This window comes from Episyrphus balteatus, chromosome 2 (genome assembly GCF_945859705.1).
Source record: "Episyrphus balteatus chromosome 2, idEpiBalt1.1, whole genome shotgun sequence".
In the NCBI taxonomy this organism is placed as follows: Eukaryota; Metazoa; Arthropoda; class Insecta; order Diptera; family Syrphidae; genus Episyrphus; species Episyrphus balteatus.
The window spans coordinates 119,555,193-119,843,550 of record NC_079135.1 but is presented as its reverse complement, the minus strand read 5'-3'; the positions used below and the strand labels follow the sequence as shown (position 1 = coordinate 119,843,550).

General features: G+C 30.5%; 3 protein-coding genes, 2 long non-coding RNA genes and 1 other non-coding gene across 12 annotated transcripts; 1 reads left to right on the top strand and 5 right to left on the bottom strand.

Annotated features, from left to right (window-relative positions):
* Window positions 1-4,320: 4,320 nt before the first annotated feature.
* LOC129912839 (U6 spliceosomal RNA) lies at window positions 4,321-4,427 on the bottom strand. The gene has a single exon (XR_008771935.1). It is a non-coding gene; the product is annotated as a U6 spliceosomal RNA (small nuclear RNA).
* Window positions 4,428-41,269: 36,842 nt separating this feature from the next.
* On the bottom strand, window positions 41,270-51,060 carry LOC129910131 (BTB/POZ domain-containing protein 9). Its single transcript, XM_055987399.1, has 6 exons — window positions 50,668-51,060; window positions 50,378-50,605; window positions 50,065-50,321; window positions 49,898-50,005; window positions 41,670-42,647; window positions 41,270-41,613 (listed from the first exon to the last, which is right to left on the bottom strand). Exons 1-6 carry the CDS (start codon window positions 50,741-50,743, stop codon window positions 41,407-41,409), a joined length of 1,854 nt encoding a protein of 617 aa, XP_055843374.1. The 5' UTR covers window positions 50,744-51,060; the 3' UTR covers window positions 41,270-41,406.
* Window positions 51,061-56,915: 5,855 nt separating this feature from the next.
* On the top strand, window positions 56,916-68,423 carry LOC129910132 (protein yippee-like). 6 transcript variants are annotated; one of them, XM_055987403.1, is made up of 3 exons: window positions 56,916-56,989; window positions 63,107-63,372; window positions 66,572-68,423. In XM_055987403.1, the coding sequence occupies exon 3, from the start codon at window positions 66,649-66,651 to the stop codon at window positions 66,991-66,993; it is 345 nt and encodes a 114-aa protein (XP_055843378.1). In that variant the 5' UTR covers window positions 56,916-56,989; window positions 63,107-63,372; window positions 66,572-66,648; the 3' UTR covers window positions 66,994-68,423. The 6 variants fall into 6 exon arrangements, with proteins under 6 accessions (XP_055843378.1, XP_055843375.1, XP_055843379.1 ...); XM_055987400.1 differs by lacking the exon at window positions 56,916-56,989 and adding an exon at window positions 57,480-57,801; XM_055987404.1 differs by lacking the exon at window positions 56,916-56,989 and adding an exon at window positions 58,164-58,265.
* Window positions 58,036-58,613, bottom strand: LOC129910136 (uncharacterized). Its single transcript, XR_008771478.1, has 2 exons — window positions 58,499-58,613; window positions 58,036-58,257 (listed from the first exon to the last, which is right to left on the bottom strand). It is a non-coding gene; the product is annotated as an uncharacterized LOC129910136 (long non-coding RNA).
* Window positions 68,424-162,617: 94,194 nt separating the features above from the next.
* Window positions 162,618-285,269, bottom strand: LOC129910130 (uncharacterized). 2 transcript variants are annotated; one of them, XM_055987396.1, is made up of 5 exons: window positions 284,830-285,269; window positions 284,356-284,650; window positions 169,107-169,144; window positions 168,332-168,974; window positions 162,618-164,264 (listed from the first exon to the last, which is right to left on the bottom strand). In XM_055987396.1, the coding sequence occupies exons 2-5, from the start codon at window positions 284,552-284,554 to the stop codon at window positions 162,643-162,645; spliced, it is 2,502 nt and encodes an 833-aa protein (XP_055843371.1). In that variant the 5' UTR covers window positions 284,555-284,650; window positions 284,830-285,269; the 3' UTR covers window positions 162,618-162,642. The 2 variants fall into 2 exon arrangements, with proteins under 2 accessions (XP_055843371.1, XP_055843372.1); XM_055987397.1 differs by having other exon boundaries at window positions 285,139-285,269.
* LOC129910134 (uncharacterized) lies at window positions 256,179-256,711 on the bottom strand. The gene is made up of 2 exons (XR_008771477.1): window positions 256,292-256,711; window positions 256,179-256,237 (listed from the first exon to the last, which is right to left on the bottom strand). It is a non-coding gene; the product is annotated as an uncharacterized LOC129910134 (long non-coding RNA).
* Window positions 285,270-288,358: the final 3,089 nt, after the last annotated feature.

Here is a 288,358-nt window from a genome sequence, read left to right as displayed (position 1 = left end):
CATTGTTGTCAGTTGTGACAGATTTTTTTCTTTCTCTTCTTCTGCATTTAACTTCAAAGGAATGTCAAAGCTATTGTTGTTTAAAAAGAAATTAATGAATGTTTTTTCTTTGTTGTGGTAGTGAATAAAAATGATGCACTGGTTTCTGGTGAACGCTATTATCTGAGTTCTTGGAAGAAATTAAATGAAGATGGGATAAATGCATATACTCTTGATGTTGAACAATATTAAGAAGTTTCCTTAAGTATACAAAAGTGAAGAAGAAAATTAATACTTGGTATAATGGACATTAAGTTGAAGTTTGTTTTTAAAGAAATTCGAAGAAAAGACCACAAATGACTTTCAAACTATCATGGGTTAAGTAAAATCAACTATTTAAATGTATGTAGCAAAAAGTAAAAACTTCACTTTAACCAGTCAGAGGGTTGAAAAAGTTTTGGTTAGTTAACAGTTTGTGCATTCGTACACCAAAATTTGTTCTTGATTTTTTCTTGTTTTTTTTTTTAAATAAAAAAATCAATATCACCAGATTTTCAATTTTTGAAGTTATACTTCTTATGGGAGGGTGGGTATGAAAATTTACTTTTTGACAAGAATGTCAAAGGGATTATGACGCGATCACCCTCGGTAGCTGGGCTGTCGTTTCACCTTTAGAGTACGCAGTACTTTAGTATTTAAAAATGCAGTACGCCGCAGTACGGCAAACATAAACCACACAACACGTAGCAAGTTACATGTTTTATGTGGCAAGTTGAGTGTGGCAAGTTGCATGTGGCAAGTTGCGTGTGGCAAGTTGCATGTGGCAAGTTACATGTGGCAAGTTGCCAGGGTTGCAAAAAGCTAACATTTCAGCTCAGCTCACAGCTCAGCTCACAGCTCAGCTCACAGCTCAGCTCACAGCTCAGCTCACAGCTCAGCTCAAATTTGAGCTAGGTACCATAGCTTAGCTCATTTGAGCTGAGCTGAAAGTGAGCGCCCCAACTTCCAACGCCTATATCTCGGAGTTTTGAAAAAAATGAAAAAAAAATTTTTGATGCCAAAAGGTAGCGGGGACTCTAATCTACATTTGGGTACAACTTCCATCCCTGTAGGTACACGCGTTCTCAAACCAGGAGAACTTAAAGGTAAAAAAAAAGTTAAGCCCGATTCTGAAAAAATAGGCATGATGTGGCGGTTTTACATGCAAGGCGATTTTTTAAAAATCTGACAATTTGAAAAGCGTAGGCCCATGACACAAGCTATCATTTGGCACCACTCCCAAAAATTGCTCTCAAGCGGCTTAGCTTCCAGGAGCGTTCAAAGATTCGTGGATTTTTCGAAAAAAAAAATTACCCCAACTTTCAAACACGATTTTCTCGGAATTTTGAAAAAAATCGAAAAACCGGATTATACCACTTTCGGGTAGCTGAGAATATAAGCTTTCATATGGCACCACTCCCCTGTCTCTAGATCAAAGCATTCCAACGCCTATATCGCGGAATTTTGAAGAAAATGAAAATAAAATTTTTGATGCCAAAAGGTAGGGGGGACTCTAACCTACATTTGGGTACAACTCCCATCCCTGTAGGTCCACGCGTTCTCAAGCCGGGAGAACTTAAAAGTAAAAAAAAAAAAACACGATTCTGAAAAAAAAGGCATGATATGGCGATTTAACATGGAAGGCGATTTTTTAAAAATCTGAAAATGTGCAAAGCGTAATCCCATGACACAAGCTATCATTTGGCACCACTCCCGAAAATTGCTCTCAAGCGGTTTAGCTTCCAGGAGCGTTCAAAGATTCGGGGATTTTTCGAAAAAAAAATTTACCCCAACTTTCAAACGCGATTTTCTCGGAATTTTGAAAAAAGTCGTAAAACCGGATTGTACCTGATTTTTTTTTATGATAAAAAAAGAAATATTTTACTAAAAAAATAGAAATATATTTACTATTAACCCTAGAAAGATAATCTACGTCTGTAAGACGTATGGCGTGTAAAGAACTGTTTTATCTAATTCAATTCAAATTTCTGGGTTTTTGTTAAATTGATTTGATTTATTATATCACTTCTTTAAAATAATCTAAGTAATGAGTTAAATAAATATGACAAAAAGTGTTAACATAAGACCAAAAATCTTTTTTAGAATCATACGTCTCTGAGACGTATATTATGATTATCTTTCTAGGGTTAAAAAAACCAAGAGAAAGATCACGAAAAATTATCTGTTTTATTTATAAAAATATCCATGTGTTAAAATAATTCCATTAATAACTAGAACCAAACATCTTCAAACTGTTATTCCTTTTTTCGTGATCTTTGTTAAATAACCTAAATATATTATAATTTCTTAGAATAATTTTATTTTTTAGTCCTAAAGAAGAGTGTATTCACACTTGAAACGTCGACGAAAAATAATAATTAGTTATCAAAAACGACCTATAGCCTACACAGAAAAACAAGTTAAGTCAAACATCTTCAGCTATGGTGTTTTATAAAAGTTTAAAATATCTTCATATTTCATTATACTTTCCAAATAAAAATCAATGTATCCTCTCACATATCACAGCTCAGCTCAGCTCACTTTACTTTAGCTCACCCAACAGCTCAGCTCAACCATCAGCTCAGCTCACTTTCAGCTCAGCTCAAATGAGCTGAGCTATGGTACATAGCTCAAAAGTCAGCTAGCTCAAAATTTGAGCTGAGCTGTGAGCTGAGCTCAGCTCACTTTTGAGCTTTGTAGCAACCCTGCAAGTTCCATATTGCTACTACTAGTGCTGAAGAACACACAATTCTCATAAAATTACCATATCGCACATTTTATGCGCAATTCATTTAGTTTCGTTAAGCGTATACCGTACGTTCTGAACCGCACAACATGTGTAAATTTCACAGAATAAATTGAAAACTACATGGACGCAAGGAGGATGAAAGAATTAATTTATTGTTCACTTGATAAAAATGTAAAAAAACGAAGTGTGGATTAATTAATTTAATAATAGAAATTAAAAATATCAAATGAAATTCATTTACATATACTGAATGAGAAGTATAACTTCAGTCGCGTGTACATGTGTACACACACTCTTTTTTTATTTTTTTTGGGAACAAGTTAGACTTGTATTTGGGATCGGGTCAAAATTCTGGCTTCAAAATTCTGCTTTTTTAACGAAAATTCAGTTTTTCAAAATTCTGCTTTTTTTCTATTCTGCTTCTGCTTTTCAAGAAAATTTTCCCTACAAAGGGTTTTTTTTTGTCAACATGACAGCAGATTGTTTTTAATGGGCACGTTCAGGAAATATTAGGGACTATATATTTAGATAACGTCATTTTCTGAACGAAAATTTGATTGAATTGACTAAATTATTTTGGATTCGCCATTTTTGTCAAATTTCGAAATTTACTTGAGACAGACACCAAATTTCACTTCACTTTAATAAATAAATAATATTAATTATAACCGATAATGCACTTCTTACTCGTTTTTAACACAAATAAATTTAATTCTGCTATCCTAATTCTGTAATTAAAATCAATCAGCTGTCATGTTGACAAAAAAACATTCCTAATTTTTTAGGTACAAATTTCTTGCCTAACTTTCCAGTCAGATTTCCATTAAAATTACCTAAATTGGAAGGATTTTTGTTCACAGTTGACCAATCAGAGACCTAGAAATTGGGCACGTTCAGGAAATATTAGGGACTAGATATTTAGGCAACGTCATTTTCTAAACGGAAATTTGAGTAAATTGACTAAATTAGTTTGGATGTGATGCTATTGTCAAATTTCGAAATTTATTTAAGAATTTTACCGGTCGCATGGGTAAGACACCAAATTTCACTTAACTGTAATGAATAAATAAAATTAATTTTAACCGATAATGCACTTTTTAGTTGTTTTTCACACAAATAATTTAATTTTGCTAAATTGTTTTGCCCGAACACCCTTCAGTTCTGAGAAAAATGCAAAAAACTTCAAAAAAGTCATACAAATTCAAACAAAATGCAGTCACAGCTCAAAACTGGAGGGTGACAGGGCCAAACGGACTTCTGATTCAGCGTGCCCAAAAACATATAGAAAGATAGGTCTGGTTTCTGGTACATGACACTTTTTTTTTTTGTGTGCCGTTGTTATTTTTCAAGAAGATGATTTTACAGAATTTTAAGACCCTTCTGTTTGAAAATCCAAAACTTGATGTTTTCATTGCTTCGTTTTCATAAACGTTTTCTTCAACATTCATAACAAACTATTGTATTTTTTTCATTTTGGCTTGCCTGTCTCTGTCTCCTTGTCTTTATTATTTAAAGTAAAATTCATTCTGCTTTTTAATCAAAATAGAAAGAAAAAAAAATAATAACGCTTCACGATTTTGCGTGTCATCCTTGCGCAGGGCCCATGCTAATCTTCTCTGTATCGTTCTAATTTTAGTATATGTTCTGCCAAAGCAGGAACAATTTAAATATTTTCCCCCATTAAAAAAAAAAAAAACCAGATATCTTTAACTTTTCTTTCTTTAAAATTCTCGTGTGTGGCGTAATTTTAAAGACACAAAATCTAAATAAATGTTAATTTTTTTTTTTTTAGATGATTTTGACTTCTTTTGCACTCAATCAATCATGTTTTAACAATAAGCTGAGTCACTCTGGAATTCATAAACTTAAACGTGTCTGTTATAAGAAAAACGAAAAACAAAACAAAAACAAAGAAGGGACCGAAATACCAACTGATGGGGAAAAATTTAAATCAAAAACAGACATATATCAGGAAAAATAAAACCCAACATAAATACACACAAAACAAATTTATAGTGTGAGGAAAAAAAATCGCAAAGGACCGGAATTCCTATAGTAAAAATTATTATATTTAGTACAGGTGAAATAGGCATTTTAAAAATAAAAAATTGATACACTCATGAAACTTGGCAAAAAATTTGCTTTTGAGATTTTGATGCTAAATCTAATGAAATTTGGTAGAAACGCTGAATTTGGAGTAGAAAGCAAGAATAAAGAGTTTTTATAAAAAAAAATTAGATGAAAGGGTGTTTTTTCGAAGAGACAGTAAAATCTGTAATTGGTCCCAAAAAGCCAAAGGCAGTATTGCTCTAGTATTACACACTTTTTCAAATATACCCATATTTTCTCTACACCTAAAAAAAAACACCCTTTTCACATAAAACAATTTAAAGATTTCTTTTATTCGTAATTTCCATGGTAAAGAGAACATATTTTCGTAAGGGTACCTTTTATACTAGGTATGTATTGATTTTATCGGACTTATCGCGGATTTTCCTTATTTCCCAAAAAAGAACAGGAAATTGTATAGACTGTTTTAGTTCTTGTTTTCTGTTATAAATAAAACATTTTCACCAATTTCCATTCCATTTTTCATCATTTCTTGAAAAAAAAACACCCTTGCACTCCAGATATTTTTGTACACTTTAAAGATTCTTAATTCTTATACCAACCAAAACTTTTTCACAAAGTTTTAAAAATTAATAAAATTTAAGTCAGCTGTTACGATACCTTTCTCACACACAACTTAACATAGCAAAAAAAAAACCCTTTCACCAAAAAAAATTTTAAGGACTTTATGAATCCTTTGTCCCTGCTTTATCTAAAACCTTCATCCCGAATTTCATCAGTGTAGCATGTTTTTTCACATGGGTTTTGGTTATATTTTACCTGTTGAAGTCAAAAAACAAGCACCCTTGTTTTTAATCGGCAATAACTTTTTTTTAAAGCAATCGTATTGACTTTATTTTTATGTCATTATCATTACATTCAGCATCAAAAAATACCTTAAAAACATGTGTCATATGATGATATTCCACAAACAGTTTTGTTCACGTTATTTTTTACCTTCACCACCTCCCTCTGTCCGCGAAAAAACACCCTTCCACTCAACTTTTTTTATAGACTTTTTTGTCCTTGGTTCTTATCTCAAAAGCAAACATTTTGCCCAAATTTCATGAGTGTAAAAATTTTTTTTTTATTTGTTGATTTTATGTACCTACTGTTTTACCTGTACTAATTGTATAAAGGAGAAGGCCTAGTATTTTTACTTGCGATATAGGTACTATATATCAAGTTATGCATTCGTACAAAAAAAAAAAGTTGAGATAACATTTTTCCATGACATTACGATGGTAGACAATGCCAAAAAAGTGGGTCCCGGAAGTCCGTCTGTCTGTCAGTCTGTCTGTCTGTCAGTCTGTCTGTCTGTATAAGGAGCTACAGCCTAAACGTATGGACCGATTAATGTCAAACTTGGTATGTGGCGTTATTTGGCTACTCTCCAGAGGGGTTTTTGGAATTAATTTTTTTGGACCAAAAATAACGGTACTTGTCATATACCGATTATAGTAAAATTGAAATATCTCGAAAACGGCTCTAACGATTTTGTTTAAAAAATTCAAGTGTTAGTTTTAAGCTAAGGTCTATCTTCCAATGAAAAAATTTTTTTTTGAGAATCATTATTAACGGTACCTGTCATAGAACCGTTTTTTTCAAATCCGATTATCTCCGAAACTACTTAATCGATTTCAACGAAACTTTTTGTAAAGAAGCATTTATATAATTTAAATATAAGCCAAAAATAATATTTTGAAAAAAATAATTTTTGGATTTTTTTGAAATTTTTTTTTTTGAAAAATCAAATTTTCGAAAACGGGACATTGAATTTTTTTGAAATTTTGTTTTTAGATGTTGATAAGCGATTTCTAAAGAATGGCATACCAATTTTATTTTAAAACTTTTTTTCCAAAAAATTATTTATAAAAAATTAGTTTTTTTAAAAAACGGCTCTAACGATTTTGAAATTTTTTTTTCTAAAAATGCATGTTAATATATCAATCAAAACTGCATACTTTTTTTGGAGGGCAATTTAATTTTAGATTTTATTTTATTTTTTAAAAAAAACGAATTTTTTTTTTTTTCCAAATTTCTATATAAAAAGTCTTAAAAATTTAAGCAACTTTAACTCTAAGAGCAAGTTCGTGCGACCCAGTCGTGCATTTTATTTTATTTTAATTTCAAGTTTGAAACCCTGGCAACCCAATGAATTATAGAACACTTTTTGCAATTTGTGACCTTAATTAATAATTTCTATTGTTTACCAAAATGTCAGCCCTATCTCTTATAATTTGTATATTTAAATCTTTTTCTAGTTGTTCAACCTATGTGAATGGCTGTTGGCAACCCTTTTCCACAAACCTACTTTTTTACTGATATGTCATGATTTTTAAATTTACAATTGATCTTTTGGTACCCCATTTTTAGTCTTGTCAGTAACCGCGTTTAATTATTGCTTTCATTTATTTATTTTTGTTTGAAGACACAAGGCAACCCCTTTTCCCCACTTTGACGTATGTATGTTTGGATTTCTCTCTCAAAAAAAAATAATTTTTTTAATGTTTTATTTATCCGAGTACCTTATAAAGTTGGATCTTCGTAGCTAGCTCTTAAACTATTGGCATATCAGAAGTAAAACAAAACAAAACAAAACCAGAAAGCTTACGGCCGCTTTCTAAGATCAACTCTACGAACTTTACAGACAAATCAAAATGGTGAAGAAGATACGTAAGAGAGTTATGAAATTATGCTCTCCTCGACATCGATATCACTATCACAACACCTCAAAAAAAAAAGGAAAATGAGAAGAAGCTTGCTAAGGACACCTCAAACGAAAGATTGCTTCATTAAGTACTACAGATTAATCCGGTGAGTATCTAAAGACATCCCAGTAAGTATCACAGGCTACTACTGTGAAAATCACGGGACAACCTGGTAAGTATCACGGTTTTTCTGGGTAAATATCACAAGTTGCCAAGGTTAGTATCACAAGTTGTTCCAGTAAGTATCACGGTTTGTTTTGGTAAGTATCACAGGTTGCTATAGCAAGTATCACGAATTGCTCCAATAATAATCACGGGTTGCTTCAGTTGTCTCACGAATTGCTTATCAATTATCACGGTTTGCCTTGGTAAGTATCACGGATTGTCCAGGTTAGTATCACAAGTTGTATCACAGATTGCCTAGGTTAATATCACAAGTTTCTTCATTAAGTATGAGGGATTGTCTCGGTAAGTATTACGAGTTGCCCAGGAAAGTACCACAAGTTGCTCAAGAAAGTATTACAGATTGCTCCGGGAGGTATCACGGGTTGGGATAACCCGTTGGAATCACAGATTGCTTTAGTAAGTATCAGAGATAGCTTCAGCTAATATCACGGGTTGCCAAGGTTATTATCACAGGTTGTTCCAGTAAGTATCACGGTTTGTTATGGTAAGTATCACAGGTTGCTATAGCAAGTATCACGAATTTCTTCAATAATTATCACGGGTTGCTCCAGTTGTCTCACGAATTGCTTAGCAATTATCACGGATTGCCTTGGTAAGTATAGCGGATTGCTCAGGTTAGTATCACAAGTTGTATCACAGATTGCCTAGGTTAGTATCATAAGTATCTTCATAAAGTATGAGGGATTGTCTCGGTAAGTATTACGAGTTGGCCAGGAAAGTACCACAAATTGTTGAAGAAAGTATCACCGATTGCTCCAGGAGATATCACGGGTCGGGATAAGCCATTGGTATCACAGACTGCTTTACTAAGGTTCAGAGATTGCTTCAGCTAATATCACGGGTTGCCAAGGTTATTATCACAGGTTGTTCCAGTAAGTATCACGGTTTGTTATGGTAAGTATCACAGGTTGCTATAGCAAGTATCACTAATTTCTTCAATAATTATCACGGGTTGCTCCAGTTGTCTCACGAATTGCTTAGCAATTATCACGGATTGCCTTGGTAAGTATAGCGGATTGCTCAGGTTTGTATCACAAGTTGTATCACAGATTGACTAGGTTAATATCACAAGTTTTTTCATTAATTATGAGGGATTGTCTCGGTAAGTATTACGAGTTGCCCAGGAAAGTACCACAAGTTGCTCAAGAAAGTATTACAGATTGCTCCGGGAGGTATCACGGGTTGGGATAACCCGTTGGAATCACAGATTGCTTTAGTAAGTATCAGAGATTGCTTCAGCTAATATCACGGGTTGCCCAGGTTAGTATCAAAGATTGCTCCTTAAGTATCATGTACAACTTCAGTAAGTATCACAGATTGCTCCTGTAAGTATCACGGGTTAGGTATAACAAATTTGTTTATATAACTCTCATGGATTTCTCCATTTATATTCAAAGCTTAAATCAAGAAAAATTCTGGAAAGTTTTTGCAGCAATTGGATTTTGAACTTTAAGAATCGTTACCACTGGTTAACGAAGTTATACTTAGTCCGTTCCTGGCTACAAACGTGTTATTTCACCCTTAACCCAGTGAGAATTTATTGTTCTTTTTATGACTCCTGATATTCATACGTCATATTTATTTGTTTCCAATATAATATTCCAACTTGATTTCCGTTTAGTCAGCACACCATTTGAATTTTCATCCAATTTCATTTTCTTAACAATAATATGGGTGAAAAAAAAGGATGGTTTATTGTTAAGTCTCTTGAATACATCAAAAATATCTTTTCTTTCTTTAAGTTTATTTATCTAGAGAAAAAAAAAAAGGTTATCTGAAACGAATGTTGCACACGTCAAGGGTTGAGAAAATATAGAACAAAAAATTCATTCCATTTTATATCGTAAAATGTTTGAGCTAAGAAAACGTGATGGTAAATTGATTGAAGATTTTTATTACTTATTTTTTGGGAAAGAATTATTATTACATATTTTAAATTAGACAGGGTTTAAAAAATACCTTATGGGTTATGTGACTTAAGTAAAATATTAAATACAGAAACACTTTAATCGATAACATGTAATCGAAACGAATTTAGTAATATTTCTTCGAGCTGAACTTATTTTCAAGAATCCACAAGCTTGTTGATAAATTTCACCTCGACAACTATTCTGCCCATAATCTCGTAAAGGCCCTAACTACACTTTTCTTACTTCTGAGTTATAAAGGGAAACAGTAAATCTTATATCGCAATTCCCATATAAAAATGAAAAAAATCAAAAGTACACTTTGAATTTTCTGACGTATTTGAAGACCTAGGCTAAAAAAATAAATGAGGATATCTCAGAGACAATGCCCTAACTCCAAATATGCAAAAAAAATCAAAATCGAAAATTTTGTAGTTAGGGCCTTTACGAGATTATGGGCAGTATTCTGCCCGCACATTTCTGCCTAAAGCCTAAATATATTCAATCAAATATTCCATCTCAAATCCAAAGTGTTAAAGGCAACTAATTGTGGCTTCTTAAGTATCTATCTAAAAGGCTTTTCGATATCTCTCTGTGCAACTTAATTGCATTTTGAGGTTTCGTTTGTATTCAACTTGTTGCAATTGACACACCAAGGGGGTCACCTGTCAATTTGTCAATTTGTGGCTTAACACCTTAATACAGAGAGATGACTAATGGAATAGTTGTTTAAATTTAAATTAGAATTTATGTGGTTTTTGCAGCGAAATGGATTTTGGACAAGAATATTGAATGAAATTAGTTATCAAAAAAGTATTTATTTGCAATCAAAATGCTTAATTTTGATTTGATATTATATTCTCTTCAAATATTGCTAATTGCTTTGGTTGTTTTTGAGAAAATTATTATTCTATTCTAAGAGATAAATATGTGATTGCGAGTGCTAAAATTTATTACCTACATATCTTTGTCTTTTAAATTTGTTTTGGAACAAAGATTAAGTACGTAATTTGTATTCAACAAGAGTGTCTTTATTGTTTTTCTGACTCAGATTGTTTGCTTTTGAAATTGAGTCAAAGAAAGTGTTTTGTTTTGGTTAATTTATCACATTGATTGCGTTCAGGCACACAATGACTTACAAAGTTTCTATAATAGTATCTTAATATCGATTGATTTGAGATATTTAATTTTAAAAATTTGCCTTTTACCAAGAATAATAAATTTAAGTTTAACCTTCAATTTCAATTTGTAAAACAATTTACTGACGACAATTTAAGGTTTAACACACAAAAAAACAAATTCAGAATTTTATAGAGAATTAATTTATTTAGGCCCATTTGCACATACTAGTCATAAATTCTAATCTTAGATAGGTCGAACATAGCTCTAATGTTTAACTTAGTTTATTCCAAGTTTCTAAAAAATATTTATGTTCAACCTAGCAACGATTTACTTTCATGCGAGAAATCGCTGAGAATTTCAAATTAAAATGTCAAACGAAACAAATGTCAGCTAATTTGAATTCTTTTTGAGCAATTTACAGAAAATACTTCAAAAAATGTATTATTTTGGCAATTTTGATTGCAGAAAAAACGTGTTAAATATTGAAAGTGGCAATAAAAGTGTGTTTAATATAATATAAAAAAAATTATTCATTTGACAGAATTTGTTTTCTAAGTATTTTTGTTTGTCAAAAAATAATATGACAAATATAAAAACAAAAAATTAACAGTGTTTGAAAAATGCGTGTTGTAAATTTTACCATCTGTAGATGGTTAATGCTAATGAATATGAGTAAATTTATATTAAACTAGCCGACCCAGCCCTCGAAATTCGAGTGCCAATTTCTTTATTTTTTTTTATTTGCAACAATTTTGAACACAATTATACCAAAATATTTTCTTTATTTTTTATAGTATATGTTGTTGTTTTCTTACGGTTTACTACACTTTTTGAAGACAAAATACACTACGTTTTAACTACGCTCAACTATGTAAAAAAAAGTATCGAAAAAGAAAATGCAAATTGTAATCGCCTTAAGGGCATTGTGTTTGCACCTTGCATTTTTCGATTCAATTCAACCTGTTTCATGTTCCATTCGTTCGAATTCCATCATTCAATCATTCAACATTGTATATTATAGTACTCTCATGAAGTAGAATTTTCTGTTTTGCGTCGCCACCGCCACCGGTGGGATCGCTAGTTTATTTTATATTTAAACCTTATGCAGGAAATTGAAATGCTAGAAGATGTAGCTAGAGTATTTTCTTCGATTGATAGTACTATAGAAATATACAATTTATATACAATGCATTCAACCTCCACCAACTTCACTCAAATTTGTCATTCACACCATTGTATATAGATTCTCGTCTTAGCTTGTAGATATTTAAATTTCCGGAAGGGAGAGGGCGTTATTTATATTTATATTTATTTGTGGTAAGTTTTCCAGAAAAATTTTAATGAATGCGTTCAAATATTTATTAATGATTAAAAATAGGTTCACATTTATTAAAGGTGCGTTCAGGTGTTGATCTTCAATGTATACAGTAGTAAAAAGTTAATCCGTGGTACTGTGTTGCAGTGAAATTTTAAGCAAAACATCCCTTTGAAAGTGAGAATCAACATTTTTTAATCAAACAAATCAATTCTAAAGGCTTTACCACACCAACTGCGTCACACGACAACGTTTTTTTTTTTTATCTTAAAGCCATAACTACAATGACCTAAAAAGTGAAAAAGTGCGAAATTTACAAAATTAAATTTTTTTATTTCTTTCTAGCGCTATTTGTTTGTAAAAATTTTTTGAAAAAAAAAAACTACAAAAATTGTTTTTGAAACCAAAAAATAGGCTTTCTGCATAATTATTTTTAATTTTGTGGTTGGAGAAACTGTCACAAAATGAGTTTGAAAATGTTCACTTTTTGACTTTTTGCTAAAAGTGGCCATTGTAGTTATACATACCTTAAACTGACCTAAAAAGTGAAAAAGTGGGAAATTTGCAAAATTAAATTTTTAGGTATATTATTAAATATTTAGCAATATTTGTTTTTGGAAATAAACTACAAACATTTTTTTTGAAACCAAAAAATAAGCTTTTTGCATCATTATTTTTTATTTTGTCGTCGTAAAAACTGTCATAAAATGAGTTTTAAATCTATCACTTTTTGACTTTTTGCAAAAAGTTGCCGTTGTAGTTGTACTTTTAAACCCTTAAGGCTTAACTACAATGACCTAAAAAGTGAAAAAACGGTTGGACCTTAGTAATAGACTCGATTTTAATAGAATTCGATTTTAACAAAAAAAAACTTATGGTAATAAAACCAACATCTTACTTCTAAACTTAAATAATTAAAACAATGAAAGTTAACCATAGTTAACATGCGATCTCAAAACAAGGCATCAATGTGAAACCACCATAATGTTTTTTTATTTTCGCTGAATGCTTTCATTCATTCATTCATTCAGTCATGACTCATGAATGAGATTTCATTCCAGTCGATTGGAAATTTTCCAACAGATATTCCAGTTGTTTTTGTTTTTTTTTTTTTATATCGATTGATTTTTGTATAATTTCATTATTTCGTTAAAAAAAAGTAAAAAAAAAAGTGATTCTGCACTTCTAGACGTCATTCTGTTTCGTTCGGTGTATAATTTATGCCCCTTCGGTTTTTGTGGGCCCGGTATTTTGTACCACAAAAACCATGTTCGCCGTTTTATTATATGATGATGATGATGATGATGATGATGATGATGATGATGATGATGATGATGATGATGATGATGATGATGATGATGATGATTGATAATTTATTTCCTTTTTTTACCACATACATCAATTTTTGAAGTCGCGTTCTTTCTTTTGTGGTCAATAAAATACTTTAAGTACAACATAAAATCCTTAAGTTCTACTATTTCTTCCCCTTAAGTTATGTTAAACTAAGAGAAATTTATGACACAATTTGAAGTTCGTGCAAACCGCTATGTATAACTTAAGGGTTTATGTTTCACATAAATATTTAAGACTCGTTTCAACAAATGGGCCTGAAAATTTTAAATTGTTTAAAACTTATAAAATAAAATGCACGACTGGGGTCGAACGTACTTGCTCTTACGGTAAAAAATAACTCTTATATTAAAGCTTTTTACAGAACTAGGGTTTTTTTTATTTTTTTAAGGAATTTCATAAATAGTGGAAAAATAAAAATCTGTTTTTATAATTAATTAAACACCTTTTTAAAAAAAATTGGAAATTGGAAAATAATATTTTATGTATACTTACAAATTTTCTAAAATTAAAAAAAAAAAATTGGAATGCCATTTTTAAGAAAATATTAGAATTCATCAACTCGTATTTTCAAAAAATTGATTTTTCAAAAAAAAAAATATTTTTTTAAAAATCCAAAAATGTATTTTTCGAAATTTTATTTAAAATTTTTTTGTAACGTTTATTTTAACGTTTCTGTATAAAAATTTTGGTTGAAATCTGCTTTGTCGTTTACGATAAATTCATAAATTTTTTTTTAACGATAAATTCATAAATGAAAAAAAAACATTCAATTGCAAGTACCTACCGTTGATAACGGTACAACGTACAAAACATGTTTGTTTTATTTTAAAATAAGTCTCTTATGTGTAACAGTACACACAAAAATTTTAATCAAAATCGTTAGAGCTGTTTTGAAAAAAAGTTAACTTTCCTATTTCCGTTTTATGACAGGGACCGTTAGTTTTGGTGATAAAAAAATTTCAATTTGTCCTCACGCAAAACTGTCTACTACTACCAAGTTGGAATAAAATCTCTCCAGTAGTTAAGGCTGTAGCTAATGGTACTTAGGCAAGACTGATAGACAGAAAGAATTCGAGGACCCACTTTTTCGGCATTCTCCTTCATCGTTATGCCATGTCTGATTGTAATTTCTAGTTCGATTTTTTTTTTTTTCGAATCCTTAACTTGTACCTACATTATGTATATCGCAAGTAAAAATTGACTTGACGATTATAAATAAAGATTTTACTATCCGATGCATCATATAATTGTCATGTATCGTGAGATATCAAGTTTTCAAAACACCTTTCCGAATAAAATCATTGAATTAAAATGAAAACAAGCTGTAAACCTCCATTATTATTGTATCGTAGAAGTGCCTTCTAAAATGAAATTCAACCTAGAACCTCTTCATATTCAAGTGAACGAACAAAAAATTCAAATTTTCCATCAAAAACAAAACAAAACAAAATATAAAACCTAATTAAAACATAAAAACAAATGGCGAATGAAAATGTAGTGCACTCGAAACTTGCACAAACATCAACCTATAAAGCCTCTTGAACTGCCAAAGCTTTTTTTTTGTCAGGTAAGTACACATAGGTATACACAAACATACAGATGCAAATGATTTTCCCAATGAAAAAATGCTAATGTCATCTCGACTTGTCGAGTGCAAATCTGGCAACGAAATGTGATGATGATGACGATGACGATGATGATGTCAACCGAAAATCCTTGTCTTTTAGCCCCCCAATGGCAAGCACCCGCACATTTGCCAAAGGCTTGATGATGGGTTTAAACAACGAGAGGGTTATGTTGAAACATCTTCTGATTTTATTTCATCACCATATTTATCAGCGGTACAGCAAAGTTGCACTACAACAACAACTGCCAACAAATATAACCCCGAACTCAACCCCACTTACCTCTCTTTTTGAAATTTAAATAAAGCCAACATTGCATTTCATTAGAGATGCACTAGGGGATTATATCGTTAGCTCTTAAGTGTATAAGTAGGGTAGTTTTATGGGTCATTAAACGAATTTTCATATCCAAGAGACTATAGAAACACAAGGTATTATTGGGGATAAATATTGGGTAGGTGGGTAGTATTGAAAGGTAGAGGAAAACAAAACAATACAAGTTTTTAATATGATGGGGTCATAAAAATGGAGGGCAATTATGGAGATAAGATCGAATATTTTATGTGTTTTGGAAAAAGTCTAAGTTAATCGAATGCAAAGGAGTATTTTGAACTTTTGTTATGAGCTTAATTTTACATCATTCTTTAAGGATTATTATTGAAAATTTTTTTCCGGGAGGAGTTTTATCTTTTTTATTATGGGTAAAATACCAATTAGGTTAGTTTAAAATTTGTAAAAAGGCATTTTATGACCAACTGTTGAAACCCAAATTTTACCAGAAGTATGTAGTTTAAAAGTAATATTTTTTTAAGCAGACTAAACAAACAAGATTATTGGTATTCTTAGTCTTGTTTTCCTCGAAAAAAATAGTTGGCTCATTATAATAACCTTTTGTGAAATGAGCACATATTCGATGTGACCAAAAAATCTGCAAAATATTTAGGTTTAATCCGAAGATTTAAGAAATAATTCAGCACTTCTGGCTACAATAACACTGTGTTACAAAATAAAAATCATGTCAATTACTTTGGAAATGAAGGTTGTAGGTATTACTGAGTACATTATATTTCGGCACTTGAACTTTTGAGGGTCAACGAAAAAAACCGTTTTTCAATGTTTTCTGATTTCAACGATTTTTTAACAGTTCTAAACAGAGGAGTACTTGTTCTTTTTGAAAATATTTTTTTATTATGCTCAAACACCAAATTGGGTGTAGATTTTATGGGCCGAATCTAAAAGTACAACATTTTTTCAAGCTTTTTTAGAGTTCGGAGACCGTTTTAAGCTTCATTTTGTGGTTTTTTATAAACAGTTTTATTGTTCTATTTAGGTATGTTGAATAAAAAAAGTTTTAATTCATCAAAATTAGTTAGACACTGTGGAAGTTGTGATTTTTTTACTCGATAAAGAAATTTCAATTTTTTGGGACAGTGAATGAAATGAAAAATTTATTTCTCTGTTCATAATAATGATAGAAAATTTTGTATGGTCTTAATTTTTAGACAAAATGTTATTCTTTGTAAGTACGTTTAAGAAATTTTGTTATCGATTTCGGTTGCTCAGATATGTTGGTATATATTTTAAATACCTACTGTTCATTTTTTCTTGCCCTTGATAACACAAGCCATCTTTATGTATTTTGACGTGCTAAATCCGAATCTGAAGTCAATTTTACCAAAACACCCTCAAAATTTTGATAAAATTTCAAAAAATCATGGAAGTTGGGTTTTTTTTGCAATAAATTGGAATTTGAAATTGAACAAGGCATTCTATTTTTTCTGCCCTGCTCGATTTCACTAGTCAAAAAGTTTTTTTTGTAGAAATCAATCCAAAGTCAGAAAAATTCTATCACATCACGTTTTTGAGATATTACAATGCAAAACATAACAAAAATAGTGTTTTGGCTGTTCAAAATTCAATATCTCAAAAACTTTTGCACGTTAGAGCTATTTTAATGCTAGATTCAAATTAAGAAGGTCAAAGGCCATTAGAAAAGTATAATTTAGTTTCTATTGAAAATTATTTCTCGCCAATATTACTGTCATTTACGGAAAAACCGATCCTAAAAATAGTTTTTTTTTTTTTCAATTTTTCTCAATATTTTTTAATAGTTTTTCCACACAATCTTAAATAATAGGCTTTAATCTGAATATTTGCATTCCAAACTTTTCAAAAATCAAAAATTTTTTTGCTAACTTTTTTGTTTGAAAAATAGGTTTTTTTTTCAAATTAAATTCGTCTAAAATCCAAAAATTAACATTAAAAAGATAGAAAATATAACAAAGTAATTTTTGACAAAGTTTTGTTAAAATCCAACCATTTTTGTAAAAGATAAAAATAAAAAGGTAAAAGAATCGTATTTTTGCATTTTTTTCAATATTTCAATATTTGGTTTGAGTAAAAGTTGTAGACACTTTTACGATCTACAACTTTTCCATTTAACTTTTTTCGATAGGAGGTCTACCTTCGACAGAAATCGTAAAAAAACACGATTTTTGACACCCACGCAACTTTTTCGCCCACCCACCCCCTTTCCCCCAATTTGTTTGTTGGCAATTTATTTTTCCCCTTTCATACACCATTTATCCTAAAATTTCCCACCACCCTTATGCTGCTAACATGAGTAACATTTTTTTACTGAACAAATTAATCAAAAACAATTGATTAAAATACCTTAATTTTAAAATTAATATTAAGTTTATAATTCTAGCTTTTGAAAAAAGTATCAATCAAAACTGTAAGTGTTGCCGTTGTTTTTTAATAATTTTTTTTATTTTAAGTATTTTTTTTAGAAAATTGCCCCTCCCGCCAAAACGGTTGGACATTGACCCCCCCTCCCATAGTAAACAATGATTGTATTTAACCCCTCTACAAAATCTCATTATCAGTTCTTGGTGCTTAAGTTATCGTACTTTCCCCTCAAATGTTTCTGTTTTACTTGAGTAAAACTAAAAATGCGAAAAAAAAGCTAGATTAAAATGGCCATACTTCGGTTAATTTTCAATGAAAAAATTTAGTGAGTACAGCATTTTGAAGGAAATTTAATCTTCTTTTTTTCTTTGCAGCAACGTTTATGTCTATCTCAACCCAAAAAAAAATGTACAAGTAAAAAAGCAAAAAAAACTCAAAAAATCGATTTTTTTGATATTTTTTTATGATTGTTTCGACTATTTTGGTATGGAAATTTTTTTTTCAATTTTTAAAAAACATTATTCCAATAGGAAATTTAATTCTCTACAAAAAGTTATTAGAGCAATATATCAAAATTTTGCTTGGTTTACGAGGTATATTGAAAAAACCAAAAAGGGGGCTTTTGCACCCCTATCTTCAGTTTCCACCCTCTCATTTAATAGCACTCCGCGGTTTTATCTTCTTTTATAACCCATTGAACGATTCCTGCAATAAAAACCAGTGAACGTCTTAGTTCCTTTCTAAACTACATAATCAATAGCCTATTAAAGTTATGAGCAAATGAAATTTTGTACTTCTTTTTGCTAAAATGATTGTATCGCAGAAATGAGTGGATACAAATTTATGAAATTTTGAACATAGGTATAATCCTAGGTGTAAACACAAATTAAATATATTTTTTTTAACAACAAATTATTTATAAAAAATTGATTTTACAAAAAAAAACAATTGAATTTTTCACTATCTTCTGGGCTTTGTAGGAAACAATTTTTATATTTGATACGCAATTTCATATGCTTTCATTATCTTAAAGAAAATTTTAGTGCAACTGATAAGAACAAAAGTTATCGATGTTTAAACGTTGCAAACAATGGTCGATTAACTTGTGTGAAACTAAAAATATACGCGGGCGGAAATTCATCACGATTTGTACAGCTTGTTACACTGACTACAAAATGGTCTTTAAAAATTCCGTAACACAACCAAAAATTTGGACTTTGCAAAAAATCTAGCTTCGTTAGATTTTCCCCAATTTTAGATTTCTTGACTGTTTTAGAAAAACACATATTGGTTTGGTTGCACAAAAAAAAAATAAACTCTAAAATAATATTTATTTCCAAACCAAACGAGGTATAAAAATGTCTTAAAAGTTTTTATATATGTATTTTGAAAATCTTTATCGATTTCATCATCCCTCATTGGAAAATGAATATGTATCATTTGCGTTAAAGATTGACAAGAACTTGTCACTTAGTTTTGTGTGTATCCTCAAACACCATTAAATGCTTGAATAAATTTAAACACAATTTTGAAAATACATCTTCCAAGATGAAAGAGTCCTTCTCCGCCATCCAGCAGCTTGTGCGGAATTTGCATTTGCATTAATTAATCAAAAACAGCAGCAAAGTGTTGTCCGGGAGAGTATTTTGCATGAAATTGTTTCCAAAACCAAAGTGTGTCATCGCCTGGCTATCCCATATACACGAGCTGGTATAGTTATATATTTATACAAGAATACACCACAAATCCTTGGCCAGGCACAGAATTATATCTGCTAAAAATGAAAACAAATGAAAGTCACATAAACGCAATTTAGTGGTACAGAGATCCAAATATAAATACAAAAAAAAAAAAAAAAACTCGTATACAATTCGAATGTCATGTCGTGAACGAGAGAGAGAATCTCTAGGATTTGGGTCAGCTTTTCGCACGTTTTCAACTCATCGCATCAGCGTTTTAAATTGTGTTTGGATAAAATGGTTTAAGACTTTTTTAATACCGAGGACAATTATTCCATAAAGTTTGTTCAATTTATTTCAAACGTCTGTTGATGTCCTTCGATAATAACACAAAAACTCTGTTTTTACTGCTCGTTAGTCGTCATCGTTTATATCCTACGTTCAAGGTTTTGTTTTGTTTTTCGTTTATTTTTCGTTTATTTTCGTGTCAGTATCAAGCTGACGAGAATCACTCCTCATAAATAAATTTAACTTAAACAAAAAAGTCCTCGACTTTTTCATTTTTTATTGTTATCGAATTGATGATCCGTTTAGCTAGACACTATGAGAATGGGAATAAGCTGATGCTGCTTTTGAAATAAACTCAATTTAAAAGGACAAGGGTTTTCGAATCGGATAACTCTTGTGTATATCTCTACAATAATGGTAATAAGAATTTAATATAATTAATGAGACGACAATCTTATAAATGTCATTTTATGCGCTTCGCATACTTGAGTTAAGCGGCCGGGCAGGAGACTGTACGGTAATTATTTCAAAATGTTCTTTTTAATGTTTTTAAGTTGAGCCAATTCATTGGAGTTGAAGAGCTTTTCAGTTTCATGGTTGAATGATTTTATGAGAAAAGTCATTAGAGATTTTGAGTTTTTTTTTTTCATACACAATTGCATTTATATGAAATTAAAGGGTATCATTGGAGGTTCGTTAAAATTAAATGGCTGGATTTAATTGCCCAACTTTGTAGAATTGATTAATCAAGAGATTGACCGAAGCAAAAAAAAAAAAACAGTTTTTCGAATAAAGTAAATTCCGTAACGAAAGAATTTATAAGTATAAATTTGTTTGCATTACAAAAATGCACGAAATGTTTCATGTTTCATTTTTTATTTTTTATTTTTGACGTGATAACGTCTTATAAATCGATGAACCATGGCAGCCACTACAAAAAAGTGACGCCATTTTCTAACGTTACACTCTCGCACTTTCGCAGTGCGGCAAAAAATTTCAATTAAAAATTAAAAATAAACTATTAGAGATACAAAAATCTTCTATAGCTTACTTGAAAGATAATAACCTAAAGCTTAATCTGAAAGAAGGATTTTTAAAAATTCCGTCATTTAATAGGGGTAAAACGGAAAGATGAAATTTGCGCTAAAATCTAAACGCGTGGTCGTAGAGAGTTAATTCTTTTTGTTATAGATAAAAGAGACTGATTTGAGGATAACCGCATTTAAGAAAAAAATTTAACAAATTTTGGAACTCCGCTATAACGTTTTGTTTGAACGTTGATCAGGTGTTGTGGGTATGACAAAATGTTGATTATGGGTAGGGGAAATTTTTGTTGACAATTCTAAAGGTGCCACTTGAAAGATGAAGGAAAAAAATTAGGCGTCTGATACGGATTTTTTTAGAAATATGAATTTTTGAAAAATACCTACTTTTTTAGGGGTATTTTTGGGTAGTTTTTGATTTTTAGCTTTTTTTTGGAGCGTTCAAAAAAACTCATATTATACAGGGTGTCTCACAGTCACCGCCCCAAATGAAAACCATGTATTCCTGAGGTAATTTTAAGTCGAAAAACTTAAGACGTAATTTTCTCGTTTCCGTCCCGTTTTCGAGTTAACACGGTTTTTATGATTTTTGCTCTCTTGTCCTTTAACTGGCCTTATCTTTGCCAAACTAAGTTTGATTTGAAAGTTTTTTTTTACAACCAATCAAAAATTTATTACAGTTTAAGTTTGTCTCAAAACTTTTTTTTCTGCGGGCAACCGTTTTTCCACAATTTTGCATCAAACACAATTTTCTTCGTTTTTTAGGTTGTTTTTTACACTTTCATATCATTTAAGTAAAAAAAAAACACGTTACTTAGTATTAATTTTTTGTCCTTTTTATTAAAGCCCAGTTTATTTTCATAAAAAAAATAAGTTTTATTTCATAAAAAAGGCTACTGAAAGTAATTAATAAAAAATAAACAAACTGAGTGAATTAAAAAAAATTAATTTTTAAATACAAATTTAATTTAAATGAATTAAAAATTTTTCTGAGCTTTATCTATTTGTTCTTTTCTTAACCACAACAGCTCAGAAAAAGTTTTTATCTGCTATTTCTATCTTTTGATCTAAAGCAAATACAAATTTGATTTAACTTTATTGAGCATCCTGATGATGTTACCTTTAACACATAACTGTACATTCACTACAAGCTACATAATGTTAAATTAAAAAACTTGCGAAATACCTCAAAACACCTGTGGAGATCTGTTGATCATGAACAGCCACCAGTGTGGGAAGTACCGTAATCTCAGTTTGGAATTTCGACATGGTTGGCTTTAAAAAATTCTTACTTTTTTTCTAGGCATCGCAGAAATAATATTGAAACGTCATATGAAAGGTGAAATTATAAGCTTTTAAATGATATACAATTTTGTATAGGTTGTCTAAAGGAGTTGATAGCGTGAGAACATAAAACTATATGTTTTTTATTTTGTTGCTTTTTTTGATGAAAATCGATCGAGTTAAAAAAATTCTAGCTCTTTTTGTAGATGCCTAATAGACATGATCGATATATATATTTTGAGCTGAAGCAATAAGCTTTTAGGTGGTATAAATTTTATTATAGGTTGTTATATCAAAAAATGAATTTTTGGGTGATGGAAATGATTTTTTCACTTTTTTCATAAGAAATGATTGTTTTTAAATAAATTATTTTAATACTTTTTGCGCATTGTAAAAATTTAAAAATGGTTTTATTATTTAGAAGAAATATTTGGCTTTTTAATGGTATAATTTTTTTTGTGAGCTTTTAAAATAAAAAAATTGATATAATGAGAAAAGAAAAAATGTATTTTTTTTTAGCTTTTTCTTGTAAATTATGATTGTTTGAAATAAATAAACGCTTCAAATGAATCATTTTAAAAGCACACAACCTGTTTTCTTACGACGCGACGTTATCACGTAAAATCATCGTCCGTAAACCGGCTTTACAGACAACCTCTTTTTTTTTATTTTTCATTTCATTCTTCATGTTTCATTTTAATGTTTGATGTTGAATGTTTAAGGTTTCATGTTTCCCAAACAAACTTGTTCCATGAACCATTTTGAAAAAAAAAAATTTAAAGAATGACCATTTTTAATAATGAAATTATTTCTTCAAAATGCATTTTCGATTCTTGTAACACATTTCTCTACCGAATTTCGCAACCAACAGCTTAATTTTATGTGCAATATTTATTTTCACATGTTACCTACGCGTTTTAATTGAAAAACCTACAAAACATATATATCTTAAACGAGCTCATAAATATTTAATGAAACTAAGTGAAAAACGCGTTAGTCCTTGCTGTTATCTTATTTAGGTAAAACTAAATGCAAACAGATAATAAATGGTGCGATGACATTCAAATAAATTGTTCTGCACCAAAATGTCTATAAGGATAATATAGAATGCAAAGGATATGAGTGTGTTTTTTTTAGTGGATATGGATGCGCCAGGTTGCATAGAATGAAAGACAGGGCACGGGTCGTTTGAACGCGACACTACTCGAAGTGTCTTGCACTCCATATGTTTTGATGCAGAAATGTTCCTTGGGGTCTAAATAGTAAGAAAAAAGCTTTTTTAAAATTTTCTATCGAGCTATTCGTTTTTTATGAGCTTAATAAGTTATGAAAAAACGTACTTTTACGTACTTTTTCACACGTTTTTGTTAATAACTCTGTTAATAATAATGGTAGAAACTCAAATAATGGCTCTATTTTTAGAAGAAATATGCCTCTTTTTAACGGCATTTCAATCAAATTAGTGGCATTTTTAGATCTTCAGATATTCGAATCTAAGTCCGTTCATTTTTTCTGCCCAATTCGATTTCACTAATCAAAAAGTTTTTTTTTATAGAAGTCAGGGTATACTTTTCTAATGGTTTTTCGTATGCTGAACTTGAATCCGAAGTCAAAAAAATTCCATCACATCAAGTTTTTGAGATATTACCGTTAGAAAATCAAAAATAACCTTTTTTAACAGTTTTTGAGGTTATGTCATCTTGCGTGATAATTTTTTATAATTACATTTGTAGCGGTTTCTTAAAGAACTAAGTTTCTTCTTTTAAAATCCGTTTAAATCATTTCGATATCGCTTTTCTTCTCCGAGAAATCTTAAAATCAATTCAACATGTTTGGTGAATATTCTCTATGAAAAAAAATCTTATGTTCGTTTGGGTTTCATGGCAAATCGCTAAAAATTTTTGCATTCCTTTAAGTTTTTTGGTTAGTCAAAAATTTTCTTACCCATAAACTAATAAAAAAACTTAAAGGAATGCAAAAATTTTTAGCGATTTGCCATGAAACCCAAACGAACATAAGATTTTTTTTCATAGAGAATATTCACCAAACATGTTGAATTGATTTTAAGATTTCTCGGAGAAGAAAAGCGATATCGAAATGATTTAAACGGATTTTAAAAGAAGAAACTTAGTTCTTTAAGAAACCGCTACAAATGTAATTATAAAAAATTATCACGCAAGATGACATAACCTCAAAAACTGTTAAAAAAGGTTATTTTTGATTTTCTAACGGTAATATCTCAAAAACTTGATGTGATGGAATTTTTTTGACTTCGGATTCAAGTTCAGCATACGAAAAACCATTAGAAAAGTATACCCTGACTTCTATAAAAAAAAACTTTTTGATTAGTGAAATCGAATTGGGCAGAAAAAATGAACGGACTTAGATTCGAATATCTGAAGATCTAAAAATGCCACTAATTTGATTGAAATTCCGTTAAAAAGAGGCATATTTCTTCTAAAAATAGAGCCATTATTTGAGTTTCTACCATTATTATTAACAGAGTTATTAACAAAAACGTGTGAAAAAGTACGTAAAAGTACGTTTTTTCATAACTTATTAAGCTCATAAAAAACGAATAGCTCGATAGAAAATTTTAAAAAAGCTTTTTTCTTACTATTTAGACCCCAAGGAACATTTCTGCATCAAAACATATGGAGTGCAAGACACTTCGAGTAGTGTCGCGTTCAAACGACCCGTGAGGGCCGTATGCGCTGGTGATTTGTTCGCAAAATAGTTAACAAATCACCTGCAGACAAAACCCCTGAATTATATCTAAAAGTTAGTTATATTCAGCATAGGAAAAAGAAGAAAAATGAAGAAGAAAATGGTGAAGAGAAAGCAGAAGAAGAAGAAAAATGGAGAAAATGAAGAAAATAAAGAAATAGAAGAAAAAGACAAAGAAATAGATTAAGAAAAAGAAGCAGAGGAAGAAGAAGAGAAGAAGAAGAAGAAAAAGAAAAAGAAGAAGAATGCAGTCCCTGTCAAATGTTTACAGGGTATTTACAAAAAAGTTTATGGTGAGGCCCAAAAAAACATAGGTACCCACAAATTACGACGAGCCTGCCTTTAAAACAAACCAACAGCAGTGGCATTGTGCTATAAATTCAATGCACAATGCACTACACCTTTTTGGGTATATCGAATACTGTATTTCATAGAACGTGAACTTTTTAGTTATTTATAAGGCCAAAACAGCACACCACCAATACAACAACATAGAGTCTGGCCGAAATTGAATAAAAATTTGGTGAGCATGAGTTTTGCTCATGAACAATGAATTCGAAACACAATGCTACACAGTGCAGTCCAAATGGATATCCTAACAGCTGCAATGAATGAGCTGTTTTTTTTTTGCAATGTTTTTATTTTATTTGCATTTTGTAAATTTTTGTTGCAGAATAAATGATAAATCGTTAGTGGCATTGTGTTCCTTTTTTTATTATTATTTTTCAATAAAAGATAGTAAAAGTGTTGATAACATTGGAAAATGCTTGTCAATGCGTTTGATTTAACACTGCAGTATGAAGGTTTATCAGCAATTTCATATTTAGCAGTTATTATTAAATTTTTTGTTGTATATCAAGAGCTAATTGAAATATATTCATATACTGAAGGTAATTTAATTGAAGTCAGTTTTTCAACTTTGGGTATAATAGAGTGTAAAATATGCTGATATGTTTGATGATTTTAGGACAGGTCTTTCAAATAAATCCTAACATCAATTCAAGTGCACTTAGTTCATTATTATGTTCAGTAAAGTGTCATAAACATATCTTAATAAATAATTTTGAAAAATAAGAAAATAAAAAAAAAGTTTACTAATAAAATCGATTTAAATTAAATGAGGTGAAGTGTATTTTGCTGTAAATACATATTAAATTATGATTTAATGTTTTGAAAATTATATTGTTTGCGATATGATTATGAAAAAAATAATCGTAATGAAAACAATAAACCGATAACATAAATCAGATAAATTGATTATGAATTTCAAGGATGAAATCAAAATAATTTATTTGATGATATTTTTTTTTTTATTTTTAACGTGAATAAATAAAAACAACAATTTTAAAATTATAATAAAATAAATTGAATTGGAAAATTGAAATAAAAAGCTTCTATATTTGTTTAGTTACGATTGTCTTTAGTTTATTTAATTTAAATTGCATAAAATATATCCATGAGGTATTTGTTTTATTTTATTTTATTTTATTTTATTTTATTTTATTTTATTTTATTTTATTTTATTTTATTTTATTTTATTTTATTTTATTTTATTTTATTTTATTTTATTTTATTTTATTTTATTTTATTTTATTTTATTTTATTTTATTTTATTTTATTTTATTTTATTTTATTTTATTTTATTTTATTTTATTTTATTTTATTTTATTTTATTTTATTTTATTTTATTTTATTTTATTTTATTTTATTTTATTTTATTTTATTTTATTTTATTTTATTTTATTTTATTTTATTTTATTTTATTTTATTTTATTTTATTTTATTTTATTTTATTTTATTTTATTTTATTTTATTTTATTTTATTTTATTTTATTTTATTTTATTTTATTTTATTTTATTATTTTATTTTATTTTATTTTATTTTATTTTATTTTATTTTATTTTATTTTATTTTATTATTTTATTTTATTTTATTTTATTTATTTAAAAAAAATAATTACATGGAATAAAATATTTTTTGTGCTAAGACCAGGAGGTTGGAAATTTGTATTGCAATTTTTTTTTTTATTTTAATGAAAACAACATTTAATTAAAGGTTTTTACTTATTCAAACACATTTTAGCAAGACATCATACAAAAAATTCAATTATTTGTAATTCGAAATATGCCACTCGGCCCCTACAAAATTATGTTGGTTTTTAAATCTCCATTTAAAAATAAACAAAAATTTCAATCGCAGAATTTTTGGTTTTATTTAAATTTGATGGTGGTTACTGTGGCGTATGAGTGTCATTTCTTCTATGAGAAATCTTAAGTTGTTATTGTAAAGTTATTTTCGCTGACAGTTAATCGATGTTGAATGATCATATTATGATCTTTGACTAAAATTTATAACTCGTCGTTCAAAATTTCAGAGAAATGTTCGAAAGAGTCAGAATTGAATACACTTTGATTGGTTAAAAGCAAAAATAAAAAAAAAATGGAAACTAAAAAGTAGTAGGTACACACATTATTTGCTAAATCACATACATATGTAAACGGGGTTGGTGGTTTAGAAAGCTCACTATGAAAATATTTCCTTGAACGGCCTACATAAATAAGAAATAATTTTCCAAATATTTTCCAATGCCTAACCACATTGAGATAAATTTAAAAATGAAACATTAAATGTCATACCATGGCAATGTCAATGTCTTTAATCTTGAAATGGAAATATTCTTGCTGCCCCTTATATTAACACTTTCATTAGTAAGTGCCCAGTTCAATGAAGACGATAGACAAATTTATAAAAATTTGAATACAATGAAAACTTGAGTTTAATAGCGTAGGGTAAGGTGGTACAAGAGTGCGCACTTAAGACAAAACACCAAATAATACAATAACAAAAAGAATTTAACTACTTTTTTAATATATATTTTTTAGTTTATAATCAAAGCAACGAAAAAAACTTAAAAAATGTATTAATTCAAAAGTTATAAACAAAATACCGGGTTGGGGTCAAAATTCTGCCGGGGTCAAAATTCTTTTGTCAAAATTCTGCTTCCAAAATTCTGCTTTACAAAATTCTGCTTTAAAAATTCTTTTTTTCAAAATTCTGTTTTTCAAAATTCTGCTTTTCATAATTCTGTTTTTCAAAATTCTGCAAAAAATTAAAAAAGGGTTTGGAAAATGTTAAAAAGCGCGCGCTTTTTAACATTTTCCAAACCCTTTTTTAATTTTTTGCTAAATTCTGTAAATTCATCTTCTTGAAAAATGATCTGCTTATTTGATAACTTACCTACATAATTTGCATTCTTTGAGTGCATATTAATTTTTGTTTTATAAATGAATAAATTTGAAAATATTAAGAAAAGGTTTTTAATACTAAACATTTCCGAAAATAATTCAAATTTTTTATTTGTCAAATAAGATGAATATTCAAAAATTTGAATAAGAAAAGGAATATCTTGTATCAAACAACATCTGTTCCAATAAGTTATAGATTTTATTTGCAAGAAAGTCAGTCTTTGCATTTTAAAAAATATTTGCGACACTTACTCAAAAAAAATTTAGGAAAGTACCAATGTTGAATTACATTAATGAGGTGTATTTTTCTTTAGTCAGCGCATATGCCATAAAAAAAGCAGAATTGGCAAAATTTTTTTTGTTCAAGTATTATGCTGGCAGAATTTTGAAAAGCAGAATTTTAAAAAGCAGAATTTTGAAAAGCAGAATAGAAAAAAAGCAGAATTTTGAAAAACAGAATTTTCGTTAAAAAAGCAGAATTTTGAAAAGCAGAATTTTGAAGCCAGAATTTTGACCCGATCCCCAAAATACCACATTAGGTCATTTGCGCACTCTTATACATACTATTGTGTAAGATTGCGCAGCTTAGTTTGTAAGCAGAATTGGCAAGAGAGCAGAATTTGTAAGAGTGCGCAGCTGCGCACAAGTGTAAGTTCGAACAAAAGTCGCAAATAAAACTGCCTATCTCACTGGTCAACAAAATCTAACTTTTTTTTGCCACAAGAACCAAAATATATTTTTCTAGTAGTTTTTGGGGTGCTGAATCCGAATCTGGAGTCAGAAAAATTTGATTGGCCTTCGTTTTTAAAATATTACCGTTAGAAAATGTCAAAAAACGTAATTTTTGCTGTTTTCAAGGTTCTGTTTTTATGTGGGGTAATTCATGATAAACAAATTTGTAACGGTTATTATTAGAACAGATATTCTTCTTTCAAAAACTGCTTAAATTTTCCCGATATCTCTTTTATTGCTCGAGATATCTTTAGTTTCATTTAATAAGTCAAAGAGAAACTTAACTTAATTTAAAGTTTAAGTCACTGGTCACAGAATTTTTGCCACAAGAACTAAAATATACTTTTCTGAAGGTTTTCGAGTTGCTGAACTCAAATCCGCAATCGGAAAAAATTCTATTAGTCTTCGTTCTTGAAATATAACCGTTATAAAAAAAACCCTTTTTTGCTGAACGAAGGCTTATAGAATTTTTCTGATTGTGGATTCGAGTTCAGCAACCCAAAAACCTTCAGAAAAGTATATTTTGATTCTTGTGGCAAAAAAAAGTGTAATTTGGTTGGCCAGTGTTGTCTCTGATTCAAAGACCGCTACTTAAATTTTAAATATCTCGGGCAATAAAAGAGATATCGGAAAGATTTAAACATTTTTTGAAAGAATAAAACTAGCTCTTATATGCACCGTTACAAATTTATTCACAATTAATTACTCCACATAAAAACATAACCTCGAAAACAGCCAAAATTATGTTTTTCTACATTTTATAACGGTAATATTTCAAAAACGAAGGCCAATCAAATTTTTCTGACTTCATATTCGGATTCAGCACCCCAAAAACTACTAGAAAAGTATATTTTGGTTCTTGTGGCAAAAACCTTGTTGACCAGTGTCTTTAAATAAACAGAGTATTTTTCGACCTATCACTCCTTGCATGAGGAACATTCTATTTAGTCTTCGATTAATGGTTCCGAGAAAATTTCAACATTTCCTAGCTACTTCCATTCGCTTGTTTTTTGCAAAACTTGTATTTGGTTTCTTTTTGGTAGGAATTGCTTTTTCTAGCAGCTGCTTGCTGGTATATGGACAAATGCCAGTTATTTTGAAGCCTTGGATAGCATTTACTGCTCTTATAACCCGCGCAATCTTATACATCATAATGGTGCGCACTCTTAAACGTTCAGACATGTAATCGAAGAGTATATGTATGTATTTCACAATGACCAATCTTCCGTGTTCCTCAAATGTTTTCTTTTTGTCGACTTTTCAATATCCCATACTTTGTTTATTGTAATTTTTTGTTGTTTAGTGGAAAATTTAATTTGTTTGGCAAGATAAATTTAAAAAAAAGAGCTAAAAAACTTAAACTTACAAACACATTTGCATGAATTTTTGAAAGCAGATCAAACTCATTTAGATCTTAAGTGCATTCAGTCCAATTTTCCCTTTCAAATCGTAGAAAATCGCTTTGCGCACTCTTATCAACCGCGCACTCTTATACCATCCTACCCTACTATAAAAAAAAATTGCTTTATTTTCTTCTACCTTCTTCTTAATTTTATCATAAAAAAGTTATCGATGTTACAATATTCTAAACTTCAAACGTAATTCAATACCTTACAACCTTAAGTCATTAAGAGCAAGCACGTGCAATGTAATTAATTTTTTTTAAATAATTATTCACTTCTAATTAGAAGCAAAATTACTTCGCAAAAAAAAAGAAATTCTTAAAATTTTGTTTAAAATACTTTGAATATCTAAACTTCTGATTACAAAAAGTTTCGCGAAATCATTTAAGGCAAGATATTATACCCGTAAATTGACCTTTTTTTTTTGTACTTCCACACTCTGGAAGGTCATTTTTCTTTCAGTTTCAGTTGCTTTCTTTTTTTACACCCACACGAAAAAATCCGATGGGATGTTACTTCTGAGAAAAAAATAATGATGTTTCAACCTTACTACAAAGCATAACAAATACCTACTCCTATAATAACATTTCAAGTTTATTAAACATGGTTTTATTTCTGCGAAACGTGATGCTAGCGAAGAGTTAAGTTCGCTTAGCTGACAAAAATAAGAGAAAATAAATCTGCAAAAAGTTAAATGTAACTTAATCATCACAAGAAAAAACAAGAAAATAAAATCAAAGTTCACATTCTACCACGTATTTTTGACATTAGAATCCAACAAAAAATATTTTCACGAATTTTGTTTGGTTTGTTTTATCTGTAAAGTGTTTTTATATTGTACGCGGAATTCCGCTAGGATTCACTTTGTTTGAAAAATCATTCTCGTTTTTCAGTTTTACTACAATTTTTTGAGTAACATTGTTTATAGAGATTAACAGTGGGACAGCCTACATAAAAAATATAAGTGGTCTAATACATTTGTTCACACTTTTTACAGAGGAAGATATCAAAGTTCAGTGTGTTAAAGAAGGAAGATATAAGAAAGGACCTTTATTCCACAGTTAAGTAAACTTTACATAAATTTGATGTTAAAAAAATAATGTTCCGCAAAAAATAATATTCAGAACTACAATTATGTTACTTATTTTATTTTAGTTTCTTTTATATTCTAGACCACTGTTCAAACTTCAAAGTAAAACAGCGTCCATGAATGTGTCTTTTTTCACCAAACCCCAAATGTAATCTTTTAAATGTCATCTGAATAGCTGCAGTTTGTAGAATGTGTGACACCAAGTGAATTTAAAAAGTCTTTGGCTTTTGTTTCTAATTCTTTTTAATGTTTCCCTCAATTGGGAACAGTTAACTTATACAAAATGACTTTGTGCTTTGATTTTAAAGAAAATTAAATGCATTGGTAGCCACACAATAATATTGATTTAAAAAAAGGTTACCCCAGGGGCCCCAAAAAAATAAACTGCTTTTTTTAAAGAAAATTATAATTTTATCTTAGGGCCCCAAAAAATATTACTTGAAAAATCTTTGCAACCACAAATAATACATTAGGGGCCCCAAAAAAGCAAAAAAAAGTTTTGTTAATGGCATACTAAATAAATCAAGTCAATATATTAGGGGCCCCAAAAGCAAAAAACTTAAGACCACTGGCCCCAAAAGCCTTTACTTCAGGGCGTAAAATTGTTTTTTAAATTAAATCACATTTGTTGATGGATTACTAAATATTACTTTAGGAGCCCCAAAAAATATGACTTCGGGGCTCCAAAAATATTATATTAAGGGGTCCCAAAAAATAATTTTTCAGGACCCCCGTTAGTTGAGAGGCAATTAAATATTAATTTGGGGGCCCCAAAATCTATTACTAAGGAGCCCAAAAATATTCATCAATTTTTCTGATGACATGACAAATATTATTTGAGGATCCTAAAAAGCTATTACTTCAGTGGTTTAAAACAATCAAATGGAAAATTAAATATCAATTCAGGGGCCCCAACATAAATACATCAGGGCCCAAAATAAAAACAATACGTTATTGGTGGCATTCCGAATATTACTTCAGAACAGAGGGCCCAATACCTATTAATTATTGGCTCCTTTTTTTGAGCTAATTTTGAGGCCTCAAAAATTATTTTTCAGGGGCCCCAAAAACATAAACCATGTTTGATAATGGAAAATCAAATGTGTACATATTACTTCAGAACAGAGGCCCCAAGAACTATCAATTCTAAGTAAAAAAAAAATTATTAAAGGGGCCTCTAAATATTTAATTTTGGGAGCCCCAAAATTAATTTTTCAGGGCCCCAAAATAAAAAAATTATGTCTGATGCTGGAAAATCAAATAATGTTTTTATTACTTCAGAACGAAGCCCCTAAGAACTATCAATTCTAAGCTAAAAAAAATGTATTTTAGGGGTCTGTAAATATTTAATTCTGGGGCCCCTAGTACAAGTATTTACTACTTTTATGATAGACATTTTAAGTAAGTATAGCAAAGTCCATTACGAACATATTAAAACATTAAAATACACCTAAAAATAAATAAGCCATACAAAGCCATAAGCGTATACGTACTTTTTTTTGTATCTAAAAGGTGCCCCCAAATATCAAAGAGGCCCCAAAATTTAGTCTTGCCCCGGGGCCCCGGTGGCTCAACGTACGCCACTGATGTTTTATGTGTTTTGGATTGACACATTTGCCAGGTTATACAAAATTGAATATTCTTCTGTATTCATTAGTCTTTAGATTGCAAATCTTTAACCGGTCACTGTGGCAAATTTTTTTTCTCTAAAAACTCAAACAGTGTATATTTTTACATGCTCTGTGTATAGATATAGGGCAAGCATTGTTTTCGTATTACAAAAAAATAGACATTTTGATCAAAACCAACATTACTATGATGGAGAAGTCCAAAAAGGTAGGACTCATCTATGCGTCTGTGATTCTGCACGTCCATCTGTACAGATTCTACAGCCTAAATAGTTGGATGGATTTTCTTCAAATTTGTACCTAAGTTTTTTAATTTTTTGCAATTTTCTCAAAAACGGCTATAACGGTTTTTATTATACTTTGCACACGTACTATTCAATACAGTTACAATATAACTGTATTTTCGGAATTTTTTAAAAAGTCAAATAACAAAAAAAAAATGTTCATTGAAAAAAAATTTGTCCTTTCCGCATTCAAACCAAATTTCTTTATATATATACCTATTATATATGGAGAAATTTTTTAAAATCTACAAGCTAATAAAAAAGTGCTTTGAGCTGCAAGTACGTGTGACCCAGTCGTGCATTTTAATTAATTTTTGGCAGAACTTTGTAAAATCATCATCTCTCAAAATGTGTTGCTTCATGACTACTTTTTCAATATGTTTTAATTCAGTTTTGTATTTGATAAATCAATTAATTTAAGAAAAGTTAAACAACGAACAGTTAGGAAAGTACTACAATTTAATTACATGAGGTGTTTTCTTCCTTAGTAAGCGTAGGTATATGCTATGAATAAAACACATAATTAGTAGATGTTTTTTGTTCAAATACATTTTTGCAGAAATTTGAAAAGCAGACTCTTAAAAAGGAGAATTTAAAAAAACAATAGAAAAAAAGCAGAATTTTTACATAATTTTCGTCAAGAAAGACGAATTTTGAAAACCAGAATTTTTAGTCAGAATTTTGACCCACTTCCAACTGAAAATTATTGTCCTGTATTCATCAGTCTTTAGATTAAAAAAAATCTTTAACTGGTCACTGTGGCGTATGGGTAACTTTTTTTTTGTAAAACTACCTATAACAGTTTATATTTTTTCACCAAACAATGTCGCTTGTTCAATTTTCATGTTCATATAACTTCATTTAGTAAATTGCATTATACAAACTCACACAAAGCTACTCAATAGAAGAGTCTTCTAATCGAACACATTCTTCAACTACTTTTATGATTCAATAAATTATGTTCAAAGTTAAAACCAATCAATTTATAATAAATCCCTAAGCATTTATTAGATAATTCATCTCTTATGAAGAGTATTATCCAATTATTTCTTTATACCCACACATGCATAAAAGAGTCCTTCAACCTAATTAAAATCACTCTACAAAAGCAACACAATAATTTCGTATTGAAGTTCTCTTAATTAGTATAGAACGAAAAAACAACATAACACAATATTTTCTTGATAAACTTAATTTCTGTAATTAACTGAAGAGCTCGCATGTGTCTGTGTCGATAACAATTTCTTAAGTTTCATAATAAAGTTACAATTTAACTGTTTTAACTATTTTCCTTCTTTTGGTCCATAATGTCATTCAACCACAAAACTTAGCCTTGATAGAAAGTGTTTGCGTATTGGAATTCCGAAAACTTTTCTTTGCACGTTTGCAAATGACAATACACACTCTAAAGCATTCTCCTACATGGAATCCAAAATAATAAGGTAAAATGGTGTTCTTCTCAGACTTTTTTCTTCTTTCTGTTTTTATTGGATGTAAACGTGTAAGACAAGTAATGGATTGGCACAACAAACTTTTTTGAATCATACAATAGATTGTTATACAAGTATTATCATTTTTGAAGCTTAAACAGCATAAATTTTAATATTATAAAACACCCTAGTTAGTGAAAATAACAATTATTTCTGTAAGTGAGCAAATTCTTGCGACCCATTTTGTCCATTTAATTTGAAAATTACCTTTTAATTTTGTTAAAAGCTTGCAGTAAATACGTGAAAGTAGTTGGATGCGATGGACTTAAATAATTACAAAAAATGTTTTGAAAGACAAAAATTTCTACTGTGTCATCAGAACTCGTATATCGTTACTGTCTTCTTTTTTGATGCAGTACAAATTTTGGCCTCCACTTAATTACTAAAACAACTTGACTGAACATTACAATTATCCTTGGACTTCATTCTGTTTTATCTTGTACAAGTAGGATGTCTAGAAACTTTTACAAAATAAAACCAGGAACCTATTATAATTAGGTACAGTGAAAGTTTTTTATTTTTTTGTTTTGTTTTAGAGGACATTTATTGATCGAGGTCATTACTTAACAGTGATTAGTTTTTAGTCACAATTGGTCTTTATAAACTTCATAAATTAAAAAGTCTTCAAAGATAAGATTTTATGAAGAAAAAAGTCTTCTATAAAAAACTGCGATGAGACTTCAAAGAAAAATAGTCTGTTTCATAGTTCAAACTTCCATGAGAGTGAAGAAAAAATTGATGTAAAACTGCCTCAAAGAGCGACAGAACTTTGTTAAAAAGCTTCAAATAACGATGAGATAATGAGAAAAAAAAGTTTTAAAACGCTTCAGTGAGCGATAGGAACATTTCAAAAACGAAAATTATAACTTTTAGACTTTAAAGAAAGAATATTTTCAGAAAAAAAAAATTCAAAAAGTATGCAGAAGGAAATATTCTTGCGTATTTTTAACAAATAACCTTAATCAATACCAAACACTCGGCAACCCTTGTCAAATGCTGTAAGGAAGTCTTCCTTGCACCAGAATTTTCCACTTTAAATTCAATATGGCTGCGCTTGGCAAAAAAATGAAAGGTAAAATAATATTTCGACCAAACCAAAAATGAAAAAAATACTCATAGGTACACCATAATGACCATTCTACTTCAATTTTTTCATCATAAAGTTTGATGGCGACTAAAAAATATTTCGACCAAAGCCAAGAAAATTTTTTGAAAAAAAAGTACTCATACGTCACAGTGACCATTCTACGAAGGTTTTTAGTTGTAGGTTATATATGCACAAAATTTGGATAGAAAAAGTTAATAGTTTACAGTTTTTCTAGAAAAAGGATATCACCCATTATCGGTTTTTCGTAATTATGACACTCTTTCCCTTAGGTCAATTGTTTACAAGATAATTCTATTTGAAAAATGTTATGTGTGGAAAATAATGGTGTTTCTTAAACATCCATAAAATCAATAGTGGTATAATAAAGTTGGTCAGCGAATTTTTGTAAATATTGTAGTTTTTATTGAATGGCATTTAAATGTTTTCCTTAGATCTATCTTTAAAAAAAATTTTTTTTATTAAACTCATCGAAAGTCCGAAATTGTAGTTTCTCAATTTGATTTAATTGATCATTCAAAAGTTTGTTTCATTTCTCAAATTCTTCGATTTTTTTCTAAGTCGAACACCTATTTTTACAGGACTATTCAACAATCAAGAGTTGCAGTTACCTAACGAAAGCAAACATTTTACTATTTTAAGCGGGTTGTTGTTCATGTTGTATGTACCTGGGTATTCTTACTGCACCCTAAATGGAACTTGCAAGAATTGTTACTTTTATCGTATCCCAGCAGAGTTTTCTCATTATTTGTATTATTATAATATGTTTTTCCTCAAGAATGTGCTTGTAAATTACTAAAAGAAGTTTCTTTCGTTCTTTAGTTTCTCCCCTTTTCCTTGACCCTTAGTCAAGAAAACTAAAAAGTTCATCATCATTATCTGCAAAAAGGAAGTGATAACCCTTCAAAAGTAGTGCAAATAGTTTATATAATTTCAAAGCTCAATGTTTCTAAGAAATTTTTGTATAGGGGAGTTAAAGTCCTTCAAATACTTTAAGACTTCTAAAAATGTATGTAACCCAACAAATTGCAACAACTATGTAAAATATTTCCAAGGAGATGTTTTTTTTTTTTTTAAATTTTGTGAGTTGTATAACTTCATTACCGAATAAACAAAGAAAAAAAAAACTAAACTTAAAACAATTTTCACTGTTTAAACAGATAACATGAATTCTAAGGTTTAACCTCTAGAACCCCAGGTGTGCAAAGATTTTTCCTTTTTTTTTTAAACAAATGCACTTCATATACACATCTTTGCATTTTAGAGACTTTTTTCTTTCTCAGAGCTCCAGCATCAACAACGTCACATTTTGGGTTAAAGAAAATATAGAGGAATAATTTGTCTTGCCAAAGGAGAACAGGTGATGGATTACCTCGAACTTTGAAAGATTGAGACTTCGAGCGAGTTCAGATAAATGGATCAATGCAAAACTTTTGCAATGATTTATAAATGGCAATAGATTGGGGGAATATACCTACATATCTACATTAAGACAAAACACAAATCAGACAGACAGGAAAAACGGCAAAAGGCGGTATACGATAATTTGAAATACTCGTATCGTACTCTGTGAAAAGTTGTTTGCTTATCTAAGTACCATAGAGAAACAAAAAAGTGAGTTGATATGTCAGGCATTTTTGTTTCACTGAGACATATGAATTACAGAGGTGGATTGATTAATACAAGAAAAAAAACAGCTGCTTGCAATTTTTGTACCTTCAAAACCTTATTTGTCAAATATTTTACATCAATTTTACACTCCTAACAATAGATTGAAAGAAATTGGTCTGTTATTTTACACCAAATTTACACCTTCCCAGTATTTTTTTTTTACATTTGAAAAAGATATTATACGGACAAGGTTTGTATTGTTCAAAATATGAATTGGGTGTAAAATTGTGTAAACTTTTTACATAAATTTTACTGAATTTTTTTCGATTAAAACTCTCAATACAAAATTTTAAACTGTGAATCTGTTTTACACTTTGTGCATTTCCACTGCTAAACTGGTGTAAAATTTGTGTAAAATTGATAACAGGTCTCCAACAAATATACATTTGGACTATTTTAAACCATGAAGAGTGTAAAATCGATTTAATATATTTGTCAGAATTTTACACTTAGAATCTACTCATTAAGGAATTTTATACAGGCTCCTCGCTAACTTAATCCGGGCCCCATTAAAGGAAGTTGTATTAGAATAAACGAACAACAGCAAAAAAGTAAAAGTAAAGGCATCTCTACTACAACATTACACACACCTGCCTTATGATAAGAAACTCAATCATCTTTTATGATTTTGTGAGTGATTTTAAGAAGATTTGTGCATAACTTATGTGTGTGTTTACCAAGCAAAAGGAAAAAGTTTCTTATTATTTTTTTTTTTTTTTGGAAAGAAAACTTTGAGGCAGTTTCATGTTTTGAGTATAATCAAAAGATATGATAAGTATTTTTATATGAAGAAGTGAAATTTTTTCTCAGAAATATGTCCACATGAGAATCAAAAGACTTTGACTTGAATGGTTTCAATTTATTTTTATACTCATACGCTCAAAATTGTGCTGTTCGAAAGACGTGTTGTTATCCACAGCTTGAAGTCTTTAAAAGTCACAAACTCTAATTTCAAGTTTTTTTGACATATCTTGTTTGTTATATTCATATTCATATTACCAAGATTTCTGCTCGTCGTATGTATAAAAAATTTTACTTGAATACTTTCTTACATGTGTCACTCGTGCTGGCGTGTGGTGTAAATTCGATTTATTTTTTTTTTTTAGTCTGTATGTTTAATTTTATTTACTTTACTTTTACATATGTACATATATTCAAAAATTTCACTTATTTGAACCGCAGATTCATATTCTTATGATATCTGATATGATTTGTTTGGTTGAGCTTTATGATTTGTACATACATACATATTTCATATTTTTGAAATATTGGAGTCTTCGATTCAATATTAAATCAAGTTGTATCTTGGGATATTTTTCTAAGCAGGTCAATCTAGTGATAGATCGAACAATTTGCCGGACACTGTGACGTATACGCAACTTTTTTTTGTTTAATTTGCTAATTTTTGTCTATCTTGCAAGTAGTATTTTCTATTAAGCGCTACAAAATAAGTCTTAAATTTAATAATTTTTTTTTTGAGGATTTGGGTAAGGGAAATGGGTTTCTTTATTCAGTTTTTATTAAACACATATCGTCGACCTAGAATGAAAAACAGCTAACTCCACTTTTACACATTTCTAAGTTGTTGAATACATAAATCCAAAACAATATAAAGCTTTTTATATTTTTCATCAATTTTTGAAATCATTTTTATGTGGAGTCAACAGGTGGCATCTAGCAGTTTTGCACTCTAAGCCGACTATATTGAAGTGTGTGAATATTTTCCAAATATTTATGGAGAAAAAACACAACATCGATTACAATGAGACATAATATGGATTGAAAAAGCATCAAAAATATTATTTTTTTTCGCAAAAACTATCCCTGGACTTACTATGACCAATGACCATTCTTATTTTCAATTATAATTCGTTTTTTTTTTTTAGGAAAGTCCCTAAAATCATGTGCAATTTGTTCACAATTTTCAACAGCGATATGCTTTGAAAATCAAACTTATCAAAGTTTTCAATTTTTCAAATTCATGCTTTGGGAGTGGATATTATAAAACGATTGGTATCTTGGGTTGGTCATTTAAATTTTTTTACAAGCAGTATTTATCGTTGAATTTGGAAGTTGTTTAAATATATTAATAACAAAAATAATGTGCTCTGGCTGAGGTATTTTTGAAGATTTTGAAATCGTTAGTATTGGGATCGTTAACAAAACAACATGTTAAACTTAAATATAGAAAATTCTTTATTAGGTATTAAAAATGCGTTACAAAAATGCCAGGATCAATGTTGTCTCCGCTGTTTAAAGTATTTATCCACATTAACAGCTATTTTTTCTACACCATCAAAGTAAAATTTTAAACCAAACAAATGCTTTAGTGAAATTTTTTGAACTCAAACATTTTTGTTCAACTTTTTGATTAAAAATTGGGTAATTATTTCAAAATAAAGTATTAAACACAAATATTGAATATTTTCCGTTATACCAACTCTATATAATTATTTTTAACACACTGGCACAGAGTGAAATGATCCTAATCAGCTCTATATCGAGGTCCTCTTGAACAAGGTTCCCTATTATGAATATCCAGGACAATTTTCTTTCCCTAGGATTCTATTGTGTTACCGTGAATCTCCCACAGATATTTTTCCAGTGAACAAAAAATAATATATAATGACAGCTTAAATTTACTGCCGATATAAATAAATTCGGAAAATTTGAGAAGTTCATTCTCATGTTTGAAACAACATTAACATTTTTACTCACGATAGCCCCACCCGGAAAATTTACATTTAATTGTTCCCTATTGATTAAAGTTTTTCATCTCACTTATGAAGGCGAATAAGAAACTAGTTAACACGAAATTCAAATTTCATTCAGATCAAACTCGAAAGATCTTCAGTTTTATTATGACTTTTTTTATAAGCTCAATTAGGACCGAAAGTATTCCACTTTACTGCTTTACGCCTAACTTTCTGTTATGCTGATATCTATGGGGTTCACCCGGTTGGCCTCAAAAGATGTCTGTATACCTTCCGTTTTTTATTGCTAATTTTTATAATGAAACACAATTTTGTTAGTTTTTAATAATTTATGATCATATATTATGTATTTTTTTTTTCCGAAAAAAATTAATGCTTGAAAAGAAAAATAAAAACTAAAAAAATAATCTCTAAATCCATCGATTCAAAAAAATTACAACATAAAACCTATACAAAAAAAAATATTAATGCATATAACTTTGCACTGGGCATAATCATAGAAATATATATGCAAGTGTATGATAAAAAGCGTTAACATGTTTGTTATATAATTTTTTTTTGTGTTAACGTTACCGTAAAAACAACTCTGTGGTTATAATAAATACATAATGCGCATGCGAAAAAACACAACAAGAGATAGTCTTTAGAAGTTTTTTTTTTTTTTTTTTGAAGAAAAAAATCAAATCAAAAATATAAAGTCTTTTTTTGTATAACAACTTTGTTAGAAAAACATAAAAGTTTATCTGGCTTTTTTTTTATTACAACCCGTTTCACTGACTATCAATTGTTGTTTTAAATGTGTATATAATGTCAATTATACATTTTCTAACAATATTAATATACAGATATGATTCGAGATGAAAAAAAAAAAATAAATGGCGATAAGGAAGGAAGAGAAAAGCTCAATCTAAATAAATATTAAGCGCGTGGCACCTCTTTTTTCTATAACATTTTTCATTTTTTTGTTTTTCTTGATAATATCAATTATAATGTTTTTTTCTAATTAATGGAATAATATCTTTGAAGAATGCAGGTCTAATGGGGAAATCCTGTGGCATGTCAATAGGAGATTCATAATCTTATTGAAAAAATTGCGTCCTTGGTTTTATTTGTTTTTTAGTTTGTTTTCTTCTGCTTGTCCGCTTATTATCTAACGGTTTGACCTCTGGAAATGGTATCAATACATTTGGTACAGGTTTATATTTATTTATATAGATTATTTTGGAATATCTTCATTTAATCACTATCTTCGCAGTAGCTTGCTGTAGACGCCTCAGATACGCTTCCTTCTGGAACAAATGGTTTTGATGGTTTTACAATGTCAACCAGTTGAATTAGATTCTCTTCTTCAGAGGATTTCGAACTGGCACGCTGTCGCTCTTTTTCTTGCTGAAGGAATAGAGGATCCTGGGATGGACATTCCAAGTGTACACAATGGAAAATCTGCAAAGGATTACCACTGAATTAAATGTATCTCTTTTAAAATCTTGATTTCTTACCTCATTAGCTGTATTTCTTGTTCCAACAATCCGAATGAATACCATTGGCCTGGGAGGGAATGAAAAGTTCTGCCATGATTTGGCCGATTCCGTGCGTTTGTCAACGACAATTTGCCAATCCTTTTGATTGACAGAAGTCTCAATGTAAAAGTTATAATTGCGTTCGTCACAATCCCAAAGTAACAAACGCATTGATCCAATATAATAAGGTTGACCCAATCGAACGAGGATCTCTCCACTGCCCACTTGATGACAAGTATATCCCGAATCCCAGTCATAGTTGACATAGTCTCCATTGAGCAGAGCATTTCTCGTCCGACTTACACCTTCAACAACCCAGGCGCTCATTTCAATTGTGGCAATATTCGATGTTGGAGCAACAAATCCATCGATAACTTTTGGCATATTGGCTGTGTACATGGCTTCGAGGCAGACAACATGGAATACTTTATTGACAGTATTGTGCGTCCCAACTAGTTTTATGTAACGCACAGCTCTTGGTTGGAAATATAAATACTGCCACGAGCGGCAATAATATTTGGTGTAATCAATTACACGATCCCAGTGGGTTTGATTGACTGATACTTCGATAAAGTAGGAGTAAGCGCGATTGTCTCGATCCCAAAGCAACATTTTGATGTGATTGATAATGCAATTGTTGCCAAGTTCAACGGTAATGCCGCTATTGTTTTGTTCTGTAATGCAGTGGCGAGTGTAACCTTTTTCCATGTCATAGGAAGTTGTATCGCCATCGAGCAATGCTGATCGACATTCACCTATAACTGTAACAGAGCCAAATTTTTCGGTGGCAACGTTTTCTTCAGGCCACAGTGCTCCACGATAGGGTAGGCATTTGGATGTTGTTTGTTCTTCGATAGCATCGAGAAGTTTATCGGGTTCAAGGATCCCAGATTGTCTAACAACTTGTAGGAGATGTTCGAGGTGCATCAGCGGTAGACGGACATACGACACAACCGACTAAAAGAACAAGAATATATACAGTTTTTATATACAAAGAAAATAGAAAAATCAATTAATTTATTGATATATTATATGATTTTGCGAAAATGAGCTAAGAGAACTTCCGCCTAGTTGTGAAAATATTTGGGGTTTTTAACAGATTAGTTTATCAAACGATACATAAAAGTACTTGAAGATTTTTAGATCTCAATTTTCGTAATTGAGTAAGCCATGTTGCGATGACTCCAGGTATCTTTCCAGTGTACTGGACGACTACTTAAAAGAATAAAGTCGAGTTTATTGGGAGTAGTTAAACGTAAAGAGGTCAATGTGAAATCCACTTCATAGGATTCGAAACATTCATGCAGAATAAAAATGAAAAACAGAGTTTTTTTCATACATTCTGCAAATCATCAAATCCATTTGTCTTCCTCCAGAGTTTTTGGAATTAAAGTGTTGGAATATCGAAAAAAAATATTCCCAATGTTATCAAAGACAGACAACTTAGGCTTTTTGGTGATATAATCCTGGGACACTGGTCAATGGTTTATATCATGCAGTTTTCCAACAAGAGGTATTCGCTACTTAGTAAAACTAAGTGAAACTTTCAATAAAAACATGAACGATTTATTCTGCCGAGGTTGAAAACGACGAGGGTCCTTTCGAAGAATTTTGAAGTTATCCTACTTATCCTTCTATTTCCTCGTTTAAATGGAATTTTGTAGGTAATATTAAGAACCAGTCAAATCAGCTAACCAGATGAATGGAAAACAAGTTCAGTCTTCTAAACTCACAACGGTGACTTCATCATTGACAGTGTTCCGTTCTTTTATTAAACAAAAATATAAATGTTTTTGTTTTTGTTAGATTTTGTTAGAAAATTTCAACTTTTATTAAGGAACGACTAATGTTTCATTTTGTTGATCTGTCAAAACTAAATTTTTTGAGATCAGTTTTATGAATGAATAAACAAGAAATAATTAATTTGGTACTAAAACAATTCTTTTAAATTTAATTCAAATTTGTGGTCAGAGGAAGATAAAGAAAAAAAATAAACAGTAAATTTCTACGACCTCGTCTTTAAAACCTATGACGAATTCTCAAAACACGATGTTGAGATATTTCTAAGAGGTTTTTATGAAACGTCAAACGTCCATGTGTTTTTATCAAAACGCAATTCTGTCTACCAACTCCTACTCTCACCTTCCCGTGGTGAATATCGATTGCCTACCTCAACTTTATATTAGTAAAAAGTCATGGGAGCAAAGAAGAAAGGGGGAAATGTTTGGATTCAGGTGGCTGTGGAAGAAGAAAGTAAAAGACGAAACCATCAAAGATAGTTTCTGCGAGCTCCTGAAAGAAACCTTCGAGCAAATCTGAAGCTGCTACGTTTTGCGCATTTCAACATTCGTAAAGGGACATGGAAATCTACATATCAATCACTCAGTCAACCAGATTGATCATATTGACTAGCCCACGGCAATAGGGAAGGAAATACTCATTCGGAGTCGGTGCTAAGAATTTCAAAATAATACTGTTTGTTTCACCTGGAACCTTTTGTGAACGAACTGATTAGCTTCTATCAATGTTATTTTGAGAATCAAATTAGTACACACCATCTCTTATTGATTCCTCTATGATAACTTAAATTTGGACGAGCTATACAGAACCATTTCACATTAAAAGAGCATTAAAAGGAGGTTAAACCTCGCAAGCTGAGTTGAAGGATGCAATTAGCTTAATAACATGCAAAGTATACTTTTCTGGCCCACCTATAATAAATCCAAAACATATGATCTAATCTCTAGACCCAGAAAAGACATTAGCAGAATCGTTGCGGTGTGCACAGGACATTGGCCGATAGGAGAACATGCAGCAAAGTTGGGTATACCGCACAATACTTACCTACTGTCGCAGCTGCTTGGACCAACAAGAAAAAGAAACGGTCTTCCATTTTGTCCCGCTCTTGCTAGGAATAGAGCACTCTCTCTGGGGAGTGAATTCTTTAATGTCATAGATAACATCTCAGAATCAAAGATCAAAGACTTGATCTCGTTCCTAAATGCAACAAAGTGGATTTAGGACTGCCTAACACTTGTTTTTCAATTTAAAAATTTATTTTAAATAAATCCTATTATCACTCACAGGTTTCATAAGTTTTGGTATCAAAACGGCGCATCCTGCGCTAATTGGGTCATCAAGCACGGTTTGCTTTGACCGCCATCTCTACCTACCTACCTACTTTTCTATGCATATAATAATAATAAATTATTCTTACTTCGTGACCTTTGTTGAATTAAATATTTAATCCTATGTGGGCTTGAGGTCTTTAACTTAGCTTTTTTCTAATTCACTAATCCGACGTTTCGAGTGTGTTTACACTCTTCTTCAGAGGTAAAACTTTTTTAAATCAAATAAAAGATGCTTATTTCAACAAAAATCCAATATACTTACATTCTATTTAATCTAAAGAAATTTATCTTAAGATCTTCTAAGTCTTTGTTTTGCTTTTTGGTTTGTTTATGCTTAAATATTTCGAAATTCCAAAATTCAAAGTCTTGAAAAAGACTGTTTCAATCATTGAAATTTCAAAATATAAAAGTTTTCAATCAATTTGATAAGAAATTCAAAATTTCTTATCAAATATAATCTACAAAATTAAGTTAAATTTAAAAAACTAAACCTAAATTTACCATTAAATAATTAAATAATTCAATAACCTAAATTAATCCTTTGAACAAACTGACTATAAATATTACTAAGTCCTTCATAATCAGATCTTCTATTTACCGTATTATCGTGTCTAAAATATCTACGTCAGTGAAATTTGGTCTATGACCCTCATCAATACAATGCAAAGCTAAAGCTGTTTTTTGCGAATGTTTATATCAGACCTATAACCAGCTATACGGTTCTTTAGTTTTTGCATTGAAGTACCTACATAAACTGAAGGACAAGAATTTATCCCATCTCCTAAACATTTTATTTTATAGACAGACAATGTTAGATTTTTCATTTTTAGAAAGTTTACTTTTTAAATTCGAAAACAATGAAGTTCTTAGGATATTTGCCGACTTAAAAGCAATGCGAACATTTTCTTTATTTCTTATAGGGGCGTTTAAAATTCTATTAGAATATTGAACGCTTCTGTAAGAAAATTGTGTAACATTTGTTACTAAATTTGTCTGAACCGAAGGATTGAAATATTGATTCAATAATGTTCGTATTATATTCAATGGAAAGGAATTAGAAAGTAACGTATCCGTATCCTAAACAAGTTATAATCAATACAGCAAAAAATTTCGTTAATAGAGTATTGATTACACCGGCACACAAAAAAAAAAAAGTGTCATGAACCAGAAACCAGACCTATCTTTCTATATGTTTTTGGGACCGCTGAATCCGAATTTCAAGTCCGTTTGGCCCTGTCACCCTCCAGTTTTGAGTAATATGCAAAAAACTCAAAAAAAGGTAGTTTTTGGGGTCTTTTTTACACTTTTCTCAAAACTGGAGGGTGACCGGGCAAAACGGACTTGAAATTCGGATTCAGCGGTCCCAAAAACATATAGAAAGATAGGTCTGGTTTCTGGTTCACACAACTTTTTTTTTGTGTGCTAGCACTGTCGCGACATGTCGCTGTCATACCCCCGGCACACAAAAAAAAAAGTTTCATGTACCAGGAAGCAGACCTATCTTTCTATATGTTTTTGGGACTGCTGAATCCGATTTTCAAGTCCGTTTTGCCCGGTCACTCTTCAGTTTTGAGAAAAATCCAAAAAAATCCAAAAAAGTCATAAAAATTCAAACAAAATGCACTCACAGCTCAAAACTGGAGGGTGATGGGGCCAAACGGACTTCAAATTCGGATTCAGCGTGCCCAAAAACATATAGAAAGATAGGTCTGGTTTCTGGTTCATGACACTTTTTTTTTTTTTTGTGTGCCGGTGTTATCAGTGACATTGTCTTTTGCGAAAAAAACATTAAAATAATTACGGATACGTTACTTTCCAATTCCTTTCTATTGAATAATAATAATAATTTTAACTATATGCCTGTAAGACCTAAGGTCTTTTAAATGCATACTGCCCGGCACTAGTTAGAAGGAATAGAAAGATAGGAACGAATTTTTTGTTGGTACAGTGAATTGAGAATAAGATGATTATTATCTCATATATTATTATACAGGGTGTCCCAAAAGTAATGGATCAAAAGAAATATGCTGATAGGGTTACTTAAGGGCTCTCAGAATTCGGTAACTTTTTCATCCCAAATCCTTACGGTTTTCGATTTAATGCAATTCTTGTGAAAAATCCCTACTTTGCAACAGTATTTTTCTTCCTTCCTGCGCCCATTATTGATTTTTGTTTTTTAAAATTCTTTTACAAAAACATTGCCAAATAACTAGGAACAATTAATTAATCAAAATATTTTTTATTCCATAAGCCATTTCGCTGCAAATTAACTAATAGTTTCAAGTTTTATAAAAAATCAATTTCTAACTTTTATTTGAGAGCAACACCGCAAACAAAATTTGTACGGTGTGAAAATGGTTTCTTATTTTAAAAAGTTGCCCTGTTATTTCAGTTTTCAAAAATGTATAAAAGTTTCCAAAGTTGCAGTTAGATCGCAAAATATTACAATTTGAATTCAACAAAACAGGGTTTTTCAAAACAAAAAACAGCCAAAAATAAACACATTTTCTCGAGCTCTTATTTATTTATTTTTCTTTGAACAAAAGCCTCTATTTTTATTTGAATTTTTGCTCTGAAAAACCCTGTTTTGTTGAATTCAAATTGTAATATTTTGCGATCTAACTGCAACTTTGAAAACTTTTATACATTTTTGAAAACTACAATAACAGGGCAACTTTTTAAAATAACAAACCATTCTCACACCGTACAAATTTTTTTTGCGGTGTTGCTCTCAAATTGTTGGAATAAAAAATATTTGATTAATTAATTGTTCCTAGTTATTTGGCAATGTTTTTGTAAAAGAATTTTAAAAAACAAAAAATCAATAATGGGCGCAGGAAGAAAAATACTGTTGCAAGGTAGGGATTTTTCGAAATTTCACAAGAATTGCATTAAATCGAAAACCGTAAGGATTTGGGATGAACAAGTTACCAAATTGTGAGAGCCTTTAAGTAGGCCTATCAGCATGTTTCGTTTGATCCATTACTTTTGGGACACCCTGTATACTAGGGTGGGTCAAAAAAATCGAAATTCTTTTTTTTTGATTTGGTACTCCGAAAAATCGATTGCTAGACCCTTCTAGAATATACACACCAAATATGAGATCTTTATCTTAATGGGAAGGTCCTCCGCTTTTCAATTTTCCATTTTTACATCAAGCTTCTACTAAAAAAAAATAATTTTTTTATTAATTGACTTTTTAGCAAAGGAGAATGGGCATTTTGGACGTTGAGCGGCCATTAATGAAATTGGTATCAAATGAAAGAATTATAACATAGGAAAAACTTTTACTATGGACGTTTCGCTGTATTGCATTAAGAATGCAAGATAATGCAGTATTAGTATTGTAAATGCATTGTTCAATGTATAAAGGACAAATTGGTTTATATTTTATAAAATATGATGCTCTGTCATTTTCCCTGAGTCTGAAGACATAAATCTTAAAAATCCGACCAATAGAACTCATAATAAAAGATTTTTTAGACAACCATTTCAAGATTTTGTTCGAAAGTTTTCAAACAGTTCAAACTAACAAAAAATTGAACAACGAAACTCTCAAAATAGGCTTGAAATTGTTGTTTTAAAATGCTTATAGTTTGGGTTCTAGTGGTTGGATATTCAAGATAAAGGTCTTCAGAATCAGGGAAAATGACAGAATATCATATTTTGCACTTAAAATACACGATTAAGTTATAACAATGAGACAATCTATATAAAGTGTTAAATGCAAAAATGCATTTTATCCGTTTTTGAAGTACGTCACAAGGATAAAACTTCTGCACAATATATGTAAACCTTAATTACATCAAAAAATAACAAATTCATTCATGGCCGCGTAACGTCCACGTTCCATACAAACTTGCCCATTCTCCTTTCTTTTCATATTCTTGTAGAAAATTGAACGCTCTACAAAAAAGGCCCTATACACTTTTTTCGTTTATCTAACCGTTGAATAGATATTTGAGGTCCAAAAATCGAGAAAATCTTTAAAAATTCGTTTTTTGTTCTTAATTTTGTAACAAATTGAAAAATTATAATGATCAAACGCGCAAGACATATTCTTGTTGAAAATTGATTGCTCCACAAAAAATGTCTTATTAACTTTTTTCATTAATCTAACCATTCGAAAGATATTCGAGGTCAAAGTTAAAAAAAAATATAAAAACATTTTATATTTTTAAAAAATTTCTAATTCACTGAAACTTCATTATTTTCGAATTAGCAAGATATATTCTTGTAGGGGCTTAAACGTTCTACAAAAAATTCCTTGGAATCAAATTGATTGCTTTAACCGTTTAGAAGATATTCGTATCCAAATCACAATGCATACGGGTCATAAGAAAAGTATTGAAATCAGCGAGCATTGGTTTGGATACGAATATCTTCTAAACGGTTAAAGCAATCAATTTGATTCCAAGGAATTTTTTGTAGAACGTTTAAGCCCCTACAAGAATATATCTTGCTAATTTGAAAATAATGAAGTTTCAGTGAATTAGAAATTTTTTAAAAATATAAAATGTTTTTATATTTTTTTTTATCTTTAGAATGGTTAGATTAATGAAAAAAGTTAATAAGACCTTTTTTGTGGAGCAATCAATTTTCAACAAGAATATGTCTTGCGCGTTTGATCATTATAATTTTTCAATTTGTTACAAAATTAAGAAAAAAAAAACGAATTTTTAAAGATTTTCTCGATTTTTGGACCTCAAATATCTATTCAACGGTTAGATAAACGAAAAAAGTGTATAAGGCCTTTTTTGTAGAGCGTTCAATTTCCTACAAGAATATGAAAAGAAATTTGCTAAAAAGTCAATTAATAAAAAAATTATTTTTTTTTAGTAGAAGCTTGATGTAAAAATGGAAAATTGCAAAGCGGAGGACCTTCCCATTAATATAAAGAGCTCATATTAGGTGTGTTTATTCTAGAGGGGTCTAGCAATCGATTTTTCGGAGTACCAAATCAAAAAAAAGAATTTCGATTTTTTTGACCCACCCTACTGTATACCCTTACAGCTCAAAATTAAATCGAAATAATAAGTTTTTCATGTTTTTGAGAAACTCAAAATTTGTACCTACCGCAACATCAATATTTGAATTCTGTTTGCACCATTCATTAACAGCAACAAATATCTGAACTTCTGGTGCAAAAAATGAATCTCGTCTCAGAACTTCTTCTAAAGATTCCTGCAAAATAAAAAATTCATCAAAAATCTATCCACCTAAGAAGACTTCATCAAACATACCTTTGACAATCCTCGAAATGTTTCATGTTGAAGTATTTCTGCAGCATTTCGATCCATAAATGTTAAACAAACTTTAACAAGTTTCTCCAAATTGTACAATCTTGCTGCGTCCAAAATAGCGCAAACATTCGACAGCGATAAATACTGTCGCAAATACTCTGATATAGCCAATTCCAATTCAGTGAAGCCATACTGATTGGCCAGACCCAAAGTATCAAGAATATTATTGTCACCCATTTGAGAAAGGGGCATGTGTCCTAGAGACGAAACACTCGATTTAAAAGCATTCCAATGCAAACTATAAGAAGCTTACCTGAATAAACATATTTGAGGAGTGCCTTGAATGCCTCCAAGGGTATTTTCAACTTAATTTCGCTTTGATTAGTCTCCGAGAGACCGCCATAAAGCAAAGCCCGGAAGTATTCACTTCGGGCAGCCAGAATTACTCGATGTGCTGGCAAACGTTGATCTTCAACAATAAACGCAACATCGGAGTAATCATCTGACATGCATAACTGAGCCATTTGTTCAGAGAATCTTTCTACAAATTCATATCTTTAGATAGAGCCCTAATTCCAAAGTCAGAGACAAAAAAAAGCTTACCAGTTAATTCAATTTCATCGGTGCGTTGCTTTTTTGGTGTATGACCTGACATTTTATGGTGACTTTGGCTGCTCATTTTCCATTTGCAGCATAAGAAACATGAAGGAAATACTTTTTCCTTGATTTCTTAGCAGCTCTCGAATCTTCTTAAGAAAAGCGCGTCTCTATTTGAACAAAAAAAATTAAGAGAGCACCAAAAAGTTGGACAAAATTTGATAGATTTTGTAATTTCAATTGACTAAAGTTTGATTGTGATGTAGAAGAATATTTTCAAGTTTTCAAAAGTTTAATTGTTAACAATTAATGCAATGAAAATTATTAAAAATTTGTTTATTTTATAATTTTTGTTTTCCGGTAGATATACGCAGTAGATTTTCTTGGAATGGAATTTTTTTGACATTTATTATTTTTTTTTTAATTTTTGGCCAGGGATGGTATTTGTTTGGAAGTAAATTATTGGAAAGTTGTTTTTGTTGGATTTACTAGTGACATCTAGCTTTTGATGATTTAAACATTAAGGGCCGGATTCATCAACTTAAAATAAAAAATAAATTTTCTGTGAAAATAAAATAAATAATAAAGGTATTCACGATCCGGTGCAACGAAAAGGTGTAAAATTGCAAAATTTTATTTTTCTACTACTACAACTACAACAGACAAATTTTGCACCATTGTATTTTATTTTTGCAAAAGATTTAAGGCTTGGCCAATGTGGCCAAGCCTTTAAGGCTTGGCCACACCGGAGGGTACGCGGTAGAGGTACAGGTAACGGTACGGGTATTTGTATGGAAAAAATTCCAAACTGACACATCAACGTTCGGGTGTGGAATTTTTTTAATACAAATATCGTTGCCGCTACCCGTACCGCTACCGCGTACCCTCCGGTGTGGCCAAGCCTTTAAGCTTGCTTAAATATTTAATTCGCCTTTAAGCAACGTTGCTTAAATTTGTATTTATTATCGAATTTCCACAGATGATTAAAGGCTTGGCCACACTGGAGGGTATGCGGTAGCGGTACGGGTAGCGGTGAGGGTACTTGTATGAAAAAAATTCCAAACTGACACATCAACGTTCAGGTGTGGAATTTTTTTAGTACAAATATCGTTACCGCTATACCGCATACCCTCCGGTGTGGCCAAGCCTTAACTAAACGATAGTTGTGTCAATAAATGTAAATGAAGGGGAATTGTCTATTACATTTTAGAAACATCACGTGGTTTTTGACAACTTGAGGGTATGTATTTTTGTAAACAAAAATTCTTAACCTTGACTGCGCAAAAAAAAAAAAACAGATTAAGTCGTTGACGATGAGTTTACTTTCGTCGGATTCCTTAATAAAATGCACAGAGCAAAGCCAGACAGCATTAATTTTTTTCATTTGTACTAGCCATTTTAATTTTTTTTTAACATTCTTTAATTCTTTAATTTGAATTTAAAATTCAAGCTCTTTTTAGGGAATAATTTCATTTCAAACCAAAACGAAGTCTTCTCCCCACATCCTAGATAAATTAATAACATGATACTGAGCTCACGATCTTAGTAATAATTCATATGTGGTCAAATCAATCTTAAAATGGCTCTAAGCAAGCTCTAAATGCGGTGAATGGCGTTTAAGTTAAGCAATCGTTAAGCAACGTTTCTTAAATGTGTAAATTCTTTATAAATACACATTTTGTACTTAAAAGCTATTTAGAGGTTGTTTAACGTTAAACAACCTTTAAAATTCTTTTATAAATATGACTGTGTGTATTTGGTTATTTTATTTTAAGAAAATGTTACACTTTTGCACATTACAACGATACAATAAGACCATTTGCATCGAATCGTGAATATCTCTAATGTTACGCCATTTTATTGTGTTCCTTTGGGCTCAGCAAAGTACTTTTTAGTATAGGTCGTTTCAAATCAAAAGTCCTGACTCTGAGTTTATTTTCTCCCTTCCAATAAAATTGAGAACAAATAAACAAAGAACTCAATTTTATTGGCTCATTGCGACAAATCAATTAAAAAATAACAACAAATCATGCTTGTTTGAATGAAAGAAATATGCTAGAGAAAGAAATAAACAAACGAAAAATCTGAATTTGTTTATTAATGATTTCTATGGTGACGACTCCAAAATAATTGAAAAATAAAAATAAGATATTTACTGCCCAATTATACAAATGAAAAGATGTGAATAGAATAATTTTAAGCCTCTTGAGGCTTCATGTAATAGCTGACTATGGGAGCTAAAATTTAGAGCGATCTGCGTACTAGGCTTAAGAACTGAATAGAATGCATTGATGCTCGGCGACTAAAATGACAGCTATCAAAAATGAGAAATTTGTATGGAAGTCGCCCATCGGGAACAGAATACAGTCGCTCGTTGCTCGGCGATTCGCTCGAAAGTTGAACTTTTTTCAACTTCGTCGTGCGAAGAGTTTGACGTTTATGGTGTCATTATAATGACATATATGTCATTTTAGTCTCTGGGCGATGAGTGACGCATTCTGTTCAGCTCATTAGTCGGTTATGCCAACTTTTCAGGAGTCTATTTTTGCCGTGCGGCGAAGCTTTTCGACTCGTGTGAACGTAAGCCGCAGGTGACTAAAATGATAACTCCCATAGAAAAATCCTAGTCGACTTAAGCCGTGCGACATATTGTGCGGCTAAAATCGACACTTGAAAAGTCGGCATTAGGTTATATGATCCTCCGAATCTTAGTCGCATAAATCAACTCGAGTGAATGTAATTCGAGGGTGTCTTAAGTAACCCAGTGCCCTTTGTTCTGTAACTTTTATCACTGGCGATAAAATATTTTAATGACTTTAAAATCCATTAAATGTCATAAAAATAAAAGAAAATTAAATAGTCATATGTCGGGAAAGGGGCATTGTATAGCATTATATTTACAGGGGGAGAAAGGTGATATTTCTCCATCCGCTAACGGGAGGGGAAGTTATATTAAAACCACTAAAATGAAAAAAAAAACAGTTATTAAATAGGAATTTGGTAGCTTTCTCTCTTTGTTCATATGTAACTGATTTTTGTTTCACTGAAAAATTAGTTAATGATTTTGAACAATCAAAGCTTAGCCACATCGAAAGGGATTGCGGTAGCGGTACGGGTAATTGTATGAAAAAAATTACATTTAGTTACGTAATTACTACGGAGTAGTCAATTTAAACTATTTTGTTTTGGCATGTGACTATCCATAATAGTCATTTTAAACTATTTTGTAACTATTTTCAGTTCAAAAATAGTTAGCTATTAGCAAAATTTCATTGATTTCTACCATTCAGAGAAAAAATAACTATTTTAACAGTTAAAACCGGAATAACTATTTTAAATAGTCATTTTTGACTATTTAAATAGTCATTTTTGACTATTTAAATAGTCATTATTGACTATAGTCACATAACTATTTTAATGGCTAAAATTGACTTTTTGATAGTTAATTTGGAGAATTTTAATAGTTACCCGATATTATTTTTTGAAGTGAAAACTTCTTTAGTATCGTAGTGATTTGAAACAAGATGAAACGAAAACGCGACACGACTTCAACTTGTTATAACTTTTTTGTTTTAATAGATAGATGAATGAATTTTGTACTGTAGATAGGTAATTAAATAAATTATAATTGTACAAAATTTAATTTCATATTCAAAATTCGGAGATAACGGTAAAAAGATGTTCGTTTCCAACACACGTTATATCTTTTGATCTAGTGCACATACAAATTTGATTTAACTTTAATACGCATTCTTCTAACATAACCTTTTATTTGATATATCACACATAACGTTACGTGCTTTACAAGTTACACAATCTTAAATTGAAAAAAATTTAAAAATACCTCAAAACACCTGTGGAGATCTGTTGGCGATGACCAGCTATCAGTGTAGGAAAGTACCGTAATCTCAGTCTGGAAATTCGACATGGTTGACTTTAAAAAATTCTAACTTCTCTTTTAGACATCTTTGAAATAAGATTTATACATAATTATACAAGGTGAAACAAAAAGCTTTCACATGGTCAAACAAAAAAATTGATTTAGTAGCATGAGAACATAAAAATAAATGTTTTTTTTGCTTTTTGGATGAAATTTCATCGAGTTTAAAAAATTCTAGCTCTTTTTGTAGATGTCTCATAGACTTGATCGATATATATATTTTGAGCTAAGACAATAAGCATTTATAGGTTGTTAGGTAAAAAAATGCATTTAATAGAGTGAGAAGATAAAAATACGTGTTTTTTCGCTTTTTTATGGAAATTGATCGAGTTCAAAAAATTTTAGCTCTTTTTGTAGATGTCTCATAGACCTGATCGATATACATATTTTGAGCTAAGACAACAATCTTTTAGATGATATAAAATTTATATAGGTTGTCATATAAAAAACATGGATTTGAAGGTGATAGAATAAAAATAGGTAGATTTTTTCAATTTTTTTTTTTTGCAAGAAAAATGATTTTTTAAGGTTTCACTTCTACCACGTGTGAATTGCACACATGATTTTTTTTTTTTCTCTGAGTGTATTTTCTTTTTTTTTATAATAAGCGCGCACTAAAGAAAATTAAGAATATACATAAATAATAAAATTTTGGGTTACTAAACGCAGAAAAAATTCTATGAATTTATGCATTAAATAAATTAAAAACAACAAAGTAGTGTTTTCGGAATCAGTACCCTCTATTAAGCCGTTTTTTATTATCCCACTTGATCCATATAGATCATTAATTAACATGTATTACAACAACTACATGAGATCTTGCTTTTCATCAGGATCACGATTAGTGATCTCATGTAGTTGTTGTAATACGTGTTAATTAATGATCTATATAGACCAGGGTCGATAATTTTTAAAACCAAAAAAATCATAGTAGAATGAAACCCATTGGAAAAGGAGATGAATATGATGAAAATTAAAGGAAAAATAAATTACGGGACAATTTTTTCACATAACCTCAAAATTTATGTGAAAAATTCAAAAAAACCGAGTTTTTGGGTTTTTTATTGTTATTTTTTTCAAAAATAAAAATTTTTCTACGAAATTTGTTGAAAACTTACCTTATTATGTCCCAAATACACTGTAATTTATTTGATTTAAAATATTAATTTGTTTACCTTATTTTGACTTAATACCAAAAAAACACCCTAATTTTCAATCGAAAATTCACGTGTCAAAATATCAGCTTTTTTCAAAAAGTCGGTGGGCATTTCGTTCGTTGAAATGTCTATTTTCTGATGGTGTAAAAAAAAATGTACATTAGTATACTATAGAACATGTTCTCGTAAAATTCAAAAAATGAAAAAAGCTTGAATTCGAAAAAAATTTTTATCATTGTTTACAATTTTGGCCTATTTATTCAAATTTACACTTTAATTACTCAAAAAACGTAAGATTTATCAATTTTACATGAAATCTTACGTTTTTTGAGTAATTAAAGTGTAAATTTGAATAAATAGGCCAAAATTGTAAACAATGATAAAAAATTTTTTTCGAATTCAAGCTTTTTTTGAATTTTTCGAGAACATGTTCTATAGCATACTAATGTAAATTTTTTTTTACACCATCAAAAAAAAAAACATTTTAACGAACGAAATGCCCACCGACTTTTTGAAAAAAGCTGATATTTTGACACGTGAATTTTCGATTGAAAATTAGGGTGTTTTTTTGGTATTAAGTCAAAATAAGGTAAACAAATTAATATTTTAAAACAAATAAATTACAGTGTATTTGGGAGTAAGGTAAGTTTTCACCAAATTTCGTAGAAAAATTTTTGTTTTTGAAAAAGTTAAAATAAAAAACCAAAAACTCGGTTTTTTTAATTTTTTACATAAATTTTGAGGTTATGTGAAAAAATTGTTGATACAAAAGTTGTAGATCTTTTTAATACCTACAACTTTGCCATACAACTTTTTTCTATAGGATTTGTAGTTTTGCCGGAAATCGAGATATACCATGTTTTTTCATTAAAAGCTCAACCCACCCACTTCCCGAACCCGGCTCGCCCGTAATTTATTTTTCCTTTAATTTTCCTCATATTCACCTCCTTTTCCAATGGGTTTCATTCTACTATGATTTTTTTGTACTTTTTAATGTTTTTGAAGGCATCGGCACTGGTCTAATATGGATCAAGTGGGATAATAAAAAAACAGCTTTCATTCAGATAGAAATTTTTGGTGTTGGGCAGTGAATCCATTCAATTTAGCTGAACGCTTCCATTGAAAGCTCAACATTCCAATGTGGAACGAAAGCTTTAAATCCACAAGTTTTCTCAAGTTTTTCTTTTTAGGCTCAAAACCAATTTAATCAAATAAATCAATACAATTAAAGGTATTTATTTACTTTATCAATCCTTTCTTCTGTTATCTTAAATTAATAATATTCAAATGTTATTATCTTCCTTCTTTAAAATATTAAATCCGTTAAAAGCTCGTTTATTGTTTATATTTTTTTTTCATGAGTTTTGTTTGTAAACAAAAACAAAATACTTACCCCTCTCTTCTTCACCCCCGCAACGAAAAACCATTTTGCATCTGCGCATAATGAAAAAGCAAAAACAAAAAAAAAAAAAAACCCACACGCACAGTTCCATTTATATATTTATTTCCATCTGTCATTCTCACTCAACTGGTTTCTCTGTTGTTTTTATGTAAATGTGAGAAAAAGAAAAGATACAATTTTAAAATTATTTTGTGGTGTTGCACTTTCAACAAAATCAATTCACTTCTTAAAAACGAATCAACAACAGAAAACACAAGTGCGTTGTAGTGTTGTTAAGAGAGAGTAAAATATATAAATTATATTTTCTAAACAAAAAAAAACATTACAAAAGCTCAACGAAAAATTGTTATTTTTTTCTAGAAAAAAGTTCTCAAAAAAGAACTGTCAAAAATCATACTGTAAAAAAAATAACAAAATACACTCAATCCACATTCGACTTTATATAGTGCAGTGCAACAGAACAGAACAACCACAAGAAGAGAAAAAAAAAGTGATTGCAATTTTATAAAGAAACACAAAAAAAATTGTTATTTCCATGAAAATAAAACGCAAATGAGTAACAATTCTTGATAAATTATAAAAAAGAAGATGAAATTCTTGGCAAATTTAATGTGAAATTAATGAAAACAAAGGAAAACCCTGTGAGTGTTAAAAATCATCAATACATTCCACCTCCTCTGAGTTTTTTCTTCTTTTTTTTTTCTTGAGACGCACTTTAGTGGATTTGAAAATTTTATTTATTGCAAAATTTATCTATCTTCTCCAGTTTCTCCTCCACTTTTTGTTTTTTGTGTTTATTCTTGTTTTATTGAATATCTATTTTGTTTTTTTCGACATTTTATTTTCTTGTTTTCTTCTAGTTTTTTTTTGGTTCATTGTTTGTTTTTTTTTTTTTTTTCATGTGCGATTTTAATTTCCTTTGTTCGCATCTTGTTTAGTGATTTTTGTTCCACAAAAATAAACTCACTCAAGTAATCAAAGAAATAAAACGGTTCTTTTCCAATTTCGGTGGTGGGCTGTTGACATTACTCAGTTTACAGTTCTTTTGTTTAATTTTTTTATTCCTGTCGTTGGCACCTTTTCTACTCCCACATTAACTGTAAAGGTAGTAAAAAGAAGTGCAACTTTAAACTAGAATTCAACAAGAAAAAAAGCTCTCCAAAAAAAGAAAACAAAAACAAGAGTAAATAGAGCGAAAAAGAAACATGAAAAACATTTGGAAAAAAAGAGTAGAAAAAAAACCAGAGTCGAGAGTGCAACAAAAAGTGCAGTTCGGATATTCTAGTTTTTTTGTTTTTACTCAAATTATTTGTAAAATAATAATAAAAAACTAATTACAGCAAAGATAAACAATTATTAAAAAAGAAAATAGGTATAACATTATATCGAATCATTCGTGTGAATCCAAAATATTAAACAAAAAGAAAATTAAAGTTTCCTTGTCCTAGATACCTACAGTTGTTAGTTGGATGAATAAAAAAAAAAAAACAGAAAAAAGTTTTTCTATTTTCATTCTTTGTTGTTGCTTTTTCAATTAGGATGAAAACGTAGGGTTGCCAGATATAGGGTTAGTACAATTGTCTTTCTGCTTTGTTGCATTAATGAAAAATATTACCCCTTTCAATTCCCAAAAATATTGTTTTTAATAACACAGAAAATTTGTAAACCGTGATACATTAAGGTGGCGCAGAAAACAAAATCGAAACTTCTACTTTTAATAGTGGAATAAAAAAAAACCACGTTGTTCACATTTGAAACAAATTATTGATGGAAAAGAATATTTTTAATTAGGGTGTTCAAAAAAGTTTTTTTTTTTGCATTTGAAAAAAAAAAAAAAAATGAGTTCTAGTGCACAGAAAGTTTTTTACTGCATTTTTTGCTATAATTCATGTCATATTACATAATTAAATCGATTTTGGTTCAATTACAAGAGTAAATGTAAAATATATCATTTTTCTGAGCCCCCTAATGCGAAAATACCCAATTTTACATTATATTTCATAAACGATGTTTTACAAATTTTCTCTGTACCTAAGTGAAAATCAATATTTTTTTGTTTTCAATTATGTAATTAAAAAATAAATTTGAGCCACCCTAATGGCAAATTTTTTTTTTCTTCGATAATTTGTTCAAAATAATATCAAATTATTTTTGGAATTTAACCAGCAACTGTAGAAGATAGCATTTTTGAGAGCCACCCTAATGCAAAAAAAATTCATTTTGAGCTCATTATCTCGAAAAAAAAAAAAAACACGATTTAGAAATTTTCTGTGTCATTAAAATCCAAATTTAAAAAAAAATGAAAAAAACATTTTTTCCACCACTCTAATTAATATGTTTGCTCCCCAATTTGTTTTTTAACAATATTCATTTATTAACAATAACGAAATAACGAAAAAATTCATTTTGAACTCATTATCTCAATAAAACACGATTTAGAAATTTTCTGTATCATTAAAATCCAAATTAAAAAAAAAAATGAAAAAAGAAAAATTTTTTGCACCACTCTAATTAATATGTTTGCTCCCCAATTTGTTTTTTTAACAATATTCATTTATTAACAATAACGAAATAACGAAAAAATTCATTTTGAACTCTTTATCTCAATAAAAAAATTTTCTGTATCATTAAAATCCAAATTAAAAAAAAAAAAAAATGAAAAAAGAAAAATTTTTTGCACCACTCTAATTAATATGTTTGCTCCCCAATTTGTTTTTTTTTAACAATATTCATTTATTAACAATAAAAACATCGAATCAAGAGCCAAATAAATTTCTTCGTGAGTTCGGCAGCCATCAAATCTAGTACGATCGCAGATCTGACTTTATGAACACATTAATGCAGGGGCGAACTACGGCATACGTACGTTAACGTATTGACGCTTTATGTCTCTTCTGATTAAATAGAGAGAGCAATAGTCAAAACGTTAGCGAACGTATGCCGTAGTTCGACCCCAGGTCTAAGTTAGGCAGATGTTTATGAAAACACCCATATTTTGACGAATCTAGTAACCGCGAGGCAAAATTCCGGATTTTCTCGGACAAATAAGGACAAAAAAAAAAGAGTACAAAACACTAGGACAAAACGAGTGCATAATTTTGTTACAATGTCAAATTTTAAGTAAAAATCACATTTTTAACCCTTGTTCCCGTATCAACATTTTTACTTGCGATATACCTAGGTACTATAGCCTATAGGGCAAGTTTAGGATTCGGAAAAAAAAAATCGAACTCGAGACAACAATTTTACATGAAATTACGATGATGTCAAAAAAGTGGGTCCGGCAATTCTGTCTGTCTGTATGTTCCTCGAGCTACAGCCTAAACTACTGGAGCGATTTTTTTCAAACTTGATAGTTAAGGCTGAGTGGACCACGTAAAAATCGGGTTATCGTTTACAAATCGGTGCATAACTTTCACATTTTTAAAGATAAGATAATATCTTCATCCCCACAATTTCCAAATTTGTGCACTTGTAGTTAAAAGAGAACAAAACATGATAAAATTTTCGTTGAAAGATATCGGTTTGTTTCTTAGTTAGACTAAAATTTTTATTTTTCTTATTTTGGATTGAGTTTGAATCAAACTACGGAGTAAAGCTATTTTGAAAAACTAAAAATTTATTTTTCATAGAAAACAATTAATCGAAAATGAAGCTATTTTTCCTTATGTTACAATGTTTGAACATGTGTAACTTCTGCAATTAATAATAAAATTCATCGAAATCAATAGAAATAAGTACCTCAACTCAAATACTAACACATTGATTAGTTTAAGAAATATATATTAAACAACAAAAAAATGTTAAAAAGTCATATTTTCTTAACTTTTTTTTTTAAAGTGGTTTAATTTGTTTTTTGATTTAAATGCTTAGTTTATTGACTATGAAGTTAAGCTATATTTTGTTTGAAAATATTGTTTTGTAACCCTACAGTTGCTTTTTAAGTAGTCCCAAAAACAATAAGCTGTACTTAGAAACCAAAATTTTTAAATTTTTTGTTATAGTGTTTTTAATTTTTTTTCTATCATTATCAAATTAGAAAACAAGAATTGCTATAATAGTTTTGGATGATTCCCTAGAGAAGAAATTGAAATGTTTTTTTAGGACCAAAACTAACGGTACCTGTCATATAACGGAAATAGAAAAGTTAATTTTTTTCGAAAACTGCTCTAACGATTTTGATTAATATTTTTGTGTGTAGTATTATACATAAGAGGCAACTTTTGAAATAAAAAAATATTTTTTGTGCCGTTATTAACGGTACCTGCTATGGAATGGTTTTTTTGTTTGTTTCTAAATATCTCGTACAACACTTGCCCGATTTCAACAAAAAAAATTTATACAAAAGCGTTTAAGCAAAAGTAATGTTAAAATTTAAGAAAATTTTCAAAAAAAAAACACATTTTTGGGTTTGTAAAAAATATTTCAATTTTTTTTTTAATCAATTTTTTGAAAACGGGTCGATGAAAAATTTTGAAATTTCTTTTTTGAGTGTAAATTAATGTTTTCTTCAAAAAGACCATTTCAAACGGTGTTTAATTAATTATTAAAACAGATTTTATTTTTTTTTAAACTACATACATACATATTTATGAAATTTTTTGAAAATATCAAATTTTAAATTTTACCTAATTTTCTTGAATTAAAAGCATTAGAGTAACATTTGAGTTACATTGTATTTTTCTCATTTTTTCAAAAAAAAAAATTATCCATGCATTTTCATTAAAAACCAATTGCGCAAAATTTTAAACGATTCAGTTAAATGCTATAGCCATTTTAGTAAGTTACTAAGCCAAAAAACATTCGGATTTTGAACTTAGTAACTTACTAAATGACTTTAATCAATTTTCTAAATCGTTTAAAATTTTGCACTAGTCTCTTTTGACTTAATTCATCAAAGTTAAATGGCCTTAGCATTTTCCTTATTCGTTTAAAATTTTGCTCTCGGACGTCCGTCCCCCTCACAGCCAAAAAAGAGTACAAATGTCCGGGAAACCCCAGACGTGTGGCAATCCTAAATGGAAAAGCTGCAACGTGCAAATAAGCACATAAGCTTTCTCTAACGTCAAGGACAAAGTGGGGACTAGGGAGGAAAAATATATAACAACAAAAGAAAAGTTGTGATGAAGAAAGATTTTAAAGGTTTTTCTTGTTTGTTTGCGAAAATCAACGAAAAGAAGCCCTCTGTGTTTCTTCTCAATCTCAAATTCAATCTCAATTATTTTTGTGTCTTTTTTTTTCTTGTGGTTCAGTGAACCCAATTGGAGTGAAGGTCGTTACGGACATAAGGTACCACTATGCTACCCACCACGCAACAGTGGAAGACGAACGACACTCCAGCTGATAGAGAGATAAGCTAGATAGAATCAGAATCGAAAAGAAGAGCTTGAGAGAGAAGAAACAATATTGAAAAGAAAAACAAAAAACAGCTGCTGTTGATTTTGTTGGGTCAGCTAGAAACCAGAGCTAGCTAGGCAGCAGTTTTGAGTTTCTTTCTATCATCAACAACAACTCTGTGAACTGGACAAACAGCAACAGCTCACAGAGTTCCTTCATATAAAGCAAAACGTGTGTTCTGCTGTGTTGATGGAAACAGGTTTGTGTTCATGCACCTTTGAGAGTGTTCACTGTGTTCACCATCTCAACTCGTACTCGCTCGCAATCGCAACACCAAAACCAAACCATGAACGATAATTTTTTTATACTTTGTTTTTTGGTTTAACTCAGTGGAGCGGTGCCTTGTCTTGTGTCTTTGTTGTCTGACTGTGACTTTATCGTCGTTGTCGTCGTTGGTCGTGGTGGGGTAGCTACAATATTATTTTAATAATTTTTCTTCTCCTATATTCCATTATGGATTCTCCATGTGGGGTTTTTTTTTTTCATGAGTGTCTTCTTTTGTGAATTTGATTTTTCTTGTATTCTAATGTATTTCTTTGTTTGTTCTAGGATTTGGGAATTCAAAAGGAGTTTGCAATTGAGTTGGTGAAGTAGCTAAAAAAAAAACATATTTTGGACTTCCAGACAAGAAGGCATTTTATTATGAGCAAATACAACTGAGTTGGAAGAATTAGCAAAGCAAAGCTGAACATAAATAGAAAAAAAATAAAACAAAAAAGGAAATAATTTTAGCTGTTCTGGTTGTTTATCGGATTTTCGAGTGTATTTTCCACATCACATCAGTGTCAGTGTCCGGGTGGTGTATCTATTTTCAGGTGAGTCAATACAGAATCGATAGATATTACTTTTAACAGACTATTCATTAAAAATTCCCAATAAAATAAGGGTTGACATTACAATTGTTTGTTAATAATAGCAATTTTATTTTATTTTTGATAAAAGGGGGCCTGGTATCACAACGTGACAAGTACTTAGGTACTTATTGGATAAAATGAGTGTTTATTATCCATACATTTTTTACTCATAGCGACAAGTCTGTCAATTAGATTTTTAACTTGTGCAAGCTACAAGTATATCTACTTGTGAGGTTGTATATTCCTGGCCCAAAGTGCCTGGTTAAAAATTGATAAAGATTAAGAGAAATTCAATACCTTCATAATCTGTAAATGTACACCTACATATAAAACTTCGGTTAATTTTTGAACTGCATTTAAACCTACATATTTAACTTTTTTTTTTATCTAAATCACATAATCTTCAAAACCGATTATTTGGTTTTAAATATTGCTTAAAACGAAACGAAGAAAAATACAAATTCCATCTTTGGGTTTTGAGTGGATTGTCAAAGTGAACCACTTTCAAAAAAACGTTGGGTTAGTTACGCAAATTAATTTCTTGTTTCCATATAAATTTTAATACCTAACAGTAAGCAGTCAATTTGATGTCATGTGAATTTTAATTTCAAATTATGTTTTTCTTAAAAAAACTTATGTTTCAGTAGTTCTGTTAATTGAAAAACCTAGAAAGGAAGTGCATGAAAAATGTCAGAACAAAGAAAACCCACAAATTCAGTTCGTATTTAACAAGATTGAAAGTTGTTTATATAAAATGTAAAATTTCATATTCATATTTAAATTTTGTTCTTGTTATTGATCCTAAACTTCCTAGAAATTTTCTTTTTTTTTTCAACTATATTTTTTCACTAATTCACAAACAAATAAGCTGATGCTCAACACCTTTAACTCATTTGCACTACCCCAAAAACAGGAACAAAGTCCATGAACTTTGCGATAAAGAAACAAATCAGCCTAGACTAGACGGCCCCGATAGTTTAAGTTTTCACTAGCGTGACTTACCAGATAACAGTACAAACTAGTTGACACTCCAATTCACTCAAAATGACCCCAATCCGTGTGAATTTAAGTGTCTAGTCATTTGTAGCGAATTCGTGCTACGTGTGCTGCCGCGTTTCAAGAAGCTCACAAATTTACGGGGTCTTGACCTACCGGGTTCATGTCCAACGACGCCACTGCCCCGGACATTTTAGTAGGAAAATCAGATTCGATGAAATTTAAGTATATTGCATTTTCACAAACTAAATGAATAATAGAAAAAAGAATTTTGTTGTAATTTAAATAATTTACAAAAAAAAAGATAAAAATGTAATAAGGTATTCCGCCTTTAAGCAGTTTTCCATTTTGGAGCTAGAATATTTTTGAAAACTCTTCGTGGGTCAGAGTTGAGCCCATAGCGACTATCGATCGGCACATTCTGAACTAAATATTTACTGAATGAGTAAATTTCTTTGCACCGCATAACCTTTACTCGTTTGAATACACAACATTTATTTAGTACTTTGCGTGAAGTGCACCTCTTGGTCCATCTTAAGCGAACAATTTATAAATTTACTATGAATGTGAACAAAATTAAAAAATCAAACAAGAGTATTCAAAAAAAAAAATCCAAATTTTGTCGGTTCTATTATTACATAAACTCAACACAGTTTTATTTATTTTATTTCTTACTATTTCAAACAGCGCTTAGATTTACATAAAATACTCAGTTTTTTTATTCAAAAATTTCGAAATAAGTTGGAAATTTTATTTTACTACTCATTAGGTTTTTGCCATGCACATTGTCTTGAAAAAAATCGTCACAAGATCATATAACTACTTTTTGGTCTTCACAAAGATACAGTAAAAATTTAAAATTTTTGTTGATATATTAAGTTTTTTTCTAGTACAATTACCACTGATATTGAGATAATTTTTAGTTTTTAAGAATAAAAAAGAAAAAATCTCGAATAATTGTATTCAATACTTAGAAATGTATTATCTTCTCTATCGCATATGACAACTTGAAGTCGTCTGTTAATTCCACGAATTAAGTTTTGACGGCCTTATTGTAAAATATGGGATGGGTTTCAAAACTGAACAACATTTCTCTCTCATGCTTATTGTATTGGAACCCGAATTTCTGGGTGGTCAACTTAAAGCTGGTATACCAACGTCTCGAAGATATTCTGAAACAACTCTAGTGCTATTAGCTCATGCATTATCGTGCATTAGTATAAACTGTGGGCCAATTCTAGAGCTAATCGGCACCACATGATGTTGGAGGATATCAGTCACGTAACCTTGGGCACTTAACGTAGGTATAGGACAGCACGCTTAATCTGCGTCATAATTTGTTCTGGGGACGAATCTGCTTTAGGTACTACCCCCAAAATAAATTATGACGCACCTCTAAAAAGTTCGCATGTTGACAGGCAGACAACTTGTTAATAATTTTAATAATAAATACATCAGTGATAGAAATCTATAAGATTTTCTTGTACGGAAAATGTTTCAATCTCATTTTTTTTTCATTCGTTGAAATGCCAACGTTTAGTTAGATTGAGAAAATTTAGCAACATTTTAAAAATAAATAAAATGAATGAATGAATATATTTATGAATTAAAGTGATTAATTATATTCGAAGTAATCAAACTGAAATGTGCATTTGATAAAAATCACAAAAAAAAAAAAAAACAAAAACAATATCATCAAACCGAGAAGATAATTGTGTCTGTTTTTTAAATTTAAACAACAAAAAAAAACCAAAACAAATAAATATTCGATGCAAACAAACAGATTGTGTGTCAACGTCACGCTCACGAAATTCAACAAAATTGATAGCGCAAGTGATACGACACAAGTTCAAAGTGTAGCTAGAATGCGTTGTGCATCTATCTTTCGAGTGTTATCTTTTTTCACGTCAAACCCCTAACAAACAATTATTTAATTTAGGTCAAACACAGGAGAAAGAAATTGTGTGAGACATGTTACTACTACGTGACTTGGAAAGCGTCTCTGTTCATTTCCAAATACTATTTCCAAATAAACATTTGAATTTGGTTCTTTTTTTTATATCAATCGTGTAAACAATTGTAATGTTTGTGTTGAGTTATCTTTCTTTTTTCTTCCTGTCTGATAAGAATTTAAAAAATAAAAAAATTTCTTGTCTATTTTCAGATCTTATCATCATCACACTCTCATTATCGGTGAAATTTCTCACCGCTAAAAAACGAATATACAATATTACTACAAACATGGTGAAGACATTTCAAGCCTACCTCCCATCGACAAATCGAACGTATTCCTGTGTTCACTGCCGTGCCCATTTGGCCAGTCACGATGAGCTTATATCAAAATCATTTCAAGGCAGCCAAGGTCCAGCATATCTTTTCAATTCCGTTGTCAATGTTGCATGTGGCCAAACCGAGGAGCGCGTCCTTCTCACTGGACTACACGCAGTCGCCGACATCTATTGCGAGTGCTGTAAAACACCACTTGGCTGGAAATACGAACACGCCTTCGAGTCTAGCCAAAAGTACAAAGAAGGCAAATACATAATAGAATTAGCTCATATGATCAAAGAGAATGGTTGGGATTGATTTGGCCCTGTGCGACGAATCTACAAAGTATCTATATTTTTTTAAAAACGAAATTAAAAATATTTGTAAATTTGTAACTCTCTTTCGGACCAAAAACAAATGACAAAATCGAGATGACGATTTCTTTTTTGCGAATGGAGCAAATTTTAAGGCTTACAAATTAGCTTGTTTCATATTATAATAATATTATATTGAGGAGGAGCTAAAAAACCACCAACAACAATAAAAAACAACAACAACAGTATAACCACCATAAACATAAAAAAAAATAAAACCACATCACACACACATACACACTCATTTAGAAAGAAAGAAAAACAGTTGATTCCTAACCCGAGCATTTGCACCAAAAAAAGAAGTTAAACGACATCGTCTAATAAAATTGCGGCTTGTTCCTCTTCCTTTACTTTTATATTTCCAACATATTTTTCATTATCTCTTAATCAAGCGAAAGTCTTTAAAGAGAATAATTATGATACATCGATTAAGCTTTTAATTTATGAAATTGCTACCAGATGGCGCTTAATGAGAGTTTTGTATTTAAAAACCAAACAAAAAAAAAAAATCTTAAAGTAATTTATAATCTATCAAAAATCCTTGGAGAAATACGAGAATTTATAGAGACTGGAATGGAATTGAGGAATAAAAGAGAGTGAGAGAGGTGAAGAGAAACGCAAATTAAAAACGAAGAGGGAATGAAGGATTTTTATCATTAACATTAAAAATAAAAAAAAAACCTTATCTTTAGCTACTAATAACCAATAAACTGCCACTGAGCATGTGATGTTCTTTTAAAAAAAACATATAATCGACAAAAAAGAACACATGAATAATTTTAAAATTATTTAAGCGACTGGAAGAGCTAAGAAGAGCGAACATCATTGCCATTCTTTTGTACATAAGAAACAAAAAAAAACCATACAACTGTATTACATTGCTAATTTATTTCTCTAAAAATTATCCCAGAGAATGCATTAATGTGATATTTCAAATATAAAAAAAAATAAAAAAAATGTAAAATTAGAAAAAAAAAAAAACAGAAGACACTCGCTAAAAGTGCTTCGCGCGATAGCTAGATTTTTCTCTCTTTTGTGTTACTTTAAGAGCTCTACTCTCTTTTCAACGAAACTTGTGTTTCGATATTGCTTAAATTCGTTCATTTTTTTTTTATTTTATTAAAAAAAAGAAAACTTTACAACAATCAATGAAATGAAACAATGCAAATTCAGTTCTCAATCACTGAAATATAAAAAAATGGAGTTAAGAGCGAGAGAGAAAACCAAGTTTAAAGCTCTAGAGAACAAAGGGAGGAAAGAGTTAAGCGCTCTGATAAGAAAGCAGATTTAACATCAAAATGACAAGAAAAACAAAAACAAAATTAATAAACAAAACACAAAACATTTACATTGCATTAAAAAAAAAAATAAAAATCAACTTGACCACCAAAACTTAGAAAACAAAATACCGAACACGTTACAAATATTAAACTACAATAGATCCTCTTATTTTACTTCTATATTAAATAAATAAATAAAAATAGTATATTTTACTTACTCCTAACTGTGCATAAATAAATAATTATTATAAAAACTATCAAATTAAAAATAAACAAAGAAAAAAAAATATCCTTTTAGTATTTTTGAATCCACAAGCCATAAAATGTAATAAAATAAAAAAAAAAAAGTTTATAATAGATAACACTCTGGCAGCAGAAGCGCAAGCTTATCAAAATAAAAGAAAATGAGTATTTTAACAAAAAATAAATAAAAAATAAAGATCTTTTAAGCTACATATTTATATTTACATTAAAATAAACATATTCGTAAAGGGAAACATATTATTAAAAAAAAAAAAATAAAAACAACTATTCTTTAAAATATATATTAAAAATACATTAAAAAACGAAACAAACATCCCAGCATGTAAACACTTGTGTAATTGTTTATTTTAAATTTAAAAAAAAACTAAAAAACGATAAAAAAATACGAATGGATAACTTGAAAACCATGGAAAATGTATTATTTTGTTATTAAATCTTTTGCTGTAAGAATAAATTAAATCTGTTGTTTTAATTTTAACTACTTTTTTTGGAAAGTGAAAATGTCACTATTCATAACAATCTTTCCTTTGTAATATCGTAGTGAAACGAGTATTATAGGATCTTTATTTTTAATCTGGGAAACATATTTTCATTTTTGGCATTTTTAAATTTAGTAAAGTATATTTCAAAATTACCACTTTATGTAAAATCAGCTTTCTGACAACAATAAATGGTTCCTTATCGAAACGTCATTGGCCAATTTCATAATTGTATTAGAAAAATGTTAAATATCGGGGCAATATCCAACTGTTTGTTTTTTATAGGATTTTACAATTACAAAACTCAAATTTTTTGTGTAGCTTCATAGTAGCAAATTTTACAGGAGAGCATTAAAACTTAAAGTTTTGAAGTTGTTGGCATAAATCGGGTATATTTCCAAACATATGTAAAAGCGCATATATTACTCCTGTTTTTAAAAAGGGAGATAAAGCCCACCTAACTAACTATAGGCCAATATCTAAACTTTCATGTATTCCAAAGCTTTTTGAGCAAGTTATTTGTGATAGTTTAACGTTGTACTGTAGAAATATTATTTGTAATCAACAACATGGTTTCATGCAAAAAAGATCAACGGTTACGAATCTACTTTCATTTTTGCAAAATTGCTCCTTCGCTTTAGAAAGTGGACAGGAACTCGACTGCATTTATACAGACTATTCTAAGGCTTTTGATCAACTTTCTCATGACATCATAAAGTTTAAATTAAAAATGTTTGGTTTTCCTATAAGTTTTATCACTTGGATTTCTTCTTACCTTAAAAATAGGTCATATCAGGTGAAATTCAGAGGGACCTTCTCAAAATCGTTCATTGCAAAATCGGGCGTCCCGCAAGGTAGTCACCTGGGACCTCTTCTTTTTATTTTAGCTATTAATGACGTACCGTTATGTTTACGTAAGATTTACGTAAGAGTGAAATTCTTATTTTCGCACATGATATGAAAATTTACAAAAGCATAAGCTCTGTGAATGACCGCATATCCTTGCAAGATGATCTTGATAGATTTGCTATTTGGTGTACAAAGAACGGTTTAAATCTCAACCCGACTAAGTGTCAGACGATGACCTTTTCAAAGAAAAAAACTCCTAGTCTGTATGATTATAAGATATCTCAACACACTTTACTCCGTGTGCATCTGCATAGCTTTAAAGACCTTGGTGTTAACTTTAACTCCAACCTCGATTTCACAGAGCACATAAACCTGATTGTAAACAAGGCCAATTCTATGTTAGGTTTTGTCAAGCGTTGGTCGAAAGAGTTTAGGGAAACTTACGTTACATTAGCTCTTTACAACTGCTTAGTTCGCCCCCACTTAGAATACGCATCTCAAGTTTGGACACCTTTTTACAGCATCCATATAGAAAGAATAGAATCAGTCCAACGTAATTTTATTCGTTTTGCCTTAAAAGGCTTACCATGGACGGACCCTTTTAACCTTCCTTCCTATGAGCATCGAATCAACCTACTGCAGATCCAAACCTTGTCTCAAAGGAGAGTAAATAACGACCTTGTATTTATTCATCAACTTATAACGGGTGTAATTGATGGCCCGGATCTGCTTAATTCTATTAATTTTAACTACCGGAGAGGTGCTTATAACTTTCGTAGCTTAGATTTAATAAAATTACCCCAACACCGTACTAATTATGGTATGCATGTGCCCTTAACTTGCATGTGTAAGCTTGTAAATTTGAATACTAATCTGTTTGATTTTAATATTAATAAAACTAGTAAAACTTTGTTTTTTTTTGTATTTATGTTCAATGTTTACTGATTCTTTTCTCATTTAATGTCTTTATACCTAATTGTATGTACATATGTATATTGAATTATTTTTTTATCAACACTCTTGACTATTAAAACATTTTTGCTTTAAAATTTTGACACTTTCTGAAAATTAAACATGAAATATTAAATTTATTTTTTTGTTCATTTAAAATTTTTTTTATTTTGCATAGATATACCTAATAAATGCTTGTACTAAGCAGTCCCAATCTTTGACCTTCCTTTGATATTCGTATCACCATTCTCTTTACTTATTTAGTTCTTTTTTTAATTAGTTTTTACCTTCAAAAAACACTAAAAAGTGCCGATACGACGGTAGATATAAGAGGTCGAATCACGGCACACTATTACGATCATACGTTAACGTTTTGACTATTGATCTCTCTATTTAATCAGTAGAAAAAGATAGGGACACATAACAACCATACGTTAACGTACGTATGCCGTGATTCGACCTCAGGTTTGAATAACAGATGGCATTCCAATCTAATTTGCAGAAAATGTTACTGATTGGCCGAGAATGCAAAATTAGTTAGAAGTTAGTAGATCTTTTAGTTTTTCAGTAGTTTCTCATGAGTATTATGTTAAGTTATATTTTCGTCGAATAAAATCGAACTTTAAGTGGGGCGGCTTAGCATTAGAAAAGAGCTCAATTGTGCGCTTTGTGATAAAAGAATGCAATTTTCATCGTTGGTATTACTCAATATAAGAGTTATTTTGAGGTATTGGGCCACCTTGTATTGGTAGACACAAGAGTTTTTATGTGTTGCACTCGCTTTGTTGCATATCATAGTATACATATGTATGTAGGAAGTGAAATTTTTGTATTAATATGATACAAGACTTAGGGGAACTTCTTAACGCCGCAAGATCGAATAAAATTAATAACAAAATGCCTCGATCATCACGAAAAAATACATATATTGGACTCTATAGTCTTTTACTTTGAGAACAAGATTACCAAGTAGTTTTTGAGAATAGTAAAGTAATAGAAGATAGTAAAATTTTGTATGGACGTTTCATATACCTTTGGCTGAAGTTAATTTTAACAAATTAAAAACTGACACTTCAGTATGATCATTTAAGCCAATTGATAGGTCTGAAAGTATCAACAAGAACAAGCAAATAATAACTTGCTACACCCCAGTGACCAGAACAAATAAAAGTCAAGTTGATCGCTGTGCAAATAATAGGTCTGTTCCAGACTTTTTGTGCACTAAATTAGGCAGTCTGTCAAATTAATGAGAGTTGGGAGAGAATTCTCTCAGTAGGAAATAAAACTACGAAAGACTGCCAAAAAGTCTGGAACAAGTTGAACACCATTATACAACACAATTTCATATTTTATGCTTAATTCGATAAAATTCGATAAATATTAACACTTTTTTAATGCAAAAAACACGTAAACGCTATTCAATTTAAAAATCACTACAATTTTATTTTATTTTCTTCTTCATTTATTTGTTTGACATACGTCAACTTTTCATTTGACAGAACTCATATTTCTGCCAGAAGAAATTCTTTGGGCTAAATTTGTCAGGGTGGGGAAATTTTTTACTCTCTCGTGAGCGCTCTCTTCTACACAATTTTTGAAGTTGGGAGCAGACTCTGACCAAAAATAACCAAATATTACTAAATTCGGCAGTTTAAAACTGAGTGTGGAACGGACCTAATGAAACCCGTTGACCTTTTCTATTCAAATAATATAAAATACTTATATACAAAAAATTGCGTAATTTGTACCTAAAAAACTATGCACACAATAAATTACAATGAACTTTTTATTAAATAAAATTAAATAAAAGATAAAGAATTATTTTCTTATACTCATATTAGTCTAAGAGCCAGCGACCTAAAGTTTGCAGGTAATTGCTTAGTATTCACCCCTATGAAATATGTTTAAGGACATCCCCAGGCATGTTACTGCAAAAAAAAAAGTCTCGTGAGACGTGGCAAAAACGGTCTGCCAAGCACTTGAATGTGAAAAAAATTTTAAATTAAGAACTCGACCTTAAATCAAAAAAAAAATATTTAAAGAGAACGGCAACACTTACAAAACTAAACGATACCTTTTTTTAAAGGTAAAAAGTTATACTACTTTTTGGTTTTTATATAAATGTTTTTTGATGAATAGTTTTTGAAACAAAAAATTTCAAACACAAAATTTTGAAAAAAAATTCAAAAAAAGTTCAAACAGTTTTTTTTTTTCATAAAATTTACCCAATCAAGTATTATTTTTTTTTTGTTTTAATTTCTCTTATATATTTTGAGCCAAACACCGAAAACTAAAAGTCAAAATCTCTTTTACTTTTCGAGAAAACTGAAAATTACCAAACCTTCTATTTTTTCACCAACGCCAAAATTACGGCTATTAATTATGTCTTTCAGAAAGGAAGTAAGATGTTCACGGGTTTTATTGCAGGAATCGTTCAATGGGTTATAAAAAAGATAAAACCGCGGAGTGCTATTAAATGAGAGGGTGGGAACTGGAGATAGGGGTGCAAAAGCCCCCTTTTTGGTTTTTTCAATATATCTCGTAAACAAAGCATAATTTTGAGATATTGTTCTTAATAAATTTTGTAGAGAATAAAATTTCCTATAATAATAATGTTTTTTAAAAATTTATAAAAAAAATTTCCTTAACAAAACAGTCAAAACAAACAAAAAAAAATCAAACAAAATCAATTTTTTTAGTTTTTTTACTTTTTTGGTTGTGTCTCTTATTTGGGCTGCGATAGACATTAACATTGCTCTAATAAAACATAGAAGATTAAATTTTCTTTGAAATGCTGGTCTCATCAAATTTTTTCATTGAAAATTAACCAAAATATGGCCATTTGAACCTATCTTTTTTTCGCAGATTCAGTTTTTCTCAAGTAAAAAAGAAAAATTTGAGGGGAAAGTACTATAACTTAGCAACCAAGAATTGATAGCGGTTTTTTGTAGAAGGGTTAAATACAATCATTTTTTACTATGGGAGGGGGTGTCTATCTTCCCCCGTTTAGGCGGAAGGGGTTATTAAAAAAAAGAAAAATACTTAAAATCAAAAAAATTTATTAAAAAACAACGGTAACACTTACAGTTATGAACGATACTTTTTTCAAAAGCTAAAATTATACACTAAATTTAAATTTTTAAGTTAAGTTATTTAAACCGACTATTTCGAAATAAACGATTTCAAAGTCAAAATTTTAGAAAAAAAAAGTTTAAAAAACACGTTGATTACTATTTTAAGAATGACTTTGGATTTCAATACGAAGTTTATCCATAAAGTAAACAGCCTCAATTGATTTCTTATCAAAAACTGAAAATCATTATGTTCCTATGCCTTCTTGTTTTCCTTAAAAAATTAGAAAATGCAAAAACTACTTTCTTTACCAGGCTCATTCATTTATTTTGAAAACAATTGATTTAAATAACTTAACTTAAAAATTTAAATTTACAGCCCTATTTATAAACTTATCAAAGACAGTGCATAGCATTATGTACTCTGTATAATGTCTTAAAACAAAAAATTGTCATTTATAATATTTATGCAACGTTTAATAGAGATTGTATAAGCTAAACGCGTTTTTAGGTTGTTTAGAGCCTGAATAAGAATATATTTTGCTTAAATGTCATTTGAACATCAAATTATTGTCAGAAAAATAAAACACAGCAATGATTTGTATATTTTTTTATTGACGAAATTCTTTCGCATCTTTCTCTTTTTATTTTATAAACAAAAGTGATAAAATTGCAATGAATAATAATAAATAATAAATTAAATAATAAATAAGAAATTGTGTGTTTTTAGATAAATAATGAATTACAAATTGTGTGTTTTTGGAAATGTTTTCCTCATATTTCTTACGAGGGCTTTGTATGCATTTTGTTTTCTTTTCACAGAAATTATTAATGTTTATTTTTTTTATTGTTCTAATCAACTAAAAACAAAACCAGGAATCGCGTTCTGTTTTAGAGGTATTCTTCCTTAATTATGACATCGTACGAGAACTTTTGCTTTTGTTTGTTTTTTTTTTTTAGTTTTATTTTTTTTTTTGTTTTGTTTATTTTCAAACGAAATGTAGTTAATTTATCGACAGATGGAGTTGTTTGTCGTTATAAAAAATACTAATTTTCAATTTTTAGTACTTATTTTGACACAAACCTAGCATAATTATAATTTCTAAGAAAATGTTTAATAAATAGAAATTTATGTAACGTTGCATAGAAGCTACATAAAACTTTATGTATTGTTTAACTATTCAGCCGTTTAGAGCTGTTTAGCGAAATCTAATAAATAAGGCTGTTAGTGTATAATTTTAGCTTTTGAAAAAAGTATCGTTCATAACTGTAAGTGTTACCGTTGTTTTTTAATAAATTTTTTTGATTTTAAGTATTTTTCTTTTTTTTAATAACCCCTTCCGCCTAAACGGGGGAAGATAGACACCCCCTCCCATAGTAAAAAATGATTGTATTTAACCCTTCTACAAAAAACCGCTATCAATTCTTGGTTGCTAAGTTATAGTACTTTCCCCTCAAATTTTTCTTTTTTTCTTTTTTACTTGAGAAAAACTGAATCTGCGAAAAAAGATAGGTTCAAATGGCCATATTTTGGTTAATTTTCAATGAAAAAATTTGATGAGACCAGCATTTCAAAGAAAATTTAATCTTCTATGTTTTATTAGAGCAATGTTAATGTCTATCTCAGCCCAAATAAGAGACACAACCAAAAAAGTAAAAAAACTAAAAAAATTGATTTTGTTTGATTTTTTTTTTTGTTTGTTTTGACTGTTTTGTTAAGGAAATTTTTTTTATAAATTTTTAAAAAACATTATTATTATAGGAAATTTTATTCTCTACAAAATTTATTAAGAACAATATCTCAAAATTATGCTTTGTTTACGAGATATATTGAAAAAACCAAAAAGGGGGCTTTTGCACCCCTATCTCCAGTTCCCACCCTCTCATTTAATAGCACTCCGCGGTTTTATCTTTTTTATAACCCATTGAACGATTCCTGCAATAAAACCCGTGAACATCTTACTTCCTTTCTGAAAGACATAATTAATAGCCGTAATTTTGGCGTTGGTGAAAAAATAGAAGGTTTGGTAATTTTCAGTTTTCTCGAAAAGTAAAAGAGATTTTGACTTTTAGTTTTCGGTGTTTGACTCAAAATATATAAGAGAAATTAAAACAAAAAAAAATAATACTTGATTGGGTAAATTTTATGAAAAAAAAAAACTGTTTGAACTTTTTTTGAATTTTTTTTCAAAATTTTGTGTTTGAAATTTTTTGTTTCAAAAACTATTCATCAAAAAACATTTATATAAAAACCAAAAAGTAGTATAACTTTTTACCTTTAAAAAAAGGTATCGTTTAGTTTTGTAAGTGTTGCCGTTCTCTTTAAATATTTTTTTTTTGATTTAAGGTCGAGTTCTTAATTTAAAATTTTTTTCACATTCAAGTGCTTGGCAGACCGTTTTTGCCACGTCTCACGAGACTTTTTTTTTTGCAGTAACATGCCTGGGGATGTCCTTAAACATATTTCATAGGGGTGAATACTAAGCAATTACCTGCAAACTTTAGGTCGCTGGCTCTCGGTCTATATATTATATGTTGTTTATTTAACAAACGTTTTCGGGAATTCTTCCCATCTTCAGGTTAAAGCAAATAATAAATATTTTAAATTTAAATTTACATAAAAATCAATTTATCAAATCTCTTAAATTTAAAAAATTAAAGTAATTTTTAAAAAATATCAAATAAGAATGTATGAATTTTAATTTGGTTTTAATACAAAATAAGATAAATGAATAAATGCGGTCAAACGAGAAGAACGGCTAAAATTAGATGGTCAGAACATTACAAATCTATCCACTCTAAAACAGTTGATCAATCAACACCAGCTGATCACATGATTAGCAATAATCATAACCTAGCAGGTTTTCGGTTATTAAAACAAATAAATAACCCAAAATTATTAAATGCATACGAAGAAATATATATTCATCGTACAAATAATATGAATAAAAACAAATTATTTGAACGATCTTCCTTACATGCATTTTTGAAACCCTTTACAACTAAAGACATATTTGAGACAAAATTCTAAAACGCATTTATTCATTTATCTTATTTTGTATTAAAACCAAATTAAAATTCATACATTCTTATTTGATATTTTTTAAAAATTACTTTAATTTTTTAAATTTAAGAGATTTGATAAATTGATTTTTATGTAAATTTAAATTTAAAATATTTATTATTTGCTTGAACCTGAAGATGGGAAGAATTCCCGAAAACGTTTGTTAAATAAACAACATATAATATATGAGTATAAGAAAATAATTCTTTATCTTTTATTTAATTTAAAGACTCATATAGTTTCCAAAAAAAGTAATTTTTTACTTATTCAAATTTGAACTTTTTATTTATTAACCTGATAGTGGAAAGATTTTACTATAGTTTCAAATTTTGACATGCATTCACATAGCTGCTAAATAACTTTTTTATTTTTTTATATCCGGTTGTTATTAAAATAAAATGCACGACTGGGTCGCACGAACTTGCTCTTGAAGTTAAAGTTGCTTACATTTTTAAGACTTTTTATATAGAAATTTGGAAAAAAAAAAAATAAAATTCGTTTAAAAAAAAAAATAAAATAAAATCTGAAATTAAATTGCCCTCCAAAACAAGTATGCAGATTTGATTGATATATTAACGTGCATTTTTAGAAAAAAAATTTTCAAAATCGTTAGAGCCGTTTTTTAAAAAAAACAATTTTTTATAAATAATTTTTTGGAAAAAAAGTTTTAAAATAAAATTGTAATGCCATTTTGTAGACATCACTAATCAACATCTAAAAACAAAATTTCAAAAAAATTCAATGTCCCGTTTTCGAAAATTTGATTTTTCAAAAAAAAAAATTTCAAAATTTTTTTAAAAATCCAAAAATTATTTTTTTGGAAATTTATTTTTGGTTTATATTTATTATATAAATGCTTCTTCACAAAAAGTTTCGTTGAAATCGAATAAGAAGTTTCGGAGATATTCGAATTTGAAAAAAACGGTTCTATGGCAGGTACCGTTAATAACGATTTTCGAAAAAAAAAATTTTCATTGAAATATAGACCTCAGCTTAAAACTAATATTTGAATTATTTAAACAAAATCGTTGGAGCCGTTTTTGAGATATTTCAATTTTACTAAAATCGGTATATGACAAGTACCGTTATTTTTGGACCAAAACAAATAATTCCAAAAACCCCTCTGGAGAGTCGCCAAATAACGCTACATACCAAGTTTGACATTAATCGGTCCATCCGTTTAGGCTGTAGCTCCTTATACAGACAGACAGACAGACAGACTGACAGACAGACAGACGAACTTCCGGGACCCACTTTTTTGGCATTGTCTACCATCGTAATGTCATGGAAAAATGTTATCTCAACTTTTTTTTTTGTACGAATGCATAACTTGATATATAGTACCTATATCGCAAGTAAAAATATCTAATGATGGTAAAATATAAGTTATGCATACTTTATATTTTTGATTAGCTTTTGACTTATGTGAAAGGACAGTAATAGGATGACTATTTTCTTGGACTTCTTCATTATTGTTTTTGGCCTGAATAATATTTCGTATGGTTTTGAATTACAGCAAAAAACTGACCATTTATGTATATTCCAAATCTTTGAGCTAGTAGAGTGCTAAAAAATGAAATTAAATATTATTTTATACGCTCAGTTAACCTACTAGAATACAATAATTTAAAAAAGAAATGTAATCTATATCACAACAAAAACATTACTGTTAAAAAAAGAGCCAAGTTCACCTATGTTGAAATTATGCTGACACAAAAAGTACTGCGATGTAAAAGTGTACCAAGTTCTAAAGTTTGGGTTCAAATTCGTATCAATAAAATTTTGATTGTTCTCTTGACAATTTTTCTTTTAATTACCGATTTTTAAAGTTATTTCAAAAATTGCCAAGTAAACAATCAAAATTTTATTGATACGAATTTGAACCCAAACTTTAGAACTTGGTACACTTTTACATCTCAGTACTTTTTGTGTCAGCATAATTTCAACATAGGTGAACTTGGCTCTTTTTTTAACAGTAATGTTTTTGTTGTGATTTCACTTCTTTTTGCAAGGTATGGCTGTAGAATTGAAAATATCTATATTTGATGAAAATTCAGTGAAAATGGGCGGTTGCCACGCCCCTGGCTGAAATTCTCAAACTTTAAATTTTTTCCTTTGTATAAACTACCATCTCTACCATTCTACCAAATTTCAAGATTCTACGATAATCAGAAGTGCTCTTTTATATTTAATCAAAATTCAGCGGAAATGGGCGGTTGCCACGCCCCCTGGCTGAAATTCTCAAATTTTAAATTTTTTCCTTTGTATAAACTACCAGCTCTACCATTCTACCAAATTTCAAGATTCTACGATAATCAGAAGTGCTCTATAATATTTGATGATAATTCAGCGGAAATGGGCGGATGCCACGCCCCCTGAATTGAAAATATCAAATTTTTCCCTTTGTATACACCACAAGCCCTATCACAGTGTAAAATTTCAAGTTTCTACGTTAACGGGAAGTTCTCCATAATTTTGATGATCTGTCAGTGAGTGAGTGAGTCAGTCAGTCAGTCAGTCAATCAGTCAGTCAGTCAGTCAGTTACGGTTTTTGCGATTTTTGAAGCCCTATATCTCAGAAACTACTCATCGTAAAAGGCTGAAATTTTGTGAGGAGTTTGGTTTTGACAAGTTCAATAAATGTAGCGAGTTTGAAATTTCTAGCATCTTTGGTGTGGAAGTTAGAGGGGGGTCGAAAATGGCCTGAGTTGTTTCCTGTAAATAAGGGTGTAGTGCCAAAGTTGCTAGAGAACTTGGCTGGGCACTACCGTGCCCCTTGATTCAATAACTGATGATTATGGCTGCGTTCCTTTGGGAACATTTATCTACTGCTATGTACTTAAAACTATTCTTTGAACTTCTTTTGCTCTATTGAAAAAGTAGTTCAAAGCAGCTTGAAGCAGTAGATAAATATTCCCAGAGGAACGCAGCTATGTTGTTTGTCTATTCAATAATAAAATTGTCACCCTGACAAAGATCCTTCAATATTTTAGTAGGTTATTTTCAAGCAATGACTGTGCAAGGTCTCTAGTTTTCTAACAAACATTTTTTATTGAATGCCATTGCATAGTCCATTACTTAGAAAAAAAAGTAAAACTTTTGCAAATAAAAGTTGTGCATTTCTATACTTCTTTCAATATTCGATTCAATTCTTTTTTTTCTATGGAAAATCACATAAAATTGAATCGCTAACAATATCTTCAAACTTTTTAACTTTTCTTAACATAAATAGAATAACGACATTTCTTTTTCTTAAAATATATAAAACTCTAACCCGATGATCTATTCATGTCAACAACAACAACAACTCAAAATAAAAACTTCCTTGCACAAATCCGCATTATAAATACAGAATGAAACTTTTTATTTTTTTTTTTATAAAAGTCCATTGTCCACCCTCGAGCAAAACTTATTCCCCCAAAGAGACAACAAACGCAGAAAATTCTTGTTTCAATGTGGCATTAGTAAATATTTAAAAATATAGTAGAAAAAAAAGAGACATGAAACAAGAAAACACTTAAACATACAACTAAGTTGCATGTACTTGCACAACGTGGTCAAACCTTGGTTTAAATTTTTAACTCACCGATGTCAGTAAATAGTTATGGTTCAGGTCTGATTGATGATTTAAGCACACATTTGGCTATTTAAACATAAATTAACCTAGAACCATAGTTAAACCTTAGCTAATCCGCCGATCTTAGAATGTACAAAGTACTGAACTCTGGTTTAAACTAAGAGCCAGTTGTACAAAAGTGGTTCAGCCTTTGTTTAATCAGTGGTTCAAATCAAGATCAAGCATGCACTTGGTTGTAACCAAAGATAAACCTTAGATATACCGCTGTTTTCAGGAGATATAAATTGCTGAACCATTTGGTTTAAATATTTTGTCGATAGAATCACTAATTTTTGTTTTTTTTTTTTCTTAAAACCATGACTTGTCTCTTAAACTTGAAAATAAGTTTAAATGGAATAGCAATGATAATGATGCTGATGTTCTCTAAGGAATCATCATCATCTCTCTACCACCACCACTAATGCATATACACAGATCGGATAAAAGTTATGTACATTTAGTTTTATATTTTTGTATTTTTTTTTGTTATATTTTTTTCTTCATCCATTTTTCGTCCCACTAGATTCAAACTTATTATCTATAAAGGGTTTTGAAATTACTAGAAACTTTTAAACTTTTTCAGTTGAGAGTTCTATAACTTTTGTGCTGCTGCTGCATGTTTTCATTTGAAGTTGAAGAAAAGTTCATGTTTAATGAATGTAACCGTCATAGTTGTCGTTATATACACAAACAAACATTGAATAACAAATAACTTTTAAGTTAAATAAAATGTTTGATATTTGTTTATGTTTATGGTTGACGTTGACATTATAGATGCGAATATTAGGGAGGTAGATGTTATGTGTCCTTTTTACCGCCTCTGGAGTATTTCTATTAAATAAGCGAATTAAAGAATACGAATATGTATTACCTAATACATATGTATGTGAATGATGGAAAAGTTTTCCCATAGTGGGCATATTAGACCAGTGCCATACCAATCCATTTTTCAGAGGGCAAAAGTTGAACAAAATTACATATTAACAGTTTTTATTTTCATTTTTAATTTAATTATTTTTTAATCATCACAAAAATAGTGTTTTTGGAAATTCAAAAACTCAGAATCGCCTCAAAAGAACGATTTTTATCTTCCAATCCACTTTTTCGCAGTTTGGTTGTGGAAAATTTATTATTTCCCTTTTCTATACCATTAATTAGTTGGCATTGATCTACACTTAGGAGCAAAAAAATGGAATCAAACTTTTGAGTTTTTTTAAAACGTTAATTGGCCAGGATGTAATTGACATACATGAATGTTAATTGCACCATTAAAAAGCTTGAAACAAAGGCTTTAAATCAATACTAGGAACTTTAAAACCCGTTCACTTTATAAGGATCCAATCAACATAAATGAAGCATGTAAGCAAAAAAAGACTGAAACTGAAACAGAGAGTATCTGGAAAATTTAACATTTAAAAAAAATTAAGTGCAATTTATTGACAGATAACGTCAATAGTAACGGTAGGAAAAAAAAACTGAAATTGAAGCAGAGAATATCAAGAAAATTTAACATTTAGAAAAAAATGAAGTGCAATTTATTGACAGATAGCTATGATACTATCGTATGCATTTTGAAGTTTTTACCAACAATTAAAAGTAAAAAATTCAAGCTTTTAAATGAGACCATAAAACTTGAAGAAACATTATTTTATCCATTGCAATTTTTGTTTTAAATAAAAATTATCTTTTTTGATTCCGTTTTTTTGCTCTTAAGTGTATATTCAAAATGAGATCTTAATTTCGAATAAAAAAATATTTTTTGATTCCCTACCGTTTTTTATATATCGGACTTTCTTGTAAACGAAACTATCGGTTTAGTGCAAAAGGTTTTAAGTGTTTATTGTCTAAAAAAGAAACAAAACTAAACTTTCTAAAACACGGGTTGATATCTATATATTTTTGAAGTTTTGTGTTTTATATATGTAGGTGTTGATTTATTTTTAAAAAATGGCATGCAAAATTAATTTTTTGAAAAATGTTCAAACATTGTTATATGTTCATGAAATTTGTCAAAAAGTTTGCTCTTCGGATAAGAACCAAAGATAAAAAAAAAGTGTTAGCAAAAAATTGTGTGGAAGGATGGTTTTTCGCGGACAAGAGGGAAGGGGTGGAGTCGTGGAGGTTATAAAATATATGTGCCCTTGATTATGAAAGTGGACTAAGTCACTTTTTGCATTGTTTAAAGAAAAACTTACATAATAATTTTCTTGTACCGATTTAATTATATTTCTTTTATGAAATCACTAGAGAAGCAATAAAGAAGTTTATTTACTGCAATTTCGCGTTCAAATAAACTTTACCCCTTAAAAAATAATTATTTTTAGGCTAGATTTGATGCCATTTTTAGGAGTGACTTAGTCCACTTTCATAATTAAGGGCACATATATAAAAAAAAAATCATGTGTGCAATTCACACGTGGTAGAAGTGAAACCTTAAAAAATCATTTTTCTAGCAAAAATAAAAAAATAGAAAAAATCTACCTATTTTTATTCTATCACCTTCAAATCCATGTTTTTTATATGACAACCTATATAAATCTTATATCATCTGAAAGCTTATTGTCTAAGCTCAAAATATATATATCGATCAGTTCTATGAGACATCTACAAAAAGAGCTAGAATTTTTTGAACTCGATCAATTTCCATCAAAAAAAGCAAAAAAACACGTATTTTTATCTTCTCACGCTATTAAATCCATTTTTTCCCAAACAACCTATACAAATTTTTATACCATCTGAAAGCTTATTGTCTTAGCTCAAAATATATATATCGATCAGTTGTATGAGACATGTACAAAAAGAGCTAGAATTTTTTTAACTCGATGAAATTTCATCTAAAAAGCAAAAAAACTATTATTTTTATGTTCTCATGCTTTAAATCAATTTTTTTGTTTGACAACCTATAAAAAATTTTATACCATGTGAAAGCTTATTGTTTCACCTTGTATAATGATGGATAAATCTTATTTCAAAGATGTCTACAAAAGAAGTTAGAATTTTTTAAAGTCAACCATGTCGAATTTCCAGACTGAGATTACGGTACTTTCCTACACTGATAGCTGGTCATCGCCAACAGATCTCCACAGGTGTTTTGAGGTATTTTAAAATTTTTTTCAATTTAAGATTGTGTAACTTGTAAAGCACGTAACGTTATGTGTGATATATCAAATAAAAGGTTATGTTAGAAGAATGCGTATTAAAGTTAAATCAAATTTGTATGTGCACTAGATCAAAAGATATAACGTGTGTTGGAAAAGAACATCTTTTTACCGTTATCTCCGAATTTTGAATATGAACTTAATTGAAATTGGGTTGGGGTCGAAATTCTGTATGTTGCAAAATTCTGTATTCAAAATACTGTATGCCAAAATACTGTATGTCAAAATTCTGTATGTGCAAAATGCTGTAGGAACAAAATTCTGAAAGTCAAAATTCTGTATAGCAAAATTCTGGTTGGTCAAAATACTATATTTCAAAATTCTGTATATCAAAATTCTGTAAATCAAAATTCTGTAAAAATGCTGTAAAAAAATATCGTTTTGATAATGTAAAAAAGTGCGCGCGCACTTTTTTACATTATCAAAACGATATTTTTTTACAGCATTTTTACAGAATTTTGATATACAGTATTTTGCCGTACAGAATTTTAGAAAACAGAATTTTGCATGTCAGTATTTTGTTCATACAGTATTTTGACGTACAGAATTTTGTATTTACAGTATAATGACGTACAGAATTATGGTATTACAGTATTTTGACCCCACAGAATTTTGTCGTACAGAATTTTGACAAGCAGAATTATGACCCGCTCCCATTGAAATTTTGTACAATAATATATTATTTAATTACCTATCTACAGTACAAATTTCATTCATCTATCTATTAAAACAAAAAAGTTATAACAAGTTGAAGTCGTGTCGCATTTTCGTTTCATTTTGTTTCAAATCACTACGATACTAAAGAAGTTTTCACTTCAAAATAAAATAGTGAAAAATGTTTGTGGACTATAACACATTTTTTTAAGGTATGTTTTGATTCTGAATCTAATGACTTCAAAATTGCTCTAAAAGAAGTTATTGCCCATTACAAACAAGGGTCCTTATTTTTACTTTAACATGTTAAATAATACACTGATGAAATTTGGGATGAAGGTTTTAGATAAAGTAGGGACAGAGGATTCATAAAGTTTTTAAAAATATTTTGGGTGTTTTTTTGATAGGTTGAGTTTTGTGTAAGTAAGGTATCATAACAGCTGACATAAATGTTGTTAATTTATTTAACTTGATGAAAAAGTTTCGTTTATTATAAGAACTAAGAATCTAAAGACTCTACAAAACTATCTTGAGTGAAAGGGTGTTTTTAAGAAATGATAAAATTCAGAACAAGCACCAAAAAAACTGGGAAAAAAATGATACCCCAGTACAAATTGGTGGACATTTTTCATTTATAACAGAAACCAAGAATTTAAATATGTAGTCTTTAAAAATATTTTAGGTGAAAGGGTGTTTTTTTGTGAAAAAAGGAAAATCCGCTACAAGTCCAATAAAATCAATGGTATACTTATTTATTAAAAATGTTGTCTTTGCTATAAGAACTACGAATAAAATAAGACTAAATTTTTTCGTGTGAAAGGGTGTTTTTTTTAAGGTGTTGAGAAAATGTGGGTTTAATGGAAAAAGTATCTGAATCTATACGAAGCGTCTATACGAATATTATGGTTAAAAGTTTTTTTTTTTGAGTGAAAACAAAATTGATGGGCCACCCCAATGAAATTTGATAAGAACGTTGCGTTTGGGATAGAAAGTAAGAATAATGATGATGAAAAATTGAACGTTTATACTTAAATTCTTAAGTATTTAAAGACTATTTTTCCAAGATCACTTCATTCAGTTTACTTGATTTTAATTTTACAGATAGAAATAAACTCCTGGCTTTGTAAAAATGTATATCTTAATATTGTATTATTTTAAAATAATGCAAAAAATGCAAAATTTCTTGAATAAAAAAAAAAAAAAATTAATAGGTATTGAAAATTTGTCTTGCTAAACTTTTAGATTATTTATATTTAATATTTGTATCGTTCCATTAGTTCAATAAAATGCTTTTTTTATACAATTTTAAAACCAATATATTTCGAGTTTATTTCTCATCTTCAAACACTAAATTGTCAAATGAATTACTCGAAGTTTTTTATATTGTCTTTATACAAGCAGTAAATTACGTTTGAGCAGAATTAATAGCAATATAAACTTTTTTTTGTAAGAAAAATGTGACTTTAAATCGTACAAAATGTTCAAAATTATTGAAAAAGCTACAGAAAAAAATTTTGTTTGGATTCGTACCGATGAATCGAAAAACTAATGATGCCATTCGATTTCTCAGGTCCGAAATAGGGGAAAAATTCATTGGTGAAAACGTCTTAATTTTTGACGTGATAACGTCTTATAAATCGATGAACCATGGCAGCCACCACAAAAAAGTGACGCTATTTTCTCCCGTTCCACTCTCGCACTTTTGCAGTGCGGCAAAAATTTTAATTAAAAATTAAAAATAAACTATTAGAGATACAAAAATCTTCTATAGCTTATTTGAAAGATAATGTAAATGAAGGACTTTTAAAAATTCCATCATTTAATAGGGTAAACAGGGGTAAAACGGATAGATGAAATTTGGGCTAACATCTAATCGCGAAGTTGTAGAGAGTTGTTTTTTTTTTTGCTATAGATAGATGAGACTAATCCAAGAATAACTGCATTTAAGAAAAAATTCTAAAAAATTTTGAAACTAAGCTATAACGTTTTGTTTGAATGTTGTACACGTGTTGGGGCTATGACAAAATGATGATTTTGGGTAGGGAAATTTTTTTTTGACAATTCTAAAGGTGCCAGGTGAAAGATGAGGGAAAAAAAATAGGCGTCTGATTTTTTTCCAACACTCTGCATTTCGAAATATGAATTTTTAAAAAACACCTTGTTTTTTAGGGATATTTTGGGTAGTTTTTGATTTTTAGCTTTTTTTTTTTGAGCGTTCAAAAAATCTCAAACTTATAGGACATGTAGGTTTGGCCTTATGCATACATGTGCAAAAAATTAGAATCGTTTAGTGAGTTTTGACTGACCGAAGAAACAAGTTTTTAAAAAACACGTTTTTTGATCGTTTTTAACCGATTTTCATCGTTTTTTATTTTTATCTTTTTTTCTTTAATAGATACAGGAATACAAAATATGGAGTAATGATAGACCATAACCACGACTAAATGTGTGCGAAGTTTCAATCATTTTCGTAAACACAATTTTGAGATAACGGTAAAATAAAATTTTACAATTCAACAGGTTATAACTTTTCACCAAGAGCAGACAGAAATTTTATTAAACTTTTATGAGCATTATGATACAATTAACTTTCATTTGGTATATAACACATAACGGTAGACTAACTACAAGCTACACAATGGTAAATCAAAGAAACTTGCGAAAAATCTCAAAACACCAGTGGAGATCTGATGACCCCCGAACAGCCACCAGTGTGGGAAGTACCGTAATCTCAGTCTGGAAATTCGACATGGTTGACTTTAAAAATTCTTACTTCTCTTGTAGGCATTTTTGAAATGAGATTAATACGTCATATGAAAGGTAAAATAATAAGCTTTCATGGTATATATTTTGTATAGGCTGTCAAACAAAAAAATTGATTCCATAGCGTGATGACATAAAAATAAATGTTTTTTTGCTTTTTTTAATGAAATTTGATCGAGTTCAAACTCTTTTTGTAGATTTCTCATAGACCTGATCGATATAAATATATTTTGAGCTAAGACAATAAGCTTTCAGATGGTATACAATTTTTTATAGGTTGTTAGGGAAAAAATGGAATTAATGACGTGAGAAGATAAAAATTCATGTTGTTTTTGCTTTTTTTTTGGTGAAAATGATTGTTTTCAATAAATTATTTTTATACTTTTTGAGCATTGTAAAAATTTAATTTAAGAAAAAATACTTGGCTTGCATAATTTTTTTTTGTAAGCTTTTAAAATGAGAAAATAAAAAGGTATTTTTGTTAGCTTTTTCTTCTAAATTGTTTGAAATAAGTACCTAAACGCTTCAATTGACTCATTTTAAACAAAAGCACACAGCCTGTTTTCTGATGACGTTATCACGTAAAATCATCGTCCGTAAACCAGCTTTACAGACAACCTCTTTTTTTTTTTTGAAAACACTTGCACACTGTAATATATATTACTCATAATAAAATAGAGATGAACACTTTTATTACCAAAAACGAATATATTTCTAAATGCTTGCCTATTATTTTAATTGGCGCAAATAAGAAAAAAAATCTTTAAATTAATATTGTTTTGATTAAAAAAAAATGCCTGAAACCCAAATATTCCACCTCCATGATTTCCAACCCTACATGTTACTTCACGCAACACAAAAAAAAATCAACTTTATTTTCAAGTATAAATTTCAGTAATAAGCTTAACATTTTTGAGTATATAGGGTTAACCCTACCTACTTATACCCAAATTAAATTAAAAAGTTAAAAATTTTTACATTAAAACTTTACCTTATGTGAAAAATTTTCTGTCAGTCCTCTGTTAATTTTTGTTTATTTAACTTGAAGAGAAACCAACATTAATTCAGTCATACATCATCCACATTCGCATATACATAAAATGAAATTAAATTCGGATTTAACTTCGTTTTTAAAAAAAACCAAACCCAAAATGATTTAAGATGAACTGCACTATGCCACGACACGACCGGGCATTTATTGTGCGTTGGTGTTGCATTCTGTATGTTGTAAATTATGCAATTTAAAAAAATGATTGTTCAAAAAAATAAAAAAAAAAACCTGTCAAAATCAATATTATGCAAAAGTGTGAGCATTCTTTTTATAATGAGAGATATAAATAAACAGACAAAAAAAAAACTATATCATCACGGTATCTTTAAAATTTAATTTAAATTTTTTTAATTGCACGTATTAAATTTCTACTCAAAAATATATCCCAACTATCTATAATATTTACCCTTATGTTTTTGTATAGAACATCATTGTGATGGTGGGAGAGTTTGCGTACATATGCGTAAATAATTGAATGCTCTGAATGTAAATAATGCCAGGCTCTCTGACAATTAAATAAAAAAAAAATACATATATAATTTTTTTTTAAACTCTTGACCACATCCTGGTATTGTGCTCCAAAAAGGACCAGGACATCCTTTTGCCTCATCCTCATCGAAATTATTTAAATTAAACAAATTCCCTCATCCGTAGGACTTGCTGACCACTGAAAAATGATCCTTGATTGTCATTGAATCCTGTCCATAGTGCACAAGTACCTACTCTCTTCCTCCCGTCTTCATCGTCTCTTCCTCTATGATATGTTGTGATTGTTGTTGTTGTCACAAGCATCCTTCTCCTGGATGGATGCTTAATTTTTATGTGGTCAGGTCAGTAGTCGGTAGTGTCTTTGAATCACTCACTGGACTTTACGTCCTTCAGTACAATTTTTGCGCTTTAAATTTTTAATTACACTTCAGTCATCATCGAAATCAACTGGGCCGGGCTGGGGATCATTAAATTTGCAATTTTGGGGGGGGGGGGGGGGTCGAAAAACGTGGCGCTAGCAGGTCTGCTTCAAGCGCGCTATATATACCCAGTCAACGGTTGAATGTTGCGATATTGGATGTTGGCGTTGTTGGACAGTAAACGTTTGGTCCCGTCCAACGGAGTCGACGTCCATCGTCGTCGTTCGTTTCGTTGGAATTTAAATTGAATTTCAATATTATTCCTGTGCTTAATCCTGTGTGTGTGGTTTCCATTAAATGGAAATTCAATTTTCGCCCAACCTTGATGATCCTGTGGGGTGTTTATGGAAGCGAGGACAATAATTATAGTCGTTTCGAGTGCTGCACAGCTTTTGAGCGCGCCGTGTTCCTCAGATGATGATTTAATGGGTGCCAGTTCAGTTGGGTTGGCAATACTGTCCATCTACTTCGTTTTACGCCAATAAAGTGTGCGGTCGCTTTGTCAATGAATTATTTTACTTGGCGCCCAAACTAGGTCCTCTCTCTGTTTTAGTTCGAAACTTAGCCATAGCGACACAACGATGTCAAGACCAAAAATTTTAACGAATTGCTTTGATTGATTACTACACATAAAGGTACCTTAGATGTGGAATGTTTGCATCGAAAATTGGTACATGCATGGCAGGGTTTTTAGAGGCACACATGGCAATGGCACATCAGAGAGTGCCATTCATCCGAAGGGGCTCTTTGCCTAGCCATTAGATGAGTAGAGTGCCCATAAATACACATTCCACAGATAAATGATTGTTGGAGAAAAGTGAGGTCTATTGTGGAAATGACCTAAATTTTATAGGTTTGGGTTTTAATGATTATATGGCTAGGACAAGTGGATCTGACAGAAAAGGTAATGGATATCTGTATTGAATGAAGAGTAGTTTTGCAATGTGTTTGTTTGTATGGAGTAGCATTTTCATTTATTAAATTCACGCAATGAGTATTGGATTTATTGTCAATACACCAATTTAACTACCGCATTATGTCATAGTCCTTGTTAAAGAATATATATTTATTCATTATTTTGACTAATTAGGTGCTAGCTTAAATGTTCTCGTGGACAATAGGATTAACAGTCACAGCTCCTAAAGAGATTTCCTTCAAACATTGTTGGAAAGGAATCCAGGAATAAGTAGTTAGTGAGCTATGTATAGGGTGGGTCAAAAAAATGGAAATTCGTTTTTTTGATTTGGTACTTCGAAAACTCGATTGCTAGACACTTTTAGAATATACTCACCAAATATGAGCTCTTTATCTTAATGGGAAGGTCCTCCGCTTTTCAATTTTCCATTTTTACATCAAGCTTCTACTAAAAAAAAATATTTTTTTTATTAATTGAATTTTTAGCCAATTTTTTTACATATTCTTGTAGAAAATTGAACGCTCTTTTTGAATTATCTAACCGTTTAGTAGATATTTGGGGTCCAAAAATCGAGAAAATCTTTAAAAATTCGTTTTTTGTTCTTAATTTTGTAACAAATTGAAAAATTATAATAATCAAACGCGCATGACATATTCTTGTAGGAAACAGATTGCTCCACAAAAAAGGTCTTGCTAACTTTTTTTATTAATCTAACCATTTGAAAGATATTCGAGGTCAAAGTTAAACAAAAATATAAAAATTTTTTTTACTTTTCAAAATTTTCTACTTCACTGAAAAGTAGATATTTGGACCTCAAATATCTACTAAACGGTTAGATAATTCAAAAAAGTGTATTTAACCTTTTTTGTAGAGCGTTCAATTTTCTACAAGAATATGTAAAAAAATTGGCTAAAAATTCAATTAATAAAAAAAATATTTTTTTTTTAGTAGAAGCTTGATGTAAAAATGGAAAATTGAAAAGCGGAATACCTTCCCATTAAGGGGGGAAATCCCTCCAGACGACACCTTTTTCACTATTTTTTTATGAAAAACTGAAAGCACTTATTGAAATTTGGAAAAAGACAAGATATTACTGACATTATCAAGAATTGAAAAAAAAAAAAAATTTTTGAAATGAAAAAATAACAAAATGGCGGCTCTGGAGCCTTTCAAAGTTGACGCCTCTAGTTTGTGCCGTGCATTTTTAGCCATAGGAACTATTTTAAAAACCATAAAACCCAGTTTTGATCCATGGAAGTCGGTTTTGTTTTTTTTTTGCTAAAAATGATTATTCATAAAAAAATAGTAAAAAAGGTGTCGTCTGGAGGGATTTCCCCCCTTAAGATAAAGAGCTAATATTTGGTGAGTATATTCTAGAGGTGTCTAGCAATCGAGTTTTCGAAGTACCAAATCAATATAAAAGAAACTGAGGGAAAGGAAAGGATGTTCTTTATCATTAAGGATGTTTTTGGTAAAGGGACAAGGGTCTTACACCTGAAAACCAGTTCGGTTTAAAAAGCAAGCATTATTTTTAATTTTGTTTTCAAGTACATTCCATATTTATTTGTTCATTAAAAAAAAGAGTTGAATGTGCGTTGAACAGAAAATATAAATTATAACCTTAAGCCTGGTACGCAGATCGAGGTAAATTTTATCATATTTCGAATTTTAATTGTTCAAAACAAACTCATAATAAAATACATTTTAGCTCCCATACAAGCTGTCGAAAAAAATTAAGCAGAGCTAAAATTTATCTGAGCATCTTATCGTTAATTTGTATGGGACCTTTGGCTCGGATCTGTGTACCAGGCTTTAAGCTCAAAATTATCATAAATGTCGAGGGCCGCAAAGTTGCTCGTTGCGGGCCGCATGCATGCTTTAAATGTTTCTTAAGCTTTTTTGACAAAGTATGTCACCAAGACCTCTAATTCAAATTTAGATGAGTTCGGCCTGAGAGTATTTAAGTAATTCCTACAATTTTTCTACAATTTTTTCGCTAGGCACCGACCGGGGTACAACAAGGCAGTGTTCTAGGTCACATTTTTTTTTTTCATGTTGTATGAGAACTTTTAAAAGTCAAAGAAGTGACTTGACGGATCAAGAGGACTTCATTTAAGATGCGACTTAAGAAAATAAAAATTCTTCATGTTGTATAAGAACTTCGAAGAGTCAAAAAAGTGACTTGACGGATGACGAGGCCTTTATTTCAGATGCGACCTACCAAATAAAAATTCTTTATGTTGTATGATAACTTCGAAGATTCAAAAAAGTGACTAACAGATGAAGAGGCCTTTATTTAAGATGCTTCTTAAGAAAATAAAAATGTTTCATTTTGTATGAGAACTTCGAAGAGTCAAAAAAGTGAGTTGACGGATGAAGAGACCTTCATTTAAAATGCGACTTAAGAAAATAAAAATTCTTCATGTTGTATGAGAACTTCGAAGAGTCAAAAAAGTGAATAACAGATGAAGAGGCCTTTATTTAAGATGCTTCTTAAGAAAATAAAAATGTTTCATTTTGTATGAGAACTTCAAAGAGTCAAAAAAGTGAGTTGACGGATGAAGAGACCTTCATTTAAAATGCGACTTAAGAATCTAACAGTTCTTTATGTTGTATGAGAACTTCGAAGAGTCAAAGGAAATAGTTCCAGTTTTTTTTTGCATACTCCTTTACAAAGTTTCATTTTGAAAATTCACCATTGGGTTTGTTGTTCCATAATAATTATCTTATCAAGTCATTATGCCAACAGATTTATAAATTTATAATATGACCTCAATATCATTCCAAACTTGATCATTAAATAAATATGAAGCAATTCAAGCTTAAAACCATCCTAAACACTATAACCTTTGTAATAATTCAATCTCTTACAAAATAACAAATAATTATACTTCCTTTCCTTATTGAATTAGACAGTTATGAGAGAATAAAATTTAATACCTCTTAATTTAATATAACAGACAACCTGGGGAGTTTACATTAAAAATCATTTTTGGCTCATTTCATTTTGAGTGGTAAAGAGAACTCAAGCTGTGTGGTCTTTCAAACTAAGAAAAGTATATATTTGAAGAGAAAGTGAAGTAGAAAATATTGAAACAAGGATACCTAATTCAGGATATTTATTGTGTCCACAATGAAGTGAAGGTAATTTTATTTTATTGACCTTGATATTTGAACATTTCCCCCAAAGAAAAATAAATAAACAAACAAACAAGAGAGAGATTGAATTCTTTGAATAAAAATTCATTCAAGTTCTTTCACATTGTATAGATGCTTAAGTTTTTGCTTCTTTTTGATAATAATTGGACCACCATCAACAAAGGCTACAACGATATAATTAATTCTTCACAATTTGTGTGTGTTTTTTTTCCACCAACGGCAATGACAAGAATACCACTTTGAATACGCACCAGAATATTCTAATATGCATGCCAAGGACCATTAAAACTAACAAAAAAAAAAAATAGAAGACTTGGCATTGCAAAACTACAACGACCAACACGACAACACAACGACACGACACAAAGAGATGTCATTAACTCATTGGCTTCCTCATCTGAAATCTTGACAAATAACAGTCATTTCTCTAGTTTCTACTGCATTAACATTAGCATCGTCCTTTTGCAGCATATTTCCATCTTATTATTTCTGTCACACAGTTTTTCACAACAAAAAAAAAAAACTTTAAGGACACAATTTTGTCCCGTCCCGTTTCAGTTCCAGTGAGATACCACCAGCAGTATTATAGTATAGTACCAACAGCAGTTTGTTCATCCTTTTGCAAATCCTTTTCTGTTGATTGTGTATTCGCCTTCTGATTTACATTCAGAGAGCTAGCAAGGAGCCGAGTCAAGGTTATTTTTTTTTTTTTAGTTTTTGTTGCATCTTCTACCACATCACACACATAGAATTCTTTCAAATTTTGTATATTTCTTTTTAGGCAAAAAAAAACAATGACGTTTCATGTGGAAGCGTGCTGTGTGCAGCTGCCAGGACTAGGTATAAAGCTTGAAGCTTGATGTGTCATTGTCATGCATTCGCACGTCAGAATGGATAAAATGTCGCGGCTTTGAGTTCGAGATATTTCTTTTTTGTCTCTTCATATGTTAGTGTCTCTCTTATTGTACCTTTGGCGGATGCTTAATTAAGGTGGGAGGTGTTGACAATGATGGCTATGCTATTTTCTTGTAGCAGCTTGTGGATAGAAGTGCCAGATGGAAGTTGTCTTTTATACGATATAAAGATTATTTCCATCTTTTGGAATTGGTTAACCATAACCGAAAAAGTAAAAACCAATATGAAAAAAAAAAAAATGTTACGTATACACCACAGTGACCCTTTTTTAAAAATGAGTTCTCTTAAAAGTACATACTTTAGTGGAGTTCAAATTCATTATTAATTGGATCTATAGAACTTTAAGGTGGGTCCCAGTCGTTCGTAATATTTATTTACTTATTTTCTTGTCGGGGACGCCGAAAAATGACTTCGATAAGTCAGAGAATCAATATTGCAAAATCCTTCGCTCCACATTGACTAAAACACTGAGATTTAAAAGCAATAAACAATCATTCAGGAGAAAGAAAATCCTGGAAATTAATTTATTAGCGTGCATTTGAAAAGACTTGAAAATCAACAAAATTTATAGAAAAGACATTGGAAAACTTTATAAAAACTGTCTGTAAGTATGGTGTTATAAAAAGTTAATTGGGACGAGGAAGGATTTCTGGTATAGCAAAATTGAAAAGTGGAAGTATTGCCTAAGAAGAATATTGTGGAAGGAAATAGCACCTCGGAATTGTTTTGTTTCATACAAAACTTTCAGCTTTTTAAAGTTAGGAGTAAACTCTACGTTAACCGTGGATGCTCTGTGGTGTGCTTTGCTAGCTTTTAAATCCTGAGATACGGAACATCAATTTTGTTTTGTTTAATATCTAAAAAAAACCAAAATATTTATTTTGAGCTTTAACAGCTTCAAAGGAGTTTTTTTTTTCTTAAAATGTAAATACTTTTACCGAGTTATTTGATGAAATGCACTTTGTTCAACTTTCAACTCGTCGATGTTAAAAGATTTCTTTTTTTTAATAAGATTTAATATCCAAGCAACATGTACAAAAATTTGAACGTTTGCACCTTTTGAAGGACTAAAATACACAGCTTCGAAAAAATTGATCAAATTTAAGAACAATTTTTCGGAAGCAATTAAGGTTTCTGAACGCTCTTGTTCGAAAAATTGTAAATTTGTGAACAATTTTTTTTTTTGACAATGATGCGTTCAAAATTTGCATTAAAATTTGAATAAAAAATATTTTTTTCGAAAATCATTATTAACAGTACATTTTATTTTAATCGGTTAAACTACTAACTAATCTATTAAACTACTAGGATATTCGATTTCAGTAAATTTTTTTATGCATAAGCATTTGTATTATTGTAATATAAATTTTGAAAAAAAAAAAAAAAAATATATATTTTTGGATTAAAATAAATTGAAATATCTATTTCAAAGATCAAATTTTTGAAAGGGGACATTAAATTTTGTTGAAATTTTTGTTTTAAGTGTTGATTACAAAAATGACTACAAAATTGCATATCGATTAAATTCAATTTTTTTTTTTTCAAAAAATTGCACAACCAAAATTAATCTGCATTGTTGGTTTTTTTCCTTAAAAAAAAAAACGAATTTTATTTACCAAATTTTATAATAAAAAAACTCTTACAAATAATTTTAGCAAATAAAAGTCTAAAAGAACTTCGATCTTATCTTGCAGTAAAAATAAAATAAAATGAAGAACTCTGTCACGTAAATAATAAGAATATGAAAACCATTTATATAAAAATTTGTATAAGAATATTTTTAATTTATCTATACGAAATTAATAAATTTTTATATTTTAATTTCTTGTCAACCCATGACCGTCAGGAAAATATTTTAATCGATTCATTTCTTTAAAAAAAAAAAAAAACAAATTAAATCGCGGTAAGTCCGAAAAATTTAAATTTAAAAATGTGTAATAACCGCGAAGAAAAAAAGTCTAAAATTAAAAAGGTAGTTGAAGTGGGGGCAAGACCGCCCCTTTAGTGTTTAACCGTCTTAAAAACCAATAAAAAACATCTTTTAATTAAAATAAAGTGTTTATTCATTAACTTTAATGCTTTTTGTCTTGGCGGCCCTATCAACTTCTATCAACTTCTGTTGATAATAAAACCTATCGATTCCCAACTTTTATTTTATTTACTACAAAAAAAAAAAAAGTTAAGAATTTTAAATATTTCATTTAGAAAAGTACAAATTTCTTTTCACACAAAACATGACGATTTGATGAAAAATCACAAAATTTTTCGGAATTTCAACCAAACTTGCTCTTACTTACAGACATAATTGATCTTAAAAGTCCTGCCAGTTTAATATTTTTTCATACAACATAGTACAAAAACTGTCTTGCCTCCATAGGCGGTCTTGCCCCCACTTCCCATACCAAATAAATAATATAAAATTAGATTTCAAAATTCAAAAAACATCTTTTTAAAGGGTTTAAGTCTCCAAAAGACGTTTCAAAAAATTGAACATTAAAAAAAAACATTTGTTTTTAATTCCAAAAATTTTTTTAGAGAATACCTATTTTACAAAATTTCAATATGGCAACGATGTTTTTTTGATGAATTCGGTTACCTTTTTTTCAAATATGTTTAAAATTTATTCACAGCTTCACGCATTCTTGAAAAAATGGGTACTCATCTTCGTTGATTTTATTTTGCTTGCATTTGCATTCCTCCGCCCCTTCTAACACCCCAACCAAATGTAGTCATTTTGATTAGGAATGCAAATTATTTCATACGCGAGCAAACGAGAGCTTTTTTGTTGTCAAATTAATAAATGAATACAAAACAACTAGGTAAGTCCTTGTGTGTTGTTATATTTGTCTCCTTCGTGGAATAGCATTAATTTCTTCATTTTCTTGATGAAGAGAAACACTTCTTTGATTAAAATTTCGATGGAATAAAACCAGTTTGAGGTACCTTATGAGTACAAAAAAAAAAAAAAAAAAAAAAAAACAACTAAAATCTAAATTAAATCTTAAAAATATTTAGACTATAATAAAATGTACTCATCTTCAAGGCAAAAGCAGGTCAAGGTCTCATCAGAACGTGTTATTTGTTCTTATAGAACCCAACGCATAACCTCTTCATTATCTTTTTCTTCTATGAAAGAAAAGTCGGGTGAGTGGCTTTCTGGCATAGACTATCTTCTATGTTATAAAGGTGATACACCACACATTGGCATCCTCGTCTCCTGGTTTATGTATGTATAATATTTTCCTGTCAAGTAGTATATGCCTGAAACATGAGGAGATGTATGAAAGGAGCTTATTATCTAGTTTTGTTGTATAGAAAATCTTTGTCTATGTGCCAACCTCGAAGATTTTGTTGAAAGGATAATGAATGCTCCTTTACTATATTATTATTTGAGAGAGAATGCAACTTCTATAAAGATGTTCGGCACCTTCATGGTTATAATAATTTTAACACTCATATCATGGCTTTGAATTGAGTTAGAGATACTTCATATTTTATGCCGAGACATATTAATTAAATTTTTAACGACTTTCGGTCTTAAATTAAGATAGAAGAAGAAGTGTTTTTAAGTAAATGAGAGATGTTATATAATTAATTTTGGTTTATGGTTGAAACGTCGTCTCCTTAAAAGTTAACTGTGACCTTTTAAATTATGTTAAGTTGTTAAACAAAGTTTATGTAGTTACTTAAAGAATTTGAAGAAATGCTAGAATTTGTATCATTTTATTTAATTTTTATATATAGGGTGTTTTGTATAAGATGTGAAAATTTGAATGCGTTGAATTTGGGCCCATATAAAAAAGTCGTATGGGTTGTATGATTTTCAAAAAAAAAAATTGTCTTAAAATAAGATATTAAATCATTAAAAATCTTATGCAAATCACCCTATATAATATAATATACAAAAAAACTACTCAAAAAAGACTCGGTTTCAAAATAATACTGACAGTCAGTGCCGGATTAGCCTGAAGGCAAACTAGGCAGCTGCCTAGGGGCCCCACTTCAGCTAGGGGCCCCTCGCCCCGACTACGAACAAACAAAATTTCTTGTAGTTGTACCTTCAATAAAAAACAGCATTACATTTGTATTTGTAAAAATAAGAAAAAAGAAGAATAAAAAAACGTTTGCAAATCATTAAACATTAGCCCCGTTTCATTGGAGGTGGTAGTTTACTCATGAGTTGATCTAGTACTATAATTACCACATGATCTTCTACTTCTACCACTGATCTATTTTTTTTTTTTTTTTTTTTATAATGAGCGCGCACTAAAGGGGTTTTGGGTACCCTTAATATACATGTGTTTATAATGAATTATGACTCCCATCCCATCCTGAAGGGCCCAACCCAGCGATGCCAGATTGAGGGATTTTTTCCTGTTTTTTTTTTCGGTATTTTTGATTAGGGAAAAATGGAAAATCAACCCAGAACTGTCAGCTCAAAATATATCACGTTTAAATACCAAGACAAATACTGTTCTATTCGAATATTATTCCAACGACATCGAACCAGAGTTTAGTAACGAGATGGTGCCATTAAAGCTCTTCATGTTGCAATCAGATAATATGTCAGAAAAATCTGAGATTGTGCATGCAGAGAAGTTAATATAGGCACCGTTACAAATTTATTCATAATGAATTACCCCAAATAAAAACATAACTTCGAAAACAGCCAAAAGGACGTTTTTTGGCATTTTCTAACGGTAATATTTCAAAAACGGATGCCAATAAAAAAATTTTGACTTCAGATTCGAGTGTTATCAATTAAAAAAAAAACTAAACCACCCACACGCGTTTTGAAAGCGTTTCAAACGCATTTAGGACGCGTTTTGGATGCGTTTTGGACGCGTTTCGGACGCGTTTCAGATGTGTTTTCCCAGCAAACGCAGAACTACAGAAAAAACCGGTGAAATATGTACGTAAAAGAAGTACTTCTTTTTCACTGAAAAAAGATAGGAGCTCGGGAAAAAACTCAGTTATATACTTTCTGTATATAAGAATACGTGAAGCAGCTATCTATTTCTTGCATGCAAGATGAAATAAATTTCCCCTCCATTAATAGTACAGACAAATGTACTTCAAAAGTGCATCAGCGAAGCACTTCTGGAAGTGGTTCTGATGTACATTTTCCAGTACTTTTTTACCTACAGAAAAAGCACTGAAACTTGTACTTTTAAAGTACTTATTTGGAGCACTTTCATGGGTTTATATCCGTACTGCTAAAATCCATATTTTAATTTCATATGAAAATAAAAAAATCTTCAAAACAAACAAACAATTCTTTTAAACTATTATTTAATATTTTATTGGAAAAACACAAAATAGTTTTTTTTTTTTTGAAAACAAAAACGCGTTTCGGACTCTTTTTTTTTTTCCCCCTTTTATTTATTCCAATAAATTTACATTTGGTATGTGCAAAGCCTATAAGGCTTGTCTGCAGAATACTTTAAATATTTTTAAATTCATATAGTGTTGAACAATTTGAACAATTAAAAAATTCAAACAAATAGCAATATTTTTTTTTTTGGTTTTTTTTTTTTTTTTTTTTTTTTTTTTTAATTTTATATGAATAAATACCAATATGAATAAATACCTATGCATAATTATGTATAGTTATGGACCAAGATACAGATTTTTAATTTCTCTCAACAGGTCATTCTTCGGTAGGTTGTGAAATTCTCTTGGGAGATCATTTAGGACCATCAAACTTTCTGCGCCCATACTCGTTACGGAACCTCGGTATTTCGTAAAAATGCTGTTGACTTCTTCTGGTGTTTACTTCTTGCTGAGTTGGTATTCTATAAGCACTATCATTGTAAAAATTTTTCAAGATATCTAGATTATAGATTTGAGAAATATTGAGCTTGATAGAATTAGAAGTACGAAGATCCGAGGAAGCCTTCATGTTAAAAATACCATCTCCCAAAAAATTGAACACGACCGACTCAGTTGGTATTGCCATGTTCAAAGGAGAGATCCTGAGAACCCCGTCAAAAAAGCAATATCATATAACGTTCCAACACGAAATAAAAAGAAAGGTAGGCCTAAAAACTCCTGGTACAAGCAAATGCAAAAACACCAGCATTCAGTTGGCCTCAGAAACGGAACAATACAAAACCGGGAGGCTTGCCGCCGATTTCTGAGGTCAACCCGGCGAACCCCACAGGCGGATCACTAGTGTGAAGCAGTAACGTGGGAAGGTTATGATCCCCTCGACATCGAGATCATAACAGCGCCGAGAAAAAGGAAGAAGAAGAAGAAGATAAATTATATACACGATATTGAATTTTTTTTTAAATCTGGTCTTTAGTGTTGATTTTATCTCTTACGATTTTGAAATTTTTTAATCGGAGAATTTATTTAGTATAATTTTTTTTAAAGCTGAAACTCATATAATAAATGTTTTTATCTTGCGTTTTAAGAAAAAAAAAAAAATATTTATTAAAAATAATTTTTAAATTAACTTTTTTGAAACTTTTATATAAAAGAAAGTTCTTACTATCCAGTCCTGCATTATTATTATTTGTTCGTATACCTTCAGCTGTCCCTTAAAAATGGAGCTTGAATTATTAAGGATGCAGTCAATTATAAAAAGTTATAACGAAACGGTTCACTATGGCGTATGCGTAACCAAAATAAAAAAATTGTCAATCAAACAAATTGATACCGAAAATATTTGAAAAAAATATAAAATTAAAAAATAAGCTTCAAATAGTTAACACCGTGTAAAATTTTTGACACTATTGAGGTAAATAAAAAAAAGAGTGTGTGTACACATGTACACGCGACTGAAGTTATACTTCTCATTCAGTATATGTAAATGAATTTTATTTGATATTTTTAATTTCTATTATTAAATTAATTAATCCACACATCGTTTTTTTACATTTTTATCAAGTGAGCAATAAATTAATTCTTTCATCCTCCTTGCATCCATGTAGTTTTCAATTTATTCTGTGAAATTTACACATGTTGTGCGGTTCAGAACGTACGGTATACGCTTAACGAAACTAAATGAATTGAGCATAAAATGTGCGATATGGTTATTTTATGAGAATTGTGTGTGCTTCAGCACTAGTAGTAGCAATATGGAACTAGCAGAGTTGCTACAAAGCTCAAAAGTGAGCTGAGCTCAGCTCACAGCTCAGCTCAAATTTTGAGCTAGCTGACTTTTGAGCTATGTACCATAGCTCAGCTCATTTGAGCTGAGTTGAAAGTCAGCTGAGCTGATGGTTGAGCTGAGCTGTTGGGTGAGCTAAAGTAAAGTGAGCTGAGCTGAGCTGTGATGGGTGAGAGGATACATTGATTTTTATTTGGAAAGTATAATGAAATATGAAGATATTTTAAACTTTTATAAAACACCATAGCTCAAGATGTTTGGTTCTAGTTATTAATGGAATTATTTTAACACATGGATATTTTTATAAATAAAACAGATAATTGTTCGTGATCTTTCTCTTGGTTTTTTTAACCCTAGAAAGATAATCATAATATACGTCTCAGAGACGTATGATTCTAAAAAAGATTTTTGGTCTTATGTTAACACTTTTTGTCATATTTATTTAACTCATTACTTAGATTATTTTAAAGAAGTGATATAATAAATCAAATCAATTTAACAAAAACCCAGAAATTTGAATTGAATTAGATAAAACAGTTCTTTACACGCCATACGTCTTACAGACGTAGATTATCTTTCTAGGGTTAATAGTAAATATATTTCTATTTTTTTAGTAAAATATTTCTTTTTTAATCATAAAAAAATCAGGTACAATCCGGTTTTACGACTTTTTTCAAAATTCCGAGAAAATCGCGTTTGAAAGTTGGGGTAAATTTTTTTTTCGAAAAATCCCCGAATCTTTGAACGCTCCTGGAAGCTAAACCGCTTGAGAGCAATTTTTGGGAGTGGTGCCAAATGATAGCTTGTGTCATGGGCCTACGCTTTGCACATTATCAGATTTTTAAAAAATCGCCTTCCATTGTTAAACCGCCACATCATGCCTTTTTTTTCAGAATCGGGCTTAACTTTTTTTTTACCTTTAAGTTCTCCTGGTTTGAGAACGCGTGTACCTACAGGGATGGAAGTTGTACCCAAATGTAGGTTAGAGTCCCCGCTACCTTTTGGCATCAAAAAATTTTTTTTCATTTTTTTCAAAATTCCGAGATATAGGCGTTGCAAGGCTTTGATCTAGAGACAGGGGAGTGGTGCCATATGAAAGCTTATATTCTCAGCTACCCGAAAGTGGTATAATCCGGTTTTTCGATTTTTTTCAAAATTCCGAGAAAATCGTGTTTGAAAGTTGGGGTAAATTTTTTTTTAGAAAAATCCCCGAATCTTTGAACGCTCCTGGAAGCTAAGCCGCTTGAGAGCAATTTTTGGGAGTGATGCCAAATGATAGCTTGTGTCATGGGCCTACGCTTTGCACATTGTCAGATTTTTAAAAAATCGCTTTGCATGTTAAACCGCCACATCATGCCTATTTTTTCAGAATCGGGCTTAACTTTTTTTTACCTTTAAGTTCTCCTGGTTTGAGAACGCGTGTACCTACAGGGATGGAAGTTGTACCCAAATGTAGGTTAGAGTCCCCGCTACCTTTTGGCATCAAAAAAAATTTTTTCATTTTTTTCAAAATTCCGAGATATAGGCGTTGGAAGTTGGGGCGCTCACTTTCAGCTCAGCTCACTTTCAGCTCAGCTCAAATGAGCTAAGCTATGGTACCTAGCTCAAATTTGAGCTGAGCTGTGAGCTGAGCTGAAATGTTAGCTTTTTGCAACCCTGGCAACTTGCCACATGTAACTTGCCACATGCAACTTGCCACACGCAATTTGCCACATGCAACTTGCCACACGCAACTTGCCACATACAACTTGCCACATGCAACTTGCCACATGCAACTTGCCACATGAAACATGTAACTTGCTACGTGTTGTGTGTTTTATGTTTGCCGTACTGTGGCGTACTGCATTTTTAAATACTAAAGTACTGCGTACTCTAAAGGTGAAACGACAGCCCTGCTACCCAGGGTGATCGCGTCATAATCCCTTTGACATTCTTGTCAAAAAGTAAATTTTCATACCCACCCTCCCATAAGAAGTATAACTTCAAAAATTTTCAGCTGTTAAAAATTTATTAGGCTCTGGGACCTGGTTAAATTTGAGTTAAAGTTTTTTTGCAGATGGTTTTTTTTTTATTAAAAAGGAGTTTTATTGCAGAAAAGAGGCAGAGAAAAATATTAAACAATAAGTCATACAGCTGAAATTTTTTTGTTCAATAGTGTCAAAAATTTTACACGGTGTTAACTATTTAACGCAATTCACACACGGCCTTAGTCATTAGTTAACAACAATTTTTAGTTCGAACCTCAAAGTCCGAAAAACTGGATCAAACTTAATACTTCAAAAAAGCTAATTTGGCAGCATATTTTGCAAAAAACCTAATAAAATAAACTGTTCTTGAACTTTAAGTGATAAACTAGAGCATGCACTTGAATGGTAACATATACATTATAAAAAATAAAACAAACTTATACCAATAGTAATATGTACTTAGAAATTGAGCCTGACACATATTATTTCCTTGATATAGTAGTGTGCACTTTACTGCCTAGACTTAACTTTCTTCAAAAGAAAACAAGACAAAAAAACCAACAAACACATATCAAAACAAATATCAGCAGAAGAAAGTCCTACGAGGACCATTGGTCAACCCATGAACTTCAAGACAAATAACATTTTCTTTTTGTATTTTATTTTCCAACTAACAATAAGTTTCTTGAAAAACTTTTGTTTTTGTATATAAAAGAAGGAAATGTTGGTCAGTAAAGAAACAAAAACAATTGTTTTAAGTTTTTATTTCGAAGAAAACTATAAGGACTCTTAGAGTGATGCAATAATATAATTAAAGTTCATACAAAAGTAAAAACGCTCTCAATAACAAGAAACTCTTCTACAGTGTTGTAAAAATGTATGTGATCAATCTTAAGTCTTGTCGTTTGTAATTAAACCATGAACTTTTCGCCACCATATCCTCACACATCTTCAAGAGAGCACAGTCGTCATCAATTTGTGTGCAGTGAAAATGATGATTTTATGTAGTGAGGAGTTTTGTGTATTTTTTTGCTCATTTCACTGTGGGGAAAAGAATTCGCTTTTAATTGCTCTTATCATGGTTCAGGAATCGGGTCAATTTCAGTAGTTAACTCGATGGATGTTCACAGATTTTATGTCACTTGTGGGAATTTTATTAAGAAATTGAGTTTTCTTCTTAATTTTGTACTTGGCGTAATTTATTGTAGTAGTACACTTGTCCTTGAAATAAATTGAGTTGGTCACTTGGTGACGATTTTTCGAGGAAGATGAAAATGAGAGTTTTTTTCAAACAAGCTTTAAATGATGCCATTTAATGAGTTTTAAGAAAGTGACTTCTTCAGCTCACGTAGAAAAAGTAGAACTATAATATTAAAATATTATTTTTGGATATTTTGACCAATCTTAAAAAAAATTAAATACAAATCAATTTGCAAGGACCTACACCCAAAACCTAAAATTCTTAATTTTCAACTCTATACCACCATCAAGACAATGACATTTTCTCTTAATTTAATTTTACAATTATTTAATCCTATCCATTCCCCATTCTTTTTCAAAATAACTTCCACTTCATCACTAAAATAATTTCAATTTAAAGATTCTTTGTGGTTTTATCTTTTTTTTTTATCAAAACACAAAATAATGAATCTAATCATCCTTTTGTCCTGCAAAATTCCAGTAAGAGAGAGTGTTACAAGAGTTACATAAATTTATTAATAAAACGCTTACTTTATGTTATTCTTGGGAATTCATAAGTGCACATAGAATGGAGAGGACAACAAGAAGCTGATAGCAAAACGAAATCCTTTTTTATCCTTTTTTTCATCCACATAAATGAAGTCGAACTTAAATTTAGTTTATTATTGTTTTGTTCTTCAGTACTTGTGTGGGCAGTGACAGTGTTGTTAAAGAGTACTCTTTTTGATGCACCGAAATTTTTATATTTATTTCATTTTGAGGAAGAAAATATAAAGGTTTTACAAAAGCTTAATTTCACGAGAAATACCTTTCAGTGCTTTTCGTTCTTAGTCGAATAATAACACCTGCTCAATGCAAGTTTGGTTATACCCGGAAAACCAAAATAAAAAAAAAAAAAAAAAAATATAGGGGAGAGTGGCGGACAGTGAGACGGTGCAAACAGTGAGACAATCCATTTTTCTCTTTTCTGAAAATAAGCACAGTAACGCTAGTTTGGGTCAAAACGTTTATTTCCCCGTCTGCGTCTTTTAATTTTGTGCCGGCTTAATTAAAGCTGTCCATTTTCCCCCGCCGTAAAATATCACACAAAATCAGGTTAAAGTAGTTTTTGGAGTGTTATAAAAAGAGTGTATAACACAAAAAAATCTGGTTAGTGGACAGAACTTTTTTTACATATGTATTATATTTATATGTTCTTTCATAAAAAAATATCATTGAATTAGAATTCCTTCTCGTTTTTTGTAATTTTATATTTTTCCGAAAAATGACAAAAAGTAAACAGTGAGACATTATTAAAAAGCAAACAGTGAGACATAGGTTTTTTAAAAAGCAAACAGTGAGACATATAGATTTTAAAAAAATCTATTATTTTAGCATGACTTCAAAATGATTTCGTATTGTTTTTTCTTTCATTTTTTTTTGGCTTTTTGTTTTTTTTTTTTGAATAAATGGGTTAAAGTAACATAAATTAATTAAGTATATACTTGTCAATTACCTAATTATTTGACGTTTTCGTTATTTTTTTTTTCACCTAAGAATGTCTCACTGATCGCACCCCTTTCAAACAGTGAGACGTTTTGACTTTTTCTACATTTTAGTCCAATGTGATGCCCTCATTTATTCTTTAACTATAAGTTTTTTTGCAACATTAAGATAAAATATGTCTTAAACTAACTTCAAAGTTTCGTTAAGCTATCTCGAAAACATTCTAAGATATACCAATTTAAAAAAAGGGTGTCTCACTGTCCGCCACTCTCCCCTACATATAACAACACTGTGTATTTTATTATTGTAACTTGTCACTGAGTTTATTTGCCTCAGTAGAGATGCAATTATTTAGCTGTTAGTACCATCCTCAAATGCAAATAAAAAATAGTATTCAGTTGACCCTGTGTAGCAACATGAAAAAATTATAAGTTAGTTCCATTAAGTTTTAAAATGTATATCAGCCTAAAAGCAAAACCTAAAAAATAAAAAAAGAAACGTTCATAGTCGAAAAAGTATAGTTGCTGATTAGATAATTTTGGGATAAGAAAATATTATATTATTTATTTCTTCAGCGTATGATCTTTATCATTGAACAAATTTAAAGTGCTAAGGTTTTTGAATTATACCCTATCAGATTTTCAGTTGACTGTATTTCAGTAAAAAATGTATCATACCATGATAAAACAAAAACACGTGAAAGTTACATTCTTCTATTTTATTATTTTAGTTAAAATGATCAAAAAATCATTATTAACGGTATCTGCCATATTACCATTTTTTTCAAATCTGATTTTCTGCCAAAATAATAATTTCATTTCAACGAAATTTTTCATATGAATACTTTTTTATATAATTTTAATATAAACCAGAAATAATATGTAGAAAACAGTAATTTTTCGGATTTAAAAAAATATTAAATTTTTGTTTGAAAAATCAAAATTTCGAATCGGGGCATTGAATTTTTTTTTGAAATTTCGGTTTTAGATGTTGTTTAGTGGTTTCTACAAAGTGGCATACCAATTTTATTTTAAAACTTTTTTTTACAAAAAATAATTTATAAAAAAATTAGTTTTTTTTAAAAACGGCTCTAATGATTTTAATTTTTTTTTTCCAAAAATGAATCTTGGGAAAATGGGATTTCAGATTTTGTTTATTCCTTAGAAAAACAAATTTTATGTTTTTTTTATATATCAACATTTACCAAATTTCTATTATAAAGTCTTAACAATTTTAGCAACTAGAACTCTAAGACCAAGTTCGTGCGACCCAGTCGTGCATTTAATTTTTTAATGTATTTGTTTTTCATTACAAATAAAAAACGTAGATACCTAAAAAAATATTTATAAAATATTATAATGTCGTACCTAATGTAAGGCCAAAATTGTAAGAAATTCGACGAATATTAAAAAAAATGTTTTGCTGTTGCAATAAACAATTTTTTTTAAATTTCAAATGCATTTTTTTGGCACTATTTTATTATTTTGTAAACGGGGTACAAAGGTTTATGATTGACTTCATTTAATAGGAAACGATTAAATTGTTCAGTGTTCCGACTTCCAAAAAGGAGGAAGTATTCAATTCGTCTGTATTATTTTTTTATGTTTGTTACCTCATAACTTTGGACTAAGTGAACGAATTTTGATAATTCTTTTTGTATTGGAAAGCTGGTGCCTTTTTCTGGCCCCATTTCAGTTGTGGCTATAAGAACTATGAGAAAACCATAAAACCCAGTTTTCTTCTTTTTTTTTTTGATAAAAATGATTATAACTAAGGATAAGATTTTTATGCACTTGAACTAAAAATATGTGCTTAAAATATGTTCTTAAAAATAGAAAATATGCACTTTTAATATGCATTTAAAGCCACATGAATTTATAAAATATCAATATTTCTTTAAAATTATAAAAACATTTTATGTGATTTTTATGAAAATCTATATACGAAACCATTTCCGAGTTCAAAGATGTAACTTTATGAAAATACATATTGGGGTTTTCTTAAAAAAAAAATAAATAAATAAAATTGCCCAAAATTTACTCTAAAATAATCCAATTTATCATTTGATCCTGTTTTTAATGAGTTTGGACAACGTTGATTTGTCAGTTTTGCACAGCATTTGCTTACGTTTTTGATTTTTTTCCAATTGACTTTCAGTCACTTTTAGTCAAAAATTTGAAGCGTGTAATTTCGTTATTGCCAATTTTTGCGAAAATATGCCCGAACAACATGCATTTATTTCCAAAATATGCAAAAACTTGTAAATAAATGCAAAATATGCATTTATAGTAAAATATGCAAAAATATGCACTAACGATTGAATGCCATTTTAAAGGAAATCTCCTGATTCGTATACATAATTCGTTGTCATGCTTCCTAAAAACATGCATTTGCATGGAAATCCGATCCCTAATTATAACAAAGAATCAAAAACTTTGATAACATTTTTTGGATTTATTTTTTCATACTTTCTGAAACTCGAATTTTAAAAGTTTCTATTTTCTAATGCTCAAAAGATATTTTCTTTCCTTTTATATAGTCCGTTTGGTTTTGAAATACCTTATTTTTATCATTTCTTGAAACTCATCTAAGCTAACAAATACCAGGTGGAACGTAAAACCTTACTTTTTTATTTTTACCTTAAGTCACGATGGGAGGGCAAAAGTATCAAATAGAAATTGCGTCTTATGTTCCTTAGTGAATTTAGGAAATGAATCCCTTTAAAATTAAAAAAAATGTGTGTTATTTCCTTAAGCATTATGTGCCTGCGTCTGCTCTTATTTTTACTTTTCTAGCACTACCCCTTATTTCTCAATTAGGTCCCGGCATTATTTCACATTGAAAAAGTGCAATAAGGTCGAATGTGAGAATTCCAAAACTTTTTGTATGTATCTAAACTTTATATATTTGTTGAGTCACTGTGGCGTATACGTGTTTTTTTTTTAAGAACTATTTTCAAACTACATCATCCACCTCTTAAAATATTAAATATTGAAACATTACCTGACTGATTATAGGGACTGCTAAAAAATGTAAACGAAAACACACAGAAGCAAACCAAAAAGAGATTTCTTTTTCTCGTATTTCTTTTTGCCAAGGATACAGCAAATAGCTATTTAGGCGCCTTGTGAATTACTTAAGTTTTTTCTTTTATTTTGATATTTTTTTTCCTTCTTGTTTGGGTAATTGATTTCTCGTGTCGCACATAAATTTAAATTAATTTCTCTTAAAAGAATAAAGGTGTAGATTTGACGCACGTTCAGGTCTATTCATCAATCAGTGTTTTTTTTCTTTTTCTGGTGTTACTGCTTTTAGATCGTGTTGGTTTAGTTGAAAAATAAATATAATATTTACAAAAAAAAAAAAAAAAAAATCAAAATGTCCTTTTACGCAGACACATTAAATCCTTAAGTGGCATACACAAGATGTGTGTTTGTAGATTGAATACACGTGCTTGCAAAAACAAGACACGGTATTATTATGTTTCAACACAGGATATCCATGTTGCTATTTATTTATTTATTTATGTTTCTCTGTTTTTTTTTTTTTTATATTTTTGAGGAAAGGAAGTACAGGTTATGATTTCATTTGATGTTTATCTTTACACGATAATGTTTTTTGTAGGTACCAATACCAACCAACTTCGTTTTAAAACTCTCAACTGAATAAATAAATAAATTTTTTTTTTCAAGGTTTTGGTGTTATAAATATTGATTTATTATTCTGTATGAAACTGACATAATGTTAAAGCTTTTAAGACTTTGATGGAAAGCTAGCAACTTTAAAGCAAAGTGAACTCTCAAGTGATTTTGGGTAAAATGTCACATACATTTACTCTGTAGTTAATTTTTATATTAAACTAGGCCTTATTACCCGCCACTACCATTTTTTTTTTTTGTAATTTCATTTAATTTACTAAGAATTTCAATTCCAAACCAAATTGTCAATGAATAATAAAAGTATAAAACAGAAATTCCGCTTCCAATTTTGTCGTCCCTTTTTGCTTATCCACACGAAGAGTCTGTTTTTTGTAATTTTATAATTCCCAGAAATATATTTACCCATCGCCATCATGTTAACCATCTGTGACAGTTAGAAACGCTCTTAGATCTATCTTCGGTCTTAAACCATTTTCCCATAAATTTAATCGTTTTATTTTCTGTTTTGTGCGACAAGATGGCTCACTTAAAACACTTTTTCAAATTAAAATGGAGAAAATATTGTATATTGCGTGTGTGTGTGTGTGTTTGGTTATGTTGTCTGTTTGCCTTAAAACGCATATAAATCACAATCTTGATGGGAAAAATTTCATTTTGTCTAAAACAGAATGAAGGAATGGAGCAGAAATGAGACGGCAGCCAAAAAATGAAGGAACATTTTCAAAGTGGATTTGTTGCCACATTCACATTTTCTTTTATTCAAATAAAAATGGCTAAAAGGGATTCTAAGCATACGGGTATTTTGGGTTTTGACAATATAATAAAAAATAAAAAAAAAAGAAAACGGGAAAATAAAAATTAGAGTACAAACTCAAACCATATTTAAGTCTTGTTTGTGCTGTGTAGTGTGAAACGATATCTTAACCATATTTAATTGTGCTCTCTGTCTATCTTTGTACTTTTTATGTAACCGTATTGTGCAGAATAAGAATTAAGGATGTAAGAATATCAATGCGTGAGGGTTTAGTAGGATTTATTTGGCATAGCCAAAGAAGGAGTTATGTGTTTGGCCGGTATAAAAGGATATAATGTTTGTACGCTCATCTGTTCCAAAATGTCAATTTATCGTTATTTAACAAATAAGGTATACTTGGAAGCGTCTTGCTTGCCCACTCGTTAAAGGCTATACGACAAGCGCACTCTAGGGCAAAAGTTATGAACTATTTCGCTTTAGTGTGGCTGTGGCAACCATCCGTTCACAATTTAAAAATCCTTTAAAATAAAATGGAATAGTTAAAAAAAACAGCTTACATGATTTTGATTAAGGAAAAAATTTACCTATATCAGTTATTAGCGGTAGAACCGTTTTCTTGATTTCTGACCTTCTCTTAAATGGTTTCAACTAAAATGTAATCATAGAATCTTTTAAAAAACCTTGATATCTAAGGATAAGGAAAAAATTTAAAAAACTCATTTTAAAAAAATTTCATTTTCTTTTTTTGAAAAATCAATATTTTCAATTTTATATTCCAATGAATTTTGTATTTGTAAGCAAATAATTTTTTAAGGACAGCAAAACTATTTTTTTTATTGAATTTTTGTTGAAAATTTATTAAAATTTATTTAATAATTATCTCGAAAACCTGACGAGATTGGTCAAAAAAGACTTCGAATCTGATTTCAGCGACCCGAAAAACATATAATAAACATAGTCGCACTCCCAGATTTCAGACAATTTCACCGAGGGCCACTTCCCATACAAAATGTGCGGGGTCCTTTGTTAAAGAATTTGTTAAAGTAATAATACAATTTTAAAAATTGTCCAAAAACACATTTTTGGATTATATCAAAAAATATTTCAATTTATGTTTTTTGAAAATAAGTACAAATGAATTATTTCGAAATTTTTTAAAATAATTTCTTCAAAATGGCATACCAACTTTTTTTTTAAAGAAAAATGATAGAAAATTTTTTATATATAAAAAATTGGCCCCTAGTAATAGACCCGAAATTAGCGAAAACTCGGTTTAAACAAAAATAAAACATCCAAAACATCACAACATCAAATATAGGTATAGGTCTTTATAAATAAAAGAACTGTCGCGCACCATTTAGCTTTACCAAAATAAATCTGCACAAAAAATTTCGTAAAAAAATGGTACAAAAAAATTAAAACAAAATTTAGAGTGGACCACCCTAACCATTTTATGGTATGAAAATTTATGTTGGCCGATTCTCAAACCTACCCGACATACACAAAAAATTTAGTTAAAATCGTTCCAAAAAGATATAACACAAATTGACTGGACCACCCTAACAATCTATGAAAAATGTGTAATTAAATCCAAAACAATATAAAGTTATTTTTTAGATTGTTTCAAAAATACGAAATGATAATGATGATCCCAATGTCGTACCTGGGCGAAACGCTTTGGAGTTGAAGTCACTTGAACTTTAAAATTGAATGATAATGAAATTTTTTAAAAATTTTTGTGTATTTTTAATCAATTTTTAAAATCATTTTTATGTAGAGTTAGCAGTTGGCAGTTAGAAGATTTACAGTCTTGACCGACCAATTTGTTTTCTTAGCTTTCCAAAGTTAGTTTTTTGTTTTGTTTTTAGTTTAGTGACAACTTTTCATATAGCTTAAAATTATTAAATTATTATGTTATCCTAAAGAAAAAAAAAAATATTTTTCCAATGTCAATTTAATGCTTCCACCCATTAAAAACAAACTTCATTAAAAAAACACACACACATAAAATAATCTGCTTATGGTGATTAATTTGCCTTCAAATAACTAACCATATGCAATAACAACATTGCGTTGCAGCAACAACTCGAGCTAAGGCAAAATTTCCAATTAACTTGTATCATAATAACAGATCAATATTTTGCCATATACCTAACCCCATCTCTAGTGTATAGAATAAAATATTCTTATAATCGCCTTATAATGGCATAAATATCCAGAAACTTTGTTCTTGGTCCTTCTATATAGAGATTCGTTAAGGTTTTGGCTAAGGGATAATTTCAATTATTTTATTATGTAACCAAATGCACAATATCAAACCCAAAACCAAAGACACAAAAAGGATAGGATAGCCATCCCAAGCCAAAAGGCAAGCTAGACAAGTAGACTTAACCATAAGATGTGTTCTACGATATGCATGAAGTTCAAGTTTTATACACACACACACACCCCCACACATATTATAGAAAACGTGTCTATATTGGCGAATAGAATTCGCCCAGTGGGTCCTATTAGCTGGTATATTTTCCATTGGATTACACCATTATCCTTATCGCTGGTTCTCGCCAACAGCTGCATCACAAGGATCTTTGCTTAATTTAACTTTATTGCATGTGCTTTCATATAAAGATATCTTTGTATATATATCTCTATAATAACAACATTACAGACATATCTATAGCAGTTTCCTTTGGTGTAGCCTAATCAAATAAGACACTTGAGGTGTTTTTGTTGTAGTTGTAGTTTGCCAGATTATCAGATGAGCATACTAACTCGCAAGGATATGCTAACATCTTCCGGTCATATCAACCAAAAAACACCTACGTATAGTTTACTTCCTATAATTTCGTTGTAGGAAAAAAAAAACATGGCTGGATTCATAATTTTTCGAAGATTGAAGAGTTCGGGTCAAGTAGTTACTTTTTTCACTTTTTTTTTTTGTTATGTAATAGGTATCTACGTATGCTCAATTTTGTTTTTGTCAATATTGTATCCATGCAACTAATTTCAGTTAATGTAGATTTCTCATTCGTTCAGTTCGCTAAGTGATATTTTGTCTCTGATTAATCTCTCAGTAATTTTGTTTAAAGCTGTTTGTTATGTGATAGAATAAAATAACCAAAATTAATTTTGAAAAGTTTCGTTAAGTTAGAAATTTTCTTCTAAATTTACGTATTTTATGTGTTTTTCTTATATGTATAGGTACTCACTTTTTTCTAAAATTGGGTTAAGTTCTTTTTTTCAAATCGTTTTATACAATTATCAGTAATTCGCGCTGCTTCGTTAAGTTCAATTTTTAGCATTTCTGTGTGTTTTTTTTTTAATTTTGTATGCTTCATATTTATTTTTCAGGTCAAATATCTATTTATATATTGATTTGTTGTCATTCAATAAGGTTCGTTAGGTTTTACTTATTTTCTCTGCACCGAAATTTTGTTTATCTGAGTAAAAATAACTATTTTATAGTTTTTTTTTATCGATTTCTTTTAATTTAACCTTTTTTAAATTGAATTGAACATTGAACTCTTAATTTATAAGTAAATTATTCACTTTTCGTTAAGTTTCGTTATTCTAATCCCGACTTGAGGCTTAGAGCTATGAAATCTCGTAATATGTATATTCTGCAAAACGTTCACAGGTTGTAGCAAAGCAGGGAATAAATACCGCAACATTATCAAAGTGTTGAAGAATTTATTGAGGACAGACAACTTTTTTTTAACGAAAAAAACATTCTAATATTGAGTTTGAATTCTCCCTTCCAGCAAAAGTGAGAAGGTACAGGCTCAGCTAGGGGACTACGTTGTTACTTATCAAGCAACTCATTGACCCAAATTACTTCTTTCTTTTAAATTAGCACATTCAATATATTAAGAAAATTTGCCCGCTTAATTTAAGTCATCTTGGCAAAAAATCATGCAAAAACTCGATTAATTTAATACAGAATCGGCTTTTTTTAGGTGGTGTTTTTTCTTCTTCTAGAAACATGAATATTAATTCTTCGTTCAGTTTCATTGAATTTCATTTTCATTGCAATGCATATTTTGATTTTGTGAATGTTCATTTAGATATTGAGTTAAGTTCAGCAATCTGAAATTGTTTGGTAAATTATTCGTTAAGTTTCGTTAAGTCAGACATTTTTATCTGAATCTTTATTTTGTTCAATAGTATTTTACAGTGATAAAGTGAGCATATTTTTTTAAATTTTATTTTCGTTGTTGAGTTTCGTTAAGCTAGTTATCTTAAGACTAATTTGTTTAAGTTATTAAAAAACCTGCATTTTCATTATAGTTTGAAAGATTTTATCTGATGCCGCCCCAAGTTCACTTTGAGCTTAGGTCAATTAGAACAAAAATCCAACCTAGAAAGAAAACTGCGGTAGAAAAGGACATTCTCAGACATTAGTGTATAAGACTTTCAACTTACTTCCGTCAAGAAGGACCAAGGACACCGCATTAACCCAACCCCGATATAAAATACACAGAATGAAAGGATAACGAAAGGGCAACTTTCTCATTCTATTCAGCCGCACGAGTCTGCTCTAATTGGCTATTAGAACCAAGAAAAAGAAGATAGTAAAAGCAACAGCACACAAATGGTTATATGGCGGCAATATACCTAGTTGAGAAGAATCAAGGAAGGAAAACTTTTGCGTCGTCCTATTAAGCGCAATAAATGTGAATTTTCTACTCACAGATTTTCTGCAGCTCTTTTGGATACATTTCAAAGTACTTCCACACAAAAAGAGACCAAATAGGAAAGACTGAATGACAGTCTAGTTCCTATACAAACACAAATATAACACGAAATATGACAATTTTATGAATGTTTACTTCCACACACACATACACAGAAAAAAAACATACCCAATACAAAATACACAAATGACAAGATGAATGAAAGCTTATTTGCAGTTAAAATGACATATAAATGCTGTGTAGAGCTCATGGATATAAGAGGATAACTACGACCGACTACTACGACAACGACGACGAAAGACAGCTTTTCAGCTATAGTTAAGTTGACTTGAGCTAAGGATATTTTCTTGATTGAAGCCATTCACACGTGGTGCACTTGATAGGATGAAAAAGTAAAAATTTTCTCTCTTTTATAGTTTTTCTAACTATTAATCTGGCTAAGTGCTGGGAACTTAACGAAGTATATTTTGTCAATAACATGACTTTGAGGATACAAACTTAGCCAAAGTGGTTAGCTTAGGTATATTGGGACCATTAAGGAGAAGTGTCTCTTAATGGGTTGCAGAAGCAGAAAATCTGTTTGAATTTTATGTGTAAAATGTATGGACTTTTTAAGACAGGATAAGAAGACTTAGGTCTTAGCCAGACTTTGATTTGATGAGCTTGTAAATTTGAAATACAAAATATTTAAAGGATTTATAATGTGTTGCTCATCAAAAGTCGACGACAAAAGTCGACGACAAAAGTCGACGACAAAAGTCGACGACAAAAGTTGACGATTAAAGTCGACGACAAAAGTCGACGATTAAAGTCGAAGACAAAAGTTGACGACAAAAGTCGACGACAAAAGTCGACGACAAAAGTCGACGACAAAAGTCGACGACAAAAGTCGACGACAAAAGTCGACGACAAAAGTCGACGACAAAAGTCGATGACAAAAGTCGACGATTAAAGTCGACGACAAAAGTCGACGACAAAAGTCGACGACAAAAGTCGATGACAAAAGTCGACGATTAAAGTCGACGACAAAAGTCGACGACAAAAGTCGAAGACAAATGTCGACGACAAAAGTCGACGACAAAAGCCGACGACAAAAGTCGAAGACAAATAAGTCGACGACAAAAATCGACGACAAAAGTCGACGACAAAAGTCGACGACAAAAGTCGACGATTAAAGTCGACGACAAAAGTCGACGATTAAAGTCGACGACAAAAGTCGACGACAAAAGTCGACGACAAAAGTCGACGACAAAAGTCGACGACAAAAGTCGATGACAAAAGTCGACGACAAAAGTCGAAGACAAATGTCGACGACAAAAGTCGACGACAAAAGCCGACGACAAAAGCCGACGACAAAAGCCGACGACAAAAGTCGACGACAAAAGTCGACGACAAAAGTCGACGACAAAAGTCGCCGACAAAAGTCGACGACAAAAGTCGACGACAAAAGTCGTCGACAAAAGTCGACGACAAAAGTCGACGACAAAAGTCGAAGACAAAAGTCGACGATTAAAGTCGACGACAAAAGTCGACGACTAAAGTCGACGACAAAAGTCGACGACAAAAGTCGACGACTAAAGTCGACGACAAAAGTCGAAGACAAAAGTCGACGGCAAAAGTCGACGACAAAAGTCGACGACAAAAGTCGACAACAAAAGTCGACGACAAAAGTCGACGACAAAAGTCGAAGACAAAAGTCGACGATTAAAGTCGACGACAAAAGTCGACGACTAAAGTCGACGACAAAAGTCGACGACAAAAGTCGACGACTAAAGTCGACGACAAAAGTCGAAGACAAAAGTCGACGGCAAAAGTCGACGACAAAAGTCGACGCCTAAAGTCGACGACAAAAGTCGACGACAAAAGTCGACGACAAAAGTCGACGACAAAAGTCGACGGCAAAAGTCGACGACAAAAGTCGACGACAAAAGTCGACGACAAAAGTCGACGACAAAAGTCGACGACAAAAGTCGACGACAAAAGTCGACGACAAAAGTCGACGACAAAAGTCGAAGACAAAAGTCGACGACAAAAGTCGACGACAAAAGTCGACGACAAAAGTCGACGACAAAAGTCGACGACAAAAGTCGACGACTAAAGTTGACGACTAAAGTCGACGACTAAAGTCGACGACAAAAGTCAACGACAAAAGTCGACGACTAAAGTCGACGACAAAAGTCGACGACATAAGTCGACGACAAAAGTCGACGACAAAAGTCGACGACAAAAGTCGACGACAAAAGTCGACAACAAAAGTCGACGACAAAAGTCGACGACAAAAGTCGACGACAAAAGTCGACGACAAAAGTCGACGACAAAAGTCGGCGACAAAAGTCGACGACAAAAGTCGACGACAAAAGTCGACGACAAAAGTCGAAGACAAAAGTCGACAACAAAAGTCGACGCCTAAAGTCGACGACAAAAGTCGACGACAAAAGTCGACGACAAAAGTCGACGACAAAAGTCGACGACAAAAGTCGACGACAAAAGTCGGGGACAAAAGTCGACGACAAAAGTCGACGACAAAAGTCGACGACAAAAATCGACGACAAAAGTCGACGACAAAAGTTGACGACAAAAGTCGACGACAAAAGTCGACGACAAGAGTCGACGACAAAAGTCGACGACAAAAGTCGACGATTAAAGTCGACGATTAAAGTCGACGATTAAAGTCGACGACAAAAGTCGACGACAAAAGTCGACGACAAAAGTCGACGAATAATGTGGACGACTAAACTCGACGACTAAACTCGACGACTAAAGTCGACGACTAAAGTCGACGACTAAAGTCGACGAAAAAAGTCGACGACAAAAGTGAACGACAAAAGTCGACGACGAAAGTCGACGACAAAAGTCGACGACAAAAGTCGACGACAAAAGTCGACGACAAAAGTCGACGACAAAAGTCGACGACAAAAGTCGACGACAAAAGTCGACGACAAAAGTCGACGACAAAAGTCGACGACAAAAGTCGACGACAAAAGTCGACGCCAAAAGTCGACGACAAGAGTCGACGATTGAAGTCGACGACAAAAGTCGACGACAAAAGTCAACGACAAAAGTCGACGACAAAAGTCGACGAGTAAAGTCGACGCCAAAAGTCGACGACTAAAGTCGACGACAAGAGTCGACGACAAAAGTCGACGACTAAAGTCGACGATTAAAGTCGACGATTAAAGTCGACGATTAAAGTCGACGACAAAAGTCGACGACAAAAGTCGACGACAAAAGTCGACGAATAATGTGGACGACTAAACTCGACGACTAAACTCGACGACTAAAGTCGACGACTAAAGTCGACGACTAAAGTCGACGAAAAAAGTCGACGACAAAAGTGAACGACAAAAGTCGACGACGAAAGTCGACGACAAAAGTCGACGACAAAAGTCGACGACAAAAGTCGACGACAAGAGTCGACGACAAAAGTCGACGACAAAAGTCGACGACAAAAGTCGACGACAAAAGTCGACGACAAAAGTCGACGACAAAAGTCGACGACAAAAGTCGACGACAAAAGTCGACGACAAAAGTCGACGCCAAAAGTCGACGACAAGAGTCGACGATTGAAGTCGACGACAAAAGTCGACGACAAAAGTCAACGACAAAAGTCGACGACAAAAGTCGACGACAAAAGTCGACGACAAAAGTCGACGACAAAAGTCGACGACAAAAGTCGACGACAAAAGTCGACGACAAAAGTCGACGACAAAAGTCGACGACAAAAGTCGACGACAAAAGTCGACGCCAAAAGTCGACGACAAGAGTCGACGATTGAAGTCGACGACAAAAGTCGACGACAAAAGTCAACGACAAAAGTCGACGACAAAAGTCGACGAGTAAAGTCGACGCCAAAAGTCGACGACAAAAGTCGACGACTAAAGTCGACGACAAAAGTCGACGACTAAAGTCGACGATTAAAGTCGACGATTAAAGTCGACGACAAAAGTCGTCGACGACAAAAGTCGACGAATAAAGTGGACGACTGAACTCGACGACTAAAGTCGACGACAAAACTCGACGACAAAAGTCGACGACAAGAGTCGACGACAAAAGTCGACGACAAGAGTCGACGACAAAAGTCGAGGACAAAAGTCGACGACAAAAGTCGACGACAAAAGTCGACGACAAAAGTCAACGACAAAAGTCGACGACAAGAGTCGACGACAAAAGTCGACGACAAGAGTCGACGACAAAAGTCGACGACAAGAGTCGACGACAAAAGTCGACGACAAAAGTCGACGACTAAAGTCGACGATTAAAGTCGACGACAAAAGTCGACGACAAAAGTCGACGACAAAAGTCGACGACAAAAGTCTCCGACGACAAAAGTCGACGACAAAAGTCGACGACAAAAGCCGACGACAAAAGTCGATGACAAGAGTCGACGACAAAAGTCGACGACAAGAGTCGACGACTAAAGTCGACGACAAAAGTCGACGACAAAAGTCGACGACAAAAGTCGACGACAAAAGTCGACGACAAAAGTCAACGACAAAAGTCGATGACAAAAGTCGACGACAAAAGTCGACGACAAAAGTCGACGACAAGAGTCGACGACAAAAGTCGACGACAAGAGTCGACGACAAAAGTCGACGACAAGAGTCGACGACAAAAGTCGACGACAAAAGTCGACGACTAAAGTCGACGTTTAAAGTCGATGACTAAAGTCGACGAAAAAAGTCGACGACAAAAGTCAACGACAAAAGTCGACGACAAAAGTCGACGAGTAAAGTCGACGCCAAAAGTCGACGACTAAAGTCGACGACAAGAGTCGACGACAAAAGTCGACGACAAGAGTCGACGACAAAAGTCGACGACAAAAGTCGACGACAAAAGTCGACGACAAAAGTCGACGACAAAAGTCGACGACAAAAGTCGACGACAAAAGTCGACGACAAAAGTCGACGACAAAAGTAGACGACAAGAGTCGACGACAAAAGTCGACGACAAGAGTCGACGACAAAAGTCGACGACAAAAGTCGACGACAAAAGTCGACGACAAAAGTCGACGACAAAAGTCGACGACAAAAGTCGACGACAAAAGTCGACGACAAAAGTCGACGACAAGAGTCGACGACAAAAGTCGACGACAAAAGTCGACGACAAAAGTCGACGACAAAAGTCGACGACAAAAGTCGACGACAAAAGTCGACGACAAAAGTCGACGACAAAAGTCGACGACAAAAGTCGACGACAAAAGTCGACGACAAGAGTCGACGACAAAAGTCGACTACAAAAGTCGACGACTAAAGTCGACGACAAAAGTCGACGACTAAAGTCGACGATTAAAGTCGACGATTAAAGTCGACGACAAAAGTCGTCGACGACAAAAGTCGACGAATAAAGTGGACGACTAAACTCGACGACTAAAGTCGACGACAAAAGTCGACGACAAGAGTCGACGACAAAAGTCGACGACAAGAGTCGACGACAAAAGTCGACGACAAAAGTCGACGACTAAAGTCGACGACAAAAGTCGACGACAAAAGTCGACGACAAAAGTCGACGACAAAAGTCGACGACAAAAGTCGACGACAAAAGTCGACGACAAAAGTAGACGACAAGAGTCGACGACAAAAGTCGACGACAAGAGTCGACGACAAAAGTCGACGACAAAAGTCGACGACAAAAGTCGACGACAAAAGTCGACGACAAAAGTCGACGACAAAAGTCGACGACAAAAGTCGACGACAAAAGTCGACGACAAAAGTCGACGACAAAAGTCGACGACAAAAGTCGACGACAAAAGTCGACGACAAAAGTCGACGACAAAAGTCGACGACAAGAGTCGACGACAAAAGTCGACGACAAAAGTCGACGACAAAAGTCGACGACAAAAGTCGACGACAAAAGTCGACGACAAAAGTCGACGACAAAAGTCGACGACAAAAGTCGACGACAAAAGTCGACGACAAAAGTCGACGACAAGAGTCGACGACAAAAGTCGACTACAAAAGTCGACGACTAAAGTCGACGACAAAAGTCGACGACTAAAGTCGACGACAAAAGTCGACGACTAAAGTCGACGATTAAAGTCGACGATTAAAGTCGACGACAAAAGTCGTCGACGACAAAAGTCGACGAATAAAGTGGACGACTAAACTCGACGACTAAAGTCGACGAAAAAAGTCGACGACAAGAGTCGACGACAAGAGTCGACGACAAAAGTCGACGACAAAAGTCGACGACAAAAGTCGACGACAAAAGTCGACGACAAGAGTCGACGACAAAAGTCGACGACAAGAGTCGACGACAAAAGTCGACGACAAGAGTCGACGACAAAAGTCGACGACAAAAGTCGACGACTAAAGTCGACGACTAAAGTCGACGACAAAAGTCGACGACAAAAGTCGACGACAAAAGTCGTCGACGACAAAAGTCGACGACAAAAGTCGACGACGACAAAAGTCGACTACAAAAGTCGACGACAAAAGTCGACGACAAAAGTCGACGACAAAAGTCGACGACAAAAGTCGACGACAAAAGTCGACGACAAAAGTCGACGACAAAAGTCGATGACAAGAGTCGACGACAAAAGTCGACGACAAGAGTCGACGACTAAAGTCGACGACAAAAGTCGACGACAAAAGTCGACGACAAAAGTCGACGACAAAAGTCGACGACAAAAGTCAACGACAAAAGTCGATGACAAAAGTCGACGACAAAAGTCGACGACAAAAGTCGACGACAAAAGTCGACGACAAGAGTCGACGACAAAAGTCGACGACTAAAGTCGACGTTTAAAGTCGACGACTAAAGTCGACGAAAAAAGTCGACGACAAAAGTCAACGACAAAAGTCGACGACAAAAGTCGACGAGTAAAGTCGACGCCAAAAGTCGACGACTAAAGTCGACGACAAGAGTCGACGACAAAAGTCGACGACAAGAGTCGACGACAAAAGTCGACGATAAAAGTCGACGACAAAAGTCGACGACAAAAGTCGACGACAAAAGTCGACGACAAAAGTCGACGACAAAAGTCGACGATTAAAGTCGACGATTAAAGTCGACGACAAAAGTCGTCGACGACAAAAGTCGTCGACGACAAAAGTCGACGAATAAAGTGGACGACTAAACTCGACGACTAAAGTCGACGACAAAAGTCGACGACAAAAGTCGACGACAAAAGTCGACGACAAAAGTCGACGACAAAAGTCGACGACAAAAGTCGACGACAAGAGTCGACGACAAAAGTCGACGACAAGAGTCGACGACAAAAGTCGACGACAAACGTCGACGACAAAAATCGACGACAAAAGTCGACGACAAAAGTCGACGACAAGAGTCGACGACAAAAGTCGACGACAAAAGTCGACGACAAAAGTCGACGACTAAAGTCGACGACAAAAGTCGACGACTAAAGTCGACGATTAAAGTCGACGATTAAAGTCGACGACAAAAGTCGACGACAAAAGTCGACGACAAAAGTCGACGATAAAAGTCGACGACAAGAGTCGACGACAAAAGTCGACGACAAAAGTCGACGACTAAAGTCGACGATTAAAGTCGACGATTAAAGTCGACGACAAAAGTCGACGACAAAAGTCGACGACAAAAGTCGACGATAAGAGTCGACGACTAAAGTCGACGACAAAAGTCGACGACAAAAGTCGACGACAAAAGTCGACGAAAAAAGTCGACGACAAAAGTCAACGACAAAAGTCGATGACAAAAGTCGACGACAAAAGTCGACGACAAAAGTCGACGACTAAAGTCGACGACAAAAGTCGACGACTAAAGTCGACGATTAAAGTCGACGATTAAAGTCGACGACAAAAGTCGACGACAAAAGTCGACGACAAAAGTCGACGATAAAAGTCGACGACAAGAGTCGACGACAAAAGTCGACGACAAAAGTCGACGACTAAAGTCGACGATTAAAGTCGACTATTAAAGTCGACGACAAAAGTCGACGACAAAAGTCGACGACAAAAGTCGACGAATAAAGTCGACGACTAAACTCGACGACTAAAGTCGACGACAAAAGTCGACGACAAAAGTCAACGACAAAAGTCGATGACAAAAGTCGACGACTAAAGTCGACGACTAAACTCGACGACTAAAGTCGACGACAAAAGTCGACGACAAAAGTCGACGACAAAAGTCGACGACAAAAGTCGACGACAAAAGTCGACGACTAAAGTCGACGATTAAAGTCGACGATTAAAGTCGACGACAAGAGTCGACGACTAAAGTCGACGACAAAAGTCGACGACAAAAGTCGACGACAAAAGTCGACGACAAAAGTCGACGACAAAAGTCAACGACAAAAGTCGATGACAAAAGTCGACGACAAAAGTCGACGACAAGAGTCGACGACAAAAGTCGACGACAAAAGTAGACGACAAGAGTCGACGACAAAAGTCGACGACAAGAGTCGACGACAAAAGTCGACGACAAAAGTCGACGACAAAAGTCGACGACAAAAGTCGACGACAAGAGTCGACGACTAAAGTCGACGACAAAAGTCGACGACAAAAGTCGACGACAAAAGTCGACGACAAAAGTCGACGACAAAAGTCAACGACAAAAGTCGATGACAAAAGTCGACGACAAAAGTCGACGACAAAAGTCGACGACAAAAGTCGACGACAAAAGTCGACGACAAAAGTAGACGACAAGAGTCGACGACAAAAGTCGACGACAAAAGTCGACGACAAAAGTCGACGACAAAAGTCGACGACAAAAGTCGACGACAAAAGTCGACGACAAAAGTCGACGACAAAAGTCGACGACAAAAGTCGACGACAAAAGTCGACGACAAAAGTCGACGACAAAAGTCGACGACAAAAGTCGACGACAAAAGTCGACGACAAAAGTCGACGACAAAAGTCGACGACAAGAGTCGACGACAAAAGTCGACGACAAAAGTCGACGACAAAAGTCGACGACAAAAGTCGACGACAAAAGTCGACGACAAAAGTCGACGACAAAAGTCGACGACAAAAGTCGACGACAAAAGTCGACGACAAAAGTCGACGACAAGAGTCGACGACAAAAGTCGACTACAAAAGTCGACGACTAAAGTCGACGACAAAAGTCGACGACTAAAGTCGACGACAAAAGTCGACGACTAAAGTCGACGATTAAAGTCGACGATTAAAGTCGACGACAAAAGTCGTCGACGACAAAAGTCGACGAATAAAGTGGACGACTAAACTCGACGACTAAAGTCGACGAAAAAAGTCGACGACAAGAGTCGACGACAAGAGTCGACGACAAAAGTCGACGACAAAAGTCGACGACAAAAGTCGACGACAAAAGTCGACGACAAGAGTCGACGACAAAAGTCGACGACAAGAGTCGACGACAAAAGTCGACGACAAGAGTCGACGACAAAAGTCGACGACAAAAGTCGACGACTAAAGTCGACGATTAAAGTCGACGACAAAAGTCGACGACAAAAGTCGACGACAAAAGTCGTCGACGACAAAAGTCGACGACAAAAGTCGACGACGACAAAAGTCGACTACAAAAGTCGACGACAAAAGTCGACGACAAAAGTCGACGACAAAAGTCGACGACAAAAGTCGACGACAAAAGTCGACGACAAAAGTCGACGACAAAAGTCGACGACAAAAGTCGATGACAAGAGTCGACGACAAAAGTCGACGACAAGAGTCGACGACTAAAGTCGACGACAAAAGTCGACGACAAAAGTCGACGACAAAAGTCGACGACAAAAGTCGACGACAAAAGTCAACGACAAAAGTCGATGACAAAAGTCGACGACAAAAGTCGACGACAAAAGTCGACGACAAAAGTCGACGACAAGAGTCGACGACAAAAGTCGACGACTAAAGTCGACGTTTAAAGTCGACGACTAAAGTCGACGAAAAAAGTCGACGACAAAAGTCAACGACAAAAGTCGACGACAAAAGTCGACGAGTAAAGTCGACGCCAAAAGTCGACGACTAAAGTCGACGACAAGAGTCGACGACAAAAGTCGACGACAAGAGTCGACGACAAAAGTCGACGATAAAAGTCGACGACAAAAGTCGACGACAAAAGTCGACGACAAAAGTCGACGACAAAAGTCGACGACAAAAGTCGACGATTAAAGTCGACGATTAAAGTCGACGACAAAAGTCGTCGACGACAAAAGTCGTCGACGACAAAAGTCGACGAATAAAGTGGACGACTAAACTCGACGACTAAAGTCGACGACAAAAGTCGACGACAAAAGTCGACGACAAAAGTCGACGACAAAAGTCGACGACAAAAGTCGACGACAAAAGTCGACGACAAGAGTCGACGACAAAAGTCGACGACAAGAGTCGACGACAAAAGTCGACGACAAACGTCGACGACAAAAATCGACGACAAAAGTCGACTACAAAAGTCGACGACAAGAGTCGACGACAAAAGTCGACGACAAAAGTCGACGACAAAAGTCGACGACTAAAGTCGACGACAAAAGTCGACGACTAAAGTCGACGATTAAAGTCGACGATTAAAGTCGACGACAAAAGTCGACGACAAAAGTCGACGACAAAAGTCGACGACAAAAGTCGACGACAAGAGTCGACGACAAAAGTCGACGACAAAAGTCGACGACTAAAGTCGACGATTAAAGTCGACGATTAAAGTCGACGACAAAAGTCGACGACAAAAGTCGACGACAAAAGTCGACGATAAGAGTCGACGACTAAAGTCGACGACAAAAGTCGACGACAAAAGTCGACGACAAAAGTCGACGAAAAAAGTCGACGACAAAAGTCAACGACAAAAGTCGATGACAAAAGTCGACGACAAAAGTCGACGACAAAAGTCGACGACTAAAGTCGACGACAAAAGTCGACGACTAAAGTCGACGATTAAAGTCGACGATTAAAGTCGACGACAAAAGTCGACGACAAAAGTCGACGACAAAAGTCGACGATAAAAGTCGACGACAAGAGTCGACGACAAAAGTCGACGACAAAAGTCGACGACTAAAGTCGACGATTAAAGTCGACTATTAAAGTCGACGACAAAAGTCGACGACAAAAGTCGACGACAAAAGTCGACGAATAAAGTCGACGACTAAACTCGACGACTAAAGTCGACGACAAAAGTCGACGACAAAAGTCAACGACAAAAGTCGATGACAAAAGTCGACGACTAAAGTCGACGACTAAACTCGACGACTAAAGTCGACGACAAAAGTCGACGACAAAAGTCGACGACAAAAGTCGACGACAAAAGTCGACGACAAAAGTCGACGACTAAAGTCGACGATTAAAGTCGACGATTAAAGTCGACGACAAGAGTCGACGACTAAAGTCGACGACAAAAGTCGACGACAAAAGTCGACGACAAAAGTCGACGACAAAAGTCGACGACAAAAGTCAACGACAAAAGTCGATGACAAAAGTCGACGACAAAAGTCGACGACAAGAGTCGACGACAAAAGTCGACGACAAAAGTCGACGACTAAAGTCGACGATTAAAGTCGACGATTAAAGTCGACGACAAAAGTCGACGACAAAAGTCGACGACAAAAGTCGACGACAAAAGTCGACGACAAGAGTCGACGTCAAAAGTCGACGACAAAAGTCGACGACTAAAGTCGACGATTAAAGTCGACGATTAAAGTCGACGACAAAAGTCGACGACAAAAGTCGACGATTAAAGTCGACGACAAAAGTCGACGATTAAAGTCGACGACAAAAGTCGTCGATTAAAGTCGACGACAAAAGTCGACGACTAAATTCGACGACAAAAGTCGACGACAAAAGTCGACGACAAAAGTCGCAACAAAAGTCGTCGATTAAAGTCGACAACAAAAGTCGACGACAAAAGTCGACGACAAAAGTCGACGACAAAAGTCGACGACAAAAGTCGACGACAAAAGTCGACGATTTAGGTCGACGACAAAAGTCGTCGATTAAAGTCGACGACAAAAGTCGACGACAAAAGTCGACGACAAAAGTCGACGACAAAAGTCGACGACAAAAGTCGACGATTTAGGTCGACGACAAAAGTCGACGACAAAAGTCGACGACAAAAGTCGACGACAAAAGTCGACGACAAAAGTCGACGACAAAAGTCGACGACAAAAGTCGACGACAAAAGTCGACGACGAAAATCGACGACAAAAGTCGACGACAAAAGTCGACGATTAAAGTCGACGACAAAAGTCGACGACAAAAGTCGATGACAAAAGTCGACGATTAAAGTCGACGACAAAAGTCGACGACAAAAATGGACGATTGAAGTCGACGACAAAAGTCGACGACAAAAGTCGACAACAAAAATCGACGACAAAAGTCGCAACAAAAGTCGACGACAAAAGTCGACGACAAAAGTTGACGACAAAAGTCGACGACAAAAGTCGACGACAAAAGTCGACGATTAAAGTCGACGACAAAAGTCGACGATTAAAGTCGACGACTAAAGTCGACGACAAAAGTCGACGACAAAAGTCGACGACAAAAGTCGACGACAAAAGTCGACGACAAAAGTCGACGACAAAAGTCGACGACAAAAGTCGACGACAAAAGTCGACGATTAAAGTCGACGATTAAAGTCGACGACTAAAGTCGACGACAAAAGTCGACGATTAAAGCGACGACAAAAGTCGACGACAAAAGTCGACGACAAAAGTCGACGACAAAAGTCGACGACTGGACGACAAAAGTCGACGACAAAAGTCGACGAATAAAGTCGACGACAAAAGTCGACGAATAAAGTGGACGACAAAAGTCGACGACTAAACTCGACGACTAAAGTCGACGACTAAAGTCGACGACTAAAGTCGACGACTAAAGTCGACGAAAAAAGTCGACGACAAAAGTCGACGACAAAAGTCGACGACAAAAGTCGACGACAAAAATCGACGACAAAAGTCGCAACAAAAGTCGCAACAAAAGTCGACGACTAAAGTCGACGATTAAAGTCGACGACAAAAGTCGACGACAAAAGTCGACGACAAAAGTCGACGATTAAAGTCGACGATTAAAGTCGACGACTACAGTCGACGATTAAAGTCGACGACAAAAGTCGACGACAAAAGTCGACGACAAAAGTCGACGACAAAAGTCGACGACAAAAGTCGACGACAAAAGTCGACGACAAAAGTCGACGACAAAAGTCGACGACTAAAGTCGACGACTAAAGTCGACGACTAAAGTCGACGAAAAAAGTCGACGACAAAAGTCGATGACTAAAGTCGACGAAAAAAGTCGACGACTAAAGTCGATGACTAAAGTCGACGAAAAAAGTCGACGACTAAAGTCGACGACTAAAGTCGACGACAAAAGTCGACGACAAAAGTCGACGATTAAAGTCGACGACAAAAGTCGACGACAAAAGTCGACGACAAAAGTCGACGACAAAAGTCGACGACAAAAGTCGACGACAAAAGTCGACGACAAAAGTCGACGATTAAAGTCGACGATTAAAGTCGACGACTAAAGTCGACGACAAAAGTCGACGATTAAAGTCGACGACAAAAGCCGATGACTGGACGACAAAAGTTGACGACTGGACGACAAAAGTCGACGACTAAAGTCGACGACAAAAGTCGACGAATAAAGTGGACGACTAAAGTCGACGACTAAACTCGACGACTAAAGTCGACGACTTAAGTCGACGACTAAAGTCGACGACAAAAGTCGACGACAAAAGTCGACGACTAAAGTCGACGACAAAAGTCAACGACAAAAGTCGACGATTAAAGTCGACGACAAAAGTCGTCGATTAAAGTCGACGACAAAAGTCGACGACAAAAGTCGACGACAAAAGTCGACGATTAAAGTCGACGACAAAAGTCGACGACAAAAGTCGACGACAAAAGTCGACGACAAAAGTCGACGACAAAAGTCGACGACAAAAGTCGACGATTAAAGTCGACGATTAAAGTCGACGATTAAAGTCGACGACAAAAGTCGACGATTAAAGTCGACGACAAAAGCCGATGACTGGACGACAAAAGTTGACGACTGGACGACAAAAGTCGACGAATAAAGTCGACGACTAAAGTCGACGACAAAAGTCGACGAATAAAGTGGACGACTAAAGTCGACGACTAAACTCGACGACTAAAGTCGACGACTTAAGTCGACGACAAAAGTCGACGACAAAAGTCGACGACAAAAGTCGACGATTAAAGTCGACGATTAAAGTCGACGACTAAAGTCGACGACAAAAGTCGACGACAAAAGTCGACGACAAAAGTCGCAACAAAAGTCGTCGCTTAAAGTCGACGACAAAAGTCGACGACAAAAGTCGACGACAAAAGTCGACGACAAAAGTCGACAACAAAAGTCGACGACAAAAGTCGACGACAAAAGTCGACGACAAAAGTCGACGATTTAGGTCGACGACAAAAGTCGTCGATTAAAGTCGACGACAAAGGTCGACGACAAAAGTCGACGATTTAGGTCGACGACATAAGTCGACGACAAAAGTCGACGACAAAAGTCGACGACAAAAGTCGACGACAAAAGTCGACGACAAAAGTCGACGACAAAAGTCGACGACAAAAGTCGACGACAAAAGTCGACGACAAAAGTCGACGACAAAAGTCGACGACGAAAATCGACGACAAAAGTCGACGACAAAAGTCGACGATTAAAGTCGACGACAAAAGTCGACGACAAAAGTCGACGACAAAAGTCGATGACAAAAGTCGACGATTAAAGTCGACGACAAAAGTCGACGACAAAAATGGACGATTGAAGTCGACGACAAAAGTCGACGACAAAAGTCGACAACAAAAATCGACGACAAAAGTCGCAACAAAAGTCGACGACAAAAGTCGACGACAAAAGTTGACGACAAAAGTCGACGACAAAAGTCGACGACAAAAGTCGACGATTAAAGTCGACGACTAAAGTCGACGACAAAAGTCGACGACAAAAGTCGACGACAAAAGTCGACGACAAAAGTCGACGACAAAAGTCGACGACAAAAGTCGACGACAAAAGTCGACGACAAAAGTCGACGACAAAAGTCGACGATTAAAGTCGACGATTAAAGTCGACGACTAAAGTCGACGACAAAAGTCGACGATTAAAGCGACGACAAAAGTCGACGACAAAAGTCGACGACTGGACGACAAAAGTCGACGACAAAAGTCGACGAATAAAGTCGACGACAAAAGTCGACGAATAAAGTGGACGACTAAAGTCGACGACTAAACTCGACGACTAAAGTCGACGACTAAAGTCGACGAAAAAAGTCGACGACAAAAGTCGACGACAAAAGTCGACGACAAAAGTCGACGACAAAAGTCGACGACAAAAGTCGACGACAAAAATCGACGACAAAAGTCGCAACAAAAGTCGCAACAAAAGTCGACGACAAAAGTCGACGACAAAAGTTGACGACAAAAGTCGACGACAAAAGTCGACGACAAAAGTCGACGATTAAAGTCGACGATTAAAGTCGACGACTACAGTCGACGATTAAAGTCGACGACAAAAGTCGACGACAAAAGTCGACGACTGGACGACAAAAGTCGACTACAAAAGTCCACGAATAAAGTCGACGACTAAAGTCGACGACAAAAGTCGACGAATAAAGTGGACGACTAAAGTCGACGACTAAAGTGGACGACTAAAGTCGACGACTAAAGTCGACGACTAAAGTCGACGAAAAAAGTCGACGACAAAAGTCGATGACTAAAGTCGACGAAAAAAGTCGACGACTAAAGTCGACGACAAAAGTCGACGACAAAAGTCGACGACAAAAGTCGACGACAAAAGTCGACGACAAAAGTCGACGACTGGACGACAAAAGTCGACTACAAAAGTCCACGAATAAAGTCGACGACTAAAGTCGACGACAAAAGTCGACGAATAAAGTGGACGACTAAAGTTGACAACTAAAGTCGACGACTAAAGTCGACGACTAAAGTCGACGACTAAAGTCGACGACTAAAGTCGACGACTAAAGTCGACGAAAAAAGTCGACGACAAAAGTCGATGACTAAAGTCGACGACTAAAGTCGACGAAAAAAGTCAACGACAAAAGTCGACGACAAAAGTCGACGACAAAAGTCGACGACAAAAGTCGACGACAAAAGTCGACGACAAAAGTCAGCGATTCAAGTTTGCGGTTCAAGTCTTGGATCTAAGTCAAGTGATTCAAGCTTGTTACTCACATCTCCAAACCAGGGAAAAAAAAGTATTTCCACATACTTTCGAAAGCAACAGCGCCAAAATGCTATTAGCCATATTTCTCAAATTATATTAATCATCGGTTTATTGATCAAATAAAAGCCCGGAAATGACAGCCAAATAATCATTAAGAATCCCTTGCACATTTATTATCTTCCGTCCACAGCATGTGTGGATATTATTAGAGTTTCACATACCTATATCGACTATTTGAAACTGTAGCTCCCAAATGGTTTAACCAATTCCATTTGAGCCATGAGCAATGAGAATACTTCAGTTAAAATTGCAATGGCTTAAACGTATACCTACTGGAACACCACACCATACCGCACAACGCAAAGGTGATTATCATGCCATCGAAATGCACATAATTAAAACATTCCTCTGGGAGCCGGTTGGAACACATCCAGCAGCGGATAGCATCATATGCATGAAGCTTAAGCCCATAGTCTAAGAGTAAATTATAGCCAACTTCAGCAGGTGAATATACTGAACATAGAGGAGCACTGTGAGCACCCACAAAATTGCATTCACAGTGAAGATTAGTCTTTGTGTAACTATAGAGCCATTGTTGAAGAAGGATCTTCTTATAGAAAGAGACAGATATATAGAGAGAGAGATAGTTAGGAGGAAAGGTAAACCACAACAGAAGCAGAAATGGCTTGTCTAAAACCATTAACGGTGATTAAGTGTTTAAAAGGATAACGTTACGGTTTATCCAATAGGAGGATATAAAATATCTGTGATGATTGAGATTATAGTTGTTGGTGTTGTTGTTGATATGGAAATGGTTGCAAAAAGCTCCTTTTAATTAGATTTTTCGAGTCTCACATTATTAAGACTGATAGTTAACATGATTTTCCTTTGATTTCAAAAAAATTGGGTTTTCGTTCAAGCAGTTTTTTGATAGCACTTTTACAAGTAGTTAATGGTGTTTATGTGTATTTTAATTTTCAGCATGTGTATAAAAAGTATTCCTTTGAAAATAAAAAAAAACATGAAATGATAACGGAAAAGGTTTGACGACTAATATCCTAACCTTAAAGTTGAAAGAAAGAAATTTGAACCCTAATTAAGTAAGAAAACGAATTTAGGAAGTAGAACTTCTCTCAAAACAACTTGCCACGGATAGAAGCATACGTCGAGCTTCCGAGGTAATGGATATTTTTTTAAATGCGGAATATATATTTGAAATATTAACTTAATTTTAAATTCAGAACTGCACTCTAAGAAAGACCAAATGATGAAAAAGCTTTTACAGACAGGGGCCCAATAAATAAATAAGTATGTATGGCAGTGGCGTAACTAGCCCTTTGGGGGCCATGTATCCACATTTTTTTGGAGGCCCCCTTCATCTCCTAGACTTGGATACAGCTTTAAGCCTTAACGACATTGGCTCGAAAAGTGAACATTTTCAAACTCATTTTTGTATAGTTTTCCGGACTGTTTTGCAGAAATTTGAAGTAACCCAGACCCAAATGCAATGCTGAAACCTCGATTTTGCAGCTGGATTAGTTTTCTACAAAATCGGTAATATAAGCGATTCATATCGGTCTAGGTTATTTCAAAATCTGCAAACAAAATTTTAAAATTTTGCAAGACGCTAAAATCCTTGTTAAATTTAACCCATCGAAATATGTAAACGCTGACTTTAAAGTAAGATTCTGGATTTGAAATTCTTATATAATTACTTCTACCAACTCATCAAAAGAGCGCTTCGTTATGTACCTGCTTTTATTTCTGAAAACATGTCTCACTTCCATGAGACATGTCTCATGAGAAACTTCTAATGAGACATTTCTCATGAGACATGTTCAATGTTAAATGTCTCATGATAAATGTTTCATGATAAATGTCTCTAGATAAATGTCTCTAGATAAATGTCTCATGATAAATGTCTCTAGATAAATGTCTCTAGATAAATGTCGCTAGATAAATGTCGCTAGATAAATGTCTCTAGATAAATGTCTCTAGATAAATGTCTCTAGATAAATGTCTCTAGATAAATGTCTCTAGATAAATGTCTCATGATAAATGTCTCGAGAGAAATGTCTCGGGAGAAATGTCTCGAGAGAAATGTCTCGAGAGAAATGTCTCGAGAGAAATGTCTCGAAAGAAGTGTCTCGGGAGAAATGTCTCGAGAGAAATGTCTCGAGAGAAATATCTCGAGAGAAATGTCTCATGATAAATGTCTCGAGAGAAATGTCTCGAAAGAAGTGTCGCGGGAGAAATGTCTCGAGAGAAATGTCTCGAGAGAAATGTCTCATCATAAATGTCTCGAGAGAAATGTCTCGAGAGAAATGTCTCGAGAGAAATATCTCGAGAGAAATGTCTCGAGAGAAATGTCATGAGACATTTCTCATGAGAAATTTCTCATTGGACATTTCTCATGAGAAATTTTTCATGAGAAATTTTTGAACTGAAACACTGAACTAAAATACTATTTTATTACTAAGTTTAAAATTTTATTTACTATTTTATTACTAAGTTTAAAATTGTATTTACTCGTAAAAGTTATATAAAAAAATTATTTTAAATGACTGCATGATATCTCGCTCTACCCTCCAGAATCATGGCACAAAAAACTAGCAAAGGATGGCTCTGAAAACCCTACCAATCCGACTTTGTCTATCAAGAAAAAAAAAAAAACAACTTAAAACACCACACCCAGGGGCGGAGTGTATCTACTACTAAACAAAAAAGTAAATATGTAAAATGTTTTAATTTTTTTTTTTTTGAAGTTAAAAGTTTTTCAACCATATTTGGCAGGACAAAAATTATAAGTGGTCACAAAAAAGTGTCTTTATAAGGGTGAAAATAATTTTTTTTGAATTGTGAATGCAATATTCGAATTCCTCGGAATATTCTATATCAATTTCATATATGATTCTCTATAAAACAGTGAGACCGAAAAAAGTTCTAGCGACATGAAAAAGTATAAATCAAATTCGCAAAAAAGAGGTGTGCCTACAGAGGGATAATATTATACACTTCGCCGCCGAAACCCACTTATGTGCTGATTTTTTATGTTTATTTTTGTTCTATCTAGATTTTAACGTTTGTGATAACATATTTTGAAAAAAAAAAACACTCAAGTCAGGGACAGTAATACACATTTTTGTTAAATAGTAGGTATTCTTAAATCTATCCAAAACCAATAAAATATTCCCAGTTCAAAAAAATCCATCATACTTAATTGCAAATTAATTATATAACATATTTAAATCAAAATAAAATTGAGATTGATTGATTAACCCGAAAGGCAGCTTCTCAATGCTAATTCAATGCCAACAGTTGCACTAATTCAATTTATCATTAGCCCTACTAACTACCACCCGATGAGACTGCCACCTGTTGTTGATATAACAGCCACACACATCGTATTATCCTAAATTCAATTGGTATAGTGTATTTCATTTCGGGGTTTTCTATACGTCCAAACAAAAATAAATAATTACAAAACTAATTAATATCAATTTGCATCAAAAGTAGAAATTAGCCAAATTGCATGTGTTCGTATATACGATATTGTATGTTGTATTTTTACTCATTCATACAACCTATTTACGAAGGTGAAAAAAATAAAAACAAATTTTCAATTTCCATTAAATTCCATTAAGGACATGGCCCATGCCCACAAAATCTCATATATGCACGTAGAGAGTTGATGCAAACATCTGACACTAACCCGGACTAACTGTATAATTGACTACAAATGACAAACAACGTCAATTCCAATCTTCTGTCTGAATAAACAAATTCGACTTTTCGTTTCAGATTTCAAAATGTAAATACACTTAGAAAAAATCTGACTAATTTGATGAACACGATTTTTGGCTTTCGAGATTTTTAAAATTTGTGCAAAGTCCAAAAATTCAAAACTGTAAAAAATCGGAATTGAGAAATAAAAAGAAGGAAATGAAGAGTGCTTTTTTTTCAAACGGCTTGAAGGCGTTTTGAGAATAAGGAATATGAAATTTTCTTTCCGTGTATATCCTATTCCAAATGATAAAATATGATGACGATGATGATTGAATTCAGAGCAAAAGCATTGGAAAGTATAGCAATATGGTTTGTAACAGAGAGAGAGTTACAACATAGCAATATCCTCTTCTCTTCCGAATAATTTCAAAATCATTTCCTTCTTCAACATCCGGTCGGTGAATGATGTTGGCAGTTGTGTCATTCTAATTGCCATGCTGCCGCCGCCACTGACTGCTACCATCACTATGATAGTGGCCAAGGATGTCAATAAGCCGCTACATATCTCTACTCTATACTTTTTGATACATTAGTTCGATGGTATTGCATGTATTTGGTGTTGCCATGAAATTATTTTTCAGAAAAATTTAATGAAATGTTTTGATTTCTAAGAAAACAAAATTTAGTTTTTCAAAACCTATAATTCAGCATTATTTTCAATTTCTATAGCCATGAAAATGAATGCAGAAATCGTTTCATTGAATAGAAGTTGCCAATTAAACAAGTTTCTAACGTATGACAGTTCAATTAATACTTATTGAAATTTGTGTCAAAACTTTTACAAATTTGTTATCTCTTTTTTAGTCCTTTGCCAGAAGACAAATATTATAAGCATGAAAACATTTTTCTAATTAGGTAGATAGCTTAAGAGGATTGTAAAAAAGGTAACCTTCCAATTTAAAGTTTTGTTGTTTAGAGCTTAGGCGATCTGTAATTATGTAAAGGCCCCAACCCATAGAATCCGTTGGGTCCGTTCCGTCAATCAATCCGCTGAAGTTGACGGATGGGACAGAAAGGGGTGACCCATAGAATACGTTGCATGACGGATTGCTTTTTGACAGCTCACTTCAAATTCCAAGGTGTGTTCGATATTTTATCGCTGAATGTGCACTAAGGAAGTTATGATGCAAGAAATTGTTAACTATTGCACTGGTTTACAAAATTAAACTTTTTTTTGTTGCCGGAACAAAAATATACTTTTCTGAAGGTTTTCGGTGTGCTGAACTCGAATCCGAAGTAAAAAAAATTCTTCAGCTTCCGTTTTTGAAATATTACCGTTAGAAAATGCAGTACTTCGGACCTTATTCATTTATATAAGTAAAATTGTTTGAGCATATTTAGTAACTATTTTCCACCTTTTTAAATCTGTTTAAATCTTTCCGATATCTTTTTTACTGCCCGCGATATCCTCAGTTCTTTGGTATTTTTATAAATTTAAAAACGTCATTATCTCCTTTATGATATATGAAACCAAACCCACTAACTTCATTATAAGATATATCGGGCAATACAAAAGATATTGAAAAGATTTAAACAGGTATCGAAAGATGGAAAACAGTTCTTATAGAAACCGTAACTAAATATGCTCAAACAATTTTCCTTATACAAAAGAATAAGGTCCGAAGAACTTAAAATAAACGTTTTATTGCATTTTATTTATTGCATTTGATTAGTTGTTTCTGACTTCGGATTCGAGTTCAGCACACCGAAAACCTTCAGAAAAGTATATTTTTGTTTCGGCAACAAAACCCTTGTAAACCAGTGTTATCGTTGTTCTTTTTTTTTTTAATAAAATAAAATGCGAGATTAGATTTCATGTAGGTATCGAACTCGAGAAAACAATTTTATATGACATTACGATGATGGAGAATGCCAAAAAAGTGGGTCCGGCAATTCTGTCTGGTCTGTCTGTCTGTAAGAACCTCGAGCTACAGCATAAACTACTGAAGCGATTTTCTTCAAACTTGGTAGTTAACAGTTTTGGGTAATTCCCTAGAGGAGAAATTGAAGTTTTTTTTTTAGGACCAAAACTAACGGTACCTGTCATATAACGGAAACAGAAAAGTTGATTTATTTTAAAAACGGCTCTAACGATTTTGAATAAAATTTTTCTGCTTACTGTTACAGATAATAGCCTCCCTTTGATAATACAAAAAATATTTTTTGTACCGTTATTAACGGTACCTGCCATAGAACGGTTTTTGGATTTATGAATTTCTCAAAAACGACAAAACAGATTTCGACCAAATTTTTAATACAGAAACGTTTAAACAATCATTATTTAAAAAAATTTTAATTTTTCAAAAAACACATTTTTGGATTTTTAAAAAATATTTCAAATTTTTTTTTTGAAAAATCAATTTTTTGGAAATGAGTTGGCGAAAAATTTAAAAAATTTGGTTTTTATGTGTAAATTAATTATTTATTCAAAATTGCATATCAACTTTTTTTTGAAAAATGTTAGAAAATTTTTATATATAAAAAATTATTTTTTTTTTAAAAAACGGCTCTAACGATTTTCGAAAATTTTTTTCTAAAAATTCCTTTTTATACGAGAAATAAAATGGAATACTTAGTTTTTTGTAAAAGATCATTAAAAACGGCATTTAATTATTTATAAAAACAGATTTTATTTTTTTGCACCACTAACGAAATTCCGTGAAAATATCAAAAACTTTAACATTAGAGTAACCAACGGCGTATACAAGGGGGGGGGGGTCACGGGGTCATGACCTCCCCCAAGAACTCAAAACTTAAACAAGAAATTTTTATGTTATACTCAATTCCTTTAAGAAAGACCGTTTTCAAAATATTGAAGTTTTAGAACATGAACGAAAATAAAAAGTGAAAAAAATTTTTGGTATTCAAACAACCTATTTTACCATTTTTTGGGGATGCGATCATATTTTTAGCGAATGCTAGCTGGATTAGGATTATTTTCATTAGTTCGATAATATTACAAATTGACAGACACTAAGTTGAGTTCTACTGTAGAGTTTTGTGTAGATTTAAAATCCGAACAAGAATACATATTTAGAGCTTTAAAAAAAATTGAATTGGGTATGTAAAAAAAAATCATCATTAGAGCAACTTTCCCTATAAAAATAAACGGATTAATCCTCAAGAACTCATCGATTTTCATACATTACTCAAACTTCAATCGCGTTTTAAGCCTGGTACGCTGCTCGCGCTAAATTTTAGCTCCCATACAAATTATCGAAAATTTTTAGCCAAGATAAAATGGATCCCATACAAGTTATCGATAACTTGTATGGGAATTTTATCTCAGCTAAAATTTAGCGCGAGCAGCGTACCAGGCTTTATGGCAAACTATAATTCTAGTCCAGTGAATAGAGACATTTTACTATGAAGCAAATGGAAAAAATAGGGACAGGCTGAAATCTTGCAGAACTGAAGTTTTTTGAGGTTTGTTGAATTTTTGGCAAAAATCTCAGTTTTTACTATAACTACATAATTGAATCATCTGAGAATATTCGGAAAGCATTCTAATTTGATATTTCATAAATAAGTACATTTTTACAAAAAAATTTTTGGCCGCCATTTTGAAAAATGCCTTTTTGTGATTTTCTCGGCTTCCGTTTGTTGTAGAAAAGATTGTTTTGTCTTGTTTTGTAGAAAAACTCATTCTCTATTTTTTTTAATTAAAAACTTTTTTTTTTTGTAATGTTTCCGTATAAAAAGTTTTCAACGAAAAAATGTAGGTAAAATTTTCGGAGATAGTCGTCAATAGTACATTTTTTTCTCGATTAAGGTTCATCTAACCGAAAAAATCTTATCATAATTTTTGTACACATCTAAATTTACATTTATATTATGTTTTTTTTTTGCACGCCCAAAACTGTTTAAGTTATAACGATAAAAAATTCACGACCACCCCGAAAATTTTACATTTTTGTGTCACTTCTAATACGAAAACAATACAACAAAAAATTATTTAAAACAAAAATTAAACAATTAATTTTTAATTTTGTCTGTACTGAGGTAATTTATTCAAAAATTATCTTTAAGGTGTAATAACACCGTGTAGATACGAAACCGAGTGTCATTTTCACCAGTATATAAAAAAAAAAGAAACTTTATTTTCTTTTAAGTTTTTTCTTAGCTCGATTTGGTGTATCAAACTCCAAACTAAATTTTTTCATTCAATTTTAAAACAAAATTAAAAAACAAAATTATTTTCAAATGCGATTCGTTTGCCTGAGGTTAAGAAGACTTTTAATTCAAAAGTTACCACTGTTTATTACATAAAAAAAGATTTTATTTTTTATTGTAACTTTTAAAATTACTTTAGGCTAGCGGAAAAAATATATACATAGTTGCTTTTAGGCAAATTATTCAATGGAAGCAAACGAATCACATTCCGTTTTTGTTCGATTCAACTATCACATTTTCCACCTATCAAAATTGTTGTGCCAAAAATTTTGGCATGACCCCCCCCCCCAAGAAGTAAACCTGTTAAGAGCAAGTACGTGCGACCCCATTCGTGCAATTTATTTAATAACTGATTATCAGTTGTAGGTATGACTTTGGCATTGTAAAATTGAACTCTACAACATAATTTATCTATTTAATTGATATATATTATTAGATATACTTCATTAAATGTTATGTTTATTATAATTTTTTCACCAATGAACAATTTAAGTTCACAATTCATAAAATCGAAGAAGAAAAGAAAACAGTTCTTAGTTCCGAATTTCCCCGGTGTGCACTCAGAAACAGAAAATCGAAATGATCTATTGATGACAACCAATGTCAAAGGATACGACGGATGAAAAAGTAGAAAGTTGGACTAATTCTTCCGTCGAATCCGTCGGCCTCCGTCCGATCCGTCGCTTATGGGTCGCTTCCCATAAGAACGAGTGTATTTTATCATTTTATGATTTGTTCGCCTAAAAATAAGCCACAATTTTTTCGGAAAACACAGAACCGAGTCGCAAACGGACAGAAATGCTTTTTAAAGTGTGTGTGTGTTATTCAGAGAAGTGTGTAGGGTAGAAAAAACACTGTAAATGTTGGTGAAAATACTTCCAGAAATGTCTGCGAAATTATAATACCTACTTACAAAATTTCTAGGGGAATCGCACTTTTCGACTTAACAAATGCTTATACCATTTTATCCAAAAATTATTTAGAATGTAAGTTTTTACGAGGGAAAGGGTATCAATCGTGGTGGAAAAACTGTAGACACGAAAGCTTGCTTTTAAATTTGTTGGCTAAGAAGACAATATTTTTTGTAAAAGTTCAAATACTTTTAAGTGTTAATATCAGTGCATAGAAGAGTTTAGTCATGTTAAGGCATTTATGTCTTAAAAATCTTTATGTTGTCAACAAATAAATGACTCTCAGTTAGCTGCAATATCGAGATGGAAAAATAACTCGTTGATATCCAGAATTTCATCAGCGAAAAGAAAATTGTGCTGATGCTGTACCTTTGTTTAAAACATGATCTGCATTCTCAATATTAATCTATTAAACATGAATTGTTTAACTTCACAGAAATTAGTTAATGATGATTTTTTTGACAATTCTAAAGGTGCCAGGTGAAAGATGAGGGAAAAAAAAGTAGGCGTCTGATACGGATTTTTTTCCAACGTTTCGAAATAATTTTTGAAACGGGGTATTTTTGGGTAGTTTTTGATTTTTAGCTTTTTTTTGGAGAGTTCAAAAAATCCCAAACTTATAGGACATGTAGGTTTTGGCCTTATGCATACATGCGCATTGGAATCGTTTAGTGAGTTTTGACTGAACAACGGAAGAAACAAATTTTTTTTACCGTTTTAATCGATTTTCATCGTTTTTTATATATACAGGAATAAAGTATATGGAGTAATGATAGACCATGACCACAACTAAATGTGTGCAAAGTTTCAATCATTTTCGTAAACACAATTTTGAGATAACGGTAAAATAAATTTTTTTAAATTTTATTAAACTTTTATGAGCATCCTGATACAATTAATTTACAATTACATTTGGAATATAACAAATAACGGTAGAATAACTACAAGCAACACAATGTTAAATCAAAAAACTTGCGAAAAACCTCAAAACACCAGTGGAGATCTGTTGCCCCCCGAACAGCCACCAGTGTGGGAAGTACCGTAATCTCAGTCTGGAAATTCGACATGGTTGACTTTAAAAAATTCTAACTTCTCTTTGAAATGAGATTGATACGTCATATGAAAGGTGAAATAACAAGCTTTCAGATGGTATACAATTTTGTATAGGTTGTCAAACAAAAAAATTGATTCCATAGCGTGAGAACATAAAAATAAATGGGTTTTTTTTTTGCTTTTTTTGATAAAATTTGATCGAGTTCAAAAAATTCTAGTTCTTTTTGCAGATGTCTCATAGACCTGACCGATATATATATTTTGAGCTAAGACAATAAGCTTTCAGATGGTATAAAATTTTGTATAGGTTGTTAGGGAAAAAATGGAATTAATGACGTGAGAAGATAAAAATTTATGTGTTTTTTTTGATGAAAATGATTGTTTTCAATAAATTATTTTTATACTCTTTGCGCATCATAAAAATTTTAAAATAAAAGAAGAAATACTTGGCTTTTAAATTGCATAATTTTTTTTTGTAAGATTTTAAAATAAATAAATTAATATAATGAGAAAATAAAAAAGGTATTTGTTTTTAGCATTTTCTTGTAAATTATGATTGCTTGAAAAAAGTAAACGCTTCAATTGACTCATTTTAATACGATGGTATTAAATTCTTTTGACTCTCTTGTATTATTCTCATTGAGAAAGATTGATAGTTCGGCTTATCTGAGGTCTGTTGATTTACCAATTTCTGCTTATTTTCGTACTACCTTCTACCTATCTTTCAGTTTTATTTTTTCCGTTTAATTAATGTTGACTTTTCATTTAAATAGTACATAAAATCAAGAAATAAAAAAAAAAAAAATTGTTACACTCATGAAACTTGGCAAAAAGTTTGCTTTTGGGATAAGAACCAAGTACAAAAAAAATCTATAAAAAAATTTGGAAGTTGGGTGGAAGGGTGTTTTTTTTCGCGGACAAGAGGGAGGGGGTGAAGGTCAAAAATATACTGAAAAAAAATTGTTTGTCGAATATCATCATATGACACATGTTTTTAAGGTATTTTTTTATGCTGAATCTAATGAAATAAAAATAAAGTCAATACGAATGCTCTAAGAAAAGTTATTGCCGATTAAAAACAAGGGTGCTTGTTTGATGGGTTAAGTTGTGTGTGAGGAAGGTATCACAAGAGCTGACTTAAATTTTATTAATTTTTAAAACTTGGTGTAAATGTTTTGGTTGGTATAAGAATTAAGAATCTATAAAGTGTACAAAATTATCTTGAGTGAAAGGGTGTTTTTTTTTTTTAAGAAATGATGAAATTCGGAATTAGTACCACAAAACTAGGAAAAAATTGTTACACTTATGAAAATTGGTAAAAATGTTTCATTTATAATAGAAACCAAGAACCCGAACAGTCTATACAAAAATTTTAGGTTAAAGGGTGTTTTTTTTGGGAAATAGGGAAAAAATGCGCGATAAGTCCGATAAAATCAATGGTATAAATGGTACCCTTACGAAATTCATTAAATATGTTCTCTTTCACATGGGAACTACGAATAATGTAAGTCTATAATTTTTTTTTATGTGAAAGGGTGTTTTTTTTTTAGAAGTAAAGAAAATATGGGTATATATTTGAAAAAGTGTGTAATACTAGAGCAATATTAGTGGTACCCTATTGAAATTTAGCAATTATGTTACTTTTAAGATAAGAAACAAGAATCTTAAGTGTCTATAAAAATATCATGATTAAAAGGGTGTTTTTTTGAGTGAAAACAAAAATGATGGGTCACCCTAATGAAATTTGGTAAAAACATTGATTTTGGAATAGAAATCAAGAATAAAGAGTTTTCATAAAAAAATTTTGGTGAAAGGGTGTACCTCATGTTAAGCTCTAAGCTTTACTATCAACAGCATGGCAATGTCCTATCAGGACAAAATTTATTTAATATAACCTTGGAGTGCGATAAGAGCAGCAACTACTAAATAACTCAATAGCCTCCAAGTAATTTATCCGACTCGAAGAATGTCTTTCATCTCAATACGCAAGTTCATAAAAATAAAAAAAGTTCAATGCCAATACCAATTAGTTGAAATTATGACTAACAAATTCAATAGAAAAACTTTAACTTTTTGTTCAAACGGAAACTGATACATATGCCTTTTTAAACCTCCACCTAGAAGTTGTTAAAGAGATGTTGTTCGGTGCTCGAAATAAAAACTTTGTACCAATATGAGTTGTTATTCACGTAACTGCGTTTCATTAGCAATTATTTTGGTTTCCTGGCAACCCTACGTTGTCAAGCTTACCAGTATAATGCTTGTAGGAAACCATGAAAAAAATAATATCCTTAATTAGTTACAAACAAATATTGCAGATGAGAACCGAAAAACAGAAAATTGACAATATAATCGGATTGATTGCGAAAATCGTAAATGTAAAGGTTGTTGGCAACAAAACGAAATGCCAAAAGATATACCAAAAGCCAATTCAATCACACGAGAATAGTAGTATAGTTTTGCTCTCATTCATTCATAACCCGAAAATCAGTTCTGCCATTAGTGTGTTGATATGGATGTCTTTCCCAGGAGTGTTCAAGTGAATACACTATACTATGATGCCTGTCATGGTTGCGTATGGCCAATAATCCAATATTTGATCAAATAAAATATTTATAAGCTGATTAGTTTGTTAGAGGAGCTGATGGGACATACTACATACCATCAGATTGGTGCAGACATCAACATTTCATCTAGAGGCATGTTATGTTGTTGTTGTTGGAGCATTCAGCACTATAGAATATCTGCTGAAGTGTTCTCCATCATCCAGTTGTTGAGCTATGGAAATGATATTAGTTTTCGCATTCAGACTTTGGCAAATATTAGTTCAGTAGCACCACACACACACACAAACAGAGGTTGATGCTAATTATGAACACAAGCACAGTGCGGGTGCGGTAGCGTTACGGGTGTGGGTATTTAAGTGCAAATGAAGTCATGGAATTTGTGTTTTGCTAATTGCTAATGAAACTTTGTTGGCAAGTTTTCAAAAAATTAAGGCACAAACATCTGATGTTTGTGCCTTAAAGGAGTTGGATTTACAGTTGAAGATGTCTCATAAGGAATTGTAGGTAGGTATACTATTTTTGGCATTTGGTAGAACATGAAAAGAGGAATCATTATAATTTAGGGAATTATCAATTAAGGAATACAAAACAATTATATTTTATTAAGTTGATATTTAAACAGCAAGAACACAGTAAACGATTGTTAAGTTCTCTCAAGAGTCATGAGGAACACGAAAACGTAGGGGAGAGTGGGGTTAAAAGCAACAGGGATAAGAATTAACAGCTAAAAAAAGCGATGTTCCCTTCAATATTAAGAAACGCGTAAAGGAGAAAAATGGTCAATTTTTCCATATCTACCGGTACATTTTCTTCAATTGAAGATAAGACGACAGGGTGAGAAGTTTATTTTATTATTATTTATTTGGCATTACAATTACAACAAATGCTGTTTGTTATCAACTAATGTAAACTAATTTTTTGAATAAGTACCAGAGTTCAAATCTTGATTGGTTCGGAGCATGTTTATTTAACTTTCAGTTAAGAAAGATTTACTTTAACGTTCAACGTAACGATTTTTTTGGACTTACCCAACTTTTTTCTTACCTACATCAAAATTATTTACCTAATATAAACAACAACCCTAGATATGAATGCTTGTAAATGAATTTCTATTTATTTTGGAATTGCAAACACATTTTGAACCACCACTTGAATTTTTATAAAGCTTATAAAACAATTAATGAATTCAAATAACTTTAATTTAAGACTACCGTCAAATCTTCTCCGAAATCTTGGATTTGCTTCTTTTTTTCAAATTTGCACCAAAATTTCATGACTGAGAGGTTTGTTTTTATTATTACTAATTAAAAGTAAATAAATATAAACAAAGAAAAATAAATTTCTTATTTTTAGTACTTGGTACAACCTACCCCGGTATGTGTTACACTTTGCCCCATATATGGGGTAAGTTGAAACAACACGATTTTTTTTGGAAGCTTTATTTTTCAACATTACCGTTAGGTTTTGAAAAAATTTGGTGATGGATCTTGCAGCTAAAATGTAGTTCTTTTATTTAAAAAAGGTTGGGTTGACTTATTTTCAAATTTGTAGGAGTACCATCGGTTTTAGTAAAAATGTTACATTTGTCCCCCATCTCCCCTATGTTATGAGGCATAATTTTTTTTGGAGCGGTAGATTCTTATTATTGACTGTGGAAACATCTTTTCTTGAAAAATATGTTGGGCTCATTAGAAAACTCGTTGTGAAAAAATGGAGGTTACGGTTTGAATTTTTGATCTGTACAACGCGCAAAGAACGACAATGTAATACAGTTTTGGGAGATTTTAATGTAGAGATTGAAAAGGATAATGTCTTTGGATTGAATTTGAATGTCAGTTTACAATAACAAAAAATATCACTTTCTAAAACGAATCAGGTTTATTAACTTACGGAATAGGGAAATCCATAGTATTACTTGATTACCTCACCCTCAAGTCGAAGGCAGTTTTACAGAATTTTTACTTAACCATACATTTTGTGAAAATCAAGTTTTTTTTACTTTTAGTGAAAAAACTTCTTTTGATAGTTTTGAAGATCATTTTTAATTTTTGAGTTTGAAAAATTTTTTTTTTAATTATTTCTTAGTGTTAGTTAGTGTTGCCGTTGTTTTTTTTTATTATTTTTTTTTTAATGGACCCTCTCACTCACACTAAGAACACCTCACAACATTACAATATTTTACTTAAAAATTCGGAAAAATGTAAAGTTTATAGAAAAAATTTCAAAACTGGCAAATATTTTCAGGACTCTACTCTAAAATAAAAAATAACAATAAATATCAATAAGAAAACGAAATCGGCTGTTATTATTTAAATAGGTAAACATTAGGGCGTTCGTTATTTTGGTTTTTTTCGAGAATCAAGTTCCTAAGTGGAAAAACTGTTTCTAAATAATAAAAAAAAATCCTTTAATATTTTCAGATTTTTATTTTGACACTAGATGGCACCCCAAGAGGGTTAAAGTTTTTTTCATTTGCAATAGGTATGTTTTCACTCATAAGGCCATTTTTTTAGATATAGCCTTCAATCAAAATTTTTTTGATGAGGTTCTTGTCTACACACGGTTAAAAATTCTGGAGTATTTTTTAATACTTTTTGGGTTACATATAGGTCTACACCAGAAATGTATTAAAATTTAATACAAGACAAATATTAAAATTTTTTAGTTAATAAAAAATGTATTAAAATGTAATATAGTTGTATTAAAAAATAATAGAGTTTATATTAGAATTTAATACCAAATGTATTAAATTTCAATTATTGCATATTAAAATTTAATCTTTTCATATTAATTTCTAATAAAAATTATATTAAAAGATAACACAAAAATATTTCAATTTAATACCAAATGTATTTAAAGTTATTAATATGTATTCTTTTCCTAAATTCATTCTGAAAATAAATATTAATCATAAATAATTGATATGATATAATTGTCTCTATTTTATCTGTTTCACAAACTGTGGCATGTAAAATCTTATTGCCAATCAAAATTCATCTGCAATGTATGTATTTTGCTTCGAAAAAACACAAAGCGCTTTCAAATTACAAATTTACAAATATTAATTAAATTTTTTTTAGAAAATGCACCTCAAACAATGGATTTTTTTCATTTTTTTTTTCCAAACTGACATTGGTCGCCAAATTGTCAAAACATGACAATTTGGCGACCAATGTAAATCTTATTTCTTTTATTTACCGGCAAAAAACGCACAAAAACCGAAAAACCACGCACACCACTTATTTGTTAACAATTATTCACCATTTTCAGCGAAGAAACACAAGGAAATTTGTTATTTTTAAATTTTATAAATTAAAACAAAAACAAATTTCCTGTTTACTGCGATTGAAATATAAAAATTAAAGGCCGACCTGACAGATTGGTGCCCATTTTTGACAAAAAAATTTTGAAAACGTTCTGAATATATTACCTTATTATGTGTACTTTGGCTGCTGATGTTTGATTAAAATTTAATATTCTCGTATTACAATTTAATACTTTTTATATTAGTTTTTAATAAATTTGTATTATATTTTAATACAATTATATTAAAATGTAATACAGCGATATTAAAATTCAATAAAAGATTAGAATTTAACCCACGGAGATTATTTTCCAATAATTTTTGTATTACAAGTAGTGAACTTAATACTTCAATATTGAAATTTAATACAAAAAAGATTAAAAATAATTTTAATATTTTGGAAGTATTAAAATGTAATATTTTTTGTATTGAAAATTGCTTTAATACAAGAGCTGTATTAAAAAATACTCCAGAATTTTTAACCGTGCATTAAAAAACTTTTTCAAAAAGGTATAAACCATTTTTCTAGGACAAGGTGTTTAGTCATGACATGCATGTTTTTTTTTGGGTTGTATTTTATTTTTCATGAAATTTCATATGCTTGTTTTAATAAAACATGCTTGCCTTAATAAACCTAAACAACCATGCATGCTATGACTTAATCCCTGGTCCTAGAAAAATGGTTTATACCTTTTTGAAAAAGTTTTTTAATGTAGACAAGAACCTCATCAAAAAATTTTAATTGAAGGCTATATCTAAAAAAATTGCCTTATATTATAAGTCAAAACATATCTATTTCAAATGAAAAAAAAACTTTAACCCTCTTGGGGCGCCATCTAGTGTCAAAATAAAAATCTGAAATAATTAGAGGATTTTTTTTTTTTATTATTTAGAAACAGTTTTTCTACTTAGGAACTTGATTAAAAAACAACGAACGCCCTAGTAAACATATTTAAGAAAAATTGAAAAAAATTATTTTTTCGTACAGTACTTACAATCTTTACAAATTTAATTGTGTTTTTGAGCATTCAAACACAGTTGCCAAGTACATTACGCTGTGACCCGATTTTTATAAGATTCTTATAAAATAGGTTACCTACATTTTGCCGAGTACCTACTTGTTTTTATTGTAGGAATGGCCCTCTACATTTACATTTTAAATAGAAAAGAATCTGATCTAAAATTTAATGTATAATTGAGCCATTTAGATTTTCAAAAAATCAGATGTTTTTGGTAAGAAAATGTTTATTGTATTTTTTTTTAACTTGATTATGGTTATCTACCACTGTTTTTAATCCATATTTTTCAAATTATTTTTTTATTTGTGCTCATTACGGTAACTTTCCTGTGAGATAAAACATAAAAGTATTTCCCAACTTAACCAAACTAAAAGTTTAAGACGAATATAGTGATGTAGCAACCATTTTATTTATTATCTTATATCAGTTCTGAAAATTTTATTGAATCCGGTTGACGTCTTCATATTTTATTGGTTTAGAGCTCATATAGGCTTAAAACAACGTGCACTGCACCGCTTTGGATCTTGGCTTTTGAACCGTCACTATAAATGTGAACGTGAAAACATCTTTCATGAATATTCTAAAATTATTTTTTCCACAATTGCGAAGAAGAAGTCCCATCAATTTTCTAGATAAGGGTAACTAAGAGCTTTTTCCTTAAGTTACTTTGTTAGAAATATGAACCAACTAATCTATAAATTTTGTTAATAAAGCATTCTGAAGAATATAATGTTAATATTTCTCATATTCTTGTTTGGGCAAACTCAAGAAACAACTTGTTCATATATTCTTAGAGTAATCCGTTTTCTTAAATTTACCATTTTTTCAAACAAAATAAAAACAAAAAAAAACATTATTTGTTTGATACATTTTTATTTATATTGTTTACTTCATTCAATTTACAAAACAGTCAACATTTTTGTTTTATATTTTTTGTTATTTCTTTATATTTTTATTCTTATAATTTATTATCATGTTGTTATTTTTTTTTTTTTTTTTTGATTTTATATTACTTCTTATCTTTTTCTTATAACTCTATAATTATATTTCCTAAAATTATGTTTTTATTTTGGGTTTGCTTTACCAAAAGATACATTTTTTTTTGTCATATTTCTTGATATGTTCGTAACAATAATTTAGCTTTTTTTTTTTTGTTTTTGTTATTTTTTTTTTGTCAAAGTCAATACTTAAGCTATGCATAAAAGCAAAGCTGTGTGTTTTGTTCTTATATTTTATTCAATATAATTTATTTTTCTTCTTTTAATTGAATTTTGTATTGAATGTGTACGAAGTTGAACAAAAACTGCGTGAAATAATACCTTTGTTTTTTTTTTCTTTATTTTATATTTTATATATGTACGTTTTGAATTTTATTATATATATATTTTTTTTTTAATTTAATAAAATATTAGTGACTACATTTTTGTTTTTAAGTTTGCAGCTATATTATTATTTTTTTGTTGATAATAACCCAGTGATATTAGTTAAATTATAATAATTTATTATAACACTTGTTGTTTAATATAATATTTTTTTTTGTTTAATAATACAATAATAACAATAATTAAGCTATGGAATGTAATTTTTTTTTTCTTCAACATAATTAAACTTTTTTTTTTATTATATTACTCACTTAAAATAATTAATTAAAAAAAAAAACAAATAATATAATTTGTTTACAAATCTTGTAAATAGTAACTAAGATTATTAGAATTATAATTTTAATTAAACTTAACTATATTAATTTAAATTAACGTGTGGGCTCGAGTGACGTGTGAATTGAATATTTTTTTTTTTTATTATAATAAACTATATTTCTTAAGTTCATATTACACGTTAGGCAGTGCTTAAAAATACTGAATTGCATAATTTTCTGTTATTTTCTTAACATTACAAATTATACATTATGCTGATCTTATAGATTGTACATGAAACATGTTATTTATGCAGGTCAAAATAACATGTATATCCACATTTTTTTTTTTAGTTAAATTAAAAGTTTTGTTAAACCTGTAACAAAAAATAAGTTAAACAAAAATTTAATATTCAGAAAAAAATAAATTCAAAAATTATGTATTAAGAAACATTTTTTTAAACCACAAATACACTTTAAGTTACAATTTTTCAATAAAATCTATTCGTTTTGCAAATCAAATTCACCCATTTGTAAATCAAATCATTTGCATATAAAATTCTTTCATTTGAAAATCCAATTAACCCGTTTGCAAATCAAATGCACCCATTTGCAAATCAAATTCACCCATTTGCAAATCAAATTCACCCATTTGCAAATCAAATTCACCCATTTGAAAATCAAATACACCCATTCGCAAAGCAAATTCTCTCATTTGCGAATTGAATTCCCCAATTTTCAAATCAAAGTTCACCCATTTGCAAAGCAATTTCACCCATTTGCAAAGCAATTTCACCCATTTGATAGTCAAATTCACTCTGTTTGCAAATCAAATTCATTCATTCGCAAATCAAATTCACCTATTTGTAAATCAAATTCACCCATTTGAAAATAAAATTCTTTCATTTGAAAATCAAATTAACCCGTTTGCAAATTAAATGCACTCATTTGCAAATCAAATTCACCCATTTGCAAATCAAATTCACAAATATGAAAATCGAATACACCCATTCGCAAAGCAAATTCACAAATTTGATAGTCAAATTCACCCATTTGCAAATCAAAATTCATACATTTGCAAAACAAATTCACCAATTTTCAAATCAAATTCACCTTTTATACATTCAAAATATTTCTTTTTAACTTCTTCCCATAAGTTTTTTCCCACATAAATTTATAATTCTTCTTTATAAAAGGAGATTTTGATTTGCAAAAGATTGAATTCGATTTACAAAATAAAGAATTTAGTTTAAAAAATGGTTTACTCAATTCGAAAGAGCTTTTAAATCAAGGTTGTTTTTATTTGATCAATATAGATTCTAATGCATTCAATGCAAAAAAGAAAAACGACTGTACCAAATTGTCCAAGCAATTCGCTTTCACGAGTACCAAAAACGTAGTCCTGCCGTTTTGAAAAAAAAAAAAACATCTCGAAAATGACTCCATTTTATGAAAGCTTCTCATTCAATTCGATACGACACGACATCCCTTGATAGAATAAGAGAAATAACCCAGAGAAGTGGAATATAACCAAACTTCATATCTTCGTTTCTATTTACAACTCAAATTTCATCCTAACCAACAAAAAGAAAAAAAAGAAAAAAATGAAACAACATACCCTGAAGCTTTGTTTCTTCTTATCCCCATATTGCATTCATTCCAAAGAACCTTTATCCCCATCATCGTATAGTTCTTTGACAATTCAAAAGACTTATTGACATATTTGTACGGCTTGACGTCGTCGTCGTCGCAGATTTTGATTCAACAAAAACGCACGTCGTTGAATCGTGCTCGTGAGCTATAAGCAAGGATGAAGAATTGAACAGGAAACTGGCACTAATCTGTTCAGGGCAAAACAACATTTCAAAAAGGTGCCATTCCAGATAAATAAAAAAAAAAAAAAATCCAACATCAACTCCCATTTCGAATCTAGGATGGTTAGAGATTTGCTTTTGTTTTTGTTAAAAAAAAACCAATGTGCATTTAGATACGCGCTGCACTCTGATTGATTTTGATGCTTTGTTCATGGTGAACACAGCAGAGGGATGCAAAGATTCTGTTTTTTTTGTGTGTGTTGTTGTTGGTATATTGAAATCACACATAGTGTCAACACAAGGAAACATACACAGAATGCCATTTTCGAAAGCGAGGTTTTTGTTCTTCTTTTTTTTTCAACACAACAGAAAGGAAGTTCCATTTAAGCTGTTGAATGGGGAAAAAAATATACCATAGGATGGTAGGTTGAAATTTGTTGGGGGAAATACTTTTTTTTTTTTTACGGCACAATAGAAACGAACTTTGACGAAAAAAATTGGGAATGATTTTTTTTTTCGTGATGAAAAAAATAAAAAGTCATTTTGAATTTTGATACAGGACAAACCCAAGCACAGAACAAAAATATCCAACTCAATTTTATTATTGGTTCAAGGCAGCATTTTTGGGGACCTGGATGGTGTTAATTTAAATTGTAAAGGAAAAAATACATATAAATCCATTTTGTTCGAATTTTTCTCGGATTATTAGGTTCAACAAAAGGACCTTTTAAAAAACCATTAGTCGGGAGATTGGTGGGATCCAATAAAGAAGGTTTTTTTTCGAATAAAAATTATTAAATTAAATTTTTAATTGGGTTAACACTTAAGTTGGAATAAGTGGACCTATAAGCTTTAGATTAATTTAAAATATTCTAAGGATACCTTGAAGCTCATTTTTTTCATGGAAAAGGTTAGTTGATTAGGTAGATAAAATATCGAAAAACAACCTGTAGTTCAACATGCTTAGGTTCTTATACATATTTCCTTATCTTTTGTACTCCATATTTTAAGATATTTATTCTGGGAATTTTAACCTCTGTAATCTCTATAATGGCGATGATAAAACCAAACTTCACCCAAAGCTCAAAATTCAACGTTGACTATGAAAGCCAACATTTCCGTTTAAGAGTTTGTACCAACACATCTGCTGAATTAAAAGTACAGTCGTCGGCATAATTATTTAGACTAATTTACAATTCTCGATCTAATAAGAATAATTTCTAACGGTTAAACTTTATATAGGTAAAGATAGTGGTTATTTATTGAGTAGTTATGGTGAATCTCATGGTGGTCAAAGTAAGTCATATGATTGAAATTTGGCTTTCAGGCAGCTTTTTTTGTATTAGAAGTGCTCTTTTTTAAGCGGCATAAGTATTTTGACCAGCATTCTTTTTCAATTTTAGTAAGGTAAAGTAATACATTTTGCTTATTTTAAGTATGTATCCAACTGTTGAACATGTTAAGGCTCAGATTCATAAAAAAAATTCGAAACATTTCGCAAATAAATATTAAAATTAGGGCATTTATTGTTACAAGTTAAAATTCCCGTTACCTTGTAAACAAATCAATGGAGAACTGATTTGTTTGCGTCAAATTATGTCTTAGCTAATAAAGAAACACAAGAGTACGAGTACTGAGAAGAATCAGCCATGAATCTGAACAAAACAAAAAATTACACAAAAAAAAGACAATTTTTTTTTTGCGTAGTTCACTTTGAATCCCAGATTGAACCCTTATATCATGGAGCTGGAAATGAAATCACAAGGGAAGAATTCCTCCTCAGCAAGCACAGATTCTCAGGAGACTTAGGAAACACAATTTTGGGACTTATTCAGCAGGAAAAGCACTAGTTAACTTCTTGAAAACATGTTAAAAACTATGAAATTCGCAAAAAAGCACGTTGGTAAGCCTAATTCTTTCTGGATCAAGGTTTAATGGACCGATGAAAGTTTTTTTGCACTCCATAAATCACCAAGAGTGAATTTTGTTCGGATGCGGTCTAGAAAACTTTGTTCAAGAAAAAAAAAATCTTACCAACATGCTTTTTTGCGAATTTCATAGTTTTTAACATGCTTTCAAGAAGTTAACTAGTGCTTTTCTTGCTCAATAAGTCCCAAAATTGTGTTTCCTAAGTCTCCTGGGAATCTTTGCTTTCTGATGAGGAATTCTTCCTTAGAGATTTCATTTCCAGCTCCATGATATAATGGTTCAATCTGGGATTCAAAGTGAGCTACGCAAAAAAAAATTGTCTTTTTTTTGTGTAATTTTTTGTTTTGTTCAGATTCATGGCTGATTCTTCTCAGTACTCGTACTCTTGTGTTTCTTTATTAGCTAAGACATAATTTGACGCAAACAAATCAGTTGTACCCAAATGTAGGTTAGAGTCCCCGCCACCTTTTTGGCATCAAGATTTTTTTCATAATCTTTTTTTTTAGACCCAAGATTATTTAAATATAATCTTGGGGGGTTAGCTCAGACCAAAAAAATTTTTTTTAAGAATCACAATACTATGTATCAACTATATGTAACTGCAGTCGATTCTCAATAGTGCTAAAGCAAATGGTCATTAGAACTGTGTCAAAGCAAAAAACTTGTCAAAGTCCTTTTCAAGTATTCGTAGTTAAAAGTTTAAAATAGTTCTGCTTACCGTAAACGAATTGAAAAATGGCCGAATATTCAGCGGCATGTCTAGTTTAAATTGGTACAAAGAGCGAATAAGTTGGTTGATATAAATTGCGAGCGTTAGCGAGAAAGAAAATTTTTGTGAAGAAACAAATTTTAACCATTCTTAGGCTTTATACAAAAAATTATTTCGCACAATTTTATATATAAAACATTTTATGTATTGAGTTCTAAATTAAATTGGCTGTACCTACTTAAAAACAAAAATTTTAAATAATCCAAGTTGTTTGGCATGAGCTAATTATACTTCACTTTGAAATTTAACAATAAACTGAAATTGTTCAATTTTATAATTTGAAACAAAAAAATAACGAAATGTTGTACCTACAATTTTAAAGTTCAAATGACCTCAATTCCAAATTTATAAAGCGTTTCACCTACATAAAATAAAAATAATTATAATAATTTTTTATTATTTTTGTTATTTTTCTTCGTTATTAAATGTTGTACATAAGTACTACAAATGGATACATTAATTTTCGCTTATATACTGGATTTAAGCTTAACATAGAACAAAAGTGGGTAACAAGCAGCTGAAGATATCTCGGACAGTAGAAAAGATGTCGGAAAGATTTAAATAGATTTAACGGTAATATTTCAAAAACGAGATGTAGTCGAATATGTCTGTTAGTGTCCGACCGAAGCTTCGGATTCGGCCTTCGGCTTCGGCCGAATTCGCTCAAAAAAACAACATTCGGCCAAACGTTCGGCTTAGGCTATTTTAGGCCGAAGTTTTGGCCGAAGCCGAAGGTTCTGTTTATTATATCGATCGAGCATCGTACTAGGCACTGGAAAAAATTTCAATTTTTGAAATTTTTGAATATCTAAGAAAAGATTGCAATTTTTTCTTCGGTAGGTATTCAAAAATTTCAAAACAAATGTGTGCCATCACAGTAGCCGCCGAACAAAATTTCAAATTTTGAATTTTGGAGGAGAATTCTTGACTTTTTTTCAACCTTACGCTTCGGCTTCGGCTTCGGCCGAACATTTTCTTTCAGCCTAATAATTCGGCTTAGGCTTCGGCTTCGGCTGAAAATCGACCTTCGGTCGGACACTAATGTCTGTCTTTGGATTCGAGTTCGGCACACCGAAACCCTTTGAAAAAGTATAGTTTAGTCTGGGCACCAAAAACCTTGCATAAATACTTGTGGTATTTAAAGGGTTCTTTAAAGAGCATTTTAAGATGTTAGCATGGTGCTTAAGGAAATGGTCAAAGAGACATAAACTCGTTTTTTGAAAAATCAATTGCCAAAATTTGTAAGGTACAAAAAAATTTTGTTTTCCATTATAAAACTTCATCGACTTCTTTAACGATACAAAATTGGTAGAGATTTTAAGGGAGATTTTCAGATAGGTAATCAAATCACTAAAATACAAAAACAAACCGTTTAGTGCTGCACATATTAGACTTATATTTGTTTATAATATATATCTTTTGATTTTCTAAAAAAAAAAATTTCGGGGGGGGTTAAACCCTCAAACCCCCCCCCCCCCCCCCTAAATACGGCTATGACTCTAAGAGAGAAACCGATTGAAAATAAAGGTTGACTATTATTTCTGGTCTCTGCTTGAACCTGATTATTCTAGAAGACAAAAATTGTTGAAATTGAATTTTGCATTTACCTTACTCTTACTTAGTAAAATTATAAGGTGTCGCATTGGTGAAGTTTTAATAGAAATTCAGAGTTCCAAAAAATATCGAAGAGTCTATGTGTTCTCGTTAAGATTTTTACACCCGCTAAACTATTGAGAATCTCTTTCCCGAAGCTTTGGATATTTTGTTTCACCCACCAACTTTTCAACAATCTATTAAGTTTTGTTTAAATAAAACCAAATATCAAAATAGCGCATATTTCTTTCATTTTAAAGCACAATTCCATGAACAAAATATTTTTGTCAAATTGAGAGCTGGTACATTTGATCTTATATTTTGTTTTCAGTACTTAAGTTTTCATCAAGGTCGAATTCTAAAACACCAAAAAAAATATGTCATTCGATTCATTAAAGAGAATACCTACACTTTATTAAAAAAAATCATTAAAATATCCATGTACACAATAATATTTTTTAGAATTTTTTTCTAAAATGCATTTGCAATCTAAAAACACATTAACAGCCTCTTTCTGACATTCGAAGGTCTCTGAAGAGGAACAAATTTAATAGCTGTAAAATATCCAAAATCAAATCTTTTCTATAACTTCTCTACAGGGACATCTTTCATATTCATCATCCCAACCATTTATGATAGTGCAATCGAAACCGATTGATTGAAGATATAAAAATAAAAACGGAAAGTAATCACTTACTATTACGAAACCATACGATGATCCTTATAGATAGAAGACTTTAATGCACACATCATCATGTTCCTTTTCTTCTTTTCCATAAAAGAAGAACACATAGGCGTTGTATAGAAAATAAAATGTACACATATAAAATATATTGATCCCAAAGTATAGGTACATTTGGAAGTTCCAATCAAAAAATGTAATCCTTTTTCTATTACCACCCAGAGTAGTAGAAGAGTAGATCTGCTCTATCTCTCAAGCCTTCTTTTCAGTGTGTTCTCTATTCATAACACAATATTACTTTTTCTATCATTTGTGAAGAAGAAGAAAGTAGTAGTGTAGAATAGATAGTTCTCTAGTACAGAAATAAAATGTAAAGACAGAGAGACCTTCTGATGGATAAGCAAGTTGTGAATGGCAAAAAGGACAATTTCCGAGGTGTAGAGAAATATATCGTGTATAGATAATTTTATTTTATAGAAATAAGGTCCTCATAATAGATGCTATAGAAATAGAAAGACAGAGACAAGTGAGATCAATGTCGTGTGTCTTATAAGATTTTTCTATATATAAATGTGCGTTTGTCCTTTGAGAGTGTCTTAAAGCTAAACAAAACACTCACTTTATTGAAGAAACCTTCGTGTATCTATATGTCCTTCCAAGTGTTGTTTTTTTTTTTTTGAGGAGGGATTGAATTTGATATGTGAATCTATATAAAAAAACATTTTTATGTTAAGGCCAACTTTTGTGTTTTTTTTTTTCTTCCTTTTTTGTCTATGTGGATAGTTTTTTTTTGTCTTAAATGGACTCTTGGAATTTAAGATGAAATATATTATTACGGGTGAACAAAAAAAAAAAAAAAGACAATACGACGCAGGTTTTTATTTTATTAATCCTTGAGTGTCCTTTGATGTAGTTTCAGGAAGGATTTATATAGTTTTTTTTTTTTTATTAGATATTTATGTAAACATTCCTGAAAAGAAATAAAATGAAGTTTATTTTGAAGTTTTTGTAAATATAAGAAACGAAAAGGAAATCCTGAATAAATACATATTCACATGTGTGTTTGTATAACGAGTTTTATATAAGTTTGCTTTTTCAAAAAAGGCATCTTGATGAGGGTTAAACGTCAAGTTTATTTTATAGTTTTACGATTAAATTTCTATCTTTTATTTCGTTTTTTTATCTTTAAAAAAGGCTTTAAAGTTAAGCATGAATAAGTTTTTATTCGTTTATGGTATACGATTTTTAAGGTTAAATACGTATTTAAAACAGTTTTTTTTAAGTAATTGAAATGTTGGAAATATAAAATTGAAGGTTGAAGGATTTCTGGGACACAATAAATAGAACTTTGTTATATTTTAGATTACTTTTCGAAACCGGTCTGGCACAGTTTCCACCTTTTTTTTTTTACTTATTTGAGGTTACTCTTAAGAGTCCAAAAATTGCACGCTTTTGCCAAATAATTAAAAAAAAAAACTGTAAACCCGGTTTTTTTTTAATGAGTTGATTGACTTCCCCCAAACGAAGATCAAAATAAAGCTGAAGAAAGATGCTAAGAATGAAAAAAATCATTGATATGAAAATGTGATAATCGCAGAATGCAGTTTGGTTGTCAAGTACGTGTCTTAACGCTCAAATTTGCGTCACCAGACATAAAACATTTGGAGTATACCTTCAACGGTGACAAAAATCGTATTTTTACTTCATTCTTCCAGAAACCCAAGCCATCTCCAGCGCAGGGGCGTATACAGGTTTACTTCTTGGGGGGGGGGGGGGGGGGGGTCATGCCAAAATTTTTGGCACAACAATTTTGATAGGTGGAAAATGTGATAGTTGAATCGAACAAAAACGGAATGTGATTCGTTTGCTTCCATTGAATAATTTGCCTAAAAGCAACTATGTATATATTTTTTCCGCTAGCATAAAGTAATTTAAAAATAATAAAAACGAATCGCATTTGAAAATAATTTTGTTTTTTAATTTTGTTTTAAAATTGAATGAAAAAATTTAGTTTGGAGTTTGATACACCAAATCGAGCTAAGAAAAAACTTAAAAGAAAATAAAGTTTCTTCTTTGTTTTATATACTGATGAAAATGACACTCGGTTTCGTGTCTACACGGTGCTATTACACCTCAAAAGATAATTTTTGAATAAATTACCTCAGTACAGACAAAATTAAAAATTAATTGTCTAATTTTTGTTTTAAATAATTTTTTGTTGTATTGTTTTCGTATTAGAAGTGACACAAAAATGTAAAATTTTCGGGGTGGTCGTGAATTTTTTCTCGTTATAACTTAAACAGTTTTGGGCGTGCAAAACAAAAACATAATATAAATATAAATTTAGATTTGTACAAAAGTTATGATAAGATTTTTTCGGTTAGATGAACCTTAATCGAGAAAAATGTAATATTGACGACTATCTCCGAAAATTTTACCTACATTTTTTCGTTGAAAACTTTTTATACGGAAACATTACAAAAAAAAAAGTTTTTTAATTAAAAAAAAATAGAGAATGAGTTTTTCTAAAAAACAAGACAAAACAATCTTTTCTACAACAAACGGAAGCCGAGAAAATCACAAAAAGGCATTTTTCAAAATGGCGGCCAAAAATTTTTTTGTAAAAATGTACTTATTTATGAAATGTCAATGCTTTCCGAATATTCTCAGATGATTCAATTATGTAGTTATAATAAAAACTGAGATTTTTGCCAAAAATTGAACAAACCTCAAAAAACTTCAGTTCTGCAAGATTTCAGCCTGTCCCTATTTTTCCATTTGCTTCATAGTAAAATGTCTCTATTCACTGGACTAAAATTATAGTTTGCCTTAAAACGCGATTGAAGATTGAGTAATGTATGAAAATCGATGAGTTCTTGAGGATTAATCCGTTTATTTTTATAGGGGAAGTTGCTCTAATGATGATTTTTTTTTTACATACCCAATTCAATTTTTTTTTTAAAGCTCTAAATATGTATTCTTGTACGGATTTTAAATCTACACAAAACTCTACAGCAGAACTCAACTTAGTGTCTGTCAATTTGTAATATTATCGAACTAATGAAAATAATTATAATCCAGCATAGCATTCGCTAAAAATATGATCGCATCCCCAAAAAATGGTAAAATAGGTTGTTTGAATACCAAAAATTTTTTTCACTTTTCATTTTCGTTCATGTTCTAAAACTTCAATATTTTGAAAACGGTCTTTCTTAAAGGAATTGAGTATAACATAACAATTTCTTGTTTAAGTTTTGAGTTCTTGGGAGGGGTCATGACCCCGTGACCGCCCCCCCCCCTTGTATACGCCGTTGCTCCAGCGCCAGGCTTAACAGTCCACAGAGCCAAGGTGCACATCTAGAACTATCAAAAATCGTATGTTACTGGTACTGAACAAGCACAGCACATGTGAAACATAGAAGTAAATACGATATTCCATTTCAAATATCAAATCGAATATACGAGATATTTATTATTATAAGCTTTTTAAAGTGAATACTTCTTTAGTATCGTAGTGATTTGAAACAAGATAAAACGAAAACGCGACACGAACATTCAACTTGTTATAACTTTTTTGTTTTTATAGATACATAATTGAAATTTGCACTGTAGATAGGTAATTAAATAAACTATAATTGTACAAAATTTCAATTAATTTAATATTCAAAATTCTGAAATAACGGTAAAAAAATGTTCTTTTTCTATACACAATATAAATTTTGATCTAGTGCCCATAAAAACATAAAAACGCGTGCTGATAACATAACCTTTTATTTGATATATCACACATAACGGTACATGCTCTACAAGTTACACAATCTTATCTTAAATTGAAAAAATTGAAAAATACCTCAAAACACCTGTGGAGATCTGTTGCCGATGACCATTGTAGAAGTACCGTTATCTCACTTTGAAATATCGACATGGTTGGATTTTAAAAAATCTTATTTTGTTTGTAGGCATTGTATAGAAATATGATTGATGCGTCATATAAAAGGTGAAATAATAAATGATATAAAATTTATTATAGGTTGTCATTTAAAAAATGGATTTGAAGGCGTTAGAAGAGAAAAGAGATTGTTTTGCTTTTTTTATGAAAACTAATTGGGTTCAAAAATTCTAGCTCTTTTGGTAGATGTTGTATAGACATGGTCGATATAAATATTTTGAGCTGAAACAATAAGCTTTCAGATGGTATAAAATTTATTGTAGGTTGTCATATAAAAAAAGTGATGGAATAAATAAAAGTTATATCTTTTCGATTTTTTTATTGAAAGAAAAATGATTTTTAAGGTTTCACTTCAACCACGTGTGAATTGCACACATGATTTTTTTTTTAAAGGAATGCCTTTTTCGTTTCTGCTGTCATTTCAGGGGAAAAAACTAAACTATATACGAAAGTAACGAAAATAATTAAAATATCTTACTTTCCAAGCATACGAAAAATACCAAATATACGAAAGTAAGGAGTACCGATATCTTTGATGTGGCCATGAGGGTACTGAAATCAATAGTTTCTGGGTGTTATACTTGTTACTTTTTCATGCAGAAAGCTCCAATTATTCAAATAAAATATTTTGAAGATTATTTTAAAAATAAACAAATATCTTCCGTTTCTGACAAAGAATGTGGATGAAGGATCACAAGACCATCATATGAGAATTTTAATAGAAATAGAAACACTATCACGTTAAGCCAACAGTGTGATTCGAAAAACAACCATTTCTGTTGTGTTAAAGCTCGTTTGTTTAATGTCTTTTATAGATATATATCATCCAAAAAACCACCCGGCGAAAATTACTTCGGAAATCTGTGAGAAATCTTTATATTGAGACTTCACCATTCTTTCTCTTGAACGTTGTCTCCTGAAAATAACCATTACATTAAGCCTTAAATCAATAAACATTCATAAAATGCGTTACTTTCAATAACAAGTACCAGTCCTCAAGGTACCAATTCCAAAACTAGCTTAGCTTTATTCAGTTCATGGCTATGGACACTAAGGTGTGTCGTTTTTGGTTTTTTTTTCGAATTTCGTATCGTAATAGCGCGTAAAAGTTGTAAATGGCAAAGACTAAGAAAGGGTTAAAATATATTCCACGCTTGAAAATAAAATTAAGAAAAATGGTATTTTTACAAAAAAAAAAAAAAAAAAAAATTACCCACCCTAACATTTTTTTTTTTTAAATAAAATAGCTTTGGAATACTCTTATATGAGCTTAATATTACGTAGAAAAAAAAAAATTTTTCAAATTGGGTAAGGACTTCCGGTCGCACAGCGTTTTGAAATTTGTCGAAATTTTGTCGAAATGCCAAAATTCCTATTTTTACGAATTAGTTTTTATTGTTATAGAGACTATTTGGTAAATGGACATGGACACCTCTATTATTTATTTCACAAAGATAGCAGCTATTAAGGTTGAAATAACTTTGCTGACCAAGTAGCAAGTAGTCAAGGCAATATGTTTAAAAGATGTACTTTGCGATTGCGATGCTTAATATAAATGAGCTTCTAGTCGAAATCATTTTCAGCACTCCTAAAGGTGGAACGTATTCGCTAAAAATATTCCATTATAACTTGTTGATCTTTCTTTTAAGAAGTTTCAGCAAGTTTATCTTCACGGTATCCACAAAAAAAATTTAAAAAATAAGTGGGGAATGTCTTAGTTCAAAGTTACATTTAATAAGCAATGTGGGAAAGAGAGAAATTGCTTATTTTTTTAAGATCTTGCGTCAACAAACGAATATTAAACTTTCGACTTAAAACTTTCGAATATTAAAATTTCTTCGTTAAATTCTTTTAAAATGAAAGATTTCTTTCGAAAAAAGTGCTTTGTTTTTTTGGTACATTCATAAAAACTACTAAAAATGTTTATAACTGCTGAGAACTTTGACGTGACGTGATTTAGAATCTAGGAAACCACTCCGTGAAAAAAGCCTTGTTTAAAAGCTATTTGGATGGCGAAAAACTTCATTATCACTTTAAGAAAAAATGTTTCTTAACATAAAAATAAAATTTATAGAAATTATCTAAAAATAAAAAAAAAAAAAAAAAAGAAATAAGAAAACTTACTTTTGACATTAAACGCTCCACATTAAAAAAAAAAAATTATCACTAAAATTTAGACTATTGTTGTTGTTATTTTTCATAAAATGCACATTTTTTTTTTTTTGTTTAAACAAAAATTTTCTTGTTAATCTTAATTTTTTGTTGTTGTATTCATCTTTCTTTTTTAAATTTAATTTATTTATATTTAATTTTTTTAAATTAATTTTTACTTTTTATTTAATTTTTGTTTATCTTTTAAGGCATCGGAAAGTGATTCTGTTCAAAGTCTTTGCGGGCGAGTACTCCAGCATTACCCATGCCCTTACGTGAGGTTTCTAAGCGCCTATCAGTTATCGCAACAAAGGGTAATCGTTGTTTACGGCCTGTTTGTCCGGCCCCAACCGCTCTCGGCGATTCAACTACTCTATGATAGACAAACGAATTTATGGGTCTAGCCGTACTTGTGGGCGGTGATCTAATAATAGAACCATAGACGGCATTAGGTCTTCTTACTGAAGCCACTGGACGTCTTGTTGTTGTTGTGGGGTATTTTATGGGACTGGCATTACGATTGGAGGTCTTCCATCGATGCAGTCGACTATGATTTAGATCAATATATTCCTCATTGTCATCATCGTCGTTATTGAACTCCTGATCAAGAGGTTGATCATTACTGGTGTCTATCGCCCAGTCGTAGAGTTCTCGCGAAATACTGACATCTTCAGCTGGTAACTTGTTCTCTTGCAGAAGTTTCAGGTGTTCGTTTTCGTGCTTGAGAAGTTCGTCAAACGGCGAGAGAGTAGTTGGTTGTGTAGTCGTCGTAGTCGTTGATGTAATAGTACTTCGACTACTGTCAACAACAGATGGCGTTGGCTTAGCTACTTCGCTGTAGACTGTTGTTTTATTTGGATTATTCGGATTGGCGCGTTGCTCTTCGAACAGATCTTCAATTTGCCATTTGGAGTTCTTGTGTCGATGTGAACGCTGATGGTTTCGATGTTGTCGATGATTGTGATGCTTCCGATGTTGATGGTGGTGGTTTTGATAGCTTCCATCTATTGGACCTGGCTTCAGAACCGAGCTAGACCATTGTGGTGCTTGGGTTGATGGAGGCTTCGTGCCTTCTAGAAGATCCATCAGCTGTTTGTTGCGACGACGATATTTTTTGATGTATGGTGGGAGATTTGGATCTTCCTCTTCTTTCTTAGCTGATTTCTGTTCATCATCATCATTGTCAGAGGAGAGAACTAATTCTCCAGGACTTGAACCACCTTCTTCGGGGTACAACATATCAGCGTGTTCATCTTCAAACAGCTGATCTTCAACTTGAGCAAGATGTGGCCATTTGGCATAATACTGTGAGTATTCTTCAATCTTCTTTTCAAGTTCTTTTTGATGCTTTTGCATGGCCCTTGATCCAAGATGGTGGATATTCATTCCATTGTAATCAGGATACACTGAAGAATGGGGACGATTTGTTTTACCCGCTACACCTACATGCCTATAACGTCCACCAGTACGTAAATGATGTGAATTATGATGTTGTTGACGATTTGGCGAGTGGTAACTTCTGAAATTTTGATCTTTTTTATCACTATCTGCAAAATTATCATCATCGGTATTGGTGTAGTAATTCACATGACCTTCGTAATATTGTCTTGATGGTATATCGTCAGAGTTGAAAATTCTATCACGAGCTAAGAATCCTTTTCGCATTGAACTTATGGTGGTTGTTGTTGGTGGCAAATGTGTTGTTGCAGTTGTTGGTGGATTGTAGTGCAAATAATCCTTGTACTTCTTTTTGTGACTTTTATGACCGTAGCGTCTGCTATTTCGGATGAGGGCTTTGTGTTGTTCAAACGCTGAAGTGTAACCTCCTGAAATGAAATAATGAAAAATATGCTTGAGATAGTTGGGGAAATTTGGATTAAGTTAAGTTTTTAAATAAAAATGTTTATGAATGAGGGTAGGCTTTGTCATGACAATATACTTAATTCATTAATAGAACTTTTCTGCCTGAATACAAGTAGGTACCTATATCTATTTGATAAGATTGGTAATGCGTGTGAGTAAAATAGATTTGGTTTTTATAGCTTTTTTGAGGACAAGTTAAAGCTCAATTTATTAAGATTAATGTAGGGTAATAAAATTAATAAAATCCTGGGAATTTTGTTTAAGCTAACATAGGTACATTAAACCTCTTTGAATGAGAACACAAAAGGAAGGAGTAAATAATAAATTTGCTTCTTATTGAAAAATGCAAAAATTTCACCAAAATTGATAAACTTTTTATTGAGACACAATTCAGGTTATGAAGAAGAATCTTTTCATATCGGAATGTATTTGGGACATTTTAAAATTGAAAGATATTAGGCATTTTTGAGGTTTTTATGATACACATGCATCCCGAAAGGGTTACATTTTTTGAAATCTTAAAATCATTTTTATTTTGAAAAAAATTCTCCCTCATCTATATATTTAATTTCTTGTATAACAGAGAATTTTTTGAAAAAGCATCCTATAAACAAAGAATTTCAAATAAAAAAGACTTGAAATGCCAATATTGAGAAATTATTACATAAAAACAAAGTTAAAGACAAATTCAATGACGTATTTTTAAAAATTTGATTTTGTACGAAAAAAAAAAAAAAAAATGGAATGTTTTGGAAAATCCAAGTGTGTTTTTTTAATATTTTTCTTAATTTTAAAATTACAGTTACCCACCTACCTACTTATTATTACATTTTTTTTAAAGGCTTTTATTTTGTTCCAAAAAAGTTTACAAATATCGACATCCGTTTAAACTTCTTCTTCTTCTTCCATTTTCTCGGCGCTGTTATGATCTCGATGTCGAGGGGATCATAACCTTCCCACGTTACTGCTTCACACTAGTGATCCGCCTGTGGGGTTCGCCGGGTTGACCTCAGAAATCGGCGGCAAGCCTCCCGGTTTTGTATTGTTCCGTTTCTGAGGCCAACTGAATGCTGGTGTTTTTGCATTTGCTTGTACCAGGAGTTTTTAGGCCTACCTTTCTTTTTATTTCCGACATCCGTTTAAACTATGAGTCAAAAATAGCAATCAGCTTTTTGGAGTGTCGAGATTTCGTTGGTCAGCTAATAAGTCAAACCGTCACTTGACCTTACGCGCAGAGGCACTTTCATTTTATATTAAAAAAGCTTAAGTCAAAATTTGCATCACCTGAGCATAACAGAAAATAAGTACCTTGTAGCTACATAATTGTTTTGCCGTGCGATGTTCTAAAACCGAAATATTAACAAATGTGATACGTTGCACCGATTTTACTTGAGTTCATTTACCATTTTTTTTTGGTCATTTTCGATCGTTGAGAGTAAATTTTTTTAAATTGTAGGAAATTAAGAGAACTAGGAAAAATGCTGCTTTTTTTCGAAATAACGAGAAAAATGTGGTTTTTAAGAACAAACAAAATATTCTCAAGCGCTTTCCATAACTAATAAGGAATAAACAGGACCACTTTCTTATATGAAAAAAAAAAAATAAGTTTTGAAAAAACAAAAATCAGTGTGTTAGTTTCTTTAAAATTTGAGTTGGAAAATCATTTCTTTCTAAAAATAGCCGTTAGATAAGAAAGTTAGCTATTAAATTGAAATAAATAATGATTTTTTGGTTTAAAAAAAAATTGTAAATACTGCTGTCGTAATGTTCAAATGACTCTGAAATGTGCTTTAATCCATTTGTGAAAGTTTTTTTTTTTTGAAGTTTTAAACGATCTAAAAACGAGGCACTTTTAAACTTTTAGGTTGCCATATATGAAAATTGTAATACGATAGTACCTACACAGAGAAAAATATGACCCGCTAAAAACTAACAGATTGCCATATTGTTTTACCGTCCATACATTTCATAAGGAAATCTTATTAAAATCAACGATTAATAAGGTTTTTTTAAGGAGATTTCTTATTATTTTTATAGAGAAAATCTTATTAAAATTTGACTGAAAAGTTGATTTTTTTTGCAACTTAGCACTAGAACAAAAATCGCGATCAATATTTTCATAGCAGGTTGAATCAGGTGGCAAGGTGGGGACTAATGATTTGAAGTCTCCAGTTCGATTCCCGGCGTGCTCATCGTTTTTTTTTTTTTCTTTCCAAAACCCTACAGGTGCAGATTTTAAAACAGTAATTAAAAACCGATTGTTTTAATAAGGTTTTATTCTTGGATGAAAAGCATAGAGAAATCTTATTGTTTTTGTTCTATTTTATGTGGTCTATTTTTCTCTGTGTAAATAATAATTTTTTGGTTTAAAGAAAAATTGTAAATACTTATTGATGTTATACTGTTGTCGTAATGTTCAAATGAGTCTGAAATGTGCTTTAATCCATTTGTGAAGGTATTTTTTTTTTTAAACATTTTGAGATAGTACGTTTTAAACGATCTAAAAACGAAGCACTTTTAAACTTTTAGGTTGCCATATATGAAAAGTGTAATACGATAGTACCTAATATTGTTAACTTGCTCTCAAAATGCGTCAAATTTTTCAAGTGTTGATGAGCTTTGTTAACTTGCTCTCAAAATGTGCCAAATTTGTCAAGTGTTTTCCTAAATGATTACCATTTAAGTGACCACAATCTTCTAAGAAAATAGTTTTGTACTCAATTAATACTTCATTGAAAAATAAACGCCCTTTAACTTTTTGATTACAAAAAATAAAAGATTTGAAAGAAATGTTTTCCAATTTGAAAAGATCTCCAAATTGGAGAACACAGTTGTCTTAAAAGACCATCACCCTTTATAATACTTCTAACTTATCATAAGATATTGTTTTTTTTTTTTTTAATTTATAAAACATTGTAGTAAACACCAAAAAACATTGTGCATAATTGTGTTTATCAAATTGGTTATCTTTGAAAATTCAAAAAAAAAAAAATTGTTAGGTCAGAGCGATTGTAAAGGCTGGTCGATTTTATCTAAGTTTCAAAAACAGAAAAAAAAAAAATATTTCTTGATGAGTTAAACAATTTTAAAGGGTGTTCTTTTTAAAGGAAGTAAAGTAAAAACTGTAATTTAATTTTTTTAATATCTTTGTATTTATTTTATTATTAAATTTCAAATATTCCAAAATCTTACTTTAAATCTTTTATTCAAAACACTCATAAATCATCATTATTTGATTTCTTACGTTTGACTTTATCATTAGCTATCCACTCAACTTTTAACTTCAATCTTTTAAAAGAATTTTAATATTACTCACGTTAATGTTCAAAGATAAGAAAATGATACCAACTAAACTTCAGGTTCCTCTCCTAATTATAAATTCCTTCAAAAAAAAATAAACTTTTCTATCTGCCTACAAAATTATATCGATAAAAATTCTTCGGACAGAAACAAGATACAAACTTTCAACTTTAAACCACCACAAAAAAAGTCTTAAAGAACAAAACTTATTTCGAAACAAAAAAAACCTTTTACTAATCCATCTAGAAAAAAAAACAAAAAAAAAAATGTCTCTTTCATCTCAAATTTCTCGTATCAAAAACTTTCAAAAAACGTTTTCAGAATATTTTACACAAAAAAGGAAATCTCTCCAACTCACCCCACAAAAAATTTAATACTTCTTAATTTTATTCGTGACACTGAATTGAAATGTCTCTAATTAGAACAATTTTTGGGGTATTTGCTTGTGAAAGTATCCCAAGATACCTAATATTGTATAGCTTTGTAAAATTGTTTTCAAAGAATTTTCAAGTCAATTCGAAGAAGAAGTAAAAGGACCAATTTTGTATTTTAGGTAAAACTCATTAACGATCTCATCTTAGTTTTATCAACAAGATAATCACATAATTCAACTTAAAAGTAGCTGTCCGTCACTATGGCTTTACCCACTCCCACAAGGATTTTTAGTTTTAGAAATTATTCTAAAAAGCAGATTCAAACTCCCACAAAAGACTTAAAAGAGCAAACTTACCACGGTTCGTTACCGGAGTTTCCTTCGGATTGTTTGACCCACTTGACTCCTCATTACGATTCGGATTATATTCGATTGGATAACCAACTCCTCCTGAGTTCATCACACGTCCACCATTATTCGAATGGTAATGATGCTTATCCGATGCCATTACCATCGGCTGAAGAATCTCATCCACATCTTCATCATCATCATTATCGTCTTCGGGACCACCTTTGTTGGTATTGCCATTCCCATTCCACGACTGCGGCTGTTGCGGCAGTGCCACTGAAGTCGACTGAGGAGTACTTGGGGCAGCGATGGAATCTCCTATGTAATCAACTCCTTGCAGGATATTTAGAATCGATGATCTTTTTGATGATTCCTCAGACTCCTTTCGCTGGGCTGCTGCTCCTTCATTATTAAATTTCCGCTGGTTTGTGATGAATTCTTCATTGGATCCATCATCATCAGCATCAGCAGCATCGGCCTCAGCATCGTTCTCCTTATCGATGTTAGCTGCCTCATCTGTTGGCAATCTATTGGCAGTAGCTCTATCGGAGGACGAGGACGATGATAACGAAGACTGAACGATGAGAGTTTCGTCCTTCTGCTGTCTGCTATTGAAAGTCGAGTTGAAATTGGTCCTTTGAGATCTCGATAGCTGAGGGTAAAGACAAAAAAGTTTAGTTGGGCAAACTTTTACGTTATCCTTTTACGTGTATAGCAGAAGTAAGCCGATTGATTTTTTTTTTTTTGTTTTTTTATTTTATTTTTGCTTAAAAGTCCTACTTACCGTATCCTCTGGAGATGAAGTTACTTCTTCAAAGGAATCTGCAACGAAGCAAAAAAGAGAAGAAAAAAAAAGTATATTTATTTATCTTTTAGTTATTTGTATGTGTGAGTGTGTTTGGTATCAAAAAGAAAGTATATAATATTGATTACAATATTGAATTTGAGGAAAAGGCAAACGTGACGGCAGGAAAACCAAAACCAAACCAAAAAAAAAAAAACCTAACGAAACCAAATATTCCCTTTTTCCAAGTCGAGAGAGGGTTTATATCGATGGATAAAGCAAGGTTTTGGAATTTTATCCCTAAATAAAATTGATCTTAAGGGAGCAATTGTGCAATGGATAACTGAGTTCAGAGAGGTTAGATATGGGATTTTATCAGGTGGCGATATACATAAATACATATCTGACCGTTGTTTGAGTTTTTTAGATATCCGAGGTTTTAGTGAGGGTGGAATCTTGGAGTTTCAAAATTATTCTACAACGTGCTTGGCTTGGTATAAAATTTCCCACTGGGGTCAGGTCTATATAAAGCCACTGGGAATTATAAGGATATGGTGATGATTGATGATGGAAGTGGCTCTGTTATGTGATGATGTTTTATTCCATTGGGAAATATGAAAGTTTTTTTTTATTTAAAGTGGAATTTTTGTTAAATCCAAGATTAAACACTATGATTAATGAGATTTTATGTGTGCCTGTGAGTAAATTCCAAAATGTAGTATTTTTTTTATATTTGTTTGATTTGATAGTGTGTTATGCTTTCAAGGAAATTAATGTTAGAATAGAGTAATAAGGGATATTCGTCATTAATTATGTATTAAACTATTTGAATGCAATTCAATCATTTAAGAAGGTATAATGTGCAATTTGGGGGATTTATCTAAATAGGTCCCTAGGAGATTATAGGGCTATTTAGTATTATAAGCACATGTACATAAATAATGAGGTAGTGATAAAGCAAATTAATTATTTATTTTAAGCCTTTTCTAACTACGTAAAATTACATACCTTTTGAATTTGAAAATCTTCAAATATTTGTATTTTCTTGAATAATTTCAGTGTTATTTCTTATATTAAAAATATATTTTTACTTGCGAAATATGTAGGTTTCTACTACATATATATCAAGTTATGCATTCGTACAAAAAAGTACCGATTTTAGTAAAGTTGAAATTGCTCAAAAACGGCTACAACGATTTTGTTTAAAAAATTCAAATGTTAGTTTTAAGACAAGGTCTATCTTCTAATGTAAATTTTTATTTTGAATATCATTATTAACGGTACCTGCCAAAGAACCGTTTTTTTTTTTTCAAATTTAATATAATTTTAATATAAAGCAAAAAATAAAATTTTGAAAAAAATAATTTTTGGATTTTTAAAAAATTAAAAATTTTTTTTTTCGAAAACGGGACATTAAATTTTTTTGAAATTTTGTGTTAAGATGTTGATCAGTGATTTCTTCAAAATGGCATACCAATTTTATTTTTAAAAAATGATTTATAAAAAAATAGTTTCTTAAAAAACGGCTCTAACGATTTTGAAAATTTTTAACCTTACAAGAATAAAATACACTGATTGCTTCTATGGAAAAATTTTTTAAGAGCGTAAAGGTTTTTTATCTAAAAAAATCATAATTGGTTTAATTTGATTCAGTTTTATTAGAAATGTTAAAAAATATAAAATTAGTTTTTAAAAATTCAAAAACATTTTTTTTATATGTAGGTATACCAAAGGATTTTAATTTTTTGTTGAAAATTGTTATATCGCACAGAGAAAAATAGACCACATAAAATAGAACAAAAACAATAAGATTTCTCTATGGTTTTCATCCAAGAAGGAAACCTTATTAAAACAATCGGGTTTTCCTTATTGTTTTAAAATCTGCAAAAAAATAAAAAAAAACGATGACCAGGCTGGGAATCGAACTGGAGACTTCAAATCATTAGTCGCCCACCTTACCACCTGAACCAACCTGCCATGAAAATATTGATCGCGATTTTTGTTCTAGTGCTAAGTTGCAAAAAAATCAACTTTTCAGTCAAATTTTAATATGATTTTCTATATAAAAATAATAAGAAATCTCCTTAAAAATACCTTATTAATCGTTGATTTTAATAAGATTTCCTTATGAAATGTATGGACGGTAAAACAATATGGCAATCTGTTAGTTTTTAGCGAGTCATATTTTTCTCTGTGTATTAAGATTCATAATTTAAAAAAATATCAAAATCTTTCGAATTTTGTTTCTAATATATTTTGTAAATATACCTAACTTATTATTTATTGAATAATAAATACAAATAAAAAATAAAGTTGGTATGTTTTTTTGAAGGAATTTTTAATCAACACCGAAAACCCAAATTTTCCAAAAATTCACCATTTTATATTTAGATACTTTTGCATAAAAAAGTTCATTGAAATTCAATTACTTGTTTGAGAAAAAATTCAGATTTAAAAAGCTAGTATAAATTAATTATACGTATTTGAATTTTTTTTTAACAAAATCAAATAAACTTTGTTTAAATTAGAATATGAAGCATAAAGCCATTTGGTATAAACAAATAATTCCAATACCCCCCAATCCCTTAAGTCGCACAAAACGCTATATATGTATCAAGTTTGAAGTGATTTGACAGGATGTATAGCTCCTTATACAGAAAGATATACATCCTTACAAACCGACAGATATTAATGCCATTTTTGAGTGTTATCTCAACTTTGAATATTTTTTACGAATGTATAGCTATATAATGTCCCATTTACTAAATGAAAGTAAAGTTTATATAGAAGAAATCAAATGAAGCCGTAACGTAAGTGAAACGTGTAATTTAATTACATGCTACCAAAATAAATTATAGGAAAAATTAAGTTTAGTATTTCTTTTGATTTCTGAAATTCGCCATTAAACGTCATGAAGAAATTTTTTAACATTTTTGAAAAAAATTTTGAAAAATTAAACGCTCTGCAAAAGAGTTTCAATTGATTGGTCGTTAAAAACATTTGTGAAACCAAATCGAAAACTAAATTTAAGTTAGGTTCTACATTGCATCTTCTACTCAAAGAATGATAGATAGAAATTAAACTGTTTTTAAACAAGCAAAAATTCTTTCTTGTTTTACAGATTACACTGGTCGGCAACGAAAATAGAGCTAGAACCAAACCATACTTTTCTAACGGACTTTTTTATGCTGAATCCGAATCCAAAGTCAAAATAAAATTTCACTGGCACGTCAAGTTTTTGAACTAGGTACTTGAATATAAACATGTCAAAAACGCATGTTTTTGGGTACATTTGACGTCAAATTACACCACTGTAAAATATTTTTTTGCAAATCTTTGTATGCAATTTAAAAACGCAATATTTTATTGTCCTAAATATATTTTACATTTTTTCAAAATTTATTTTTTTCTCAAAGATATTGCAAAAAGAAATTTATGATATCTCAAAACCTTAGTACATATCATAATGAATGTTTTTTTTGATCCAAATTCCAGTTTCCTACTTCTGATTTGAATTTTAAAAAGCAACATTTTCATAAAAAATGTATTTTTTCGATTTAACATCATAAGGAACTTCATTGAAAATTAGTTTTTGAGACTTAATAGTGAAAATAGAGATGAGTATAGTTCAAAAACCAGACGTGATAGAACAAAACTGTCAACAGTTTTAAATTTAGCACACTGAAGTCAATTAAAATCACCTTACAAAGTTCTTGCTCCCGACTTTTTTTTTATTTTTGCCGATCAGTGTTATGAAAATAATAACTCATGTACCTACCTAATATCTAAGAAAACTTAGCGATATAAGAACTTGAACTGTTACAAAATGTATACGTTTTTTTTTTTTGTTTAGACCAAATCTATCTTGCATCTTATGAAAATCACCCTCTGGCAAAAAAAAATGTTACGTATACACCTCAGTTACCCATTATTAGCTGGTTTCTTTTTATATGAGTTTCTATGAATATAAGTGACTATTTAATAGCTAGAATTTACACATTGACATTTGTTTTTTTTTTTTTTTTATTAATATCACTGGTCAACAAGGTTTTTGTTACAGACATCAAGACATATTTTTCTATAGGTTTTTTGGGTGCTGAGCTCGAATCTGGAGTCAGAACAATTCTATCACATCACGTTTTTGAGATAATCCCGTTAGAAAATCGAAAATGCCGCTTTTTACCAGTTTTTTATTTCTTAGCTTTTGGTTAGTTGTTTTAGATAAATTTGTAACGGTTTCTAGTAGAACTAAATCTTGTCTTTCTAAATCCGTTTAAATCTTTTAAAAATTTCTTTTCTTCGTTGAGAAATCTGAAGTTGAAATCAACGTGTTTGGTATATCTTATGTTTATTTACTTTTAATAGCGAATCTCAAAAAGTTCTTTGCCAATCGCTTTCAAATTTTGACACAACGTTCTATTTTGAATCTTGCAAGTTTTTATATCTGCGAAAGTGGTGAATCGCGGTGAGATACATCAAAGCGTGACTGTGTCAGATAAGTTATACTAAATAATTACTAGTGAGAAAAATATAATTTTTTTCTTGTTAAAAACAAGACAAGAACTTAATGGAATGTAAACGAAACGTTGTGTCAAAATTTGAAAGCGATTGGCAAAGAACTTTTCGAGATTCGCTATTAAAAGTAAATAAACATAAGATATACCAAACACGTTGATTTCAACTTCAGATTTCTCAAAGAAGAAAAGAGATTTTTAAAAGATTTAAACGGATTTAGAAAGACAAGATTTAGTTCTACTAGAAACCGTTACAAATTTATCTAAAACAACTAACCAAAAGCTAAGAAATAATCTCGAAAACTGGTAAAAAGCGGAATTTTCGATTTTCTAACGGGACTATCTCAAAAACGTGATGTGATAGAATTTTTTTGACTTCGGATTCGAGCTTAGCACACCAAAATCCTATAGAAAAGTATACCTTGGTTTCTGTAACAAAAAAAAAGTTTAATTTTGTTGACCAGTGTATTTTGGACACAAAAAACAATCATTCAATCAACATTAGAACTCATTCCAAAAATATGATCAAAAGTCTGTACCACTTGGTAAAAATTAAAAAAAATACTCTTATATAACCTTGAGATCCCTTGAACTATACCGCCCTTTTCGTTATAACAAACAAGCTGCCATAAGGTCATACAAAATTAGATAAAACCCAATCTCAATCAAAAACAAGTTCAATCATATACTTAAACTCTGTTAAAGATGAATTGTCTCCAATTATATTCACCCACACACACACACATTCTATTATTGCAAACATGTTAATTAACTACCTACAAACGATAACGGTAAAAGTTAATTAATCGATATACGATATAAAATTGCAATCAAACGATAGATACAAATAGCCTTTAGGTCAATTCGACTCAAGTCAGTCATAAATTGTACGAGCCTTTTGCCTTCTTCATTCTAAGTATCTGGTATCTCATTTGGTAAAAGGATACTATGCCATAATATACCACTCTCATACACACACACACACTCTGACACCTTAAATGGTTCGCACAGTAATATAATAGTTAATCGAATACCCATGGCCATTACTCACTTGTAGCCAACACTCTCTCTCTCTCTCTCTGCTGATGGTTTCCGTTTCAAGTTACGACTTTTCCTCTCTTCTTGGTCGATAATATCCTCCTTCTTTCAATATATATTTTCTATAAATTGCACAAACACATACATATATCGACCGGCTGGACACAAGTTAATTGCCTTGGTTATAAACGATGACATTAATGAAATTATATTGTTACAACAACAACAACGATATTCACAAAAGTAACAATGTCGATTGGACGACAACACAGAAACTTTTGGTATTGATGGCGGCCGAATATATCGAAAACAAGGACGAGAATTATGCATCGATGTCGATTACCGATACAACAACCAACAACGGATTGTTTGCAAAAGTCGACATCGCATGAATTATTCAGATTAAAAAAAGAAACAAAGGCATAAAAAAGGGTTTTTTTTTGTCAGTCTTGTTTACATGGGCACGAATCGGAACTTGTAAGTTGTAACTGTTGTTTGTGCGAGTGGAAACCAGCTGTTTATAGAGGTTATGCAGAGGAATCAATATTGGTTTCAAAAGTTTTAGTTATTTGAGTTGAGTATTTGAAGTTTTGCCAAAGTTAAGTTACCCGTGAAGGACATTTACATTATTTCTTTTTTCTTGTTCTCTGTAAAAAGTTTATATTAGAAAGGAAAAAAAAAAAAAAGGATTTATCGAGGACATTTGTTGTTATAAAATAAACGCCTGATTGACACTTTTGCAATTCACATGAAATGAAAATCCTGATGCCTGCTCAAATATGCAAATCGTCGTCAGTTGTATAGGAAAATGTTTGAAAATTGCAAAGGTAAACCTTTCGGCGAAACGATGGAAAAGTTTTAAGGTTTTTTTTTTTTATATGAAAATCGATTCTATATCCTTTTGGATTGTAAAGTTAAAATGGTTATTCTAAAATTTCTTGTTGATTTATTTTCATAGGTTGGTATCATCTTTATTAGTTTAAAGTGTTGTTTGAAGGGTAAAGAGTAGTATAGACTAGAGGGTTCTGGAACAGTGGTATCAGCGGTATCAGCGGTATCAGCGGTATCAGCGGTATCACCGGTATGGGTTTTGACATATGCTATACCGCTATACCGGTATGGATTCTAATCTATGCTATACCGGTATGGGTTTTGATCTGTGCTATACCGGTATGGATTTTGATATATGCTATACCGGTATGGATTCTGATCTGTGCTATACCGGTATGAGTTCTGATTTATGCTATACCGATATTATTTTGGGGTTCTAGACCATGCTTAGCAAACGGTAGAACGCAAAAAAAACGTAAAATTCGCGTTCACGTTAAAACGCAAAAAACGTAAAATTCGCGTTCACGTTAAAACGCAAAAAACGTAAAATTCACGTTAAAACGTAAAATTCGCGTTCACGTTAAAACGCAAAAAACGTAAAATTCACGTTAAAACGTAAAATTCACGTTCACGTTAAAACGCAAAAACGTAAAATTCACGTTCGGTTCACGTTCACGTTAAAACGCAAAAACGTAAAATTCACGTTAAAACGTAAAATTCGCGTTCACGTTAAAACGCAAAAAAACTTAAAATTCACGTTCACGTTAAAACGCAAAAACGTAAAATTCACGTTCGGAACGCAAAAATCACCATCATAGGAAACTAAACAAAAACATGAACAGAACATGATGTTTAAGAGTAAAGTTTTCAGTTAAGTCCATTTGAGCGAAGAGAGAAAAGATTAGTTAAGTAAAAAAAAAATAGACATGGTAATTTTTTTAATTTTTTTTTTATTTTCTAATTATACTAGTTTTATATTAATTAAAAATGTTATTATATCTGGTAGGGGGCTTACATCAAACCCCCCTTTCATTGCTTTCATATGCAATGAATTCAGCAGGTGGGCCACTGTCACAAGGCTTAGAATGTTGGTAGTGTCCACACTACCAACCTCCTCCCAAGCGGCATCCTGAAGTAGCTGGAACTCCCAGCATTGGCATGCCATATTTAGACAACCACCCATATTTAGACAACCACTCTTCCATCTCTTGTTTTATTTTTACCGATATTATTTTTGGGGTTCTAGGCCATGCTTAGCAAACGTTAGAATGCAAAAACGTGGTATCACCGATATCAACCATCGGTTGGGAATAATTATCAGTGGTTGGATTTCTAACACCATATCTATTTTTTTCATTTCAACATTAGTTGTGGGATTGGATTTTCAGTGATAAATTGGTTGTGGGATATACTTTCATAGTTGGATTTTTTGAATAGCATAACATTAGCACCTGCACGGCATGCAATATAAAATTGATGTGTGCATTGGATAAACATATTCTCAATAGGATGTCCATATGCTTAAGATCAAATAAGAACTAGCATTCCAAAATACTTACCTCTGTTGGTTGTGCTGCTTAGAATTATATACAATGCAAGAGAATTTCAGAAGAGTGTGATTAAAAGACATATTTTTTTTTTAATATTTATTTTTATTTAGATCAGTTTTATATGTCATTTTCAAGTTCTATTCGAAAATGACCCCAAGCTAGTGTATTTACATTATTGCTACATATAAATCTTTTGTTATCAGAAGAACTTAAACTAAATTTGTTTATACATTCAGTGTATATAGTATGATGTTTAGATCTAAAGTTCAACATTTTACTATAGAAGTTTTGTTTGTGTAGCAAACAGTCTCTATAATTTTGTAAAGACATTTTTTTTACAGCTGATGATTTAACACCCTTAGCCTTTTTTATTAGAGCTGCATCTTCTATGTCTATACTATACATTTTAGCTCTTAATCCTATAAATTCCTTCATTATTAGACCATTATTTTCATCCTTCATAAATCCTAACTTTTTAACATTGAGCTGGGCAATACCGTAGCGGTTTTGGGGTGGATAGTCTTAAGTATCAAATTTATCTATTATATCATTTCTTATATCATTATAGAAATCATCTGTTCTTATTTTATAAATAAATGAATCTTTATCCATGTAGACCAGATGTAGGTTGTCATTAAATTTAGGTTTCATGTATGCATAATGAAAGTCGTACATTTTATACTTTGAAATCTCCAAAACACAAAAACCTAAGTATATAGGCTTATTATATACACTGTGAATTCGTTTTAACTGAATATCAGCCATGGTTTCCGAAAATTCTAATATGCTATGAAAATTAGGTTTAGCTATAAGAGCGCGACTACCGAGATGGGTACCTTTGCTTTCTATAGAATCGACAATTCGAACATCTTTTCGTTTGTCTACATTTTCCATAGTTTTTCCGAATACAGCATTATTGCAAAGTTTACGCTGATCCTTTTCAAACTTTGTGGTGGCTTTTTTTCTTAGTTCATTGTTTAAATCAATATATTTTTTAAGCCATTGAGATTGTTTGAATTGCATCACTCTATGAATTTTCTTAAGCACCAAACCATTATCAAGGCATTGAATTAATGTTTTGTAATGAATTATATAATTAACTTTATTATTCAAATCAGCAATTAATTTTTTATCGGATTTACCAGACAATGAAATGTTTGAAGGACAGAATGGAAGATCATTGTGATTATCATGTATTTCTAGGGGGTACTCGAGATCCACTTCTAAAACATAACCAATGTTTATATTTGAAATTAACCAGCCTTTAATATCATCTAAATTAGTTGGAGGTTCAACCCATTTAAAGTCTGAATGTGGGAGGTAATCAGACATGGCCCAACCATATAGGTTATTAGCATCCAAGTACATTAAATAATCAGATGGTTTACTTGAATCATAATCAACCATATATTTATTATTTGCTTTACAATGTCGCAAGCTACATTGTGTTAAACCTCCTCTTATACCCTTAGCGAAAAAGTTATACATGTTGATGTCTGTCAAAAGTTCAAGCTTAACACCTGTTTCTTTCAACATAGCATCCCACGAAAAACCTGGCAATGTATAATAGTGACAGGGATCTAGACCATAAATTGTTGAGAAATATATATCCATATCAGCAAAACTATTTATAAATAGTGAGCAGAGCGAGTTTCTAGAATTACGGTTCTTAGACTCATTTAGATTTTTACCTTCAAGTTTAGATAAGATAGCAAAAACTCTTGATGAAAAAAAAGATTTTAAAATTTTATCAACATTTTTCAAAGATGATGAATCTATTCAACTTATGACTCGTAAGGGTGTTTTATGCTATGATTATTTTGATTCTATAGAAAAATTAAGTGAGACGGAGCTCCCTCCAATAGAATCATTTAGAAATTCTTTGGTTGAAGAGGATTGTAACCAAGATGATTATAATCATGCTGAGAAAGTTTGGTCACATTTTAAATGTAGTAATTTAAGAGAATATCTTGAACACTATTTAATTACAGACGTCTTAATTTTATCAGACATTTTTGAAAAATTTAGAATTGATTCTAGAACAATTTATGGTCTAGATCCCTGTCACTATTATACATTGCCAGGTTTTTCGTGGGATGCTATGTTGAAAGAAACAGGTGTTAAGCTTGAACTTTTGACAGACATCAACATGTATAACTTTTTCGCTAAGGGTATAAGAGGAGGTTTAACACAATGTAGCTTGCGACATTGTAAAGCAAATAATAAATATATGGTTGATTATGATTCAAGTAAACCATCTGATTATTTAATGTACTTGGATGCTAATAACCTATATGGTTGGGCCATGTCTGATTACCTCCCACATTCAGACTTTAAATGGGTTGAACCTCCAACTAATTTAGATGATATTAAAGGCTGGTTAATTTCAAATATAAACATTGGTTATGTTTTAGAAGTGGATCTCGAGTACCCCCTAGAAATACATGATAATCACAATGATCTTCCATTCTGTCCTTCAAACATTTCATTGTCTGGTAAATCCGATAAAAAATTAATTGCTGATTTGAATAATAAAGTTAATTATATAATTCATTACAAAACATTAATTCAATGCCTTGATAATGGTTTGGTGCTTAAGAAAATTCATAGAGTGATGCAATTCAAACAATCTCAATGGCTTAAAAAATATATTGATTTAAACAATGAACTAAGAAAAAAAGCCACCACAAAGTTTGAAAAGGATCAGCGTAAACTTTGCAATAATGCTGTATTCGGAAAAACTATGGAAAATGTAGACAAACGAAAAGATGTTCGAATTGTCGATTCTATAGAAAGCAAAGGTACCCATCTCGGTAGTCGCGCTCTTATAGCTAAACCTAATTTTCATAGCATATTAGAATTTTCGGAAACCATGGCTGATATTCAGTTAAAACGAATTCACAGTGTATATAATAAGCCTATATACTTAGGTTTTTGTGTTTTGGAGATTTCAAAGTATAAAATGTACGACTTTCATTATGCATACATGAAACCTAAATTTAATGACAACCTACATCTGGTCTACATGGATAAAGATTCATTTATTTATAAAATAAGAACAGATGATTTCTATAATGATATAAGAAATGATATAATAGATAAATTTGATACTTAAGACTATCCACCCCAAAACCGCTACGGTATTGCCCAGCTCAATGTTAAAAAGTTAGGATTTATGAAGGATGAAAATAATGGTCTAATAATGAAGGAATTTATAGGATTAAGAGCTAAAATGTATAGTATAGACATAGAAGATGCAGCTCTAATAAAAAAGGCTAAGGGTGTTAAATCATCAGCTGTAAAAAAAATGTCTTTACAAAATTATAGAGACTGTTTGCTACACAAACAAAACTTCTATAGTAAAATGTTGAACTTTAGATCTAAACATCATACTATATACACTGAATGTATAAACAAATTTAGTTTAAGTTCTTCTGATAACAAAAGATTTATATGTAGCAATAATGTAAATACACTAGCTTGGGGTCATTTTCGAATAGAACTTGAAAATGACATATAAAACTGATCTAAATAAAAATAAATATTAAAAAAAAAATATGTCTTTTAATCACACTCTTCTGAAATTCTCTTGCATTGTATATAATTCTAAGCAGCACAACCAACAGAGGTAAGTATTTTGGAATGCTAGTTCTTATTTGATCTTAAGCATATGGACATCCTATTGAGAATATGTTTATCCAATGCACACATCAATTTTATATTGCATGCCGTGCAGGTGCTAATGTTATGCTATTCAAAAAATCCAACTATGAAAGTATATCCCACAACCAATTTATCACTGAAAATCCAATCCCACAACTAATGTTGAAATGAAAAAAATAGATATGGTGTTAGAAATCCAACCACTGATAATTATTCCCAACCGATGGTTGATATCGGTGATACCACGTTTTTGCATTCTAACGTTTGCTAAGCATGGCCTAGAACCCCAAAAATAATATCGGTAAAAATAAAACAAGAGATGGAAGAGTGGTTGTCTAAATATGGGTGGTTGTCTAAATATGGCATGCCAATGCTGGGAGTTCCAGCTACTTCAGGATGCCGCTTGGGAGGAGGTTGGTAGTGTGGACACTACCAACATTCTAAGCCTTGTGACAGTGGCCCACCTGCTGAATTCATTGCATATGAAAGCAATGAAAGGGGGGTTTGATGTAAGCCCCCTACCAGATATAATAACATTTTTAATTAATATAAAACTAGTATAATTAGAAAATAAAAAAAAAATTAAAAAAATTACCATGTCTATTTTTTTTTTACTTAACTAATCTTTTCTCTCTTCGCTCAAATGGACTTAACTGAAAACTTTACTCTTAAACATCATGTTCTGTTCATGTTTTTGTTTAGTTTCCTATGATGGTGATTTTTGCGTTCCGAACGTGAATTTTACGTTTTTGCGTTTTAACGTGAACGTGAATTTTAAGTTTTTTTGCGTTTTAACGTGAACGCGAATTTTACGTTTTAACGTGAATTTTACGTTTTTGCGTTTTAACGTGAACGTGAACCGAACGTGAATTTTACGTTTTTGCGTTTTAACGTGAACGTGAATTTTACGTTTTAACGTGAATTTTACGTTTTTTGCGTTTTAACGTGAACGCGAATTTTACGTTTTAACGTGAATTTTACGTTTTTTGCGTTTTAACGTGAACGCGAATTTTACGTTTTAACGTGAATTTTACGTTTTTTGCGTTTTAACGTGAACGCGAATTTTACGTTTTTTGCGTTTTAACGTGAACGCGAATTTTACGTTTTTTTTGCGTTCTACCGTTTGCTAAGCATGGTCTAGAACCCCAAAATAATATCGGTATAGCATAAATCAGAACTCATACCGGTATAGCACAGATCAGAATCCATACCGGTATAGCATATATCAAAATCCATACCGGTATAGCACAGATCAAAACCCATACCGGTATAGCATAGATTAGAATCCATACCGGTATAGCGGTATAGCATATGTCAAAACCCATACCGGTGATACCGCTGATACCGCTGATACCGCTGATACCGCTGATACCACTGTTCCAGAACCCTCTAGTCTATACTACTGTAAAGGTTTTGTTTTTTTATTAAGTGTTAAGTGATTGTATGGATTAAACTATTATGATCTTATTTATGAGCTTAGTCTTAGAACATAAATTTCGTACTATTTCACAATTTTCGTAACGTTTTTGTTCAAGAAAAATAAGGGTTAAATGTTCAAGAATTTGTCTAAATTCTAAAATGTCAAGGTTTTGACACGTTATTTAAAAACGTGTATACATACTTTTCTAAAAGACTTTTATGTGCTAAATCCATATCCGAATACAAAATATTACTGGCACATTTTTGAAATACTTGAATAATGAAAGTTCTCGTTTTTTGGGTACTTTTGACGTAGAATTACATCACCGTTAATTTTGTTTTTTTTTGCAAAACAACTTAAATGTAATCTCAAAACGCTATGTTTTACTGTCCTAAATATATGTTTTTTTTTTTTTCAAAATTATTTTTTTTTTTTTTCAAATATTGAAAAAAGTAATTCATGATTAATAATCAACCAAACCAAAATTCTGAGATAATCATTGATTATCTCAGAATTTTGGTACGTATCATAATGAATGATTTTTTGAACCAAATTCCAGTTTTCGACTTTTGATTTTAGAAAGGCAACATATTACGGAAAATAAAAACTGAAAATACTTTTAAATTCAGTACACTAAAGTCAATAAAAGTCACCTAACAAAGTTATTTGTTCCGACTTTTTTGTTTGTTTTTTTTTTTTCTTTTTGCCGACCAGTGTTATCGTAAGAAGGTAAGAATCCCTTACCCGATAACCACGAGCAATTAAGGTAATTAGTTTTGTATTATAAATCAAGGACGTATTCCTAAATTTAAAGTTTCAGTTTATTATCATTAGTGGAGTAACTAAAGCAAATTATTATGGAACCTGGCCGAACAGATCTGAAATTGAGGATTTTTTTTTCAAACGTAGGTAATTAAAATTACTTTAAATTGTATAGATTAAAAATTGCCGATGTTGCCATATTGTTTTTTTTTTTTAATTTAAATTAAATATTTTTTGAACAAAACCATTTTTTTGCTTAAATTTTAAACAAATTATAGAAAAAGATTCTACCTATAGGTAATTTAGAAATAAAAGGGAGTAAGGGACAATCTTCCATCGTAAAAGGTAATATATATTACAGTTTTGAAAAAAAAAAAAAAAATGAAAAAAAAAATACTTCAATTTCATCGGATTTTCTTAATAAAAACTGGCAAATAAGAACTTAAAACTTTTGCTATTTAACTTTTAACAATAAGGGCTATTGAATGAATAAAAAATAACTTTATATTTAAGTGTTGAACTTAAAAAAAAAAAGAAGTTGATTTTTTTTTATTTTATTAAAAAAAGTTCTTGGAATTAAACAAATTTTTTGAAAATGAAATACTTTTAAATTTTTTTCATAAACTGTAATACATATTGACATTTCCTTTTATAATTTCAAATCATAATAAATGTGGCCAACAAAATTTGAAAATAATTTTATGTTACGAAAAAGTTTTAAAAATGACATGTTAAAATTTTTTCAATAATTTTTTTTTTTTCAAAAATCTGATTTCAATTACCATTCTTTCTTCTTCTTCTTCCTTTTTTCTCGACGCTGTTATGATCTCGATGTCGAGGGGATCATAACCTTCCCACGTTACTGCTTCACACTAGTGATCCGCCTGTGGGGTTCGCCGGGTTGACCTCAGAAATCGGCGGCAAGCCTCCCGGTTTTGTATTGTTCCGTTTCTGAGGCCAACTGAATGCTGGTGTTTTTGCATTTGCTTGTACCAGGAGTTTTTAGGCCTACCTTTCTTTTTATTTCGTGTTGGAACGTTATATGATATTGCTTTTTTGACGGGGTTCTCAGGATCTCTCCTTTGAACATGGCAATACCAACTGAGTCGGTCGTGTTAAATTTTTTGGGAGATGGTATTTTTAACATGAAGGCTTCCTCGGATCTTCGTACTTCTAATTCTATCAAGCTTTGTTACTCCTGCTGTCATGCGAAGCATCTTCATCTCAGCTGCCGTTAACTTACTCTCATACTTTTTGTACATTGTCCAACATTGTGAACTTTAAAGTTCAAGTGACCTCAACTCCAAATTTATAAAGCGTTTCGCCCAGGTACGACAGTGGGCTCATCAGTTAGATCTGTCGTACCCTTACTAAGACGCCTTATTTTGGTCGATGTTTACCGACTCTATATAAAACTCACAGCATGAATATACTGTGAATTCTAATATTCAAAGGGAATTTGTTTAAATTCAGACCTTAGAAAAATGTATGTATATTCATGCTGTGAGTTTTATATAGAGTCGGTAAACATCGACCAAAATAAGGCGTCTTAGTAAGGGTACGACAGATCTAACTGATGAGCCCACTGTCGTACCTGGGCGAAACGCTTTATAAATTTGGAGTTGAGGTCACTTGAACTTTAAAATTGAATTATATTCAATCGCTCCACTTAAAATAGAAATAATTTAAATAATTTTTATTATTTTTGTTATTTTTTTCTTCGTTACAACATTGTGAACCGTATGTGAGTGCTGGACGCACAACTGCGGTGTAGAGTCTTCCTTTCAGCTTAGGGGGCATTTTTCGATCACAGAAGATGGCAGAATTTTCCTGCCACTTCATCCAACCTACGCTTACGCGATGATTGATATCGTCATCACAAGTACCTTCGTTATTTATCATAGACCCCAGATATTTAAACTTTTCACACTTGGGAAGCACTACACCATTCAAATAAATGTCAGGAATAGGCCTGTGTGGATCAGAAAATGGGCAGCATAGGTATTCTGTCTTTTTCGCGCTTATACGGTACCCACTACCTTCTAGAACATCCACCCATACATCAAGTGCTCGTTGCAGGGATATCGGGTCTTCACTTATGATGGCTCCATCGTCAGCAAAGAATAACTGATGCACTTTTGGGTCCGTCACTTTGCCTTCAAGCAGGTAATCAAGAACGGTAATAAAGAGCAGAGGACTCAACACGCTTCCCTGGTGTACACCTACTGTGATTTCGAATTCTTCGGTGACTCCAGCTGCACATCTTACTTTAGTAACTGCTCCATCATACATGTCCATAATTATCCGCACATAGGTTTCCGGAACTCCTCGTTGTCTGAGGGCCACCCATATCAGATCTCGTGGTTGTCGATCGAATGCTTTTTCAAAATCAACCAATACCACATGCAAATCCTCCAAGGAATCTCGATGTTTTTCCATAATGATTCTGATACTCTGGATTGCATCTGTGGTTGATTTACCCGCAACAAACCCGCACTGGTCATCAGATAGCCTTATTATTTTTCGCAGTCGGCTACCCAAGACTCGCTCAACGATCTTCATGGTGTGTGATATCAGCTTAATCGAACGGTAATTATCACAGCTTCGAGTATCACCCTTCCCTTTGTATATTGGAAGAAGATAACTTTCCCTCCATTGATTAGGCATTCGATCACCTCGTATAAGCTTGGAAACAAGAACCATGAGCCATCTAGACCCGATGTCTCCCATCTTTTTCCAAAACTCTGAGGGTATTTCGTCTGGCCCAACAGCTTTTCCCTTTTTGGAGTATTTTACAGCCTCACTAACTTCTTCGACTGTGACATCGGATACTTCGCTTAAGTTAGGTGAAGCTATTGGAAAGTGTAGCCTTGGAAATTGTTCATTTAGAAGTTCGTCACAATACTGTCGCCACCTGTGGAGGATTTCTTCGTTTTCCACAAGTAGTTGGCCTTGAGTTAATAAACTTTGGCGAACAGATCTCCTGAGCATTTCTTCTTCTTTGAGCGGCTATTTTGAAGATGGTTGCGCCCTTATTCACGTTTTGTCGTAGCTCTTGAATAGCACCAGCAGTCGGGGTAGAAATTTCATCTATAGCTCCCGATATAGGTCTTCCGTATTCTTGGCTTGAATTTGGGCACATATCTTCTTCGCTTCTTTCTTGCAGTTTCTGTATTCCACTTCGAGGCGTGACTTTTGCTCTGTATTATTAGAGGGGCACTTCGACCAAGCTTTGAAAGCCATTTTCTTTTTACTTACAACTGCTTTAGCTTCATCATTCCACCACCATGTTTCTTTGCCTTGTTGGTTGTGTCCTTTTGAAACCCCTAACAGTGTTTTGGCTTTTTCTATGCAAGTTCGCTGTAGGAGGTCCCACATACTTTGTGCTGTACTCTCTTCATTTCGAAATATATTGGTGTTGTTATACAGATAGTTTTGCATATTCGAAATAAAAGCTTCGCCTTTTTCCTTATCCAGATTATACCAATTACCATTCTTTCGAAAGCCCTTTATTCAATTTACTTAATTTTAATTTTACAAACATCAATAAGCTTCTTGCTTTTTAAAAATGTATATTTAAATATTGTAGGTGTTGCCGTTGTGTTCAAATATTTTTTTTTTTGTGTTTGAAGTCAATTAACCCTCTGTCGGCACACGGGTGCGAATTTGGCAGGACAAAAATAAAAAAATTACGATTTTTTCAAAAAAGTGGTCACAAAAAAGTCTCTTTATAAGGGTGAAAATATTTTTTTTTCGGAATTGTTAATACAATATTCGAATTCCTCGGAATATTCTACATCAATTTCATACTTGATTCTCTATAAAATATTGTGACCGAAAAAAGTTCTAGCTACATGATAAAGTATAAACCAAATTCGCACCCGTGTGCCTATCACGTCACAAAAAAGAGGTGTGCCTACAGAGGGTTAATATGAAAATTGCTTCTATCGCTTAAACGATGAAAGATTGTCCCTCACTCCCATATATTGTTTTACCTTTAATTCCCTAGAAAATCTTTTGGCATCAATTAATTTATGAAATTTAAGCCAAAATTTTTTTGTTCACAAAAATCTTTAATTAAATTTAAAAAATCAAAACGTCAACACCGGCAATTTTTAATCCATAGACTTTAATGTATTTTTAATTACCGACGTTTGAAAAAAAAGATCATCAAAATCTAAGCTGTTCGGCCGGGTTCCCTAATAGCATCCCATTTTTTGAGCTTTAGTTACTCCACTAAATGATATTTCTTTCTTTTTCTTTTTATTATTTTTTATTATTTTTAGAAGACGAATCCTATTTAATTTCAATTCCTTACCAAAGTTATAAGTTATAATTAATGTACAAACAAATCAGTTTTAAATTCAAATTTTCTTGTATTTCAATATGATAACATTTTAATGTTATGTATTTGAAAGAAATACATTTTAATTTTTTGTATTAAAATTAATAATTTTGACATCACTCTCTTAATTATGATCTGAATAAAGCGTCGATTTCTGAAATCCAAAAAAGATCCTTAGTATAATAGACCCGAATTTAGGCCATAGACTTTAAAGTAAAACAGTCAAATGCATTTTATACCCTGGCAACAATTCTCTCATTATTCACCAGGAATAACCATTAAAATATCCTTGGCCCAAACTTCGGACATTCCTGCAAGTACCTACAGGAATTCTCTAGAAAAAATATTAATTTAACTTAAAAGTGCCTTAAGCATGACCTTAAAGATTTTTGTTTGTCATTTTTTTTGTAGGCAAAGAAAAATTCAAGAAAATTGAAAATTCTCTAACGAAGGACACGTCTGTCCAAACAAAGAATTCCTATACAGAAATTGAAAGCCAGTTTCATTCTGAGAAGAAAAAAAAAATAACTAAAGCTTATCCCTTTAAGCCAAATTCATCCACCACACTAACATTTGCATCCAACTATTCATTTCTCGGTATCCTTGTCCGTGTCGTTTTTGGGTCAGTGGGTTAGTACATCGGAGGAGATGTTTGTGGTTCCCACATCGAAGGAATCTCCATGCCTTGCACATACCATCAAATCCACAAACACACACACACATTTGCTATTCCAATGACATTACACATTATTCGAAGTGAATGTGTAGCTATAAGAAGGACTTTTGCTTCGTGGCTTGCTTGTTTGCTGGCTGACTGACTGGGTTTTGAAGAACAGAGGCTCGTATAGGAATATATGCTTGAATGCCACAAATCAAACAAACACTGAGGGTTGTTTGACTTGGAGTCAAATCATGACATCTCATTATCCATTCCCTGCATATGGTTTACAAGTCTTGTAACTTAGTTCGGTGTTTTCGGGGAAACTATAGAAACGATGGTATGCATGCAAAACCATTATGCCACATATCTCGTTCTTGAAATGATGGTCAAGATATTTGTACATCACAAATATCTCGCAAACAATGATGGCTAATATTTAGCTATTTGACTTTTCTGAACTCAAAACTTACTCTCGGTTAAGGGTAATGGGCTTGAATTGCAAAGCAATTAATCTTGAACAAATAATGTAAAATACTCGAAACCACAGATAACTAACAAATTATATGCCAAAAAGTCATTGCATTTTAAATACCATTCTCATAGTCTTTAGTTCAGTTGTTCATTCATGTTCAATAAAGAGTAAACCTATACTTTTCAGTTTTTGGAATTCATCATCATACAAAAGGAGTGTGTTTGTAAGAATATCTTGATGGTTTTTTTACATTCAAGTAGCAAATTCTATAGGGTTTTGTTGATAGTCAAGTTAGTAGGTATAGTGCACCACAATGAATGAATAATTTCAACATCAATTCACTTCTGCTTGGGTAGATAATTTCTAAGAGACGTTTTCTTAGTTGAAAGGCTATGAATTTTTGGGTTTAAGACTGATTGTAGAGAATTTGTATGAGTTTAACTTTTTACTACATATTAGACAGGAAGGGTTATTATTTTGAATAAATTTATTGTTTCTTGCGAAAATGATGGAGCAGAAAGATTTCATTTTAAGAAATAAGGAAATATATTATCTGATGTGCCAACCTTGTCTTAAAACCAGTAGATCATGCATGGGAGGGATTGGCTTTTAAATATTATAGCAATCGATATAGATTCTGAGGCGCTGAACAAGAAAATTGAATTTTTTTGCTTTGAAAAACATGTTTCATAGCAAATTTCTTTTTTTTTTAATACTCAAATCTATAGTTAACCGAGGAACGAAAAATAGGTAGAGGTATAGCTGAATTTGATTTTGACCAAAATTTTTATACAGAAACGTTAAACAACTCATTATTGTATATATAAAATTTTACAATTTTTCAAATAACACATTTTTGAGTTTTTAAAAAATATTTCAATTTTTTTTTTGAAAAGTCAATTTTATGAAAACGGGTTTGATGAATTTTATTAAAATGTCGTTTTTATGTGTTGAATAATATTTTCTTAAAAATGGCATACCTACTTTTTTTTTTGAAAACTGTTAGAAAATTTTTATTATATACAAATTATTTTATTAAAAAACAACTCTAACGATTTTCAAATTTTTTTTTCTTAAAAATTCCTTTTATGCAAGAAATCAATTGGCATACTTGGTTTTGTGAAAAAGATCATTTAAAAAGTTGCTTAGTTAATTATAAAAACAAATTTTATTTTATTTTACACAAAATTTTTTTTAAATATAAAATTTAAAATTTTCCCTAATTTTGTTCAGTAAAAAGCTTTAACAATACTTTTACCATAAGAGCAAGTTCATGCGACCCCATTCGTGCATTTTATTTCACGTGCAATGGTTTTTTGGAAGACTCATTGTTCCTTTTCTAGAAGCTGTATGATTGTTTTTTGATTTGGATATAAAGCTGAATATTTGTTCCCTACAAAAATTTCCTCTTGGAGCAACAAAAATTGATATAGGTACGTTTTCTTCTTGTCACAACAAAAAGTTACATTATACTACAAATTACTATTGTATTATGAATTAAAAAAAAAATTAAAAAATAGTGTTTTTCACCTGAATCCATTATTCTAACTTTTACAAAAGTTATATAAATAACGAAGTCTATCCAATCGATGTTTTATTTATTTTTACTTTCACAAAGGCGCCCCAATTTTTTTCTATTTTACTTTTTCAACGGTGCTCGTATTGTTTGTCCTAAACTTTTTGAATAACGAAGGCGCCCCCCAATTTTGAGTTAATTTGTTTGGCTTCCGGAAGGACAATGGTGTCCAAAATCTTCGTTCATCTTTGAAGAACAAGGCGCCCAAATTTCTTTTGAAAGACTAAAGCAATCCTAATATTCCTCCAACCAATTCAATTTTTGCAAAGGCGCCCCTATATATAAAACACAATCATAGCTGGTAATATCCAGACTGTAATAATGAATAAAGAAACAGAAGACAGAATCCCGAAATTAAAAGTCCAGGAAGCCCAAAGTCCAGAATACCTTAAATCCCGAAAACCCAAAAACCCGAAAACCCAAAATCCCAAAAACCCAGAATCCCAAAATCCCGAAAAACCAAAGTCCCGAAAACCCAAAACCCAGAAAGGCCAAAAATTGACAGCTTCTCCATTTCTCATAAAAAACTACGTTTGTGTGTGAGAATAAAAGAATAGATCTGTTCGTTGTTCCCTCCTCCAGGGCACTCTAAGTCATGTCAATTAACTGTCAAAAAAAATCAGAGTTTCTCGGGTTTTCAATTCACATCGAACACCTCAGGGCTTTAATTTCATCAGCGAACATCGAACACAGAGGAAATAACTCTGGTTGTAAAAGAAGCTCCAAAAAACGCTTGACAACGAATTCGGAGCGACCCAGAGTGCCCTAGAGCTCACAACGAACAAACCTTATTCTTATAAAAGTATGTCGTTTTCGATTGGCCGTCCGGAAGCGTCCGGAATCATTCAGAAGCCTGCTACAAGTTTTGTATTCTCCTACTACTGAAAAAAAACAAAAAAAATATTAAGATTCAGAATTGGGTGGAAGTGATTCAAACTTTTTTATTGGATTTTAGAATAAGTGAATCATTGAGTGATTCCAATCGAAAACGACATTAATGTACCTAGTTGAAAAAGTTTTTGAAAAAATATTTTTCAAATAAAACCAACTGTACCTACTCTTTAAATGTGTTTAAACAAAAAAGTCAGAAATAAAGGTAAACTTGTCAACTGAGCCTAAATGACATGAATATTTAATTTTTTTTTAAAGTTAACCTTATTTGTACTCTAATAAACTGCACATTGTCAATAAATGCATTAACAAGTTTATAAGAGGTAAGACATAATCTGCTATTGCTTTTTTCGTGATTTTAAAAAATTGTTTAAAAATTAATTTTTTTTGAGAGGCGCCACTTGCAATCTTGCCCAGGGGCGCCGCCGGTAGTGCTTAAACCGGCACTGTTCTAAAATACCTCTTGTATAGTTACCCAACGTGAATTCAGGACACCATAATACAATTGTTTGACTGCATTAAAAAAAAATCTTTCCATTGGCGCTTCACTCAACAGTATTGGTCAAAAGGCTATAGTTTCCATTGTCATTTTGCTCCTTTAAAATGATTTGAGCAATGAAAAAAAAACTGCCTTTGTATTTCTGCTTCAAATAGAGAAAAATCCATTCAGTTTTTTTATTAACACAACAAATATTTAAAAAAAAAACTTTCAAAACGCATGTTTACAAATTGTTTTCAATTTTATTAAAAAAAAAACCAAACAATTCCCCACAATCATGTCCATAATAATCCAGTTTATAGTTTGAAATATTAATACTCAATAAACCTGAAATCAATTTATGATGACTTTAATTGTTTTTGCTGTTAACCTTCTAACTTAATATAAACTTTATGCCACACATAACCAATTTACCATGAAGCATATAAATCCCCTTGAGCCTAACTGCCGGTGTTTGCTGTTTATACGTCATCCCAGTCATTCGGTCAATTAAGCAGAAATAAAAACCCGCAACCATTAGAAATTCCCATACAACCCCATAACTAATAAATTTTCTAACAAACCTGAACAAAAAAAAAAAAAAAAAAATGAGGCTGATTTCTACTGTTAGACCGCACAATACACAGCCACAACAACGTCATTATTATTGACCAAACCATTATTATAAGCTTAAGTACCTTCAAACTCTACCTCCTGGTGGTCATTTTCGATTTTTTCCCACCTTTCTTTTTTATGCTTAATGTACAGTTAACCAGCACAAACCACCAACACTAACATAATGTTACCTTGCCAATTGCATAAATATTATTATGACCATCAGAACATTAACTTCAGACCAGAAATCGCGGTGCAAAAAATCAAATCAGATGCTCTCTCTAACCTCCTTTTCGGATAAAATATAAAGCTTCCGCTTAAGTCCGAACTCCTCTAATCCGTTCAGGTGTGCCTGGAGAAGTTTTTTTTTTTTATAACAATCAACGCTAGGCAATATGGCTGCCACAACTAATCCATATGAACAACCACCAGAGGGTGCTTGCTGTGCTAAGAGGCAGAATAATATATATATTTTCCACTTCTAGCCCCGTTGTTATGGGAAAAGAGAAAATGCGAGGTACGTTTGAGGTTTTTAACCCCTTTTTTGTATGAATTCGAAGAAGAAAAAAAAAAAAAGAAATAACGGAAATATAACCAACCCTTGGGTAACATTTATTGCCCCGGATGTTGGGGCCAAACAACTTCCTAAAGCATCATGCTCAGACTAACCACTGGCTGGCCGCTCGCCATCGTCATCGCACACTCTACTTGGAATAGCTGCGGAGCTGGCTCCTGTTGGCGGGCAAAAAAGGTGATTTCAAATTCTCATTTCCCACGAGCTATGTTTGCGTGGCTTTTATTAGACCATGCTACAAAAACCTTATAAACAAATAGCCACCTTTTCATACCCTTTCTCTCTCTCTTTATAAACTTACGTTCAAATGTTCTTCTATGGCAACACAAACAACAACAACAACTATGAAAAAAAGAAAAGAGAATTTAATAAGCATTTTCATTTCATTAGATGAGGAGGTAATGGTGAATGTTAATTAGGGACTTTTGCAGGACTTTTGCCAACCAAAAGTCTGCAATGAATTTGCCTTGGTTGTGTCGATTTGTCTGCAACCAAATGGATTCCATACACACACACACACAAACATATTATATAATTATTTTCGTGGTTTTATGTTTTTGTGTTTACCGTTAGAAAATGCCCCTAAGTTCTCTCCTGTTTTTTTTTGTTTTTATTGTTCTGCATTTGGATTGAAGTGTTTGGGTTTTTGTATTTGATGGTTATTGCCTTTCTGCATGAGTCCATTTCGGCCAAGACTATGGATGGACGATTCACTATCTCTATTCAATAGTTATAGTTTTGTTAATGTTGATGGTTATAGGACGACAGGAAACCACTTGAGGACGGTATTTTGTTGGGGACGGTGAATTGTGTTTGTGTGGCCTGCAGCTGTTTCTAATTGTGTCAGGAAACGATGTTGGATCAATGAAGAACCGCACAAAATAGTACCATAAATCATTTTCACATGAAATGAGGTTTTAAATGACAGATATGAAGTATGATTGATGGGTTTTTTAAGGCTTAAAATTGTGTCATATAAGGTTTTTTAAAATTTGTTTTATACCTTAAAGGATTAACTAAGCTTTAGGAACTTTAATTTATGTGTTGATTGGTCAAAACCTAAAAAAAAAAAAAACATTTTGGTAGTATAACTACAAAGTGTCAAACATTCTAAATGAAATGTTGAACATTTTAAGGTTAATATTACTTTTTCTCACATATTTTTTTTTATCATCTATAGATGAATTGTAATACTAAGTTGAAAAGGACATATAAGTATAGAGTAACTAAAGCAAATTATTAGGGAACCCGGCCGAACAGCTCTGATTTTGACGATTTTTTTTTCAAACGTAGGTAATTAAAAATACTTTAAAGTCTATATATTAAAAATTGCCGTATTGCATTTTAAAATTAAAATTAATTTTTTTTTGAACAAAAGCATTTTTTTGCTTAAATTTCATAAAACAAATGATAGCAAAAGATTCTCTAGGTAATTTTAGGAAAAAAAATATAAAGAAGTAAGGGACAATCTTCCATAGTTTAAGCGATAAATGCAATTTTCTCACAATCTGACTTCAAACACAAAAAGAATATTTTGAAATCAACGGCAACACCTACAATATTTTAAAATACATTTTTAAAAAGCCAGAAGCTCATTCTTATCTCTTAAATTTAAATCCACTAAATTTAATGAAGAGTTTTTGAAAAAATGGTTTTCAAACTCAGAATTAAAAAAAAAATGTTATTAAAAAAATTTAAAATGACTTTTTTCCAAATTTTTTCATTGATTTTCTCAAAGATTTTGGCAAATAAGAACTTTAAACTTTTGCTATTTAACTTTCAACAATAAGGGCTATTGAATAAATAAAAAATAACTTTATATTTAAATATTGAATTAAAAAAAAAAAAAATAAGTTAAATTTTTTTTCAAAACTTCTTTTAAAAAAAGTTCTTCGAAAATGAAATACTTTTTAATTTTTTTTCATTAACTGTAATACATATTGACATTTCCTTTTATAATTTCAAATCATAATAAATGTGGCCTAAAAAATTTGAAAAATAAATGCATTTTATTTTGCGAAAAAGTTTTAAAAACTACATTTAAAATTTTTTTTTTTGTATATTTTGAACGATAGATGCGAGAAAGGGATTGTCCCTCACTCCGATATATTTTTTTTTCCTTCAATTCCCTAGACAATCTTTTGGCATCAATTAATTTATGAAATTTAAGAAAAATTTAAAAAAAATTTTCTTTTGTTCACAAAAATCTTCAATTAAATTAAAAAAATCAAAACGGCAACACCGGCAATAAATATGTTGTTGACGGCGCACGGTTGTCCAAAATGACTTATCTCGTTGCAAAAATCATAACTTTTGAACGGATTGAGTTAGCGGTACAATTTTTTTTTTTTTATTTGAAGGACATTTCTAGGGCTGTTATACCAATGAATTTCAATAAAATTATTTCACAGGGTGTTTCGGAATCATCGGCCAAAAACAGATTTTCTTTAAAAAAAAAGTTTAAATTAAAATTGGTATGCCATTTTGTAGAAATCACTAATCCACATCTAAAAACAAAATTTCAAAAAAATACAATGTCCCGTTTTCGAAAATTTTATTTTAATTTTTTTAAAAATCCAAAATTTATTTTTTTTAAAATTTTATTTTTGGCTTATATTTGAGTTATATAAGTGCTTCTTCACAAAAAGTTTCGTTGAAATCGAATAAGCCGTTTCGGAGAATATCGGATTTGAAAAAAAAAACGGTTTTATGGCAGGTACCGTAAAAAATCCATTCGGTTCCATGCATTAAACCGAATAGGGTATGTGTACCAATCAATTGTTGATCCAAAATAAAAATATTTAGCTGCGCATGCTTGCGCACTGCCGAGATTTTGTACTTTGAAAAAAAAAATGAAGGCAGAAGGAACAGATTTTCTTTAAAAAAACGTTTAAGTTAAAATTGGTATGCCGTTTTGTAGAAATCACTAATCCACATCTAAAAACAAAATTTCAAAAAAATACAATGTCCCGTTTTCGAAAATTTTATTTTTCAAAAAAAAATTTCAAAATTTTTTTAAAAATCCAAAAATTATTTTTTTTTGAAATTTTATTTTTGGCCTATATTTGAGTTATATAAGTGCTTCTTCAAAAAAAGTTTCGTTGAAATCGAATAAGCCGTTTCGGAGAATATCGGATTTAAAAAAAACCGTTCTATGGCAGGTACCGTTAATAATGATTTTCCAAAAAAAAATTTTTTCATTAGAAGATAGACCTTGTTTTCAAACTTATATTTGAATTGTTTAAACAAAATCGTTGGAGCCGTTTTTGAGCAATTACAGCTTTACTGAAATTGGTGTATGACAAGTACCGTTATTTTTGGCCCAAAAAAATTAATTCCAAAAACCCCTCTGGAGGGTCTCCAAAAAATGCTACATACCAAATTTGAAGTCAATCGGTCCATCCGTTTAGGCTGTAGATCCTTATACAGACAGACAGACAGACGGACTTCCGGGACCCATTTTTTTTGGCATTCTCTATAATCGTGGAATTAATTATGGAAAAGTGTAATCTGAACTTTTTTTAGATGTGAATTAGTGATTTCTACAAAATGGCATACCAATTTTAATTTAAATATTTTTTTTTTTAAGAAAATCGATTTTCGGCCGATGATTCCTAAACACCCTGTAAAACAATTTTCTTGAAATTCATTGGTGTAACAGCCCTGGAAATTTCCTTTAAATTAAAAAAAAAAACTGTACCGCTACCTCAATCCGTTCAAAAGTTATGATTTTTGCAACGAGATAAGTCATTTTGGACAACAGTGCGGCGGGCGGACAGTGGCCCGTTTTGACTTTTTTGCTTGCAAAAATAATATCTTCTAAACGAATAAAGATATCGCCACAATTTTGTTGTATTTTGAATTAAATTTCTAAGCCTATGAAAAAGTGAGTTTCATACAAAAATATAACAGGGTGTTTCAGAAATTGGTGTTAAAGTAAGATGTTATAAATTAAGTAAAAAACACAATGATGTTTTAATATACTATCGTCAAAAATCCATTTCTGATTTTATCTGAGCTAAGTGACACAGTCGAGAAAAAAGTTAAACAGTGGGAAAAAGGCATTTTATTTTTTTATATTTGATGCAATTTGTGTTACCTACTACTTTTTTTTTTTAATGGAAAACGATTAAAAGATATTGCTTATTTCACATCAATAGCAATTATTGTAGAACATAAAGAGTGTTTTCTTGAACCATCATCAAAAAAATAAAAAAAAAACGGCTCTTACATTCATACAAATTAAGGATAACACTTTGAATATTTGTTGTAAGGGCATTTCAAATAACAACACTAATAATAATTTGTTTATTCTTAGCTTTTTGAGACTTTAAAACACATTTCTTTAAGATTTTACCTGGACCAGGTAAACTTAAAATTTTTGTTTTTGTTAAATATGATTATATTTGCCTACTTCCTAATAAATTAATAAAACATTATTTTTATCGCGAAGCTATTTCTCGAAGATTAACCTCAAAACCAAAAATTATCATGGGCAAAAAAAAAAGAACAGCCTTGAAAAATAAAAGTCATTTTCCTAATTTTAACATTCAAATCTAAGAAAAAAGAATAAAAACAATTTTTTTTTATCATAAAATATTATTAACTTTTGCCTGCTCTATAAGGCACACCAATTACCCAAATCGAGTATATGTTTCTACAAAAATATTTGTGAATCCTGTGAACTTAAAAGTTTTGCATTATAGACCCACCCGAAAAAATGAATATTGCAAGCACTTTTGTTTAAACGGTCCACAGTGTGGCGTATCTTGCATAGGCACATGCAATGCGATGAATGCGTTTGCCATAAGGGTATTTCCATTGTTACGGGTGTGACACAGTTACTTAATTTTTGTTCTAGGTTCGTGTACTATTAACTAAATAAGGTATTCAATAACTTCAACAACTAATTTATTTAGTTGTTAATATAATTTTAAAGTTAAATTTTGTTAACCTGTATTTTAAGATCTCAAACTCTTAAGATTAGATGTAACGGGTGTGACTCTAAAAATCGATTTTTTTTAATGAAAAGTAGTGGATATCGTATTCAATATGAAGAAAATTTTACTACGCTTCCAATAAGCATGCATTTGATTGAGATTTATAAAACACGGTGTTTTTTATAAAAATTTAAAAATGTAACGGGTGTGACATTGTCTAAAAAAAACATTTTTATACAATATAAAACCCTTAAAGAAAAAATCAACTACTTCAAATTTAAAATATTTTAAGCACTGTGTATACATGAGAATAATTAACTTAAGACTTTTTTTGAGAAATTCGTTTCAATTTTGGATAAAAATGAGCGTCATTGCTTGACAACATATTTCTCCTAAAAAAAACTGCTGAATGATGTTTTCATTAAAATAAAAAAAAAAATCATACCAATTATTCTCACTCTTTTTCGCCAATTTTAATAAAAAGCAAAATATGTTATTTTTTCAAGAATTTAAAGCTTAAAATAAGCGAATATAGCTGTCTTGGATAATTGTTCATTTCATATACCAAACATCTTGAGACTTTTCTTAAAGGCACCGATTTTATTTTGGTATGTTTATTGCTCTCCAAGAGATCCTTGTGTGCTGTAAAGTGCTTTTCTAAGAGGTTTATGTTTGTAATCTTCTTGTACAAAATATACACACACACATACTTACACTCAAGAAACAAGAAAAATCTCAAACCCTCCACACAATGCACACACAAACTCCAAGTTAATATTACAACAAAGAAAAAGTCCTTCAAAACCACATATATCTTCTACTCCACATTATACATATGTATACCCCACATTGAAATGAACGATACGATACACATTCTCTCAACATAAAATGTTTGCCAATAAAAATAATGATTCCACACAACGATGAACAAAAAAAAAATTCATCTTAAGATTAATTTATTATTTGTTTCCTTAAACCACGACAGCGTTTGTATTTTTGCCCCCAAAAAATAACCGAAATAACCCATATGGACATGATTTTCATTACCCCCGAGGATAAAAGCTCCTTAAGTTTGTGGTTTAGTGTCCTCCCACAACATAAAGGCTAGAAACAAAGGTTAAATGTTCGTAAAATGCTACTTGTATGAATATGTGAGTGTGTATGTGTTTTTAGTTTTTTTTTTTGTTGTTGTTGTTGTTGTTACCTATCTAAACTCTTCTGGGTGGCATGTGTATAAGTGGGCCAGAAAATAAAGTTGACGTTTTCCTTTGGCCTTGGGCTCGAGTGTGTAGTTGTATGAATGTATAGTACACAAAATGAGTAAGTACATACATATATCAGGACAGGTAGAAGGGGAGCGGGGGTGTCAAGGAAGAAGGCAAACTAAAAGTTTGTACAGATATATTAGATACATGTCGTATGCTTTGAAGTTGATGTGATGTATGGGACAGTAGGTGCAGGTGGCGTATGCGTGACATTATTTTTGTTTCGTCGTCGTAGAATTTTTTTCTTTTTGCTCGACAGAAAAATTGTTTGCCTCTTTTCGGGTGAAATGGAATTCCTTTGATTTACTTATTTTCCATGTTGTTGGTTGAGTTTATTAGGGATTATGGTTATTTTGTTATATTTTTTTTTTCGTATTTTTTTTTCTTCAGTTTGAAAAAGTATTTCGTTTTTAAGAGGATTTTGGGATTCTACCCAAAGGAAATGAGTTGTGGTAGGGTTAGGGATGTTTGTAAATGGAACTTTGAAATGTTTGCGGAATTTCGCTGGGGTTAAAGTCCATCATGAGTTCCTTGATTGAATAACAGAGATTTTCGAAAACAAAAAAAGTTAACAATTTATTATCATTAAAACTTAGGAATTCTAACCCTAAATTTAGCAAAAACCTTTTTTGAGTTTTCTAAGTCCATGTAGAATGACAAACAATAATATGTACCTACCTATATTGTCTGTATACATGCACACCATTTGAGTTAAATTAAAATGTTGAAAATTTGAACACTTTTCTTAAAAATTAGGTATAAGAAATATCAGTCTGTAGATTTGGAAAAAATGTGGTTCAGCTTTGAAGATACGAGATTTACTAAAAAAAGTATGTTGAATTTGGTAAAAACCGGCAACGCCATAGTTGTAGTAGGTGTAACCGTTGGTTTTTAATAATTTTGTACTTGCGATATAGGTACTATAGGGCATGTTTAGGATTCGTAAAATCGAACTCAAGATAACAATTTTACTTGACATTACGATGATGGAGAATGCCAAAAAAGTGGGTCCGGCAATTCTGTCTGTCTGTCTGTCTGTCTGTGTGTCTGTCTCTATCTTGAGCTGCAGCCTAAACGAGTAGAGTGATTTTTTTCAAACTTGGTATTTAGCAGTTTTGGGTGATTCCCTAGAAGTTAAATTGAAATTATATTTTTATGACCAAAACTAACGGTACCTGCCATATAACGGAAATAGAAAAGTTAATTTTTTTTAAAAACTGCTTTAACGATATTACACATAAGAGCCAACTTTTGAAATAAAAAAAATATTTTTTGTACCGGTATTAACGGTACCTGTCATAGACCGGTTTTTTTTTATTTATGAATATCTCGTACAAGATCAACTCGCTTTCAACGAAAATTTTTATACAAGAGCGTTTAAGTAAAGGTAATATTAAAATTTAAAAAAATTTTCAAGAAACACACTTTTGGATTTTTAAAAAATATTTCAAATTTTTTTATCGAAAAATCAATTTTTTGAAAACGGGTTGATGAAAAATTTTTAAATTCCGTTTTTATGTGTAAATTAATTATTTCTTCAAAATGGCATATCAACTTTTTTTTTTGAAAAATGTTAGAAAATATAAAAAAATATTTTTTTAAAAAACGACTCCAACGATTTTCGAAATTTTTTTTCTAAAAATACCTTTCTATACAAGAAATAAAATGGCATACTTTTTTTTTTGTAAAAGATCATTTAAAACGGTGTTTTATTAATTATAAAAACAGATTTTTTTTATAGGTACTACTTATGAAATTTCTTCTAAATATCAAACTTTAAATTTCTTGAATAAAAAGCTTTAACATTAGAGTTACTTTAGGCATAAGAGCAAGTACGTGCGACCACAGTCGTGCAATTTATTTTTTTCAAAATCAAGTTAATTTTTCTTAAATTGCCCCTCCCTAATTTCGTTGTCCGAATTTTCGGAGAAAAATTAAAAACTAAGTTTTATTATATGAACTAAGACCATTATGTACACTTAATTCAATTCAAATCGTTAGGCCCATTTTCAAAAATATTGCAACTCGTGAGAACGTTATATTGGAGACATCCGTTAAAATCAATAAATATCTCCGGATCTTGGAAATTGAGGAAAAGTCATCTGTATCAATTTTCAAGCAAATACATCCATCAGTGTAGTAGCATATTATTGGCCAAAAATGTCAGAATTTTTAAAATACTGCATCTGAATATGTATATCAAACAAATGGTATTTTTTCAATTAAACCGTAACTGTCCATTTTAAATATATATTTTTTGACCATGACAAAAAGGCGGCTGTTAGAGTTAAAAATTTAATTTTTTTTTTGCTAAATCACTTTCTATTTGGTTTCTGAACCCGGTAACATCAAATTTTGTTCTTATAAAATAAAATAAAATAAAATAAAATAAAATAAAATAAAATAAAACAAAATAAAATAAAATAAAATAAAATAAAATAAAATAAAATAAAATAAAATAAAATAAAATAAAATAAAATAAAATAAAATAAAATAAAATAAAATAAAATAAAATAAAATAAAATAAAATAAAATAAAATAAAATAAAATAAAATAAAATAAAATAAAATAAAATAAAATAAAATAAAATAAAATAAAATAAAATAAAATAAAATAAAATAAAATAAAATAAAATAAAATAAAATAAAATAAAATAAAATAAAATAAAATAAAATAAAATAAAATAAAATAAAATAAAATTAACTAAAATAAAATAAAATAAAGTAAAAAAAAAAAAAACAAAATAAAATAAAATAAAATAAAATAAAATAAAATAAAATAAAATTAACTAAAATAAAATAAAATAAAATAAAATAAAATAAAATAAAATAAAATAAAATAAAATAAAATAAAATAAAATAAAATAAAATAAAATAAAGGTGAAATCCTTTTATGTTTTGCTAAATTTTTTTTTATCACAAAAATTTATTTCTTCAAAAATATGAAAAAAAAAATCCTCAATTTAGTAATAATTTTTTTTTTCATTGATTTTAGGTTAGAGTTTAAGCCAAACTATTTATTTTTAAACCAAATATAGTTTTGATAGAAAATGAAGGTCTTTTAGATCAAAAACAAAAAAAAATGAAAACTTACCAGTTTCTTGCCATTTTCTCAGAAATACATCAGTGAATTTAGTGGCTGAATCATAATTTTTTGGCAAGAAATTATATTCAGCAATCAAAACTCTTGATCGAATTAGTTCTATTTTTGCTCCCGAACTCAGGTCTATTATAATAGACTAAGCCCCAACGAAATGAAAAAAATGTCCCAAAAATAAATGAAATTACGCCCGAACTTGTTTTTAAAAATAAATGAATTGATGCAATTGTGTACCGAAATTAGTGTTGGGGTCTTATTTCATTGTTGCCTTAAAACAAAAAGAAAAAAGCCGCAAAAAGGAAATTACACTCCAAAATTTGAAAAATTTCGTTCTTGTTGTTTTGTGTGATTTTTTTGGGGCCTCGTTTCTCTTTTTTTCTGGGGCCCAATTTCGTGGAGCCAAATTTTTTTTGCAATGCTGACCAACGCTGAAATGTAATTTGTCTATGAGAATTCACAGCACAGTTCAGTTTAGAATATACTCAGACGAAAATTCGAAGTAGATTTGAAGAAAAAATGGAAGAAGATTGAGAAAAATCGAATTATATTTCAAAATATCCTTTTTTTTTATAAAAATCAATGTTAAAAACAAGTTAAATAATTTAATTAGTAAAAACAACTAAAACCAATAATTTGAATTCTTTCAAACTCCATATTTTCGGTACAAATATATTTCTATAGGTACATTATTTTATAACAATTTTTAGGCAAATATGTATTTGGTTTTTTGAAAAAAGAAGTAGTTTTGGCTTATATTTTGATAATTTGAAGTAGATTGGAACAGAGATTTTAAAATGAAGTAGATTTCGATATTTTTGTGATGGTGCAAAGTAGGAAGTAGATTTTAATTTTTTTTGAAAAAAAAAATAAGTGAGGCTTTCTCAGCAAGCATAAAATAAAGATTCCTCTGTATTTCTGTGGTTGGTTTGGAATACAGTTAATTATGCAAACAAATCGCATTAAAACATGGTTTGAGGACATTTGATTCAAGTTGATTTTTCGGTTGTTACGAGTACCAATTTTGTGTTTTATCGAAATTATAATTGGCCTCACGAAATTAAAAATTTCTTGTATAATTTCTTAAATGTTCGAGGAATTCATGGAGAAATGGAGTATGTATTTTTGTAGTTAAATAGTTAAAGCGCATCTAAATTGATTTTTTCCAGCACTAATATATTAAATTGTAAAAAAAAAGTAGATGGGGATCAGAAAATACACAAATACCTCTTCCTTGAACCATTTCTGAAGGGCATTTTACTTCAAGAACATCCAAGTTTCAGCATTAAGTTCTTAAAAAAACTCTTGTTCCCACTCAACATTCTCACCTATTGAAATTGGAATACGCTATAGAATGAAAATCTTTTCAAAATTTTTATTTTTTTTTTTCATAATATCATTGTTTTTATTCTGCGTGCCATTTTTGCAATAAAGTTTTAATACAATGTCAGCTTTTGTTTGGCCTTTTTGAGTGCCTTTCCATTCAAAAACGCACTTTTCAAAACAAAAAAAGCCCACAATAAAGAAATTTGTTATGTCAATGTCAAAAAAAAGTTACATTTTATAACAAAATTTATTTCATTCTCCCTCTTTTCAATGCCTAATCCACTATCAATAGGAATTTTTTTCTTTCTATAAACTTCCTTTGTTTATTTTATACTTGCTTGAATGTGTGTAGAACCAAAAGAGAGGTTGGTTGGTGTAAGTGTCAAAACAGCAGAAAAGTTTTTCAATGATTTATTTTCATTTTACAAGTTCAAGGCAAGGTGGTGACCTCCATCCACTACCACCAAATAATATCTTCTAGGACAAAGATTTTTTTACGATGTGAAATAATTTTCGGCTTCCCTTCCTTAAAGTTAAGGAATTATTATCCAGTAGGAAGATATAACTTTCTTTTTTTATGATGTCCATGTCCGGATATAATCAAAAAACGAAAGTTCTTAAATCATAATAATAAGTTAGATTATGAGAATATGATGAGGAGCCAGCAATAGGGAATTCATCATAAAATACGACTGAGTGTGATACTCCTTAGGGGAGTTTTTGAAACAAATAAAAGATTCGTTCGCAAAGAAACTTTTTGAGACGGTTTATGTTATTTTTTTATATTACTGCGGAGTTTTTTTCTTAGGATTGTTTTATTTAAGATTTTTGAGGATTTTCGAAGACTGTAGAAGTATATTTTTTAAGAACTCATATTTTTCTAAGTGGAATTGAAAAATTGTATTTTGTAGAAGAAGAATTTTTTTCCAAAAAAAAGTGCACTCTTTTTTCTTTAAATGATTAAAATTATTTTTTAACGACCTCATTAAAATTCGCAGAAATCAATTTGATTGTTAAAAAATAAACAAAGTGTTAAAACACGTGCATTTCATCTGTGATAATAAGTAAATAAATATAATTTGCGTCAATAATGACAATTCAATACTTTTTCCAAGGCCGCAATGAAATCTAAACATTTTAATAAACAAACATAATTCGGAAACTCTCTTGAGTTCAAGAATTTTGAGTTTCTTGTTACTTCTAATAAATTAAAGCTAGAGAGAACCCTTATTTGTGCAGAAGTTGGTTTTAGAAGTTAAGTTCTAGGTCTATTAATCGATTGGTTTCAGTCTTTAATAGCTTGTTAACAGATTTAGTTACTGTGAGTCAAAAAGTTTCATTAAAAATGAAATTTGTTTCACTGGCTTTTACAATTGGTATGTTTAAAATTACTTTTTGATTTTTTGTTTGTTTATAATTTTTATTTATTGCAGCTGTTATCACAATATTAACATGGCCCACACAATCAGCTGAAATCTGTCCGATAAAATGTGACGAAGGTGCGTCGAGAAACGTATGTGGAAGATCAGGCAATATTTGCAAACGTTTTTCCGATGATTGTAGCTTTCAAATGTCCAACTGTTTCAATAAAAATGGTAAGTTATGAGACTTGGATAAACATTAAATATTACTAAGAAATTTTGATTGTTTTTTTTTTTTTTTTTATTCCAAAAGCCTATACAAAAGTAAAGCTCATCGAATGTCGTTATATTGATTTGAATGCTGAACGAATTTGTAATACTGGAATTTTAACTATTGGCGCGGGTTTTTAAACACAACGATGTTCTTAATGATGGGTTTGGAAATCCTCCAGTGAAAATATAGTTCGAGGTTAAAAATTTTGTTAAATTTATTTCTTTTCTGTGATTAAAATTTAAAAACCAATTTTTTATAGAGTATTTTGTTATTTTTTGAGAACTTGAACTTTTATTAATGTATTTTTCTACAGTATATTAAAGAGTAAATAATCTCCCATTCGCGAAAATTTGATTTTTCAAAAAAAATTCAATATTTATTAAATAGCCACAGAAGTTTAATTTTTTAAAAATTTTATTTTGATTTATATTCAGACAATACACGTCCCTTATCTTGGCGGACACTTTGTGGCGGAATAAAACCAAATTAGTCTCATTAATTGTAGCTAATTAAATGCTAATTTGTTGCGCAAACCAAAAATTTGTAGCTCGTTTAGTTTTTGAGTTATTGAATTTTCCGCTAAAATAAGACTGAAGTTAGCGGACAAAATCTGAAATAATTAAAATAAATGAGTTAAGTTGGCCTTCGAATTTGTAGCTTTTTAAATGCTTTTCAATTCCATAAACTTGGATTTTGTAGCCTTAACAGTTTTTTTGATATTAAAAATTCCGCTAAAATAAGACTGAAGTTAGCGGACGAAAGTAGGAAATTTAATATTTTTTTGATGCCCAAAATTGTAGCTAATTAAATGCTAATTTGTTGCGCAAAAATTAGTTTTGTAGCTCCACCCAGTCATTTTTTATTTAAACTTAAAGATTCAGAAGTGCACTTCTGGTTTGACGAGACCAGTGGAGACTTTTTGAAAAAATCACTTTTTTAAATTTTTTCTTTTGCCATTAATTGTAGCTTTTGAATACATTATTTTTGATACAAACCCCAATTTTGTAGCTCAAACCGTTTTTTAAATATTCAGGATTTTGTTTTAAAAATACACCTCAAAAGTACTCTTTCAAAATCCAAAAAAATGCCAAATTCCAAAATTTTTTTTCCAGAAATTTGAAGTCACCTAGACTAAGACGAAATCCAAAAACCTCGATTTTGTAGCTCGATTAGTTTTTTTGTTATTCAATATTCCGCTAAAATAAGACTCAATTTCATATGTAACGGTCAAAATTTTCAAAAAAGTTGAATTTTCAAATTTTTTGCTTTTCTTGAAATTGCAGCTTTGCAAAACAAAATTTGAGCTACAAAATTAATTTTTGCGCAACAAATTAGCATCTAATTAGCTACAATTTTGGGCATCAAAAAATATTAAATTTCCTACTTTCGTCCGCAAACTTCAGTCTTATTTTAGCGGAATTTTTAATATCAAAAAAACTGTTAAGGCTACAAAATCCAAGTTTATGGAATTGAAAAGCATTTAAAAAGCTACAAATTCGGAGGCCAACTTAACTCCTTTATTTTAATTATTTCAGATTTTGTCCGCTAACTTCAGTCTTATTTTAGCGGAAAATTCAATAACTCAAAAACTAAACGAGCTACAAATTTTTGGTTTGCGCAACAAATTAGCATTTAATTAGCTACAATTAATGAGACTAATTTGGTTTTATTCCGCCACAAAGTGTCCGCCAAAATAAGGGACGTAGACAATACAGCATTATAAATAAATGCTTTCTACAAAAAAATTCGTTTAAATTGTACCAGTTTTTTTGAGATAGTCAGAAACTTAGACAACGGTTCTGTGGAAAGTACCGTTAAAAACAATTTAAAAATAGAGTAATATTTTATGACTTTGAAATATCGGAAAAGGATTCGAAGATTTGTTCCATTTTTCGGTTCAATATGCCATCAAATCAACAGAAGACCTGTTGCATACTGATGAACATTGTTAATAGTGATGGGAACTATGGAATAAATACTATCAAACTATCGATAGTTGTAAAATATTCTTTCATTCGATAGTTTTAAATCATTCATTTAGTTACTATTTTCATTCGAATAGTTTTTTTTTTTATTCGATAGTTTATTCATTCGAATGGTTTTTTTATTCGATAGTTTCTACATTCGAATAGTTTTCATAAACGATAGTTTTTTCTTTGAATAGTTTTTTTTATACGATAGTTTTTTCATTTGAATAGTTTTTATCCGATATCCGATTCGATAGTTTATTCGATAGGTTTTATTCGATAGTTTTTGTTCGAATGAATAAATGAACTATTCGATAGTTCAAATCATTCAGTTACTAACTATCGATAGTTGCAATCATTCGATAGTTCCCTTCACTAATTGTTAAGGCTTCGGTCGTAAATATATTTCTTAAGCTGACGATTAATAGGTTTTTCCATGACCTTTGAAAGAATAGAGTAAGGTAAGTGCATCTGCAGTTAAGAGATGAGAATGGTTAGATTTTTTTTGTTAGCTGCGTTTTCCATCAACTTGGAAAACTACCTGTAGTTGATAGATGAAAAGTTTTCAATTGGGGGTTTCGCAACGTGGATACTTTTTTGATACTTTTCATAGGAGAAGGTCACTTATTTTTTGCTTACCTACTTAAATTTCCTCCAGATTTCCTCGGAACTAAAGTATTTTGTTTGTTGCTCCAAAAGTTCTGATTTTTTCGAATTATGTAAAGGATTTTTAAGCGAACGCCATAAGTCACGTTTAGTTCTTGTTTTTTTTTTAATATGTAAATTCACTTTTCAAGCAATTCTCCAAGAACACAAAACAGATTTTTGTGGGACTGTGAATTGTGATTTGGTGAATTTTCTTGCTGGACCACTTTCGATTCCATTCTAGTTCTTCTTTTATTCTAAACAAATTTTCCTACAAAAAAACTTATATTTTTGGTTTTTAATCTCATCATTTAATGAAAATTTCAAGTGTAGTAAATTCAAAGAATCTTTCTTTTCAACCGACTTCCAAACAGGAGGAGGTTATCAATTCGTCTGTATTTTTTTCTTTTTTGTATGTTTGTTACCTCATAACTTTGGACTGGGTGAAATAATTTTGATAATTCTTTTTGCATTCGAAAGCTGGTGCTTATATTTTAATTTCGTTCAATTTCGACTATAGAATTCGTGCGAAAACCATAAATCCAACTTTTAGATATAAAAACTGTAACATTAGTTTTTAACGGATTAAATAAATACCTAAAATAATATCTCCTATTTTTTGGGACTTAAATAAGCCACCAAAAATGTACTTATACTTTTCACATTAAATAATTTGATTGGATTATAATTTTGTATTGCTTGAGAAAAAAAGTTACGTATACGCCATACATATTTATTATATCCGTAACCTATTTTATATAAGGTTTCCATCAATCATCATATCCAAATGGAATTTTCGAACTTTCTACATAATGAACTAATATAGGTTTAATTTATTAGCATGCATAACTTTACCCCTTAGTACGCCATAAAAATATTGAGGTTATAATCTCAACATTTCTAACCCAATTACTTTTAAGACAAAGTAAAATTTTCTCACGATTATACTTTCTAAACCTCCATCAAAAGCTTAAAAAATGTCTGTTTCAAATTTATTTCACAATTACATTCACTCAAAAATACCAAACTTATTAACAAGTCACGAATTTATTAACATCTTTTTAGCTTAGAGCTACTCCTAACTGCATGTCTGTTCAAATAGATTGACATCTTGTATTGTGGTGGAGTTTTGTTCTTTTCAAAACTTTTACTCGTAAATTTATCTTCTTATTGTTTGGTTCATCTTTTATACAGCAATGACGCAGTTGATTTAAGCAAAATACAAAAAAAAAAAAAACAAAATTTACTTAATTTTAATGAATGACAAAGTTCGTGTCTTTGTTGTTATGGTAATGCAGCGCAGCTAAAAACTTTTACTAACTGAAAAAACAGACATTTTCTTACATAAAAACAAAACGATGATTGTGATAACTTTTATTCAAGCAGCTATAGAATATACTTGAAATCCTTCAAATGGACTGATTTAAAGAATTTTTCTTCAACAGGAAGTTTGGAAAATGTAAAAGTCATTAAATTCGCATTTTTATATGTTTTGTTTTGTATTTTATTTTGTTTTGTTTTTGTCGCAAAAAGTTTGTTTTGTTTTTACTTTCTTTTTGTTTTGAAATAATTTTATGAAAAAAAAAAAAATTTGTTGCTTGTTGTTTTTCATATCAAAAATGGACATTTTTAGCATAAATTTAAAGGTTACTGGAAATTGAAATTCTTCTCAAATAACTTTCGTGATTAAGTAAATGAATTTCTGCCTACATAACTTCGGGTCAAAATCTTCAAAAAAAACTGAGTAAGAAGTTCAATTTAGGGAACGAATTTTTTAAAGGTTATCCTTCCTCGGAATATCATTTCTCAATTGTCGCAATCAAGTGGCACACTGATTGCTTTTTAAATTTTTTAAGTTGCAACTCGATGTTAATCCATTAATAAGTCGTTTTCCAAATCTAAATCCAGAATTTTATTTGTTGCACTTTGACCCTTATACCTGCTTAATTAGCAAAACTTTAACCTGTTTGTAAAAAATTTATGCAAAAAATCCATTCATAGTCTCCCCCCAATTAACTTTATCAACCAATTAAAATTGTCAGATAAATTCCCTTGTAGCGTCTGCAGCTACTTGCATTCGTTCCACCATCGCATTATCACATTTTTTTTTTTGTTAAATGAAGAAAAATGTAGGAAAAAACTGTTGAGTGGAGGAAAAAAAAAATCCCTGCAATAGCCTAAGGATATAATTAAGCGTAAAATAATTCAGTTTTCCTTCTCTTTTTAATCAAATTATCCATTTTCATTTGTAGGTTCTTCATATATATAAATTTTTTTGTTTTTTTCTGTGCGCCTTCTTGAAAGTGATAATTCATAATTACCTCTTAATGAGAAGAAACGCAGAGCAAGGACAATGCGTAAATTCATCTTCACTTCATATCCCCTCACCACACACATTCATTCTCCTCCCCCCACTAAACAACATTTCATGATAAATTCTTAATTCATGTCCTAGTTATTATTATTTTTTTTTTCTTTTTTGCTGGTCCCCACTACTTTTTCATCTTTTGTGCAAAGTGCTTTGCACTCACCAGAATAATAGTACTTAATGCTTTTTTTCACTCAGTATAACAACAAACAGACGTCCCATCCCCATCGTCGTTGGTCGTATAAACACCACATTCCATTCATCATCCATCTCTGACTGACTCGACTCGACTCTCACTCTCGCCAGCTTTATCCAAAGAGCTGAGACGTAAAGCATAATAAAGCCCCAGGATTATTCCACAAGCAAGACATAATCAGATCAATCTGGCACAGTGAGGGGCAACACTTCTTGTTCTTCTATAATAAATAAATTCTTCTTGGGCCTCCCACTACCATTACCACACTCTCTTCCGCATTCGACTCAACTCGAACTCGCTCGCTAGTCGTCGTTCTTGGCGAAATATGAATAAACGTGAAATGAATTAATGTCGTCATTCTTTTTGTTTGTGTTTCGTCGCCTTGTCGCCTAATGTACTTTTTTTTTCTTTCGTTTTATTTTTTTCTATTATTCCATTATCCTCGGGACAATTTTTTTTTTTTGCAAAAAAAAAATATATGCAAATAAAATTATTTACTTATGAGAAGCTACAGGATTTAGATATGTCTTCATTTTATTTCACAACTAAATCACTTCCGGTTGAGTTTATTTTATTTTGAATTTAAGGCCGTTTTTTACGAGTTGGAACATATAGGACACACGCTTGTGTGGGTTTCATGTAATTTTGATGTTTTTGGAGTCATTTTTAGGCTTTTTATCTTATTGTTTGTATTGTTGTCAAAATTGAGGTAAGTTGTTGGAAATGGAAAAATAATGCTTTTAGGTAGGTATTATAATTTGAATGAAAAAAAAAAAGATTAAATGGCATTGTTATCATAACAGGTCAGCTTACGCTTTAAATTATCTTTACATTTAAAATACAAATTCATCATATCATTTGTTACACAACGGCTCTATAAGGGCTGTTAAGTAGAAAAATTTAATTAAGATGAATGTTAAACAAATTTTGGCGAAAGCAACAATCAAAATTTAATCGAGACAGAGTTAAAAACGAACTAAGAACTTATGATTACCTAAGCAACATTTTATTGATTTTAAGATAATCGAGTTTTAAGGTTTGTTTTCACTGCTGCGTCGTACTTGATGATTTTTTTTTACATTTAATCCCTTGTAGCTCGAGCCCCATGAGGCTTATAACAAAGTGTTTAAATATTGCTTTATGGAAATAGTACACCATATTTCTAATTGTTATCAAAACCTAGTTTTTATTCGGAAGTTAATGTTGAAAGTTCAGCTTTTTTTGAAAATAAGCAAATTTATATTAAAGCTACGAAATTAGAAAAAAGAGAGGTTGTCTGTAAAGCCGGTTTACGGACAATGATTTTACGTGATAACGTCGTAAGAAAACAGGTTGTGTGCTTTTAAAATGAGTCAATTAAAGCGTTTATTTATTTCAAACAATCATAATTTACAAGAAAAAGCTAAAAAAAATTAACTTTTTTCTTTTCTCATTATATTAATTTTTTTTATTTTAAAAGCTTACAAAAAAAATTATACCACTATAAAAGCAAATATTTCTTCTAAATAATAAAACCATTTTTAAATTTTTACAATGCGCAAAAAGTATTAAAATAATTTATTAAAAACAATCATTTCTTATGAAAAAAGTGAAAAAATTATTTCCATCACCCAAAAATTCATTTTTTTTTTTATATAACAACCTATAATAAATTTTACACCACCTGAAATCTTATTGCTTCAGCTCAAAATATATATATCGATCATGTCTCTTAGGCATCTACAAAAAGAGCTAGAATTTTTCGAACTCGATCAATTTTCATCAGAAAAGCAAAAAAAAAAAAAAAAAACACGTTATTGAATCAATTTTTTTAGACAACCTATAAAAAATTTTATATCATGTAAAAGCTTATAGTTTCACCTTTCATAACGGTACCTAGAAAAAAAGTTAGGAATTTTTAAAGCCAACCATGTCGAAATTCCAAACTGAGATTACGGTACTTCCCACACTGGTGGGTGTTTATGATCAACAGATCTCCACGGGTTTTTTGAGGTACTTCGCAAGCTTTTTAATTTAACATTGTGAAGCTTGTAGTGAATGTACAGTTATGTGTGACATACCAAATAAAAGGTAACACCATCACGATGCTCAATAAAGTTAAATCAAATTTGTATTTGCTTTAGATCAAAGATAGAATATGTTGAATAATAAAACTTTATTTTACCGTTATCTCGAAATTGTGACTACAAAATTGATTGAAATTTTGCGCAGATATAGTTCTGCCTAACATCTATCTACACTGTAAATTTTATTGATTTACCAGTTGAAGAAAAAAAAGATAAAAATAAAAAACGGTTAAAAACGGTCAAAAAACTTGGGACAAAAAACTTGTTTTTCCCGTTATACGGTCAAAAACCTTTTTGAAATACCAAGTTTTTGCACATGTATGCGCACAGTCATAGACTTCATGTTCTATAAGCTTGAGATTTTTTGAATGCTACAAAAATTTAAAAAAATAAAAACTCACCCAAAAATACGCCAAAATAAGTAGGTGCTTTTCAAAAATTCATATTTCGAAATTATAAATTCGTATCAAACCACTAACTTTTTTTTATTATCTTTCTTATGACGTTTTTCAAATTGTCAAAAAAAATTCCCCTACCTATAATCACTACTTTTTCAAAGGTCTACCTCATGTTTTAGTTTTAGAAAACCATTAATAGATTGGTTTTGAAATTTTTTAGAATTTTTTCAATACCATTGTCAGTCTGGCAATAAATTTAACTATTGATTAAAAAAAAATTCAACTTTTAACATTGTCGCGTTTAGAAAATAGCCAATTTTTTGAAATTTTGTTTTACCCCTATATACCCTATTAAAAGATGGAATTTTTAAAATCCTTCAAATGTATTTAACTTTAAGTTATTTTCTTTCAAATAAGCATTAGAAGATTTTTGTATCTCTAATAGTTTATTTTTAATTTTGAATTGAAATTTTTGCCGCACTGCGAAAGTGCGAGAGTGGAACGGGAGAAAATGGCGTAATTTTTTTGTGGTGGCTGCTATGGTTCATCGATTTATAAGACGTTATCACGTCAAAAATCGTTTGACATAATTAATTTTAAGATCTACGATCTTGAGTTACAAATGGATAAAAGTATTAACGATGTTCTGATTCTTTTGCTGAGATATTCAATCGATAGGTATGATCGAATTTTACTATTTTGCATTTTTAGTTTAAAATCTATCAGAAATGTACTTAGTGACTTTTTGCAATAACCCGACTTTATATAAGTTCTTTAGGTTGTACAATAAGAAATTTTTATAAAAAAAATGACAAATTGAAAACCGTTAGAGCCTTGAAAAAAAAAATAATTTAATAAATTTTTTTTAATATTTTTCAAATAAATCAACACTTAAAAATAAAATTTCAAAATAACATATTAAAAAAAAGGAAATTAAAAACAAATCCAAAAATGTGTTCTGAAGTGAAAACTTCTTTAGTATCGTAGTGATTTGCAACAAGATGAAACGAAAAAGCGACAGGAAAAATCAATTGATTATAACTTTTTTTTTGTTTTAATAGATACATTAATGAAATTTATACTGTAGATAGGTAATAAAATTAACTATAATTGTAAAAAATTTCAATTAATTTCATATTCCAAATTCTGAGATAAACGTGAAAAGATGTTCTTTTCACGTTATATCTTTTGGATCTATAGCACATAATGGGTGCGGAAAAAATGATTTAACTTATGCTAATAATATAATCTTTCATTTGATCTACAAGTTACTCAATCTTAAAATTTAAAAAAACTTGAAAAATACCTCAAAATACATGTGGAGATCTGTTGCCAATGACCAGCCACCAGTGTAGGAAGTACGGTAATCTCAGTTTGAAATTTCTACATGGTTGACTTTAAAAAATTGTAAATTTTTTCTAGATGTCATACAAATATGATTGAAACATCTAATATATTTAAGCTTGAATAATAAGCAGATGATATAAAATGTATAATAGGTTGTCATATAAAATAATAGACTTTAAGGTGATCGAAGCAAAAAAAGATTGATTTTATCGTTTTTTTTTTTGTTTTTAAAGAAAAATGATTTTTTAAGGTTTCACTTCTACCAAGTGTGAATTGCACACATGACTTTTTTTTTTTTGAAAATATTATACAATTTTTATATTACAGTTTGCTTTTGTATAAAGCATAGAAATTAAAACACCTATGTACTTATGCCTGATGACATAATTGCTATCTAAAAGTTCCATGTCTATTCCATTCCATTGCTGTGTTCTACCTCCTGGATATAAAACCTAATAAAGTTGTCATACAAGTTTATCTCATTTCACACACTATTTGCTTGTCATTTTGGGTATCTAGAGACTCTTAAATTTTTTTTTTGTTCGCACTAAAATTTTGTCCACCAATGTTTGCATTTTAAATTTATATATGTAGGTATTCTGAAATGTCCTTAAAAATATTATACTTGTATAGTTACCAACTCTACACTCAATTGGATATTATGACCATTATGCAAATAACATTTTCTCACTGCGCATACATCAGTGGGATATATATACGAATATAACATTGAAGTTGGAAAGGTAAACTAAAGCGCACATTAAACAAAACTCTCAAAGGACATGATTCCATTTTAATAGCATAACGAATGAAGTGTTGCTACTGCTTTTACTGATGCTGCAGAATTCATTCGAATATATATATCTACTAGAATGTCCTTAGGTAATGTTTGCTAGTTATCTCTTCAAAATCCCATGGCAATAAAATAACATTTATATTCCTTCTGTCAGTCGGGTAGATAGTTAAATGCTGGAATTATTGGGGAGGCCATTACTATGGTTAGACTTCTATACTAAAAATAAATAGTATTTTTTTGTCATGCTTATGAGTACTCTAACTGACCAAAAGTGTCAGTACAGAAATCCTGACAACATATTTCAATATGTCTTCTACATAAGATAAAAAGGTTTCAACACGTAGAAACACGTTGTGAGTCTCTTAGGGCGTATTTTAATTCTATGGAAATCTTTTAAGAGCTGCCAACAAATCTCTTACTGATGATTAAGAAAATTAGAAATGAGATTGTTCAGGTTGTGTGATGTATTCACTCACAGAAGGAATGAATGAATCTATTTCTACTTTAGGTGATATAGTTCTACAATTTAATCCTTATTTTACCCACTCAATTTAGCTTGGGAAAGGAGGGGTTGAAATTACCCTTACCTGCTATAAAATCGTTAAAGAAGTGCTTATCTCTCTCAAAAATAAATTTAAAAGCAAATGAAGGTCGCATACATAAGTGTGGTTTTGCATTATCTCAAAAACCTTTTAGTTATTATTTGTATCTAATTTTATATCCCAAATATGTTGTGGCAATACCAAAGAAAAGGCATTTTAAATTATAAATTCTCTGTGTATAATTTTAATTAATTTTATTGGAAAAACTAACCCCAAAAAGAGCAACCCCGAAAACATTATCTAAAAACCACAATATCCCCAGATTTTACCCAATATCAACATTATCCTGGTTCGTATCCTTTTTACTGGTTACTATAGCATTTTCATATTAATATACAAAATCTAAAGAGGCACGTAGTGTGACATGAAATGAAATTTTGAAAATCCCACGCTTGCATGGTGCTGAGGCTGAGACTGAACATTATAGCACATACCTATACAAATAGTCTACATAACCACGAAAGTATCTACTATACAAAATCAGATAATAAATTTGAGGATTATTTTGGGATGCTTAAAATTAGGCTGGTTTTTCGTGCTTATACTATTTATATGTTGGAGCAATACACTGTTGTTGAAAAGAATACTCACATCAGATTGGCTTTAAACTTGAAACCAAATTAAACTTGTGGTTGGTTTTGGATGAAATATGTCTTGAAAAGAAGATTTTCTAAGAATGATATTGAAAAATTTTAAAATTCATGGGAAAACTTAATGAACAAGTTTGAAGAAGGATTCACTAAAAAAGAAATGCGAAGTGTTTTCTAGAACATATAATGCCTGTTCCAAGCGCCATTTTGTTAAATTCTTAAATTGGTAATGAATTTAGCATTGTTCAAATGACGTAGCAAATAATTATTTAGATTGTTATTTTTTTTTTTGACGTGATAACGTCTTATAAATCGATGAACCATGGCAGCCATCACAAAAAAGTGACCCCATTTTCTCCCGTTCCACTCACGCACTTTCGCAGTGCGGCAATAATTTCAAATCAAAATTAAAAATAAACTATTAGAGATCAAAAAATCTTCTATAGCTTATTTGAAAGATAATAATCTAAAGTTAAATACATTTGAAGGATTTTAAAAAACTCCATCTTTTAATAGGGTAAATAGGGGTAAAACAAAACTGCAAAAAATTGGCTAATTTCTAAACGCAACAATGTATAGAGTTGAATTTTTTTTAATCGATAGATAAATTTATTACAAGACTCACAATGGATTTGAAAAAAATTCTTAAAAACTCCAAAACCAAGTAATAAATGATTTTTTAAAACTAAAATATGAGGTAGACCTTTGACAAAGTAGTGATTATAGGTAGAAGAATTTTTTTTTTGACAATTTGAAAAACGCCATTCAACAGATAATAAAAAAAATGTTAGGGGTCTAATACGGATTTTTTTTAAGTTTCTGCGTTTCGAAACATGAACTTTTGAAAAACACCTACTTATTTTGGGGTATTTTTGGGTGATTTTTAATTTTTTTCAATTTTTGTAGCGTTCAAAAAAACTCAAGCTTATAGAACATGTAGTCTATGATTGTGCGCATATATGTTCAAAAAATTGGTATTTCAAAATGATTTTTGACCGAATAACAGGAAAACAATTTTTGTTGTCTCAAGTTTTTTGACCGTTTTTTATTTTTATCTTTTTTTCTTCAACAGATAAATGAATAAAAGTGGTGGTAAAAATAGATAGTAAATAGGACTATATCTGTGCAAAATTTTGATCAATTTTGTAGTCACAATTTTGAGATAATGGTAAAATAAAGTTTTATTTTTAAACAGGTTATATCTTTTGATCTAGAGCAAAAACAAACTTTATTTAACTTTATTGAGCATCCTAATAATATAACCTTTCATTTAATATGTCACACATATCTGTACATTCACTACAATATACACAATGTTAAATTAAAAAACTTGCGAAATACCTCAAAACACCTGTGGAAATTTGTTGATCATGAACAGCCACCAGTGTGGGAAGTAGCATATTCTCAGTTTGAAATGTATACATGGTTGGCTTTAAAAAATTCTAACTTTTTTACTAGACATCGCAGAAATAAGATTGAAACGTCATTTGAAAGGCTAAATAATGAGCTTTCACATTATATTAAATTTTGTATAGGTTGTTTTGAAAAAATTGATTCAATAGCGTGAGAACATAAAATAATATGCCTTTTTTCTGGTTTTTTTTTGATGAAAATTGATCGAGTTCCAAAAATTCTAGCTTTTTTTGTAGATATCTAATAGATATGATCGATATACATATTTTGAGCTGAAGCAATAAGCTTTCAGGTGGTATAACATTTTTTATAGGTTGTTATATCGAAAAAATGGATTTTTGGGTGATGGAAGTGATTTTTTCACTTTTTTTTTTATAAGAAATGATTGTTTTTAATAAATTATTTTAATACTTTTTTTCACATTGTAAAAATTTCAAAATGGTTTTATTCTTTAGAAGCAATTTTTGGCTTTTTTTTGTAACCTTTTAACAAAAAAAATGTATATAATGAGAAAAGAAAAAAGGTAATTTTTTTTAGCTTTTTCTTGTAAATTATGATTGTTTGAAATAAATAAACGCTTCAATTGACTCATTTCAAACAAAAGCACACAACCTGTTTTTATACGACGTTATCACGTAAAATCATCGTCCGTAAACCGGGTTTACAGGCAACCTCTTTTTTTTGTTATTTATAAAACCTTTAAGTTAGACAAATAGTAGGTATTTTTTTTAATGGATTTGACCGTCGAGCTAGGGCCTAAACGGATGGATGATTTTGCTTGAAACCTGTTACAGATGACTCTTACAAAATTCCCTAGACCCGTTTTTTTATTTTTTAATACCTCTCTCCTTTTTAACGCATATCTCCCATATAACGTTTTCGAATTATTGCAATTTTCTCGAAAGTGGCTCTAACGATTTCGATAAAAATTTCGTGTACGTAATATTTTTATTGATTCTAACAAAACTAAGTTTTCAGTTTTTCTCAAAAAAACTGGAGTGTCTTAGACTTAACTTAGTGATGGGAACTATCGAATTATTTGAACTATCGATAGTTAGTAACTGAATGATTTGAACTATCGAATAGTTCATTCATTCATCCATTCGAAAAAAAAACTATCCAATGAAATTATCGAATAAAAACTATCGAATAAAAAAAAACTATTCGAATGAAAGAACTATCGTATAAAAAAACTATTCGAATGAGAAAACTATTCGAACAAAAATAGTAACTAAATGAATGATTGAATGATTTAAAACTATCGAATGAATGAATATTTTACAACTATCGATAGTTTGATAGTTTTTATTCGATAGTTCCTATCATTAAATTAACTCTTAAAAATTTCTTTTTGAAAAATGTTTTCGATATGGTTCATAAATTATGATGTTGACTTACAAATTTGCCCATTTTAATCTGGTTAAAAGTCAAAAATTGCAAATTTTTATCTTTAAATTTAATTTGTAGGCTGTAGATGCAATTTTAAAGATAAGCTTCAGGTTTAAATTTTGTATGAGTTATCGTTTCTATGATTTTGCATTTGAGTACTGTTGTGAAGCTATGCGAAAAATGTTCAGAAGTACATACCAAAGTGTTAATGTCATTTGCATGGTCGGTAACTTGAGTTAAGGGTTGTATCTTTTAAAAAACTTCAATATTCGTTGCATTTTGTTTTTTTTTTCTTTCTGAAAAAAAAAAAAAAACTTTTCCCATTGGAGAGTTATTTTATTCGTCCCCACATTCTTTCAGTACACACTGTAACGCGTTCCTCTAATACATGTAATTGTGTATACGTGTATCTTGTCAATTTTCAAATTCACTTCATTGCATTGCCTAATACACATAGGATCATAAATCGGTCTTTCCATTTTGAAATATATATTTTTTTTTCTGTTTTGGTATTTTGCAGTTATTCTGTCGCATCAGCTTTTTGCTTCAATCCACTCTCGACTCCATTTGAATTTCATAAATTTATGCGCATCCCCTCTTTCCTGTTTGTATTTTGGGCAAGACCAGAGCTCCAATCCTCATCCATAAATGCGGATAGAAACGCAGAGTGGGTGATTTGCAGGAGATTTTGCATTCATCCAGTGTGCGCCATTCATGTTTTGTGTTTTATGATCTATTTCTATTCATGACCAGTGTTTTTGAATTCAACTCTCATATAAAAGAAATGTATATAAACAAAAAACGTAAATAAAGAAATTTTGACATAAAGTCAGTCATTCACTGTGAGAGGGAAGTTGAAGGGATTTTCATCATTTTTTTTTTATTATGTCAGGGTTTTTGCGAAAATTCATCCGGAAATGTAAAAAAAACACAACTCTTGAGGGTTCAATTGGCTTCAATTCGGAGGCACAACAGTAAATCATCTGAAATCATAAATTTCAGTCATGAAATAAAAATGTGGGTAGGACATTTTTCTGCAAGGACATACCAACAACAACAAAAAAAAGTAATCATAAGAAACGACACGAGGGTGAATACTACACAACACAAAAACACAGCGCATCTTAACGGTGGCGGTGTCGTGTGAGCCATAAGTACTGCGGTGCGGAAACTTCAAAAACTTCCTTTTTACATTTAAGCTGAATCGCATTAGGTGCGGTGTCCTATGCTAATTTCATGGTGCTCGTCCTTGTTGTTGAATAAACAAACACAAAGGAGCAAACACAGCCCAGGATATCCTGATTCTGGGCTGTGTTTGTTTAGATGTTGAGGTATATTGCTGCAGGTGTGTTGTCTTTTGCACAACATCACCTTCTAATAAACTTATACCTACACCCATATCACCATCAGGCCAAGTATAAAGAGCAGCAGTATAGTCGTCGATGTTATAGAGATGATAGCTGCAGAAACATAGAAAGGGGTAAAGATTTTATGAAAGCCTTGTGAAAGCTGAGACTTTAATTTGGGGGGGTTTTAATTTCTTTGTTTTGTGTTTTCTCGAAAAAAAAAAACATGAAGCGCGTAGCAGCAAAAAGTTTTTCCTTCTTGTTTAGTGTGTTGGATTTGTTTTAACTCTTTAAGCCAGTTTGAAGTTTGTTTCACAAAAAGAAATAGGTACTAAACATTTTAATGTTGTTAAAGGAAAAAGTTGTAAGTTTTGAGTGCTAGGGTCTGCTCAGAGTACTCTTGAACAACGCAGTTTCTTTTTTTGATTTAATGACTTGGAGTATTGAAGGCTTAAACTTTTAATAGAAGTTAATTGGATTGCAAAGAAATCTTTCTTCATCAGAATTGCTGTTAAAGTACTTGTTTTCATAAAAGAGCGGGAAATATTCAAGTCTATATACTTTTTGTACTGAAGTCCGAAGTTGAATTTTCCTGAGTTCTTTTACACTTGATGTCATTTTATCTATGATTCTATGAGAATAGGCATACGTAAGCAATACAAAAGAATGCAAAATACTGCAAAAGAATGCAAAAGACTGCATTCATTTGAACACAGTCAAATGAATGGTTAAACAAAATATTGCAATCATTTTATGAAAAATTTATTATTGTTGATTGTAAAATTTGAAGTCTAGGTAAGTCTCAAATATAAGTCAATGAATGCAATTTTTTTTAGGTAATTCAAGTCATTAAAGACTGCATTAAAAAAAAGATTGCAATCTTTTACAACTCTGCTATAGGGCAAGTTTAGGATTCGTAAAAAAAATCGAACTCAAGATAACAACGAGCCATGACATTACGATGGTGGGGAATGCAAAAAAAATGGGTCTGTTTATTCTGTCTGTCTGTCTCTATTTCAAGCTACAGCCAAAACCAATGAAACGATTTGCCTCAAACTCTGTGGTTAAGGATTTTGGGCAATTCTGTACAGGAAAAATTTAGACTTTTTTAGGATCAATATTAACGATACTTGCCATTATGACCTAAATGATAAAAAGTAGTTTTTCTCGAAAACAACTCTAACGAGTTTGATTAAAAAAACACATGTTTTGTGGAAAATTAGTGCTTACTTTGAAAATAAAAAATAATTTTTGAACCCTTATTAAAGGTAGGTAATTGCCATACAACCGTTTTATTTATTTTTGACTTTCTCGTAAACGACTTATAATGGATTTCAGTGTTAGATATAGGAATTTCAATTTTAAAATTAATAAAGAATTCAAAAATATTACTTTTGGATTTTTTAAAAAATATAATATTTTTTGAAAAATCAATATTTTCAAAACGGGTTGTTATAATTTTGTCGGTTAAGTATTTCTAAAGAATGGCATACCAATTTTTTTTTAATTTTCGAAAATTGTATTTATAAGAAAATAATTTACTGTATGCAATTAGACTGATTCAAAGTAATACCGAAAATATTGTTGGAACTGACGAAAAAAAAAATACTGTAAAAGTTTTAGCCCTTAATATTAACATTAAGTACCGCCGCATCGCAAATTTCTATTTCCCATATGATTTACATGGGAAAAATTGTGTTTTTGAGTTTGGAATTTTATAAATTTTTAATGGTTCATCAAAAAGGCTAGATTTAATCATTTTCTTGTATAAAATTGAACGTCGCGACTGCTTAAGGTTAAACTTACATCTTAGACATGTGGTTACATATCGTACCGTTTTTTTCTGTTAAAATTTGGTCTAGAACTTAAAAAAAGAATAGATACAAGGGTTTTAGTTTAGAAACAATTCAATCAATATGTCATAAACGGATTGGGGACAAAATCCCGAAAACCGAAATCCCGAAAACCCAAAATCCCGAAAACCCAGAATCCCGAAAACCCAAAATCCCGAATGGGATCCCGAAATCCCGAAAAATTATATAGAATGAAAAATTTGCGCAAATTTTTCATTTTATATAATTTTTCAGGATTTCGGATTCGAAAACAATACTAAGCGTGAAATTAAGGTGTTATTACGTAAAAAACAATATAAGTTTATGATTCCGTTAATATCTCTTTTTTACATGATTTCAAGTTCTTGTTGTGCTTTCAGCAGTGTTTTGTAATGATTGAGTTAAGTTGGAAAATCGTTGAACTCAAATCAAAAGAATTATGAGTTTTAATATTTAACTTATAATAATTGTATGTTTAAATTGTTTTTAATTGGTTTTAATTTTATGTTTCAGTTAAAATTTCAGTGAACACAATTTTGAAGAGTTTTTTTTATGTTTTCTGTTTTTTTTCAGGATTTTGGCCTTTCTGGATTTTGTGTTTTCGGGATTTTGGTTTTTCGGGATTCTGGGTTTTTGGGATCTTCGGTTTTCGGGATTTAGGGTTTTGTATGTTTAAATTGTTTTTAATTGGTTTTAATTTTATGTTTCAGTTAAAATTTCAGTGAACACAATTTTGAAGAGTTTTTTTTATGTTTTCTGTTTTTTTTCAGGATTTTGGTCTTTCTGGATTTTGGATTTCGGGATTCTGTCCGTCTTCCGTCATAAACATAACTTGATTTCCTTTTGTTCAATTCATAGGTATTTTTAATTTTGAGAAAAATGTATATTTCTTTTAAGAACAGAACAAAATTTGCTATGTAGATACGTGCTTCATGCAGAAACGGGACGATATATTAGGAAGTTTTTTGCATACAAGAATATAATATTTTTTAAGAAGTGTTTTCCATACCGTTATTTATTTTCGGTAGCTTGAAATACAGACATGTATTCGGCACCCCTATGAAAATGCTAAAAAAATACTAAAATCGCTTCTTTTTAAGTCGAGTCTGTATTTCAGAGGTATGGTATCCGACATTTTTTAAGATAGAGTAGAGTCTTTTCTAAAAGCTGATGTATGTTTTAGCCTTTAACTCTATCAAATATTATACACTGTGGCTTAAAAAGGAGTGATTTTAGTAGATTTTTTGTCCATAACTGAGAGGTGGCACCCAACGAATTTTAGAAAGAAGAGAGTATTATCTGAAATATGGTGCATAATTAAGCTTTTTTGTGAATAAGGAAGTTGTACAGTTTTGTTCAAAGAAGTTTTATTTTCACTGTTATTTTTAATTGAATAGGGTTGCCAAATTTGTAGGCTTATGTCCTTGATATTATTATATTAATTTTGTTTAATAGACTTTCGTTTCGCATTTCAAAAATGTTTTTATCTGCCCAAACAACAGAATTAATTGTGCGACAATTTTTTCTTTTAAAATAGGGTTGCCACATAGAAGTTCACACCTTAGAAGTTTCAGAGAACAATAATTAGTTAGGGTTGACAGACAAACATTGAACTCTTTCCCTTAAATTTAATTTTACTCTTGTTTCGTCAAGGGACTAGAGTGTAGGTACTTTAAATTTTGTTATCAATTTTGTTCAAAAAACCAAACAAAAATAAATAGTAACCGTACAACTTAAAGCCTAATATCAAGTATTCAAATTCATTTGAACACAAAACCATTAAATATTTTAAATAGAATATATTCCAATAATTTTAATCTGCACACACTATGTTTTGGTAACGTCTGCTACACCCACTTTCATTAATCTCTTAAAAACACTCTAATTGAACGCCTCTGTGAAAACTGTCAGTCTCACACACCGATAAAATTAAAATACCTATCGAAAAACCAATTGAAATTCAGCTACGCATTCCAAATTGAAAAGCCCCCTCTTTTTGGTTTGCATTGCAACATAATAGACTCACAGATTTAAATATCCAATTGATTTTCCGAATAAACCTCTAACCCAGAACAAAAGGATCAATCTTTCTGTACTTTGTATCTATAGTCGTTTACGGCAAAAGTAATCCTTCTTTCAATGAAAATCTTTGCTTACTCTGAACTAAAGTAATACATATAATGAAGTGATTATGTTTACCTGACAGTTCCAGTGGCGTGCGTTTATGTTTTTTTTTTTTTATTTCGAAAAAGAAAGATTAAAAAATGTTGAAATTTTTTAAAGTTTGAAATAATTTTGTTTTTCTGTTTTTCTTTAATTTTTTGCCCATAACTTGGATATTTTCTTGGACGCCAATGGACATTTCTTAGACAACAATTTGCATAAAAATCGAAGTCAATTCAATTCAAGGTACCTATCTCTCTTATCCATCAAATGAATTCAAATTCCAAATGGATTAGCAACACACACCGAGTAATGACGTCTATAAGAAGAGTATAATGTTATTTCATCAGATCCTCAAAGGAATTTCTTTACTTCTGCTTAAAATGTTCATCTTTTCATTCTTTGTTAAAATTCCTTTTGTATACGAAAATCTCAAAAGCCTGAGATACAAAATCTAAATACCATTCACTTTGCTTTGGTTTTTGCGTCAAGATGACGCAAAAAGATAGGAACCTATAGAAGAGAAGGAGTAAATTGTGACAAAAAACAGGACTAAATAGAACGCAGACATGGAGTCTCTTTCCTCTCACCGACTTCTAATCTCATTCCGATTCGTCATCGTCGTCTCTGAGTATAGTATATTTTACTGTGGGCTAGATTTGAAGCTGTGTGTGATGTATGTATATTCTTCTATTCTCTTTTGGTTTGGGTAATTTATCACTAAGCCTAACTAAGCGTGCAATTTACTTATACATCACATTCCTTTTGGCTTTTGTTCGCTTGAATCACCTGCTTTTCCCCAGCTTTAGGTACTCACCTACGGATTAGACTAGAAAAGCTCATGTGTGTTTGTAGAATTCAAGGATTCAAGGATTTTTCTGTTCTCCTATTCTTTTTCATGGTTTTTTCGTATTTTATTTTATGTTGTTGTATTTTTTCGGATTGTGTTGTCATAGTCATCGCTTTTTATGTCCAAATAGAATCACATACACAACATATTCTCTATGTTTAGTGTGTGCTATGTTATTTTATGAATGAGCAGACAAAAAAAAAATAACACTTCTGGGTTTTATTCATATAGCATAGTGGAAGGACATTATGGCCATATGATGAGTCCTTTTCGTTTTCTCTCTTGAATAGCTGCTGTCATTTGTGTTTACTTGGTGGCGGCTGCTGTGTGACGTTTTTATTTTATTTTGTTTTCCATGTGGCAACAATCTAAAACTTTTACTAAAGAGAATGACATTTTTTTGCTGTGTTTTTTGTTCAGAAAACCTACAGGAGAGGACAATGCCAAGGACCTGTTGTTCCTTCGTCTATCATTCTATGAATATGTAGTAAGGACAATAAAAAGACAAAGAAAAAAAAAAAAGAGGCAAACTATGTGTATACTTGCCTGTGGTCATAAAAATAAATGAGAATGTTGTTGCTTTTTGTTGGTTTGCATATATATAACAGACGAATGAGTAAAAAACCAATGTGAGGGACTTTGTATTTCAAGATGATAAACACAAAGTTGTCAAGGTGGAGGAGATTCAAACTACAATATATTGAAATAGCGCTACCAACTTTAGATTGACCATCCAGAAATCCGGTTCTAAAACAGATTTTAAAGCCGAATTTTGAAGTCGTCAGAATTTTGACTTTAAACTGGTAAAACCATCTATAAATTGCCTAGAAACATTTTCAATAAATTATACCGTTTAATGCAAAAATAAATAAATTGCACGACTGGGGTCGCACGTACTTGCTCTTATGCTTAAAGTAACTATAATATTAAAGCTTTTTATTCAAGAAATTTAAAATTTGATATATTGAAGAAATTTCATAAGTAGTATAAAAAAATTAAATCTGTTTTTATAATTAATAAAACTCCGTTTTAAAATGTCTTAAAAAAAAAAACAAACATGCCATTTTATTTCTCGTATAAAAAGGTATTTTTAGAAAAAAAATTTTGAAAATTGTAGGAGCCGTTTTTTAAAAAAATAATTTTTTATATATAAAATTTTTTTAACATTTTTCAAAAAAAAAGTTGGTATGCCATTTTGAAGAAATAATTAATTTACACATAAAAACTAAATTTCAAAATTTTTCATTGATCCGTTTTCAAAAAATTGATTTTTCAAAAAAAAATTTTGAAATATTTTTTAAAAAACCAAAAGTGCGTTTTTTGAAAATTTTCTAAAATTTTAATATTATCTTTACTTACACACTTTTGTATAAAAATTTTCATTTAAATCGGGTTAATTTTGTACGAGATATTCAGAAACGAAAAAAAACCGTTCTATGACAGGTACCGTTAATAACGGTACAAAAAATATTTTTTTTATTTAAAAAGTTGGCTCTTATGTGTAGTACTACACACAAAAATTTTAATCAAAATCGTTAGAGCCGTTTTTGAAAAAAATTACCTTTTCTATTTTCGTTATATGGCAGGTACCGTTAGTTTTGGTTTTAAAAAAAAAATTTCAATTTCCCCTCTAGAGAATCACCAAAAACTGCTAACTACCAAGTTTGAAGAAAATCACTTCACTCGTTTAGGCTGCAGCTCCAGATAGAGACAGACACACAGACAGACACACAGACAGACAGACAGACAGACAGACAGACAGACAGAATTGCCGGACCCACTTTTTTCACATTCTCCATCATCGTAATGTCATGTAAAATTGTTATCTCGAGTTCGATTTTTTTTACGAATCCTAAACTTGCCCTATAGTACCTATATCGCAAGTAAAAATTATAAATTCGACAATTTACCTTTTATTAAGTAGTAACTATTGCTTGAAAAAAAGTGTCATCAAATGTTTTGTTGGATTGCCCATGAATTTTATTTCAAAGATTAAAAAAATGATAAAAACAAATAATCAATTGGTTAAGTTATAATCTTATTAAGTAGAGGAGAAAAATTATTTACTAAATTTTGTATTAAAAAAAATGTTACGTATACACCACAGTGACCCACATATCGTTCGATTTCTTACTTGAAGATCCAAAACAGGGAGAATGAGCATTTTCGTTTCATATTTATGTAACACTGTGCCACAAAGTGGCCTAAGTAATTAGAAAGGTCTCGGTAAAATTTTTTGACTTGCGAATTATAATGAATGGATTCATAAATAAAATCGAACATGATCCGAAATAGGAAAACTATGTTAAAGAGTGTGATAAAAATGGCCCCATCAGTTCTTACTGTTTATCTGTAACCATTATCTTAAAATGAGGATCATATATTGTACTAAAAATCCTATTAATTTGATTCGATTATCACAAATTGCACAATTTTTTTTTATACTTTTACTTATGCACCTCATTCCCTTAAAACTTTAGTTTGTATGGAAATTCAATGAAAAATAATTTGTCATGAAAATTCAATATTCCATGGTAAATGTAATTAATTTCTTTTTTATTTTTGGTCCTCATATAATATTTATATGCATTTTAAAAAATGCATAAATTTTCTATAAAGTGCAATGTTACCATTGGAAAACTGTTATTTCTTACTAAAAAAAAAAACACCCTAAAACCCGAAATATTTGTATGCGTATATTTTATTATTTTTTTCTATGATATAGACGTTCATACCAAATTTCATCACCCTACCACTTATTTTCAAACAGTAATTGATAATATTGTGACTCTTGCTAAAGTAAAGTAAAAGACTCTCCATAAAGAGTCTAATAACTTTGTACATGATGGTCGAGACATTTTGGTAATAATCGATCAGGAGTTAAAAAATACCTCGAAATCATGTATCATAATTAATAATAATGTTTCATTACCTATACTATGATATGCAACAATGCGAGTGCAATCCGTAAAAACTCTTATCTCTACCCTTCCGGATGGAATACAAGGTGGCCCAATATCTCAAAATAACTCTTATATTGAGTACTACCAGTGATGTAAATTTCATGCTTTTATCACAAAGTGCACGATTGAGCTCTTTTTTCAATGCTAAGTCGCTCCACTACAACTATTCTCAGCGTTTTAATTTTTTGTTAAAATTAGAAAAAGAAAATCAAGATCTTAATTTAATGATTTTTTTTAATTAATTTTATTTGTTTGTTTTCAAAATGTTTTGATATTAAAACGCTCCGAACATTGCTAATATTTGTTTTTCCAAAAAAAATACACAGGTATATTATGTATATATTCATATAAAACAAAATTTTGTTGACCTTTAATAACCATTAGAACAATTTTCTTCACTTCTAACATTCTTGAAATCGGTCATGTCACTTATGTACCTACATGATTTATTTCGCTGAATATTTTTGTACAAAACTTTTTTAATAACTTTAATGTTTATACTGAGAAAAACTTTCAGATGAATATAATTTGCAGAAAATTCTTTTTACGTATCTAATAACTTTACCTTGCATGCAATTCTTCTTATTTCAACATTTAATATTTTTCCTTAGAAATCCAATAAAAAAGATAGGTAAAATCATATCAATAAATCATTATGAACAGAGCATGGCTTTTAACTGCTTTCACTAGTTGGTCAGCTATAAAGGTATTAATTTATACGCTTAACTCGTTTGAAAAAAAAAAAATACGTATACACCCCAGTGACCCAATATTATATAAAGAGTTGTAGTTGAAAAATCTGTTACAGTTTTTAAAATCGTGGCATTAAATGAAAGCAGATACAATAACCAACATATCCAAACGAAAAGGTCAAAATGATTAAGTAAACCTTTTTAATATTGCTATATTATTGAAGTGTAAGCGATGATAGAAAAATTACAATTTTTATAGTTTTTTTTTTTCTGAAAAAAGGGCATTAATGATGTTTTGATAAAATGAACACCAACGTCCCTTTATTCACCAAAAAAAAAAACATAGCAAAATAACCCTTTCAATAAACAAGATACTTAAAACTATAAAACCATCATCAGCAGAAAATAAATTCGCCACCAAATATTGATTTTGTAAGCCAACCTACAATGACTTCTTAAAAATAATGTAGGGCGATGCAAAAAGAAAAAAAAAACATAAAGTTGGCTTCAAAAAGTCTATAATAACATCAGAACTAGGGCAATATATAGTGGCGACGACAGAATCGCCCATAGCTCAGCAACTCTGGAACTATATATCCTGGAGTGTTATAAAAACTCTCATAAATAATATAACTTATGCCCACGACTAGTTTCGATTAAAATTACCCTCCACGGGGCTTGACTTTTTCCCTTATTTAAGTTTTCTTTTTTTCTTCCTTCTGACAAAATATAGATTGTTTTGTTTAAATATGTGTGGGTGGTGGGTGAATATGTTTAAATCAAACATATGATTATAACGAGCTTGAAAGGGAAAATAAAAAATCTCATAACCCCAAAAAAGAGGTAAAAAGTGAATAGAAAAGAAAATATAATGAGTAACTAGGACTAGGATTCGTGTAACTAACCTATACGAAGGATAAACTCGCTATGGCTATGAATGGCTTAGTTGGGGATATAATTTATATTACCCTAGCCACCCTACCCCATTTCCTCTTCATTCCGCCCACATGAACATACAAAGAAAACTATATTGGAGTAGATAGGCCTCATTTCGTAGCAAGCCATCCGTGGAACGTGACTTTTTCGCGTGAGAACATCAAGAGGTAATTTTCGCAAAAAATAAAAAAAATTATGAACCGAAAGCTTAAAAAAAATAAAAAAGAAAAAAATATACAACCCTGGCTGGAATAATGGACTTTAACACACAGAACACCCCCATCATCACCACCCCCCTATATATCATATGAGTTTGAGTGAGAGTAGGTATATCTTTTCATGTCAAGTTGTTTGTGCTGTAAAATAAAGGAGTACCCTGATACCTACAACGGAATATATACCTAGTCTATATGTATGAGTGACGAGTACCGAGTACGGCCAACGGTATTATCTGTATAAAAGAATTTTGTGTGTCATATAAATACAGGAGAGACTAGAATTATGTCGAAAGAATTACATCGAGGACATGATGGATTTAATTTGTTTTTTTTTTTTCTGTTGTGTGCTTCTTCTTTTTTTTTCCCACTTCTTCTTACCTGCTGCCCCAATTTTATTGAAGCATGAAAATATTTTCTCGAGTGAAAGATGTCAAATAGGAATTTTTTTTATTATTTTCTGTTTTTTTTTTTTTTTTGTAATCAAAATTGAAATCTCTCACAGAGGAGGGATTGAGAATGGACGACAGGAATTGAGGATTTTTGAGTTGGGTAAAGCTTTGATAGATGATGTGTTGGGATTGTGGGTATAAAACTGTCAATATTGGGAAAACAAAGACGATTTAGTTGTTGTGCAAAAAAACCGAAAATCAATTTACAAAAAAAAAATGAGATATTTGTAGGTGGCCTATGCTGGAAAACGTAAATAAAACAGATTGGAATTTAATCTTTTGTAAGAGTTTTTTTGTTTGATGAAAATGAGTCATGAAGTTTTTTTTTTTGGCAATAGAGATTGGAATATGAGAAAGCACTTTAGTCAAAGTTTAAAACACTGATCAAAGAATTTCAGTTTTAAGATACCTAGGATTAGCTCTTCTAAGTACTTTATTCAACCTTCAACCTTGCTACTTCACTTTCGATTGATATAACATTTTTTTTTTTATCAAAGGAGTAGTTTACTGGAAATAACATTTTTCAATTTAATGGAAATTAGTCTATTTATTTATTTATTAGCTTAATACAAGCATAGTAGATAGAGTTCTGCTTTCGAATAATAAACAGAAAAAATTGAGATCTTAAATCAATCAATATTTGTTTTGGCAATAGTGGAAACATGCTAGAACTAAGTTTTGCACTTTTGTCGGCCTCTGTAATTTCTGTTTGTCTCTTGAATTTGACCTGAATATAGTGTTCTAGGGCCCACTTTTTACAGAAAGGTAATGGCTTTTGTGTACAAATTTCGATAAAAAAAAAAACGGGACTCATTTTATTTTTGGTTTTGATGACAAATTGTACCTTCACACTGAAGTTCTTAGACGTTTTACAAGAATCATTGGCTTTTCGGGACTAATTACAGATTTTGTTGTCTCTTCGAAAAAACACCCTTTCACCAAAATTTTTTTTATGAAAACTCTTTATTCTTGTTTTCTATCCCAAATTCAATGTTTTCACCAAAATTCACTAGGGTATCACATAATTTTTGTTTTCACTAAAAAAAAAACACCCTTTTTAACCACCGGCGGATCCAGGGGGGCACGGGGGCAAATTCCCCCCCCCCCAGAACTGGTTCATACTTAAAGCAAATCAAATTATAAGAGTTGTTAAACTATATGAATAATAACAGAAAGAACTTGGGTGAAACTCTTGTCTATTTCTGGCTGAAAATGCGAATTTTATTGTTTGTTGCATCCCTTTCCCATGAAAAGCTCCACCTCACAAATAATTAAACGACTATTTGTTGAAGGGTAAACACGAATGTTTTTTCGATTAAAAGTTAATTTTCTAAGTTTTTTTTTTTTAACTAACTTCAAAGTGATTTTGGTGAAAAATTTTGATATGGAAATCGACAATCAAGGTATGCATGGTATTCTAAAAAAAAAATTATATATATATGCAACTCTATTTTTTCATACGGAGGGATTAAAGTTCACACTTAAAAAATTTGCACTTTTTTCGTTGTTTTTTTTTTTTTTTTAACATTGGTGTTTTTAAAATACCGCAACACTCCAAAACATTGCCTATATATTATTGAACTGCTGGATATGTAGAACAAACTTGCATTTCAGAAGTTTGCAAAAAATTGCACCCCGAAAATAAAGACCCATTGAAAAAAAACTCCTCAAAAGCGACCCTTACTTATAGATTTTTACAAACATTATGTTATTGAGAAAATTTCTCCAGGGATACCTTTAAAAATATATAAAAAAATAGTGTCCCAAATTTCAAAAGAATCGGCGCATTAGTTTTGAAGTTATGAGGGGCACCGGCTTTGAAAACATTTGTTGTGGGGAGAACGATTTAAAGTTTTGAACTCTGGACTAAAACGTTCGTAAGCGAAGTATTAAAATATCCATAACTTGGTCAATTTGGCTCCAATAGACCTACAATTTGAACACAATATTCTTGAGATATAAAAAAAATTTTAGGTAATGCAAATAAAAAAAAAAAAAAACAAAACTGGGTTTCCCGGGGACATTTTTTGAGGTTATCTTGAAAATCTGACGTGATGGGGGCAAAATGGACTTCGGATTCGGATTCAGCGACCCTTTAAACCTATGGATTCCACTAAAAAATATACTTATCGCGGATTTTCCTTATTAAAAAAAAAAAAACCACCCTCTGTAAAATCAATTTTATGAAAACGAACTTTTGATTTTTTAAACATTGTTTTGATGTGCCGATTAATTATTTCATTTTTAGTGGCATATCAAAAATTTGATTAGTTAGTATTATTGGCACCAAGTCGGTTTAATCATAGACTTACCTGAAAGAAAAATAAAACAAGTTATTGGTTGGGGACATTGGTATTAAAAGATTAAAATATTAATTAACACGGTGCGACACTGAAAATACACCCGATGAATTACATAGTGTAGGCTGTTCGTATGGTCGAATAATGCATACAAATATTTTTGTTATATTTTTGGAACCCTCCATTTTTGTTTTATTTACAAAAAACCATTTTTACAGACTTTACGATTTAATCTATCAATATCTCAGTCATTTTTCAAACAACTCTCAATATGTTATATGTTTTTGGAAAGAGGATTTCCAGACCTTTTAAATAATGTATAGAAGTCTATTGTTTAAACAAATTACGCTTATTTGTGAATAAAAATGTATGTTTTTTAATTTTTTGGCATTAAACGTGTAAAAAGCGATTTTTGAAAAAGTCTGAAAAAAATGACTTTTTTAACAAGCTAAATCTCTAAAATTATAACAATTAAAAATCTGAAAAATGTTCACATGATAGCTACACTTATTAAATTTGAGCCTGTAAAATTTTTAATTTTTTGAACAAATGGTTTGGCTGGAATTTAAGATTGATCGAACAAGGTCCAAGAGACCCCATGTTATTCCAATAAGAAACTTCAACCGCTTGGCGGCACGGGTTAGAATTAAGTTAGAGACTTGAAACTTGGGGAATATTTTTTTTAGTTTATTTCCAACCATATAAGATAAGAAATTCTTATTATTTTAAAATAACGAACACCCTATTGTGCAGCTTGCAATTCTTTCAGAATATAACCGTACTTTATTTTTTTGTTTGGTTTATTTTCCAAAAAAAATTGGGTAAAGTTGAAAAAATTGAGAAAAAATAACTTTTTCAAGATTTATGGGATAAAAACCTACACTTAATTTGTTTAAACAATAGACTTCTATACATCATTCAAAAGGTCTGGAAATCTTCTTTCCAAAAACATATAACATATTGAGAATTGTTTGAAAAATGACTGAGATATTGATAGATTACATCGTAAAGTCTGTAAAAATGGTTTTTTGTAAATTAAAAAAAAATTGGGGGTTCCAAAAATATAACAAAAAAATATTTGTATGCATTATTCGACCATACAAACAGCCTACACAATGTAATTTCTCGGGTGTATTTTTTTGTTTGTTTTATTTTGTAGCACAGTGTAATTATTAAAGTCAAGTTCTTTTGAGCGATATTAACTTCCCTATTGAAAAACTTAAATATTTTCTTGAACAAACCTTATCAGTAAATCGTCTTTCATAAATGTTCTTCTCAGCCATACTGTCCACAGACATTTCGACATTCCCTTATTTTTGAATGTAATTTAAATATTTTCCACAACAACAATCACGCAAACAATTTTCAACTTAAGTCTCTTAAAAAAATAAACAAAACCAACGAAAAACAAAAAAAAAAAAAAAAAATAACGCAAGACAACATAACCAAACAAAATACAAAATCCGTTCGTTAAAAGTAATACCCTTTATATCCGAGATCTGATATCTTAGTTGTATATATTATAACCAAGCCATCTTTAATAATTGCCATCATCCTTGTTGTCAAGGATTGGCTTTGTTCTTGCCTTTATTTATCTGATTTCGTTGTCATCGTCATTCCAATCATCATCGTCGTAGTCGTCGTCGTCGTCTTCGTCGGCGGCGTCTTCACCGTCATCGTCAACTCTTTTGTTTTTTGTTTTTAATGCAAAGCTTATGTTTTTCCTAACCTCCCACCACACTGAGAACCCCGCTTCTATCCCTTCCACCATATCTTCCTTAAGTATTCCCTTTCAACTCCCTTTGCAGTATTTTGCGTTACCTCTCTGCTACCAACCACCTTCCTACTTAGGACAAAATATTTACGTAACCCATTTAAACTTGAGTATTATTGTTGCTATTATCTTAAGCTTTTGGAGTAGAAGACTGCTTGTTGGCATTATATAAACAAAATGAAAAAGAGTGGGAGGGCCATATGTTTGAACAAGGCGTGTGAAATTTGTTTGCACAAACTTATAGGCTTGGTGTTGTATAAGGCTACAAGGCTACAAATATTACAATGTTCAACCATTTTATGTACCTACAGCTAGCGGAAAAAAAGGGGTATATAACATGACAAAGTTTGACGAAGACGGTGACGACGAAGACGTAGACACTGCTGATGAGATAGCTTAGAAAAGGGAAGAGATGAAAAGCAAATGGGTCGTTTTGGAAAATTGAAATTTGAAAACGTACTTCAAAATTGAATGGCTAAAATGATGTATAAAGAATATCATTTGCGTGTTCATTTGGCACGCGCTGCAGACATAAAAGTGAGGGGTTTAGGGAGCTTTTTTTTTGAATGGAGTCATAATTTTTGACTTTATCAAGATGATGATTTGAATAAAATGAATATTATTGTTTTTTTTTGTCTTCTTTTGGGAAAAGAAAGAGTTAATTTCTTGTAAAGTGTACCTTTAGGGTTGAAAGATAGACTTTTTTTTGACATAAGGATTTTTAAATGATATTGTTATGTAAATATGTTTCCATTCATTTGGTTGATTGAAGGTTTCTTTTTTCTTTTGGAAACTTTTTACATCTCAAAGAATATTTTGATGAATAAAAGGGAAGTTGTAATGATTTTTAGATCTTTTCTTGCATTTTTCATTACAAATATGAAAACAAATTATTTTTCAAAGGATTCCTGAGTTTTGGAATTTATTTTTTTTTTTTTTGTATCATTAGAAGACTTTATTGCTTTTCATTTCCTCAAGCGATTTGAGTTAAATTGCTACAATGAAAATAATAATTCAAGGTTCATTAAGGTTCTTCTGATTGACTGTATTTGACAAGTCTCAATTTACAACAAATCAATAGCGGCCTGAAATAAAATATCCCACTTCCAACATGTTCTGCACAACATTTTGACCAAGTAAAATTACATACTTTGTTTTTGAAGGCGACAAAAAAGCTTATATAAGGATTCAATTGGAGGAGTTCAACAATATCGAAAATGACTGACCAAAACTCCATACCAAAATTGCAGATCTAGAACATCTTCAGGAAGAATGGAAGTGACTAACTCATTCAATTTGTTGAATTTGTTAATAAATTTCAAAAAATCTAGCAAATTTTAAAGAATTCTGAATTCACCGAATTTTGAAAAGCAGGGGGCGAAATCGGCTAACGTGATAGTTGATTGTCAAAAAACGATAATTTTGTTCCAAAAACAGTCGATTTTAATTATCAATTATCGTTAGTCGATTTTGCCCCGGAATAATATAGAACTAGAATAATAGAATACAGAATTTTGTTCAAACAGAATAAGTACCCGCCCGCTCAAGAAAATGAACAGAATAGACTTCTGATATATTGTTACTACAGAAGACATTACGAGTAACGAGTAGAATATAACTGTATTACTTTTTTCAGGGACGTCGAATTGCCTTGATTTTGTTTCTTTTTTGTTTTGAATTAGTATTTTTTAAAAATGCACAACTGGGTTTGCATGTACTTGCTCTTATGGTAAAAGTTACTCTAATATTAAAACTTTTTATTAAACAAAATAAGTTTTTATAATTAATTAAAAAAATTTCGAAAATCGTTAAAGCCTTTTTTTTGTTTAATTTTCTAAAAATTTTCTAACATTTTGAAAAAAAAAAAAAAATTGGTATGCCATTTTTAAGAAAATATAATTCAACACATAAAAACAAAGTCTCAATAAAGTTCATCAACCCGCTTTCAAAAAAAATTAATTTTTCAAAAAAAAAAAATTGAAATATTTTTTTCAAAATCCAAAAAATGTGGTTTTAGAAAATTTTTATACCTACGTTTATATTTATAACGTTTTTTGTTGTATTTTGTTTTTTTTTGTTTTGTTTTTGAACGTTTCTGTGTAAAAATTTTGGTTGAAATCTGCTTTGTCGTTCACGAGAAATTCATAAACCAAAAATACCGTTCTATGGAGGCTCTTATGTGTGACACTAAACAGAAACATTTTAATCAAATTCATTAGAGTCGTTTTTAAAATAAATTAAATTTTCTATTTCCGTTATATGACAGGTACCGTTAGTTTTGGTCCTAAAAACAATTCCAGTTTATCCTCTAGGAAATCACCCAAAACTATGTACTACGAACTTCGAAGCAAATCGTTTAAGTAGTTTAGGCCGTTGCTCGTGGTTCATACAGACAGACAGAATTTCCGGATCCACTTTTTTGTCATTCTCCTTCATCGAAATGTCATGTAAAATTGTTATCTCGAGTTCGATTTTTTTAATAGTCCTAAACCTGCCATATATAGTCCCTATATCGTTACTAAAAATACCTTGAAATCATGTATCATATGTGCCCATGATTATGAAAGTGGACTTTTTGCATTGTTTAAAGAAAAACTTTCTTGCACATACAAATTTGATTTAACTTTAATACGCATGCTGATAACATAACCTTTTATTTGATATATCACACATAACGTTACGTGCTCTACAAGTTACACAATCTTAAATTGAAAAAAAATTTAAAATTCCTCAAAACACCTGTGGAGATCTGTTGGTGATGACCAGCTACCAGTGTATCAAGTACCGTAATCAGTCTGGAAATTCGACATGGTTGACTTTAAAAAATTCTAACTTCTCTTGTAGACATCTTTGAAATAAGATTTATACATCATTATACAAGGTGAAACAAAAAGCTTTCAAATGGTATAAAATTTTGTATAGGCTGTCAAACAAAAAAATTGATTTAATAGCATGAGAACATAAAAATAAATGTTTTTTTTTGCTTTTTGGATGAAATTTCATCGAGTTTAAAAAATTCTAGCTCTTTTTGTAGATGTCTCATACAACTGATCGATATATATATTTTGAGCTAAGACAATAAGCTTTCAGATGGTGTAAAAATTTGTATAGGGAAAAAATGGATTTAATAGCGTAGGAAGATAAAAATACGTGTTTTTTTGCTTTTTTTGATGGAAATTGATCGAGTTTAAAAAATTCTAGCTCTTTTTGTAGATGTCCTGATCGATATATTTATTTTGAGCTCTTACAATAAGCTTTCAGATGGTGTATCATTTTTTATAGGTTGTTAGGAAAAAAATGCATTTAATAGCGTGAGAAGATAAAATTACGTGTTTTTTTCGCTTTTTTTTTATGAAAATGATTGTTTTCAATAAATTATTTTTATACTTTTTGAGCATTGTAAAAATTTTAGTATGGCTTTATTCTTTGGGAAAATTTTGTAAGCTTTTTAATGGTTTAATTTTTTTTTAAATGAGTTTTTAAGGTTTCACTTCTACCACGTGTGAATTTCACACATGATTTTTTTTATTTTTTTTGCTTTTGTATTTTTTTTCGCTGAGATAGTCATATGCATTGCTCTAATAAAAAACAGAAGATTAAATATACTTCAAAATGATGGGTTCAAAAAGTTTTTTCATTGAAAATTAACCAAAGAATGACCATTCGAACTTATTATTTTCCCATTTTTTGTTTTACTCAAGTAAAAAATAGACCACAACAAAAATTTTTGTTTTACTATGTATAAACACTTTTTTGTTTTGATTACTCAAACTCTATCAATAGTTAATCGATTGCTATATCATTAAAACTTTTGTTTTAAATAAATTATATGTTTATTTCATTCAAAATTTGGCTTTTGGGTAAAATTTCAAACCGTAAGCTGTAAGAACGGAATTAGTCCAACGTTTTTATACCTTTATACCTGTCTACCAGAAACTGATAGAAATAAAATGTTTGTCATCTGAAAATTAAATTTGTTACAAAATTAAGAACAAAAAAACGAATTTTTAAAGATTTTCTCGATTTTTGGACCTCAAATATCTATTAAACGGTTAGATAAACGAAAAAGGTGTACACGGCCTTTTTTGTAGAGCGTTCAATTTTCTACAAGAATATGTAAAGAAATTTGCTAAAAAATCGATATTCATACACAAGTAGCTATATTATAGCTACTTTTGTATGAATATTGTTCATTATTTATGAAAACATTAAGACAAATGTTCATTAGTCTAAGACCTTTCAAGAAATATTCCACTATCAACTATTAATTTCAATCTTAAGGAATAACACATAAAACATCTAAAACAATTAATCACATCCACTTTGAGATGGGCATAAAGAAACCACAAAAAAACAAATCCCCATAAGACCTAACAATATCCTTGATACAAACTTATTTTTCGTATGTTAATGTAACTATTGTTCGTAGTAACTCCTGAGTCCTTTGTGGTAACTGTTTGAACTTTTACATGAAAATTAAGTAGCAAACATTGAGTTGAGGAGAAAAACTTATAAGTTTTTTATGTAAATAATGTAACTGTCTATTGTCTCTCTCTCTCTCTGTCCGATTTGATAGGCGGGTTTGGTATAAAAAGAACAAAAAGTAAATAATTAATGACAACAAACACAACACATGTCAGAGAGGAGGCATTAGTAATATATGGAGGAATGACACAAAGGTCATCACCATGTCCTCTTAAGCTTACCCAGAATCATGAGCATGGTTGTATGATTGCCGAAACGAAAATAAATTGGTACCTGCTGGTAGGAGTGTTGGCTGGGGGATACTGTAGTTCTACGAAAAGCTTGACTTTTGTCCCAAAATATACCATACTCACAAAAGACCAACGACAACAATCTACAAGAGAATGGTTTGTTTAGATATTTATATTAGTTTAGGACGGTTTTGTTTTCCTGTAGGAAGGAACTCTTATATACCCTCATATATACCTACTGACTCTATAGGAAAATGATAAGTTTGAATTATAAGAAGGATCATGCTAAAGGCAATGTGAGGGTATAAATCCTGTTTAACTTAATAAAAGTCTCACAGTTTTTTTCTTTTTTCTTTTTTTTTATAACAAGTAGGTTTTTGAGCAACTCTCCTTATGAAGTAAATAATTGCTCGTATAATTATAATGTGCGTATCGTGTAGTTACCGAGAATGGAGAAGTCAAAATAAAACATATTTTATGGTTCACTCGGGCGTATACGTAATATTTATTAATATTGTTTTTTTTTGTTTTTGTTATTTTTCTTCTTGGAAATATTTATAACGAGTTGTTTGTGTGTAAGATAAACCTCAGTTAGAGCTTATTCCTAGGAATAAAAGTTTTTTTTATATTGACATTTGGCAGTTTTTATTCTTCTGATAGTCTAACTGACGATTGAAAAATCAGGGCTAAAAGTATTTTATTCTTATTGTTGTAGTGATGGCTATTCAAAAACAATTTGACATCTTTAAATTAAAAAAAAATACAGTTTTGCCTTTTTTAAACCAAGAACATTTCTTATCAAATATTTTATTTAAGTTTGATAGAGTTTTGTAGTCAAATTGATTTTTCTTACTAAAGTTTTTGTCTTTAAATATTAACTTGATTTTAAATATTTTGAATAGTTTTGAAAAAAATCTTTCAAATATTTGGAGTTAAGTGATTTTGAACTTTTTATTGAATTTATCTCGTTTTGAAAAATTCTGAACTTTTTTTTAAACTATTCCGATATATTTTGCCATTTTCTTGAAAAATGTTTCATCAAATTCGTTTAAATTTGCTGTAAATAATGCTCTAAGTGATTTTAAAATAAAATGTACGATTGGGTCGCACGTTCTAGCTCTTATTGTAAAAGTAACTATTATCTTAAAGCCTTTAAATTTAATAAAGGAATTCAACCAGTAGGTAATATAAAAAAATATATAAAATCTGGTTTTTTAAATTAATGAAATTTTTTTGATCACAAAGTATGCCATCTGGTTTCTTGTACGAAAAAGAGTTTTAAAAAAAATATTTTTGGAAATCGTTTTTTAAAAAAATATTTTTTTATAGCCATAGAACGCTTTTTTTGGTTTCTGAATATCCCATACACGACTAACTCGATTTCAACAAAAAATTTTATACAAAACAGTTTACCTCAGTAAACAATATAATAAACTTTTAGAAAATTTTCAAAAAACACTTTTGGATTGTAAAAAATATTTTTTACTTGCGATATAGGTACTATATCAAGTTATGCATTCGTACAAAAAAAAAAAAGTTGAGATAACATTTTTCCATGACATTACGATGGTAGAGAATGACAAAAAAGTGGGTCCCGGAAGTCCGTCTGTCTGTCTGTCTGTCTGTCAGTCTGTCTGTCTGTCTGTCTGTATAAGGAGCTACAGCCTAAACGGATGGACCGATTAATGTCAAACTTGGTATGTAGCGTTATTTGGCAACTCTCCAGAGGGATTTTTGGAATTAATTTTTTTGGACCAAAAATAACGGTAGGGGAGAGTGGGGCTAAATGTAACAGGGGTAAGAATTAACAGCTAAAAAAAGCGATGTTCCTTTCAATATTAAGAAACGCGTAAAGGAGAAAAATGCTCAATTTTTGCATATCTACCGGCACATTTTCTTCAGATGAAGATTAGACGACAGGGTGAGAAGTAACACTAGTGGTGCCCAAAAAATGCATGTTTGTAACTTTTTTTTTTAATTTTATTTTTGGTCTACCTCTTTACCCGAAAAAGATAGAGTGCTAAGTGTTTTTTTGTTATATGCAACTGTGTTTTGGCTCAAATTGCGTGTATATGTTATGTCTTTATCAGTTTCGCTTTTTTTTTAAATTGATTTTGTGTGCCAAATTTCATGCTGGGGATAGTTGTAACATTTTTCCGGGGCAAGTTGTACCATGTAAAAACCTACCTATACTGAAAAATTGTTTACCTAATATAATTAACAACCCTGAATATGAATGCTTGTAATTGAATTTGTATTTATTTTGAAATTGGAAACACATTTTTGAACCACCACTTGAATTCATAAAGCTTATAAAACAATTTATGAATTCGAATAACTTTTATTTAAGACTACTGTCAAATTTTCTCTGGAAATCTTGGATTTGCTCCACTTTTTACAATTTTGCACCAAAATTTCATGACTGAGGTTTGTTTTTATTGTTATTAATTAAAAATAAATAAATATAAACAAATAAAGGTATTTTTCTCTTATTTTTAGTTCTTGGTACAACCTACCCCGGTATGTGTTACACTTTGCCCCGTATGTGGGGTAAGTTGAAACAACACGATTTTTTTTTTGGAAGCTTTATTTTTCAACATTACCGTTATGTTTTGCTAAATTTTTATGATGGATCTTGGAGCTAAAACATGGGTCTTTAATTTAAAAAAGGTCCGGTTGACCCACTTTCAAATTTGTAGGAGAACCATCGATTTTAGAAAAAAGTGTTACATTTGGCCCCACTCTCCCCTACTTGTCATATACCGATTTTAGTAAAATTGAAATGTCTCAAAAACGGCTCCAACGATTTTGTTTAAAAAATTCAAATGTAAGTTTTAAGCTAAGGCCTATCTTTCAATGAAAAAATTTTTTTTTTGAAAATCATTATTAACGGTACCTGCCATAGAACCGTTTTTTTTTCAAATCCGATTATCTCCGAAACTACTTTTTGGATTTCAACAAAACTTTTTGTGAAGAAGCATTTATATCATTTATATATAAACCAAAAATAAAATTTCAAAAAAAAATTTTTTTGGATTTTTAAAAAAATTTTGAAAATTTGTTTTTGAAAAATCAAATTTTCGAAAACGGGACATTGAATTTTTTTGAAATTTTGTTTTTAGATGTTGATTAGTGATTTCTACAAAATGCCATACCAATTTAATTTTAAAACTTTTTTTCCAAAAAATTATTTATAAAAAATTAGTTTTTTTAAAAACTGCTCTAAAGATTTTGAAAATTTTTTTTCTAAAAATGCATGTTAATATATTAAACAAAACTGCATACTTGTTTTGGAGGGCAATTCAATTTTAGATTTTATTTTATTTTTTTAAAAAACGAATTTTATTTTTTTTTTCCAAATTTCTATATAAAAAGTCTTAAAAAATTAAGCAACTTTAACTCTAAGAGCAAGTTCGTGCGACCCAGTCGTGCATTTTATTTTTAACGGGTCACTGATATATATCGAAATTTTAGGAACTTTTTAGTTTTTTTCAGAAATGGCTTGATTATGACAATTACAACTCAACTTCAACTTTTTGAACCGTTATACCTAAGAAACGGTGGGTCTAAGAAAAAAAAATATTATGACACTTTTTATATATAAAAACCAGTTTTTGTGAAATATGACCCCAAGTAAATTTTTTTCCAGGTCTCGGATCGATGAGGACTTTTTAGATTTAATTTATGATGGTGTTTCCAACAATCCTACCAATTTTCATCTTGCTGGGAATTTATGTAACCTAACTCCCTTATTTTAGTCTAATTTGACCGAACTACAATCAAATATTTCGAAATTTCGTTTTTAAGTGCGTGCTTGTTATTTCTTCAAAATTAAATACCAATTTTTTTTTTGAAAAATGTTAGAACCTGTATAGGCAGGTTAAAAAAAAAAAATTGGAATGCAATTTTGAAGAAAAAATAACAAACACACACTTAAAAACGAAGTTTCGAAATATTTCATTGACCCGTTTAAAAAAAAAAAAAAATTGAAATATTTTTTAAAAATCCAAAAATGTGTTTTTTGAAAATTTTCTAAAAGCTTAATATTATGGTTACTTAGGTAAACTCTTTTGTATAAAAATTTTAGTTGAAATCGAGTTAGTCATGTATGGGATATTTAGAAACCAAAAAAAGCGTTCTATGGCAGGTACTGTTAATAACCGTACAAAAAATATTTTTTTATTTCAATTTTATAACTTCATTTCATAAATATTCAAAGCAATATGTAATGAAAATAGCTTTTTCTGAGAAACTTATTATCTTAAATAAAAGAACACACTTTACTTATCACAAGATTATATATAAAAACATCAACTTGATCCTATGTAAAAATGATGTTGTGATATTTTTCTAAGAATTTGAATTCATGAATGAATTCAACTCTCTAAATGTATCTTTTACCTTCATGAAAATTGAAAATTCATGATATTATCTCATACAAAAAAGATTGACATCGCAAAAACTCAAAGCATTAAAAAATGATAAAAGTATCTACATCCCTTAGAGCCAATTAATTTCCGTTGAATTGAAAAAAAAATTTATCATGTTTGAGGTTTAGAAAAGTTACAACCCACAAACATGGTAAATAGGATTTCATTCTCAGAAAAAATAAATTGGCAGTATATTCTTTTTCTTTTTATCCCACGTTTAATAAAAACTCATTATAAAAAAAAAGTTTTGTGAACAATTTGACTAGTAGTAACAAGATATTGATACAGTTCACTCTGGTGTATACGTGATTAATATTCTTTTTTTTTCAAATTAAATTGATCCAGTAAAAATAAGAACCCACTCAAATCATGGCTTTGGTGACTTTTTCATAATCGGATTTTTTACCATAATAAGCTTATTGCATAATATTTGCCCATAAAAATCCTAAAATAATGATAGCAGAATTTTTCAAATTGTACAAATTTTCGATTTTCCAATATGGTTAAATAAAACTGCACAACATATAGAGCAAGTGTAGTTCACTGTGGTGTATACGTATTTTTTTTATAATGATTCACTACGGCGTATACGTACTATTTTTTTTGTATTTATTTTTATTTTATTTTTATAAAAGTTATGTCAAGGTGAATTGCCCCCTTAAAGTAAAAGCACTAAACACCTTAAACATGTGACCTTAGATACAGAAAAAATACCAACATTCTCCATCTTTAGAAAAAAAAATATTTCCTGCAAATCGAAGGAAAGTAACTGAAATATTATGGATTGGTTTGAAAGGCTCGATTTGTTTTTGTCTTCATTGGAATATCTTTTCCATGGTTTTTATTTTTCGAAGAAAAAAAAAATAAGAGAAAACATAAAGGAAATGGACCAGAAGTTGGCATCGAGTGGATAATCATTGATGGGATATCTTAATTTTTTTTTCTTTTTAAAAATCTGTTTTCGTTTTTGTTTATTTTTTGTTTTCTTTTGTATTCATTTATTCTTTTTAAAAAAACATAAAAATAAAATAAAATCAAATCGAAGACAAAAAAATCCATAAAAATACGGGCATTGAATGTTTGTATTTCACACTTTAATAAATTGATTTATTTTTTAACTTGTTTTTCTGCCTCAATAATCATTGGAAATAGGTTAAGGAAAAACTTACGTTGTCAGGATTTTGGAAGGAATACAAAAATATTATTTAAGGTCGCAATGTTGGATTTTTAAATAAAATAAAAAAAAAAAAATTAAAAGAAAACAAAGTCATAACTCATTGAAATGAGAAGATTTTCTGATTTTGATGATAAGCAAACTGAATTTATTTAGAAAATGTCAAAAATTGAGTTTAATTTGAATTCTAACTGACAGAAAATTTGAAGATTCATCAAAATTATTGAAGTAGAAAAATCCTTCTTGGAATATTAAAATTTATTAAACATCATTCCAACAAGAAGAAAATCACATTAAAATAAATTTTCTACCATTCTACTAACAGATATAAGTTTCATTCCATTGCGTCAGTAGAATTATTATTGTTTGCCAAATTCACAATTATATCAAATTAGGTATCATCAACACTGACTGAGTAAAGAGATTTAATTATTACTGCACACACAGATGGTGGCTGCATGCAAGGATCTTTCGAATATATATTGCATATATCAGCTGTTTTTGTTCCTTTGTTAGCACCAACCACAACCAGTACCAATAGAAGCTGGAGAATCAGGATAATCAGGCAAAATAGTGTTTGTCAAATTAATTAAATGCAAGCATAGAGAGTGTGCATTAGCATTATCAATTTAATACATATATGGGGTGGAACGCAATTGCATCAATTTAGAACACAAACGCATGTTTGAATTTATTAGTAGATAGATAGACGATGACGACGAAAAGTTTATTTGGGTTGGATGATATAGTTTTGGAATATGCGGTGTGAATTAATTTAATGAGATGATATTATATGGTTTTCTAAATAGCTGACAGAAATGGAATTCAAAATCTTGGGAAATGTTCGGAAAATTTTGAAAACATCTTTTAAAAGTTGAAATAGAAAACATATTTTGCTTAAGACATACAATATTTAAAGTCATAGCTAATTTTCTATGTGGAACTTAGAAATGAAGGTTAATGTGTATTGAGTACCGAAAAAATGACAAAAATTTTTTAGTAACACTAACGAAAGCAAGAATAACCAAATTTGATTTCGTTGATCTTACAAAAACAAGTGAATTTAACAAAGAATTAAATTAAATTTGACATAATTCTGCCAAACAATTTTAATGTTACATAAAAGCCACAAAAAAAAAAATTAAATTCGTTCACTATGGTGTATACGTAACATTTTTTTTATTTACATTGTATTTAATTTTTAATTCAAATCAGCAATGCTCAGATATGAAATGCATTTGTTTCTGTTGATTTAAAAGATTCTATATCAGTACTATTTGTACTGAAAATAGAACAAAATGTTTATCTATTAAAATGTATATGCAAAGTTCATAAACGCTGGCTGTAAATCACTGCTTAGAGGAAAATTACTTTTTTTTCCACAACGAATTTATGTCAATTTTATGTTAAGTAAAACCATGTTTTAGGGCCCCATAAGAATACACTGGTCGGCAACGGATATAGAGCAAGAACCAAACCCTACTTTTCGAGAGGAATTTTGTGTGCTGAGTCCGAATCTGAAGTCAAAATTTCACTGGCACGTCACGTTTTTGAAATAATTGAATATTATTAGGTCAAAAACGCGTTTTTTTTGGGTACATTTGACATCGAATTACATCACCGTTAATTTTTTTTTCCAAAACTACTTATGCAATCTCAAAACGCCATATTAACACGTCCTAAAGGTATTTATATTTTTTCAAAATTATTTTTTTTTTCTCAAAGATATTGAAAAAAGAAATTTATGGTAGATATCTCAAAATCTTGATTATTTTTTTCAAAGTAATGAATGGTTTTTTGAATCATATTCCATCTTGCGTCTTCTGATTTGGACTTATAAAGAGCAGCATATTACGGAAAATATATATTTTTGACTAAACATAAAAAAAACTCAATTAAAAATTAGTTTTTGAAGCTTAATAGCGAAAATAGTGATGAGTATAGCTCAAAAACTAGACGTGATAGAAAAAATCTGTAAACAGTTTTGAATTCAGCACACTAAAGTCAATCAAAATCACCTTATAAAGTTCTTGCTCCCGACTTTTTTTTAGTTTTTTGCCGACCAGTGTTATTAGAAGTAATTGATTATTTTCCTAAGTTTACTTTTATTTTAGGCCGTCTTGCAAATGTAACTGACATTCATATAAAGATTGTAATTTAAAATGTAAAACACAAATATTCCACTAACCACACAAAGTCATCCAATAATGCCAAACAACGTTTTTTTGAATATTACAAAACACGTCACTAAATGCCTTCTCAACTCATTTAATTCATATTCAAAACTGCTAAAAGTCTGCACAAAATGCAATATATTCTCTAATAAAAAAAAAAAAAAAAAAAAAAAAACAAACAAAAGCAAACATGAAACTCCGAGTACTAATATGTCAAACATATTGCATGAATGCTTTCATACATATGAATATGTATTTGGTTATATAGAAAATGCATATTGCAGATGTCATAAAGAATTCCAATTTTTGGCAAACGACCAAAAATATAGAGGTACCTCTCTCAGTCCTTCAATTGAAAATGCTATCGCAAGCTATTTTTGGTTGAACCCTTTTTCGTTCGTTCGACCACCCTTTGGGGTCAAAAAATGTGAACGAACTTTATCTTCACTATCCTATCCTCCTTCGTCATCATCACCGAGCAAATAGGTATAATGCTTGGCGATATCAGAGAACGTTTCTCGATGTTCAAAATGTCCTTTTTTGCCCATATCGTTTCCAATAAAATGGATAATCAAAGGCAAATAAAATCAACCTTTCCCAACCCATAACATACATCAGACGAGAAAAACATGAATGTGTTGTAAGCGCTATCGTTATTCTCTTTTCGTCCTTTTTTTTGTTTTATTTTATTTCATTTTTTTTGGGAGAATGGGGAACTAAAAATCAATATATGTAATTGCTATGCAGACATAAAGAGCTTGAGGGGGCTTAATGGGAAATAAGAATGAGGTAGACTGACGACGACGACCGACAATGACAGTCTGTTGTCGTTGTGATATGATGATGAATGTTAAATGATGGAAAAGAGAACTTAATAATTTTTGTTTTTTTTTTGTTTTTTTTTTTACTTATCGTGGATGGTTATTGTTGGCATAAGGCAGTGAGTGGGTTGAATGCAGCCAAAGCTTAAGGGTTAGTGAGTTTACCATAATAACTCCTTTTTCATTTCTGACATTCAATAATATATAATGAAGCATTTTTTCGATGAAATTCATTGAGGGTATGTTGGAAACAAAACAGTTCCAAGAATGAATTAAGTTTTTCAATTTACTTTATAGAACAGTGTCAGAACTTTTTTTATTTACTAAGAACAAAGAATTTATTCCAACAAAATTGGTTGCAAAATTACTAATTATTGTGAAAATTAGTTGGAAGATTCTTGTTTTTCAAGGAAGTAGAGTGATTGACTCATTAAAAAATTATGTGGCATTTTTAGACACTTGAAATAATTAATACAAGAGATCGAACATTTAGCATATAGGGTAGTATTGACCACAGTGAAATATAGGGGTAACGAAAAGCTTTAGTTTCTGCAAATACTTTCAAAAAGATTTCTGAAAAAAAAAAAAATATATATCTAAATTAGTCTTCAATATATTTAGTCAAAATTTTTTGATTTTATTCTAATAGTTGCACAAATTGTTGAAATAAAGGTATATTTTTTTTAACAGAAATCCAAAATGGAGGAGGTTATAAGTTCGTCCATATTTTTTTTTTTTTTTTTTAATGTTTATTACCTCATAACATTAGAATGGGTGAACCAATTTTTATAATTCTTATTGTATTCTGGTGCCTGTAGTGTGGTTCCATTTCAATTTCGTCCAGTTCTGACTATAGAATCAATCAAAAAACATAAATTCACTTTTCGGTCTATAGAAATCGGTTTTGGTTTTTTTTTTTTTTTTGATAAAAATGATTATTTTTTGAATAAAAATTGTACAAGTTACGAACAAAAATCCTAAACTACAGATTTAATTGAAATCAAACATAATATGCAACAAATTAGGCACCATCAAAATCTAAAAATTCAAATATGAATTTTTAGACCATGAATACTTTTTTGTAAAAATATTCGACACATAAATTTGATTTTCATAAATTTGATCACCCATTTTTCTTTTCATAATCTCATTAGAATGTTGGAACTCTAATTTAATGAAGTAATTTTACAACGAATTTTAATATGTTACGTATACGCCACAGTGAACTGAATGTTAATCAACCCATAAATGTGAATATAAAACATACCTAATTTAATTTAAAGACGTTTTTTCGCCAAATTTTTTAAAAGTATTTAATAAATTAAACCCGTTTCCAAACACTAATATAATTTATTTGAATTTATGAGATGCACAAAATCATCTTGAAATCAGTTTCAATTCAAAGATTTTTTTTTTAAGCCTATGTCTCACTGTTCACTTTTTGTTATTTTACGGAAAATATAAAATTTAAAACGACATTTTTTATGAAAGAACAAAATAATTTTATACATAATTATATGTATAATAAAAAAGTTCTGTTCCTGATTTTTTTAGGTTATACAAACAAAATTAAAACACATAGAAGAAGAAATACAATTTTTGACCGTTATTATGCCTGCTGTCAAAAATGAGAAAAATTGATTGTCTCACTGTTTGCACTGTCTCAAGGTTATCACTTTTCCCCTACAGGTCAAATTCCTTACATTATTAAAACTTTAATTCTTAAAAATTGTTTAATAATACATAGTTAAAAAAAAATTTAAACATAAAATTCTTTCTTGCCGTAATTTTGAGCACATAAAATAGGAATTGAATTCTTAATTAAAAAAAAAAAAAAATTAAGATTGCAGTTATTTTGCCTCAAAGCCAAAGTTTTTGTAAACCCATAAATATTTTTTTTTTATTTATGCTACAGCTATAAAAAAGGTTTTATATATGCATGTCAAAAATAAAAAAACCGTTCCATGATAGGTCCCGTTAATAATGACTTTCGAAAACAAAATCTTTTATCTAAAAATAGTAGAGATGCCGAGAACATTGGTTTGGCCGAATACCGAATATTCGGCCACGCTCCTCGGCCGAATACCGAATATTCGGCCAAGGACACTCAGAAAAAAACTTTGGTAATTTCAAAAATTTTATAATTTGTTTCAAGAATAGATGTAGCTTAAAAAATTTCCAACAACATCGTATTGTAACGATGAATAACTGAACTACTTTTATGATAAATGTCTGAACACACTACCTAGTACTGCAAAGGTAGACATCTAAAATCGAATTATATATGAGGACTGTTCGCCAAGATCGAACGGCGGACCCATACAAGTGGTGGTCAACACATACTACAAAATTTCATATTTTGACAACATTTGAGGAGCTGATTTCCAGCTATAGGAAAAAAATTGGAAAATGAGATATTCATGTCATTTTTTAGGTCTTTTCAACGCGCGTCTGATTCATTAAAAAATAATTTTCTTAACAGCACACAGAGATAGTTATTCAATGTCAAAAAACGACTTTATTTCCAAAACAGCCTATTGAACACCAAATATTTTTTCCAAAATGGCCTACTCAAAATGTTGTTTCCAATAAGGCCTCTTCAGTAAAAAAAAATACCAATTTGACGTATGATAAAATGCCTCATTACGATGATGGAGGAGTTACAAAAGTAGGTTTCGTCATCACTTAGTTCCGTTCGTCCATCTGTACAGCGTGCTAGGACCTAAACGGTCGAACGATTTTAATTAAATTTTGTGTACTTAAGGGTTTTAGTAAATAATATTAAGAATCTGTGTTTTTAGTTTTTCTCAAAAATTTGGATAATGCTTGTGGTTTTTTGCGAAAATTGACTTATTTTTTAGCTTATTTCGTACCAATTTTTTTCAAAATTTACAGACTGTTATTTCTTATCATTAAAAAAAATGAAATATAGAGCTATTCAAATAACCAAAATAGACACTCCAAATTACAAGAGCAAGTACGTGCGATCCAGAAACGCATTTTAATTCAATTTCATTTATAAAAATGTATTTTTGTTTCTTGTTATAAACTTAAATACTGATATTGATAAAGGTTTATTTACAAAAAATTTTAAAAAAAATCGTGATTTTACCTGCAAAAGAAGAATTTTTTAATAGTTTTACTTCCAAAAGAAGACATAACGCAATTATACTCGTACTTCCAAAAGCAGATATACCGACTTTTTAATAAGGAATCTTTAATATAAAGACTTGAGATATATTTATTTTGAAAACTTTAATTTTATTAAAATTTCGTAAAGAATAAATTTGTAGAAGATTATTTTGCTCTATATCTTCTGTATTACGAAGTAAAGGTTTTTGGCATTTTACTCAAAACTGCCTTCAGGTCAGATAGCTGGTTTCAGAAATCACCTCCTCGTTTGCTAAATTCTACCTTTCTTCTCCTGGGACAAGTGTTTACAGTGAAAGACTATTTTTCGAAGCAGGAATAGTCTACGAAGATAAACGTAATCGTTTACTACCAACAAATGCGGAACAAATAGTTTTTACAACACCACAACTTGCCTTTAGTAGATTTTAAGTGCTAAAATTAAAATTTTTTAATAAAACACACATTTTGGTATAATAAATAATTTATGTTTTTTTTCTTCTCCATTTGGTATTTGGCCGAATACCGAATACCAGAAAAATAGGCCGAATACCGAATAGTGGCCGAATGTTCGCGGCATCTCTAAAAAATAGACTTTATTCAAGAAATATCTCTTCAGTTTTTTTTTTTTTCAAAGTGGTAGGAGCAGTTTTTAAGAAAATTTTTTATGAGAATCAACCTTTCAATTAAAGCTGCAGATAATTTTACGGACAGATAGACAGATTGATTGACAGACTGGCTGACAATCTACCTTGCGGGGTCAACTTTTTAACATTATCTATCATCGTAATGTCAAGTTTGATTGTTATCTCAACTTTTGTGGAAGTGCATAACTATAAACAGTAATTTGCAAAATATTATCTAGGTACGAAAAAATAAAAAAAGTTTTCATTTACTTTGAAACTAGTGACATAAATTCAAAAATGACTCAGGAAATGATGCTTTTGCCATCGCCTTTACCAAATGAATGAAAATACAATTCTGCCATTTTTGTTTTCAAAAATAAATAAAATTTCTTAAATAATAACTAAAATGATCAATTTCTGAGAAATTTGGTTACAAAAAAGTTACCAGTAACTGTGAATTTTCTTTTGAAACCCACTGTATAGTATAGGTTATAAGCTTCTTTACGGATTCCCATACTTATGATGACATTTCATTTTCATAATTAAGTTGATGTTATAAATAAAAACTTCTCTCCATCTTCCCGTCTGCTCTCTGCCCTCTGAGTACACTTCATCATTTTTATCTCTCCATCCAGTTATGCAGCATCCTCTTCATATGGTTGCATTGGGATGATGTGTACAAGTACTGACATACCGAACTATCACCCAGGATCAGAGAAAAGTACTATATAGTGCCATCCTATCCTGCCAATTAATCCTGCACATTAATTGTGTGTCACTGGGTGTTCCTTTATGATGGGTCTGTATATAACCAACTCAGTGCCCTACAATCTCACTTCCTTTAGAGCAATGTGTAGAGTGAAGTAGCTTCGCTTCTCTTCAACTCACTATAGTCACCATCAGTTCACCATTATCCGTGATAGTCCTCAGTGTGTACTGAATATGAATGAAGAATTTTTCATTTCTCACTTCCTCTCTTGGAGTTCTTATATGATTCCTTCATCGTCGTCGTTTTTTTGTTTTTCTGTGCGGAAAATCCTACAAGTTCCAAAGCTCTCAAGAAGGAAGGCAAAAAAAAAATAATAAACCAAACAAAAACGCATTACTTGCCTCTGGAGTGGTTAAGCGGGGTTCTCTCAACGCTAATTGACATTTTAAGCGTATTTAACAGTTGAAAAACAAAAACAGCTGAGAATAGCTCTAATAATAACGGAAGCAACTATTCCATCTCTTTCAACCAAAACCGGGAACGGGCCGGGCTCAATAAAAATTGCACAAGAGAAAGAGGAAACTGCGTACAGCATACAGCCCTCTTGTTTAACTTTGGTATACCGCGGTATTTTACCACATTACACCACACTAAATGAAGTATCCAACAACTAGGTATATTTATCTATAGTTATGGGAATGGGCTTATATATTTTTGTAGAGAGTAAAGACACCCCTTCAGGGACACTCAATTAACGATGCAGGCAAAAATTACAAAAAGGAAGCACATGAAATAAAAGGAAACAAAAAAAAATAAAAAAATTTTATATAAAACTCGAAAGGTCTGTTTGCTTTCAGCAACATAAGAGCTTCATCTGAGGTGAAGGGTGCGGGGAGCAAAAGAGTACAAAAAGTACGTCAAACTTTTATGAATTTATGTTCACGCTCGTGAAAAAGTCAGCCCTTGAAGTTTTAGTGCGAAGAGAAAAGTCCTCATGTATGTAGTTAGTATATGTTGGTATGTTGGCATGTGATATTGTGGAGTGTGGCGCATATGTAGGGTAGATTTAGTTCGGAAAATATGCACATTTCAACGGTATAGCACTTTTCATGTGTCGAATATCTACATGTTTTTTAGTTCATATTGCTTGTGTTGTGTACCTACTGTTGTTCCCGTTTTGGAAAGAAGTTTCACTTAATACAAAAACAAAAACATACAAACTTTTTTAAAATAAAAAAAAAAAAAAAAACAAATAAACGAACCACGGCGACACAATGCAGAAAGATGTGTCGCCTTTTTTGTTTGATGGTACCGTGCGTCGACGTCATCTTTTACCTTAGCTAACTCATTATGACATCAGCATAGCGAAACTGTTTTATTTCTTTTGTTTTTATTTTTTTTTTCTTAACACAACACTGGTTTCGAATTTTTAATTTTAAAAGTTTTTTATTTAAAATTAAGCCGTGCAACAGCTTTTCTGGTGTTTTTTTATTTTTTTTTTTCGCAGAAATAATAAAGAAATGGTTGAAAAACTCTTTAATTGACATAGGTACCTAACAACTGATATGGTTTATTAAATTTTCTCTTCATTACAGTGGAATGAGATTTTTACGTGATAACGTCTTATAAATCGATGAACACCGCAAAAAAGTGACGCCATTTTCTAACGTTCCACTCTCGCACTTTCGCAGTGCGGCAAAAATTTCAATTAAAAATTAAAAATAAACTATTAGAGATACAAGAATCTTCTATAGGTTATTTGAAAGATAATAACATAAAGTTGAATACATTTGAAGGATTTTAAAAATGTCCGTCTTTTAATAGAGTAAATATAGGTAAAACAAAATTGCAAAAAATTAGCTATTTTCTAAACACGACAATGTAAAGAGTTGAATTTTTTTTAATCGATAGATAAATTTATAACAAGACTGACAATGGTATTGAAAAAAATTCTAAAAAAAATTCAAAACCAAGTTATAAATGGTTTTTTAAAACTAAAGCATGAAGTAGACCCTTGACGAATAAGTGATTATAGGTAGGGGGAATTTTTTTTTGACAATTTTAAAAACGTCATTAGAAAGATAATAAAAAAAAATTAGGGGTCTAATACGGATTTTTTTTTAAGTCTCTGCGTTTAGAAATATGAATTTTTGAAAAACACCTACTTATTTTGGGGTATTTTTTGGTGAGTTTTTATTTTTTTTTAAATTTTTTGTAGTGTTCAAAAAGTTTTAAACTTATAGAACATGTAGTCTATAACTGTGCGCATACATGTGCAAAAATTTGGTATTTTAAAATGATTTTTGACCGAATAACAGGAAAAACAAGTTTTTTTGTCCCAAGTTTTTTTACCGTTTTTAACTGTTTTTTTATTTGTATCTTTTTTTTGTTCAACAGATAAATAAATGAAATTTATATTGTAGATAGATAATAGACAGGACTATATTTGTGAAAAATTTCAATGAATTTCGTAAACACAAGTTTGAGATAACGGTAAATTAAAGTTTTATTTTTTAACGGATTATATATTTTGATCCAGAGCAAATACAAATTTGATTTAACGTTATTTTGAGCATCCTGATGATATTACCTTTCATTTGATATATCACACATAACTATAAATTCTGTACAAGCTAAACAATGTTAAATTAAAAAACTTGCGAAATACCCTCAAAACACCTGTTGAGATCTGTTGATCATGAATAGCCACCAATTTCGACATGGTTGGCTTTAAAAAATTCTAAATTTGTTTCTAGGCATCGCAGAAATAAGATTGAAACGTTATTTGAAAGGTGAAATAATGAGCTTTCATGATATAAAATTTCTTATAGGTTGTCATTGAAAAAATTGATCCAATAGCGTGAGAAGATAAACTTATATGTTTATTTTTTTTGATCGAGTTCAAAAAATTCTAGCTCTTTTTGTAGATGCCTAATAGATATGATTGAAATATATATTTTGAGGTGAAGCAATAAGCTTTCAGATGGTGTAAATTTTATTATAGGTTGTTATATCAAAAAAATGAATTTTTGGGTGATGAAAATGATTTTTTCACTTTTTTTCCATAAGAAATGATTGTTTTTAGTAAATTATTTTAATACTTTTTGCTCATTGTAAAAATTTATAAATGGTTTTATTATTTAGAAGAAATATTTGGCTTTTTAATGGTTTAATTTTTTTTTGTAAGCTTTTAAAATAAAAAAAAAATTAATATAATGAGAAAAGAAAAAAGGTATTTTTGTTTACCTTTTTCTTGTAAATTATGATTGTTTGAAATAAATAAACGCTTCAATTGACTCATTTTAAACAAAAGCACACAACCTGTTTTCTGACGACGTTATCACGTTAAATCATCGTCCGTAAACCGTCTTTACAGACAACCTCTTTTTTCTAATTTGCGCATTCAAGAAATTAATATGATTTGTCACCTTAATTTAAGGTGGAAGTGATCTTAGCAAAAAACCATGCAGAAATCCGATTAATTTAAAGTAGGATTCGCTTAATTTTATGTGTTTTTTTTTTCTCCGTGTAGCTACGATTTTGAGATTGATTTTTTTTTGGTTTCGCATCTGTCGGGGGGCCCGAGGTACTGCCCCGTCAGCCCCAATAATACGGCCCTGATCTAAATGCACTAATTATTTCAGAGAATAGTACAAAAAAGGCATATTAAAGAAAAGATTTCGAAATATTTTTTTTCACATATGCGACTTTAGTGACAAAAGAAGATCCGATTATTATGCTGATCAATGATAGAGATTTATATTCACCAAAAATTTTTGAATTAAATTTAACTTTAAAACCAAATTATTTCCTCTATTTCACTCGAATAAAAGGATAAAACATGACGTTCAATCGTTAGAAGATAGTTCTATTATAATTTATCTATACAAGATAAAATCCAAAAATTTTACCGCATTTTGATGTAACTTCAATCAATTTCATTCAAGTTACTGGCTTCATTCCATGCCAATGAGTTTCTAGTGCTCCTCATGTCTTGAACATAGAACATGTCGTGTGTATGACCTTATTCTCATAGTATACATATGTATTTCATGCTGCTTCTCTCTATAATATTTCTATCTTCACTTTTTTTTTGCTTTGATGTGTGTGATTTTCTATACTGCTAGTACTTGCACACATCACCATCGCATCGTCAGCAAAAAGATGTATAGTATCTCTCTCTCTCTCCTTGCTTCAAAAAAGTAAAGACAAAAAATAAGAAAAAAAAAAACATTTTTTTCCAATTTATTCGAGTGGAAATTTATGGATTTTCCTTTTCAAAAAATGCGCATTTGTTAGATTCATACATATTTTTGTTTTTGTGGTCCTTTCTGGGATGCTGTTGTTCCTTGATTTGATTTGTCTCCAATTTTTCTTTTTTTTTTTCGTATCTATCTTCTCCTGGAATAAATAGGAAATTATTTATGATTTCAAATTTATCTCTTTATTCCTAACTAATTTCTTTCCGCTTAATTTGAGTGAAGAATGGTACAATCTCAAGTTCGAAGGAAATTGTTGAGTCTTCTGGATGAAAGGAAGAAATTTTTGGCATAGAAATTGGTTCAAGTGATTACGGATGTTTGGTGACCTCCTTGGGTTCTCCTTCAAATAAATTTCGGACATAGTTTGTATGAATGTAAATTAATTGGTATTTCCTTTCATTGCCTTGGACATTAAAAATAAATCTCTTTGAATCGTCCTTAAAGACTCTTATACTACTTTTTTGTTCATTTCAAGGTCATAAAATGGTAACACTGTTAGCACTATTTTGTTTAATCCTTATTGGATGATGGATTGGTTACAGCTACCATGTTTGATTGTTTTATTTTACGACCTCTGACGCAAATGAATTTGAATTATCTAATTAAGAAAAAAAAAAAAAACCATAAGCCTATTCTTTGACTTTTAGGGTATTTTTTTTTTTTTTTGGGAGAAGGGGTAGGCAATAAAATGAAAATATATTGTATTATACGAAAATATATAAACTACTAACCGCACGCATTTCAAATATAACCCCGAAAATGATGTATCTCTGTCACCGATTTTTATAGCCTATGCGTGATCAAATTAATGGCAGAAAATTGTAATAAAATCGTCCTCGGTTTGTGCGTCCAAATGCTATAGATATATTGACGTAATCAAATCTCTTGAATAATTTTAACCTTGTTCGTGATTGTGTGTTTGGTGGTGTGATGATGTTTGTCATAAAACAACTCGATTTTGAATTTGAAATTGTGTTTTTTTTGTAATGAATCGATGTTCTAAGGAAGAAATATATTTTTCTTTCCTATATAAATGTGAGCATAAATCTTTGTTATTTAAAGAAAATAAAGGATTTTATGTCTATTATAGTTCTGTACAGTAACTTAACGGAATTGAGATTTATTCATAGATACAAAAATTTTAAATCTTTATTCGTTTATTGTATTTCATTCACAGTTTATAAGTATTACTTGATAAGTTTTATTGATCCTTTTAATATTTATATAATAATGACAGATGCAAAAAGCTAAATTAGCAGGGAATGAAACTAGGCAAACCTTATTGCAACTACAGTAAAATATTTACAATCAGAAAGAAAGGCTCCAGGTGGTTAAAAAACGACGATTCCAGTTTAAGAATTCGGTGGATCTTTTCTTATTAAACTAGTTGTATTGAGCCACCGGAAAAATCAAAGGAAAGAATTTTGTAAAAGCTTGACTTTAAGCTCTCAAACCATTATTGCTGAAGTAATTTTTTAATTACTCGGCGTTAGGTGCAATTTGCGTTTTCTTGGTTTTTTGGAGGTTCTTTTATATTTGGTACAAATCAAATATTTTTTTTAAATTTTTTCCTAAAAACTTCAAAAATAGTTTTTATAAACAAAAGAAAAGAGAAAAATAAAGTCAAAATTTATTACTGCCCGATTTCAGGAACTTTGAAGTTGGGTGTACCCGCTTGGGTACAATGGGAAAATCTGTAGATATTTTTTTTATTTTAGAATAAATTTGAAATCAATGTAGAATGGCAAATTTTATGCCTGGCTCTTCTAAATGTGAGCGAAGAAAATATCCAAAATTGTGTCTTTGACCTAGAAGCATATTACAGTAGAGTAAAGACCAGGACGATTTATATGTAGGTTGAAAATTTGAACACTGATCCGTTCGACAGTGACTTCTCACGTAGCACTGGACTAGTTAGTAGGGATGTTGCTTAGGAGACTGATGTTGATTTGTAAGTGATAACAACCTCAATCTTCAGATAATCTCAACAAAGCTGTTGTGTAAATGTAGGTGATTTGACAATAATTACTCGCAATAAGTTTGAAGTAAGCAATATAAATATGCGGACCAGATTGGAAAACATTCACGTTCGAGAAACAAGTGGCTAAAATTAGTCATTTCATGACCATTTCATGCCAAAAACGTAAAAGGTTTGCAGACAAATGCTACAATGGGAGCGTATCGGAATCCCGCTTTTTAAAATCCCGTTTTTTTGAAAATCCCGAAAAAAAAGTTTCAAAATCCCGTTTACTAAAATACCGCTTTTTTAAATCCCGTCAAATCCCGAAAATCCCGATTTTTTTTACAAAATACATGCTTAATTCACAAATAAAAAAATCATGAGACATAGACAAAAAATTAGTAAAACTGATTTTTTGCGTTGTAAAACCCACACAATATGTACCTTCAACATATAAGTATCCAGATTTTGCAAGCAAAACTAGTTGTTTTATTTTAAAAAAATCGCGCGATTTTTTAAAATAAAACAACTAGTTTTGCTTGCAAAATCGGGATAGTAAAAAACGTTATTATAAAAATCGGGATTTTAAAAAGCGGGATTTTAAAAAGCGGGATTTTAAAAAACGGGATTATAAAAAGCGGGATATCGTACCCAACCCACTTGCAATTGATCAAATATTTTGATCATAAATGCTCAAAACAGCCCAAAAGAGAAAAACCTTATAAATCTGATCTGTAGTAATAAACATCCAGGCCTGAATGTTTATTACTACTGAAATAAAATAAGAACCCCGAATAAGGAGAAATATTTCAACAAAAGTAAGCTTACTTGTACACTGGTAAACTATTTGAATTATTACAAAATCGCAGCCAGTTTCCAAGAAGATTTACTACATTTCAGTGAAATGTTGTTCAAACGAGGGTCATTACATTTTAGAATGTGTTTCTTTTCTTTAAATCTACTAAGATTCTAAGCTTCCAACATTCAAAAAGTTTGCTCTAAAAAAATTTCATATGAAAAATTAGAACCCGTAACTTCCCATTGTACCTGCTTAATAAACTAGTTACTTTTTTAAAAAAATTAAAAATATTTTTTTGTATTCCCATGACCGTATTTAATAAAGTTTTGGTACCAAAAATTTGAATTTTGAGTTTTAAATGATTTTGGGAATAAATTTGTTAAAAAAAGTAATTTCTTATATGTATATAAAAATTTTCTAACATTTAAAAAAAAAAGTTGGTATGCCATTTTGAACAAATAATTTATATAGGTATACTTAAAAACATTTTGAACAAATAATTTATATAGGTATACTTAAAAACGAAATTTCAAAATTTTTCACTAATCCGTTTTCAAAAAATTAATTTTTTTATAAAAAAGTTTTGAAATATTTTTTTTTGAAATCCAAAAATATGATTTTTGAAAATTTTCTAAAATTTTAATATAAACTTTACCTAAACGCTTGTGTATCAAAATTTTCGTTGAAATGGAATTAATATTGTACGAGGTATTTAGAAACCAAAAAAATCGTTCTATGTAACGGTACAAAAAATATTTTTTTTTATTTCAAAAGTTGGCTCTTAAGTTTGTACTACACACAAACGTTTTAATCAAAATCGTTGGATCCGTTTTTGTATAAAATTAACTTTTCTATTTCCGTTGTAGGTACCTATGGCAGATAGGTACTGATCATACAAACAAAATTCAATTTTTTTGGTAACTTTACATTTTTATCAAATTGGAATTAAAAATGAAGTTGACACTTTGAACTCGTTAAGGATTTGAAAATCTGTCGGTCAAAAGGGATTTGACTATTTATCATTCTCTTCTTCGCACAGTGGTGCATTTGGTGCTTTATGGCGTCAAAAATCATTTAAACGGCCATTTAAAGTCATGATATTTAGGACACTGAAGCATATTAATATGAGAAATACGAAAAATCTTCCAACTTTTATTTTTTCAAAATGGTGGTTCCAAAATGGCAGACAGAATAAGAGTTTATAGAATTTCCTTTTTTAAAACTGAATATAAGCTAGAAATTTAGCTAAATTGATGTCAAAAAGATGTTCGCTCTTAGATTCATGTACAACTGTTTATATTCAATGGAAAAAAAATTTTTAAAATTTAAAACAAACACCAAAAAGTACCAAAGTAGTAAAAAACATTTTTATACCTTTTTTATGCTATTTTTTTGATTAAGTTAGCACATTTTTTACATCTTTCCTATTTATTTTCGTTGGCGTTATATATTTGACAACTATGTTTTTATGCAAATAAATAGGAAAAATGTAAAAAATATGCTAACTTAATAAAAAAAATCCAAGAAAAAGCATAAAAAGGGCATAAAAATGTTTCTTGAATTTGAAAGAAAAAAATAAGTTTTTTTATAAACTGTGACAAGTTTAGTTGAAAAAGTTTACACTACGCCAAAATATTGCTGCGAAAACAGCAAAAAATCGTTTTTCGAGATTTTATAACGGGAATATCCTAAAAACGTGACGTGCTAGGGCAATTTTGACCTCGGATTCGGAATCAGCACACAAAGCACACATTAAAAGGAGAATTTTCTTGCAGACCACTGTATTTAGCTTTAAAAGAAACAAAAACTTTTATGACCAAAAAAATAATAGTGCTTAATTTTGCCGGTCTTATCCCGAAACGTCCTACCACGAGCCCAAAATTTAATACACTAAACTCAACCACAAATGTGGAAGCCATTTCAATTTATGGTGATATTAAGCTAGTTTTTGTTCCTGATCGTGCCAGTTTAGGAGGTTTTACTTCAGATTTGTACATTTCCCATGTTTTGGTGAACCATGTCGTCATGGGCGTAGCTAGAGATTTTATCTAGGGTGAGCCAGATGTTATCATCGACGTGAAGCCATAACCATGAGTATGCAATTTTTTTTTACTGGGTCTATATAAGGCAGGTATTGGTTTCGTGTCGAAAAAAAATTTGAGGAGTTAATCAAAACCAACATAACGATGGTGGAGAATTAAGAAAAAGTGGATCTAGGAATTCTGTCCGTGCGTCAGTACGTCCATCTGTACACATTTCCACAACCATAAACCAGTGGACTGATTTTCTTCAAATTTGGTACAGATGATTTTTATAGAATTCTGAAAGTTGTTTTTTTTTTTTTGTTCTTTTTCTACCTTAATTAGAAAATTTACCCCCATACAAATTCTTCAAGTTATACCAAATAACTGGAAAACGGCTCTAACGATTTTGATTAAACTTTGCAGGCGTAAAACTGCATTTTTAGTTTTTCTTAAAAAAGTCTAATAACAAAAAAAAATTATTTAACAAAACTTTGCCCTGAATGTCGGCTCTTCCCCAACATCAACAGAATTTCTGTAAACTAACATAAGTGTTAGTTTACAGCAACTAATGCACTACAGTCGTGCATTTTATTTACTTTGCTCCTTTAATTGGCAAATAATTCGCCACTCTCTGTTGTTTTTAATAACTTAAAATTTGCCAGAAGTTTATTTTTAAAAATATATTCGATCGGTAAATAACACGGTGTAACACTCAAAATATACGCGGGCGGAGACCTATCAGGTTTTGTAGAGCTAGTCGCACTGAATACGAAACGGTATTTGAAAATCCCCTAACACCCCCAAAATCTGGAGTTACGGGCAAAAAACGGTTTTTTGGACCTTCATCCATTGAAAAAATTCTAGCTTCGACAATTTTTTACCCATTTTCGATTTTTTTACAGTTTCTGATAGAAGATAAATATACTTTTTTAACAATGTATAAAACATGTAACTCGGTTAAACCACTTAGAATTTATAAGCTGTCAAAGTTCAAAAATTCAATTTTTTTTGTCATTTGCCCAACTTCGGCATCAATTTAAAGTATATGTTTTCAAAACAACATGCTATTTAAAAAATATATTCTAAAACTATATCTATTTCCCAATTGATCGAGGTATTTTTTATGAAAATCACTTCAAAATTGGCTTAGAAAAAAAAAATTTTCGATTTCAACCCAGATACAGAAATTGGAACTTTTAGGTATAGAACAAAAATGTTGTTTCGGCACGTAGTAGGATAAGTTGGGCGCCAGGATTTGATGAAAGGTTTTTGTAGAGGAGCTCAATACAAACATTTTTTTTCTTTGGGAGGGGGGTCTATCTCCCCCCGTTTAGGTGGGAGGGGGCATTTTTCTAAAAAAAAATTATCAAAATAAAAAAAAATTATTAAAAAACAACGGCAACACTTACAGTAATAAATGATACCATTTCCAAAAGGCAAAATTGTGCATTTAATTCTAATTTTTAAATCAATATAATATTCCCAATAGTTTTTGAAATAATCGATTTCAAAGTTAAAAATAGGGGAAAAAATTTTTTTTAAAACTCATTTTATACTATTTTTGTCCAGACTGTGAATTTTAGTAAATAAATTACTTAAACAAAAAACTGCCTCAATTGATTCCTTATCGAACCGTGAAAACTATATGTTTCTACGTCTTCTAGTTTTTGAGAAAATTGAAAAATAAAAACAAATAAAAACAAAAAATATTTTGAAAAAAGAAAAATCTGATAAAATAATTTTTCAATTTTCCCAAAAACTAGAAGACGTAGAAACATATAGTTTTCACGGTTCGATAAGGAATCAATTGAGGCAGTTTTCTGTTTAAGTAATTTATTTACTAAAATTCACAGTCTGGACAAAAATAGTATAAAATGAGTTTTAAAAAAATTTTTTTCCCCTATTTTTAACTTTGAAATCGATTATTTCAAAAACTATTGGGAATATTATATTGATTTAAAAATTAGAATTAAATGCACAATTTTGCCTTTTGGAAATGGTATCATTTATTACTGTAAGTGTTGCCGTTGTTTTTTAATAATTTTTTTTTATTTTGATAATTTTTTTTTAGAAAAATGCCCCCTCCCACCTAAACGGGGGGAGATAGACCCCCCTCCCAAAGAAAAAAAATGTTTGTATTGAGCTCCTCTACAAAAACCTTTCATCAAATCCTGGCGCCCAACTTATCCTACTACGTGCCGAAACAACATTTTTGTTCTATACCTAAAAGTTCCAATTTCTGTATCTGGGTTGAAATCGAAAATTTTTTTTTTCTAAGCCAATTTTGAAGTGATTTTCATAAAAAATACCTCGATCAATTGGGAAATAGATATAGTTTTAGAATATATTTTTTAAATAGCATGTTGTTTTGAAAACATATACTTTAAATTGATGCCGAAGTTGGGCAAATGACAAAAAAAATTGAATTTTTGAACTTTGACAGCTTATAAATTCTAAGTGGTTTAACCGAGTTACATGTTTTATACATTGTTAAAAAAGTATATTTATCTTCTATCAGAAACTGTAAAAAAATCGAAAATGGGTAAAAAAATTGTCGAAGCTAGAATTTTTTCAATGGATGAAGGTCCAAAAAACCGTTTTTTGCCCGTAACTCCAGATTTTGGGGGTGTTAGGGGATTTTCAAATACCGTTTCGTATTCAGTGCGACTAGCTCTACAAAACCTGATAGGTCTCCGCCCGCGTATATTTTAAAACCTCATTTTTGTAACACCGTGTAATGTGTTGTTTAAAATAATAGTGGTGTAACTCATTTTTTTTTTTTTTTTGAAAAATGTGTGTTTTTTGCTCAATGGTATCGTATTTTGTTAATATCTTTCAATATAAGAAGGAATCAACTCCAAAAACGCAATATATTTTTGATAGTTACTGGTTTTTCTTTTTATATTGTGTAGTGTAATATGGTATTCCGTTTTTTAAAAGCTTGTTATATAGAAATGCAATTGGATGGAGTTACATCACTTTTATTTTGAGCGACACAAAATTTGAATTCAGTCGCAATCTATGTAAGCGATTGGCTTTAAAAACTGACCTTACCAAATTTTCAATTTTATTTGCTTTATTTTTTTGTTTAAGGTGCTCTTGAAACTTAAGCCAGAAGTGTAGGTACATATAAAAATAAAAATTTGTAAATAAAAGTTGTTGTATGCAGGTGACTATGTGACTCTGAACAAAGCCGTATGTTAAATATTTAGCAGAGGATACATTTTTGACATTTGAATGTCTGGTAAATAAAAAATTATTTTTGGCTTAATTTAGCTGTATGAATTTGGATACATTTTTAACGTAGATAAATATTTTTTTTTCCAAAATTACAAATATTAACAATTTACATCAAACTTCAAACACGCGTTGTCATGTGAATTTTATTTTTGTGTTGCCATTAATGGGTAACTAACAATTTTTTTCATCATCAATAAAAGGAAATATATTGAAAAATATAAATTTTTCCTAATATACACTCATAATGTTGTACTACTTTTTCAATTTTCTTTCTTTATTTTCAGTTTTTGATTAGTTATTGAAAAAATACACAAAAAATTCTGCAAAAAATTTATTCTCTGAAAATAAAAATTTAACCAGCTCCTAGAGCAGGATAAATTTTTGACAACTGAAATTATCCTTTCACCTCAAAAGTGTCAAAAATATATTCTCGGCTTAGTATTTAACCCGATTCACACACGGTCTAAGGCCGTGTGTGAATTGCGTTAAATAGTTAACACCGTGTAAAATTGTTGACACTATTGAGGTTAATAAAAAAAATTTCAGCTGTATGGATTATTGTTTAGAATTTTGTCTGCCTTTTTTCTGCCATGATACTCCTTTTTAATAAAAAAAAAAAAAACAAAAAAACAAAACAAAAGCATCTGCAAAAAAAAAAAACTCAAATTTAACCAGGTGCCAGAGCCCAATAAATTTTTAACAGCTGAAATTTTTTTATTAACCTCAATAGTGTCAAAAATTTTACATGCTGTTAACTATTTAATGCAATTCACACACGGCCTAAATTGAAAAAGCTATCCGACCTTTTAGACTGCTCATATAAACGGGGTATTTATACATATCGCTGACTAAGAAAAATATACATAAACACAAGGCTGGTTCAAAAAAATTGATTTTTGTTTTTTGATTGTATACTCCGATAGATTGCCAGACATCTCTAGAATATACTCACCAAATATGAAATCTTTGTATTAATGGAAAGGTCCTTCGCTTCGCAATTTTCAATTTTGTATATTATCCTTCTACTAAAAAAAATCATGTTTTTATAAATCGGCTTTTTAGCAGGTTTCTTTACATATTCTTGTAGGAAATTGAACGCTCAACAAAAAAGGCCTTGGACACCATTTTCGTTTATCTAACCGTTTAAAAGATATTTGACGTCCAAAAATCTTAATTTTGTAAAAAATTAAATTTAATTAAAAAATTAATTTTAATTAAAAAATTAATTAAATTATTAAACATACATACAGCCCTATAATTCTCAGCAAGTGATATTAAAAAAAAATGTTAGTGGGAGCTAATACCAGACTAAAAGTTCCGTAGAACTGTCGGTTTTTCTAGAGTGGGCCATTGATTTTCTAGAGTGGGCCTGGCCCACCCAGGACCCCCCCTTCCTACGCGCATGCATGTCGTTCTTAATGCCTTGCGCGGGAAACTTAACATTTCCTTAATTAGGTTGGTTTCACCACGATTGTTATTCCTGTTCTTGGTTGATTTAAAAAGCCATTCGGCTTTTAATAACACTGACAAAAGAAATTTTAAGAGTCCCAACATTTTTAAAATAGTTTTCCAGCAATATTTCCTTTGGTGTAGAGGTCAGTTTAGTTGTGGGGCTATGTTCCTATAGATAACCGTTTTAGGTCTTTTCTAGGAAATTTCTATTCAAATCAATTCAGTCCAATCAAGTTTTGGAATCAAGAAAAATACCAAGAAAAAAATCATATGCAATATAAAGGTTCATTCATAGATAGCCAGAATTTTGGAAAGCATTTATCCCTTAAAAACCTCTCAGTCCATTTTGAGTTCAAAACCTAAACTTTCAAAATTAAGAGCCAATTCTGCGAACCAAAAATGATTTCGAAAAACAAAGAAAACTCAAAAACCACTCCACTAACTCGCATCCTCCTGAAAGCCTTTTCAAACAAAAAAAAAAAATACCAAAAAAGATGAACTTAGACCCTAGCTGCATTTATCCAATACATCAAATTGATTACCCGCAAATCCTTTTTGATTTATTTCCGTTGAATGGTGCTCACTCGTTTTAGCCATTCTATAGCCACGCTATAGCTTTTTGCCTCTCTTTTGTGTGTGTGTGTTTGTTTTGTGTAAAGTGAGTGGTGTGGCTTTTCTTATTGTATATGTGGTGATTTCAAACTAAAAACCCATCAACCGAAAAAAAAACCTTTTAATGGCTTTTTCTGGAAATCGAAAGAAAAAAAAGAAAAAGTAAAACATTTAGAAAAATCAACACATTGCCACCATAATGGCCTCGAGGAGACCAAGTACTTTCACATGCATCAATAGAGAAAAAGAGAGCGGTTATAGTGAAGAAATACATACTGGACTTACAACAAGAACCCAACGCCCGCGTTGGATGATCCTCGAAACCGTCTTTTTCTTGTTTGTCGTGTCGTCTGCCCCGTTCTAACCGCACCTTTGTGAGCCATTAGATAGGAGGTATATAGAGTGCAAACTTTTTGAATGACTTTATCCGGCTTTTTTCGGTTATTTCTCGCTACTTGCTGATGCTGCTGCTGGTATATATGCGGAACTGGGGATAAAATAATGCGCCATTCCTCGTTTAACAGGACAAACCGGGCTATACGGATGATGGCGTGGCAAGTCATCTCCATTATCTGTAGGTCGCAGCATATCCTCGAAACGACACGATTACGAGGTTCTTGCATTACACAGAGGTTGTTGGTTGGGAAAAAAATAAATATTTTCTACTTCTGCTTTTGTAGTCCTTTTTTGCCTTTTTTGAATGGAGTGATGCATCCTCGGGTCATTTGATTCAAGTTAGTTTAAGTTTGACTGGTTTTGTGTTTGTATGTGTGTGTGTGTTTGTGTATAAAAGTTGTATTGAAACGGGTTAACTTGGCTTATACGAAATTCTACGAATTCGTTATTTACCATTCAAGCCACCAAAAGGAAACTTAAAAAAGAAAAAGAAAAAAAAAACAGGATATTTTAAAAAGGATTTGCCAGAGTTAAGTATACAAGCATATGACGATGATGATGATGAACACACAAAAAAGTCCTTTTCTTTTCAACAACTACTGCGAGGATTCATCCTTATGTTGTATTATAGAATTTTTTTTTTTTTTGTATATCCTTATCCCATGGTCTATTGAATAAGATGTGGTGTGTGTTTCTGTTGAATGCACGGATACACAAAGTAGGTTCATCCTGCATGGTACATGCTTTTTTATCGAGAACGAACGGACAAACTTGAAGTCAAGGTAAACAGCAGACATTTTCTACTATATTCTAAGGAAAGGTGGCTCAGAGCTCTTGCTTGGATGACGTTGAGTGCTCTTTCTTATTTTGAATATATCCGGTATCTGGGTCATCAGTTTCATCATGGTTTGGCTTTTAACATCAACATATATAGATTATTTATACGATAGCGCCCAGGGACACAAGAGAGAGAGAAGAAAGATTATAAAATGTACGAAGTAGGTAGGTACTTGTATACAACAAAAAAAAAAATATTATAATATCCTTCGTCCTTATTTGTGAAGATGAAAAGAAAATCACAATATTGACTTGATGGCTTCCAAGCATATTATGATTTAATTGTATGTAATTGTTACTTGTTTTTTTTTTTTATTAGTTGGTAGGAATATTTATTTTAAATTGGATTTTATAGTAACGAAATTATTGATGACCCTTAAAATATACATATTTTAAGGAAGTTTAAATTAAACATTATTAAATGTCAGTTTAATAATTTAAAACAGAATATAATCATATTTTTGTTGATTAATGAAATCACATCAGATTAAGTCAATTTTAAATTCGAAATAATACAAAATAATAAATCAACCTTAAAGTTGAACGAAATTAAAAGAAAAAAACACACACAAATAAATCAATTTAAATAAAATAAATACGCTTACATCAAAATAATTGATTTTTTTTTCATTGAAAATTTATTTAAAATACATTGACATTTATACAAAAATATGGTAATACAATTATAAAGGATAATGAAAATAATTAAATAATTTAATATTTGCATAGAAATTAATGAGCCTTACACTATTATTGTCCTTTTACATGCAATTTGTTAATAATTTTTTTTTTTTTTATTTTTCAATAACAAAATTTTAACAATTGACGAGGCTAATAAATGTGTTTACTCAATTTATTTTTTTTTTAACATACATAGCTTAAATAATAACTCCAATTGTTTTGAACCGAATGATTCAAATAATGATATACTCGTACATAAACCCTTACAAAACCACTCTCATCAAAAATCCATTGCAAATAATTGCAATCTGATACAGCTAACCGAACTTGTATTAAAATATTAGTTGAGCGCATCAAAAAAGGGTTGCCAATATTTTGTTCTCTTGTCGATTCAAAGGTATACAAAATATTTTCCAAGCTGGTTTATTGGAAAGTATGGAAGCTTATAGCTGAGAAAAACGAACGGAGAGATGATTTATATTATATCTCTCCTGTCAAAGTCGTCAAAAAAACATTTTTACTTCATATGATCAACAAATTTTGAGATTCTGGACTTTGTCAAACAAATATCGTATAAGCTCAAAAAAAAAAACAGATTTTTTCAAGGAAAACAGGCTGATTTATGGTCTGTTCAGGGGCTTGTTTCAGAGTTTACTGCATCAATTACATCAGCTAAATTACATTAATAAATGGGGCTTTTTGGACTTTTCGAAGCACTTTTTAGAACATATTTGAACTGTAAAGACCATAACAAGTATTTGCCGAGGTTCAATTGGACTCAACTACTGATTTTGAGGTCGTTTGTGTAGTTGTTGGTGTAGTAGGTAAATTCGAAAAGTGCCCCAGGTTGATAAAGTCCTGAGTTATTTTCCGTCCACTAGGACCGTTATGCGTTGAAAATACATGGTGTTACACAAAAATTATGCTACAAGTTTGTGGAACATTATTTTAAGATATTAGTGTTTGTGGCCTTTGATCTTTCTTTTACTTTTTCCATCTCTTCTTACTGGGACAATATTGAGTTTTAAAATTTTAATACTTACCTACTAAGCTTCTATTGGTCTATTTGGGTTAAACTGTAAGTTCGTGAATGATATAATGAATGATTCCAAAAGCTATATCTTCTGCCTTAAAGGACATTTAGGAATAAAATCCTAGGGAGTGAACGAAAAGGTACATGAGCATAAAACCAAAGGTTGAAGTCCATAAGCAACTATTACCCCATTTAGGAGGTCAATAAGTCTACAAACCAACTATGGACTTTCAACCCACCCACTTGGGTAAAAAACCGACAAACAAAGTGAGCCAGATGTCTCTTGTTTCAAATTTAGTTTTTTGAATATTTGGTGAAGACTTTTTTCGAATACGGAGTTTTATTTTTAAAACTTATTAAGCGGAGATTTTGAAAATTCTCAAAGAATTTTATATTAAAACTTAAAAAAAACTGAAATTTCGATTTATCAAAACTGCTTTTGAAAGTTCTTAACAAAATTGGTGATTGAACATTCAACAGAGAATCTTTCAGAAATTTAAATTAATATTCATTTTTTAAACACGAAATTAGCATACATACCCTACATGTAGCTTGAGAGGTTTTGAATAGAATATACAAAAAAAGTTCTAATATTAGAATTTTGTTTGTTTACAAAATACAGGGTGTTTCACAAGAAACATGTTAAAAAGCAAGAGCGTGTAGGTTGAATTGAGATACAAATCTCCCCTCTTTTTCCTTTATTATTGACTTAATTTGGAAAAAAATATTTAAACAAAATAATATGCTATACCTTGTTTTTTTATAATAAAGCTGTTCTATTAAATAGTTTTAAAAAACTTAAAATTTTTGTATGTAAATAAGTACTAATTTTACTAATTTTGCTTTAAAAATGTAATGCTTTTATTTGTTTTTAACAAAAAATAGAAAAATGACAGGAAAAATTTCGAGAAATTAAAAGAAAAAAAAATTCCTTTTTCAAAGAAAACCTTTTATCTTTTGTTTTTACGTGGATGGACTTTTACCCGTATAAACTTAGCATGACAACTTTTGAAAAGTTAATTTTTTTTTGGCTCAGTAATTGCCGCATAATTGCCGTGTTTATACCGTGAAGTCAAAAAATTGCCACGCTCTTAGTTTGGTCAGAATCGATGAAAAAAGGCTTGTCATGCTAATTTTATATGAAGTTAGCATGTGAACTTTTAATTTTTGATCAATTTCAATTTTTTTTTCGGTAATTATTTAAAGTTTAATTGCCGTAATAATGCCGTGAAATCGAAAATAATAAATCTCTATTTTTTGTTAACCCTATTCCATATAAAGTTAGCATATACTCAAAACTTTATACGATATGAGGTCAAACACAGTTTTAATTTAAAAAAAAAAAAACCAAAAGCGCGGCAATTTTTTTGAGTTTGCAGTTTTTATATTAACCCAATGCGGCAATTAATTGGCCAAAAAAAATTTAAAATTGACATTTACCTTTTTTTAATATTATTAAATATTCAGAGTTGTCTATTTATCGCAAAGTAGGCTCCTTAAGCATTTCACTCACTCTTTACAATTGTGATTTCCGATTTATCAATACATAGTTGGCTCTTTAATTTTTGAACTCGGCAATTTGGTTTCTTTAAAATTAATAGTGGAGTAACTAAAGCTCAAAAATTGGCAATATTAGGGAACCCGGCCGAACAGCTTAGATTTTGATGATCTTTTTTTTTCAAACGTCGGTAATTAAAAATACTTTAAAGTCTATGGATTAAAATATTGCCGGTGTTGCCGTTTTGATTTTTTAAATTTAATTGAAGATTTTTGTGAACAAAAACAATTTTTTTTCAAAAATTTTTCTCAAATTTCATAAATTAATTGATGCCAAAAGATTGTCTAGGAAATTCAAGGAAAAAAATATATGGGAGTGAGGGACAATCTTCCATAGATTAAGCGATAGATGCAATTTTCTTATTAATTGACTTCAAACACAAAAAAAAAAATATTTGAACACAACGGCAACACCTACAATATTCAAATATACATTTTTTAAAAGCTAGAAGCTTAGTCATATATGTAAAATTAAGTTAATTGAATGAACGGCTTTTGAAAGAATGGTTATTGAACTCAGATTTTTGAAAAAAAAAAAAATTATGGAAAAAATTTTAACATGTCGTTTTTTAAACTTGGTCGTAATATAAAATGCATTTATTTTCAAATTTTTGGCCGCATTTATTATAATTTCAAATTATAAAAGGAAATGTCAATATGTATTACGGTTTATGAAAAAAATTAAAAATTATTTCATTTTCGAAGAACTTTTTTTAATAAAAGTTTTGAAAAAAAATGAAACTTGTTTTTTTTTTTAAAGTTCAACATTTAAACATAAAATTATTTTTTATTCATTTAGTAACCCTTACTGTTGAAAGTTAAATAGCAAAAATTAAAAGTTCCTATTTACCATAGTCTTTGAGAAAATTAATTATTTCAATGCAAAAATTCAGTTTTAATAAAAAAAAAACCATTGAAATTGAAGTAATTTTTCATTTTTTTTTTCAAAAGTGTGATATATTTTACCTTTTTTGCTTCGAAATTCAACTGATAATATTTATGGCCAAACATTTTTTTTAAATAAATTCATATTTTATTAGAAAAAGTTTGGAAAAAAGTCATTTTAAATTTTTCTAATAAGATTTTTTTTTTATTCTGAGTTTGAGGATAATTTTTTTCAAAAAGTATTGATTAAATTTAGTGGATTTAAATTTAAGAGATAAGAATGAGCTTCTGGCTTTTTAAAAATGTATTTTAAAATATTGTAGGTGTTGCCGTTGTTTTCAAAAAAATTTTTTTTTGTTTGAGGTCAGAATGTTAGAAAATTGCATTTATTGCTTAAACGGTGGAAGATTGTCCCTTACTGCCTTTTATATATTTTCCTTAAATTACCTAGAGAATCTTTTGCTATCATTTGTTTTATGAAATTTAAGCAAAAAAATTGTTTTGTTAAAAAATAATTTAATTTTAATTTAAAAAAAAACAATACGGCAACACCGGCAATTTTTTAATCTATAGACTTTAAAGTATTTTTAATTACCTACGTTTGAAAAAAAAAATCGTCAAAATCAGAGCTGTTCGGCCGGGTTCCCTAATAATTTGCTTTAGTTACTCTACTATAAAGCATTTTTCAAAAAAAAAAAAAAAAAAAAAAAAAAACACAGATATGAGCAGATACAACCCATTTGCATGTTTAAGTACCAACAATTTAAATTTTATGCCCGTCAATGATCATGAAAATTAAAATTAATGATGAACTTAACTTATCTGAAAAAAAAAAAAACAAAATCCCATACAAAATTAAAAGTGCATTAGTTTTTTAGACCAATTTTCAAAGCGGTTATTTTTTATTTTAAAATTTTTCATACCTATTTAGCTTTATTTCTTCAATAAAAAACAAAAATGTTCAACCTTAGTAAATCCAAGGAAAATAATTTATATCGTAATAAGCTTTTCTTAAAGAAAATCCATAAGATGAACCTATTAATTTTGGTCCAAATTGAAAACAGACAAAAAGATTATAATTTTTTAGTCATGCAACATAAAATATTTTTAAATAAAGTCAAAGTGTTTAACGATTGATTGGTTTCCCAAAAATATCCTTGAGTGCTTCTTATAAAGCTTATACCAATTACATCTTGTTGTTTTATTTAAGTTCTGTCTCTCTTTTTCAAATCAAAAATCTCTTCAATTATAATATTTTAAAGCAGATTGAGGGCCACTTAAGAATCTGGAAATAATCAATTTTACCTCCTTACTAACAACACTTAGGTATATAGATTAAAATAAAAATTAAAATTTCTGAGAGCTGGCAACTCACTATCAACTTTCCACAGAATATTCATTTAATTTGAAATTATTACCCCAAAAATGCTGAATGCAAAAAAAAAAAAAAAAACAAAACAAAAATTGTATACAATTTGCCTCAAATCCTTCTTCCTCTAGCTTAATATTAGTTCAGGAAATATACGTTTATTTGTGATCAAACAAAGCTAGTCAAATGCATTGATATAAATAAATCTCAATTCAATATAACAGCAAATAGAATCATTCTATATCTACCCTTAAAAATCCTCGTAAAGCAATTTTTATCATGAAAACAGAAAATAGCAAAACACCATACACCGCCATTGCACACCGGTGTATGATGAATATACAAAAAAAAAAAATCAATTAATATTCAATATTGGAAAATAATTTCAATTGAAAATGTTTCTTGTTGTTTTTATTTTTGAAATATATTTGTTTTAGACTTTATCCTGCAGAATTGGGTGGTGAGTGGGTGGTTAAAAAAAAAACATGATTCGAATCATCATCATCCTGCAGGATATATTCAATTTTCAGCAGAAATTTGTTTTTCCATAAATAAAATGAAATTTTCGTATTTTTCGAATGTGTAATTTTTCGGATAACAAAATATTGTATCTGCATAAAATATGAATGGATCATTGGTTCACCGGACATCGACATGTTTTTTTTAATATTTTCACGTATGGAGGGTTAAACATTTTCACACATTGTTGTCATTTTTTTTTTTTCAATTTTTTTTTTGTCAGAGACACTGGAACATGATAAACTCATGGGATCATTGATACTAAGCACTTAAATGACATTCGAATAAAATTAATGGTGTGGAAAAAATGGCTCCGTTTTTCTTCCAATTTATAAAAGTAATATGTAGTAGATTATAATTGGTCTATTTTGGGTAGAATGTGTTGTATTTTTTCGTTGACATAATTGGAAATATTTTTTTTTAACATCCTGTTTGGATCGATTCCATTTTCCATGCATTGTTGTATGCCAAAAAGAATTGATTTAATTGGCTTATATTTTTAGAGCATGTCAACACAGGGATAGTAATAAAGGATATGTTTTGTATTTTTTTGTACATCCTTTTGTTTGAACAATTTATTTTTTGGCCACAAGGGGTAAATACAAAATTTAAGCGTCATCAAAATAATTGAAAACTTGTGGTTTAATTAAAACTGCAAAACCAAGCGATGAAAATATTTTCATGTTGAATATTGTATTTCTAGAGGCTATAACAACTTGTATAGTTTTGATGAATTTACTTCAATTTGAATTGTGTGTGTTTAGTAAAAAAAATATATAAAAAATAATCCAGTCAAATAAGGGTTTAACCTCGGAATGAATGTTAGTAGAAATTTTTTTGCTCAATATCTTCCTTTTGCCATTCTATAACATATCTCAAAAGTCTAGAAAAATCTCATGTCCGCTTGTCGCGATTTCAAGGTCAAATCGCGAAATGGAGATTTTCAAAATTAGCAAAAATAGGCTATGGTATTATATACACATATGATACGATATGATATGATGATTTCAAGGTATTTTTTAATGCTGATTCCAAAAAATCTAAAATCAAGACAATCTGACGTCTCTGGAAAAAGTTATACCTGTTTTTCATCTGTCAACTCATATTATTATAACAGTTGCAAACTTACTGCCGAAAAACCCTTAAAAGTTATGGTAGATGAACCAAATTTTGCATGAAGATTTTAGAATCCATCATTATTAAAAATCAAAACAATCCATTACAAAAAATATATATGCCTACGAAATAATGGTATTTTTTGATGGAATGGCAAATTTTAGGATATGCACTAAAGAAGATTCTTGTTCATCTTAGGAATAAGTGCAAATAGGCTAATTTTTTCATTTTAATCTTTGTTTGGATATTCTTTAACTACCCTCAAAAATCTAAAAAAATCTCATGTCCGCAAATCCTAATTTTGGAGGTTAAACTAAGTTAGGCGCAGACTTAAAAAAATTAGCAAGAAAAGTTTAAATTTGTATATGTATACCGACATAAGCGACATGATTTAAGGGTATTTTTTAACACTTATTCCAAAAAAACTCACAATAAGTCAACCTAACCATCCCTGAAAAGTAATGCACCTTATTCATGTTGATCTGACACAAATATCTGAAGTGTTGTTTTTCAATTTTTTTAAATCTGCACCTTATCTTCAAACCAGGAAAATTAGCACTTACGGACATGAGATTTTTTTTAGATTTTTGACATAAGATATAGAATATCCAAACAAAGTTAGAAACAAAAAAATTAGCCTATTAGCACTATTCCAAGATTGTACTAGGATGTTTTTTAGTGCATATCCCAAAATTGCCCCTTTTTTAAAAAAAATACCAATTTTTCATAGATATGAATGTTTTTTTCATTGCATTTTTTGATTCCTTATAATAATGGATATGAAAAGCTTCATGCAAAATTTGGTTCATCTACCATAACTTTTAACCCTCTACTGCATACGAAGCCAAATATGGTTTTGTCCATTTGTATGCACTTTTCTCTTCTCTGTCACAAAAAAAATTATAAAGATTCAATGCAATCCTTTTCTTTGTGTTTCTGAGAACCCATAAAGATAGTTTTTTCGTGTGTCCGACACAAAATAAAGGTGCATTTTATGATCACAGGTGAGTCGATCAGTCGTGTGCATTGAAATCGAAAGTGTAGAATATATTCATACTTTAAGTGTTAATTACTGCGTTTGTTTTTGGAAAGAAAAGTGGAATTAAAAATTTATTTTTGATCGATTGTCTTATTATGTACGCTATGAACCAATTTTTATTGAAAAAAATTATTGGCCTGGTCTTGGGAGGGCAAAAAGTACGGAAGCCATATTTGGCTTCGTATGCATTAAGGGGTTTTAAATCTACACAATTTTTTAAATTTTTTTGTTGGAAAATTTTGTTCCTTTACATTTTTTTTTGCTTGGAAGCTTCAGAAATTTAGCCCCTTCACTTTTAGAGACATTTTTTTTACGTTAACCCCAGGGTTACGCCAGGGGCGTAACCACAAAAAACTTAAGGGGAGGGAGGCTTACCTATAATATTTTTCAATCACTTTATTACTTTTTAGTTTTTTTAAGATCTGGGAGTGGGTGAAAATGTTGGAGCAAGACTTACTTTGACAGTGGAAAGAATGTGAACCAGAAAAAAATATATATAACTTAAATGCAATGTATTTATCTTACTTTATTTTGTTTTTTAATGATGAATATTTATCTTTTGATTTTTTTCATTTTATTCTTTACATAATCTGAATAAATAAAATTAGTAAAATTTCTTACCCCTTAATGCATACGAAGCCAAATTTGGCTTATAAACAAATTTTTTAAACAAATTAATTTAAACAAATTTTTTAAATGTAAACCGTTTTGAAACAACCCAAAGAACCCATGTAAAGCATTTTTTAATTTTTTCGTCCGCTAATATTAATTCATGCAGTAGAGGGTTAAGGGTTTTTCGGCAGTGACAGATGAAAAACAGGTATAACTTTTTCCAGAGACGTCAGATTGTCTTGATTTTAGATTTTTTGGAATCAGCATTAAAAAATAATTTGAAATCATGTATCATATGTGTATATTAGGGTGGGTCAAAAAAATCGAAATTCTTTTTTTTGATTTGGTACTGCGAAAAATCGATTGCTTAACACCTCTAGAATATACATACCAAATATGAGCTCTTTATATAAATGGGAAGGTCCTCCGCTTTGCAATTTTCCATTTTTACATCAAGCTTCTACTAAAAAAAAAATAATTTTTTTGTTAATTGACTTTTTAGCAAATTCGTTTTCATATTCTTGTAGGAAATTGAACGCTCTACAAAAAAGGCCTTAAACACTTTTTTCGTTTATCTAACCGTTGAACAGATATTTGAGGTCCAAAAATCCAGAAAATCTTTAAAAATTAGTTTTTTGTTCTGAATTTTGTAACAAATTGAAAAATTATAATAATCAAACGCGCAAGACATATTCTTGTTGGAAATTGATTGCTCCACTTGTTAACTTTTTTCATTAATCTAACCAATTTAAAGATATTCGAAGTCAAAGTTAAACAAAAGTATAAACACATTTTATATTTTTAAAAAATTTCCAATTCACTGAAACTTCATTATTTTCAAATTAACAAGATATATTCTTGTAGGGGCTTAAACGTTCTACAAAAAATTCCTTGGAATCAAATTGATTGCTTTAACCGTTTAGGAGATATTCGTATCCAAACCAATGCTCACTGATTTCAATAGTTTTCTTATGACCCGTATGCATTGCGATTTGGATACGAATATCTTCTAAACGGTTAAAGCTATCAATTTGATGCCAAGGAATTTTTTGTAGAACGTTTAAGCCCCTACAAGAATATATCTTGCTAAATTGAAAATACTGAATTTTCAGTGAACTGGAAAATTTTTAAAAAAATAAAATGTTTTTATAATTTTTTTTAACTTTTGACCTCTAATATCTTTAGAATGGTTAGATTAGTGTATATAATACCATAGCCTATTTTTGCTAATTTTGAAAATCTCCATTTCGCGATTTAACCTTGAAATCGCGACAAGCGCACATGAGATTTTTCTAGACTTTTGAGATAAGTTATAGAATGGCAAAAGGAAGATATTGAGCAAAAAAAATTTCTACTAACATTCATTTAGAGATTTACCCCTTTTTTCTCCTTATTTGACTGTATTAAAAGGAAAAAACAAATTTTTTAAAAGTATTTAAACCTTGAATTAAATGCTGAAAGACTTAAATCCATTTAAAAAGTTGGTTTATGGTCACGTTTTCAACTGACCGAAATTTCTTGTGCTAATATAATACAAAATAAATTGAAGTGCATATATTTGTATCTTACAAATGATTATTCAAATAAAACACTATTATTTTAGACTTCTTCGTATTAAAAATTTTATTCACAGTATTTTAAATCAAGATGAATTTCCTCTTAAAAGTCGGTATTGATGTAAACGTAACTTTTTTTTCTTATTAAAGATATTTTTGGTGCTAGAAAGGTCCTCATGGAAATAAAGGAGATGGGGCGTTTTTGGGCCATGAGCGTACATTAATGAGACTAGTCTCGAATTGAAGCTGGAGCTTAGTATATTCAATATATGAAGTTTTTTTTTAAATCGAAAGTCAGGGTCCTGAGATATAAGGCTCCAAAGTTCGTTCTGATAACCATTTTCTGTCCCTTTTATATGCAAATATCATTAGAACTATAAGAGCTATATGTATGTTTTTGATGTCAAATGAAAGGTTGTTGTTGTGCCTTTTCAACAATATATAACACATATTACACATAAAAAAGAAACGGCGAAAAAATAAAGAAAAAGTAAAATATTAATGAAAAAGAGAGTAATCCTGAACAAGTTTAAGGTTGACCTGAAAAAAACGACAAAAACTAAGGATGAGGCTTTGTTCCTGAAAGCCTCTGCAATAATAATCCGCTTTTACAAAAATCGGATTAGATATTTTTTCGAGATATCCCCATAAAAGGGTTTTTTTTTGTGAAAAATTCATACCAAAGCAAGACACGAGTACGATAACTTAGGCGCCGAGAATTGACAACGGCTATTTGTAGAGGTGTTCAATACAATTATTTTTTCTTACGGGAGGGGGGGGGGGTCAATGTCCCTCCTTTTATGCGGGAGGGGCAATTTTCAAAAGAAATACTTGAAATCATAAAAAAATTTAAAAAACAACGGCAACACTTACAGTTATCAATGATACTTTTTTCAAAAGCTAGAGTTATACACTTGATTTTAATTTTTAAATCAAACATTTCAATCAATCGTTTTTGAAATAATCGATTTCAAAATCAAGATTTGGGAAAAATAAGATTAAAAAAATACATTGGATACTATTTTTGTCAAGTTTTTCAATGAGAAATTGATTGATGAGTAAATTGTATCAATAATTTCCTAATCAAACACTGAAAACCATATCTTCTTATGCCTTGCTTCTACTTTTTGAGAAAAATGAAAAAGAGAAAAACTAATTTCTTAATCAGATTTTTATTTTCTTGGCTGTTTACCATTATCAAAAATCAGAAAAGATCGATATTCATACATAGAGAAACTAGATTCCCATTGTACGCTCACCGCAGGAGAGCCCTGATGGTGCAGAGAATAGTCCCCAAAAACTTAATCCACTGAAGGATTTGAAAAAAGTTTTCTTATTTTACAATTTTCTCAAAAACTAGAAAGCATAAGAAGATATGGTTTTCAGTGTTTGATTAGGAAATTATTGATACAATTTACTCATCAATCAATTTCTCATTGAAAAACTTGACAAAAATAGTATCCAATGTATTTTTTTAATCTTATTTTTCCCAAATCTTGATTTTGAAATCGATTATTTCAAAAACGATTGATTGAAATGTTTGATTTAAAAATTAAAATCAAGTGTATAACTCTAGCTTTTGAAAAAAGTATCATTGATAACTGTAAGTGTTGCCGTTGTTTTTTAAATTTTTTTATGATTTCAAGTATTTCTTTTGAAAATTGCCCCTCCCGCATAAAAGGAGGGACATTGACCCCCCCCCCCCTCCCGTAAGAAAAAATAATTGTATTGAACACCTCTACAAATAGCCGTTGTCAATTCTCGGCGCCTAAGTTATCGTACTCGTGTCTTGCTTTGGTATGAATTTTTCACAAAAAAAAACCCTTTTATGGGGATATCTCGAAAAAATATCTAATCCGATTTTTGTAAAAGCGGATTATTATTGCAGAGGCTTTCAGGAACAAAGCCTCATCCTTAGTTTTTGTCGTTTTTTTCAGGTCAACCTTAAACTTGTTCAGGATTACTCTCTTTTTCATTAATATTTTACTTTTTCTTTATTTTTTCGCCGTTTCTTTTTTATGTGTAATATGTGTTATATATTGTTGAAAAGGCACAACAACAACCTTTCATTTGACATCAAAAACATACATATAGCTCTTATAGTTCTAATGATATTTGCATATAAAAGGGACAGAAAATGGTTATCAGAACGAACTTTGGAGCCTTATATCTCAGGACCCTGACTTTCGATTTTAAAAAAAACTTCATATATTGAATATACTAAGCTCCAGCTTCAATTCGAGACTAGTCTCATCAATGTACGCTCATGGCCCAAGTCCCATATAATTTTGCCCCATCTCCTTTCTGATTCAAGTACCTAAAGTAAATGTATTTTTGATTTTTGACTTTAAGGACTACCCAAATTTTTAAAAAATAAAATGCATCTGGGTCGCACTTACTTCCTCTTATGCTAAAAGTAACTCTAATGTTAAAGCTTTTTATTCAATAAAATTAGGGAACATTTAAAATTTGATATTTTCAAGAAATTTTACAAGTACCTAGTGTGAAAAATACATAAAATCTGTAAAACATTAATTTTACAAAAAAAAATGTCTGTAAAAATGTATTTTCACAGAATTTTGATATGCAGAATTTTGTTGTACCGAATTTTGAAATACAGTATTTTGAGCAACCAGAATTTTGACTTTCAGAATTTTGTTCGTACAGCATTTTGCACATACAGAATTTTGACATACAGTATTTTGGCATACAGTATTTTGGCATACAGAATTTTAAAACATACCCCAACCCAAATTTTTTAGCATAAAAAAAAAAATTGGTATTACCATTTTGAAGAAATAATTAATTTATACATAAAAACGAAATTTCAAAATTTTTCACCAAACCGTTTTCAAAAACTTGATTTTTCGAAAGAAAAAATTAAATTTTCCAAAAATTTGATTTTTGAAAATATTTGTTGAAATCGGGATATTCTTGTACGAGATATTTAGAAACAAGAAAAACCGTTCTATGGCAGGTAGAAAATTTTTTTTTTATTTCAAAAGTTAGCTCTTATGTGTAATACTACACACAAAAATTTTAATCAAAACCGATATCGCCGTTTTCGAAAAAAAAAAATACTTAAAAAAATTCCATCATTTTGGGATTTGGATTTGGAATAGCGGCAATATATACGTACAATAATAATGTATAGATATCAGAAATAAAATTGGTTCAAAATGACTTAAAAAACTAAAATGCATAGTATGCATTGCATACTGTTATTGTAAAAAAATTGTGGATTTTAAAGTCATTTGCTAAAGACCTCACTTCTTGTAGACTTTAAATACTTCTGTGCAATTACTAACAATCACTGGAAGCATAATATTTCAGCCTCAAAATCACTATTGAAGATAAACAATGGTTGGAACCTATACTTTATATGTACGATATGCGTTCGTAAGCTTTGAAAGTGGTCTTACGAGGAAACCATAAAATTCCAATTTAGAAGGAAATTGAAAGAAAAAATTTTGGAAAATGGGATATTAAATGAGTATTGCACTTCACTGCTCCATGCAATTTGCAATTTACTTGATAGAATCGGAGCAGTAATTAAAGAATGTCGAAAGATTTCAAAATAATTAAAATCAACTTTTTGAAAATGAGTCGAGTCAATTATATTGGTACCCATAGAAATTGATCTTGAAACAAATCATACTTTTTTAAAAGATTTTTGTTCTAAGTCCGACCCAGAACTCTAAATTTCACTGGCACATTTTTGAATCATACTTGAATATTTTAGGCGCTTTGCAAAACTACATACTTAAAAAATTTATGGAAACTGCTATAAAAATTAAAACAAATAATAAATTGCATACATACTTTGTTTGACATCAAAACCATTCAAAAATATATTTTTTTTTTTAATTTTAGGTAAGTGCGACCCAAGCCTGCATTTTATTTTATTTGATTTATAGGAAAGACATTTAAACCAATCAATGAAAAATTGGTAAATCGTGAAACTGTTTTAAGTACTAACAGCTTTTTATATTTGTTATATAACATAGGTTGACAAAAATAAAAATATTTTTTGTGCTTGGGTTTAATTTGCACTTTTTGGGTTCATGGTAAACCAAAACAATAGATAATCACCCTTTCCCCTCCTAAGATTTGCTTTTGTAGTGTTGGGAGCAAAAATACAATTTTCATACCCTGTGAGACTAACTCGAGTCTAATGAGCTATAGTGCAAGAACCGTGGATTGTTCAAAAAAACTGTGAAGGAATAAAATGTAGATAATTTAAAGCTCTACATTTTTGTTTAAGCACTTTATTCGACTTAAATTATAAGAAAAAAGTTATGATGAATACAAAGGCTTCTTGCTCAGAAAAACCCTGGTTTTTTGAGTTCAAACTGTAATATTTTTTTATCTAACTTTAAATTTGGAAACTTTTATACCTTTTTGAAAACTGCAATACCGGGACAAGTTTTTAAAATAATAAACCAGAGTCACACAATACAAATTTTTTTCGTCCTGTTTTTTCGTTCAACTCGGAACTGTTAATTAATTTGCAGAAAAATGGCGTATGAAATAAAAAATATTTTTGTTACTTAACTGTTTCTTATTGTTAGGCAATGTTTTAATGAAAGAATTGTAAAAAAAAACAAAAATCAATTATGGCCAGAGGAAGCAAAATACTGTTGCAAAGTAGGGATTTTTCGAAATTTCACAAGAGCTGTAAGTATTTGGGATGAAAAAGTTACCAAATTCTGAGAGATAAGTTAGCCTATCAGCCCATTTCGTTTTACTTTTTAGACACCCTGTATATGCAACAAAATAATAAAAAAACTATGTAAACAAATTAATTTAACTTTTAAAAAAATAAAGAATTTCAATATGAACTAGTTTGGCTACAGTTATTTGTGTAAGCAGTTATTTTTGTACAATAAAAATACCATCAGAGTGAATTACTTTTACCATAAATATTGAAAATAGGAGGTATCAAATAATGCCCCAAGCTCCCATTTGACAAAAATTCGAACAAAACGAAAATTTCTATTTAATTTTTCTTTTTTCTTCTTAAATTTCCTTTTTTTTATTTTTCTGAATATGGATATAGATAAAGCATTAAAATGAAGAAAACAAAACAAAAATCAGACAAATCGGTTAAGGCGTTCTCTAGTTTTTGCCAAAATTACGCACGACAATTTTTGTAAGACAGATTTACTTGAAAACTGGAAATTGCTCTGCTGACCTCAAAAGCAAATTAAAAAAAAAATAAAAAATATTTTCCAGATGAGTATCAATATATCTATCATAATTTCATAGTCACAACCCAAGCACAAATTTCGTGTTGACCTGTGTAATTGAATCTTTCGTTTCAAAAATCACTAAAGCCACACAATTAATAATTTGCAGAAGTCAATAAAAATTGTTCCATTCACAAATAAAATGAGATTTAGAGAATTTTTGAGCTGCAAATTCTTTAACAAATCATTTACATTTCTCTTCGCACATTTCTCTTCGATGTGATCACAATGACATCACATAAATGAGATTGACAAGTTATCAACATTTTTGAGCTGAAAAAAAATTTAAATAACACTAAGATTGAAGTCACTCTCATTTTTGTATTCTCAGTAAAACAAATATTTCTCCAATGCAATATTAATTTTTATTTTTATTTTTTTTTTACTAACTTCGCTTTAAATGTAAATACTTTTTTGAATACGCAGAAAGTTAAAAATACACAGTTTTAAATTTCCGTTTCCACGTTAGTGACGTAGTTTGAATGTTGCCTACATTCATCATTACTTTATAAAAAAAGTGTATTTTTAAACTTTTCTCCTGTCAGAGTGTTAAAAATATTCACAGAATAAATAATACTCTTAGTCATAATAAACCAATTTCGAGGCAATTGAAAACAAAAGCGTAGGTAAGGGTAAGGTATATCAGATTAATATTTTTTAGTTTTAAGAAATATTGTAGGTATATTTTTCAACTGAAAATGTTCAAATTTTCCTAGTAGAATAGGAAAATAGAATTTACTGTAATTTATTATTTTTTGATTTAAATAATTAAATTTTAATTTTCATTGATAAAAATAAAAAAAAATATTGGCAATTTCCTTGCAAACAATAAATTTGTTTTTCTCTTCAAAATCCATAATTTTCATATTTTTTAATTGTCTCCGTTCCATAAAATCGTTTTTTACAAATCAAAAATTATTTCTTAGAAAAATCCCCAAACCTAAAAGCCAATGAAAAATAATTTGAAACAAAAAAACTATCTATCTATTACGTTCCAATTCAAAAATAAATTCTTCTTCCACACACACGTTTACAAAAAAAAAATATATCTCAGCAATCTAAAAAGCAATCCTTGTTCATATTAATTTCCAGCAAAACATTCCAATTTTTCGACCGGTATACGTTAGAAACAGCAAAACATGTTTTTCTTGTTTTTCCTAGAGTTTTGTATTTTTTTTTTTTTTATTTTCCCATTATTGCATACCGATTTGCAAATTCCCCGAAGAAAAATCTTCTATCTCTTCACACAGAAAAATGAAATAAATAAAAACATTTTTCTTTTTCACAAAAAAAAAAAAATGAGAAACAATTTCAAACTCACCATCATCGTCATCGTCATCGATGGAAATATCTGCAGTATCAATAGCAGATCCTCTGGCAATGGCATCCAGGCCAGTAGATGTTCCACTTGCACCAGAAGCTGCTGCTGCATTCACACCATAACATTGTTGAATCCATGAAAAGTGTATTACTATAAAGACTATAAGAAGCTTAAACACCCATGTCCTGGTGTCACACATTGTCCATTTCACACACTTTCACCTTGCGTTAGATTTTATTTGATTTTATTTTCTCTTTTCTTTCTTTTTTTGAAAAATATTCAAGCCAATGAAGCTCTGAATAAACAACAAAAATATTACTACAAAAACTGGGGACGAGGCCAAGGATAATGCACGAAAAAAAAAATAAAGTAAACACTCTAGGAAAATTTATATAATAACAAAAAAAAAACAACAAGAAAATAAACCGGTTGAGAAAGAAGGAAAGGACTTTTTCAAAACTTGATTTTCCTCACTTTTAATGGACACAGGATAAACTTTCCTTCAAAAAAACCTCAGAAGACGAAAAATAACAACAAATATTCAGCCGATCAAAGAAAAATAACTCAACTTTATTCACTTTAACCGCACCATCAAAGGATATGAGTTTCCAGTAAAAAAGGATAATTTTCTTATTTTTTTTTTAATAATTTTATTTATTTTTTACTTTATTTTGTGCCTTTCGGCCATAAAAAACTTTTGTTGGTTAAGAAATATTTTATTTCTTCTTGTTTTATTTTCAACACACTCATATACACTGTGGGAGCTATGAACGAGCTACGAACACAAGGATGCAACTTTCTTAAATGAAAAATATCCTCGAATATTATTGGTTTTTATATTAATTTTTTTACTATCAGAGATATATTCTCGAATTGGAAACACCACAGAGAAAAAAAAAGGAAGAACCTAACACCGGCACAGGAATCAGTAGACTGGCAAAACAGTTTTAGCCAAACAGCATGGTTCATAATATTGTCAACAGAGAATAAACTTTGTTTTTTTTTTTTTTTTTGTACTTCTTTTTCAGAGAATTATCCTTTTTCTCAATGAATTTCCAGTGAATAGATGTGCGCAGGTTTTTGCTAAGAACTTCCAGTTTATTTCCAGTCTCACGTTGGGCGCCACGCGTTTGTTAAATTTTATGGCAGTATGTTTATGACAGTTCAACAAGAATTACACAGGACTCTTGCTGTTTGGGATTGTGTTGTGGAATTCATAATAATATGCAATTGACGTGTTTATTTTTAAAGGATAACTGACGACGTATGGTATTGTGTATGTGTTGGATGTAGGAAGCAGTTGTTATTGAAAAATGTTGTTTCCAGGAATAGAATATAAATTTGAATTCACTTTATTACGATAGTTGAAACTGAGGAAAACATAAATCTCCAACACGTAACACTGTTCTGCCCTGTACTACTACTACTACAAAAAGGTACCTGAAAGCTTAGGGTAATCGGGAAATGTATTTGTCCGAAAATTTGTAAGACTGCATCTCAGTAAAAAATGATCGTCTCATGACAAAACAAAAAGCATATGAAAGTTTTTTCTTTTCCTAGAAATAAAAGAATGTAGCTTTCATATGCTTTTTAGTTTGTAATAATAAAAACATTTTTTACTGATACATATATGCAAAATCACTTAAAAAAAGAGGTTGTCTGTAAAGCCGGTTTACGGACGATGATTTTACGTGATAACGTCGTAAAAAAACAGGTTTATGCTTTTAGATACAATGAGTCAATTGAAGCGTTTATTTATTTCAAACAATCATAATTTACAAGAAAAAGCTAAAAAAATTACCTTTTTTCTTTTCTCATTATATTAATTTTTTATTTTAAAAGCTTACAAAAAAAATTATACCATTAAAAAGCTAAATATTTCTTCTTAATAATAAAACCAATTTTAAATTTTTACAATGCGCAAAAAGTATTAAAATAATTTATTAAAAAAAATCATTTCTTATGAAAAAAGTGAAAAATTCATTTCCATCACACAAAAATTCATTTTTTTGATATAACAACCTATAATAAATTTTATACCACCTGAAAGCTTATTGCTTCAGCTCAAAATATGTATATATCGATCATGTCTATTATTCATCTCCAAAAGCGCTAGAATTTATTGAACTCGATCAATTTTCATCAAAAAAAGGAAAAAAAAAACATATAATTTTATGTTCTCACGCTATTGAATCAATTTTTATTAGACAACCTATAAAAATTTTTATATCATGTAAAAGCTTATAATTTTACCTTTCATATCACGTTTCAATCTTATTTCTGCGATGCCTAGAAAAAAAGTTAGAATTTTTTAAAGCCAACCATTTCGAAATTCCAAACTGAGATTACGGTACTTCCCGCCACCAGTGCAGGTGTTTTGAGGTATTTCGCAAGTTTTTTAATTTAACATTGTGTAGCTTGTAGTGAATGAACACTTATATGTGATATACTAAATGAAAGGTAACATCATCAGAATGCTCAATAAAGTTAAATCATTTGTATTTGCCTTAGATCAAAAGATAGAACCTGTTGAATAATAAAACTTTATTTTACCGTTATCTCAAAATAGTGTATACGAAATTGATTGAAATTTTTTTACAAATAAAGTCCTGGCAATTTTCTATCTACATTTATTTATCTGTTGAAGAGAGCTTGAGATTTTTTGAATGCTACAAAAAATTAAAAAAAAATAAAAACTCACCCACAAATACCCCAAAATAAGTAGGTGTTTTTCAAAAATTCATATTTCGAAACGCAGAGACTTAAAAAAAAATCCGTATCAGACCTCTAACTTTTTTTTATTATATTTCGAATGACGTTTTTCAAATTGTCAGAAAAAAAAAATTCCCCTACATATAATCACTACTTTGTCAAGGGTCTACCTCATGTTTTAGTTTTAGAAAACCATTAATAGCTTGGTTTTGAATTTTTTTAGAATTTTTTTAATACCATTGTCAATCTTGCAATAAATTTTCTATTGATAAAAAAAAAAAAATTCAACTCTTTACATTGTTTTACCCCTATTTACCCTATTAAAAGATGCAATTTTTTAAAATCCTTCAAATGTATTTAATTTTAGGTTATTATCTTTCAAATAAGCTATAGAAGATTTTTGTATTTCTAATAGTTTATTTTTAATTGAAATTTTTGCCGCACTGCTAAAAATTTCAACTGGAACGTTAGAAAATGGCGTCGTGGTGGCTCAAAAATCAGAAATTTAGCTTGTTCCTTCAATGTTTAGCTTGTTCCATTAATTTGAAGAAAATGTATAGATGTGATTTCTTTGGGAAATACATTACGAACTTTTTAATAAAGTTCGTAATGCTACTCTTTATAAAATTGATTTTATCGAATTTATCGTGAATTTTTTATTTCCCTAAAAAAACACCCTTTCTCCTAAACTTTTAATATTTTAGTTCTTATAATAAACGAATTTTTTTGATAAATATAGATGTCGTCGCTGTTAAAGAAAACCGGCATAACTAAAAAATCTTAAATCGTAAAGTGGAACGAAATACAGAAAGGCTGATAAACAAAAGAACATAATGTGATCTGTTTTCAAATTTTTGTCTTCAACAATTTATTGAATATTTTTATAAATATAAAAACATAAATACCTAATATTTGAAAACGCTAAATTTGGAACAACAACAACTTTTTTTTTAAATTGAATTAATAATGTTTTTTTAAAAAAGCTATATAACGACATTGATTTATTGCAGTTGTTTTTCAATTTTTTTTTTCATTACTTTTACGCTTAAATGGGTTTGACTGCATCTGTATAAGGTTTCATAGCTTTGGACTGAAAAATCTCATACAAAATGCTAGGGTTTCGGTTTAAGCCCGAACCTATAAAATTGCTTTACCATATTATTTTTCATATCCCCAAAACAATCATAATAAGTAGATCACTGTGGCGTATGTGGAATATTTTTCTTATTAAAATTCATTCAAATTAAAATAAATTAAATTCATAAAATAATAAAATAAACCAATTAAGAAA

Coding starts and splice junctions, on each gene's coding strand:
- LOC129910131 (XM_055987399.1), bottom strand. CDS start 50,743: ATGAGCAGCCAAAGTCACCATAAAATGTCAGGTCATACACCAAAAAAG. Junction 50,006..50,064: donor CATTTCGAGGATTGTCAAAG/GTATGTTTGATG, acceptor TTTATTTTGCAG/GAATCTTTAGAAGAAGTTCT. Junction 42,648..49,897: donor ATTCAAATATTGATGTTGCG/GTAGGTACAAAT, acceptor TTGTTCTTTTAG/TCGGTTGTGTCGTATGTCCG.
- LOC129910130 (XM_055987396.1), bottom strand. CDS start 284,554: ATGTGTGACACCAGGACATGGGTGTTTAAGCTTCTTATAGTCTTTATA. Junction 168,975..169,106: donor CTTCATCTCCAGAGGATACG/GTAAGTAGGACT, acceptor CTTTACCCTCAG/CTATCGAGATCTCAAAGGAC. Junction 164,265..168,331: donor AACTCCGGTAACGAACCGTG/GTAAGTTTGCTC, acceptor ATTTCATTTCAG/GAGGTTACACTTCAGCGTTT.
- LOC129910132 (XM_055987403.1), top strand. CDS start 66,649: ATGGTGAAGACATTTCAAGCCTACCTCCCATCGACAAATCGAACGTAT.